Genomic DNA, 242,261 nt, shown 5'->3' with positions numbered 1-242,261 from the left:
GCAGATTATTGCACCAAATAGGAATGCACTTTTCTGAGATGTTGGGGAGCAATTTAAAGTTTCTACAAAGAGATTTGTATAAACAGACAATATTTACAATTTCCACAAAGAACAAGGAGAAAGGAAATCTTAATATAAAATAACTATCTGATATTAGTTCCTGAGAAATATTTATAGACTGAGAATGAATGTTTTAAATATGGTTGCACCGGATGCGCTTTAAAAAATAGGAGTGTTTTAGTAGTTCTCTCTCTCTCTGTGTGTGTGTGTGTAGGATACACACCAAGTAGCTGCTTTTATAATGAAACGAGTGAATTTATAGTGGGTTCAGAGTGAAGGTCTGTCTGTGTGCTGCCAGACTTGAAAACAGCTCACATTCTCACTTTACATTAGGCCTTGTTTCATTTCTTAATTTATATGCAAGACTTTTATCATTTTTAATTGGTTTTTAAATTCTGTTTCGATTTTCAATGTTTATTATAATCTTTAAAAATAATAAGAATGACCTTTTTGCCAAGATTACTGCTTCCATGCTTTTGATTTTGTTTTGACTTTGTGTTTTCGAAGACTGACATGAAGCTGAGGGCCAGACCAGGCGGAAAGAGGCAGAGCAGGTTTTACCTCTACATGACTTTTTTTTTTTTTTTGGCAATAGATAACATATTGATTTTCAGGAGGTCGCCAGCTTAAAACAGGACGTACGGTTTAACTTTGCCTAAATTATTCAGCTCAAATGCCACATGTTGCCACCTTATCCTCCCCAAGTACCAGTGCCATTTTCTTTTGTTTTTGTTTGTTTTCTTTTAAAAAAAAAAGCTGCTCAGACCACCAAATTATACCTCATCATCCAACCCCTCTGTGCTCTGCCTGCTCTCCTTCAGTTTCAAATCAAAGATGGCTGACTGACGAGATTACCGAGTGTGGTTTTGACCATTTCTTCCCTCAGTTCTTTTCTTTTAATGTGATGTATGATCTTTTGGAGGCAGACATAGCTTCTTTTAGAATCAGAGTTTGATGCAGGTTGGATATTGAACAGCTGAGTACGCACAAGTATCATCATCCAGATGGAGCTAATAACTGAGGAACAGAGTGAAAGGACTCTTTAAAACCAATTCATGTCTCAATGACTCAAGCAAAAAGTCCTTTTTACTTTGTTTTCATTGTTGTATGTGACGTGTTCAGAACAGGAAAATGTTTGTTTTTATTTTATTTTTTTCTTTAATGTGGGGATCGAGTTTTGTCATGATGATCTTTTAAAGTTGGCTGATTCCAAATAGCTGGCCTCAGGTTATTTGAGGTGTTAATAAGAACGCTGTGAATCACTAAGTACTGAACTGTATCATTTTACAGTAGCTGAATGCACTACACGGCAGATCTATTTTTCTGAATGTAGACTTGGTAATGACCATGTGAATGCTGCTGGATCAATACAACACACAACAAAAATTCACACAAACTCAGAAGTAAATGCAAAGGAGATCAGAAAATGTGCAGAAACATTTCTGTTTTGACTGTCATTGTAGTCTCTGATCTGTTCCAAGGAACCAGATCTTTTTTTTTTCATTAACACTACCCACAGCAAAGACATGAAAACATGAAGACAGAAATGGTAACAACTGCAGCTGCAACTTTTTCCTTTTCCTGAATACGACTTGAAACACATGCAGACTCAAAAACCATCAGTAAAACTAAACAAATGTTACGTACACTCACGGACTGTACACAGATTTATATCGCTCTGAAAAAGAACGATTCTGAGAAATAATAAACTTTCCTTTCTGTGATAACTGTTTATTCTAGCAGACTTTAGTGACAAGATGATGAAAACTGCTGAATCTACAAAACAAAAAAGCTACAGAAAGAAAAAAAACAAAACATATTTCAGTTAAATTTCATCTCCATACTTGCAACAAAGATGAAGATATCATTTGATCAGTCAACATATGGTGTCATCTGTCCATCTACTCTTTCTGCATGTGATTCATTTAGTTATAATCCTGAATGTAATTGTTTAACATGGAAATAATGATAATAAAAAAATACAATGCTATTTTAAAGAGGTATATTTGAAAAATGCTAATTGTCTTAACTGGTACTGACATGAACTACAGTAATATAATACTGGGCTGTGCTTTCTTTGTTCGCCCTATAACATGTTGTTAAGAAGACTCTGTATTAGTAGTTCTGTTTGATTCTCTCTTTCTCTCTCTTTCCTTTTTTGCATTGTATTAATCTTAATTATGTTTTCTTTTTCTGCGCAATATACAGTATCTCTTCTCTGTCTGTTTAAATCTTACTGGTAAAACTAGAACTACTGCAGATTCATTGTAAAAGGGAAACAACCTGGTGATCATCAATTAAACTACATTCAAATCTGTGTGCTTCTTTTGTCTATTTTTGTTTAATTTTATACAGAAGAAGAAGTAATCATGATTAATCACCATTCATGACTATGCCTGAAATCTGCCTGTTTTTATTGTATTGTATCAACAGAAAGAGCAAACCAATGCTTAAGGTTTTCTTTGCTTTTCAGTTCAAAGTAAAAAGTAAATCTCATTTGTGGCAACCTTTTCCTGGTCAGTGCCCCTGCCTGGCCCCCCGTCAGAACCTTTCTAGACCCGCCCCTGCATATCTGAAGCATAAATTCTTTTTTACCACCTGTCAACTACTTTGTTAAAGAGGAGAGCTCCCCTGATTTGTATCTCAGAACCTGTTCGTAATTTTTTCTCACAACATTTATGGCCCTTAAATGATCAGACCTGTGTCTCCAACATCTGCACAGCACCAGTGATTTAGAGAAGACGTCCCCGTATTTCCTTTTACTGTTTTACTTTCACTATATACGAACCCGATCTATCTTCATGAATGTGTCTGATGACTAGCAGATTTTACAGCTTTGTCACTAGCAAACCTCATTAAAAAGTGTAGGTGATGAACCTTCTCACCAGAAAAAGTGGGTGTTAAAGCATCCTCATCCCCCATGGGTGTGATGTGCTCAGGTCCATCCATAAAGTTTGTTCCATCTTGAAACTAACAGGTTTTACTACTTTACTTCAGGCAGACATCACAGACTTTATGGGACTGGATGTAGCCACCATGATTTGTGTTCTTTTGTGTACTGGCGGGGACTTATTTTATATCATTCCATAATGAGGCCATAAGTCAGCAGAGGAACGACGGATGCAAAGAAAACTGAGTGTGCTACTGCAGCTGAAGGATGGCAGAGCCTCCAAAGTCATAGTGTAGAATAAAGCTCATTCTTACTTTAAGTAGATATAATCCTAATTGAACTCAAACGTCCACAACAGTCTTGCAGAGCATCACATCAGATGATGACTACTTCCAGCATGACAATGCCTCATGTCACAAAGCTCAGATGACAGTCAGTTTACTGGACTCCAACGGCCTCCAAAGTCACCAAATCCCAATCCCATAGGGCACCTTTAGGATGTGGGGAACAGGAGATTCTCTTATGTCAATATGATGAATGTTTCCAACAGTGTTGAATCTATTCCAAGACTTAAGGCAGATCTTAAGGCGGAATGGGGTCCAATCAGGTACTAGTAAGTTGAACCTAAAACAGTGGCTGGTGTCTGTCTGGTAGCAGCATCATTGCAATAAAAAATACTTATTATTATATATTAAAGCAAAGATTACTTTTACACTGGCAAAAAAAAAGAAAATGGCTCTTTTTAGGTTCTGAAGCGGTTTCTAGTGATTATATTTGGAATAGTAAACTTCAGTGAGCTTATAAAGCTTTTGGACATGTTTTCTAATGCAAAAACTATTTCCCCCCTTCTACATTTCCCAAAATGTGTGCCTTGACACCAGAAACAATTGTTGTGACCTCATGTTTTATTTTCCCTCCAGCACAAACAGATTTGTGAACATTAAAGTTCAGATTTGTTTATTTTCTAATCACTTTAAAGAATTCAAATAAGCACAAGTGTGTTGATCAAGTTATAAAACACCCGAAATCCACTGAGAGAAACTGAAGAACCCCAGTTTCCATGAAAATACAGCGCAGTTATTTAAACCAGTTAGTGTTAAGTTTTAAAAGCAAACCAGCCAAAGTTAGTGGCATCAGCTGCAGACTAAAGAAGTTTGGTTAGTTGGTAAATCGAATGATTTGTCAGAGGTTACTCAGTGATTTTCCTTTGAGTAGTTGCAGAATCTTGATGAAAGGAAGGACGAATGAGTCGACAGAACGAATCAATTTGGGCTCAGATTCCATCCAGACATCCACCCAGAGCTCCCTCAGTGCATACCTTTTAGCTGCTGATTAATAGCTCTAAATTTATCTTTTTCTCTCTGTTTTATTACTGACGTGAAAATGAGTGAGTGAAACAGAGTGGCCCTGTTTAACCTCGGATGCTGCACTTTCATATGCAATTTGGATCAGCATCAGGTTGACCAGGCTTTACAGAACGCTGCCCTGGCTGCCACATCACCCAGCAAAACAACTCCCCTCCCCTCTTGCTGTACTTCCCCCAGTTACCTTGACAACACATTTAGACTTTGGAGGATGGTGAAGAGGGTGCAGGCTGAGGATGGCTTCTGGATGCGGAGGTGGTGCTGAAGGTCTAACCGGACACCTTCCTGTCAGATAGGGGTAATTCTCTCATCAGAATGACTAACGGTTACACTCCTCTCTGATCTTTCCCTCCCACTTAGGTTAAAACACAAAACAAAACTTGAAGTTAAAGCTTTGGAGCAAAGGGAATTAATAATTTGGTCACAGTACATTAGTCTATGATTTAACCTCAAATTCACTAGTTGATTCCTACACTGAGTTTAAGACTTGAAGCAAAAAATCCTTTGACGATGCTGAACTGACTGGATATACTGCATGCTTTCTTTGGTGTATCCATTCTCCCTACTTCATCTTAATCCTACAGGATCTGTGTTAAATTCTGGTCTTAGACTCATTCTGATAAAGCATGAGGAAATTCTGAAAACATTTAACTTGCTAAATGATAAAAATTGTCCTAGAAAGCAACACAGGAATATACATAAACATACAAATAGGTTGGTTTGACCTGGCTGAAGAGCTGTTTAAGGAACAGGCAACAGTTTGTGCAAAAAGGTGGATAAAAATCAGAGAACATGGAAATCACATGCAGAGTATCACAGGGGTCAGTATTAGGCCCAAAATGATTTATAATATATATCAGCAGTATATGCAGAGCATCAGTTTTACTGAAATTTGTGTTTTTTGTAGACGACACAAATATTTTCTGTTCTGGGGACAGTTCACAGCAGATTTTGGAGATGATTACAAAAGAAACAAACAAAATAAAACTGTGCTTTAATAGAAATAATTATCATTAAATCCAAGCAAAACAGAAATTATACTGTTTGGAAGGGATAACACAGAATCACATGTAGAATTGATAATTGATAAGTTTAAGTTAAATAAAATTTCTTGATGTAATCCTGGACCAAAAAATTAGCTGGAAACCTCACGCAACACACGTAAGAGCAAAGCTGGCAAAATGTTCTGCAATTCTTGGAAAAATAAGTCACATTCTGGATCTTAAATCACTACATATTCTATATTCTTCGCTGTTTTTACCATTTCAATCCTAAGGTCTATCAATTAAAGCACTCTACAACAAATATCTACACTTCAGAAATGAGCAATAAGGACAATAAATAAAGCAGGATACAGAGAACACACAAACCCGCTTTTTATAATGTAATGCACCTTGAAATTAACGGACTTGGTTAATTTAAAACAATGCAAATAATGTACAAAGTAAGAAATAATCTCTTACCAAAAAATATCCAGAAAATGTTCACAGAAAGGGAAGGAGGCTATAATCTAAATTTTAAAAAGCAAAAAAAGTGAATACTTTATCCCACTCCTTCTTCAACTTCTTTATATTATGATTTGATGACGCAATATTTTTATTATTATCATTCTTATTTCTTTTTTATTATTTTCTTTTTGTATATCGTTTTCTCTTTTGTTAATTTGAAATAAATACATCCATTCATTGTCTTTGGGTGAAATTCAAAACCTGCTGGAAATCTTTCTGAAATACACAAGTTTAATAATCAATTAAAACACATCTACAAGAGAGAAGCCACATTAATTACACTATAAATATTTTAAAAACACTAACAAGCCAAATATCTAGAGTGAATATTGGACTTGTGAATTTCATTTGCCAGCCAGAAATTTGGCTTTAAGCCAAAGGGATTTGGTTCTGGGATTGCTGGGTTTTAACTGTTACTGCAACTTTAGTTTTCCATATCAATATTGTGTTTACAGCTTTGTTCTGCTAAGTGTTTGGCAGCTTTACAAGCCTTAGACATGCTGCTATGTTTGTCTTTTTTATCCTTTGCGCACCTTTTTCTAACTTCAACATTTAACATGTTAACTGAGGCCTGAAAAAAAGTTACAGAGGAAAAAAGAGAGAGAAACTCATCCATGCGGTCATCTCCAGTAGACTGGATTACTAAAATGGTCTTTTAACAGGACTTCTCATAAAGAGCAGTAAACAGCTGCATCTCATACAAATAAACTTGCCTTTTCTGTAGAGTCTGAGATGTAACCCTCTGGTTCTTTGCAGTTTTTCTGAGTTTTGAACAGCCTGACTTTGAGGTAAACTTTCTGTGTCATCCACCTTTAAAAAGATTGGCAATAATCTTAAGCAGTTTCTACTTCTAACTGTAGACTGAGGGACTTAAAATGGTTTGGAAACGGACTTAAAATCCTTCCCAGAGACAGTTGCTTCTCTGATCATTGTGGATGTCTTCCTTCCTAGGCATTATATTAACACATCTGAATGATCCAGAGCAGCAAACTTCAGCTTTTCTAGAAGTAATTTCACTGATGATGATCAGTTAAATGTATTTTATTAGCAGCATCTGGCAGCTACTTACTTTTTTTTTAACTCTAATGTTCATCTTTCACACATTGTTTTGATATGTAAAACCTTAGAAAAAGGATGTGCTTCAGTTTTCATGACTATCAAATAAGTACGCTTCCTAGTCCAATATTTATTTATTTAATCCTTCGTCATGTCTCCCAACAAATCACCGAAAAAGTGATAATTCAGCTTTGTTGGCATTAAATAGAAGCTCTGAGTCACCGCTAGTGTTCTTGTTGCCGGTCAGTATTTGCTCACTCTGAGAGACCTGTGATGGTGACGTTACACACAAAATAAATCTGTCTTTAAAACCATCAAGTAAAAAAAATATGTTTCTCTCAGAGGCTTAAATAAGAACAATTTCTTAACGGCCTAACCTGCAGCCAGACTGCAGTCATCTCGAGAAATGAAAGAGGCCACTGTGTTACTAGTTGTGTTGAAGCCCAAAAAGCTGAGCTTACTCCATCAGTGTGATTGTATGAACGCTTAATGAATGGACGTTTGTTTGTGTGTGTGTGTGTGTGTGTGTGTGTGGGAAAAATACTTGTCCTCCAGACAGAAAGGATGACATCAGCTTTTGGCTTCCGGTGAGTCGGCGGTCTCTGTCTCCGTTCACCCAGCGTTGCTCAGGAAGAGTCAATTACATCTGGGGGTGTCACCATGGAAACGCATGGGAGCAATAGGAGGAGGCATGAGTCATCACTATTGTTAAACGCCATTTAGACTGGAGTAGAGAGGGATGGTAGGGATGAGGAGACAAGAGGGACAGGGAGGAGGTAAATGGGGTGAGAAACCTAAATGAAGGTGAAGAGAAAATGATATTGTAAAAAGACAAAGAGAAAAGAAGAGAGAAGGAAAAATGAAGAGGAATTGAGGCAAAGGGATGGGGGGAAGAAAGATGAGAAGAAGAAAGGAGGCAGGTATGGAAGGATGAAGATGAAGCAAAATGAGAAAGTAGATGAAAGTGAGTTAGGAAGTAAGGAGCAGGACAAGAGGAAGAGAGGTCACATGGGGAAATGGAAACATGTGAAAGCCACTGAAACAAGGGATGAAAAAGGAAAGAGAGTGAGAAGTATGTGTTGGTAGAGCAGAGATAAGCTGCTTTGTTTATGAAGCAATAACAGGCTTATGTGTCTGGACTGTGGGCCATTAAGATCCAAGCACACACACGAATACACACACACACAGTCTAAAGCTTCTAATTTAACAGGTCTGTGGCAGGTGTGAATGTGTCTGTTGTGTTTTTAACAGAGTAAACAATGCTTTTGCTGTTTGATTATTATTTATTTTTTACCCTTCTCCAACATCCCAGCCCAGCCTGAACCTCCAGAGACTGAGCCAGACAGAAATTATACACGTTAAAAGCTCGACCTTGTTTTCCGGAAGTCACCACAGATCACACACATACATTTCTTTGGCTAACATTAAACAGCATTTTAAATAACGACATAAATAACAGATTAAATTACCTGCATCAACCCACATTTAGGTAAAAATCAATCCGTCCTACTTAAATTTAAAACTAGAATAATGACAAAAATGGTTCAATTTGTTCTTTAGCAGAGTTTTTTTAAATGTTGGAGGTCAGTTCATTTTCTGTTTTAGCACTTTGAAGCAAATAGAGGTTTTAATCCTCCCAGCTGTACTTTGGTGTTGCAGACCGTTCTGCCTGAACCTTATGTCTATACACATCTCATACTAATGAAACCTAAAGAAAATAACTTTGGTCAGAGTAAAATAAAAAAACGACTGAAGCACCTTAGTTGCTTTAGAGGGGACGTGTTACGTTCTGCAGTTTTATACAGCTTTGCATTGCTGCACCTTTTCATACCTTCACAGTTAACACTATCAGCAAGAAGCTGTTAACTCCTGCGTCTTTAACCCTCATCCCTCTTTCATGGAAAAACATCTTCGCTTGCTTTGAAAGATGACTGTAAACTCACAGCTTAACATTATTCCTTGTTGATTGGACATTTCTTGCGTCAACAGCAGAAATATTTGAGAAAACATTGAGCTCAGTATCTGATTATTAGGTGACATAAGTGTATGTGTATATGAAAACTTTATGGAAATCATCTGTTTAGTTTGTGTTTAGAAATAATAACCTGAAGGAAATTAGTATATGAGAAGCTATGTTTAGATCTGAAATTTTAACCACCTTTAATTAGAGGATCCAACATTTCAATACTTCTACTGTATAAAATGACAGAAGAATTACGTAAAGCATCGAAGTTCCTCTCTAAAGTAAACTCATAACATACATAAATTGAAAATAAACTGACCTCCAGTTCAATTGAAAACTAATTTATACCAATTTTAATCTAAAAAAAAAAGAAAATCAACATAATTTTGGCGTGACAGCAGACTGCAGACAGAAGCAGCATCGACTGAGAAAACCCAACACAGGGTGGTTATATCTACTTAGTCTAGTGGTTTCTCCCTTCTATTCTAAAATAATACTTTACCACAAATCAGTTTAAAATCAAAGTGGATTTTTAAACCCCCCAAATGAATCTTACAGATCACTGAAAGGCACATTAACAGATATATTTCTGTTTTAATTCAACAGGAGACACATAGAAAGGAATAATCTGTTTAATCAACCTGGCTTGAGTGTACTAGAGGGAAAGGTTGTAATTTGAGTCTCGTTATTTTGGATGTTTCATGTAAACTAGAAATTTTACAGGTCTGAAGCTAACATGATCTGATTTGATCGAATCCTAATGACACCTTTCAGATGTTACAGAAGATCTTTGGGCTGCACCTGCTTTAGTGAGGGGGTTTACCATGATTGTAAAATAATGTTAAACATTGATTTAAAGGAATAATTAGACTTTTTTTCTCTTCCTTTAGAATCTAAAATACAGCAGATGTGCAGCACAAGAACTAGAAACGGGGAAAATCGGCTAACCTGGCTAATCTGTAAGAAAACTGCCCTTCAACATTGTCAAAATGTGTGATGACCTCAGTCCCTGCACCCTGTTTTAATATGACTTAACAGGTGAGGTGTGAAATTGTAAATAAACGCATAATTTTGTCCTTGATGAGCCAGCCAGTAGTTCCCCACTTTCCAGCCTTTATGCTAGGCTAAGCAGCAGGAGCTCCAGATGTAATGCACAGAAACCGAAGTGGTATCGATCATCTCATGTCAACAAGGTGACAAGGTGAACAAGTTGTGTCAAAATGTCAAACTTTAAAAAAGTCCTTCAGGCTTTTCATATCCAGTTTGCAGGTAAACACATTTGTTTCACTTCATTATAAAAAGAAAGGAAGAAATCTGCAAGGGATTTCAGCTCTAAATGAGATATTTTATAACTTTAATAGGCACTAGGAGGCACTTGTTGATTTAGTGGGCCCACGTCTAAACTTAAAAAGGCACAACTGGCCTGAATGTTGGCTTGATGCACTGGGACTTCTGTCTGAAACTTGCAGAGATTAGAGATTTTCACCTGTTTGAGATCCTGTGTGTTCACCCTTTACACAGCAGGGACGATGGAGTGACATGATGTGTTCAGCTGTGTAGTTTGTGTGCAACATTTCAGTCTCCACACAGGGTGGTCTCTGTCTCCAGAATCAGCATCTCCTCCAGAGGTGATTGTGAATGTGAGCAGTCAGACGGGAGGGGAAACATCCTCAGACCGTGCTTTGGGTGCCCAGAGGTCCGTGTGTTTTTCAGATGGATGACCTACTCACTGAAGCTGAAGTTCAGACCGGAGCTCTCTGTCATCGGGGATGAGGGACCTGCACTGGATACAGCACTTGAGGGGATGCTGCCATCTATACAATACAAAAAAAAGAACATGCAATCAGTTATCTTTCTGTGTAGGTAGGCATCTCAGAAATAAGATTCCTTTCCTAGTAAATCACTTGTGCATATTTCAGAAATTCATGTAACTATTTTCCTTAAAACTCTGCTTGAGTCATGTATTATTTGTTTTTGTATGTGTGTCGGGTGGCACTATGAGCACAAATGAGTAAATCTTGGTGCATAAACAGGTCATTTCGTAACCCGTTGCCATTGAAGAATAAACTGCTTTTTTTGTTTGGTTTGATCCCAAATCAGTCATCAAATCATAAATATTTTAGGCCAGTTTAAACTAAAATTACCTGGTTTTTTCCTCAGAGACAAAGAAACAAGAGCCAATAGGAGAGCACACAGTGTCCCATAAAGAGCAGGACAGGAGTCCAGCTGAGTCATGCAGTGTCCCTATCTGAACACTGTGTAGTAAATGAGGCTAAGTGAGTGCCATGTGGTTAAGGCAGCCTGGATCTAGAGCAGGTTCCATTGGGACGAGAAAGAGACCGAGGGAAAAAAACATCCAGAGTCACCCCGGCATACAGATAGTAGAAAAGAAGGAAGAAACGTACATGAGAAAATCTACTCTATGAGCAGATATTTCATAAATCAACATCACGGCAAGAAAATAAATTAATCATGTCGACACCAAGAGGGTAATAAGATTTGAGAAAGGAGAAGAAGGAATGCAGGCAAGGAGGGAGACAACAGCTAAAAGGAAGGGCTGTGATGTTCGAGGTCCTGTTTCTCTGCAGTTTTATTATTGATGTTGCTCCCACAGGACGGCCGGCCACACATTTACTACCTGCTCTTGTTTAGCTTGTCTGACAGTTTTGGGCCCTCTTTTTTAACTAACATATAATTCAGTTTGTAAGTCGAGACTTTCCACTAATTGCTATGCACAGTCTAGTCATAACTGGACCAAAGCAAGAGCTGAGGTAGGCACGTGTCACCAAACTTAATTTAATGAAACTTAGTGGAAAGTTGGGAGTGTGTGTGAAGGATGAAACTAAGGTTGTTTTAAAACCTAATAGTACACTAGACTTGGTACAGTTGGGGGTTGCATTATTTAGCCAGTCTAAGTTTGCTTACACACTGCACTTATTCAAAAGGTTCAATTCCTTTGAGTGACATATCCCCTCCTTTCTTGAGGTGGCTCTGCATCAGCAGCTACTGAAGGAGAACTGCACTGGGATGGGCTGGTGTGAATGCACCTTAATGTTGGTGTGGATAAGAATCACTAAGAATAAAACTGTGAAACACAGCAATGACAGAGGATACACCGTCTGAGTTCTTGTAATGGATGATGTTCTAATCTGAGCTCTCTTCAGTGAGTAAAAGTCAGTCCAATGTTGACAGTTGTCTTATACTATATCTTGCTCAATCTCTTGTTCTCTCTCCTTTTATTCTAATAACATCCTCGTGCATTTCTTTGATAAATCAGCCATGTTGTGCGTTCATAATGGCCAGTGTGTTATATCTGGTTGCTAGCATGTGATGAGGTACATAAAACTCAGCTGTAATGTGACGTTGCAGGACAACAACGGCACCAGGAATGTACACAATTAATCTCACTGTGCCATCAAAACGAGTCAGAAACAAATATTTTAAGGTCAGAAAGTTACTTAGTGCTGCTTTAATCAGAACTGATAAAAGTGTTTGTTTAGAACTGATCGCAAAGAAACTCACAGACCGAACGGAGTCTGATGCAGCTTCTCCTTCACTTTGCAAACAGAGGTTGATGAAACAAATGTCAAAGATGTTTCTGGATTCTGTATTTTGTAATATTAAAAAGAATATTAAATGGTATTTTGGTTAGACTGAACAAAATCTTTTTTTTTTTTTTTTTACACTAAACAAAATTCGAAACCCTTTACACACACTCAGTTCTGGGCCTCTCTTGTATGGACATTTATCACAAAGCAGGCTGACATACTGTTTAACACCATTAAAATGATTAAAACACTTACGCCACAGTGGCTGGCTCGGTGGACGGAGAGACGCTTCAGATCCAGAGGAGGACAGAGGCTGCTGTGGGCTGTAGAGAGACGTCTGGCTCTGAGAGTCAAACAGACCTGAGAGGGCTGAAGAAAAAAGAAGAAAAACACATGAAGATCAGGATGATTAGTGTCCATAAATCAGTTTTCAAGGCTCTGGTCTGAGGTAATTCTCATGTGTCTTTGGGAAGTTAAGCCTATTGTTTTCAGTGTTCAGTGGCCATATCATCACCATGGTAACTTACAATGAACACATAACCTGCTACAGGGGAGATTAGTGATTACTGAGGCATCATCATTTCGCACATAATTTCCTGATGATGTTAAAATCAGATTCAAACATTTAACCTTTAGTCAAATTTTCAACCTGAAAAGACAGTAAATCGATATTAAATAATCTGACATCTTAAAAAAACATTGAAAATGTTCGCATTTTAACTACATAATATCTTGATTAAATGACATCTTTTCAGCATGAAATCTGTTGATCACTACATATAAATAAAGCCATTAAAAAACAGCAAACAGCATGTGTGTAGTGAAATGAAAAGGTACCTTCTTTCATAGAAAATACTTAACCCTATTTGCTGCCAAATTCATTTAATACTGCAGATATTCCAGCTATCAAAAGCACAGATCAATTTTTTTCTGTGTTGGTATTCGTCACAGAAGCTGTTTAGTCAGAGTCAATTTAAACTAAAATGATATTAAAGCATTTTCCATTACAGGACTGTATCAAACCTCAATGCACCTCCTAAATGTCATGTTTAAATTAAAAGTTTAGACCTCCGATGTGCAGCAGTCACACATCTGGCACTAAAAGTGGATTAAGGTGTAAAATATTTGCCCTGTATTGACTTATTATTTCAAATACCAACATTCCTCTTTTTGATTATTTTCTTCAGTATTCTTTCCATCTTTCTAATTAACCAACCTGTTCATCTTCACTGAAATACGACTGAAATAAGTCCCAAATGACTGACTAGTTACTCCTGACTGGAACTTCGGGTTTGACTTTAATTGTTGCTCAATTCAAAGGACTTTGCCTCATTATAATCTGCACTTAGTTAATCACATTATCAGATTAATTATATTCAGGTGACTGACTTGTAATTAAAATATTTTGTGTTCTTGTCTGAAGTGCATGCAACTCCTCTTTGAAGTTTAACGTAATGGCTGCCTCCCGGTGCAGACCTACCCTTCATGGTTTTGGCGTGGGCCTCACTGCTGCTCTCGCACACAGAGTTAAGAAACTCGTCCACTTGCTTCAGGGAGAGCAGGTTGTGCAGCGTCTCCAGTGGGTAGATAGAGGGCACCATGGAGCAGCCTTCAAATCCTGCAGTTCAGACAGGAAAAGCACAATCACAGCTGGTCGTACCTCTTGATCAGATGCAAGAAGAGGAGTGGGGACATTACCGCTTTCTGTGCATGTGCATTCTTCTCCTCACCTCCGGTTATTCTTTTAGTGCCACAAAACCCGGCAGCCATTTTTATATATTAACAAGCCACACAAACCGTTAGGCAACCACATTATCAACAGTCAGTGAAGGAGCTGGTGTAATTTACCTACTACCTGAGCTCAGACAGTAGGTAGTGGTTACCAGTGGATTAGTTCCCCACAAAGGTTTGCAAGACTACAAAAACAAAGACGGAATATAATAAGAAATGAGCACATAGAAACAAACCATTAGAAAATTATCATGAAGAAAACTAATGCATCATCAACTGTGCAGAAAAATCTATGAAAAGCAGCACTATTCATTAAATATTACACACTGTGGCCAAAATTATGTTCAACTTGATGTGAACCTTAATAAAAAAAATAATTCTTGACATTAATAAATAAAAAATAAATAAAACTATAACAGCAAGAGAGGCTTTAATTAATTGGCTGAAGTGGTGAAAACAGCAGCAGATATAATTCATAGCAACACTTTCTTCATCAGATAACAGAAGACAAAACAGCTTTGTTGAGTTCAACTCTTATTTCTCAGTAATGAACTGTCTGCTGCTACAGTTCTGCCACTTTATGTGCTGATATATTTATTAGTGGTTCAGAGCTTTAAAGTTTTGTGACTAATAATGATTCATAATTGGTCTTTAGGTGACTCAAAGTGCAGAAAGTTTTCAGTCACCTCATATTTGACTGTCAACTGAGCTACAATGTGTTTCTAGTTTTGCAAACCAGAACAAACCATCTGTTATAACAGGAGAATGATAAAAAAAAAAAAGAAAAAGATTACTGTTGTGGGGTTGTGCTATATGTGATTTGTGTAACTGTATTTACCAAAAATGTTTTTAAATGAATCAATTCAAAGTCAGTTATTTTCCCCCATGATAATGTATTTACATGTAAGTACTCTTTAGGGTTTTCAAGTGAAATGTGACCTGTTAACACAACTGTGCCATGAGTTTTATTCAGGAACATCCCAAAGAAATACGGCACAAGTGGCCTCGAGTGCATAATGACAAAGAGCCCAAAAAAATACATTTGTAGTGGAAAAAAAAGTAATGGATGGGAGTTGAAGCTGTGTTTCCACCTCATCCATCTGCTCAGTGTGCTGCTGAACTGTGCAGATTTCTTTCTTTATGGCTATTCCTGAAAACAACTTCAGCAGCAGAACGACAAACTTTAAAAACTGCAGTCTGTGTTTAATGGACAAAAACATTTGCAGGCTTCCAAAAACAAAGTTATGTATGATTAGTATTATTAATCATCACATATTTGCAAGTTAAAACCAACTTCATTTATCCCCACCCCCATAGTTCCTTCGTTCTTTCCTTCCTCATCTTTGATGCACCCTCTTAACACGGATATCAAATTTAGCTCACATGAGATACAGCAGTAAAACACTGATCCTACCCTGGACCACAAAGTCACCATGCTGGCGAATTCAAGGCCCCAAGGACAAGAACAATTACACTTATTCACAATTTCATTCAGTGGCGCAAGAAATTACTGCATAAAGGCAGAAAGCCCCAAAAATCTACTGAACCTTGAGGCAAATTACAGACTGTGCTGACTCCACAGACTAATTATGTAATTTTGTTCAGCTATTCCAGAAATGCTTTACAAAAGCAGCAGTTTATGGACACACCAGCACTTAGTTAGCTGCTTACAGAGATGAAGATGGCCCAGATCTTTCAACAGATGTTCTCCTACCTGACCTCTGACCAGATGTGTCACCAAACACCACAGCTGAACAAATGCCTGTTATTAAATGCTCTTTCTCTACACCAAATACTTGGCTTGGTTAACTGTGTGCATGCAGCAGCCTAACACTATGCCACAGAGAAGTCAGTTTCAGCAGTCATGCGTGTAGCATGTTTAGTTCTCCTTGTGCATATTCATTTAAAAAGATTTTACATGATCTTCTATTTATGTACTGGCTAAAGTTTTGTCCAATCACATGCAAGAAAGGACTGAATAAAAAAAAGGACTTAAAGACTGAAATTAAAATAGTTACATCACTGTATGCCTTGTGTCTAAAAGTGTCTATGTAAAAAAACAAAAAACAAAAAACAAAACAAAGCAGTTTACATGCAGTTTCCTCTCCTTGTGTGTTTTTCCATTTCCAGTACAAACTCTGAACAGAATCACTGGTTGAATAATAATAATAATAAATTTTATTTGTATAGCACTTTATACTGAAGGGAATCTCAAAGTGCTCACAAGGAAAAAAATCATATCAATAAAATACTATAGAATGATATGAGTGAAAATCTTCTTTATGGTAGTTTATGGCTGAAAATTAAAAATGTGTTGTTGTTTTTTCTCTCCTCCATTCATAGACTTTCCTGTCATTTGCAGGTTGGCGGGAGTCTTTAATTACATGATGTTTCTCCTGAAGCGGTAGCTTTACATTAGTGCTAGCGGGGTGGTCGGGATCAAGTTCATTTTAGATTTGCTCTACCTTCAGAAAAACCTTGTGCTGGATCTGGAACGAAGCTCATCCTGCACTTGAAATTGAGATCAAATGCATCTTAAAGCTGACTGTCATTTAGGCCATGGCCTCTTAAAAAAATTTAATTGAACAGCATACTCTGCTTATCTCATAATTGAACATTGTTTCATAGTGACTTTAAACAGAGGAAGACAGAGTTGTAACCTCTGACAGACATGCTGGACATGAAACAGTGCACAATGCAAGGCTACAGATACTGGCAGACATAAGATGAAATAAAGAATATACAGGCAGCGAACTGAGCTGATAAAAATTAAACAAAGCACAGAGCTAAAGATGCAAAGCTCAACTGGCAGCATCCTATTTTCCCCTTCGCTGTCTGAAAGGGATGAGACTGACGAACAGACGGCAGCAAGACGTGAGCAGGCACTACAGAGGCTGACCGTGGAGAAATTCTGTGAGCTCCTGACCACACATCAGCCGAGTCCTGAGGAGGTGGAGGTGGTAGGGACAGTGATGCAGGTGGTGGGCCATGGCCCCATCCACAGCCAGGGGGGCAAACCCCAGCAGTGCCAGCTCAGCGAGTTCATCTGAGGGCTCTGAGGGATGAGAGGCAGAGCACGGAGAGAAGAGTAGAAAGAGACAGCACAGTTGAGCAGGAGGAGGAACAGGAGGAGTGATGTGCCACACAAAAGGCGGAGCTTGTCTTTAAGTTGGTGGGTAAGGTTTCTAAAAGCGAGGGTCTGAACACTGAAACACATTAATAAAGTACTTTTAGCCTCAGTTTCTGCCTTCACTTGATCAATACAGGCCATTAACGTACTGACTGAAGCAGAACAAAACACCTGAGCACATTACTGTGCCTCAGTTACAGAAAAACCGATTCAGTCCCAGTTTTCCATTATAAAGTCCAAACAGAAAACCCTCAGGTTAAGTAAGGAAATACTTTAGGTTAAATGGCTAAAAAAGAATTAATGAAAAACACACCACAGACACAGATCTACTACAAAATATCCCGAGGTTTCAGTCTTTGATCTCAATAAGTAACTGCAGCGATAAACAATACGCAGAGCATTTAGTCAAAGTTCAGCCTGGACTCATTAATCTGCAACAGATGACAGACTGCTTCTAAGATAATGATGTAAAATCCTAAATATAAACTTCTTCTCAGTATTCAGCACATTTGCTCTTAATTTGTCTCAATCCATCATATCAATGACTCATTACACCTGCAAAAAACTGAACAACAAATACTGACAATGACAACATCTTAACAAACACGGCCATGTTTGAGAGCAAAGGTAAACTAATATATATACTCTTTATATGCAAAGTGTGATATTTCATACATTTATTTGTTATAATTTTGATGATTATGGCTTACAGCTTATAAAAACCCAAAAATCTAAATTTCAGAAAATTAGAATAATGTGAAAAGGTTCAATGTTGGAGCCTCTAAGTGCCACAACTAATCAGCCAATTAATCCAAAACACCAGCAAAGGACTCCTGAACATTTAAATGATCTCTCAGTCTGTTTCAGTAGAACTGACAATCATGCGGAAGGTTGCTGACCTGACAGTTGTCAGAAAACCATCATTGACACCCTCCACAAGGAGAAAAAGCCTCAAAAGGTAATTGCAAAAGAAGCTGGATGCTCTCAAAATGCTGCATCAAAGCACATCAATAAAAAGTTTGGAAGGGAAAAGTGTGGAAGAAAAAGATGGAACAACCAGCAGGGACGACCGCAGCCTGGAGAGGATCGTCAGGAAAAGGTCATTCAAAAATGTGGAGGAGCTTCATAAGGAGTGGACTGAGGCTGGATTTGGTGCTTCGAGAGCCACCACAAACAGACGGATCCTGAACACGGGCTTCAAATGTGGTTTTCTTCTTGTCAAGCTGCTCCTGAACAAAACACAACGTCAGAAGCGTCTTACCTGGGCTAAAGAAAAGATAAACTAGTCTGTTAAGCAGTGGTTCAAAGTGCTCTTTTCTAATGAGCTAATTTTGCATCTTATTTGGAAATCAAGGTCCAGAGTCTGGAGGAAGAACGGAGAGGCAACAATCGAAAACACTTAAAGTGCAGCATGAAGTTTCCACAATCTGTGTTGATTTGGGAGTCATGTCATCTGCTGGTGTTGGTCCACTGGGCTTTATTAAGTTCAGAGCCAACACAGCCGTCTACCAGTTTCTCTTTTAATGAGTCTATATAACACACTAGTTTACCTTTTTAAGTTGAATTACTGAAATAAATTAAGTTTTGCACAATATTCCAACTTTTTCAGTTTCACCTGTGTGTGTGTGTGTGTGTGTGTGTGTGTGTGTGTGTGTGTGTGTGTGTGTGTGTGTGTGTGTGTGTGTGTGTGTGTGTGTGTGTGTGTGTGTGTGTGTGTGTACACAAAATTATTTTCACTGTCTTCACTGACCAACTTTCTACATAAAATGTAGGGGACAGTAGCAAAAGACATAAAGTTGTATGGAACATATGGGGTAACACGGTTCTGGAGGTTTCTACATCAGTAAATTAACTTGTGACAGGTGAGGGTGTCAGGCTTATGGGTATAACAGGAGCATCCAGAAACCATAACTTCACCATGATCAGTGTAGCTCAGTAGGCTCAGGAATAACTTGGAAAACTATATCCAGTCAACACAGACTGGCATTGAAATGTGACCTGAAACTATATTACGCAGGAAGAATCTACAGTGGCATAAAAAAGGTTTGGGCACCCCTTAGGAAAATGATTGCATCAATTGGTCAGTTACTGAACTTTTGAAAAAGCAACTTCACAAAATGCCTCCAGTTTAGTCGGGTTTCTTGGCTTTCATGCGGAGATCGCCTTCAATGGTAAGGTCTGGGGCCTGGGATGGCCATTCCAGGACACTGTACTTGTGCTTCTGCATGAATTCCTTGGTGGATTTTGAACAGTGCTTATGATCATTGTCCTGCTGAAAAATCCAACCTCGGCATAGCCTTATGACTGACTCTAGAATATTCTCATTAAGAATCTGCCGATACTGAGAAGAATTAATGTGGCCCTTAACTTTAACAAGGTTTCCAGTACCTGTGCTAGACACACAGCCCCAGAACATGATGGATCCATACCAAATTTCACAGTAGGCAATAAGTTCTTCTCATGTAATTCAGTGTGTTTATGTCGCCATGCATACCTCCTCTTGTTCTTACCAAATAACATACTTCCAGTCCAAAATGCCTCTAGCTGGTCCAGATGTGCTTTTGCATACCTCATGCAACTCTTCGTGTAACCATATTTAGGGAAAGGCTCTTTGTCCATCATCCTTCCAATGAGCTTTTCCTGGTGCCACGAACACTGGATTGTGGAGCGATGAACAATTACACTATTAGCGGCCAGATGTTCTTGTAGTTCTCAGGAGGTGGTCTGTGGCTTGTCTGCGACCATTCTAATGATCCTTTGTGCTTTTCCTGGATTTATTTTGGCCAACGACATCTTTCCTTCACAAGGACTGTTCCTGTGGACTTCAATTTTTCTGCACTGCATTTCTGACTGTGCAGACAGTCCAAACCTTCCCGATAATTTCTTGCACCCTTCTCCTAATTCATATTAATGAATTATCTTAGTTTTTAGGTCAGTGGAGTATGTTTAGAGCCCCGCATGTTGCCACTCTCTAAGAAAGAACCAAGGACAAGCACAGCCAGCAGTTAGCTATGTTAAACAGCCTTTTGATGACTGGTTCCACCTGTCTTTGTAACTGAAGATCTAATGAGCTTATAATCAAAGCAGTTCTCTGCTGCCACTTGTCAGCTGTTTATCCCTACAGGTCTTGAAATGAATGCAATTGAAATATATTCCTTAAACTTCTGTATATCCCATTTTTTGCATTTTATTTTATTATAATAAAACTACATAATGCTACTTTAAGAATTTCAGTCTGGAAAACAGTCAAATTTCTACATCTCTGTAGCAAAACAAATCTAGTTGCTGTTATCGTCTCTTATAAAGGTAGAGCAAATTAGCATGAAATCGTGGATGGGTGCCCAACCTTTTGTATATTACTGTATATATCAACTTCAAACAGCAACAATTAGTATCCCTGGTTTCCAAATTATTAAAAAGGGCCTCTATTTTTCCTTTCTTTCTGATTTTTAATTTGGGTTTTGCTGGTATCAAATAATTTTTTAAGTGAAATGAAGGTAGTCAGGGATGGCACAGAGCATAAATTGTTTAGAGCTGTGCCTGTTACACACAGTTTTAAACAAATGAATTACAGATTAAAATGTTAATTGCATAAAAAACAACAACTGGGAACAGGGTTTGCACATTGTATGCTTGTAAAACTGAGTAAACAAAGTTCCCACAGGACACAGTTTATATTTTCATATAAATAACGGAGCTCCTCTTTCTCACGCTGTAAAAAAAAAACTTCAAACTCCCCCAAAGATCTGATCTTTGAGCTCTTCTAGTTTCGATTTACACCTTGTGACAGTGCTCTAAGAATCAAAGCGGACCTCATAAATTGTTTTGTCCAAACTAAATAAAATAAATCAAAATTAACAAAAAGTGCAAGTGAGGATACGTTCCAATGTGTGATTGTCTACACGTGGAAATATATCCAAGGTATAAGATATATATTCCATATGAGGGTCATCCTGTGAAGAAACATCAGAATCAGGAAGGTAAATTACACGTGTGCAGGCAGAGCAGGTGGTGTTAGAGGTGAGGGCTCAACACAACACAAGAGACAACAAACACCAAGGTTGTGTGATGAAGCAGAAAATCTGGAGAAAAAACTGGAGCCATTTCATTTAATTAACGCAGGCAAAATGTCAAAATCCCCAAAATAGAAAACATAAGAAATGTTTTCCCACAAATGCTCATGCAAGATAAAAGGGAAACTGGAGGATTGTCGAAATACTTGAATAAAAAGCAGACATACCATTGGTCGGATGCCTGGCAAACGACACAGAAAATCTCTTTACTGTTGGCATAGAGAACAGCTCTGAGGAGATAAGAAAGGTAACTGGTGTTACTGGGGCTGCTGGTATCTCTGCCAGCCTGTTAGCCTGTGTATGTTTTAAGATGACATGAGAGAGAGGGGAAAAAAAGAAAGAGGGAAAACAAAAAAAGAGAGTTGGCCCATCCGTTCATCAACATTTGTTTGCCAACCATTGTCAGAGACAATGAGCATCCTCTGCGAAAACAGAGAAAGTAAATGAAGATGTTGAGGAGTCGATCAGACAGATATTTATGTTCAAAACATGCAGGAATTGTGACCCTGAGTCTTTATTGAAATGCCGTTTTTCTATGGCAGAGACCGATCATGAACCCATCCTGTCCCTCCTTCCATTTGACAGACAGTTTGTTCTTTGTAGTCTTAAGCACAGACTTGTAAAAACTACTCACATCCACTGTTACATGACTTGTAGACGTTCTGGCTACGACTCTGAAGCCTCAAGTTAAGTAATAAAGCAGTCCCCATGTTGGATGTTTGAACATGGGTGTCTGTTGTAAATAGTATGGTACTGTTATTGACTAATTGTGCTACAAAGGGTGTGTGTACTGTCTGTGACTCTCAGAGATGACCGGCCCTAAGGCAAACCACTTTATATTACCAATTAACCGAAAAAAGAACCATAATTTAAAAAAAGTCAAGCAGTACTGAAGGAAAGCTTTATCCAAGTTCATCACTAGTTTCAAATTGTCTTTAACAAACCATTATGTTCATTAGGTAAAACTGTGGTTCCATATAGAGCAGTGGTTCTCAACCTTTTTTCAGAAATGTAGCCCTTACGGAATAAATTTTCAGCCCAGTATCCCCTAGACCAGAACTGAGGATCCCTTCTCTAGATGATGGAAAGTTTTTGTTACAATAAGTTAAACTGAAAACCAAATATATATATTTTAGGTTATAAAGTTGAATATACAGTGTATATTATTGATATTTCATTATTATCACAAATTTTACATGGACACAATTTTCATTATCTTATTTTTTCACGTAGCCCCTGAAGTGTCTCCTAGTAGCCGAAGGGGCAGGTGTACCCCCATCTGAGAAATAGTGACTTAAAGGAAAGTAAGGTATGCTTTAAGGCTGGTCTAACTTGTGGCTGACACTTTAATAACATTTGGCCATCATGCACACTTGGGGCATCTATAAATGTCTGTATCTCTTGTATTTTTCAAGCATAATGTACCATTTGCAACGTTGGGCTTAATCTGGATTTATTTAGCAGATTCAGATTGTTGAGTTAGCAGTGGGTCTGTCAGCAGAGAGAGTGCTCTCCACCCTAGAGTCTGATCGAGCAGCTGTTCCTAACCGTGTGAAATGCTCCGGTATCTGAGTTTGTGAGTAAAAGGAGCAAAAATGCCTCCTTTGTTTTCTTGCCTTTGCACAGAATTGTTTTTAACATGTACAAGATTATTTTATACTAAATATGATTCATGCAAACAAACATAAGCACAGAAGTGTAAGCAGTCTGTGACAATGTTTTTTACTTTAGATGCTTTCCTTTAACTTTTTAAATAATTCACTTCATAATAAAGTGTTTTTATTATTGCCTTTATGGAAAATGATGCATGAAAAGGAACCTCCATGAAACAACATTATGTAACCTTCACCTAATGTGCTTTGCATGGAAAATTACAAGCTCATATCACATGTTGGTGTAAGTTTGGTCACATTCTTGCTGCAGTGTGGTTATGTTGTCAGATATAAGTCCAATATTACAAAGTCCAAGTTTCTCCTTCCATCTTTCATTTATCTCTTGATGTTTTCCATCAAAATCAAGGAGAAATGCGTCTAAAGCATTTTTGGTAAATACAGTTAGGCCAGATTTATATCCAAAGTATTTAAATGTTTTTTACCTGCTGACACTGAGATAATCAGACTGGTTTGCAAGTGCTCACTGGATCGTAGACGTCACAGCTACGCAGCAGGACAGAAAATAAACTGCCAAAGAAACTGAAGATCTATCCATTTCATCCTTTTTTTCTAGGATTTTTTTAGTTTCATAATGTCCGTGTGAGGTGTAAAAATGGACAGATGTGTGTTTCTCTGAAGACAAAGTGAGTACTAATAGCAAAGCAAAGAGCAAGAGCAAAAGTTTTAAACTCCCCACTTCCGAGGTACAGTGAATGCAGCATCAGCCGAAGTCGAACTTGGGTGGAGATACAGAGGGAGGAGGTTAAATAGCTTTGTGGAGTGATGTAACTTTATCCTGCAAATATAAATTGAATGTCTCTTTTTCAGATCTTAGGAGCCCCAAAACAAAATGTTTTGCCTCATTTTGCTTGTAGTGACTTCAAATATCATTTATATACACTTTTAATCAGTATTTTAAAGGGATTTATTTTTACATAGTATGTCCCATTTAATAAATATTTACTCGAGTCTAGTTTCAGGAGTGCAGCATGTTTTTTAGGTGTAAAAAAGTAAGCAAGCTGCTGTAAAAACCAAAACAATGTGCTGAAAAATGTTTTAAACTCTGGATGTCTGATCTACACCATTTCGTTTATTGTTCGAGTAAATTTTTCAGCGCAACTAAATTTATTTATAAAATAATATAAATAATTGTGATAAGGATAGATTAAATGATAACCTAACGATAAATACATAAAACTAACTAAACACTAAAAAATGACTGGCCAGTAATTGAATAAAAAGTAATTAAATCCTCTCTGACAAAATTAAGAGGATTAAATTAAATTTAGTAGAAAATCAATTTAAAAGGACACTTATGTTGGGAAGGAAATCAGATGATAACAGCTGGAAAGGTACAGTACACTTACCACCAACACCGCAAGTCATCCTCAGGTTTGATTTATACTCTATCGGCTTTCCAACAAAAGCTGCAGTTAAGCTGCTGCTGCTTTCTGTCTTTATGTGCTGACGTCAGTCCAACCCCCCACCCCCGTCTCTCAGAGAGCAGTTCATTACGAGACGTCAGACACTTGAGTTTAGAAGGTGTTTGTTTCTGGCAATGTGCAGCCTTATGAACAGATAAATAAAGCAGCTCATTTTCATGGGTTTAAATGCAGTGGATGACACAAAGATCCCCAGCAGTTCTGTAAATACAGACATATAGTTCAAATACAGAAATTTAATAGTAAATTGATCTTCTCTGACTTAACCTGAGGCTGTATTTTTTATTGTTCATCTTTGAAAAGCACTGAGACTTGTGTAACTACGTATCTTTGAGCATGAGAATTCAATGAAATGTGCATGGTGAGGTAATTAAACCTGCTGTAAGGACCCCTGCTGGCTGAGGAAACAACCTTCTTGCTTTCAGATTAAACAGCATGCCGGAAAAAGCTAAGTAGAGAAATAAGCCTAGATAAAAGTGGATTACTGGGTCTTGTTCCAAATAACAGGCTGAGTTTCTTAATGTAAGAATTACCGTAAATTGTGCTTATAAAAAAAAAAGAAAAAAAGCAGAGTTTCCAGCTTCCAGCCACAAACACTTATTTAGTATGGATTACGAAATTCCTTTAAGAGATCTGGTGCACACAGAACAATAACATGCACAGAGAGGGAACATGTCCACACATTTGAACCCAAGCAGACGATGATGTGATCATGTGTGTGCAGAAAATATCAATCACTGATCATTGAAAAGCGTCACACATTCCAACATGTGCCTGCATGCTTTTGCCACACAGCTAATCACTCTGCTGTCAAATCAGTGCCGTCACAGTTCAGTCAAGTAAATCAGAGAAATGTGTTAAAACATGCTGGATTGTTCTGGGAAATAGAAAAGAAGAAAGAAACCTTGGTTTAAAAAATGTTAAAAAAAAATCCCAAAAAGGTGAATAACTTGAGGTTTAAGGAGAGAAAGGTAGGAGTTAAAATAAAATAAAAAAAAAAGACACAAAGCCAGAAAAAAGAGTTTCTACAGTTTTTCAAAAAGGGTGGACATAAAAAAAATAAAAAATAAAAAAATTACCCGCCCCAAGAAAGAGGACAGATTCCACGGTGAACATACCAAACATGCCAATCTTGCATGGCAGACTGCCGGGGGACAGAGGTGGTTTTCGGTGGTGGTGGTGGTGTGTGCGGACGTAGTCTCGCAGGTTGGGGGCACTACAGGACACGCCGAGGGCAGAGGCACTGAAGAGGCCAGAGCAGAGTGAGCCTGTGTGAGGAGGAGCCGGGGGGTGGTGTGGGGAAGGAGGGATGGAGGGGCAGTGGAAGTGTGAGCGGTGAGTAGTTTTATATACACACCATGCACTTACTGTTTCTAACAGCCTGTTGCTGTCCTCATAAGTGTGGTTACCCTTTAGGAAAAAAGATGAGTGACAGATGATGTGTGAAAACCCTACAACTGCAGCTCAGGTAATCATTCAACCCTTTAATTCCACTCCTAAAAAATATGATACAAATCTAAAAATCTAAAATCAATATGACAATCTATCCCTGGAAAGCTGACATGCAAGTTATAAGGTTTTCACAGCAGTGACGGCATCTGTGTGACCTGCAGGTGTGCATATATATACACAGCATGTAAATAAAGGTAAAAGCAGCGGCACACACGTGTGTGTTATGTATACAAAAAGCTTTGTAGAGAATTTTGTGAGAATTTTCTTTTTCTGACTGTAGAATACAAGGAGAGATTCTCTCTTAAATTCTAAAAGATACATGAGTTTAAGAGACAATAGCGTTGGCTACAACTTCATGCTAAAAAGCAGGGGGAATGTATGTAAACCAACATGCTGACAGAAGTTGGAAGCAACACCGGCTGGTTTTGTCAGCAACTTGTGAGGTTGGCGTTGCTGGTGCTGAACAGTCGATCACTCAACAACCTCACAATTACCGCACATAACAAACCGACAGGCTGCACTCAGAGACTAAACAGAGGCTTTACATGGAGATTCACTGATGTCATGAGCTGCTTCCAGGACTGTGATAATCAAGCAGAGTAACGTGATGATTACAGAAAGCATTTATAACACACCTCTACACTCACACCTTTTGTTTCACAGGCTTCATTTCACTCCTTCAGGAATTTAATTGTAAAATGTTGAAACTTAATTGTTGAAACACGAGCAATGAAGCTGCTCTGAACCATCTCAAACAAAATTTCTTGTTCCTTAATATTTAAGGAAGTAGTGATTTTAAAAGCATTTTATCACAAATGTCTCTGTGTTTTAAGTTGCAGTGAAACTTCCAGTGAAGCACACACGACAGAAATTGTTTCCACCGTCTGTTCTCACGGTCATGCTTTATGGTTTTCTCCACACGTCTTGATTTACACGGCAGCATTTCATGCTTGTGAGTGACATGCTCTTAGTTGTTAGAGGTTAGATTCCTTTGCTACTGTGCACATAGTGTGGAAACCGTTGAGTCCTTCAAGATTTTTTTGGGTAGAGAGGTAAAAAAAATAAATAAATAAATAAAAAATGAATACAGCTTTGGAGCATTTTAACTTGTTGTGATCATTGTTTTATATTAAGGTTTATTAACCAGGAGTATAAAAACAAATTATGCTTAGGTGCAACAACATACAGCTGCTGATGTATTTATGTTAAAAATAATGTGATCTCACTGATCCTGTACTGACCGTTTTGTTGAGTCACATATCTGTAATTTAATGTGATACAAATTTTCTTTATGGAAGCTAAAAAATAAATAAATAAATTAAACATCTAATGTGCTTAAAAGACTGCATAGGTGGTGTTTTTGGTCATCAGACAGGCTAAATTCTTTGGGAAGGTTATTGTTTAATCGCTATAAGAAAATTAAATTTAATTAATCTTGTCAGAAGTCTACATTATCTACCATGTTTTTATATATATATATGAAGTGTAATTTTAAGTATATAATAGCAAAAATCATACAGAAACAAGTACTGTATAATCCATAGTGCTTACAGTTAACATGCACTATGGAATCAGGAAGCAAGACAATTCTTAAATTCAGCTCTTTAAAAATTATTTTCTTGTTTATTATTATCATTACCAGATTAAAATACATCAGCAACCAGAGAGCTTTATGATTTTCGGTGATCCTCTAACGTTAATTTACACTGTATATACTTTGGAAATGAGAAACTCCTACTGCATACTCCATATGTAGTAACCTCATCATGCAGAAGGGAAATCTGAACATCTCTGAGCACCATGTGACAGCAGAAATCCTGCAGCTGCCTGTGAACACAGCTCCTCCCTACTGACCTCTTGCCTGCATAGTCTGGAGGCTGATCCAGTTTGCTGCTAAGCTAAGCTAGGGTGTAAGCTATGTGACCGTTGGAAAGAGGAGGGGGTTGATGGAAAGAGACAAGAAAGACTAGCACAACACAAAGAAATGAGGGAGAGATGTAAAGAGATATGGAAAGGTGCAAGGGTGAAGGTTAAAAAAACACACTTACATAGGTACAAAATACACAAACAAAAAAAAAATGGGATGCCCACCTAGGCCGCTGGTTGGTTTGATCTCAGGAGACTGGCGCGAAGTCGATGACTGGAAGAGTCGATGTGATGTGCAGCCTTTGGCGGAATGGGTGGGTGAGGTCTCAGAGAGGACCTAAGAGGGGTCATACAGACCAGGGGTTAATATTAAGATAGTTATCCCCATAAATCAGGGCTCAGATGCCTCCCAAAAAAAGAATAAACAAGTACAACTACTCAGCTAAAGAGAGGCAAAGAATGACACTTGTACACCAGCATTAACGTTACATTCCTCTGCTGAGACACTACAGTGTGGTACCTCCATGGAGCCCGCCTTGCGATTGCGGATCATGGGAGACTTTCGAATGTTGATTGGCTCCGAGACAAGAAGAGCCTGGTCTGTCTGATCCTGGGAAAGGTCTTCCAGGCTGCCCTGATTGGGCTTTTTGTCTTCATTCTGATTAGTTAGAGAAGGAAAAGATCAACATTTATTCTAATTATGTCCAACAGAATCCACCTGAGTTCATTTTCATAGAGTCCTACACTAAATAAAATAAAATGAAAAATACGTAATCCGTTAAGTAAAACTGTAATGTAGTAGTAGTTTTATGTTTTATTTGTTTTTTGTTAGTTAAAAATAGTTAAGTGTGCCTTCTAACATTCACCCTCATGGGTAGATTTTTACTGCCTGCCTGTAAAAAATACTAGGAAAAAAAAAAAGATTAATGTTGCCTGCTGGCCAAGTCAACACAAAAATGTCTTATAGTTAGTGTGGAAAACATCTTTGGTTGCAAAAGAAGAGAGATTACAGTCTGAGAAAATGACCCCAGTTATTGCTCAGTTGCTTAATAAGTTTATGTTTAAGCTATAATTTCAAGTCTTTTATAATTCTTCTTAATATTCTTGCTGTAAAACTTAAGTTGCATTTTGCGTAAAACAGCTGGGTATGTTCTTTAGTTGGTATAAGTTGTAACTGACATTTCGCTAATGTACAGTAAATGGTCTGAATGTGAACAAAGTTTTAAGAACCAGACACCAGTGAACCATCTGAGCCGTGGCAGCCTGTGGCACATAAACAGCCCGACAGCTGTGCAGCATCTGTGGATGTGGAGTAACTCAAAACATGTGGTTCCAAGATGATGGCGGCTAAACTCAGGGCTTTTAAATGTTACTTCCATAGTTTTGAAGATTTGGAAAAAACAAATAATGAATTTCATACTTTCCAAAATTGCAAAAGAACCCTCTCGGCTTTAACTCATAAAAAAATTTTCCACAGGGCCCCCTTTTCATCTGCAACAATAATGACCCCTTAAAAAGGAATAAATCTAGAAAAAGAAAACAAAAGGAATTTGACGATACTGCCATCCTCCTGGATCAGTGTTGTTTTTGTCAACGATGACGATGACGAATTTATTTCGTTGACGAACATCTTTTAAAGACGATAACAAGACGGTGACGAGCTAAAAATGGCTCTCTGGTGACGACAACATGACGAGACGTTTGTGAGATTTCGTTGATGAGAATGTATACATCACATATGGCATTTACACTGACGCATGCACAACCCGCCGTGCTACTGACAAAGTTTCACCTTAAATAATAAATACCCTGGTCAGTTGTTCATTGCACACACAGACACAGACATCCCCCCTGCAGTAAAAGTAAATGGACCATAACAGCATTTTGTTAGTGTAGATTAACCAATAAAGAAACACTGAAAATTTGAACAAGTTTATATTTGGACCAACCTGCAATGCAAATAGTTGAAAACAACCAAAACACACATGTTCACAGACCTCTGAGGAGGCAGGGCGGAAACCAAAGCCAAGAGGGACGTTCTCCTCGTCTTCACACCCTTTGACTCCTGGACTGAAGTGAAGCTCCACATGGAAGCGCTCCTCTGAAGAGGGGTCCTGATCAGCACATGTACAGAAACACACAACAAAGAGCCCATGAAGGAATCAGACAAGTTGTAAATGAAGTAGAATGGATGAATGGTATAGCACTTAGAAGGCCGACCTTGTTGTTGTCTTCATACAGCATGATGACGATCTGAGTCATGTAATTGAGCTCAGTCACAGCGCTCAGATACTCCATCGCCTGGTTCCACTGCTGGTCCTTCTCTTCCTGAATTGAAAAACCATGAATGCAAAAATATTCAGAGAGACTCTGGTTATTTTCCTGGTTGTAGTGTCCTTTGCAAAGAATAAATAAAAAAAAAAAACTGATAAAAAAAGAAGTGCATACATCCAGAAGTCCTCCGTAACGGAACATGCTGAGCAGAGAGTGGACGTGGCTCTCGCTGGTGAAGTAGAGCCGTGTGCGGACATGACGACCAGGAGACATAACTCCCCGGGAATACCTGAATGCAAGAAGATAGAAAACAATATAATAACTAATTATGTCTCTGAGAACCAGTAATATACCTTTAAAAATGCCTGGCTGTAGAGTGTCTGTAGCCTGTACACATTGCAAATAAGTGTGTTTGCTTCAGAAACTGTTTTCTCACAGGGGATGCAGTTTGTTGACGGCCTCGTCCTCATGAGTCCTCTGCAAGTCCAGTTGGATTTTCTTCATCAGAGGAACACAGTAGGCCTGAGCAATGTCCAGTTTCTCCGCTTTACTGATGCCATATTCCTGAAGAATAACGAGCCATTTAAATACTGGCATCACTTCAGTTTACTTATGTAGGGTTATAGTAAAGCAGAAGAAAACTGCAAGTACATATTAACACCAGTCTTTTAACCTGAGGGATGACGATGTCAGCCAGGGCACGAGACAGCCTAAACAGCTCCAATGTGTCCTCCAGGCCGAGTGAAGCATTGTGCTGCGTGTCGTATTTGATGCAGTCGTAGATGTCTGGGATCTTGCTGATGTCGTAGCGGCCGTTCTTCATGTGGAAATCTCTCTCCAGTTTGGACCAACGCTGCAGCATGAGCTCCAGCGTCTCACTGTGGTAAAGCTGCAAGTCTGAGGAAAAACACAGGATGACCAAAACTACCTTCAAACTTTTACATGTGCTTCTAATTCCTGCTGACAAAATCCATAAAGCTAACCACATTCCACCATCCAAGCTTTACGGTACCTGCAGACTTGGGGTCCTCCAGTCTCTTTCGGATCTGTGAGGTGAGGTTCTGGATGAGCGCGTAAACCTTGTCACAGGTTTTGACTGGATTCTCGATGACCTTCATGGAGTTCACCAGTGATGGACTGCCTGTCGGGGCCAACTGGGACACAATGAAATCAGATAACACCAAGTCACAAAATAAAGTCAGAGTGGAGTTAAATAAACTTATCATCCAATACATGTCTGATAGCATGTTTACAACTCTTTTCTTAATCTAAATCTTTTCTTTAAAGAAGTTAAAAAAGCACATCCAACTGTTTAAACTGAACAAACTAAGATTTGTTTAAGAAAAGGAGATTGCATCATTTGTGTTGTCAAATCAGGTTACTTAAAATTTCATTCTATGACTCAGTGCTTGGCAAATACCTTCTGATAGTCCTCTTGTGTAAACTCCTGGTCCTTTTGCATGATCTCATGTAGCCTGGCCTTCACCTTCTGTTGGCAATCGGTCAGAGAGTCGCTGTCGCTGTCCAGCAGTCCGTTCATGTTGGCGCTCTTCACCATCTGAACCAGGATCGGTGTCAGTTCCCCCTCCAAAGCCAGCAGGCCCTGCAGAGAAACCAGAAAGATCCCACCCAAGTTACATAAAGAGATTTAAACCGCAAAGAAAGAAAATTACCTTTAACTATTCAAAACTATTTTCATTTTTATTGTGGATCTTTTAAAGAAAATCAACCATTCCAACATCAAATTTTAGCTAAAGCTGCATCAAAAATTAAAAGTCATAAACAATATTATCAAGTTATGATTTACTGCAGTATGTGGACTCCAGGCTGAAAATCATTTCAAACAAAACTGAGAAAAAGTAACAAATTTCCAAAGAAAAATGGCTGCTGTCATGATTGACCTGGACGTCTGTCAGAGGGTCACATTTACGTACCAAGGAAGCATTTTTCTGATTTTGTGTGGAGATGTTCAGGACAATGTGCAGATAATTTGGTCAAGACTTTTGTTAACAAGCATTTTTCAGTGGAAACTTTTCTGCTGGCAACACGCATCTAGAAATATGAGCGAGTGGGTTGATCTAGAGCAAACGGATGGCAGGACATGATTGAGAAAGTAGAGTCTAGAAATTGCTGTTAACTTTATAGCAGGTCGATAATAATAATAATAATAATAATAATACAAGAGGTTTAAGCTTTAAGTTCCAGCTGAATTAAAAACTGTTTAAATTTGAGACATCATGACATCAAATTAATTTCACAATTCACAGTGACACAATTTCATTTCACATTATTCCTGGTATTTGATTAACTTCATGCCTTGTGCTGCTTTATGGCAACGTATGGCATTCACCCAAGGCAAAACACAAGCCAGGACCACTGCTGTGTGTGGGTTGGTGTTTCTGTGCAAATGCCTGCCTGAACAAGCTGAATGATAAATTACATTTAAACAATCTTCTTTATCTGCAGGACAATTAATAGTCTCAAGAGTTCCTTTCCAGCTCTTTAAGTGCAACCCTCGCTTCGTGATTTAAGTTTGAATACCTCAGGCCTTAATTTTCTCTTCAGGACCTTCAAAACCACAGCTCACCCTACTCATTGAGGTTTTATGGAGCTGAGGGTTGAAACATCAGCTAGAGGAGGTGATCTTTTGAAGAAAATTGGTTAAAGGGACAATTTAGACAATTTACTGTTACTTGCATATTTGACTATGGTTTGGGTGGAAAAAAAAAGTCCAGAGCAAATTTTGCAGACATTTGGATTCTGAAATGCCAACCCCACCAGAACATCTCTGAAACATCTCAGTCAATTAGTCGAAACAGTGAAAGTTTTGTCTGGCAGGTTAGGTGAGTGAGTTACTTTAGCAAACGCTGCAGCGGTCATCTGCACCCTGCCTTCGTCGGAGGCGTAGATCTTCAGATCGTGGCGATATGTGCTGTGCAGCCGCAGGAGGCCGCAGCCAGGAAACCCAGCATAATCACCTGAAAAATCGCACACAGGACACAGTGCCGACTATTAACTGGCCTGGTTACAGCTTTGAAAAATTCTGTTAAATTATTTTCAAGAGAGGGCCGAGTCGTTAAAGTAGTTGAAAGATGGAAAAATAAAAAAAATGATGTGCTGATTATACCCAAAAGTACCACAAATTTCCATTAAACATTAAGCAAAAAGCACCTGTAACAGGTGCAACATCACTTTCAGTTCAAATGGATCATTCTCAAACTGCTTTGTAAGACTTTGACAAGGCTCATTTCACTTGAACCTCCCCTTGAATGGTATGGTTTAAGCTGTGAATAAAATGAAGTGAAAGTGAAGTAAATAAATGTTGGGTAGACCCCCAACATTGTGAAGATCGGATTAAGTACTTCAGATTACGTCTTTGGAAGACATGAGGTTTAACATGCTTATTATACATGGATTAATGTAAATGTAGGGGGTGGATGCAAACTAATGCTACAGATCAAATCACACTGATGCTTCATGCATTTCTCTCCAGCGTACAGCCAGGTAGCCTGATGTTATTTGACTTATTTGAAGAAAGATGTATGACATGATGGGGGCTTGTTTTAAGTTCCAATACAGGCCAAAAAGAACTGGCTTTAATCCAAAATAAATAAAAAAAGAAAAATGTGCAATCAGATTAGTGTGAGCTGATCCGCGCTGGCAAAACTGCCATCACTTTACCTGCCTGTAAATCCACGAGCCAGTGAAAAACAACATTTGCTGTGTGGATCACCTCCAAAGCACATTAACAGTGACACAAACAGTCCACAGCAATCTCGGTGTCAGACAAACAGGACGAGCTGCAAGGTGTGATTAACCAAAAATCACTATGAGATGAGATCAGAGCACATTAGTGGAAGGAGCGACAAACGCGCATTATAAAAGAGGAGTGGCGAAGCGGTGACAGCCAGGAAACCCTTCTCTTACCAAAGTCAATAGGGGACTCACAGCCAAGGGACCGGCGAGTACCGGCTAGTAGTGAACACAGCGCAACAACAGGTGAGAAGAGAAGAGCAGAGTTAATTGACAAAAAAGTTGTGATGAAGAAAGAGGCATGAAAACAGTGGCTGGGATGAGAAAAACTGCCTTCTTTTTGAGGGAAAAAGAAGCAACAAAGGGGACAGGTTGCACCTTGTCATTGCATTTACTTTTAGTTCTGCTTCAGGTTGTTTGAGCAGTTTGGGAGGTGTGTTGCATGCACTATAAAACAAGGATTAAGAAGGAAAAAGAATATAAATGACACACTGTAGGGCAGCTAGCAGGAGATCATGTGAAGAGAAAACTTATGTAACAAACAAAAAAAACTCAGATCCTTTTTTTAATCATGTACCTTTAAAAAATAACCAATATGTTTCTGTGTATTCTAAACCACATCCAAATGTGTTGCAGTAGTATGAGGAGTTATTTTAACCTTAAAAAGGTTACCCCAATGAATATTATTCAAATTAATTACTTAAAATATTAAATAAATAGTTAGCTGTACAGTCGGTGACTTCTCTTAAATTTTGTATCTCCAAAGCCTCCCCATCTGATTATCTAAACATCTTTAATTCAGTAAAACCCAATACAATGCAAACACGTCAGGTATGTGCTTATGTAGTCATATTTTTTTACATAAGTCACTGCTGCTGGGTGTCTTAAAGAAGATTTATGATTAATTATAAAATGTGTTATTATACTATTATAATTTGAAACATAACCTCTAAAAAGTCAACAGAATTTTATAAGCAAGTTTGAGCCTCTAAAAAGGAATAAGGTTTACACTATATTCTGCTTTAATGTCTACAAATACAATGTATTATTTCAGTTTTCTTTTACGTGATGTGAACATTTTAAAGCTCAACGTACAGAATGTGGTGGAGTGTTTTTATTAAGAGATTGTTTTAAATGTCTGATTGAGATCAGGAACAAAATTATATTTAAATTTTTTAGCTGCTTTTGTGATTTAATATGAATGGAAAGGTGTTAAATGAAGCGTGTTAACTAGACAAGCGACATCTTCTCATGTCGATTGCTGGATTCTGAATCAAAATTTGGTCGTGCCAGAATTTATGATTTTGGCAAATGCTTGCTACTTACTGAAATGAAATAAATTATTGTTATGTTGTTATTTAAACTCCTCGTTGAGATCTGATTTAGATTTAACAGAAGTAAATATGGAGATAAAATTGACTAAATATCATTGTCCAGTTAAAATCAAGATGACACAGCTCTCCTCCTGCATTTAAACACAGCATGTATTTGTGAAATTGTGAGGCTCCCAGAAGTGTGAAGAGTCTCAAAATCCCACAAGTTCTCATAAACTGTGTTTAACTGTAGTCTCGTCCATGCGCATCAGGCGATCCGTGCATACGAGTTTAATTATTTGTCTCTGCAAAAGCCTTTTGAACCTGAAATTCATCTGATTGGTTTACCGGTGGTTTAAAAATCTTTGTACATGTTTTACACATGAAGAATAGTTGATTTCCTCCCCATAACAGCAACATTTTATGTTTCTGTTTTTCTTTATTACTTCAATTTTTATCCCAGTAGCCTCTATTAAAGCTTTTGTTTTTACTAAAGGCTTCAAACGGTAAATCATAATTCAAAGAGGACCTTAATATTGACCAGATAGTCTTCAGCAGACTGTCAGTCATTACTGAGCTGTAAATGTTCAAACTTTATTCTGAGCACTTTTATAACCTTGAATGAATAAAAGCAACAGTTTGAGTAATAAAGTCAAGACAGAACTGTTGGGGTGTTGTGTTGTAAGTGGAAAAGGAAATGTTGTAATTTTTACTGACTGCAACAAAAAGTGCTTCTCAAAGTTAAAGGTGCTTCCTTGGTAGGATGAGTCCTTTCTAATCTCTGTCCTTCTTATGCTTGAAAATATTCCTCCGTTGTTTTCAGAAGACACATAATGGACAAACCTAACAAGTTGGCAAAAGTTAGTAACAGTCCCACTTTTAAACACACCAACAAACACTGCAGTTGAAAAACTAACGTGGCTTTTAATAAGCTGTTAGCTGGCAAACTAAAAGGAATTTATATTTAGCTGTCTTTTAATTTAGCACATAATGATGCTGATAACTTTTAAGTGTCTTTTCAATCTTTGACAACACAAAGGACTGTTGGTTCTTTGAGAAAGCCAAGGATACACAGAAGTATTACTGAACTTTCACTAATTATGGATCTGATAATGCAGTGCCCCAATGAGATCCTTCCACAACTTTGGGAAGCACATGCCAACATCTGATGGTACTGAAATGATATTATCCCTAACTTATATAGTATTTATAGTAAATAACAGCTACAGAACATAATTCTAACACATATTCCTTTTGGCCATAGTTATTCCTTCTATCGTTTATAGCAGAAAGAAGCTTTTGTCTACTAGCGTAACCATTTAAGTAAAAGTTGTACTGGCTTCAACACAGTTATGAAGGCTGCTGCAAGTTGAACCACAATCCTTCTTTTACTTTGCTTTCAAAATCCATCCAGGAGACATAAAATAAATACTAACAGTGAATCGACAACTAACGGGGCAAATGTTTTACAGTGGCTTCTGAAAGTCAGGAAATCTGGCTCAGCATTCCTAAACATTCCTCAAATCCATGCCCTTTTGAGAGATGTCAGCTATGCAAAGTAGACATCACATAAGGTTTTCACATACTTAAACATACTTTAAATAAACAGTTGGTGGGAAAAAACGGCTTTATGTAGATATTACAATTATTTTTGTCTTCTTCCATTTAAAAGTAAAGTCTCTTAAGTAATATTTGTACATTTTTGAAGCTCTGTGCAAGTCAGTGTCACACAGTGAAAGGTAGTGGATTCTTTGTTGCTGCACCTACAGGTAAGTATGTTTGTGCATGTGTGTGCATGCATATCAGATTGGTACCTTGCCCTCCAGGGTACATGCAGCGGAAGGCCCTGCCCAGCTCCTCAGCCTGAACCCGACCTGCAGGCGTCAGCTCCCCACCCCACTTCAACACCAGCAGCAGAGACGGGCCCTCCTTCTTACAGTCTGGAAACAAAGCAGCAGACAGTTTTATCGTTTATGTAAACAGTTATTTTTTTTGTTATCTATGACATGTTTTTGTCTAGGTTGTTTGTCAGTGCAGATATAGACTGCTTAACCCTCTAAGGCCTGACCCATGACAAAAATTGGAAGAAAAGTCCAATTTCTTAATATGAGGTCTTTATTTGACCCACAAAATTTAACAAAAAACTTAACATTTTTTTTCTGGGGGATATCTACCATTTATTACAATGTGATATTTTAAAAATATTATGATGTTGTTTTCTGCTTCTGGGTATCTATTAGGGGACAGAAGACAAGTTTCAGATTGTGTTCAACAGGATTTCGAGCAAAGTTTATACCATAAATTGAAGCAAAATGTCTCAGAAACTGTATGTAATATATACGTCATGTCGGGCTCTTATGGGTTAAACTTAAGTACCCTGTTCAGATTTAAAAAAAATAAATAAATAAATAAAAAAGTCTGAACTGAATATCTATGCTTTTCATGATATCAAATATCATGTAGAAAGCTGAGAAACCTTAACATGTAGAAAGTCCTGAAAATGTCCCAGAAACATAGTCCTGAAAGAAATAGTTTCAAGATGGTGGCTCTTTTTCTTCCTAGAAGCTTCTCTATATGCACAGAGAGAAAGAGGCGACATCTGTTACACAATTTCACTGACAGTGTCTAGACAGTGCTGCCTTTTCATCGACAACGATAATTTCATGTGTGTGTGTTTCGGGCTCATACTTGTACTTGATATTCATGAAAGTGTTCTGATACTACAGAACCCGATACCAATGTGAAAAAACTAGGGCCTCCAAATTAACACGTTAATGCAAAGAAGTTAATCTGTAAAATCAATGCATAAACAACCAGTTTATTACTCATGCATATTAAAAATACAAATTGGCATCATCTCAGTGAAAGAAGCTTATTTTGGGCATGTAGGTGCTTTGTCATAGTGGTGAACCAAATCCACTAAAAAACATTTTAACCTCCTTATTTTGTGATTGGTATTTTTTAGGCCCTATGTTTTAAGTTTCTATTAGTGGTTGTTCAGAACAAAGTCATTGTTGTAATTTTAAAAATCCAAATTTGGCATTGTCTTGGCGAGAGAAGCTGATTTTGGACATATGTCACAGGTGGGAACATAATCCACCAAAAACACTTTATCCTCCTTATCTCAGTGGCACAGCCCACAATGTACAACATGTGCTTATTTGTACCTTCCTCTTCACTGGAGGTTTTAGGTTTGCCGTTTCGGAGATAGGTCAGCTGGACTTTCCTGTTGATACCTGAGAAATGACCATACCTGAAGAGGATGAAAACACACACACACACAGACACACACATCAAAGATTGATAAGCACTAATACAGACAAAAGAATTAATCCAATCTTCAAGAATGTTTAGATGTGCAACAATAAACACATCTGACTTCCATTCCATGTTTATTACAACACAAGCTTAAAAGAAGAAGAGAACAAGGCATTAACAGTCAAATCTGACACACTGATCATACACACACTTGAGTGCCAGTATTAGAAGTTGGTTTAATGATAATTCAGGTACTCATCGGCTACTTTGGAGTCAAATGTTTGAGAAGCAGCAGCTCCAGTGGAACTTCAGACCTGGCTTTAGTGTGTAACTGTATACATGTGTGAGCATGAGAGAAAAAGATGAAGTGAATACTTTTACTTGGCCATCAAGTTAAGCTGCATTAAGAATTTGGCACATGCTGCCAACTAATGTTAGCATAGTGTTCTCTAAGAGGACAGGCAGCTGAGCTGGCGCCTCAAAGTCATGTCGCTGTGGACCCTGAACAAGGAAAGAAGAATACAAGCCAGAAAATCTGAACCAGAAGTTCCCATGAAAGAAAATCAGAGAAGTATGTCCTAGCGGGTTGGGAGGACTTGTTTAAGCCTAATAAGACTTAAAGTTGCCTAAAGCAGGAAAACAGTCAGCTGTAGACGCCAATAAAAAAGTGTTTGAAAGATATCACAATTATGTGCCAGCTGTTTGCAGCATTTGCTTTAAGTTTGCATAACTTAAAAAAAACAAAAAAGTTTGCATAACTGTGACATGTATTTGCATATTTCTTTGGATCCTGTCAAAAAAAGAAGCTAGGACGCTACTTCCAGCTTTTAGAAAAGAGAAATCAGTTTTCTATGGCTGCTCATAAACAATCCCATCCCCTTATTCTGAATCAGCTCAGCTAGTCTTCTTGTTTGAGGGACCAAAACGGACAGACAGCTTTCCATTTGATGCCAAATGTAATCCTCTGAGTGCAAGATGAGAGATGAACAGTTATTTTGTTTTAAAGGAAAAATAAAAATTTAGATCACCAATTAAACCATTTTTAGTCATTACTGGGGCAACAACAGCATTAAACTCACTGATAATGACAAGTGACTTTTTACTTTGTCATCTCATGTAAGAAGAGGTAGTTACAAATTTAGCTGGGTCACTAATGTGGTATAAAAGCTGGCAACAGAGAAACAAACCAAACATCTGCCACTGAAGAGGATAAACTTGATCTTTGACTGGCTCATTATCAAACACATTAACATTAGACTAATTCACTTCATAGTGCTGTCTTCCCCGTTAATTTTTCCTCTGATGTTGAGCCAAGCATTCCTTGCAAACTTGATCAACTACATCTTCCTGATAACATTTTTAATGTGTTACTGGTATTTATTCATATGACTTTTATGGGCTGACAGTCTTCTGGTGAACAAAATCATGGCCAAACAAACCAAAAGAAAGTTGTGCATCGAAGGAAGGTGAGACGTTGTAGTCATAAGTATGTATTTTGTTTGTTTTGGATAGTATCAGTGACACTTGTGTCTGGTGTACACAAACCTGAAGCAACAACATTATCTCAAGATAAAATTAGCTCAACTCATGTTTGGCTTCATGCTTAACAAACACAACCCTTATGAGTAAAATCCTTAAGAGCTTTTATTGTCCCATGAGCTTTAATTTAGCCACAAAATAGCAGAAGCTAACAGAAAGAAATTGAAGTAAAGAGATTTAAACTAAAAATGTTTCATTTCACCATCTTTAAGAAAAAAAAAGAAAAATCCCAACTATCAAACACCGTACAATTAATTTTAGACATAAAGTTCTTGATTTTATCAAAAACTTTGCCCATAGACGAGTTGATTGATATGTTGATGTCATTTCCATTCCTCCCTACTACTATATAATACATCTATTAATCTATTTATGTTGTGTTCAAATAATAAGTGGCCCATATCTTGTCTAGTTCTATTTTATTTGTAGAAAAATGGGCCCTGAATCAGAAGCTTTAAGTAGCTTCCTTTGGTAACTTTTTACTCTTCTGTTATATTTCATATTGATTATGTGTGCATGAATGAACTAAACTGAACTTATAAATCTTTTACAGAGTGATATTTGCAAACTCTGGCATGCACCAAAGAATGGTTTACAAGCCACTAAAATCTTTGGCTCACTCTCCGTTTTCATTTATGACTTGACAAAATCTCTGAATTACCTTTGATCAGTTTCATAATTTGAACAATTAAAACAATTAAAACTGTGCAAACATAAGGCTTTTTCTAGCAATGAAGAGCAGATTCACCGCATACGCTGTTTATAGTCTACAATAAGCTAGGCTAACCATCACTTCATATTAAAACGCAACTTACGAGGTGGATGTGACATCATATAAACACCAGCAATTTTAAAGGCTAATTTCCCTCCTTGGCCCAATATCTGTTTTTCCAGGGATAATGTGGCTCTTTTCCAGGTACATGAATTAGTCTTTTTCCATTAAGAAGGCCTGATTCCCACTGCTTCCTCCTTATCAAAATAAGCACAGGGACACCTTATCCCTGGAAAACAGAGGGACTGGGCCAAGTGGCAAGGCAGGAGGCAGGAACTGGGATTGAGTGCTGAGTCTGTACAGAGTACAGCACCAGCAAAACACTGAAATGAGTATAAATGCAGATAAGAGGAAGGAAGACATTAGGAGATTTAGAGTCTGGATATGCGAGGACAGCATGCACACAAAGAGACACAGCACACACTGATCTACACACACAGAAACACAGTAAAATCATCATTTGACTGTGTATTTGTCAAATGTTAATGGCTTAAAGATGAATGGATTTTAAAGAAAATTATTCAGCAAGTGTACAAAACATTAGGAATACCTTTCAAACTTAAAATGTCTTAGCTTATAACAACCACAACTAGTTAAGTTACTTTCTCCAGTTTTAAGTCCTTAAACTACCATTTTATTAGTTGAATCATTGAAAATACCAGTTTTTACTGAGATAGACCTGATTGATCTGTGCCAGGGAAAGGTTTCCAAGCTTCCAAATACTTTGTACACACAGCTCAGGTTGACTGTAAAAAAGGAGGGTGGTAAAACCTCATCCTTTAAAGTGAGAAGGGAGAGGGTGCGTACTGAGTGTCATTCAAGCTGGATTCCCTTTTGGAGAAAGAACAGGACAGATGGGTGGGCAGAAGAAAGAAAAAAAAAAAGGATAGAGGGGAAAGACAAGAAAAAACAAAGAGTTAAGGTCGAGACAAGAGAGAGAGAAAGGGAGCGTTTTCATGGTGAACATGTCTGGTTGTGAGTAAGAGAAAGATGACTGAACCCTGGTAAAGTGTTGAAAGATGAAACACAGATGCTGCAGACTGAATGATGATGGTGGGAAACATGGCGGGGTGGTGAATGATAGTGTGTGTTTTGGTGAGAGTCCATGTCTCATGTGAAGTGCTACTCACATTTCCAAGACGGTCTTGAGTTGCTCCAGTTTGGATTTCTTCTCTTCAATCTCACAGTCGTTGTGCTGGCCCAGTTCAACCAGCAGCAGGCGGGCGATATCTAACACTTCCTGGAAACACAGCAGCTTTTACGTTTAACTGCAGACTTGTCTTTGATTTTATCTACCCAAAGCCAACAAACACCCCTGACTGAACGTTATATACGTTCAAGGAACATTACAGAAGAACAAACACTGCTGATGAATATGTCAGCTTCAAAAATCTTTTGTGAATGTTGACAAGCAGAGTGCAGGATGAGTGGATTCAGACAGCTAAAACATTCAGACTATTAAAACCATTTTGCCATCCGTGATATTTATAAAACTTATAAAGGAATAGTTTTGTATCCTGTTAAGAGGATTTAATCATAATCTGGCAAAAAACTTAAAAAGAAAAACAAGTGGAAAAGCGTGAGTGTGGGAAGAGGAAGCGTGATGTATGATTCATTTTGACTCACCTGCAGCTGTTTTGGCTTTTTTAGCTTTAGCTTTCCTGTCTTGTATCCTTCATACTTCTCAAACAATTCAAAGAATCTGTTCAAGATAAACAAAGCAAAACAGCAGGTTTAACAGTCAGGGGTGTATCTTCAGAGTAAAAAGCATGAGAACATGTTATCGATGTAGTATTATCTGGACTGATTTCCATGTAATTATCTCACATTAAATACGAGTGAGTAGATACACTGACGTGTCTTTTAACTAATCTTTACTGTTTTCTCAGCCAGTGTTGTGCAGGATGACGGTAATGATGCTGGATATTAAAACTAGAAGTTGTACTGACACTAAGCAAGAAAGGGATCTTTAACTTTAATCATAGAGACTTACAGAGGATGTCGGACCTCCATTTTCATTTTTTGCTTTGGAGTTCGATCCCCATGCCGGATAATAGCAATAACACACCGCAGCTCCATCCTGAGAGAATTAATGAACGGACAGGACAATGTTTAAAAAAAAAAAAAAAAAAACAATGAAGAAAAACAATGTCTCAGAAAACCTGGTTAATTGTGAACTCTTTTAGAAAATATACATGTTTTTAGATAATAAACTTCACAAAGTCCAAATCAGACCAAATGAATAAATTATCTTGGTTTTACTAGCAAAACTTTTACTTTTATCCAACCAACAGCACTTTTTTTCAGGAGTTTTCCAGCTGACAGCCACTGAAGAATGCTTTGATTTTCAGTACGTACATGGTTCCTGAGGTTGTTGGGACGATGGGGATGTCTTCGGCCTCCATGGGGATGGACCAGGGGATATGAAACTGGGGGGCTAATTCCCTCATTACCATGTTCCTGGTGGGGCAGAGATCCGCGATAACATTGTTATAAAGTGCTTTGGAATCTGGTTCAAAGCTCCTTCTTCTGCAAGTCAGTTTTATTTAGACTTTGAGTGAATATTTACAGCAGTAAACTGAAAACCATCTCTGTTTTCTTGCTGCTTGCAGTGTCCTCCTTCCTATTTTGTGCCAAGAGGACATTTTGCAGAGTTTCTAAAAGAATTTTGGCAGCAGAACATGTTTCCATCACAGCTGGTAACATCTGTAAAATGACTGGGTCTTTACTCGTAAAGCTCCTGGCAGGAGAGGAACAAATTTAGGGATAAAACTAACAAGAAGAGCCTTAATGCCATCCAGAAATCTGGCTAAATTAAAACATGACAGCCTAATGTAAATATTCTTGCTTAAAAGTTTTGGGAGAAAAAGAAATAAAAAGGCTTTGTTGCTAGTTGCTTTGTTGTGGCTGTTTCTAATTGTAGAGTAGTCTAATATAACGTCACCTACCCCAGGATTTTGGCACAATCATCGTAATATTTCATTGAGTTTTTGACAAAGCTGAAGCCGTTCACGTCACAGACATAGGAATGGCCGTTGGCTCTGAGCAGGTCGAACCCACACACCGTTTGCTAAAAATCACAAACAAGAGGGTTCCAAGTAAATTTAGACAGATCATGACAATGCAGGTGGCTGTAGAGCTGAACAACAAAAGCTTTAAAACGCAACCACACCGACATCATACAAGAAACCTCTAGCAAAACACAGACACAAGATCTGGAGTAATGATGTGTGAGGAATTCCCTTTTTTCCTTTCTAAATCCATGACAGAGCGTGAAATTTCTGCAGGCAGAGTCACATGTTTGACAGCAGCTAAATAAAATCAGCTGATCTGTGTTTATGTCTTTATTAAGAAAAGGTTTCAATAGGATCACAAGCTTAAACTCAACAGTTTAATATGCACACACACAGCAAAAATGTTAAACCAAAAAGTTAAAAAGAAAAGAACCTCTTTTTGTTTAAGTCTCTCACATGATAATGCGTTACACCGACACGCGATGACTAATATGACTCCAGTTTACCTTGAAAGCCAGGCAGACCTTCCGGGCCACCAGTTTCTCCATGGCCGTCAGCATGACTGGGTAACGGATCTCCTTCCCTTCACTGTCTCTTTCTACCTTCCCATCCAGTGCAGGAGACTTTCTGGCCTCAGCATGGGCATAATCTGGGCCCACCGTGTAAACCTGATATTGAATTTTCACATTCACTTACTAGAAAACTGCAGGATTCCTCAGCATGAATCTTTTTATCCACAAATTTGTGCAATGAGATATAAAACTAATGAAAAACAAGTTAACTTCCACAGCACCTTCACATCAGTGCCATCAGTTGGCATGAACTCCTCGTAGATGTAGCCTCCAGTCTTTCGGACGCTGCTTTCTGGGGAGTACACACTGCTGCGACTTCCTATCTACAGTGAAGAGACAGAGTGTCAAAGACCAGTCGCACGACTGCAGTGAAGTTCCCAGTCAGTTTACTATAAATGATTAATGATGATTCAGAGCATATCCCTTAGTACCTGTCAGTGAACCTGTCAGTGAACCATCGCTCATCATTTGTTTTTAAACGTTGCATTAAGTAGGAAAAGAAATCAGCATAATATAAATCAAAATGTAATAACAGGTAATAAACATGCTAATAACAATATTAGCTGTGTGGAATATAATGTATTCTGTAGAGTATATATCAATTTGTACTATTATTACATCTAACAGAAAGTTTTCACACCTTTGCTTACTGATGAAATCTAGTGTTGCATTCAAAGTATCGCAAAAGTTGGGAGATCAATTCCCAGAAGAAAGATATTAGCTATAAATATCCTAAAAATTCTTTTTGTAATACTTCCTTACATGAAGCTCAGTCAAATAAAGGCCCAAACTTTATTTGGTAAGCAACCTTTCTGGTAACTCATAAGGTCTGCTAACTATGAGAGGAAGTCTAACTTGTGCTGGTGTAATCTTTGGAGTTCCCAGTTAAACCTGAATGCAGCATGATCTCCAGTAGAGATAATGCAGAACAGGATGGCTGCTGGAAATAATTACTTTTGAGCTAACTGCTCCATGTTTTGAGTGATATGAGTGTAAGAAAGGTTTTAGATGGATGGAAACATTGAAGTGGTATATGGAGGGAGTAATGTGGCTGTGATTCATGTGTCTACGCTCTGTGACATCTAACAGTGAGGAATATCCCAAATTCAACTCATGCAAACATCATAAACACAATTTAAAATAAAGTCAGTAGTTATATTGCTGCTGTACATGTAATCATAGCAAGTAAACACATCAGCCTGCCTTCCTCAGGAGGAGACAGTTACCTTTCTGAAGAGCCTCTGGCTGCCGCCTCCAGCAGATGTTGGGTAATAGATGTAGACGTTGTGGTCCTCTGCACAAACTGGTTTCTCCACAAAAGGTTTAGGGAATACCTCCCCATTCACCTCAACGTGGTCCTCCCCCTCCACCAAGTTACACTCTGCACAGGGTGAGACTTGAGTAATAAATTCAGATCAAAATGAACCTTTAAAAAGCCTGTGTAAAAACAACAAAGCCATTACAAGCTGTTACTATTAAGGCACATTTATGCTTGACGCAGACGGACGGATACGCAGATGCACGGACTATTTTGTCCGTCTCCTGCGTTGCGTGTGTAAGTTTGTCAGTTTACAGGGGGTTTGCGGATCCATCGCATGATGCAGCAAAAGGAGCAATGCCACCAGGGGGCAGTGTTGAGCAGTACAGCTGACATGAGACCAGCGAGAGAAACAAACCAGAGAAGAAAAAGAGGAACAGAAAGAAGACGTGGACAAGAACAACAACTGTAGAGACGTAGGAAACTTTTGAAGAAAGATTGTGGGAGTGTGTCGGGCGTGCTAGGCAGCTGCAAACAACTTTATAGCGGCGCATTACCACCACCAACCAGTGTCTGAAACTGACGACAGAAAGCAGATATGAACTCTAAACTCTGCTGCCTACTAGTAGATGAATCGACTTAACAACCATGGCAACGTGAAAGACGCATGGAAGTATGAAGGCAGGCGATGTATGACAACGCTTGAAACCGTGGTACCAATAAGCAAGGGAGCATAAATGGACCTTTAGTCTAAGAGTGAAAGAGTTGTCATGTGAGATAACGGCTGTTCTTCAATATTTAGCCTAAAACATGTTTTATGTTATTTATCTTTTAAACACATCTTTTAAATTCCTGCTCACCTTCAGGATTGTCAGGGTCTCGATTGAGCACAGCATAACGAGGTAGGTCGATGCCCTCTTCCTGGAGGATCCGATACACTTCTCTCCTGACACAGAAGCAAATATCATCAGTGATGCAGTCTAAGAGCCAACCTGTACTGAATCTATGAAATGCTAGTAACCAGTGTTCGTGTTACCATAACTGAGAAGTTATTAGAAAATAAAGCATATGAAAACAACAATTAACTCATTTTCTCCACATTTCCACTCACTCCTCAGAGTGTGATGGGAAAAATTTGCAAGCGCAAACAAGTTGGTAGAAGAACTTGACAGAAGACAACACAGTCACTGATGGTTTGCACTTTGCATGAGGATCTAGTTGGTTCAATTAAACCAATTTCTGACACTGATTCCCACCTCACCTGCTAATTGCTAAAAAAAAATGAGCTCCTAACTGAAATTAACTGACATGAAAACACTGTGAAAGCTTACACAGGAAAAAAAAAAAAAGAAAAAGGGTATGCATGTTGTAAAAACTTTGCAATGATGCAGATTCACTGTGTCAAAGTAGTTCACAAAGACATTAATTATGTGCATCCACCAGTGTACTGATAAGTGTTAACACTGATTTTGAAAACCTTTGTAAAGTTTTTCATTCGTTTGCTGGCTCAAACTGTACCTGTCCTGAATGAAATATTGCATGTTGAGATCATTGATGAGCAATGGATTCCTGAGCTTGGCGTATTCCACGGCTTTGTCAAGAGGAAAACCTGAAATAAGAAGGATATATTTCAAGATAATCACAGAAGAACCAACACGCTACTCAGTAATTAGCTGAAAATAAAACCTTTTCTTAAAACCAGCTATAACTTAATTACTGGCACAGTTATCATGAAGGTAAAGTACTAAACATACTCTGTAATCTCTTTATTGTTCTGCTTGTGAAGACAATGTTTTTGCTCTACATGTTTTAGGTAAATATCAGCTTTCCCTCTTTTCAGTTAAAAATAAACACACTGAACACGTTCCCACGTATTTGTGAGCAACACTCCAAATAAGTAAACTAATAATAGAATGGAAACCACACAAACACACACAGAGGAAGGAAAAATGACTCAAATACAGCATGACTCGTGTTTGTATAAAAAACACAATTTGGTTGGAAAATATGGAAAAGAAATACACAGCCTTTATTATTCTAGTTGTTCATTAAAACATATTCAAGTTGCATTGACGTAATCAATATAGGCTACAAATAAGCACAAAGTTGGCTTTGTTTGCATGGTATTCTCATTCAAAAGCGAAGAGGGGTTCAAATATTACAGCGCTTTACATATGTATGACCCTCCTTTTCAGTCTCTAATGTTTTTCCTTCATTGTTTCTTCTTTAGATAAGCATGTCTGGATTTGTTTTAAAGTGAGGCATTTGCATTGGCAGCAGGGAGTGAGAGGAGGTCTAAATGCAACTAAAACAGGCCATCCTGCCTGCAGCTTCGCAGGTAAAACAAATCCATCAGAGGGCCGAAACATCGGGATTCCCTGCTTTCCTCTACATGTAAGCAGGAGAATCTAAATAAACAATATAGATATTTAGAAAAAGGGAAAACGTTTTATTTTTATGTCAGTTGGGAGATGTTTGAATGTTTTCTACAATGACTTATGTGTTAGGGGTCTTATGTGTGTGCATTCTACCTGTTGTGGAATGCTTTGGACATGTGTTTTATTTTAAAGAGCTATATAAATTTAAATGGTTTGGTACAATGACGATAAAACTATTAGATTTAATTGAATTGGTGAGTTCAGCAACAATAGAGAGTGTCATGTGTTTCCACACAATACAACACTAATAGATGATTGGGTTTCTTTGGTAAAGAAAAAAACAAAACAAGCTAAATTATGAAAATTACATTAGGTTGACTTTATCATCATCATTATCACTATCCCACGACTTCACAAGCGCATCTTCACAAGGTTCACTACATCTCTTTTAAAGGGATCCTGAGTACTCCGACACTTCTGAAGAATGAAGACCTTAATTAATCCTACCGTTGAGCTCTTAATATGGAGCACATGTGTTCATGTTATTTATGACAGAGGGCATGTGCTGTTCATGAACATTTGCATCGTCTATAAATGCTTTTGTTAACCATAAATAGCCTGGGGAGTTGAATTCATCACAAGCCTTAAATGGATGCCTCTAATCCCACACTCTCTATTGACCATTATGACATTCCCATTAACTGGTACTGGTTTCTGTCAGCCTGACACAAATCTGGCAAGCTTTCTGAAATATGGTACGGCTTTTTTTGGGGGGACTCATGTTTGTCAGGACAGCACAGAATTTTTTTTACCACTTTAGTAGGAAAACACTTTTTCATTTCAACTGGACATAATTTGAATGTTTCTCCCACAGATATCAAAACAAGACTTTTAATTTAATGACAAGTTCAAACACTTGAGTCTCTACATAAAACAGGTATAAATGTACCTGCAAACTAATCCATGTGATGAATTTGGTTGAATTTCATGAAGTAAAAAATCCTCTAGAGTATTAAAGTATTAGACCACATGCACCCTTATGTGAAACGATGTCTTAACAATTGTAAATTTTACCTTTGGAATGGAAGGAGATGAGGCAGTCACAGAGGGGCCAGTTCTCCACAGGTTCCTCCAGGATCACCTCCTCGGGAAAGATAACTACATCGATGTAGTCAAACTTACAAAGTCGCTCCAAAATCTGAGTCATGGGCTTCGACTTTGACTTCTTTGTCATTGAACATATGCCCACAACAATCTGTCGCTCTGATGGCTGGTGGAGAGGACAGGAGTTGAGGAGAGGACATGTCAAGAGTCAAAAACAACCAACCAACCAAAATTGACTTTTCACATTTAACCTCAAAACAAAAGTCCTAATTCAGCTTTTAAACATTGTTTACAAATCCAGGAGAGTGAGTTTTGAGACTGGTTAATGGTTTCAATGATAAGAAGTCTGAGTCATTGTTGGTATAAAAAAATGAAATAAAATAAAAAAAAATCAATAAAAACATTTAATAAAATGTAGCTGTTTTAAAATACTGACTCTACTGAGGGCAGATCATTTTGATGTGTGTTAAAGTGTGACCTTTCCTCTGGCATAACTTTGAATTACCGTTCCTCTCTGATAAGGTGTGTTTTATCTGCTCTGCGAAGTCTCTTTGTGGGTAATGAGCTCTTTGGTTTCAGGGTCCCTCAAGCATTTCCAGTTAATTATCGGATCATTAGGTTAGGAGTAACTGCAGTCAAAACCTGAAAACGTAGCTGTTCTTATTTATGTGTTCTCACATATCAAAACTACAGGAAAGGCAAAACAGGTCCCTGGTCCTGTTTAAACTAGAGACGCACAATATTATCGGTACAGAATCGGTATCGGGGGGAGAATATCTGTAGCAGTTAATACTGTAGTCTAATGAGTTATATCTTATAACAATTTAATATTGTTGTCATCACTTGCTCTAATCAACATTATGATCAGCTAATAAAAATGTATCTATTATTCATACTTGTAATACCCAAACTGCAGTCCTTGCACAATATTCTACAAAAAAAGCTTTTATTCTGCTCTACAAACTCCATTTACACCTGCTACTTACCGACTCATCTTCATCACCCTCCATGTCCTCTTCGCGAAACATCTCCCTCTTCATACCCGCCTCCATCTGACCCATGTTCTGCTCATCATCTTCACAGCCAATCACAAAGCGAGGAACCTTTTGGGGACTCTGCCCCTGTTTTCCTACTGATCGTGGTGCCTTGGAGGGCTCGGACATCACAAACTACGGCGCAGCATGGCTGTTAGGGGAGGTTCCTCCCAGAAGGGGGTCAATAATGATGGTGGACGGGAGAAACCCAGTCAGATGGGTTACACAACGGCTGGGTGACACCTGAGATCTGGTGATGAAGCAAAAGGTCTTCTGGTCCTTCTGATCAGGCTGATGACAGCTTCAACACAGTACAGGCTGAGGTAGACAAAGAGCAGCGGACATCTTTGGAGGTAGAAAATAAGGAGAGTCGGAATCAGGATCCTGGTTGTAAAAGTTGTTTCAGCTGTTCTTAAACGTCTTAACTTAACATGTCAACATTTGCACACCATTTTGCTTGCCCTGGGGAGAAGGGGGAGGGGTGGGTGGAAGAAAAAGAAGAAAGAAACTAGCTGAGCAAACAATTCTTTGAAACAGAACAAACACAATCTGAAAAAGCACCGCACTAATACTTGCAAAATAAATGTCAAGGCTTTAAGGTCAGCAGCACAATGGAAACCTGAATCCTTCAGAAACTGGATCTGGGAACACTAGAAGACTGTCGACAAAATTTTGATTAAAAACTGAAATATTTAAATTACTTGTGATTAAGTGATAAATTATCTATTAATACAAAGTAAAATGGCGTTTACAGTAAAAACATTGCTTCGTAATGACACATTTTCAGAAATAAAATACAAGCAGGTTACGATTAACACTTAAATTATTTTCCGTTCTCTTTGTGTTTGAAGTTCTATTATTTAAAAATTAAATAAAAAACAATCTAATGTTTGCAAATAAGATCAAGTTGTAGCAGATTGTCAAAGAAAACAGATCATGATTATGTCATCCCACATTATTTGATTTGCACACGCATGACAAATGCAATAGAAACAATAAACATGATTCACATGATTAGCCATCACTCAATATCACTTCCTGCTGATAGTTTCATGCACAACAGCATAATTTTACTTGACATGAACCCAATGCAGATACCTTCACTTTCTATAATGTTCAAACTACTGTCTGTTACGTTTTGTTTTACACTTTTCTCTGGCTCTTTAAGTTCGTTTCCCTTGAATATCCCAAAACTGTTGTCACCCTTAACCCTCCTTAGTGTGCAATTCTCTTATAACAATTTAAGGTTGTAGTCATCACCAGCCTGTTTGCAAAGTACTGATGCAACACAAAAGGTTTTTAAGCAGTTTTTGAACTTTTGTTTTCTAGGACTTTATTTGCACTGTGTTCTAGGAAGTGGTATGCTGCCATATTTTTGATTTATGGATTACTATAGTTTAAAATAAAAGCCATACAAAAACAGCCCAGACACTTTATTAGGTCAGTCTTACTAGTGCCTGGCTGGTAGGGGTGTCCCGATCCGATATTAATATCGGAAATAGGTCCGATAACAGACTAAAGATCAGTATCGGATTATATCGGCCTGCAAAAAAAAATCTCCAATATAAGCCCTCCGATATAAGAAGTCCATTCCGCTCCAGTAATTCTATCCAGCAGCGCCTGGATCCAGCATGCAGAGCCCACGTGATCACAACAGTGTGTGTCAGCAAAGTAGCAAGGAGCAGGAGCAAGAGCGATATTTCTCCTTAAAGTCCGAAAAAGACGTTGCAGCCGAGTGCAACACTTATAATGCACAAGTTTCCAGAGGTGGAACAAAACCGGGGAGGTTTAATACGTACAACCTATCGCACATTTGAAGCAGCATCACACAAAACTGCATGAGGATTTTTGCAGGACCACTGAGGTAAAGAAACGGTCACTGTTTTTCCCACCCTCAGTTGTTCCCACCATACACTGATAGTATAAAATAACTAAGGTGACTTTGAATTGTTGTTTTGCACTTTAAAAATATAAATTTTTCTTTATATTTGATTTATTGAGGTTGTTTTTCAGGGTCCTTTAATTTATTATTTATTTATTTCATTCTCTTGTTGTATAGTCTTATGTTTAAGATTCAAATTTATGCAACCCATGGTTAATAATAAATGGGTCAGTTTTTCTCATACCTACTGTTGCTGACTATTCTTTGAGTAATGCCTTTTCTCACATTCCACACTACAAAATATGTAAAAGTATATATGATTGCTGCTGATATCATATCAGACTGATATCCGTATCGGCCAATAAAAATGGCTGCAAGACCTCCACCAAGCCTTTGTAATGTTTTTTGCCAATGATTGTGGGATTTTTTCAAGTTAGAAGCTCTAATTGCAAAATTATCCCTATCTCCCTATACTAAATAATTCTTAAAAAAATTTTTTTTTAAATAACTGAATGAATAAATATGAGATAAAAAAAAAATAAATGAGAAAATAAATTAAAACAAATTTTTTAGGAGTGGCAAGGGTTGCTGTAGGGGCACCCTCTAATATAATGGTTGAGGAAACACCGGTTTTATTAAATGTTTGAGTCCCTGGTTCAAACTAAAAAGTTTGTTGAAAGAGAAAAGTCACAATGAATTTAAATTTATCAGAGATTATTTAAATCCTAGTAGTGTCTTTTTATGCATGATAATGTTGAATGCATCATTGAATTGACCCCTTGAATTGAAAAATCCAAACTAAAATAGCTAAAATTCAGTAAATAACTGCAGTCTATAACTGGTAAGTGTTGCTGCTTATTTGTTATGTGATCTGCTTCCAAACAATCAACAATCTAGACTAAAGTGTCACTTCTTTCTCTGAGCACGAGCCAAAGAGAAATGCAGCCAAACAAGAAAAGTAATGTGCTGTATGCAACTGGATGCCTACAAACGCAACACACAATCAGATTAAACTCATGTGTCTCTCATCAGTGTAAAGTAATCCACCAAACATCCACACCAAACAGCTGACTGAAGGGAAACACCTCTAAAACAGACAGGGGGGAAGCAAAGAGTCTTATTTAAAGTCACCTCCACTCACGTACAGTGCAGATCATATTCATGGGTTCATTACACTGCTTAAAAAGCCAGCACTACCTCCCTGTGTCCTGGATTTTCTACCCGGACATACCTTAGCTAAGTCTGACGTGCCACCCTTCCTAACCTTGGTACCCAGAAATAACAGTGTCCTCTCCTGCAAGACAAGCGCCAGGGGGGTGGAGCCGAGTCCAGAGTGTTGGGTGCCAGCTACGCTACCCAAAGATAACTCGTCACTACTAACCCCTGAGGCGATGACAGGCTGCATTAAACCGAACAGAGATTCTTCTTTCAGGGCCCGGGTCGAAGAACACTAACAGAGATAAACTCGCAACTCGTATATAAATACCTATTACTGATGTGAGAACTGAGCTGCTGTTTACTCAGACGTAACAACAGGAACATGAGCCTTAACGTGCTACCGGCACTGGAAAGTTAGACAACCACTTCATGACAAGGAAAACACAGAAACACCTGTAGGTCACCACTTCACACCAGCTGCAACGCTGCTTATACGTATCAGGTTATTTGCTTTATTAAAACAAACTACAAATAGGGTGGGAGTGACTACTGAGTGAGAGAAGCTGTAATGGGCTGAAGGTGGGGTGGAGTCAACTTCTATTTGCACATGGCTCATCATTGCTGTTACAAGATCAAGATATAATGTAAAACAAATCAGCGTAGTTCAGTGGCAGCCCTTAAACATTTAATACAGCCTTCAAGCATGACATGAAATGTATGCAGTACTGGATATTTTAATCATTCAAACCGGGTTACTTATTGCGGCTTGGTAATGTAGACCAGTGGTTCTCAAACTGGGGGTCATGAGATAATTTCAGGGGGCCGCCAGATAATAGTAAAAATATATAGCTTACATTTCTCAAATAAATTTGGGATTTTTACCAGGCTGTCTAAATTAAACCTTTAATGAAGAGATACATCTTTGAAAATAGCACCTTAATGTTTTAACACATTAACACATAACCAACAAAGTTAGCACACATTCCATATTAAAAATTTGAGTTTGACATAATCGCCGTGAAAGAAGCTGATTTTGGGCATTTAGGTGCCTTGTCACAGCGGTGAATCACCAAAAACCACTTATAAGGATGATGCAGGATGACCCATTTGATACAGCACACAATCACTAAGTAGTCTCGTGAGGGTTGCAAATACCAACATATGTTTTCTTGGGGGTCATGGCTCAAAAAGTTTGAGAATTTAGACAGTACCCGTTACAGCTAAAGCAACAAATAACTAAAAGAATAGAAGCACAAATGTTATTCAATACATCCAAACACAGACGAGCATGCGGTCCTACACAAACAAACCTTTGGGTCAACTGTGTCAAAACTTTCCCTACATGTACATCTATTAGAAGTACATTGCAGGGATTACAATGATACTCCTGCAAAGTTTTCTTCTTCTGTAGCTCATGTTCGTTTGTATGGGATGTTTTTCTTCTGGAAGGAGACTGATCCAGAAGAAATGCACAGTTAAAGCACCAAGTACAAATATTTAGACTGCAAAGGGACTTGGTGGACCCTTGTGAAGTAGTGAGGTTTGCAGTCAAGCAGACGCAGAACCAGTGAATTGTCTTTAAGAGCTACTTTAATAATGCACAGGTGAAACAAAAAAAATTAGAATATTGCACAAAACTTAATTTATTTCAGTAATCCAACTTAAACAGGTAAACTAGTGTATTATATAGACTCATATGCAAAGTGACATATTTCAAGCATTTATTTGTTATAGTTTTGATGATTATGGTATTATGATGATAATGAATATATATTATTGTTCCACCTTTTTCTTCCACACTTTTCCCATCCATTCAATTTTTTATTGATGTGCTTTGATGCAGCACCTTGAGAGCTTCCAACTTCTTTTGCAATTACCTTTTGAGGCTTTTCCTCCTTGTGGAGGGTGTCAATGATGGTTTTCTAACAACTGTCAGGTCAGCAACCTTCCCCATGATTGTCAGTTCTACTGAAACAGACTGAGAGATCATTTAAATGTTCAGGAGTCCTTTGCAGGTGTTTTGGATCAATTAGCTGATTAGAATGAGGCACTTAGAGGCTCCAACATTGAACCTTTTCACATTATTCTAATTTTCTGAGATTTAGATTTGTGGGTTTTTATAAGCTGTAAGCCATAATCATCAAAATTACAACAACGCTCGAAGTATCTCACTTTGCATATAATGAGTCTTTATAATAAAGTATTTACCTTTTTTAAGTTGAATTACTGAAATAAATGAAGCTTTTTTCAATATTCTAAGTTTTTTAAATTTCACCTGTATTTAAGATCAAGAGAATAAATAAATAGACCTAATTACCTTAAATTACAACCCTCTGAACAGATATATTACTACCAATGAATGAAAGTAACCCTTGCATCAAACTTCACACATCACTGACTGAAGTCATTCTTAATGCAGCCTGGAAATTTTCCAAAATTGTTCTGGAGGGGCTGCATGTGAGAACATAAATGTCCAGCTCCACAGCATGTTCTCTGGACTTCTTGATGAGATCACCTGGCCAATGATTCAGTAAAAAAGATACAGAAAATGTGTGAATATAGCAAGTAATCCTCCTGAGCATTTCTGTGCAGTGCAATGCAGGTAACAGTTGCTGCTTTACACCCTTTTCTTCTGGCCACAAATTTGGGGCTGCAAATTGATGATGACCTTAAATTTGAGAGAACATATCACGCCTGCTCTGGCTGCCCTTCAATGGCTTCCTGTTTGCTACAGAATTGATTTTAAAATACTTTTATTTGTTTAAAAATGTCTTAACGGCCTTGCCCCAGCCTATCTCTCAGATTTGCTTTATTCTTACTCTCCCTCACAGGCTCCGAGGTCAGCTGATCAGCTGCTTTTGATTTTTCCAAGGACGAGATTAAAACTTAGAGGGTTTTCAGTGGAGGCACCAAAACTATGGAACAAGTTATCTACATGTTAGGCAGACTCCTTCACTGTCTTCTTTTATATCACTTTGTACCAATGCTTTATGTCTGTCATATATTCATTACGTACAGCACAATCGTTGTTTTTAAAAGTGCTTTCTAAATAAATTTAGATTTTTTTTTATAACTACTCAAATATTCATGCTAATAATATTACACAGCTGGACAGCAGTTATGGAAACAGTGATCAACTAAGGTCATTAGCCTTATCAGAAACTGAGGAGAAAGTCCACATTGATTTTCTCTACACCCTCTCCAGTGTGAAACTGTTCTGGAAAGGAAGGATGAGAAATGAGGGTTTTTAGTCTGATACTATGACTAACTGCGTACCCCTGGTATGCTTATTTACGGAATAGCTTCACTATTAAATCCAAGCAAATTATTCTAAATGCCATATGTATTTATTTTTTACCTCCCTCTTTGAAAACTCAACAATCCTGTCACAGAAACCTGTACTGCTTTAGAATAAAGTTTAACATGAAAGCTGCTGCTATTTCTGTCCATTACTGGCCAGCATAAACTGTGCTCAGAGCTTAGTGAAGATGTTGTAACATCTTGACACCAGTGAGCTGCACTGAAGTCATAAATTACTTAATGGTTTCTTTAAGCGATGGCACAAACAAAAGAAGGAGGAGAACCTGGACAGAAAAATCAGATTCATCCCAGGCTACCGTCTGCCAGGCAGATTGTTTCCCTTGTAAAATAAAACCCTCTATAACTCATGAATAAATTAGGAGGCTGATTAACAACATCCCCAGCTGTCACCTGGAGTTCCTCACCAGGGAGGACACAACTCCACAATCACAAGTTTAGTAAGGAGCTTTTAACCTTTGAGAATATCTGCCACAGGTCATTTATGACAGGGAGGAGCTGGTCATTAGCTCCAACTCTCTATCTACTCTTACCTGATAACATATTAACAGAAAAGCATGGCAACACCCTGTGCACAGATTTATCTGCTAGTCATAGATCTAGATATATCTTGTGGATTAGTCCAAAGTTGAGGACATTTCTAAGTTAGAAGAAGTACTCGTTTCTATTTAAAAAAAATAAAAAATGTTAATAATTACAGTATATGCAGTTGAGGAGCAGGCGATGATCATCCCTGAAAATATTACTGCAGAGAAAAATAAAATGGACTACAAGGAAAATAGCAGCTCCTGTAAGCTTTGAGTAACTGAGAAATAAGTTTCTCGTGCAAATACAAATGACCATCATTTCTGAAGGCAGGGTCCTTAAAAGAGTCCCATCATTTAATACAAGTAGAGACAAAGCAACAGAAGACAAACAGAAAAAACTAGAATCTAATGATGACAACTACATGATCAAAACACGGTAACAGTAAATAAATAAAAGGCAGCATCCCATACAGCATGCCATAACATAATCATAACAAACACAGATTCAGATGGAAAATATTTAATGCGAACTGATAAGTAATTGTAAAGAAACCTAAAAAGAAACCCCGACGTCAAACTTTATCAGATGTCCAGGTTTCTGCTTTAGTTTGTTTCTTAGTTTAGAAACGTAAATATAAGGATGAATTACTTAAATTCCCAGAAGCTTTACACATAATAAATAAACGTTTTCTGGGTTTATTGTTCAGTATTTCCCAGCCTATAATGCGGAAAGTGGCCAGATTAGCTTTGACGCATCAAAGTGTTCACTGTTCTGGCAATGAATCCTGCATACCTGGACTAAATAACAGGTGTTCAACTTTCTGTTTCAAACCACAACTTGCCACCAAATACAATGAATGGACTTCCTACATTCGCGTTGTAAATCAGTGAGTGGGCCCACTCACTAACACAACTAGCTGCACAAATAGCTGGACTTAAAGTAGAAAACATAATGAGGGTGATCTGCCTGTGTCCATATCCACTTACACAACAGCAAAATCCCACTTTCCTGAATAACATGAGCCACAAGCCGTGCTGCAAGAGCACAGAAATGTCTTTAAATCAACTACACTTACCAGCGGAAAACAGCCTGAAGTCCGTTCGCTGTTCACTTCCTTGTTGCCACAGACTGTGTGTTGTGACGGGTAAAGACTGCTGCCTCAGTTTAGTTTCTTTCTTTCTTTTCTTACTTTAACAAACAGTGAAGTTGTGGACTACACCTTAAAGTTCACGTCCGGTCATCACTAGTGTGCTCAACTGCTGCTGCCGCCGCTCGCTGGTTTCCTTCCTTTTTTTTCTTTCTTTCTTTTTGTTTTTTTTTCTTCAGCTTGTTCACGTAAAAGTTGTTTTCGAAAGCCGCGTCGTTACCGCCATCTAGCGGCCAAATGTTGAAATTACAACTATGCGCTTCAGAGAAATGACAGGATGCTGGCGAAACAGATGATTGACAAATATGTTGAAATGAGTGTAAATGCAAACACTGTACATACTGTACACATACGTGATAAAAATGTACAATATTATCCAAAAACCATGATATCCATTTAAAAATTACTAGTCACATTCAGCATCATTATTGATGTCAATGAGTGATGTCATCAGTGCTGAAATTTGCACTGAAGGAAATGGACTTAGTAAAGCAATAACAAACAAACAAATAAGAATATATACCAACTGACAAAAAAGAAAAAAAAATTACACTTATCATAATGAATCAGCAAAACTTGTTTAATTAGTTGGTCCTACAAGTTGTTTCTTTTGGTTTAAATTTTTTTGTTTGTTTGTTTGTTTGTTTTAGTATTATTATTCAATTTAATATTTAATTGTATTTTATTTTATTCCAGTTATCTTTTTGTTTGCTTTTTTACTGCAATTATTGTAGTTTTTATAATTGTAAATAGAGTCACTGAAGGGTTAAAAGATACAACCTGAAAATTATTAATTTCCGCTTAATCACCTTCATCGCAATTGTCATATTAAATTATCTGCAACTCTAAAACCTACTGCAATTCATCAAATGAGAAATGTTGTTTGTTTGTCTTGTTTTTTTGTTTTTCAAGTTTGAGTCAAACTATACATTTTAAACTGGTCTTTCAAAAAAGCTGTGTAATTACAAAGCACCGTCTCTTCACTACTGCAGTTGTGAACCTGTGATATTTTACTATTATGATATCCAGAATGAGGTTTGGCATTACTTTACTAAAATAAAATGTAAGGCATGAGTTGCTCCAAAACCTGTATACATTATACAGCGTTATTGGTGCTTCCACTTATGCATAAAAAACAAACTGAATGGTCCTTTTACTTTTTCCTGAAGAAATGTTAAACTTTGATTTGTCAGAAAACTTGAAACTTCTGACTTTGGCCACTTTATCTTTAAGCTTGGGCCGAGAAAACATGACATGACAGGATTTTAGTCAAGCATGCATTAATCATGGACTCAGAGCAGCATCTTCATTAAAAGTGAGAATCACCTACAGTGCAGGAAGCAACACTGCTACGAATCATTCATCTACACAGCAATCAGGCTTTTCAATAACAGCCTAATCTAAGGACTGTTATTATAAATCACTTGTTTTTGTCTGGTTTGCTCTGTTATCTTAAATATTTTATCCCATTGCATCTTGTTTCCTCTTAAACACCCACACACTAATGTGTGTTATGCATTCACAGGTCATGTCTGTAATATAAGCCATTTTATATTTGCATATAAGTGTACTTTTGCAGACTGACATCAGTGTATTTTTAAATCATTTTTAAATAGATTTTTTTATGTATATTTGTTAGAAGTATTTTAATTCTGTGTTTCATTTAATTAGCATTATTCTTGGCAGATTGCTTCTGCAATGTGTCAATGTCTCCTGTTGGGATTAAAATATATATATGTAAAAAGCCTCAGATGATTTAAATGCTTTCATTTTTCTTGTCTGGCACATTAATCAGCTTCAGCTCTCCTGAAGAAAATTTATGGTAATTTACTGCCAAGAAGACTAAAACTCAGCTGATGTCTCCATTACAGAGACATTTAATGCTTTAATTATTGATGATTAATTGATCATTCAGTGGCCACCAGATCAATAGAAAGAAAGGCTTAAGTGAAATGGGGATAGAGAGTTAAGATGTGTGGATGCTTTTCTGAATCAGTCACTGAGCCCTTGTTTTAACACAAAATCAGAAAAAAATCAGTCCAGGCAACTGCACGGCAGCAAAAGCAGCTTTTATTTCAGTACCTCCCTTAAACAAATAAAGTGGGACTGTGATAGAATGTCCACTGAAAATAATAAAAGTGGGATTTATTTCATTGTCATATATATTTATTAAAGTATTCTCATATCGAGTTTAATACTGTTTGCCACATAGCTGTGTTTTTATTATCTCCCTGACTGCTGTGATAAATAGTCGTCTTTGTCCTTTACTACACTAACGATATGATGGGAAAAAAATGGTGCTAAAGTTTATTATTCTTAAAGGCAGAAACGATGTCTGCTCTGTTAAGGAAATCTCAGGCAGAAAGTGAGCAGAGGCAGAAAGGCAACACAGCAAGCTGCTAAATGAACCCGTTCACCTCATTAGTGGCTGTGCTCAATCTTCATCCATGGAAACTAGAGCTGGAAAAAATTTTCCCCTTTCTTTCTTTTCTAGCTATTTATTTGGGTACGGAGCAAATTTAGTCAGAGTGCACATTAACTACCACCTTTCTGTATGTGCCTGTTTGACTGAGTCACCTCATGAGCCAAAGTCATCCTCAGATGGAGAAGGGCTTGGTTTTTCATCAGGTTTTTAAAATTCAGAGGGAGCATCAGTGATATGACCCATCAGTGAAGACAGAGCTCTTCACAGAGTATTTGAACACTTTTTTTATTTAAAGAGCATTACATAATTTCAAGGTTTAAAATTAGTCTTTGGATGCTCGCTCTGTGGTGAGAGGGAAGATGACAGAAGTAGGGAGAGGTGGTTAATGGTCTTTAGTGAACACTGCTTCCTTGTGTTCCTGCACAAACTGCCTTCTCTTGCCCTGCGGCTTGATGAGCCAGAGACGCTTCACATTCTCTTGACAGGTTGCCAGACTGAAACCAGCAACACCAGGCTGACTGTTAGGAACCAGAGTCAGTTAGACACAGGGAATGACTTGGAGTCAAGCAAAGAGAACAGTAGTATCATGGATTTTTACAGTATCTGGGGCTTGCTTCAAACCTCAGCTCACTGCGTCTGATTCCTAAGGCAGCAGCACCGGATAAGTTAATTATCTATTTAATTTAGAAATTTTTTTCTTTTTTTTTTTTTTCAACTCATTTCTGTTACTTTTCTATTACATTTTGCAACTGCGGCCCCACCTATTGATGTGGAAAATGTACATCATGCGATGTTGCATGCTAGGACAGGAGCCCCATCTGCGTTTCTAAATATTGTTGCATGGTTGGATTTGGATAGTAGATAAAGAAAAGGAACGTGATGGGAGAAAAAAAAAAGAAAGAAAGAAGATCATCCCTACAAGGGATAACTGAATTACACTGCTGAATCTGCTAATTAACAACCCAGGGTAAATAATAAACCCAGATTTGTCATCCAAATTAACCAGAAAAAGAATCACCTATTTTTGCAAAATAATGATTTTCAGCCACTTTCAGGAGCAACAGGAACAAAACGTTGCTGCAGATTTGTCGGTTGCACATCCATGATGAGAATCTCCCTTTCCACCACATCCCAAATGTACGGTGGCCAGGAAGTGCAAAACAATATTACATAAAGTGAAACACTTTTACATTTTCGTGATGCACATTTACATCATAGAAACATGTTTACATTTATAAAACAGAAGTACAATGCAGATATCAGAATAAAAAAAAGTGCAAAGGTGCTCCTTTGAATTGAGAGATAACTTATTGTCACGTTTAAGGAACCAGTTGGAGATGATTTTATGTTTGTGACATGATGCATTATCCTGCTGGAAGTAGCCATCAGAAGATGCTACACTGTGGTCATACAGGGATGAACATGGACAGCAACAATACTCAGATATGTTGTGGTGTTTACAGTTTTTCAAAATGGTTCACACATTAAAATAATAATGTTCAAACAATTAACAAATCTTTACACGCAAGAAGTTACACAACAATAAGCACAGACCCAGCATCACAAAGTTTCACACGGTGATTTGACGGTGAATAGAATAGAATAGAATAGAATAGAATTGATTTGCAAAACTCTACACGCATTTCACACCATAGACATAGATAAGGATTGTAAGGCTACTTCCTTCTATATTACAGAGCCCTGGCTTGTCAGTGATCACACTAATAAATTGGATGACCACATCCACCAGGTGTGGAGACACACGTGTGCTTACTGAAAACACAGCAATCAGGTAGGTATAATGGCTATAAAAGCCAGCAGGTGAGTTCTGTGCAGGAGTGGATTCGTCACACAAGGCGATTCTTCCAACGACGCCTTGCCAATGAAGACATCGCCTGTGATGTAGATGAAATACGATGGTCTGATCCAGTGAGACTGAGGAATCATGTTTAGAGTTACAGAGTTGTTGTTGTTGGTTTTTGTCAGAGTTACTGTGTATGTACTTCATACAGTAATTTTTATTTATCTTCAGTTACTGTAAGAAAACTATTTTGTTCTGATTTTCCTTGTTGAAAAACATGTTACTGTAACTAAGTTTATGGTAAGAAATAAATATTTTCAGTCGGCAGCATCAATGTTGTGCAGTGCTGAGTAAGTTTATAGTATTTCTGTACTTTTCTTGTATATCTCAACGTAATCATGAAGAAGGTATTGGTTTGTCAATGTATTTGTCTTCTAAATTCTCACAACCATACTCTCAAACAATATTTCTGAATAGAATCCCTCACTCTAGTTCCTAAAAAAAGAGTTTTTACAAATGTGTTTTGAATTTTACGTGGTAGCGGGTAAAAGATTGAAACAGTGGACGATCATTGACATCATTGATTTTTATCAGGCTGATATTTTGCAAACAAATTTGGGGTGTTCAGCAAATTGGTTTTGGTCTTTAGTTAACTGTCTGAGCTTTTTAGAAAAAAGAAGGTCTGTTTTCAAAATTGAGTGTAAAAAAATGGAAAAAAAAACTGTAAATGATGCTCAGTTGGTACTAAGGGGCCCAGGAAAAACATCCCCAACATCATTACACCACTAGCAACCTGAACCACTGATGCAGGATGGATTCATGCTTTCACATTGTTTCCACCAAATTCTCACCCTGCCATCTGGATGCTGCAGCTGAAATGGAGACTCACACCAGAAAATATTTTTCCATTTGTTGTTGCTAATTTTTGGTGAGTCGGTGCAAATTGTTTCCTGTTATTAGCTGACAAGATTGGCACCCAGCGCGGTCTTCTGCTGTTGTAGCCTACCTGCTTCAGGGTTGGATGTGTTGTGCCTTCAGAGATGTTATTCTGCATACTTTGGTTGCAACTTGTGGTTATTTGGATTTACTGTTGCCTTTCTATCATCTCCAACCATTCTACTCTAACCCTAACAAGACATTCTGGTCCAGACAGCTGCTGGTTGGTGCTCGTCTGGCACCAACAACCATGCGATATTCAAAGTCATTTAAATCCCCTTTCTTCCTCATTCTGATGCTCACCTTAAACTTCAATAAGTTGTCTTGACCATGTCTACAGTGCATGTATGAGGCATGTACATACTATACATGTACATGTATAGTACATGTCTAAATGTATTTATTTGCCACTGTGTGTTCATGCTTAGCTATTTGTGTTAACAGATTTACAAAAAAAGGTGGCTTTTATTCTACATTTTTCCTCTACTGCAAAGGTAAACACACTTAAATACAACAAGCTGAACATTCTGTCAACAGAATAAAAATTTACACAGACTTGGCCAGAACCTGCTCAGCATGGCCTACCATGCTAACAGGTAGCTTAGCAGCTAACAGTCAGAGTTGTTTAATGCAAAACAAAGTTTCACTGGCCCCGATGTTAAAACAAACCTTCCTACTCACCAACAGAACCTCAAATTCACAATAACGAACTACAGTACATCCATGTCAAACTCTTTAATGGAGGAGCGCTAGAACGCCTTCAACACCGTTCAAATCGCCATCACAGGAAGAGACCTGAAACTATTCACTGTCCTTATGCCTCGTGTGACGTCTAAATCAATCACTGCACAATTTTCTTCTCAAATGCCAAATCTTAAATCTAAGATCCAGTAAATGTTCTGGTGCAGATGCAAGATAAAGGCGTTCCATCACACTTTAATGGAAGTAAAGAGGTGTGTTCATGACTAAAACTTTGAAGTTTGAGGCCATTTAACTTAAAATAATTCACACATGCACCTTTATGTACAAATTAGTAGACTATATATAGTATTTTATAGAAATAATATCAAACTTACTAATTTAAGCATATTATAATTAAATTGTTCTGGTCTATAAGTATCACTGCTTCGTGTTTTCAACATTTTCCTCTAACACATCTAATTCAGAATAATGGACCTCTTCATCAAGTTCTTTACAAGCAGGTGTGTTATATTGTGTAAACATGTGTTTCTTCTATCAAGGGCTACGGTCCAATTTTAATTTCCTATGCAAATTACTAGTATGTATGTCTTTCTATTTTGCCTCTGACAGATATTCTTTTAAATTCATTATTGTTCTGAGCCCTCAGTGTGCATGTTGCCTCAAAAGCAACATCTAATTGTATCCATGGTTTCCTTTTAAATTGAATACTCAATGTCCATCACGAAGAATTAGAGAGCATTAAAATCAACTTCTGCTCAGATATTTTGTCCAGATTTGTCACCAGAGATATCAGTGAGTCTTATAAAGACACACATGCATGCACTTAGTGAGCAAAGCTTTGCTGCTATAAAGCAGCCATTCACTTCTTTGGAAAGGTTGTAAAAAACTTTGCCCTCCTACTTAATAGGCTGCAAGAGACTGTGTCAACACACATACACACACATGCATGCACAAACACTAACCCCTGCTGGCAGATGTAAAGCCAGAAATGATTGAAAGAGGTCCTTATGACCAGCAGCAGTCTTCATTTTTAAATCAGAAGTTTTCTTTTAACGACAATCCTGGGTTCACAGACAGAAAATCTCTCTGTCACAATATATTTATATACATATAAGTGGTGACTCAAAGATTGTGGGACTATCTGTAAATTTAAAGTCACTTCATGGGTAGAAAGCCTGTCTTGAGATAGGGTTAGTGACATCTTCTGGCATTTGACATACATAGCAGGATTCATTTAGAGGAGACTCAAAATGGAAATCGTATATAAATAAAAACATCAGAAAAACAATTCAATGATTCCATTGTTGTCAAGATGAAACTATGACTCTGCTTTGAATAAATCTCTGTCTGCGCTCATATGTCATTTCCTAGGTTTAAATACTGAAAACTCGAACTCAGACAAAGAGTGAACTCAAAGAAATTTTCTGTCAGTAATTTTAAACAAACATCATCTTGCAAAGTTTAGTTTAAGTCTTAATTACCCCTGCATTCTCTCTCTCTCTCTCTCTCTCTCTCTATATATATATATATATATATATATTCTATCTTTACCTGGCAGTCTTAGAGCCTTTTTTTCTCTCTAACTGCTGATTTACAGTCATGTGAAACATCCTGCAAATCAAGTGTTACTGTGTAAACTGGAGATACAGGCTCTGTGATATACAGGCTACTGGCCGCTGACTTTAAAAAGAAATATATTTCAATATAGGATATTTGCGTTTGTAAATTAGGTGGTTGTTTATAATTAAAGTTGTGTGTATTTGTCTGTGCATTTATAGGCAGCTAAAGACTGCCTTAATCTATTACAGTGGTGTATTTATACTTCCTGAGTCATAGTATCTAAATTTGCAAGTGCAAAGTGTTCAGTGTTACTCTGTTTCCAGAGTTCCACGTGTAAAGGTGCTGTCTCCTTTTTTATTCTCTAAAAATTCAGTCAGATGTGATTTGAGAGAGAGTTTTCATCTCCAACATGCATGCTGGTAAAACTGTGATGCTATATTGTTTTTAGCTAAATGCTAACACATCTTAGCAGAGCACATTAGCTTGCTAACAGACACAGATGCTAAAGTTCAAGGAAATGCTGAAGTACTGGTTAAAACCAAACAACATAGGACAAATTAGATGGCCTGTTCAAAGAGGGCATTCACGACTGTCAATGTCCCCATTTGAAACTACAAACCCAGATAGCAGAGATATTTGGGGCTGATCCGGGCTACTTGTTGCAGCTTGAACGTATTTCATGGCAAGTGTCTCGTGGGCCACATGTAGTGGTCATGTGACTGAGTTTATGTTGTAAGTCAAGGTCAAACATTTGCCAAACAAGACTACAGATGTTGGCCACATTTGAGTCTGTTTTGGAATATTATGATCAGTGACAAAATCATTTGATGGGCTCTTCTTTAGCCCATATTCAAGTTTCAAATTGGCATCACAAAACTATTGCATTGCATTGTTTTTTTCTTCTGTTCATATTTTTATTTTTAGTACAGAACAACAGCCCATCAGGCAGACCAACATAGGAGCCTTGTTAAAGTCTCATCATGTCATATCTCTAAAAACAAAGGATATAAGTTCATAAGTGTTCATCACTTGGAATAGGTAGCTGAAAGAAGATCTTTGTAAAATGTGTTTTTGAATGAAAGAGACACCCCAGAGTATTACCATATCAGCAGGTGGATCTTAAAGTCACAGGTGACTCAAACGTTTATGGAGCGGTATTCTTGTGGTTGAGGGAACTGATCTGGTGTTCGTGCAGTCTTTGGGACCGATGGTGTTAGGAAGACCCGCAATAGAATTAGATCCACCTTGACTTGTGCTTGAATAAATGAAATGGATGAAAAGTAGTTTAATTTTCCCTTGAGGGAATTTATAACATGTGAATCTGCAATATTGGTATTTATCTTAAATAACAAAATGCTTTGTACTTCACCAGTTGTTAGTTAAAAATCTAACAAAACATTACTGTAGTTTTATTTTTGTATTTTAATGAACAGAAAAGCAGAAAACAACACACATGCTGATTTTGTTTGAACGTGACGGCTTTCAGATGTTTGTAAGTGCTTCTGAGTGTTCGTAGGGAAAAAAAAACAAGATATGAAGATTTTGGTCAATGCCACAATTTTCATAAAATGTTTCTTAAAGTAGGATTTAAGAACAATTTACAAACAAAATCATTTGCTCGTAAGAACGGTTGGTGAATGAGGCCCAGAGTGTTTAGATGCCTCCAGTGCAAGTGAGTTTCTGGTGCATCTGAAATATGCAAGGTTATAATTTCTGAGTGTGAGTATTTAGTGTGCTTTTAAAAACTGAACCTAGTTTGAAATATGATGCCCAGGTATTTGAACTTAGTTACCTATCCCTTTTTTTCTCTGTTTTGTTTTGGGGTAGTCTTTGTGAATTTGTTTGTTGGTGAAACATACTGGCTATTTTCTCTACATTTAGAGTAAGACAGGATTCGTTGGACCATTTAACAACTTTCTCCATAGCAAATGATAGTTTGGCAGCTATTGATTAGCATCCTGACATTGGATATAGACGATCATCTGGATTTTCATATTATATTTACAAATCAATGGGAGATTATTGACATGCAAAATAGAAAGCAGTGGGCCTAAAATAGAACCTTCATGGCACGTTTAAAAAGTTAGAGTTTGTTTTTTTGTTTGTTTGTTTTTTGTTTTGTTTTTTTTAATGGGTCATAGCTTTCTGACTGATCTAACACTGAGTAGTGTGCATTCACAAGTCACCAACATTCCCGTTCCCATGAAAAGTCTCAGGAATTCGATAATTTAGACATATAACCTAAATCCCCTCATTTGTGAGAAAATGCTTCCTCCAGAAAGAGAGCTCTTCCTCAGTCTGAGATGATTACATAATTGTGGTTATGATGGGTGCAATGCTGATCTACCCAAGATTAATAATTAAATAACTGTAAATTATCGTGCATGATCCATTTTAAATGTGGTTTAATTTTTTCTCATGTTGTGGTTGATATGTCAAGAGAGATTGAAATGGTTACATTCCTCATTTGTGCAACCACAACAGGATTCCTGTCATCACACATGCTTGTGCACACTGTCTGTGTAAGTGTGTGTGCATATGTTTGTGTGAGTGGGTACATATTGTGTATGTCTTTGTATGAGAAACAGAAAGTCAGTCAACTGAAAAAGATGCCTCAGCACTTTTTCCTGAGTTTGAAATTTGTCACCCCCAAGAAAAGCCTCAGCTTGCTTCTTAGTTGATCCTGTTAGAAAACCTGTGTCAGCAATATTCCTGCTTGTTTCCAGCATGTGGCTTCTCATATTTGGATCATTTGAGTTGGAGCAGAGAGAAAACAGATGCATCTCTGTGCTGTCCTCCCTCATCCACTCTGAGAAGTCTTTCACATAGACTCTGTGCTGTGTAATGAGTCTTGTTGCAGATCAACTCTACCCTTACAGGAACTTGAAATGAACTGAAACTCATCTCCACAAGCATTGCTGTGTATGTGTTAGGACATGTATGTAAATCAAGGTTCAAATGAAGAACAATCTTCAAGGAACATGACTCCCCAGTTCAAGTTAACTCGTTAAATAAATGAACATTTATTTAACATTTATTTTATTTTTTTTTTTTAGAACAAAAGGGATATTCATGGTAGAACTCATGTTACGTTGTACACACTGGCGAGAAACAGGATATCACAGTCATTTAAATGTAATATTGTTGATTTTGAGAGTCAGCTTTATCCATAAACACACATTCTCTTTACAACCAAGACAGAAAACACACAACCTTTCCTGTGAGACTCTTTATGCACCTTAAATAGTCTGTTCAACATAAAAAGTCTATACATTCAACATTTTAACAGCTTTGGTGTAATTTCAGACAGATGACACTATAACACGCTGAAGGGGGTTTTCTTACTGCTGTGAACAGAACACAAAAGATGTTCAGTTCTTCAACAGGACCAAGTTATTTAAAGTCCTGTGTCTTTGCCAGACAAACCAAATATTATGTCATTTCCAGAACAACAGAGGTGATGAAAACTATTCTTAGGTTGGAAAACTCCGCCAAGAAGATATTATTTCTACATTTCTAAGACTTTAGCACTGTCTTAGAAAAGACTTCAACATATACATATATATATATATATATATATATATATATAATCTCTCTAATGAAAGAATAAAACCAAGCATGGTTTAAGCATGGGGTGGAGCAGGGGGCCCACGACTTTCTGGTATTTCTGGTATTTGCATGTGGGGGGTAGTCAAGGAAAATAGGTTGGGAATCAATGCTCTATTTCAAGATCTTAATGTCACTTACATCCTACAATGTATTTTTCTAAGGATATATTAATTAGCTAAATATATTTTCCCTTATTGGTATTAATAAATTATTATTCAGTTCAGTTCCTGAAAAAAAAAACTGTCCATCTAATCAGCTACTCCCAACAAGTTATTTCATGTCAAAATTTAATGTTTTTAATATTTGTATTTTGTCTAGTGATGGAGGTTTGGCTTTTGGATACGGCTCATTTTGCTCGGCTCCTTCTGAAAACCCGACGATTACAGCTCCCGAAAAGTTTAATTTACTATCACTTAGAGCTTCTTTTTTAGATTTTTAGGTTTTATGGATTTTCTTTTCTTTACAATAAAAAGAATAATTTCACTCTTTTCTGACTCTCATGCATTAAAAAATCCAGCTCCATGAGTCTGTTAGCCTGTGCACCTAACCTGTACCACCACACTCGCTGTGTTTTAAGACTCTACCGTCCTTTCTTTTTTCACATAATAGTATTATCCTAGTCTGTCCTCTGTGAAGGAAATCATTTTTCTTCTTTTTTTCATATATTATTTCATCCTTCAGAACGTGTGTGTGAGTAAACTAGTTTAGAGAAATGATTATTTGTCCATTGTATGACCATCTTCTCTATACTTAGCAGATTAATCTTGACTATACCAAGCAGATAAGCCATTGTATGCTTATCTTTACCATATTTAGCAGACCAGGTGTATCCATTCTATGCTAGAGTGCTTCCCAGAGCTTCCCCTGTTTGCATTTATTCTGAGCAGACCTGAGCAGGAGCAGATGAAATCCATACTATCCCCAACAAGAGTTGATTTTCTGGCTCCAAAGAATCAACTCTTATGTGAAAAATACATCACTGTTGTCCATTCTTCATTTAACCACATTGTGTAATTGTACAAATCTGGAAATTATAAAAAACTATTAGATTAGTTTTTCTTTATTGGCAATCAGTGGTAAGTAGAGACTATGCTCTATTTTGAGCAGAGAAAGCGTTAGTTGTACTGAAGCATCATTTAAATTCATAAAAAAACTGATGAGGCAATAAATTTTATCCTGGAACTCCAGTTTATCTGCCGCAAATGCTGAATTGTGAGAAACAAATCTGATATATGCTGCATACACTGGAAAAATACAAAACAGCAATGTAACTTTTGCATTGTTGGTCACTGCTGTGGCATCAACATATTGTACAGAGAGAATAACTAATCTAGTGTTTTATATTTCCATACTGCAACATGGTCACTGTTGTGTCATCAGCAGTGACCATCAAATTCATTAGTCTGACATGACAACAGAAAGTCGTTCCTATCACAACTAAATTGAAGTCTTTGCAGTGTCTCTTGTATTTTCTATGTACTTAGAGATATGACACAGTTTCTTTTTTTTTACCATCTTACTTGACAAATTTGGGATCCAAGAACTGCTGCCTTACAAGTCAAGCTGGTTACTTGCCAAAATTAGGTGAGTACCAATACTATATATATATAGCACCAGTTCCTTTATAGTTGGCTATAAAACTGAATGTTGAAAAGAAAGTTGAAAAATAACACACACCTCAAGGCAAACTAATATCAACATAATCCTATTTTAAATTTTGAAAATACAGATATTCCTCAGATATGTCCCCATGCATAGCTGATTGACATGAATAATGGTGAGTAAACCCCATGTTTCTATTTCATCTGCTGGATAAACACTGACTCTCCAAACAAGCTCAGAATTAGAGCAGATCAGCTGTTAAATCATTCTCTGAAGCTGTGGACTGTAGGTGTGTGTCAGTGCACTAGAAACATAACCAGCAATTGCACCTCTGTATAGAGTTTGGTAGGAGACACCTTTCCTTAACCTCAGACCAAGTTTGTTTAACATTAAAGTCAATTTACGCAGACTCTGGAGTCAGACACATGCATGCTAAATTGGGCTGTCACATGTTTGCAAATACAGGTTTAAACCATATTCAGCTGATGACTTATTCATCGCTATTAAAAACTGAAAACACACTTCATTGGCAAAGATATATTCAAAATTCTCTAGCAACACTAGATAAAATTGGAGCTAATTAATTTAATAATTATTAATGTTTTTTTAGTGTATAATGCAAGATGTTTTAGCACACCTGGGAAAATGGGTTTTTGTTCTGCAAATCTTGGTGCAGCAATCACAACTGACAATGCTATGTCAAGACCACTGATCAACCAGTTTAACTAATGTTGCAAACACAAATGCTGCACAAGCTGCTCAGGAAAATGGACAACATGGTACACTCTCTACACAACATCAACAGCAGAGTTCCTTCAGTTAGAGGCTTTTTCAGCTCCACTACAATGGGGACTGGAGCAGAAGGTCATTCCTGCCCATGCACAGCTATAACCTTAAACAAATATTCTCTAAAATTACATTTTTAATTTAAAATGACTGTCTTGATTTTTTTTTATCTCTAGATATTCAGCTTGATGTCTCCCTGTCAGCAAATAGGACAGCATTTATAGCACAATAAAAGAAATTTTTAAACTGCCCTTTCAGGTTTATCTGCTTAAGATACGATAAGGGGACACACACACAAACTAAAAGATGCCTTGCATACTTATCATAATGAACACGAATCAAGAAAATATGAGAATCTGACACGCTTCTGTCACCAGCACAGGCAGGGACAACTACACAAGTATAAAAACTAAAACTAACTGCTCCTCTGGTTGCTCCTCCTCACTCTTTTTAAGATTTTGTCTGATTCTGTGCTTCTGCTGTGAAATTCAGGACTGTTTGCATGACCTCACCAACTCACATCTTCCCACCCCCAACCCCCACCACCCACACCCTTGTCCCTCCCTCACTTTCCAACATCTAAATGTGTGCTAGTGTTTGAATAGAGCTTCTTTCTCTACTCCTACTCAGGCAGGAGCAAGAGGCCCCTGGAGTCGCTGACACTGGGAGCGTTGCAGCATCTACGGTACGTTTACAGCTCACCACTGGACACCTTAACAAGGAATATTGTGAGCAGGTTGGAGGATACTTTCACACTTCTTCATCCTCTCTCGGGAGACAGGTATTGATTCAGGTTCTTACATGTCAAACCGAAGGAAACTTTTGGAAGTTTGCCAGAATTTATGTTCACTGTTAAGTTAAATGTAAAAGAAATCTAAGTGGTTAGTTAGATCAGTTTTGTGATCTTTGTGTCATAGAGGTTTGGGGATTTTATTTGCTTTTTGCTTTACCACTCATTATCAGCATTTCTGTGTTAATCTAATTTAGCCAGACTTCATCATTTAGTTGGAAAACCTGTGTTTGTCACATTTATATAGTAAGTTTGTATGCTAAGTGATTATACTACTATATAATCAAACTGTCATAAAATGATCTGTTTTGAATCAGTTGCTTCTCATATTAAATTATTACACTCTTAAAGCAATCCAAGCAAATCTGTATCTTTGCTACTACCAGCAAGATTGCATGAGCCCAAAATGTTTAAATATCTCAATGAATGCCAATTCATATTGTTTTAAAAGTAATTTTAGAGCTGTGAAAAAATTAAATGATCTTAAAACTCACAAAGTAAGCTGAAAACCTGAAAAAAATCCTTTAGTGGGCTTTAGCAGATATTCTTTATTTTTTTCCTTTTGAATCCTGCATCTTGCAACCATCTTGTAGTTTAATGAATTTTCACATACTGCAACTCATTGTATACCAGGCACTCAGTTTTATTGTTGTTTAATAATGGTTTTATCACTACAGAGTTGAGTCTGATGCCTTAATTATGAATGACAAAAGTATTTTTCCTTTTCTTTTCTTTTGTATTCATATAGTGTATGAAGCATTAGAAACTAATCCATACAGTTTTTGGTTATTGGTGTCTGATTACGCTGCAAATGGTTCAACTTATTGGGCATTGCAAGAAACTGGCAAAGAGTCACATCCTGTTACTATGGTTACATCAGGCTGCACTAGCACATGTTGTGAATTGTAATTCTCAAATCCTGAAAAGAACAGTTGACCATGGATTCAGTTATAGCAAATGTCTTTATATTTGTATGATTTAAAACAAGCTCATATTTTTGGTACTTTAGATATTTTAACTCATCCACCAGCGAGTAATGTATGTCTGGATCGACAAGTTTGTATGCCTGACACATATTCAAGCATGTCTTTGATCTTAGATTGCTGAGTACGTTGGTATGTGCTAATACACCCATAATCACCTGTATGAATTTTGACTCCCCACCCCTTTCACTGTACAACAGTTTGTGTGTGTTCGCAAACACAGACCTTACAGTATGTGTCAGTAATTCTGTATGTACACATGCTCCCATGCATCTTCTTTACTCAAGGTATCCGACGTGCATTCCCTCACATCCCCTTGGTGATCTATGACTGTTGGTCTGTTTCTTTGTGTGTATACATATCAATGTCAGCTCTGTTCTGCTGTGGAGGATTTGAGGAACGTGGGTGGAGGGGATGTGGTGCTGATGTGTATGTGTGTGTGTGTGTGTGTTTGGGTGGGGGTGTATTCGTCTTTGGATGCCCACTTGTGTTTACCTTGGCAGGGTCTCACCTCCCAAAGCTCCGCCCCTGTTTGCTGCTGGAACAGACTGAGGCCTTATTGCCCTTCACCTCAGCTGGGAGCAGGACATACCACAGCGGCAGACCTGGGGAGCAGCAGCATCCCCACAGACTGAATAGGCGCGTTGTGGAGAGGCGGCTGATTGGCTCGAGCTGGCCTGGAGAGATTTTCTCAGAAATGCTAGGGCACATTGTGAAGTGGCCACAGTTTAGATGGTGTATCTAAAGGGAGCAGAAGATCTGCTGAATTACTAAGCAGTATGTACCAAAGAGACAAGGATTTGGTTGGCATGATTAAAGAAACTGGGGAAGGTCTTTGCTGTGTTAATGCATCATAAAAGAGAAAGTTTATGGCTACTTTCATTCATGCTGAAAGTTCCACCCAGATTGGGACATATTACTCGTTTAGTCCATGTAACCAGATGCAGTGATTTTATGTAGATAGGCTTAGTGTTAATTACTCACTTTTAATTAACAGTAATGCTTTTTTCATTTCCTTATCAAGGTCTCATAAGACAAGACACACCAACACAAGTGGCTGTAGGTTAACTTCAGGCTGAACACATGCTTTTTAAAGTGATCCATGATTAACATTTTTTGTTTAACATTTTGAATATTTTGTACATATGTATGTGACAACATTGTTAGAAACAAATTTAGTCAAACATAAACCCAATAATAAATAAAACCCCCTGAAAATATTTGTATAACAGAAAATACTAGAAGTTAGGAGTGAATCACATTGTGCCTCTGATGGACTTGGCAGAAGAGCTTCATTACAAAAGTGTAACAGCTTAATTATTCCAAGTTGGATTTGTCCATCTCTCTCATTATGATGTGTGTTGTTATTATTATTATTATTATTATTATTATTCCTATCAAATTGGTCCAAAATTTACTCTCAGACAGATCTTTGACATATGTACTAAATCTGTGAAGCTCTGAGAATGCAACAAGCCTGCCCTCATACATGCATGCACACATACACACACACACAGAGAGAGAGAGAGAGAGACAAAAAAAAGCACTCACTAATTTATCTTATTAAACACTGCTCATTAAGATAAATAAATTATTATTAAACATATGCCTGCCCAATCTATCTATCTATCTATCTATCTATCTATCTATCTATCTATCTATCTATCTATCTATCTATCTATCTATCTATCTACAGTATCTATCTATCTATCTATCTATCTATCTATCTATCTATCTATCTATCTATCTATCTATCTATCTATCTATCTATCTATCTATCTATCTATCTGTCTGTCTATCTATAGTGTTTGTTGATGTATTTTTTGGTGGCTCTTTGGAATGAAGTGAGAATGCTCTGCAGCCTGTCGTGGGCCTCGTGAGAGCAGGATAATGATGGTTCAGTTGAGAGCTGCAGTAGTTTCGTATGCTTGAGTGAGTTGCATGTAAGAGCAGCGGAAAGTTGAAAGAAAAAAAGCAATATGGCAACTGGGCTTTGACAGAAAAATGACTGTGATGCTGACTGTGATACTGTGTACTGAGGTGCCAGTTCTGGAAATGGCATTTGATTTTTGTAATAGCAAAAAATAATAATAAATAAATAAAAACCTCATGCATTCAGGTAGGACTTTTTTCTTCCCTTTGAATATATGTACATAAATACATTACCTGGTACATTTAGCCTTTAATAAAAAATTTTACTAACAACACAAAACTAGCTATGGTAGCTAACTGATCTAAGTTAAGGATGCTAAATTGTGTGCAGTCACAATGCTAATCGTCATGCTAGTTTAGCATGCTAAGAGTAGATCAAATAAAAAAGAAACAAAGCAGGTTGCAGGTGAGACTGATGGGAATTAGCTATGTTTGCATTTGTTTGGCTATTTGACAAAAAAGCTGACTAGAAAAGACAACTGAAAAAAAGTTGTGGGGTCTCATACTGCTGGAATTAATCCTGAGAGGAACATGCATGTCTGTGTCATTACTGTTTACACACCACTGATAGTCTTTCAAACTTTTCTCAGATGGCGTAGTTGAAATACATTTAATGGAATAAACAGTTAATCGTTTCCACAAACAGACATCCGGTACCTTGCTCTAGACCCAGTTCTATCAGAGGTACAAGCACAGTTTCAATAGCTCTTTATTCATTTTTTACAAATGGAAAAGATTTTGGAGGTGAATGAATCATACTGCTGTCTGTCTGCCTGAATCTATTTTAAAACTGAACATATACACAGACATTTACTGTGTCCAGTCACACAAAGCTTCTTTTATGCCTTTGCAAGTATTTCCAAATATTTCTGGATACCACTGGCATCCTATTTCCATCTTAACAAAGGAGCCTGATGCAATATCCAAAGGTGTGGTTTATTCGGAATAACATGAACTTTTAACATAAGTGAAGAGTAGCTGGAAAACAGTGATACACACTCCGTTTACACAAATGTCCATTTCTGATAAAGAATATTTAAAACAATAGAACAGCTTATTCTTCAATTATGCTTATTTAATTAGAGTTGTTATTAAAAGATGATTAAAAGGCAAATTAAGCAGTTCACCAGTAACATTAAATATGTTATTACTTTTTTTTTTTTTTTTTTTTAAATTCCTTTTTTCTGTATTTGTCAGGTAACCATGACGCCCCTGCTTCTGCTGTGTGTGTTCTTGCCCATCATCTCAGCAACGATATCATTTGGAGAGCATAATGGTAAGTAGCTGTTGTGCAAAATGTGGAATTAATGTAAACTTGGAGCAACGTTCTTATTGTGGAAGATCCATGAACAATGACATGGCAGCTGATTTGACTACTGACCTGGAGTGTGTGCATTTAAGTCATGGCTAGAACTGGAACTTTACTACACAATCAAATATCTAGTAAATCAAATGTAAGGACAATTTGCATATTTCAACTAAATCTGTTGTAATGAATAAAAATATCAATGCATAACAATATTTTGAGGTTTCAGATTAACAAAACTTGATCTTCCAGCATGATCTAATGTCTAAATTTGATTATTAATTAAATAGGATTTATGTTAATTCCTTCACAATTAATTATTATTATATATATAAATACACAATTTGTATAATTAGAATATACTTTATTATTAGGAATACAGAAAATGAAGTATTATTTGGTTTACAGTGACATAACTGAAGGAACACATCCTGGATTCTAATATACACTTTACGACTGTATGAGCAGACTGAGACACCAAAGTTAGCAAAAAGCTAAAAGGAAGAGACCAGGCAGTGCTTTTCAACGTGCACATGTCACAGTAAAGTAAAAGATGAGCACATTGGACATCAAACTTTTAGCAGTGAGTTTTTGTCCATATTATCTTGGATGAAAACTTCTTACCTGAAGAAGGCTGGCTTTGTGATGGCTCCTTCCTCACACCACCTACACACAGTGAGGAAACAACAGTGTGTTCAGTCAGAGGCTTCTTCAAATAGCGGCAAGACAGCAAGATGACAGCCATTGCCCACTGGAAGAATATGACTGACACTTACTTAAAAAAAAAACTATCTCAGGCTGCAGCGGAATTCTGGTTTGTCTTGGTCCATCACAAATATTTAGCAGGGTTCATTTTCTGAGAGATGTTTTAGAGATACGAGTCTTCTGAGGTCTAGACACCCTCCATTTGATGAGGTTTTTATTGATTTAACAGTGTGGATTTCTGTATTTATAAAAAGCTTGATTTATCAGCCTTCTGATGTGTGGTCACTTTTGTTCTGCCTGACCCTATTTTAGTAATGTGGTGGCATACATGTCTCTTATCAGGTTCATTATCATGTTACCACCCAAATTACAACATGTTTATTAAAGAGTTCTTGGATCCCTCCACAGGGTCTGGGGACAGTTCTGTGTGGGAGTGTGGGCTCTTGGTTGGCTCTTTTCCAGCTGGGTCTGGGGGCGACCCAGGACTCTATGGCATATTTTCAACAATGCAATAGTATAAAACTCATGTCACGAAGGGGCTGGTCACCTTTGTTCTGAATGCTGTGCATGCCCACAGCTGATACTCTCTCTACCCCCCTGTCATCCCTCACCCACTAATTATTATTGTTATTATGGTGATGATAATGGTAATAATAAGAATTATTATTATTATTATTATTTTATTTTAAATACATTTAATAATTTTTATTCCCTTTCTTCTCAATTTTTTTGCACAAAAAAAAGGAAAAAAAATAGATGCAGTTCAGCAAAAGAAAAGTGGGCACAGATTTAGCGCTTACATTACATTTATACCCATTGGGTTGTTATCTAATTCCCCCTCCCAATTTTCCATCTGTTCATCTTGCTGTATGCATATGTATTTCCATTCTACATGGCTCTTTAATTTCTATTATGCCATAAGGCCTCTTTACTCTGAGCTGAGAGGGAGAACGGAAAAACAGAGCCATTCCTCCTATGAAATAAATATCTTTCCAACCACAATAACAATCGATCCAGTTTCCACAAAATGATTTAAAGTTATTTAATCACAGCATGTCACCAAGTTGCCCACTATCACAATACTGTTAACTGCTCGCATGGCAGCCACAGCCATGTTCATAGTAAATCAACGGTGGCTGTAAGTTAATTTATGTCATCATATTAACTGATGAGTCTAAAATCCATCTGATCAGTAGAAGGTTACAAAAAAAGGAAATTTAACCTTTGATTTAAAGGATTTATGTTTTTTTAAGTGGTCAGTGTAACTAATTGTTTTTGATTGAACACTTACAAATTTCCAAAATATCTCTTTGGCATTCAACATGTCAGACATTCATGTGTTTTACCACAATGTTATTATCTAGCAGTTTACATGAACTCTGACAGACCTGAAAAAAAAAATCTTTCTTCACCCCAGACATGGATGGGACGTTACGTGTTAGCATCCCTTGGGAGAAGCCTCCCCGTCCTCTGCTGGGCAGAGAGGTAGTGGTACCATGTTACTTCCAGGACAACACTGTCAACGACCCCGGAGCACCCACCATCACCCCACTCTCCCACCGTATCAAATGGTCCTACATCACTAAGGGGAAAGTTGCCACAATCTTGACAGCATCAGAGGGGATGGTTCATGTGGAGACAGAGTATCTGGACAGAGTGACGCTGGTCAACTACCCGCAGGTTCCTACAGATGCCACTATGAAACTGACAGAGCTGAGGTCCAAAGATTCTGGTACCTACCGCTGTGAGGTGACGCATGGCATTGAGGATAACTACGACTCTGTGGACATCCAGGTTCAAGGTTTGCTACACTACACAAATAATGTTTTTTATCACTACAGTCCAAAGTGTCATGAATGTTTAATAGATAGTCAAACTCATGTATAGGCTTACCCAGATAAAAAAGTTTGCATGATCCTCTTCAGAAACCTTCTGCTAGAAAGGAACACACAAAGAAAAAAATAGCTGTAAACCAGTTACTAAGGGGGAGCTCAGATGAGTGGAGTCCTACTAACTATGCGTGTCTCATAGGTATTGTCTTCCACTACCGTGCCATCTCCACCCGCTACACCCTGACATTTGAGAAAGCCAAAGCTGCCTGTATCCAGAACAGTGCCACCATTGCCACTCCGGCCCAGCTTCAGGCTGCTTACGATGATGGATACCACCAGTGTGATGCTGGATGGCTTTCTGATCAGACTGTCAGGTACAGCACAATTCCCCAATATGCCCATTAAATTTCTAAACTGTTCACTAAAGTTTCAGATACCTGAAGAAAATCCAAATAAGAATTGGAACATGATAGAAATAGAGTAGGCTCAAGTGAGGCCCAAGCAAACACAAGGAGGCCTTCCATTGGCAGACTATTAGTTATAAACTCTTCCACAATTTTATAGTAAATGTATTTGTTCTGGCCAGAGAAACATAATACATAACAACATCCATGACTGTGACATTTTTCTGTCTCAAAATGAAAATTCAGATGTATTCTTGGATGGATGCACAAATTTCCTGGAGTTTTATCACTAGTCTTAGGTTGCCAGGAAACTGAACACAAAGTAGACCAGGACATAACTCCAAAACTTTCTGTCTTTTCCAGATACCCCATCCATGAGCCCCGGGAGCGTTGCTATGGAGACAAGGAAACCTTTCCAGGAGTAAGAACATATGGTATTAGAGACGTTAATGAGACCTATGACGTCTACTGCTTTGCTGAGAAGTTGTCAGGTATGCTCATCTAATAAGGCCAACAACCCTTTAAACCTTTTATATCATAAACCCAACTACATACTTTCATGTCAATCTGTGCTTTCTTTCCTTCTCCAATTCCCTCTCCTCCTAGGCAGAGTCTTTTACTCCATGTCTGTAGAAAAGTTTACCTTCTATGAAGCACAAGATCAGTGTACCAAACTCGGTGCCAGGCTGGCCACCACAGGAGAGCTTTACCTTGCCTGGAAGGATGGCATGGATGTGTGTAACGCTGGTTGGCTGGCCGACAGAAGCGTACGCTACCCAATCAACGTTGCCAGGCCTCAGTGCGGAGGGGGGCTCCTGGGAGTGAGAACCGTCTACTTGTTCCCAAACCAGACAGGATACCCCTACCCAGACTCTCGCTACGATGCAATCTGCTTTCAAGGTTAGATTTTGCCATATAGCAGTTTAAATTTCAGTAATATTGTTGAGGGTATAAACAATAAAATATCTGTTCAGTAATGCTTTCCTTTAAGGATGTTTAAAATGCATGAGTTTTTTCACTAAAGGGTAATACAGATCACCACATCTTGCTGTATAGTGAAAAAATGTGTCAATCTTATTTCCTTAGCTGGTGAAGATGAAGGTGCTGTGCCTGGGAGGACCACACCTTTTCCAGACATTATTAGTATCACATCTGGCCCTCAGCTCTACCAAGACTTAACTACTCCATCTCAGGAGATCAAATTCGGAGGATTAGAAACTCTTCCCCCACTGCCTGTTCCACCCAGTGTGACAGACTCTTATACCAAAGTAACTCCTGTGATAGGTGATCCTGGACTGGGACTGACAGATGAAGATGTAGCCATGGCTCCCACAGGTGAGTTTGTAATGTACTTGATTCATGACAAAAGTCCTTAGAACATTTTTGGTTTTTTTGTACAATCAAAAAGAACCCACAAAAAATTAAGAAAAACTTGCTACTGTTTGAGATTACATTTCCTTCCCTCCTTCACTCTTTCCAGGTGTGGTGTTCCACTACCGTCCCATCACTGGTCGGTATACTCTGACCTTCTTGGAGGCTGCGTTGGCTTGTCAGAGTATTGGGGCAGTCATTGCCAGCCCTCAGCAGCTGCAGGCAGCCTTTGAGAAAGGCCTGCACCAATGTGACGCTGGCTGGCTGCGAGACCAATCTGTCCGGTGAGGCTCAGGACCAATATACTTGTTGCATATTTTAAATCCTTTACAATCCCAATCGCAACTGTATTTATGACATCAGACTTATCAAACACTATCAAAGACTGTGGTAATGGGTTGTTTGTACAGACAAAAAACTCACTAAAAACAAATCCATAATGATAAATTGTACTTGAACTCTCTTCATGTTTAGGTATCCAATTGTGTCACCAAGACAAAACTGTGCTGGTAACTTGCCGTACCTCCCAGGAGTCAGGTCCTATGGACTGAGACCAGCCACAGAGCGCTACGATGTGTTTTGTTATGTGGAACGTTTGAGAGGTGAATCCTCTCTGATCATTAATATGTCAGACTGCTAATCCAAATGGAATCTTAGTATCTATACCTATCAGCTATATTTAAACTCCTTTGAATATTTATGTGCATCATTCTACCTACAGGTGAGGTCTTCTTCACCAGTGACTATGACAGCTTCTCCTATGAGGAGGCTGTGCAGCACTGTCAGAAACTCAACACCACACTGGCCACCCCTGGGCAATTGTACGCTGCCTGGAATCAAGGTTTTGACAAGTGCCGCCCAGGCTGGCTGATGGACCGCAGTGTCCGTTACCCTATCGCCACCCCCAGGGCTCAATGTGGAGGCGGCCAAGTTGGAGTCCACATTATCTACGCCTTCCCCAACCAGACGGGATTCCCTGATGAGCACTCTCGCTATGATGCCTACTGTTTCAGAGGTTGGAATGGGCTGGGTGTGGTTTATTTTTTCATTTTGGGCCAAAAAGTGAGTGTCAAAACATTCATCTTTTTGACACATGAATAAAAAGTTGGAATTGTGAGCCAAGGCTTTAAATAAATGGCATAATAAAAATATTGTACACATAAAGTTGACTGAAAGTAGTGGAAAGATGCTGTAGGATTTAGGTCACCATGTTAAATCCATTTAGTAAGCTGGCTTTACAATGTTGTTTGGGTCGAAACCTATTTGAATGTAGTGTATGTCCACTTTTTTGTCTTCCTCAGCTGAAACTCCTGTTGTCCGTGCAGAAAACCAAACCAGAGTACATGTGCAGATACTGACTGAGGTTATCAACAAGACAACAGCTACAATCGATCACTTTGTCCCCCCTGGTAAGACAAACATGTTTATTATTGTTAATAGAAGCTGATATGTTTCTTTAGTTTTCTTTTTGCCATGTAAACTATATAAACAGTAATATCTGTCTCATTTTGTGTTTTTGGTTTTCTTTGAAGGAAACGATAAAACAATTGCTGATTACAATAAAACGGAAACCAGAACAAATAAAACTGAAATAGAGTTCATCAACATGACAACCATCTCAACTCAGCAAGTGGCTCCTACAGGTGAGAAAGCTGGACATGATGGTCCCAGTTACAATTGTCTTTATCTTTTCTCTCCCTGTTAATGTCTTGAAAGAATCAAGATGGATGTTTTTAAATGGAAAAATGGCACAGCAACTTAACAATTAAGCATAACTTTTTAATGAAACCAATTTAAATTGATTGTATGCTGCAAAATAACAATGAACAACTATAAAGAAATCTATACTGAGAACTTCTGAGGCAGATTTTGATTAACCCTTTTTTATATTTTTATTGGCTGTCCCTTTTGACCAGGGGCTCTTTCATTAATACTTGCTTATTGGAAGCCAATAAATAATTTGTTACAAAGAAAAGCATGAGATTTACTTAATAGATTAAACCTGTTTTAGCTACTTTCCAGGCCATGCCTGCAATTATTTATTTTTGATCTTGATCAAATCTTATATCTTAAGATCACAAACCTGACTCTGACTTGATAATAAGTTAATATTTCTTATTATCTTTTACATGAGAAAATTTACATTTATAACTATCCAACTAAAGCCTGGTCCACACATAAGGATTCTTTAATCTTATGAGATTTTTTATCTGGTCGAGACCTCACTTGTGAAGAGAAAAATTCAGACAGTGTTGATCATAATGTGTGTGGTGTGCTCTGATAATCTCATCACAGAACAACACACACATAACAATGCTGTCCCACAACTGATCTACAATTTAGTCTCCCGAGCCGGACATCTCACATGACTAAACGTGATCTAACAAAAATGTAGAAGAACAACCATAGCAACAACCGGCAAAAAAACGAAGAAGAAGAAACATGGTAACAACTGGAAAACACAACACACAGCATGGAAGACGATATATAGGACGAGGGAATGATGATGGTCTTGAGACTATTGTTAACAGAAAAAGCCAGAACTGAAAAGAATAACAGACTGGAGACAGCGTGAATACGGACTTTATATCCTTCCTTGTTCCCCAGCCAGCTTGCTGTCTGATTGACTACATTCCAGCCCACATCACCATCCACACAGTCACAATTCATGAGTCTTCGGATTTCCTCACACATATGAAGATATCGGGTTGTAAATATTGAATGTTTAATATTTCCAAAATGGGTCGTAGCCGATTATCTGGACAAATCTGCTCATAATACCTCAGACCAAATGATAATTGTACAGGGAAATCTTATAAGACCCAAGATAATCAGGCATTCGCCTTCCCTTGTCAGGAAGGGGCAAAATCGGAGCAAAAACAGCCTGATAGTCCTTATGTGTGTACCAGGCTTTATACCCTGCCTATAGGGGAAGGGTATGGTTGGCTATGAAATGCAACAAACCAAACCAAACCACACAAAGCTGTCTTGTTCCAAGTCCAACCCCTTGTTGAAAATAGAGCTAGGGTGTCACTGATTCACCTGACTAATCTGTCTGTCGTCCATGTACTATAATTGTCACCTGTAAGAAGTTTGCCTGCATGATCTAATGTGAGTGATTGTGAAACCTTCTGGGGTGGATAGGTCAAGGCTGCATTGCAGGTGCTGGGAAGATGATACCTGAGACCGCATCCTATGTTCGGAGATTTTCCAGTTTTAACATAGATGGCTTTCTTCACACCTCTTGCAATCATCTTCTCTGCACAAAATGTGGACTGAATCTTGAGTTGTGGAGCTGCTCTCCTGCGTTGTGGCATGCATTTATGAAGTGGTTGTTTGGTCTTTTCTAAGGTCTGAAACACTTGTTGTTGCACAGCACTACGTTTACAGAGCCACTCTGCTTGTGTTTGCATATTTTGTGTTTGGGTGAGCCAGCTTCAACCAAACACAAAGTCCACCCAAGTCCAGCTGCTTTTATTGAAGCTCTTAGGATTACCTTGACCTGGATGACTGAGAAATTACACCAGCATATCAAAGTAAAGACATTAATTACTCCATTATCTTGAGAAAGCAATGTTTGTTATCTTATTATCTTGAGATAATGACATTTTAAAAACATTCAGACATGGCAACTCTTGGCTTCTGTATAGGGGAAGTCTAAAAAAATGATTAAATCCTTTATTATTACGTCCTTTACTAAATCTCTCTGTGTATACGTACCATTTTCCTCAATGAGATGCATTTTGTTTCCAGTTCCAGTTGATGTGTCGGGATCTGGTTCAGCTGAACATTCAGGCAGTGGTGAGACTTCCGGAGAGTCCGGCATGTCAAGCTCCAGAGGTGAAACATCTGGGTCGGGGCAAGGCATCACCTTCAGCGGACACACCGATGTCTATTCCGGAGACCAGTCTGCCTCTGGTGGTCAAAAGGAAGCAGAGGGGGGAAGTACTGTTATCTATACGTCTGGAGATGAGGGTAGTACATCTGGATCTGGAGTGGGGTCTGACGGACGGCATTCAGGCTTCATATCAGGATCAGGTTTTACCAGTGGAGCCGAGAGCATTAGCAGTAGCGGTGAAGAACCGGTGATCATTATAGTGGAGGAAAAGGTGAAGTTAGTGGAGACCCACCCAACGGTCACTAGTCAGGAACTAGGCCAAGGAGGAATCGATATTAGAGAGGGGCTATCAAGTGTTTCTGGATCAGGAGAAATGTCTGGGTCTGGGTCTGGGTCTGGGTCTGGTGGATTTTCTGGCATTTCATATGTCCACCACAGTGGCATTGACCTGACAGTCCAACAATCTCAAGAGCAAGAAGTGTCTGGATATCATCCCATTGAATCAGGATTCCACAGTGGTCTTCCTAGTGGTTTTCCATCTGGTCTTTCAGTCAGTGGCTCTGCCTCTGGAGACTCTTCCCAACATCCTGATGACATCATCTACTTGCCTGATCAAGGGATTAGAGTGACTGTACCACCACTAGAAAAACATCCCGAACAGGGCAGGGGGGAGTTGGAGGTAAGCGGGGAAATCAGTGGGTCAGGGATCCTCCGTGAATTCAGTGGCACCTTATATACATCAGGAAGTGGAGTTCCTCATGACAGACTTGTTGCTATGACAACTGCTACAGCCTACACCAGCCCAACCACAGCACCATCAGTGTCATTCACAACTCCTGCTACTGTGGAGCAGCCTAAAGTAATGGAAGGTACAAGTGTTTTTGTTCTATCAACATAAGCTGGCATGTTCAGATTTTGGTAAATCCACTATTGTCCACCACTGAAGTTTAGAAGTTCACAATGTCTATCATTTTCCATAGACCCCTGTGATCCAAACCCCTGTGGTGCAGGTTCGTGTTATGTGCAGGGAGATCTAGCAGTGTGTCAGTGTCCAAACGGCTTCACTGGAGAAGACTGCGCAACGCGTAGGTCATCAAATTGCAGCACACAGGGCATAATCTTTCAAGTGATATGCCTATTGTCATGGAGGGAATTGGGTACAATTATTAATATTCAGTTTTTATCTGAATGTGTTCAGCGATGCAGGGCTGTCCTGAGGGCTGGATGGAGTTCAGGGGAAGCTGTTACTTCCACTTTGAGGATAGGCTCACCTGGTCTGAGGCAGAGCAACACTGTCGGGAGCTCAATTCCCACCTGGTCAGCATCAGCTCTGAGGAAGAGCAACAGTTTGTCAACTGTGAGTAGCTGTTTGAGTACAAATAAGAAGTCTGCAGGTGCAAAGATGGAGAGGGTTCATGTCCTTGATAATGGGAACATGTGAAGTCAGAGGTAATGCATCAGAGTGCCAGTACGAAGACATGTCTTATCAGTTTTAAAGGTTGAATCTATTTCTTGTTACCATCCAGCCAATAATCAAAACTACCAGTGGATTGGACTTAATGACAAAGATGTACAGAATGAATTTCACTGGACGGATGGCACCCCTCTGGTGAGTTTGCTTGGAGATTGTTGACCATTTTGCTATGTACACAAAAATCCAATATATCTCATTTTTCTTCTATTTATGCTAATAATTGTAGCTATAAAATTATTACCATTACATTATATTGAGATTGTTACTTAAATAAGTACCTTTACTTTCAGACTTTTGTAAACTGGAGGCCCAACCAGCCAGATAGCTATTTTGGCTCTGAAGAGGATTGTGTGGTGATGATCTGGCATGAGGCCGGGCAATGGAATGATGTGCCCTGCAATTACCACCTTCCCTTCACCTGCAAGATTCAACCTGGTAAGCTTCACATCAAGATTGTAGAAATCCTTGAAAGCAGGAAAATTTTAAGGTAACTTCAAAGTGATTTCTACAAAATTTTATACACTGTTTTTTTTGTCAGTCATGTGTGGAGCTCCTCCCGAGGTGGAACACGCCCAGCCAATGGGCAGCAGCAGAGAACGCTTCCCTGTTGACTCTATAGTCCGCTACCAGTGTGATGCAGGCTACACACAGCGCCACCTGCCTGTCATACACTGTATGTCAAATGGGCAGTGGGAAAAGCCAGTGGTGGAGTGCACAGAAGGTGAGCTGAAGAGAATTTTTTAAATATGGATTTATCAAGCATACATACAAGGGAAACACATGCAGCAAAGCATCTAGGTTGGCTAAAGACTTTTAGATTTTTAAGAAATAAGAAAAGGTGAATGAAACTATTACAAAAAACTTACACACATGCAAAACACTTGAGCACTTGTTTGGTGTAATTACCTATTTAGAAAAATACTTCAACTCAAGAAGAATTGTAAAATTGAAAACAGGCCTGTGACTTACTTCTGACCAGACTGAGATTAAAATTATGCAACTATGCAGATGTCTGTGGTCTGAGCAAGCAAACATTAAGCTCATATGACTGACTGGCGTCTTCCCAGAAATAAAGTTCCTGATAGCTACAGAACTGAAAGAAATTACTCCATTAACTCAAAGTGACGTCTGGTTCAATATATTCAGATTGTAACTTTACATTTATGTAAAAACATGTAAAAAGTCATCTTAGCACAGTTAGCATCATTACTATATTGGCTGAGCTGTTGCCATATGAACAAATCACACATCTAAGCAGTTGTGTACAACCTGACGATGCAAGCCGAAAACCGCAGATTTCCAGTCAGAGGAAAAATGCTAAAAACATGGCATTTTTTAAAAAAAGATTGGTATCAGCACCCAAAATGTGCGTTTGCACATGGATGATAGATGCAAAACCTGCAGTCATCAAAATATAATGTTTTTTGATGAGCATCTCTAGTTTCAGTGCTGCAGACTCATATTGCAGCTGAGTTTAAGTGTGGCTGGATTCTCATTGTAAGATGGTAGTTTTTTTTCCAAAGTCCTTAAGGATTTTTTTCAATCATTTTTCTTCAACTTCATGATGTTTTCCAAAGAGGTCAAGGAAAGAAGTTTAGGAAAAGATGATGAGATGTCTTCTTTTTATAAAACATTTGACTGTACCCCTAGTTTCCAGTTAGGAAAACTCACAATGTTTTAAATAGTCAGAAAAGCAAGTTTAAAGTAGGAAATGCACCTCCTGTAAGGCTGACATGTCAATGTTACACTGATAAGGAATCCGCCTGTCAGTCACACTCTTCACAACAGTGTTGGGAAAGCTGTACATGAACTAGTTCAAAGTTCAGTTCACACATTTTAAAATTAACTAGTTGAGTTCATATTTCATAATTCAAATTTTGAACTAAGTTCACAATTCTAAAAATGAACTAGTTCGTATATTTTTTACAATATGTTGCTGCGAGCTATTACCCTCAGAATACTGGCATTTTCCTATTGTTGCCACCCACTCAGTCCACACTCATAGCCAGCTGCAGCTTTCACTCCTACAGTATAAAAATTGCTTGAATGATCTTGTTTTAATTAGGAATTATCAAACTATCAGATGTAGGAACCAGACTGAGGTAGTAAACAAAGGATATACCTCAAAGTGTAATATTTAAAGTGCAAAACATTTAAACATTATTTATCTTTTCATTAAGTCACTTTCAATTTTTTGTGATGATTTTTTTTCTGACTTCTTTGTCCAAAGAAAAATTCTAGAACTTGGTTCATGAAAGTGCAATATTCATGAATAAGTAAAAAAACAAAACAAAAAGAGACATGAAAGACCATATGTCTTGTATTTGTCAAGTTTATGAAAGCTGAGGGTTCCTCTTTCCTCAAAGGCTGTAGGTCTCAAACAATATATTGCAAAAGTGTATATATATAATTGTATATATATATATTGTATATATGGTCTCTGTGGTGGCAGATTTGGTGTTTTTCACCTATATATGAAGGCCTGTTTACAATGTGTTTTAGTCGGGATTTTGCCTGACGGCTCCATGGAAATCTGGCTCTCTCTTGAACAAAGTTCAGCTGTGAGAGAACGCCGTTCACAAACACCAGAATGAGCGCGCTCACAATAACGTTCATCAGTCAGAAAAACAGTACTTTCAGCTCACATTCACCCAAAATATGAACGAGTTCATGAACGATGGTTCAATGAGCTCAGTCAGGCACAACACTGCTTCACAACAATCCTCACTGTTTGTATGATGTCATCAGTATGCTTACCTTTTCTCCCCACAGCCGGAGCCAGCAGTAACAGGCTACACAAAAGGTCCCTCAGGAGAAGAAGTAAAGGTGTCAGCAGCCAACAGGAACACAGGAAACCGCTCTGAGCAGCTCTGAAAGGACATACAGAGAGCCACAAAGGACCCCTCTTATTAAGCAACATTGACACTAATTGCAAATGCCCGACCAAAATGATAGCATGCCCTACATGTATACACACACACACACATCAAATCACATTTAGACAGTGATAGTGAAGCTGACTCATGTTTTGAATCTTTGAGTGTCACCCAGCAGCCTCTGAAAGCAGATTAGATTGCATCTAATTTATTATTCTATTTCCTTGTTCACTGCTTGTTTTGTTTGCTTGTTTCGTTTGTTTGTTTGTTTGTTTGTTTGTTTGTTTTACTGCAATCAGTTGTCAGCACTGCACACAAGTTAGGTTGAAAAAGAAACTGTCAAACGGTCTCTTGCAGGACTATTTGACTGTTTTTCAACAGATTAGTTAGGGCTTTCAAATTCAAAAACTTTTTTTTTTATATATATATTACTTGGGTATTTTTCTAGATTAGTTTATTTAGTTGTTTTTTGTTTTGTTTTGTTTTTTTTCTCTCTCTCCTTTTTGGTCTCAGAGTCTAAGGACAGCCTCTTTGTTTCAAACAGGTAAAACAAGCTGTTTCTTCCAATCTGGACCTTCACAGGGATCGATGTTTCTGGTTGTGACAGTGATACAGGGTACAGTATGTTTAGTTGTTTTTTTCTGTTTTATATCAGAAAAAAGAGTAGATATGGAAAAATTGCCAGCTCATTTCAAGCTTTTTATCTTATCACATACTCCACTCTGCAACAAGACCAACAAAGTATCAGAGACACTAACAGTCAGAAGTTTGGATACACTTCCCCATTAGATTTAATGAGAAAGTGTGTCCACACTTCAGACTGGTACTGTGCACTACAATGATTGTGCTGTTCCATTCAATGATTAATAGAAATCGAAGTCAAGTATGTATCTAAGTGCAACAAATCTGGATTGAAATAATCAGCACCTATCGCACTTTCAAAGTCTTCTGCCATTTTTGTGCTAATCATTTGAATCCGGTGCACTTTAAACAGAAAAAAAAAGCCAAAAAGGAAAAGAAAAAGAGAAAAAAAGAAAAAAGGGGAAAAAAGTATAAAGGAATAATTGTTATTTGTTGTAACTTATACATATCAAGTGAGAACTGGCAGGGATTTCTGCTGAAGGGCACTGCCAGGACAGTGCACAGCTTCACCTCACTGGGTCATCTAATGGTGTCATGCACATCCACTTTTTGCAGATTGTTTTTGTCACTTCTTAAGAGCAATCCAGCGGGTTGACCTCTATCAACACTGACATGAGAATCATGGTTTCAGTGTTTGTTGTGTGATGAGTTTCTCACTGTAAATATGCTCAATCCAGTTCTCTGAACAGCAGGATCTGTCAATAACTTACAGAGCAGACAACTTTTAACTGCTTGATTTATTCAGCCTCAACATGTTCTAAGAGCCAACTGTACAGATAATGACAAGTTGGCTTCTTTTGTTTTAATACAAGCCTCAGACATCTTTGTATGGAAGTTTTAGCTGTGTGTTACACAATGGAGTTATCAGCACAAACAATAGGAAGCATCAAAGCCAGCAGAAATTACAGTAAGGATGTGATAAAGCTTAATACACCAGGAAGCTGTAAAATGTTGACGATGACCTTCTAAGGTCAAGATTTGCTTAATCTGAGAGAGCACACATCTTTTTAGTCCTTTCACAGAACAACTCGCAAACACTGACACATGTTAGTCTTTCATGGACAAACTGAGAATACAAAAGAATGTGGTTGAATTTCCCCTTAGGGCAATATCTAATGATTGTGTGGAGGACAGCTGAGGAAAAATGGTGGTTTAGAAATGAATGTGAGTCTATTACAGTGTTTTTAATATAATATATCTTAACGAATAAACCAAAATAGTGACATCATTTGGGTGGAGACTGGTCAGATTCTGAATCCTGATGTGAACATAGTTTACTGTACTGTGCTGTGCCAAATAAAACTTGGAACAATTTGTGTCAGTGAAGTTATTGTCCTACTTGCAAACCTATGAACCTTCAAACCAAGAGATAATCTGACCTAAACAATTTTAAAGGACTATTTACGTTGAGTGGAACTGAATACATGAGATGCATATGCTGACATTTTCTCCTGTTTTCTGCAAACAGACTTCTTCTAGCAGCAACATTTAAGACTAAATTCTGCAGAGCCAGAGGAAAAACTGCCATTTAGTTTGTTTTGTTTTGTTTTGTTTTCCTTCCTCTGCTACTGAACCATGAAACAACATACAATAAATAGCTCCTTCACCAGCCTTTACAACAGCTACCTTCATCAGTCCCTGCTAACAGACCTGCTCTGTGCGCATATGCTTGATTGGGAGTGTGTGTGTGTATGTTTCAACAGAGTGGGTAGTGTGTGTTTGTGAAGCTGTGTTTGGTTGTTTGTTTACATGCATACATGAGGTGCAGTTGTCACTCCATAGTGTGTAGTAATCTGAGGTGAGGACTGTGTTGGTATGTAATCCATGTTTGAGTTTGTGTGCATGTGTGTGGATTCATGTTTGTCCAGCAGGTGTAAATAAAGTGTGTTTATGAAACTTTCTGGCCATGTAATCAGTGGGAGCTGTGTCAGATACAAGGGGGAGTTGCAAGGTGTTTGTCTACGTAAATCTAAAAGTGCATCGTGCCCAGAGAGTGACGCACGTTAGCGTTATATACAGTGGCTCTTTTGTATGAGTCAATGATACATCTCACCTCTCTAAACTGCCATTTCTGATTAAAAAAAGTAAGCAAAAGTTGTGGGGCTCTTGACCAGTTGAGCCCTCCTCCACTAACAAACAGTTTTGGTAAAAGTTACTTCTCTTAAACTTTATTCTGCAAAAGAATAAACAGTTTTGACAACTGTATTGAAATATCTCATTTGAAAGTACAAGGAGATTTGTGAGTTGTCAATTGTTTCTTTATTCCCACATATTTTCTGCCTCAAAGTTGAGAAAATTAGAGCAGGACTTCAGAGCAGGAGATTGAAGCTATAGGTGGTCGTTGAGAGGCAATGTTTTAAAAAATCCACAGCAGGCAAGAACAGACACATAGTGGGTAATAATTGTTAGACATTCATCTTGAGTGAGAATAAGAGAACAGTTCTACATAGGACTTGAGGTCCAACTTCACACTCAGAGGTATGTAAAGTTACACTCGGTGTTCTAGAAAGTATCACAGGTACTAGCATAGCTGATGGGTTGTCACAAGTCTAACATATGGCTGAACAAAATTAAAATAATGGCCAAAATTGATGTAAGAAGGTGTGTCACAAGGCAAAGAGCATTGTCAATGATAGCGCCAGGCTTAATCTCAACTATTTTCAACATGCAAAACACTCTCATTAAGGTGGTGTGGCTTGCAGGCAAGATTTAACAGACTGTGCAAGTTATTTGTCTTTTTGTTGCAGATCTTGCATATCTCTGCGTGAAAATAGCCTAAATTTATGGTTAAAATGTGTTACTCCATGCAAAAACCAACAAAAGAATGTTCCCTTGCTGTATAATATCCACCTCTCTTAGCTTCTCCAGCTGTTCTGCATCAGTGGCTTATCTGTGAGTCAGAAATAACGTGTCTTGTCAGCTTTTACTTTCCAGTCTCTTCCTCAGCCAGCTCAAATTTACCAAACCATAACAGCTAACATAGAGAAGGAGAGTGAGGGAGGCTGTACTAATCCTCCAAACAGCCCATCACTTTGTCAGATGTGGAACTGGACAGGGTTAGTCGCAGTGACTGGTTGTCCTTTGACAGCAAACTTCAAGTATGCAGGACATGTCAAAAGATTAAATGGAGAAGAGTGTGCTTACATTGGAAGTTTAATGCACGAAGTGTGTTGCCAGTTGTTCGGCCATGAGCCTTTAGTCAATATGACATATAGATGGAGAAAGGGGAGCCATCTGCATTACTCCTGATTCAACAAATAGCATCTGAATGGCTCAAGGGAAGAGAATAAAGACAAGAGATAAACAACAAGAACACAAGCTGGAGTCTGATCAATCCCCACTGGGCCACCATCAGGAGGCAGGGGATGCTGAAGTTCCTAAAACACATGGCGATCTCAGGAACATCACTATAGATGTGTTCAGAGCCATGAGTAGGTCTTTAACATAAAGCTTCTTTAAACTTTGTGAGCACCTTGGAAGTTTAAATGTTTATTTAAATAACTTTGCTTGAATAAAAAATGTTAACAGTAGTATTTTTATTATTTGTAAAAAATAGTACAAATGCATAGACACAATGAAAACAGAAAGGGTACACATGAGATCAAACAGTCTTTTCACACAGAATGTAAACAATGGAGTTTATATATTACAAGAATACAGAGCAGAGCTCTGCTCTGTTAAATTAATCACAGAGCAAAAACACATTATATTTCATTAACTGGTCCACAGTGTATATTTTACATTGTTAAAAATACATAAGGAGTCCATGGTGGTACTAACCTACAGTTAGCTAGAGTACAATCTTCAAATGCAAATCTGTGGACGGACTGGGAAAATCTGACAGAAAAGTAATGAAGAAACTCCTCATTATGGCGCCCTTGGGTAAGGCACAAAAATTGAGTTTCTGTAAACTTTTGAATAAATACAGGTAGATTAAAACTGATGTATGGCTGAATATGAGAGAATGTGCTGAATGGAATGACTTTGTGGTGGAAAAATGTAGGAAAATTTCAGCACAGAAAATTAGCTATGAGGAAAATTTACAGTCTATATAACTAAATTAAAAAAACAAACAAACAAAAAAAAAAGATTATATTATCTGGCCAATTGAATACTTGTGGCCTTAAGACAAATAAACAGAAGGCTGAATACTACAACAATAATGCATATTTCATACAGTGTGCATCTGATGTTAAGGCAAACATTTCTTATTTCTTATCTCAACATGACACAAAAACTTCAACTTCGACCCCATTCAACACCTCTGGGACAAACTGGAGCACAGAATAAGAACAAATGCATATCACCCAGTATACATAGCTGGCTAATATTGATATAAATGAATGGGAGCAAATTCCTGAACAGTGGTTTCCAACTGGGGAAATTCACAAGGCAGAGTGATATTACTCATTGTTTTAGGATGAGATGCTTTACCAGTGACTTATGGATGTAATGTTCCTGCATTCACATACTTCTGTCATGTTTTAGAGTTCAAGTGGAATCACATGACGAATGCATAGTTTTCACACAGTTGTTGACTGGTATTCAAGTTCAGTACTGAGACACTGGTTTTGTAAAGATGAAGCGTGACAACTCAATGCGAACCTGCAGACGAGCTTTGAACCAGTTCACTGTTAGATGGATGTGTTGTTGTCTCAAGCCGAGTCAGAGCATCTACCGATAACAGTAGACACCAAATTTCTGGTACAGAGGGGGGAACCCAAAGCTACGCACACCTGTTTGTGGTGGACCACAGTTAGCTCGAGCATGTGTGATAGGATAACGGACACTTCCATCCGCCAGCCAGCCGGCATCACAGCGGTCCAATCCCATCAGCTTCCACGCAGAATACATCTGGCCTACTTTGGCGATTTGACTTCCATCCCTGGCACAAGCCTGGACCGCTTCAGTAAAGTTAAGCTTAGTCGGGTGTTTCAAGAAGTAAACGGCCCCTAAAGCAGGAGAGGATAATCAATCAACAGAAAGAGAGAAAAGGAGAAAAAAAGTGGTCTTAAAATAATGTCATACTGACCTTTGACTGAAGCTGAGAAGCAGAAGGCATCATAGCGGTTGAGGAAGCGATGCTGCTGTCCATAGCTGCGCAGACCAGGAGCTAATTGTAAACCTCCACAGCCATCACGAGGGACTGTGATTGGATACTGTACAGTGCCATCAGCCAACCAGCCAGCGTTGCACCAGTCTAGCCCCTCCTCCCATGCTACAAAGAGCTGCTCAAAGGTAGCCAGAGTGGCGTCCTGGTCCTGGCATGCTTGCTGGGCCCCAAAGAAGTTGAAATGGTAGCGTCCTTTCTGGGAGTAATAGGGGAATACCACACCTACATATGGAAGAGAAATGTTCATACCTTGTAATGTCAACAAATCATCCAATCATTGAAACATGTTTTAATAGTGGCGTATGGATGTGTTTTGGGAATAATGAAGAACTGGAAACATGGCTCATACACAATAACTGAGACACAGACTGAAAACTATTTCTAGCTTCTCAGATTGATCTGGATGAGGTTTGGTTTCTTTTATAAAGTTGTTCTACAGTTAAATTTTTACTGTGGAGTTGAATGAGTGTATGTTGTTGCTGCATCATCACTCACTGGCTTGTGGATTATCCTTTTGATGTTTTAAGACATAGCTATATTTGAACGATAGGGTGGATCCGGCTTGTGATGCGTGAAGCTGGAATCTATAAATCTCCATTTAAAGTGTTAAATTTTGTCTCCATGCTTATTACATCCATGTTTTGAGGGCACATTAAAGGTTGCAATTGCAGCTCCTTGACAGGCCCTCGGGACAAACTCACAACAAGGCTGACAAATCATCATGCAGAAGACAGATGTAGTCACCAGCTAAAACACAGTAGACTCAAAGTATTACAGCATTTTGCTCAAAGATGCCATTTCCAAAACGTCTCAGACACCAAAAGATTTCCATTAGAAAAATCCAAGTTCCCTCATAAAATACTAAGCAAATAAACTTTTCATACAAGTTATTATGGTTATTCACTCCTGATTAGTGAATATATTGCATTTCTGTTTGGATTTCTCTTCTTGCAGTCACTGAGATCCTCCTAAAACCACCAAAAAGAAAACAAGATAAAGCAAAATAAATCTCAAACCCATGATTGGCATCAACCTACATCCACTTATCCAAATCTACGTTTGTGTTTCTTTTAAGAACGATAGGGCCTCCTTTTGAGCTCATTCAGCTAGACATATAAGATGTACACAAAATATGTATCTCACCATTCAGCTCCAGCTCTACTGTGGCGCTGTCATCCTCCAGACCATCAATTACTTCACAGCGATACCTTCCTGTGTCGTTCAGCTGCAGCTCATTGATCACAAGGGACAGGTCTCCTGGGGCAGAGCGTCTAAGTCGCACGCGGCCCCTGAAGCTGCCGTAGCTGCGATGACGGTTGCCCATGGCGACCATAACCTCAGTTTCTCTGGTCAAGGCTTCAGGGGAAAGAGATGTAGTGATGGTGTTAGCAGGCAGCCAGGACCATTTGACCCGGGTCCTGCGGGGCATGCTCAGTTCAGGCTCGTAGCGGTAGCGACAGGGAAGCGTGACGCTGCTTCCTCTGGTGGCTGAAACTGAAGGCTGAGGCGATTCCACATGGAGACGAATCCCATTGAAGAAAACTAAATAAAGCAGAAAAAACAGGCCAGAAACATGTGTTGGACTTTGAACTTTGTATTGATGGGATGACTCACTCAGGTCTTTGCTTTTAGTTCCTGCTGTGTAAACAACTGAACTTGTGTAAATGTGTAACGTTCTTTCTATGATCTCACAGCATATAACACATGTTTAAAATTTACCAGAAATTCTATTTGTAATATTCTTAATTAAAATCCTGGATTTTCTCGCTATTACACCTGCTCATAAAGAAACAGCTGACCTTGTTCTGAAATGATTACAGCATTTTAAACTCATTTAAGAAAAGTCTATTCAATTATTAATGTTTTACCCCTGCTTTGTTGTCATCCCTTTCCATACTGCAGTTATTTACATTAATGTAACTGTAGTGTTAGAAATGGCAATAAATGCCCAATGTTTGTTTAGGTCTTTCTTGTTGATGGTTCTAATGTAATGCAGAATCACAAGAAGATAAAAATAAGAAACTAAATGCTGTAGAAAAAGTCACAGAAACATGGGTGCAGAAGGGAAAGAGGATAAAACAACATCCTAAACACGCACACATTACATCTAACAGAGCCCAACATCATTCACTAGCAAAGTTTGTTTTGACAACCTTGACAGACTGCTTGTTTCATGAATTATAGGCTAGTGGTCTTCCCACATCCAGGTCACTTCCAGCCAGCTTTGTTATTATGTACACAAATGTAGCGTGGAGATCATGTGTCTCACAGCAAACCCTAGGAAATGTGCAAAGCCCATCTTCTTTTTTCAAGTGCACACAGTCTCGTAAAGCGCTTCACTTACTCTCTCCGTTTCCGTCCCCGTTGCTGATGTCCTGGTAGTGAAAACCATTGCTGTACCCGATGATCCTGCTCTGGCCGCCTGGCAGCAGCTGGTACGCACAAACGACCAGTAGGGGGAGCTGTAGACCGAGCATGGCTCTGTCACTGCCGAGGAAAGATGGGCAAAAAGCACGGTCCTCTTTATTCAGCTCCAGCAACGGGAGCCAGCATTAAGTTACAACTCTACATACTTTGGTTTATAACTCTAAAAACCTCTCTTGGATTTTTTGTTTCAGTCAGCACTTAAGTGACAAACTGAAATTTGTAAAATTAGGTCGATCAAATTTTACTACAAGGAAAACCTTGTGAAAATGTGTAATTTAATCCTATAAGAGAAGAGGAAATAAAGGCTATTTTGGTAAAGTGATAATACGAATAATAAGAAAAATAGCTCCGACATTAATATAATTACTTTAAAATGAAAACATATCGATTAACTTTATAAAAATAAATTCTGAGGCCACGGGGAAGACAAACATTGGAAATGTAGGCTAGCTGCTTAGTATTAAACCATCATTTTCATCCTATAAAAGTTCACCCAAAAATGATTTAAATAAATAAATAGGCCTAAAAATACAAATATACACCACAATGTTTCTGCAACGCTATGACTTGTATAAAATGGTTATGATGTTTATAAAATCAATTTCTGACGCGGTTATAGGTGGAAACAGCTTTTCCGTCTTACCTGAGACTCTTCTATTAACAGCAGAAAATAACAACTGCTTTAAAATTCATTTAAATTTTCGAGTTATATCCAATGAAAAATGTGTTTAGTACGTCTGGTAGTTGTCAAATGCACTACCAAGAAAAAAAAATCAAATTAAAACTACAAAGAATCTGACACACCGATGAGAAGTCTTCCGTCCAGCGCGTCTTCAGCTCAGTTCACCTTCTCTTCATCCTCCGCCTTCTCTCTGCTGGCCGGACCGTCCTGCCATCCACAGGAGCGCGCGCTTACGTCACGAGCTGGGGGGGTATGGGGGACTCCAAGGAATGGAGGTATGAGTGACCTCATCGTTTAGTCCGTACAGATAGACTAGTGCAGCATTAAACGCGACAGTAAAAAAGGGGCGAGTCTAGAACATTTTAGAAAAGAGGGCAGGCAGGAGCTGGGAAAAGGGTAGCACATGGAAATAAGATTTTAAGAAATAATAAGTTGATTAATATAACAAAAGTAGACATCTTATTTAAAAAAAAATTAAATACATTTTTTAAAAAAACAAGGCAGATACTGATAAAAGCAAAACTGAAACAACTGTTTACTTAAGATGATAAGTATTGCATGGTTGTAATCACTACTGTACAAATACATTTTTTTTCCTTTTTATGATTTTTACATCCTCTTCATAAAATAGAAACAGCCTTGACAGACTATTATCACCCATGTAGGCGACTGACATGATGATGTATAAATTTTGAATTGTGATTTTTTTAAAAAGAAAAAAAAGTGTGTGTTTCATTGTGGGAAACTCTTTCTAACAGGGGACACTGCCAGACGTTCCCAGCAGACCCTCACAACACGTTTGGGCCTGCCAGGCCTGACCAGCATCCTCCCCCACCATCTGAGCCAACTCACCACCAGGTGGTGATCAGTTGACAGCTCCACCCCTCTCTTCACCCTAGTGTCCAAGACCTCAAGTCCAATGATTCGACTACAAAGTTGATCATCGAACTGCAGCCTAGAGCATCCTGATGCCAGAAGAACATGTGGACACTCTTATGCCTGAACATTGTGTTTGTTGTGGACAATCCATGACAAGCATGGAAGTCCAACAACAAAACACCACTTGGATTTAGATCGGGGGGCCGTTCCTCCCAATCACCCCCCTCCAGGTCTCACTCTCATTGCCCATGTGAGCATTGAAGTCCCCCAGCAGAATGAGGGAGTCCCTAGAAGGAGTGCTCTCCAGGACCATATGTGAATGTCTCGTGAAACCGTTAATAAAATATACTTAGATTTTAGGAATCTAGCAAAATTTGTAAATGTAAATAGTAGTTATTTTTTTCATCAAGGAATATTTAACTACCTTTACACAAAGACTTGAGATACTTCTACTTCAGTGTTGAGTTAGCATGCCAGGCCAATTCACATCATCATATCTAGTCGAATTAAGATTTTTACATCCTCTTCATACAATAAAAACAGTCTGGAAAGACAAATATTAAAACTAGAGCTGTCAAAAAATAACACTTCAACGGCTGTAACTAATTTATATACTGAATTGTGGTAATATTTTGAATGCAATTAAAGCATGCATGGCAGAACAAACCCATTACATCCGTCATTTCTCCGTTATGACGGTGGGAAATGGAGGCATCTAGGCCAGACGGAAAAGATGAGCTCACTGACTTTATGGATGGATTTGAGAATAAATAAAAGAATTCCACACCAGCACTTTTTTTCCTTTTCCTGCGTTATGCAAAAACTTGCTGGTCTAGTGGCTCTCTGGTCTTCTCTGTGTCTGCTCCTCCTCTCCTTCTTCTGTTGTTCAGTGAATCGGCTGACAGTGATCAGCTGATCGGCTTTTGTAGCGTTTGTTTATTGTTCAGGTGAGAAGGAGGAATCTAGCGGTTCATGGTTCATACCAGCTCATATTTACCCCAAAGTATTGTTTTTGGCAGGACCCTTCTCTAACACAGCAGCTGACAGGTGGTAGAAAGGATTTATACTTAAGCTGTGCAGGGGCAGGTCTAGAAAAGTTTTGAAAGGGGGCCAGGCTGGAGAACTGACCAGGAAAAGGGGGGTACAAATGAGACCTTTGTGTTTTTAGTCAGATTATCAGTTTTATACGGGTTTCTTAATCAATATCAGCTACATAACATATAGAAGGACATTACATGCTGCATTTACTGACCCTTGGACATCTGATGTTTACCCAAGGGAAGGTCAGTAAAGACTAAATATTTGTATGGATTGGCTTACAGTAAAAAAGGGCAAATTTCAGACATAGTCACAAATTGTGATTAATCTTGATTAATTAATTTGTAAGCTGTGATTAATCTGAATAAAATGTTTAATTATTTGACAGGCCTAATTAAAACCCATGGAAGCATTATATACATATGCTGACTTTTGATCAAGAATGAAAGATAAATTTCCTGATAAAATGTAATGAAAGGGTGTGAACACCTGCTGCCAGATGTGTAGCTGATTACATCTGTGTTTTCTTAACACTGGTTTGGTTTACACTTACCACAAACTTCTTTTTCCACTTTAGCTTCCAAATTTAAACTATTTCTCTCTGTTGCCAGCATGGAGATGCTGATGCATGCTTTTATTTCTAATAGAATAGATTATTTTAATGCCGCTCTATCTGGTCTTCCCAAAAAGTCCATTACAAACCTACAACTACTTCAGAACTTGGCAGCACGAGTTCCGATGAGGACCAGAGGGTGGGAACACATTACACCTGTTTTAAAATAGCTGCATTGGCTCCCCGTGCGTTTCAGGATTGATTTTAAGGTTTTATTACTGGTTTATAAATGTTTGAATGGTACTTGGCCGTCTCATTTATTTGACCCGCTTTATGAACCCTCGCGGCCCTGAGGTCCTCTGGTACCGGCCTCTTAGTTGTTCCAAGACTGAGGACCAAGACATGTGGCGAGGCCTCTTTGCATTATTACAGCCCTCATCTGTGGAACAGTCTGCCAGAGAACCTCAGGGCTGCAGAGACCGTTGATGTATTTAAAAGGAGGCTTAAGACCTACCTTTATAGCTTAGCTTTTAACTGATTTTATTTGATCTTAATTTATTTGATATAATTTTATTTCACATTATTTTACTTTAATTTTACTCAACTTTTTTAAGTTATTTATTTATTTATTTATGCTTAGTTGTTGTTATTGTTTCTTAAGGTTATTTAATCTTTACTTTGACTCCTGTGTTTTCCTCATGGGGATCCGTCATGCTGGGGGTTTTGCCTGCTCTGTCTGGGGGTTGTTGCCACGGTGATCGCCCTTGTCTAGGTGGCTGGCTCCTCTGAGTGTATGTACCTCTTCTTCATCCCCATGAGTACAAAGATGGGACAGGGTTGTGTTTACAGATTTTTTTTCTGAAAGAAGACACGATGCTATACAGTAGGAAGTGAGGAAACTAATTGTGAGATCTTTAGGAAAGGAACGTTACCCCATGCTTGTCTGGTGAAGGATTCCAGCTGATTAACACTCCTACAGTAAGGTCTGTCAGAATACATCACAGTTTCTTCTTTTATTAAGACATATTGTTTTAATAGATGTAACATGGTGTTTAGGTCTGGAGGTGATTCCAGGTGTGGTATTTGCCTTTGATACCTGTTGATGTGAACCCACAACATGCAGTCAAAAGAGTTCTCAGTGGATGTGAAACAGACCATCTTTAGGCTGGAAAAAAGAAGAAATCCTTCAGTGAGATGCTTGAAATGTTTGGAGTGACAAAATTAATGGTTTGTTATATCATGAAAGAAAGAGAGTGCACTGGTAAGCTTAGGAATTCTGGAAGTCTGAACGTTTATAGAAGAGAGCAGGATTCTTTCCACAATAATGAAATACCCATTTCTCAACATCCACCCAAATAAAGAACACTCCAGAAAGTAGGTGTATCCATGTCTAAATCTACCATAAAGAGAAGACTTCATGAGAGCAAATACAGAGGGTTAACCACAAGTCACAAACCAATAATCAGCCTCAAGATTGGAAAGTTCAGATTAGACTTTACCAAAAAAAGAAGAAGAAAAAAAAAACGCCTTCAAAGCTTAGATCTGGAACATCATTGTTTGGACAAATCAAAATAAGATCAACCTGTACCAGAATTATGGCAAGAAGAGAGTGTGGAGAAGACTTAATGACCCAAAGTACACCATATCGTCTGTAAAACATGCTGGAGGCAGTTAGATGGCGTAGGCATGCAAAGCTTCCAGTGCCTTTGGGTCACCAGTATTTATTGATGATGTGACAGCAGACCGTGAAATGTGAAGTTATAGGGATTTATTTTCTGCTTAGATTCAGCAAAGTTGATTGGATGTCACATCACAGTACAGATGAACAATTACCCAAAACTATTGTTTATAAAATACTGTAAAGCAACCCAGGAGTTTTTTAAGGTGAAGAAGAGGAATATTCAGCCATGGCTGAGCTAATCATCAGATCTCAACCTGACTGAGCATGAATTTGAAAGATGGGGTGAGCAGAATTATCCACAAGCAAGTAACAACAAAATAGAGCTGCAGTAAAGGTCAAGCAAAGGATCACAAAGGATCACAAAGGATCACAAAGGATCACAAAGGAGGAAACTTGGTGTTTGGTAATGTTTATTGGTTCCAGACTTCAGGCAGTCCATGCATCCACCCATTTTCTAAACCACTTAGTCCGATTCAGGGTCACGAGGAAGTCCGATTCAGGGCCAATTCAATTAGCTGGCGAGGGGCAGGGTCCACCCTGGACAGGTTGCCAGTCCATTGCAGGGCCAACACAGAGAGACAAACAACCACTCATGCTAACTCCTAGGGAGAATTTAGAGTGACCAATTAACCTAACATGCATGTGTTTGGATGGTGGGAAGAAGCCAGAGTAGAGAGTACCCGTAGAGAACCCACGCATACACGGGGAGAACATGCAAACTCCACACAGAAAGGCCACTGTTCAAACCTCCCCTCAGCCAAGGTTCAAACTAGTGACCTCCGAGTTATCAGACTGTGGTGCTAACCACCACACCACCCTGCAGCCCTTTAGGCAGACATTGTCTGCAAAAGATTCTAAACAGCAAGTATTAAAAATAAACATTTTATGTACAGTAATGTTGATTGTCCAATTACTTTTGAGCCACCGAAATGAGGAGGCGTAAAAATGACTGCAATTGTTGTTTTTGAATTAATCCTGAAAGTCTGCACCTCAGTTGCATAGTTCTTTCATTTGAACCCCCACCCCCCAACTATCAGAGATGCAAGCTTTTGAACTGAGTCATAATAACAAGCCAGATGGTCCCCACTGTTTTTTACTCGGAGAATATGGTGTCAATTATTTCAATAAATTGTATTTCAGATTTTAATTCCTCAGACCACAAAACAGTTTTCTATGTTACTTCAGTCCATTTTAAATGAGTTTTGGTCCAGAGAGGACATCCGAGTTTCTGGGTCATGTTCACACATGTTTTTTTCTTTGCATAATAAAGTTTAAATCTGCATTTGTGGAAGGCAAGGTAAACTGAGTTCACATACAATGATTTCTGGAAATGTTCCTGTGCACATGGATGACTTTATTTAATGTACTGCCAGCAACGGGCACAAATATCACAGGCATTTAACTTTCCATCTTCGGATTGTATGGTGAGAAACTACTCAGGCATCTTTAACTCATTCATGTTACTAACCTGTTGTGATTTAACCTAATTAGCTTCAAAATGTTCCTCCAGCTGTTTCTATTAGTATCACTTATTTTTCCAGTGTTTTTTTCCAATCCCATCTCTTATGCTGCGATTAAATTCAATGTGAGCTCATAATTTCATTGGTAAAAATGAGTAAAATATCTCAGTATTTTAAATGTCATAATGTGAATAAAATGTGGGTTAATGAGATTTCCTAATCATTTCATTATGTTTTTAACTGACATTTCTGTTTTGAATTGTATACCAAAAAGACTACAGTAATACAAAAACCTGAACACATACTGATGCAACGTCACCTCATCTTGGATCCAGATGGAAACTGCTGTGTGCATCATTTTGTAAAATTCATGGCTTTGAGGGCGGCACTGCTGAACCTTTTCTTGACCCCATCTCACCCCGCTAAAAGTCTGCTCAAATTCCACCAGAAACGACCATCAAATTCCATCTCATGGTCTTTTCTCAAGACCACTTAAAACCAAATGGGCTAAAATGGTTACATAATATTTAAAATAATTACACAGGTCATCATTACATACAAGAAATATGTGGATACTCTCACTCTATTAATTTACTAAACTATAAGTTTCCATGGATTTGCGTCAGTTTAAAGCTAAAGGAAAATTCCTACTTACAGTTAACTATGCAGGTGTATTTCATTGCTTTTTCTCTGCCTGTTGCAGCCAGTATGACCTGGCTCTGACCCTGAAGATTTGAAATATAAAAAGAATATTTTCTACTTGTATTTCTCCTAGAAAATTAAACTAAATCCTTAACTCATAAATGTTGTGCATTTGTAGAAAAGATTTCAACCACCATCATGTGTAAAAGTTTTTTTCTTTTCAAAGCTGTTGAAGCCGTCAGCTTCTATATTCCTGGTATGTTGAGGCTAACAGAGTATATTACATGCCCCTGTTTTGCCATGGCCTCAAGTAGCACAGCAAATATTGCCACATGAACTCATATTTCAGTCATTAGCTGAAATAACAGCAGACGTGGTGGAAAACAAGAGCAATTCCATTTCTCCGCTGGGGCCTGTGAGAATGTGCTGCCTCTGTGTCACCGCCCAGATATCTAAGCGAGGCTGGTTATCACGGTGCAGCTGGAAGCTGCCCTCCTGACACTGGGACCACCATGAGGTGTTTTATATCTTACTGCCTGACACGACATCAGTGCCACCCTCCAAAGACACTGCAGGGCACAGATCTCCTCAAACAAATGGTTGCACACTTTCCGTTGTTGACAGCCTTCCACTGCCACACATGTTTTGACTGACTCCTAGTCAGCAGAACAGAAACTAAAACCCATCACTATTTCAGCACAGCAGGATGTAGACATGGATTTTGGAGGGTGTTGTGGAAAGAGAGGCCCTGGAAGAAGACCAGAGTATCGTAATAAATCATATAAATCACATGATAGCTGAAAATTAAGGCTGGTTAGCAAACATGCTGATCAAACACTGTGTTTACTTACCACATTCGGCCTTTAGATTCTCACCTTTGAAACACAAGTGTGCCTTCCTCTAAATATTTATTACAGAAAACAATAAAGTTACAATTGCTGTTTTAGGTGGCTGGACTTAGCTAACAAAGCTAACATCATTACAGGCTCAAAACTCAAGTTTACAAGATCAAATCATCCTGTCGGCATGTTTACACTAAATTTTATGGCAATCCAATTAGTTGTTTGTGCAACCATTACCATGAAGGAGAAGCCTCATGATCTCCACAGTTACTGTCAGAAAATGTGTACAGTTGTTAGGACTGAGGGTCTGGAGAAATGAACAAGCAACACTTCACAAAAAAGAAGCATTAAAGTAGCACTATGTAACCTTCTGACCTAAAAAATATGTTTCTGACTCGTTTGGATGGCTCATTGACATTTATTATGTACAACCCTTGAGCTTTCTTTGCCCTGTAGCTGCATCTGATTACACCAGCGTTTTACTTGACTCACCACGTCACTCACCAGGAACTGGATATCAACATACCGGCCACCCTGGCTGATTCATCTGAGAAATCCAAGAGGACATTATCGGAGGAAGCAAGGGGGGGACGAACAAGAGATTAGACAAGAGTCAACATTTGACTGACTTCTACTGGCCGAAGAGAGCTCAGAGTAGAGGTAGGAAGCAAGATGAATGCTGAATTAGCTGCCGTTAGGGGGCATTAGAGTTTAGTAGTGCAGCTTTAAATTCCATCAAGGCTGAACAGTGTTTAAATTTTCTCATGAACTCAAAGGTATTTGAACTTTGTTTTGAGACTGAATATGTGAACTGTTTTCTTACATTAATGTCACAATCGCTGCTAAAAGACAATAATCATCTAATGGCAGAATTCCCAGACCCGGCTCACCAACAACAAACTCATCATTTTGTGGTTAGCTCAAAGCTGGTAACTCTCAGCGCCCATTCTGTGGTGTTCTCCTCCTTTCTGCTTTCTTACTTTCTGTTCTTTCCATTCGCAAACTAAAGCATTACCAAAACATTAAAAGATGCATTTTTATATCTTATCATGATCCCAGACTTTGTTTTGGTTTACCCCTCACACTCACACCCTCGTCTGTCTTCACCACTTTCCTGTGCTGTCCTCATTATCATCCAAAATTTGTCCTTGGAGAGAAAATATTGACGCAGGGTTAAAAAGGCTTTTTCCTTGTCTTTGTCTTCTTTTGTACACAGAATAATAACATAAACATAGCCCTGCTTGGGATTCTGAGGCTGCATTTGTTCACATTACTTCTTTAAACAGCAGGTCTAGCATTCATAAGTTTAGTGTTTTCATCTTTTTTTTTTCTTTAACCTGTTTATATTCTAATGTTTGCTTATGACCTCAGTTTGTAAGAGCTGACTGGAACATTATTTTATTTGTAACATCAAGAGGAGCCGACAAAGTTTACATTATGGGCCAAGATGATGAGATTGTAAGTCGTTTTAGTTCATTCTGAGGCATCCTGAGATCACCAAAGTCAGTCATTTCCTGTAGTTGAGGGACTCCTTCCAGGAGTCTAGCTAAAAGTGGATACTTCCAGTCTGAACCAAAGAACAACAGCTGAAAATGGGAGGCGGACATCGCCATGCCCACGCCTGGCTAAAGAGCGCTTCCATCTGTTTATCCAAGGTTAAGATTTGGCCAAATTATTTTCTCAGAATGGTTAATGTTATTTCCCACGCTTCCTGAACATAGACTGGTTTGGTTTATGTTATGCATTAAAGTTTCTTTTTTTCCTGCTTTAAAATAAACCCCATACAATTTAAAAGCTTCTATCATTAGTCATTGATAAGCTCCTAAAATTCTTGAACCATTCATGGTGTCTGTTATTGACTGCAGCCCCCCACTCTCAACCATTGTGACAGCCCTTCCCTCCCTGTGTGTCTCTAAAGCCATTATTCCCTCCGTGTGTTTGAAGAGACTAGACTGGTGCTCTTCCCAAAGCCCCCAGATGAAAGGTTTTAGCCTGGGGCTCTAAATACCAGCAGCCCCTGTGAACTGCCGGGTGACTGAGGCCTCCGGGGGGTGTAATTTTGGTGACAGGCAGCCGCATTCAGGGCCGGAGAGGTGAGCAAAACCCAGCAAGATGACAGGAAAGAGGAAGAGATAGCCTGTGTGTGTTTGTGTGGTTTGACTAAGGACACAAGGAGTTGATTGTGTCAGTATGAGCAGTGACACGCTGTCATTAGCAGAGACATTTTGCAGAAAAGGAGTTAGTCACAAAAACGTGTGCAAGCGTGTGTGAATGTGGTTTCAGTGTCAATGCAGTGATTAAAGAGGAACGACCAATGGAGTCTCAAGCATAAAGCTCTAGGAGACAGTTTCCAGCCTGATTAAAAGACAGAGGATAAAATGAACAGTGATAGAAAACAAACACCACAATTTCTCCTTTTCCTTTCTCACAAATTTAAGATTAGCACTAACAAAATGCCAAAGTATGAGGTGTGGTTTTGGACATGACTGCATAAAAGTCTTTCATCACCTGTCTAGTCACCAGCTTCAAACATCTAAGTAAGCAGAAATAACACAGCTTTTATCCTTTCGAGTGACATGTTATCTGTGTTGGTGCTAAAATAGTAGTTGTTATCCAGGAGTGGATCCTTCCTGTTTAAACCAGATGCAGCATCTAGTTTCCTGCCTGCTTTGGCTTCATGCCTTTGTCTATTCCTCACCACCACTTACACCAGGAAACCTAGCAGATGGGAGCACAGCATAGCGTGGATGGAGATGCAAATTACTCCTGTTTTCTGAGACAACTTAGGAAGAATTTATGAACTTCACAAAGAAAATATCAAGTATGTTTCTTTAGCTGTGGAGCCTCTGTGTTTAATCATTGTTTTAATGGATTGCTTTGAAAAATACACCATGTTATTTACTGCATTATAAGAGGTATTTTAACATTTCTATGGTTTAGATTTCATATTAAACTCAGAATTAAATTATTTTACAACTTTTTAAAGTATTGCCATTTTTACATGCATTTGATGTAAAAACTGAGTGCTTTATTTCTTTTAAAAGGAAAATGTGTTCTTGCAAAGTAAGCAAGAAGTAATAATAGTGATTTAATGGTTACCACACTAGTAATATCAGTCCTTCATCTGTCCAATAATCTTACAAACAAGCCTATGCTTTAATCCATTTGTCATCTTTTTAATGTAGGAGATTGTAGAAAATCACTAACCATTTAATCTGTAAAAGCAATAATGTCACTCAAGCACCACAATAAGAAATCAACCTTTAATTTAAAGCAGGGATCTCTATAAACAATCATCCATCATTTTCAGGACCACGACGCCTTCTCTGGCTGTATGGAGAAAGGACAAAAGAGACTAGAAGAAAATAGAGATTTAAAGTTGGGATTGAAAGGGGAAACAAAGAAAAGAAAAACACAGTCATTAGGTCCTCAACACCACAACTACCAGTCAGCCCAGAGGGACAAACAGCTGGTTTGCTGTGTGGTGGGGGCTAGTTTAAGATCAACTCTGCTTCTTACATAAACATTGCAGAGAATTAGCTGATTTAGTACAAAAACCTCTAATCTTGTGGAAAATATTCCTAAAATGCTTATATGTTGTGTTGCCAGACTGTTTTTGCAGTTTTAACAAAAGCACCTTCACTAACAGAATTTAACCTTCACCGTCAGTCAATGCATTTTCATACCAACTGCATGGTTCAGACCCTACAGAGGCATTTCACAACTGAAGTGTGACCTTCATGGACCAAAATAAGATGAAAGGAACTCAGGCCCTGCTTGGATGATGATGCCTTAAAAAGATAGCCGAGTGGCGCACAGAGAGATTAAGCCCCTGGGGAGTTTAAATGCTAAACAGGCGAAACAACCCTATGTGCTGTTGGTCTTTTTAATCTTCCACCTTTAAAATGGAAAACAGCTCCAGCTAATTCTTTATTATGGTTCATAACGTAACCTAAATATTCTATCCTGTCATGCATATGGATACTGTTTAAGAAATCCAGTCAGTTCATGGCATGTTTTTAAATTCTTTATTCTTCATTTGGAGATACAAAGGCCAAACATACTGAAACAATACTGAAATAAAAAAAAAACTTCAAATACAGTCAAAAATCTATGAGGTCCACAATCAGTAAAGCAAGAAATTAATTCATAAGACCATACAAACACATCAGTGTCATCAATTTCTTTATGATCAGTCACAGAAAATCTGAACAGAAGGAACAAGAGCTCAATAACAACAGTGCTGAAAGAAATGAAGCCATGTCACCAAGAAAATCCAATAGTTTCAACTTAAACTTACTTAACACAAGTGGATAAAATGCATGCAGACGTGAATTAGAAGGGTGACTGTTTAGGGGACTGTCTGCAACATTAAGAAGTATTGTACAGTGTTTGACACCAACATCTATCTGCGAACTCCCAGCACTACCACTGTCCCTCATGCATTTTTAAAGATCTGGAATTAATATTCATTGTTATCAAAACTAACACTGTATAATATTGCACGAGCCCAAAATTCATAATTCATGTGGAAAGGTTTAGAATACTGATGTGAGGGCGGCAGAGGCAGATGATATGGCAGGTCATGTCAGGTCCAGTAAAACCGTAAAAATCTGATTTAATTTGGTTTCTTTTACAGTCTTATCAGCGAAGCTGCAGCTTTAAAATGGAGGAAATAAGCTTGACCTTCCAAAAATAGATCTGCAGCAATCATCAACATACACTAAAACTGACAGATCCCAGTACAAAAATGCTGCATATGTATATATGTTATTTAATAATTACCAGTCCTTCTTTCCTCAGGTTAATCTAACAAAGACAGGGACTTTTTCTCTTGTTTTTCTAAACATGTAGTAATGAGTATGTTTGCCATTTACACAATACAGTTTAGTTTATTTTTCTCTCTCCTTTTGGTTTTTTCAATATTACAAATATAAAAACACAAACATCAAAGTGCCATTAAAAGTGAAACTGGGTAACACAACTAGAAGTAGCCAAGGGAATGAGCCAAAGAGTAGCGTTCAGCAGCTATTATTATACAAGGGGAGCCGATCCACTTTGACCTGAGATGATAACATCCATCAGTCTTTATAAATCTGCAGGTAGACAACATAGTAATCTCAAATGATAATTATTGTATGATAAACATCACTCTTGGATTATTTCTAGCTAAACGTCACCCTACTCTCACGTGGTAATCTGCCACTCCAAGAACACGCTCCCTCTTTAAACAGCTTGTAAAAGCCAAGCCTTTTGAACGTAATGACCATGAATGTGACTTTACTTAAACCACCTTATATATATTGTATTATAATTTGACACTCACACACTCTGCTATAGCTGCTAATAAAATATATACTGCACATTAAAAAGTGGCCAAGTGACAAACAGTCGTAGCAAAATGTGAAACCACTTTCCAAGATATTAATACTTCAGAGCATGCGTTGTGTAGTGGGTCTGAACACATCCTACCAGGACACGACAGCAGTATTTGTAAACCTCATCTTCTTTTTCCTCAAGAGCAATAAAGTTTTTCCTTTTTGTCTTTTACACAACAATCTTTTTTGGTCTGTTGCTTTATAACACTGCGTCTGCTAAAAAGGGGGTCTCCTCTGGCTTTGAGATTACATTTGTTTGGCAGCTAAACTGCCTAAAGATGATGGTTCATTAACCAATTATATTCCACATCAACAAGGACTTAACTTTCCCTCTTTGCTTTACGTGTCTGCATCAGTGCAGGACCTACTAGATTTTTCTAAATTAAACCACAAACACAAAAACCTGAGGATGTGTTGGCACAAAATGACTGATAAGAAGCAGCCACATCTTTTAAACACTTTTAAACACAGGTTCAGTAAAAAAAACTATTTTAAGGATTTACCATCTTCCTTTGTAGGCTACTACAGATGTATGCTCTAATACTACATTTACACCTGGGATGTTAAATATTATCAAGCAGAATAAAAGCTACAAGAGGAAACAATCTGAGGATTTTACTGTCAAAATGAACTGCAAAGAAATGCAAAGAATACTGTAGCACACATATTGAGACACCTTGAGATGTTAGGTCTTTTATTTCTACTCAAAAAAGAAAAATATTGAAAATTTGCCTGCAAACAGATTTTTAAAACTTAAGCTCAGGACAAAAGATTAGGTTTTCTGCTGTCAAACTAATCAGATTTTCTTATAAATAAAACTTTAATAAAGAAAAATAATCAACCACACATCTCAGTGTATATTCTACAGATAATATATATATTGTATATGTGTTGAAGGGAAATCAGGTGTTTGATTAAAGGTCATGTGCAACCTGTTATTAAATGGAGCTTATGTACATCACCAGCTGTGGGTCTCGGAGGTTTGGTGGTCCAGGTAGAGTTGATCTAGGATCAGAGTTCAAACAGCACCAACTGGTACATCAGCAGTCTTGTTACCCCTGACATCTGACACAGGGATGAGGGAATTACCACTTTTTATTTAACAAACTGGTGAGAAGAGATCTGATCCCAGCTAACCCGCATTTAGCTCAGTGATAGTCCTGCCAACAGTGGTGAGGGGTAACAACTCCCACCTCTGACCAGCTATGGTTTTGGATGGTGGTGTGCTACTCTGTTGTTTGCTGCCCCCCAGAGCTGAGAGCAAGGCAGTGCAGATGTGGCTCAGGAGGGAAAGGAGCAGGGATGGGGAGAGGGAGGTAGAGAAAGGAGGTGATGGATTCAGGGTGGTGCTACTCGTCACAGCCCAGAAGCTCCATTCGCAGGGTGATGCGCTCGTGCCACTCCCACGGCAGGATGCGGACAAATCGGCTGTAGAACGGCGGCTCGAAGATGTTCTTTTTGTGAACGTTGTTGTCGCTGTTACCCGGGAAGATCTGGACACAGAAGAGAAATCTATGTCAGTCTGAATAAGCTACTATAGATGAGTTAATATTACTGTTATTAAATCTGTTGTTACAGTTAAAGACAGTTTCCTCAGATGACATGTAGCTACATTTCCCCATAACTATATCCTATATTTTTCCATGCAAACTTAAAATGAACTTGTCTAAAAGATAACACTACCGTTTAAAATACTCCTTGCAAAATGAAATACGGTATTAAATATTGTTTTTTTCAAGAATTTATTCTGGTAAAAAAAAACAATCACCAAAATGTTTTAGATTTACTGTTAGAAGTGACTTTACTTTGTGGAAATATTCAAGTTTCCCAACTGGACAACAAGAGAAGAAATTATTACCTCCGGCATGGTGGAGGTCAAGTATTCGGCAGCGTTGGTTTGTCTGTCTGTTAGCAATATAACTCGAAAAGTTAGACGGATTTTGATTAAATTTTCAGGAAATCTCAAAAATGGAATAAGGAACAAGTGATTAGATTTTGTGGCTGATCCAGATCACCACTTGGATGCAGGAATTTTACAATGGATTCCTTACTATGAGGAGATAGAAGCTCTAATGGCAAAAATAACTTGAAAATAATGCCCACAATGATTGGCAAAAAAAAAAAAAAAAAAGAAAATTACAATGGCTTGGCAGAGGTCTGCGCTCTCTATTTGTTATTAGTATTTATACATATAACACCTAATAAAACACAGATTCATGTCATAATTTACACTTCAATCAAATGTTTCAAGCATTAAATCAGAGCAACGGTTTGTGATTTAATGACTTCATCTGGCAGCAGGCTGTCCACATCTGGCATATAAACTGATTTTTAGATGAACTGTATGAATAAATGTATACAAACAAAAAAAACTAAATCAGTTAGCAAAGTAGTTCCAGGTGTATAGATGACTGGACCAGATCAAAGTCTAACTATTCAGTTTCTTGGGCAAAACTGTTGGATTCTCAAGAACTATCACAATTTCAAGAATCCTTTTTGCCAGCTCCAAAGTATTTGCTTTGTGGCTAAAAGTAAAGCACTTGGACCTATACTTGTAGTTAAGGGTTGGTTTTAACTGTTTTTTAACAAACAATAGTGGCAGCTTCTATTCACAAGCTGAATCTGCATGGCCCGCTTGGGTCATCTGACTAGTTGAACCCCTTGTGACTTTGACATAAAGTTGCTTGATTCAAACACCTGAATAAACTGATTTAAATACACTGATTAAACTGCAGGTCCTTTTCTAAATGGTTCATAAAAATTGACTGACCAACTTGTTCTGTGGAACAAACCATGCGGTGCTTCAGGTGACAAGTTAACAGTTTGGACACATCAAAATGAACAGATGTGTCCAAGCTTTTGAGTGGTACTGTATATGCAAGAATACTGCAGGACATTTAATTTTTAATTAATGATTATTCTAATTATTTCAAGAAAGTGCATATTTTCTGACAGATCCATTGATTATTAAATTAGCCCTTTTTACATGAGGGCAGCTGGTTACACAAAAAGGACATATGGGTGATTTTTAAATTAAGTTGAATATGATATCTGAATAATCTTTTTCATATACCCTTTTATTATTTAGTTTATATGTTTGCAGTCTGTTATGTAGTTTGTGTTTCTCCTGTGCTTCTGGACCAACCTTGTCTGTATTTGTTGTCTCATCTTTCACTATAGTCCAGGACTTCCCATCGTCACTATGAGCCACTTTGAAAGATGTGACAAATTGGATGGAACCAAAGTCTTTTGCCCCCTGTGTGATGATTCCTGTTATCTTCTTGGGAGACTTCAAATCCACCTAAAAAAGGTAACATTTTTTACTTTACAAAAGCAGCATGTTGTAGACTAAAAAAAAAAAAACAACTCCATCTGTGACCTGTTTTCCCATCCTACCTGCAGCCATTCAGACTGGTTGTTAGTGGCGGCGGTCCAGGCGTTGGTCTTGCCTTGTTTGTCCAGTCGGGCGAAGTGTGGGTGCCAGGTGAAGGCCTCGATGCCCCAGGTGCGGAAGGTGCTGGAGGATGTGATCTGGCGGTCAGTCACCAACCGGGACTTCATCCCCATCGGCTCTGAACAACCTGAGGTGTTTGAATACACTGTGGAGGTGAGACCGAGCAGAGGAGAGGAGCCGGAGAAAAAGAGGAATGGAAAGAAAGAGAAAGAAAGTATGATAGACCAAGGATGGACAGGAAGCGGCCCAGGCCAGCCAATGATGTGAAGCAGCAGACAAACACTCAGAAACGACGATGTGGAGAATAAGGGCAGCAGATGCAGTGAAGTAGCAGATGGCAGACAGGTGAACACACAGCAGTGGATGTGCAAGTTTAGATTAAGCTGAGGTCACACTAGAATCTAACAGCACCCTTAATTCTTTGCTGACACCATATGTGCTAAGTTGATGACACCCACATGATTACATTTGATTATGATTACAAGCGTGTAGTTTACTTTACTCTCACGCCATGTATTACATGTTCACCGTCAGCAGAATGCAAATCCTGAAGGTGAAAAACTTGTGGAGAGCACTTTGACAGATTTTGTTATGAGTGCGGGTTAGTGAGGTAACTGAGCATGCTTAATGAACAAATATTCAGCCAAAATGTTGTCTGACACAGCAGCTGTTTATATTAAAAAGGATCAAGTCATAGAAAATGTGGCAAACTGTTGAAGCAAACTGACAATGAGCATTTTGGATTAAAGCAAATTATTCTAAACTGTGAAAGCAGGCTTGAATAATTTGCTGAAAAACATGGTTTTGATCTCTTGTTAGACTGCCTGGAGACTGTTTAACTGAGCTATCATTATAAAATCATGCATAAACTGGGCGGTAGGAGGAGTGAGGAACAAACACTGATCTGACAAATGAGGCAGCCATCAAAAGACAAACATGAACAACAACGAGGCCAGGGAAGTTCAAAAGAAACATTCTGGTTTTTGAGTAAGGGAAAAACAACACAGACATTTGCTGCAATGCAGATAAGTTTTTAAGAATATGCATTTAAATGATAAACAGAACCAACCAATTCTGTGCAGTAAAACGCCTTATTTGTATCTGATGAGCTGTGGTAAATGTTATCATACGGTTTCAATAAATTCTCAATGAGATGCTTTGAAATTGGGTCAAATGGAGAAAACAGCTGCATTCAAAGTTACTGAGCTGTGTTTTCTCCTCAAGTTAAAGCCTTTGAAATATAATCAATCACTGAATGCAGGGCTGGAAATAATTAGGAAGGAAACGGGAGCTGATTTCTAGCATTTTCCCTCTCTGGAAACACTTTTTTACAACTGGATTTTTAATATGAAAAGTTAATATCAGTCATTTTTAGTAATCTGAAACCGATCTGTGTGTTTATTAACACAAGGACGTGCATCTGTGTGAGTTTACCGTTGAGTTCACAGCCCACCAGCTCCATGCGCAGGGTGCAGGCTTTGCGACACACAACAGGGATAATGCGGATGTACTGGCCGATGATTGGTGGGTCAAACAGGTTGGTCTTACTGCCGTCATTGTCCATGTTCGCCACAAATATCTGAAAGAGAGAGGAGTGGTATTTTAATTTATCAACAGCAGGAAATTTTTTTTTCTAGATTTACACTATATTCTACACAAATGCTGTTTTTCACCCAGTAACAAGCTTTAGGTTTTAATATGTCGTTTGTGTAATATTACTGCACCCTCTAATGGTTAAGAGATATATTAGCAATGTTTTTTTTTTTTGTTGTGGCATCTTCTTACCTGGTCCTTCCTCTGTCCCTCTGTCCTGTACACTGTGTATGTCTTGCCATCCAGGCTGGAGGCTACTTTGAAGGCCTTAATGAACTCTGCCGTGCCCATGCGGCTGGCGCCCTGCGTTACGATGCCTGTAAAGCGCATCTTTCTCTGCATGTTGATCTAGAAAAGAGAGGGGGAAAAAATGTGACAAAAAAATTTAAGCTCAATTTTATAGTCATTAAATCAAAGCAGGAAATACAAGGCTAGTTTGCAGTTTTTAAAATCTAACAAATTATATTAAAGGTTAAGTCAAGCCTGAACAAAAGTCTTCTGAATGCGTGACTCTTCAGAAATAAACTTTTATTCCCTGGCTCTGATCCATATCTTGACTTCTGAAGACCACAAAGCATAAAAACTTCCATCTACATATCTCATCAGATTTTATTTAACTTCTAATGTTATTCTGAACTTTATAAGTAAGCTTACTTCTATCCAGGGGTTCTTGTCATGAGCGGCTGCGCTCCAAGCATTAACCAGTCCCTTGTTGTGGAGGCGGGCAAGCTCTGGACCCCAGCGCTGCAGACCCAACAGACTGTAGCGGACTGATGAGGCTGAAATCTGGGACTCAGCAATGCCCCCTCCCTCCATGCCAAGCAGAGAAATGCAGCCTGTAAAAGAGAGAGAGTAGTGGTTTCAGCATTATAGTCTATATAATAACTAACTGCAGTAGCCCATAAACCCATTAAGGATGCTGAGCAATGAATCAAATTAACTGAATAAAGTATTGATTACTTGTTTGAGTAGACCATCTTGCTGCCTATTGATTGTCCTAAAACCTAGTCGTTTGGCCCTCATCCCAACTTTAACATCTTTTGAGTCTTCCACCACAATCTTTTTATTAATACTGCACTGATTATGCGGTCTTAAAAACCTTAGACCCCAATAAGAGGACAGAAGAAAAAAAAAAAAAAAAAAAGAAAAGAAAGTGCTCACTGGTCACACTTACGCAAGTGGCAATGTTTGCCTACATAAGGGGAAGGACAGTGGCATTTGAAGTCTCCCTCCAGGTCTCTGCAGATGCCACCATTTTGACATGGCTGGCCAGCACAGTCATTTACATCTGTGGAGAGATAAATCACATCATCATTGACCATAAACTGATGTAGGAAGGTTCGTCAACTGTAGGCCAGTCTGAAAGCAGATTACAGTTGGAGATGTGAGGGGATTACGTGCCATGCTTTATGGTAAAGCCAAACGCAGAGGCCTGGCGCTGTTGTGAAGAAAATGTTAGTGCAAGCTTGTTTCTTGTTAGAGGGTTAATGTAGTCTTTATCAGGATATGTGGTATCAAGTCACCAGCTGAACCAAGAGATCATGTGGTCATGACGATTCAATGTGATTCTTTGCGTCACCTCTTGATGGCGCCCTCACAAACACTATTAGTCCCTCTTAAAGTCCAAAGCAGATGAGTCAGAAAGCAGAAAACGAATCAGCAGAATGAAAAGAGAATAAACTCCTTTTCATCTCTCACCCACAACAACCATCAGTGTGACTAAACCAGCTTCTAAAACGCTCTAGATTGGCCTGATTTAAAAAGAACACGCAATTTCAGCTGTTTGCACAGATGACTATCAGCCAGAGGGGAAAATCTCTTCACATCTCTGAAGCTTCAATCTTTAATGGTTGTTATTATGGAGGAAAATGCACACAAACAACTCAGGCACAAAGACGTAATGTTTCAATACAGCAAACACACATGGTTGCATCTCTCTGCCCACATCCACACTCTATAAATAGCTCTGTGTCCAAACAGTTATTTTCACCCGTCATAGAAGGGATATAGTAATTTTGAAGTGTGCAGCCACAAGCTCTGGATAAGGAGGTCTGCTATTGGGACACCACTTACACAGGGAGCACATACTAAAATCACATAAAATCCACTATTTCAAGCTACAGCAGCTGCTGAACATTTTAAACATCAAGCCCTCTGCATGTTAGAAATAACTTGTTTGATCAATTTACCAGATATTTTTATATATTCATTGTTGAGGCACATTCAGGTTTTACAGGAAAAAAATCCAACTGGTAAAAAGAGTATAACCAAATATAACAAATGCAAAGAATAAATGAGTAATAAATATTTGGTACGGTCATGTTTTCTTAAGTGTCCCTGAAATTAGCTGTTTTGAGGAACAACATGCTAAAATATTGTGTTTACTGGCTGCAGAGACGTCTATGATGTAGTACACAAGACCCAAGATGCACAAACTTCAATTTGTCTCACAGACACCCCACAACCCAGAGACCTACATCAGTAATTAAAGACAGACTGGCGAAAACCTTTGGTGCGTCAGCTGGTGGCCCTCTCTGCTCTAAGAGGATTGAGCACCTAGTCTAGCCTAGTCAGCTCTATGCTCTAATCCATTTACCTGATAAATGCGCTTTGACTTGCAAAAAAAAAAAAAAAAAAAAAAGTTTGCACTTTGTTTTCTGATCAACCTAAATAATAATGGAACTAGGACTGGGCGATATGACCTCAAATCAACATATTACCTCGATTGCAATTAATTAGATATTGTCTTTAAAAGAAGTGAAAGGAAGCACACGCAGTTAACTGTATGGCTGTTTAATGAATATTTTTAAATATATTTATCACAAATAATTAAAATATTTGACACAAACAAGATTACATTAATTGTTGGTTTTGAATGTTGATTTTGATTAATCGCCCAGCCCTAGATGGAACTGACATCTTAGCTTCTCTTTTGTATGAGTATCTGCACACTGATTAATCATACATGTCTTAGTAGGGGGCCAGGATAGTCCAATAAACGAAAATGGTACACTACCATAGCACTGATGTTGTAAATATCTCTCTGGCATGAAGAGAAACCCATTATAAATCTCATGTGTCCTGTCTGAACCCTGATCAATGCAGAGAGGTGTTCAGATAGCAGTGCATGTGGTGATCAGCAGAGCCATCTGCATCCAGGATCTGACCGCAGGCAGCAAGAAGTGGCGCCAGCCTGCATCTGAATGCCACAACTTGCTTTTGTCTTGTGAGGAAGATGGTGTCAAGCAATAAGTTCAGTTTTTTTTACCTTCAAAGAAAAAAAAACAAAACAAAAAAAAAAAAAAACACTTGGGTAGTGTTTCTAAATTTTTATTGGAGACAATAAGTATGTTGCTATGGTTCATTAAACAAGCTGATGCTAAACCACAATAGCCATGTTTACATGGACACAAGTATTAACATTAAAAGCTTTAATATTAAATTCCTCATGTAAACATACCAATCGGAAGATTTATAAAAGCTATGTCAGGTGGCAGACAGGGTGGGACCAAAACACACCTGAGTGGTATCTGATACGAATACGCTGCTTGAGATTTTAAAAGAATTTAAAGTTATTAAGAGGGAGGGAAAACGGCAATAAATACATACATGCAGCAGTGTTTGTTTACACTGGAAATCACTGGTTCTTCTTCTACTGCTGTTTCCAGAAGTCAGACAGCAGATGTCAAAATGATTTAAATTCATGTCATGATTAGAACAACAGTACAGGGCTTATTGGACTGTAACCTGATTGAAGAGATTTTGCACATGTAAACCTGGCTAATGTCATTACCGCATAAAAAGGCTGAAAAAGATCTCAGAGTACTGCCAGTAGAAACTAGTTCAGCTCTGATTGGCTCTTAATGTCGGGAGCATACAGAGCACTGAGCTGTCTGCTGTCAAAGTATTTTTAACAAGCGCGCTTTTTAAAAAGGGAATTTTCTTGGTGTTCGTTTGTAACAGAAGAACTTGTGGTGACATACAATACTGCACACGGCTAAATAAAAATTGTACTGTCTGCAGCATTTTAACAATTAGTGTGTTATATGAACTGCATATTTATTATTAGCACAACATCAGCTCAGGTTAAAACCAGAACCTACATTTGCTGCAATCTATGAGTGCAGTACTGTGCAAAAATCTTCTGCCATCCCACATTTTTTTATATATTGTGCTTCTAATCAGTCAGATTTTCTTATAAACTGTTAGTAGTCTTGAGCTTTAGTTCTCCAGGCTTTCTGAAAGTTTTTTTCTGTGAGTTGTTTTTCAGATACTGGATGACTTTTTATTTCCCACTAATCTTCAGACCAGTCATTGTACCTGACCGTTTTACATATCTTGACACAGCATACAATGTTTTCTTGAAAAACATTTGGGGAAGCTGGACAAGTGAAGGACAAAAGAAAAAGCAACAGGATGAAAAAATATCTACAGTAAATGAATAATATCTGGAAGTGGGAAAAAAAAAAAAAAAAAATCCAGCAAAAACCTGAACCAGGATCTAGAAGAGGCATCTTGCCAGCTAGCTGATTCATCTACTGTATGCCAAATTTTTGGCTAGTACCTCTTTGTTAACTTGTTGATACTGAAACAGTATTCACTGATTGTTAAACTGTGTTTAACCAGAACTAACTAGAAGAAATGGGTATGCTGTTACATGTAGACAACACTGGTACTCTCTTCCATCTCTTAAATAGGGTGCTTGAATGATGTTATAAGATAGTTAGATGGATTTTCCCCTGTTCAAGGTCTAAAATAAACAAAACATTATGGTTAACAATTACATAAAAGTTGTTATTGTACCTTCTGAAGAAAGAAACTATTCTACAAACAGCTTAGAAGACAGAAAAAATTAATGTACATTGAAAACAAAGCATATTTGTTTCATACTTGCATACAAATGTAGTTGTGTGAACACAAACTCAGAAGACTTCTTTAATATTTTTCCTGTATTCAGTTAAAACTTGCTCTCTACAATAACTGCCCTCTTAACTAAATCAAACTTGAAGACCCAAAAATTACTGTACATAATTTTAGTTAAGTGCTGATGGAAACCATATTTTTGATAATTGTGACTATATCCCTAACTGGGTAGTTGCTGTTTGCATGTTGATGTTTACCTGTGAGGATTCAGCCTCTCTAAAATACCCGACAGCTGCATTGTGTTACTTAACATCTTGTTGTGATTCCAGATAAGCAGCTTTGGGGGCTTGATAAGTCAACAAAGCAGACAAAAGTAAACCACTAAATGCACATCCTTATGTCAGATCCATGACAACGCCAACACACACTGTATGTATTCCTTAGGGGGCATGAAGCCCAGTCTGCCCACACGACCACATCCTGGGAGGAGCAGAAAACTCTCCCAAACCAACTAAGAGATTAGTACACTCATGCACACACTATTTGGTGATTTCCAAGAAGTAAAAATAACTGCCTTAAGCTGCTCTGAAAATCTGGGATTTAAAAGACTATATGCAAAAAGGACTATTTTCTTCCATCGCAGCTTCCAACCATCTGCTTATGCCTGAAGTGAGCAGCAATTGAGATCTCTCTCACTTTCTAAGCATCTCCACATTTGAGCCCCGCTCTGCAACAGAAACACACACACACACACCTTCTCTGCCACCCATAAAAGCTTTTATGCCAATTTGACAAGACATTTAGAGCTACTGCAGTCAGACCTGAGTAGCAAGTGTGACATTGTCAGGAGGACAGACTTAATTCACCATTCCGCCTCCATGTTCACTTTTTCGCCCGGCAACAGAAGCACAGCTGACGTTTCCAGAGCTCAACATGGACTGTCACTTTCTGTTGGCTAGACTGGCACGAGGGATGAACCATGTGTGGATGTGTATGCTAAACAGTCTGTATATGAGATCATGAGCTGTGTGTGGTTAATGTGGGATGTGCAGTACACACGTGATGTTTTTCCATCAGATTTTCATTTTTCTTTTAAGAGTTTCTCAGAGGAATTTTAGCTCAATGTTCAGGGATGAAATAACACATTTTATCTGCAAAATAAACATTTGCTTTAAGCTTCATTTCCTGAAAAAACACTGAACCTTAAAATGGATTAGATTTAGAAATTTTCCACCCCACACTCTGGTCCATTTTCCACATGTTTACCGTTTCTAATTATAGATAGTTACAGACATTGATTTGTGTGGGAAATACAGTTTCTTCTACATTTGGCTTCAGCGTGCTCACACCTACTTTCCAACTTCCAGGTTTATTCATTTTCTGTTTGGATCTAGAAATCACCCATAAAGCCTCCCAGAATAATACCAAGGCTGTAACATTCCTGAAAATATATTTTCTGGATTTTTTTTTTTTTATCCAAACTGTGCATCTGAACATGCATTGTTAAATTTGAGTGGAGCATGAGGATACCGACTCAGTGTTTGAACACAATAGTCCACGTCCACCAATATTTGTTTTAAAAATATTGTACTTAAAAAAAAAAATTTTAACAAAAGTTTAGATTAATGAACATGTTCATAGACGATGGAATTGTTAGTATCTTTCCTTTTGGGTTGGCGAATATAAATCTCTCTTAAGTTGAAAGGATGGACCAGCCAGCCCTACTTTGCATAGGCATAGGTAAAACACCCAAAAAATGCCCAAAAATAGGGCATGACTTACAGACCGTGTGCAAACAGAGAGAAGAAACAGAAGAGGAAAAATAAACAAAATGACAAAATGAATAAATACACAAAAAATGTGCAATAAAGCCTGATTCTCCTTATTTTCAAAAAGTGTTTACTTGACCATAAATGATCACATGGAGAGCTACAAATCATGTAAAAACAGCTTTGTATACAAAGGGATCATTAATTACTCCTGAACTTGGACAGCAACCTGTAGTCCCATGGTGTCATGGCTAAAGGGGAAAGTGGTACACTATAGAATAAAATTTTACTACATAACCCACTGTGCCTTCTACAGTTTGTAGAGCAAATTTCCACCTGCTGTGGCATCATTTTAAGATACGGTTCGCCTACGGAGCAAGTGGTGTATCTGATGAATCCTCCAGGTGAGTCTAATAGGTGTTATTAACCAAGGAATAACCTTAATTTATTTAAAAAAGTAATTATTATAATAAAAAGAGTGTTGTAATAATTTCTAATTATTAAAGATCACATTCAGCAGGTGGATTAGGGAGTACAGGTGACTTGGATATTTATGGAGTGATATTCTTGTGCTTGAGGCAACAGATCTGGCATGTGTACAGACTTTTGCACCAATGGTGTTATGAAGACCAGCAGTAGAATTACATCCATCTTGCATACGACTTGATCTTGAATGAATTAAATAAATGAAAAATAGTTTCATTTCCCCTTGAGCGAATTTAAAACATTTGGATCTGGAATTGGTATTTTTCTTAAATAACAAAATGCTTTATACTTCAACAAAAGTTTCTTAAAAATCTGATGAAACATTACTGTAGTTTTACTATTATCATAATCATCATCATTATTAACAGAACAGCAGGAAATAAATGCTGATTTTGTTCAAACGTGTCAGCTTTCAGATGTTTGTAAGAGTACTTCTCAGTGTTCGTAGACACGCGGGATTTTGTTTGAACAAATTTGTTTGTAGGAACGGTTGTTGAATGAGGCCTAATATTCTACTTTGGGTTTACAACAATTGCTGTTTTTTTTTTTTTTTTTTTTGTTTTGTTTTTGTTTTTTTTTAGTTTTCTACTGTTTCACAAACTACAGGAGCTGGCCACAGTCATTTTCATTTTTTGCCCTCACACACAACTTTGAGCTCTCTGTCATAGTCATCATTACTGGTAAAAGCAGGGGCCTCACTGAACACGCAGCCTTCAGGAGACTTCTCATAAATCAGCAGTGTGAAACTAATTCCCCTTAATTATCTTCCGTGAAACATTATCTAATTAGTGTAAAATGCTTGCTCTGCAGTGGGTTCCTAATATTAGAGCCAAATGACTCCTGAATGTATGGTTTTTGCTGAGCTCTGAGGGGTCAAACCCAAACACAGATAACTTGGCTGCACTTACAAAGTTAAATGAGAATGTCTGCTGTATAAAAACACTCTTGGGATTCTCAATCAAAACAGATGAGAACTTGAAAACAGGCCAACTGCCTCAGAAACCACATGTAGTGCTCAGAATAGCTTTGATGCATGAGGCAGAACAATAAATCTTTTTAGAAGACAGTACCCCCCTCTTGTCAGGCTGGGTGAATCAATTAAAAGGTGGTGGCTCTGATGCCGCCATGATCTCACTGTTGGTTCTGTTGCTGGTTTTGACTCAAACAGGTCCATGTTTTCAGAGATAAAGCTGACCTAAGTGGATTCTGGCTGTGAGTTTGTATTTATAACTTCCAGAGCTTGTGATTACAGCCGAAAGAACAGAGAGCACCTGGATTTTAAGAAGAAAATAAGATCCATTTTTGCTGTTACCTTTGTCGGAATTTAAATCTGCCCCTTGGACACCTAGGATAAAAAAGCATACATAGAATCAAACAAAAAAATCCGCTATAGCTCTGTCAAAAAGTCCCACATAATTCTTGTTAAATCACTTCTTTGTGAACATTTGGCGACTGTTATTCTGATGCCTTCTCAGGCAAACAGTGGCCATCTGTCTCTGTATGCAGGGCTGGAGGCACTTGGAGGAGCACAGCACATGTTCCCACCATTGCTTCCCTCCTTCAGGCTGACCCTGACTGAACCCACCTGGTCTGAGTGACGTCTGAATGAAGTCCCTATTAGGACAGCAGCTGTTTGTCTGATAGACAATACTCATAACAACCTCACCATGTTGGTGTGTCAGGTTACAGAAATAAAAAAAAAAGGGCCCTCAATACATTTCTCAAATCAACTGTAACATTGTGAATATCTAAAGTCATGAATTAAATAAAAGATTTTTCTAGATTGTAAGCAAAACTTAAGTTTTCATTGGTTCACTAACGCAGTTGAAAGTAGTCAAAATGAGCTACAGCAAACTGGCAAAAAAAAAAAAAAAAAAAGAGCCGAAATTTTGCTAAAATGATGAGGAATACTTCTAGGGAGTTTCAAACAAGTTCAACATTGTGACCCTACTGACAAAGCTTGTAATGAAAGAGCACAGACTTACTGGTCTGGCAGTGAACTCCTTCAAAACCTGGCTGGCATTTGCAGATGTACTCATTGAAAACGTCTCCTCGGCGGGATTGTCCAGTCACCTCACAAAGGCCATCATTCTTACAGGGATTAGGGTGGCACGGACCTTTCAAATGAAAGAAGAGTTAAACAAAAAATGTAATTTAGGATATTTTGACGATTTGGTGAACCAAGAACAAACATGTCATAGGTTTATCAAAATTCTTAAAATTACATTCAGATAGTTTGGCAAGTATAACTTACCAGTCTCTGTCTCGTTGCAAGTTTCTCCAGAAAAGCCATCTGGGCAGATGCAGATGAAAGGAGCCCCTTCCCTAGTTACACAAGTACCCCCATTACTGCACACATTAACCTCACAGGGGTCACCTGCAGGAATAAAAGGGGGGGTAACAAGTTGGACACAGCTATAACAGATGTGGGTTGCAAGAGAACCCAAAGACACATACATAAAGTCAAAGTTAATTTTGTCAAGTCAAAGGAAATAATTTTTTTCCAGTTAAACTGCTGTAAAATAGCAGCAAATAAGAATATTGTACATTTCTGTCAAACATCATCTTACATTAACAGGCCACATTTCAGAATGTGAAGATGGGACATCAGGTGCATCTGGGATTTATAGGTAGACTTGGTAGGAACCAACATTCTATGCCGTGTTTTGTTTGTTGTGCAGTTTTTAAAACACAATACTTTTCTTAAAAAAAAATTATAATAAAAACCACACATTTGAGAAAACACTGATTAAAATGATGTCTCCTGTTATCACATTTTCCATTCCAGTGTCTTGTTGTCCTGCTGAATGACTAACAAACAGCCTGTTGCAGGTTCAGTGTGATGGTCTGAACAGCTGAGTAAGCCATCACTACACTGTAAACACAACACAAACACTGGACGCTTCCACCAGCATGCTGCGTGACCTGAACCTGACAATCTGGCAGCTCTCTGGGCACAAGGGAAATCAGCAGGAGCTTAGTGTGGGGATGGGGAGGGAGGGGGCTAAAGAAACAAAGTTGTTTTCAAAAACCGGATGACTGAATCAATTCTCTGTTTGAGGGGTTTATTTCAAAATTAGATTTCTGATTTTTGGAAATAATTCAAACAATAAATATCTTGCAGAAGAGCAACTCTCAAGGCTTTATACATGACTAAACCACATTTAAATCACAATTTACTGCAGTTACATAGAATTTTGCACTTTTTATTTCTTTAATTATAATCTTACACACTCATTTTTGTTGGTAAAAAAAAAAACTAGACGTCATTCAACACCCTGGAAGGCAGGAATCTCTTTAACCCAATACTTTAGATAATTGTAAAGGAAATGGAGGTTAGACCCCAGCTGTGAAACTGGTGCTTTACACACCACAGTGTCTGCCATACAGGCTTTAAGGACCTCTGACACCATTCTTCGGTGTTTCAATGTGGGAAGTGTGGTCACTTCTACCCATTTCAAACAAGCTACAAACTCTTGAGAGTAAATCAATATTTTTGACACCTTCGCCTTCCAATAAAAGACGATGAGTGTTTTAGTTTTCTTGGAGAGTAAATAATTCTCGAAATCTTAGGGCTGGGCAAAATCTCAAGATTTTCAAATATGTCAAGACTTTATCACACGCCATATAAAATGAGGGAATATTGTTTATATTGAGATAGCTTGTTTTGAGTTTAAAGTATCTTTTTGCACAACTGTATTGTTGTTATGGTCATTGAAAAGTATTTTTCTTTCATTTTGTTTTAAGAGCATAGATGTTTTAGAGCTACGAAAATGGTCATATGGCTCCTAGAGTCCCCTGTCGCTCATTTACACTTCATCAACTACATGTTCTCATAAATTTGTGCTATTAACGCTTTCCTGGGAGAACCGCAACCCCCTTCAGATCTAACTTCCAGATCAGGTCTCTGTAGGTTGTAACTGAGTGCACAAAAGGTAAATTCTATTTTTTATAATATATCATCTTGTACATCATCAACGTTTTCAGATCTGATAGCAGAATGATTTCACACAGCAACTGATCTATCAGTGATCAGCTGATAGACACGTTACCTTCCACTGATCTGTAAAGTCAAATAAGAGTATCAGTGGAGTAAAAACTCTAATGAGCTGTAAACTGTCTTGTTTTCTTCTCTGAAGGCTAGAAATGGCTGCAGTGAAAAGCTGGTTAAAAGAAAACCTCCGACACCTGCAGCACGTGAGACAAAGCCTGCAGCAGGAGAAGAGACCTGATCTGCTCTGGCTAGGACTCCAAAATAGTTATTTTAGCCTCATAGAAAATATTGCAGATTGTCATGACGGTATAAATGTTTTCTTTCCAAATGCACATGCTTCTTTGTGCACAATGACATTTATTCCTACAAGATCCTGTATTATACTTACGAAAAAAAAGGCACAAATAAGTTGAAAGTAGTTCATGTATTGCATTTAGCAACTCTATTTTTAGCCAGTGGCGTACAAAAAGTATTAATCCTGTATACTAGTCATACAAAATTAAGGAGATGTTGGGTACATTTGTGTTGTATCCACTGAGAGAAGGAAGAAAGGAAAAGAGGAGACCCGCTATGCAAACATCCTGTCTGGCTGTTTATCTGCTGCACTTCCTATCGGTGTCAAGTGTTTTCAGCATTGTATCCAGTTTCAAGGCCATCAAGTGCTTTCACATCTCGTGGGATTCTTAAGTAATCGTCTTCCTTGGCACCACCAATACATCCTTATCCAAAAGTTGTTTATCTTGGAGAAGGAACGCAACCTCCCTTCCTACAGGCGGACAGCTCCCTTCGGAAAAACTTCTTAGTGCCAAAAAGATAGCAAAGCTTAACTAATTATTTTAAAATATGAATATTTCTGTAATAATCTGAATTATAAAGGTTGACATAAAAAAAGTAAAACTATACAGAGTACCGATTTAATTTAAATATTGCTGGAAATGTCACTTGTGCTCTGACCTGAAGCAAAGGTAATTCAGCTCAAAGCCCGTCTGGCTACATTGAGGAAATGAAATTAGTAATGAATCAGACAGGGTTATGTAGGGACAGTACTCAAACCACCAAAACCTCTTGTCATGCTTGTATGAAATCGTGTGGAGAATGAAGTGTGCCAAATACCCCTTAATTTTAAAACACTTCTCCTTTAAGTGTATTTGGGGATCAAAGAGTCATGAGGCCCAAAAACACACACTGAAAGAGAAATCTGAAGTACAAATTAAGAAAATATGCTTAGTGTAATGCAATTGCTTTGCTATTACATTTATGGTTTGCTCCCATTTCAAAGGAAACCAGTAACTTGTTCTTTCTCGTCTGATTTAACAAGGAATGGAAAAACACAGCTTTACATTTCAGGGTATGTTTATATTACAAGGGATTTTTTTTTTACTCTGCTGGCTGTAGTTTCAGTTTAGTTAATTGACAAATTCAATGGGAAAATAGGCTTTAATTTAAATAATTCTAATGGACCTAAAAACAAATGTTAAAAAAGGTATGCTTAAATCTCAGCACATAAAAGCCAAATTATCTGCACATATTCCATTAGGTGTAAGATACTTTTTCTAATTTCAGTTAATAAAAGCTTTCATTTAAAGATGCTGCATGAGCACCAAGTTTAGAAGAGTGTTATATAAATATGTTTTATTACTGATTCATTTTCACATTCTGAACTTTTAAAGTGAAAATTAAATTAAAGAAAATGAAAATGCCCATGAATTAAAAATAAAGACTATCTTAATGTTGATTTATTTTAAAATATACTGACAATAATAATAATAATAATAATACACTCTGGGGTAACATTGTAGAAGGAAAAACAAACAAATACATAAAATAACTAAAAATAATGCTTTAGTCAAAATTATACCAGTTTCAAAACGTACCCAGTATGGTGCCCCTCAGAGACCACAGTGAGAAATTAGAGTTATGCAGACTTGTGTTTAGCAGGAAAGGCCATTTCCAGAGGGCATTGTGTTTTCTCACTCCTTATGAGTCATGGTCTGTGCCTTTTCCATGATGCCTCATCTCAAGAATGAGGCTTAAATACCAGACCAAAAGTACAAAGCAGTTACAGCCAGATTCACATAATGTATGCCACAGAAATGTAAACTTCGGACCATATAAAATAAATGGGGCATGTAGCAATATTTGACTTAATGTAAAACATATCAAAAGATTTCAAATGTTTGAACTGGGGTAATTAGAGAAAACCATGCAGGTTCATATTTTGGCACACTGCTGCATGGAGTTGGGTTTGGCTTGAGTAACTGCAATAATTGTGCTAAGTGAATGAAATGAAGCAAAAAACTATGCACACTTTTCCTGCTGATGCTGACAGAAGATTTCATTCCAGTTAAAAAGAAATCTGAATCATAATCAAACACGTGAAAAATCAGACAAATTATTATTAAATTATTATTGTATTAACTTTTTTATTTAATTTTATTAAATCGCTCCCAGGGAGGTGAAGATGGAAACAGTTTTGCTCCAGCGAGGAGCAGCCAGAATATTTTTCCTGCTCTGATGTTGCACAAAGAACATTATGTCCATTTCAAGAAACGCACACAGCTGAACAAACTAAATCTACCATCACTGCAGTCATTTCTGAGTCGTAATATGCTTAGAATTGATCCAATATTCCTTGTAGGTTTTATTAACATCAACACATGATCTGAGATCTAAACTTTTACAATACTTCCACTGAATGAAACAGCCTTTATCAGGACATTTAAAAAGTTTAAATGTCCCATTGCCATCCCTCTTGATATTTTACATTGTCGGCAACAGACTGGGTGTAAAAGGTAAACCGTTTTCTGTGCAGAGTATTGTTTTATTTTTTAATTTTTAATCACAGCCTTTCAGTCTTTTATGGAAATTTGGTCTGCGATGAAGTTTGGAAAAGCGACATGACTTCACAAGTGAGTCTAGCTGCTACATGATGTTCAAATAAGGCTATTTTGTCATTATCACATCATATTGCCACTATAATGGATCAGTTACCTGTTACAGCTACAGAGTTTATGAATACATGATTCAGCAGAGCTGATTTTAAGGTTGAAATTTACACCTTGTTTATTAAGCCCGTAACAAAGTTACACATATGAAACAAAAGAGTCAAACAGACCAATATCTGTTGATGGATGGATATGGGATGGTAGCTGGTGCCACCAATAAGTCCAACAATCTTTACGACAGTTTATCTTAAACCGTTTCAGTCAACACAGTGGAGGAAAAAAGAACAAAAAATGGGAACAGCATGCTGACATGGGAAGCTGTGTCATCCTAGCAGAGAAGCATTCCCAAAGAGGATTAAGTGTATATTGTGTGTACATCAGTGCTTGTTAGTAAGGCCTGAAAACAGAAAAACACTGCTCACTGCTCTGTTATGCACACACTGGCATGCTGGGGCATATAAGCTAATAGGCCAGTGTGGAAACTCAGTGTTCCAGAAAGCCAAGGAGAGGTTATATCACATACAAACATAACCTTTTCCTTGTTTGAACTGTTACGGATGTGTTGAAGTAAATTTAAGGGGCCTGCAATACCCAGCTAGTCAAACAACCTGCCAATGAACTGACATACTGTCTGCTGGCGGTGTAAGGGGAAGAAAACCTGAACTGGAAATGCAACATTAAGTGTATTGATCACCACTTGGCTGAAAACAAACTTTCTTTTTTAATAAGTTAGGATCAGCAGGACTCCAGCTGCAGGTGAGCTTTCTGTGATCTGCAATTGCTACGCCCGAACACAGCCATCTGCTCCTGCTCCAAAAGCTAAAAATACCTACTGGAGTCACGCACCACCAACAAACAACACAACTCGCTTTTCTTGGAGGTACCATAACTGAAACAGTAAAAACCTCCTAAACTGAGTGGTTTCACCAACAGTTTACACCATTCTTGCCGCTAATATGCCAATTTTTCTCTCTGATCATATAAAGACAAAGAGTGTACAGAAACATTTCCTGCCACACTCCGCCTTGGCTCAATGTTTAAGCTCAGTTTGTAAAATATTAAACAGAGCAGATTGAAAACTGGGGCGATGGACACTAATAAAGTAGCTCAAATTAGATAATACTCCACACTGCAATGAAACATTGATTAAAGGAGCTATTCAAAATTTAGATGGAATTAAAAAAAAAGGAGGGGTTGGGTGTGGGGGTGTCTGTCCTGCAGGATTTGGTGGGAAAAGTAAGAAAGTCATTAGCACGGATGAAGACAGCAGCCTGAAGGGAAGACCCAAAAGAGGCAGATGGTAAAGGCCTGATTTGTCAAATGGTACACACATATTTCCTTAACACATTCCCAAATTTGCAGTCACAACAACCCCCAAAGCAACTATATAAAAAAAGGGTCAATAAATTGCTCCAAGAAAACAAGGTGAACATTGTGGTGATGTCAATCATTTTGACATTATTTTCTAATCTGTTTTTTTTAATGCTCTGTAGTAGTTTGGACCTGGTGGAAACTGTATGATAATCTCTTTTCCAGAATGGTCTCAAAAATTCTACATTTGCTTTAAAGCCCAAAGTAATGGATACTGTACAGCAGAGGGAGTCACAACACCTGTACCATAGCAAGCAGGACATTAACTGCCAGAAGAAAGACACTGAGACGTCTCAAAACCTGGAGCTCAACCAATAAATCCTTCTAAATCAAAGACACAGAAAGGTCTGTGCATAATTTACCATTTAATGCAAATGTGGAGAAAAGACATTATCCCAATAGCAGGAAATTTGAATTCCTGACAGGGATCTGATACTTGATAAAGTGGGATTAATAACCGCCTGACATATCAGAAATCTTTAACCCACAAGTAAATTTGCAGCAGTTTGCGTGCACCTGCCAAAATGCACAATTTATACATATATGCACGCTGATGCTATGCCATTGGTCCAGTGTTTGGATATATTTAGCATTGGTTCACTCAGCCACCTTAAGTAGTCCTGTCTGCCTCAGCCCTGACACAGAACACTGTTCACCACTTCTCTCCACTCAGCAACTAACAGAAAAAACAAACAAGCTGCAACCTGCTGAACTGAACCAAATCAAGTAAAGCATTTTCTCAGCTCTTTTAAAAAACGCCCTGTAAACATTTTGCAGGTCACAGGAGCAAGTCGCCCACCAACAACATCCATCTCCCTGGCAATGCAGAGGAAAGGCCTCAGTGAGCTTCGTTATGGGAGGACATTCACTTGATTCCAGAAATGTGACTAATCATCATGATGGCCAGAAAAACCACACCTTTCCTCCAAAACGTCCAGTCTACAAGTCTAGAGGAACAGACGTGTTGGGTTGTGCTACTCACTTCGGCTCTTTAGTTTTGTTTTGTTTGTTGTTTTGTTTTTTTTATTCAAAGAGCAGGCATAAAAGCAAATCAAACATTTAGGGATTGAAGTACCAAGAAAGAAAAACAGTAATGTGATCCAAGTCAAGTAAAACAATTTAGTCACTAAAATCATAAATTATGCTAAGGGGGGGAAATAAAAGCGTTGTCTCTTACAAAGTCAAAATTATAAAAAAACAACACAAATACTCAAAGCACAAAGTCAAAATTTATTAAAGCTGATATTTGATGCTATATTTATCAGCAGATTAAAACAATGTCAAAGAACTATTTTCATCCAATGTAATGCAATTTAGTCACGTGATTTAGTTATCTGATTTATTTTTCATTACGCATTTAATATCTAAAGAAAAAGAAAATATACTGATACCGATACTTAGCTATTATTCTTGAGAGAGGGAATATCTGACAAATAAAATACACCACTAAGGCAAGTAACTAATTTTCCCCAAGTCACACCATGAAAAAAGTGGAACATTTTTACATTAGGAAAAGCCTTCATCATTGGAAAACACTTGTGTAGCATGCGATTCCTTTCTCATGGCTTATGAGCAGAAATAAAGGCAACAAAGTCAGTCCATTTTACCTTTTGTGCACTGGCCTAAATGTATTTGATGCATAGAAATGCAAACAAAGCCAGGCGCAAAATGCATTCGGTTAACATAGAAGTATAATAGCCAGCATCTATTTTTGCTGCTTCTTAAAAAGGGGGTCAGTGGTCAAAACTGTCTTTAGGCACTGACTCGGTAACTCTACTTTCTGACATAAAAACGTCAACAGAACATGACAATGCCCACATAACATCGTCTTCTTACGATAAATGTTTGTTCACCATAGATGTAGCAGACCTTAACATATAGTTTCAGTGATAAATGGCGTCTCTCTCTCTCTTTCTCTCTCTACAAGCACGCGTCTTGTAAACATTTTGTTCAACGGTCAGTTAAACTTGTGCACACCTTCACACGCGTACCGTTCCGTTACTTTGGACGGTACCATTTGTGGCAGGCTGTGGATGAATCACCACATACCAAACCTAATTGGTCGTCGATCAAACAAAAACACAGAGGTGTGCATAAGTTCACAGATACATTTGAGAAGAGTGACAGAAAAACGATAGCAGTTGAGTCAACTTCAAAGAGCTGCATCCATAACTCCGTTAAAATACCAACTGTCCGGGATGGAAAGGGTGGCAATTTGTTTACAAAAAAACCCCACAAGGGACAGAGACAACTTACCTCTCACCCCAAACACCAAGCAAGCTGTAAAAAGTTGCAGCCAGAAGAAAAAACGCGCCTGCTCCTCCATTAGTGCTGTTCTGGTCAGGGCTTGTTTGTTAGGAAGGTCAACAATACGGTTAGAGCACAGCAGCGGTCTGGACGTTGTTGCTGCGGTGGCTCGAGCACTAAAAACTCCCAGGCAGCAGGCGTAGAAGTGGAGCACGTGCGCGTCACTCCTCATCCAATCACAACCTGGTATTTAATTATAACTCCGCCCTCTACTTCCCTTTGTTATCAGAAAAAAAGAATCAGCCAAAAGCACCAAATTAGCTTGAAAACACAAAAAGCATTTATGGTAAATGTGTTGCATTAGTTTCACTGTAAGTATATTAGTTTCAACTGTAACGTAATATAAGTCACCAAAGAGAATAATAATTACAGCCCTGCTTTGGCATTTATAATATTATTTACCCAGTGACTATTGTTTCCATTGGCTTTACTTAAGATATTTTCATAACAACAATTTAAAGGGCTATTGATAGTTTTGAAGTCTACAAAGAAGCATATTGCTTTCTTCTTCCTCGTTAAAATATGTATTATCTCATTGTGAAGCTCTAAATCCACAACTGTATCAGGCCAAAAGTTTAAATGAGGTCATATTTACCGTCAGGGGAAAAAAACACTAAATGATTTACGATTATAAGTAACTTGCCAGCAAGGTCACAAAAAGTTGGTTCCATATTTAATCAAAGAAAGTAATCATTTCAGGTTGAAAGCACATGGAAGACCTCAAAGAAACTAGTGGACAAATTTTATTGAGGACATCCACCTGTTCACTTACCAGACCTAATTAAGAATCCACTGACTGAACCAAGCAGGCTGTTGCTGCTTCTTAAACCTGTGATATGACTCTGGTGAATGCATTCTTGGTCTGTTAAAAACGTTCTGGAAAATTCCCATGATGACTCCATGCAGGAGATCCTCTGAAATGCAGATTAAGGGCAGTGTTTTATTGTATGAAGAATAAAGGTTAATCTGTGGGAGTTTCTGAGGCTGGGATCCAGCTGTGGGTCAGAGTTGATTTCTGTGCCATCACTGGGAGTGGGCATGAGCCCAAAAGCTTTTTTTAATTTCTCGGAGCAATTATATGAATGTTGGACCGTTTATATTTCTGATGCTTTTATATCTTGCCTTGCCTTTGTCCCAAATTCTCCAAAACTTTGAAATAAAATATATATACCAGTACCGTTACATTGTTTGTGCTGTAGAGAATGTCACCTAAATGTTGGGTGGAGAAATGTCTCCTTGGAATGCTTAATTCCCTGCACCTTTCACTATGAAATTCAACAATAGCAGCTATAATATCCACATATGAACTCAATAGACTTTGACTGACAGAGTAAAACTAAACCTTCTGTAACCTAGTAACAAGCCAAAGTGATTTAAATAAATGCTAAAAGTGATCTCCCACTTAGTGGAGAAAAGCTGCTGTATTTTTTTGCCCATTCTCATCAGAGCTGGAATTTTGAGTGCTATGTAAGACCTACTGCTCCACCTTTAACATGCAAGACAGAGAAATACCATCTTCTAAGATTATAGTTTACATTAAAGCTCAATTTAGCATGCCCAGCTCCTTTGTATTAGTTTCATTAATTTATAAATCAGTCTTGGGGAAATTTTTCTGCTTGATGACATGAGGGATGTAAATACTGAAAAGAAAAAGAAGTGCATTATTCCCATTAGGAAGTGAAACCCTTTCTTTATATTCTATAAGGCTGGTGCGAATTTTAATATACACTCAACTGAAATAGTAACACATGGCCTAAGAAGGTTTTGCTTTCCTGAGTTAAAATCTCCATATATGGAACAGGCCAAAAAATGTTTATTTTGTTGTGTACCAATTATCTTAGTAATTACGTTGCACTTTTCGTTACAATAACAAATAAAGTTCTATGCTTTTCAAATTAATATTATTTTTTTCACTTAAGCCTATAGTGGCCCAATTCCAGTTACCCAGTTACACTCACTGATCAAGTCATTCCATCTATGAGCTGCTTGCAGCATGGCAATGTTATGGCCACTCAGCATAATCAGTACACAGACTATGCTTACACTGTGGACAATTTAAAAAAAAAGAAAATCTAGGCCACCCAAAATGCGGACCTTTGTCACGAATCACAAAGCCACAGTTGTCGAAACTCCTGAGAGAGCGTGCCATTGGCATGCTCAACATAGGGACGCCTTTTACAGCAGTTCCAGCACAGTTGAAAGTGTCTTGTTAACCGTCAGCTGGTTGTGGAATCTTTTTAGAGAAACGGGCAGCAGCACTGTGACGTATATCACTCTGCATTATGTCGATGGTGGACAACTGAATGCTGTGAAGTCTGACCACTCTGTTTGTGTTATTTCATGACTTGTTGACAGAAAAGAAAAAATGTTAAGGAAATATTAAGGCATGGTCAAAAACAATGTTGATTGTATTGTATGTACAACTGAATCATTATTTGTGTCATGATCTGTGTTTTGGTTTTTTATGGTCTTGTCATGTTTAGTTCTTTGTCACTTTCTGCTTCCTGTCATTAGTGTACCTGGTTTGATTTAGTTGATTCACTTCATCTGTTCCTTGTTAGTCCTTGTGTGTGTGTGTATACATATGTGTGTATACCCCTCTGTTTTATTCATGCTCTGCTGATCCATTTGTAGTCTTCACATCTTGTAGCCTCACTATCACGTTCAGTACATATTAGTCTCCATGCCATGTCACAGTCTTGCCTCCCTAGGGTTTTGTTTTTATCAGTTTAGTTTTTGTTATTAAAACCTTGTTCCTGCACTAGTATGCCTCTCGCCTCGTAAGCCTGCATTTGGGTCCACATCTCATCCACGCCACAGTCCTGACAATTTGTGAAATTTTACAATTACGCATGCTAAGGACAGTGGTGTATCCTGGAATTTTTAATGGGGTGTTGCTAAGATAAGTCACAAATTATTGTGGGGTGGCCAATCAATAAATAGCCCTAACAACAATGTCCTGATAGTGGGCCTGCCTACCACTTCATATATAGAAGTTCTTAAAGGCATGTTCACACCAGCCTTTTTCATTTGAATCCTAGTCTGTTTGCTTGGAAAATCTGCTTTATTTGGGGAATTGTGAGTAAACAAAGTGATTTTTATCAAACAGGCTGCATTTTTTTTCAATAAGCTTCTGCAATGTTACAAGATTTATTTCTATCCAGCTTTTCACCAAGATTTTGTATTGATGGGAGAGTTCAACCACTGTGCAAAGCCTTCTCCAGCCCTTCCCAAAGATTCTCAATGGGGTTCAAGTCTGGACTCTGTGGTGGCCAAGCCAAGTGTAAAAATGTCTCATGCTCCCTAAACCATCTGTCACAGTTTAAGCCTGATGAATCCTGTCATTGTCATCTTGGAATATGCTCATGCCATCAGGGAAGAAAAACATCCATTGATAGAAAAACCTGGTCATTCAGTATATTCAGGTAGTCAGCTGACCTCATTTTTTGGGCACATAATGTTGCTGAACCTAGACCTGACCAACTGCAGCAACTACAGATCATAGCACTGCTTCCTGCTTGTACAGTAGACAGAAGGCATGATGGATGAATCACTTCATCTGCCTCTCTTCTTATCTTGATCTTATCTCAAGAATCTTAGCTTTCCAATGGTGTATAACATGTGTAGGTACTTGGAAGGAAGGCAGGATAAAATACATATCTATTTGTCATGTCCCGCCCTCGGGATGTCTGGTACCAACAGGTTAATGACAAAAATTAATTTCCTGAAAATGCTTTTAAAAAAATGCAACAAATTCGATAGAGAAAAGCAATAGTGTTTTTGCCTGTTTTTTTAGTTAAAGGAAGAAGAAGAGTGTGTGTCAATGAAACCATAAGTACAGATCTGGAAGGTTTGACATTTATCAGGGTTTAGATGTGGTGAGACACAATGGCAAAGAGTCCTCTGATGTTCCTCTATACTCTGGCAAAGCCTCTTCACATGATTGACCTTTGCAAAGTCTGAGCCAGAGAATGAAGTTATATATCACAAGATGATGGTGAAACGGAACTTCAATGAGACAGCAGCCTGTTTGATCCTAATCCTCAATCCAGAGCGTAGCATAATCCTGTAAACTCCAAACCAGGAGAACATGTGGTATTCATGAAAGAAAACACTCCTGAAGTAATATGGCAGCAAAATCATAAATGTTTAACATGTGTGTCGGTAAAGTTTCTCTTCTGTCTCACACATAGAAATTAGATTATTCCACCCAAGCCTTTTTCACTTCTGTCTTCCATTTAAAAAGAGGAATGAGCATTTTTCCAAAAAGCATATCCAGTGAATTGAAAGTGAAGATATGAGAATTTACAACTCAGCTGATGCTCCTTTTGACGTTCATACTTTTTACAGGTGTTTTTTCTCAGAAAGTACAACTGAAATGAGAACAGCACTCACAAGATTTGGTGGTCTTGGAACATATTTATGCTTCCTAACGAATAATCAAATGTGTATTTTTACCTTGATGAAGTTGATATCTTTCATTTTTTCTAAATTCATTAGATACCCATCCAATGTAAGTAAGTGGTGATAGATTAATCTGAACTGGGGCTTTGTTGGGCAAATGTGGGTTAAGAGCTCTAAAACAAAGTGATATGACTAAGTTTCTGATCTACAACAACATTTGCTGTTAGTGTAATATACTTCTTATAAATGGAGTACAATCGTTTTTATAATCAACTTACAAGAAACTTTTAAAAATAACATAATACAAGCTTTTACAAACATCATAGTGTATCATTGTTGAATAGCGCCATCATGTGGTTATAATATTCACGACAAGTCTGATTAACAACTGCATATTGAACTGTTACTGCTATGCCATCTATATAAATCTCTTCTAACACCACATTCGTCATTTATATTTGTTATATTGATTGAGTTTATTCTGTGGATCTGCAACCCTGTTTACAAAAGCAAAGCTGTAAAATGCATGCAACAACAGAAGACAACAGTTTGCAATCACTGGTATTTTGATGGAAATGATATATATATACAAATGTTATGCATTTTTAAGCATGTTTTAATATTGAATTTTATGGCAGCAACACATTTTTAAAAGAAAAAGTTTTTTACTTTGTCTTGGTTGGACAGTACTTTATAAGAATTTAAAAATTGATAAGACCAGCTGTTTAAAAAAAAAAAATCTTGTTCTTTCTAAACAATTCATTTTAGTTATCAACAGTTTGGGGCTTTTTCATATTCTTATCTGATGTGCTAAATGTTTTCCGTGAATGACAGGTTTGGACCTGCAGGTAGAACAATTTTACACCTGCTCTTTTACCATGAAAACATGGCGTTGTGATACATGCAGTGTATTTAATCTTTTAATTTTTATTTTATTATATTTTTCATTTAATTTAATAAACCAAAACTATTATTTAAAATGAATCATAAAATCTTCCAATTTAAATGAAAAGGAGGAGAAGGAAAAAAATATTATGTAATCTGCCTTTTTTTCACAGTCATCAGCAAGATATGTATACATTGAAGGAAGCAACTTTTTATGATCTTGTTGCACCTGCAGCTTTTGTAGATTTGTTGGTGGTTAACTATTTAGAAGCATTTTCAAGTATTTACTGTCAATGAGTGAACACATCTTTGACATTAGTGTTCTGCAATGAGAGGGCGAGGGCGTCTGTCTGACCTCAGAGTGGGAAGGGCAGTTACTGTAAATTAAGGTTTGGTTAAATAGGAAGTCTGCTGTTTGTAGTGTTGCCTTCTAACTGTGGATTTTATGGTTGGATTACACAAACGCCAGTACAAAGGAGTGGAGAAGTTAATTTGAACACGAATGAATATATAAATTTACAAATTAGATACAGTTGATGTAAACAAAATATTTAAAAAAATACTTCAAATGAGCTTTTGAAAAAACACTTTTTCTTATTGTTAATATTTACGCTCTAGACACCCGAAATCGGAGCTTTGTAAAGGTTCCTGAAGGCATCTTGAGTTCGCGGCTGGTCAGTCAGCTTCTCCGCCGTAAACAGCCGGCATTGAGACAGAGCCCAAGTAGGTGTGGATTCAGCAGATCCGCGACGAACTTTTTAAAACATGGTAAGCCAGGAAGTATCCTCCTTTCTGTACTTTCTAGAAATATAAATGTAATTGCGGTAACGTACATGTATTGTTGAGTCGACGTCTGTGTTTGTTGAAGCCTCCCTCTTCACTTCGGACCCCTGCTGAAGCAGTTTTACCTGGAAGACAACAAAAAGGAACTTGTTTTTGCTAATTTAAGCTAGCTGGAGCAGAACTGTTAGTTCTATTATTATCTTGTGCTAGACTTGTGTCAGGACTATTTAACAACAAATGACCCATCGTTTTTGTGCTTAGAATCTTTTTCATTTTTATCTTCCCTTTTTTTCCTCTTTTTTTTCCAGGTACTTGTTACATAATCGTTTTAAACTTGACTGAAAGCTGAGTGGTTTTCAGCTCTGAGTGCGCACAGACACTATTTTCTTCCGTTTCAGACAAGGTGAGTAACTGTTAAAGAGTCGGCTATCACGGGTGGTTAATACTGTCATGTAAATCCCCCAGAACAAGTTCCTCATAATAAGTTGCTCATTAACTGGATCAGGACTTTGGATTGAAGAAAATACCTAGCATTTTATGCTGTGAACCTGAAACTTTTAAAGCTTGTGTTAGGAAGAGTTCACACAACACTGTACATATGTTTATTTAGTCTTTCTTTCTTTCTTTTTTCTTTCTTGATTTGTTTCTTTCTTTTGTTTTGCCAGCAGTACCTCCGCCCTTCCTGTTTTATTGTGCACACAGCAGGACTTTTAACATACCTACAATGACAATCTTCGAGGACAGTGGTGTGCACACCTTTGGTCCTGAACTGCCAGCTATGTTTGATGGCATGAAGCTGGCAGCAGTAGCTGCTGTCCTGTACATCATTGTCCGATGCCTGAACCTGAAGAGTTCGATAGCTCTGCCAGAAATCATCTACCAGGACACGCCGCTCAGCCGGTACCTGCTCAAGTCTTGCCCAATGATGACTAGAGAGTGAGTTTTACAGCTTTATTTATCTGCTCTATCTTAGATTTAGACATATGGATGGGCAACACAGTTTTTGCACAGGGGGGACTCACTCTTGTGAGAGGTTTCTACTAATAAAGGTGACATTTTTCTGTTTGCAAAGGTTTCTACTAAGGGCTTCTACAAAAAAGAAACTGGACCTTTATCCATGCAAGACTGTGGTGTCAAAGTTGTGTATGATAAATCTGTTTAGTAGTTATGAGGCTTTAAGAAAACTTTATATCATCTCCAATAGAAGGGTGATAAAAATCAGTGTTGTCATGGTAACTGGAAGTGAAAATGTCAAGGTGAACTGTGATACATACATTGAGAATGTTGTTAAGAAAAATGTTAGATTATATAATAGTATGAAATACCTGAATGTGATCTAATTAGTAAAACTTCCTTAAAAGTAAACGATTACAAAAGTACAAACCGCCTAAGGAGATACACTTAAACTTTAGTAAGTAGTCAGTTTGGTGAAACAGAACCAAAGATATGTCACACGCTAGAGATTCAGGTGGGTCATGTCAGCAGCAGCTAGTAAAGCATCAAGCTGCTCACCTCCAGCAAATCTGGTCTGCAGGTTTTCACTTCATCACAAACCTGCTGTCCCTTTCATTTATGTGCTGTGGAATATGTCTGATAAAAGTAGTAAAATTTAATGCTTTGTGCCAGATAACTGCTTATGAACATGTATTTTCAACACATTGACATTAATATTCATGTTGTGAGCTTTAAGTGATTCTAGTATTTTTACCATTTACCATAGATTATACTGTTTCACTGGAATCTTTTAATTTGATGGGCTTAAATCATTAACTACAAATAAGGAGCCATCTCTGGTGTCTGGGCTAGCCAGTAAAAAGGCCAGCAGTCCTATAGATTTGTTTGCCTCCTCTTGTTGTTGAAGTATGCATGCCTGTTTGTGAGCTGATAATCTCTGCTCAGACTCTATTAAAACATCATCAGGGTTGCAATTACAGCTGAGTTATATAATATGGAGTCTGACCTTCTCCTCAGATACATTCCTCCCTTGCTTTGGGGGAAGAGTGGTCATTTCCAAACGGCACTGTATGGAAAGATGGGACGGATCAACACTCCAACACCCTGCGGGGTTCGCATGTTCCTCCCAATGCAGGATGGAGCCACAGCAACCTTTGACCTATTTGAAGCTCTCGGGGACCACAGCACAGGAGGTCAGTGGCAAATATTTCTTCTGTTATTGCCACACATTGTATGTTTCTTCATCTCTTTCTGCATGAGTTTTATGTGCTTGCTTGGATCATGTGTACATCAGCCTCAAGAATGCACAAGCAGAATGAACTCTAATGAACTCCCACGAGGGAAGATGCCATGCATTACAGCTGCCAATTAAATCATCACACATTCACAATATCCTCTTTGCACTCACTCATGACTCCACTTTATGTTTTTCTGCATGTGTTCCCACTTTCTTTATGTGTTTATGTATATATCAGATGACGTTACCATGGTAATCTGCCCTGGGATTGGTAACCATAGTGAGAAGAACTACATTCGGACCTTTGTGGATTACTCCCAGCGGCAGGGTTACCGCTGCGCTGTCCTCAACCACCTGGGAGCTCTGCCTAACGTGGAGCTCACCTCACCACGCATGTTCACCTACGGTAAGCAGAGAATACGCGTTCATTTTTAAATTGCTCACTTAAACTAATTAGTAAATCTAATCAGGCCAAATAAAAGTCTCACATTTTATAAATGATGTCTGTTACATTCAGGTTGTACGTGGGAGTTTGGGGCCATGGTGGGTTATATCAAACGTGCTTTTCCTGATACAATGCTAGTGGTTGTTGGCTTCAGTCTGGGAGGAAACATCGTCTGTAAGTTCCTGGGAGAAAACCGATTCAACCAGGACAGAGTGCTGTGCTGTGTCAGTGTTTGTCAGGGATACAGTGCCCTCAGGTTGGTAGACAACACAAACAAATTAACTGAACTGAGATTTGATGCTGTGGAGTTGTTTTTATTTTTTTATTTAATATAGTGGATTAGTAAATCCACTTTTTATGTTATTAAATAACAAATTTAAAACTTTTTTTTGTTTAGATTATTTTCCTTTTATCGTCTAGTTTATGTGCTTGTGTGTTCAGGGCTCAAGAAACATTCCTTCAGTGGGACCAGTGTCGGAGACTTTACAACTTTGTGCTGGCTGACAACATGAAGAAGCTCATCCTGTCACACAGGTGAAGAAACAATATTTTCAGTCATACAAGACTAATACTGAAAGATTTGACAAAATGCATTACTTCCCTCAGCCATGATTTGAATTTTGTGCTTCTTTTGTAGAGGCTCTGAAAGAGGATTTGGCCTCATGCCCTAATTTGTCTGAATGCTGATGTTGTTCTACAGGGGCAGCTTGTTGGGCATGACCTCCAGCAACTTTGACCACGCAGACCTGAACAGATTGTATGCAGCCACATCTCTGACGCAGATTGATGACATTATCATGAGGTAAAATGCTGCAATTTGAATGTGCAGTGTACTACTCCAAATTTTATGTCTAACACTGATGTTATCACATAATTTGCACTGCAGAAAATTCCATGGTTATGGTTCCCTGAGGGAATACTATGAGAAGGAGAGTTGTGTCCACTACATCCACAAAGTGAGCAATGACTACTAATATTACCACTACTATAGTTGCCATTTATGCTTTTACTACTAAAGCAAACACTAAATTAAATTTTAATATCTTAATTAAATTGACTACTACTGTTCTTGTTAATGAGTTCTCAGACAGCAATCCTACGAAATGTTTAAATGAATACTACTAAATTTGACAGTGTAAAATTTACAAACTGAGCCAAAGTTTTACTTTCAGATCTCTGTACCCCTCCTCCTGGTAAACTCCTCAGATGATCCACTAGTACATCAGTCACTTCTGGCTATTCCTCGCACACTTGCAGGTTGGTGGTTAATTCCAAAATAAACCATAAGGTTGGTATGCAGTATGGAAAAAATAGTGTGAATTTTGGTTTTAATTTTTTTTTTTTCAAATATGGAAAAAAAAGGGTATGCTGGGTGGAAAAATATTCCTATTTCTGAATTTCTTTCCCTTTTTAGTTTGTAAATAGGAAATTCTGAGCTTCACAAAATTGTATAAAGGCTTAGTTTTTTATTTTTAATTTTTGGGGCGCGTAGTCAAAGAAAGATGAGCTCAATAAAGGCAAAAGTGTGGATGAACATATGTTCACCGACACAAAGCTGCCTCGATGTCTTTGCATCACAGGCTGACAAACAGCGCTGTCTCAAATTCTGCATCCAAACATCCGTGATCAGAGCTTTTTGAAAGAGCAAGTGACAATATTTAAGAGGTGTATATGTAAACATTACAAAAATGCCACCATTAAACTTTTCTGAGCATTTGAATTATGTTGCACGTCAGAACAGTACATTTTGTAGCTGACATCCATTTCCATTTCCATGGATATGGTGAACAAGACTGCACAGATGCCTTTAAATCATAATAAATATGTATTTTTTTTAATGAAAAGACTAAAGATATGAGGGAAACAATAAGATAATATTACTTGTATTTAAGTATGATAAGACAAGACAGAATAGGAAGCACCAATTAATCATTTTTGGAATGATATTTTTTACCTTTGTTGTTGCTGCAGCTGGGTTTAAATGAGCTGCAATCCATTGGAAATGATTATCATTGTATTTCCTGATAAATATTCACCTTTACTCAGATTAGGGCTGATATGACATCATATTTCCATGATATAATTTTTGTAGTCAAACAAGTGTGTCCTAATGATATCAATGTCTTATTGTTTATTATTGTATATTGTCTATTTCTTCCTTTTTTTTTCTTTTGTCAAATAAATTTTGAGATCTGTAACCATACCTGAACAAAACCAATGTAAAATAGTCCAGTGATTTTTTTCACAATATTATGTTATTTATATGGTTTTAACATATCAATATTTTAAATATCACTCTTATTGTCAATATTGTAATAACACAGATGACAAATATGGTCTGAAAAAAATCAACAGAAGTGTAGAGACCTAACATTTTAGCCTGGGAAAGTACGGATGTATGGTTCATGGAATATATGCAGGAATCCTGCTTTCAAGCATGAAAGTCGCTGCTTTTACCGGATGTGGGTAGGACAGTAGCTGCGTTAGTCACTCAGTTATGCATATCTTGTTTGCTTTTTCAGAAACAATGACTTGAACTGCAGAACATTTCCCACAGCAGCTCTACATTGAAAAGCTTAGCGTAAATGAACCTGCTGTCCTTCCTCTAGGGCAAGACAGTGTTGATAACGTCTTGTCGCAGTTGTCTGCTCAACACTGCTCAGCCCAGATGATCCTGTTGAATTTTTCAGGGCTATGTGATATCTGCCTTGGCTTCCAGGATTTTACATACTCTCTATATATGTAGCGCAGTGTGCATGCTGACTTGTCTTGCATTAGTAGTTCGTATGCAGTGACCTCTGTGTGTGTAAATTACTGTGTAATAACTTAGAACTCAACTAGAGAAAGTCAAACTGGACCAGCACTTTAATGAAACATAGCCCCTTTTTTTCAGATTTTTTCCTCTCGCATGTTCAAAATCAAGACTTTCTAAGTAATGTGTAAAATCATAGGTCCTGGAATAGTTTGATATTTTTTCATCTGGATGACGTAATTACAGCTTGCCTGTAGCACACAGGAAGGTTATTAAGAGCCCGATGGGAAAAGCATGTGAGTAGATATTTTAAGTTCACCAATATTCAGTATTTTAGTAAAAATCTTAGAAGTAAAGATGGAGAGAAAACTGTGTCTGGCCTGAGATGGAGTGAGGGTGGTGTAGCATAACAGTGGGGAAAGGAGGGTGGTGCAGAAACCAGCCGCCTCGGCTGCTGACCTTGTGGTGAGTCACTTCTAACAATACCTCCCCGTTCAACGTAGGGGAGCTTAATTATTCATTGTCACATTGACAAGATCATGGCAGCTTTAATGAAATGGATGCAGATATCCAGAAAACACAAAATATTTCAGCTCAAGAAGTTGCATCCTCTTAGTGAGCACAGCGATCATGAAACGTGTCGGGTTTGAGCAGCTGCTGGATGTTCAGCCTGTTTCTGCCGTTCAGTGATGTGCAGAGGAGAAACCTGACGCCTTTGTTGTTGTAGAATAAGATTCTGTGTCTTTGTCAGAGTCTTTAATTGTCTCTACTCATTCATGCAGTTAGGCTCCATTCAGTAAACATTCGACCTGAAAACTTTGCAGTGTAACACTGTTTTTATGCTTCACCTTTTGAGGATGAGAACCCACTTTTACATTTGTTTCCATCCTTTTGCTGACCATAGACGTGTTATTTTTGATTGTAAAACATGTAGTAAGACACACTACATGTGCATGACTAAACTTATTTATGTGTTCAAGTCTTTGTGTTCTTTTTCCAGATCCTCTGTAACAGAAGTACAGGCAGTTTAGTTTCCTTCTGCTTCATGGTGTCCAAACTCGACCTCACAAAAGTAAATTTTGGACGTGTCCAGCTGACAGGAAATGCAGCTCCAGTTAGATTCTTTGTCTTTTGCAAACTTGATAATCAAGATTTTGTTTTACTGAGTTTTGTTTGAATTTATTTCTTAAGGAAGGCCTTAAAGACACGCTACAGATTTTCTCAGTGAGGCGCCCACTATCGACGCCTCTTGTTTTATCTCTTGCTCTGTCCTTCTCCCTCTCTCAAATAATGTGTTTGTGTGTTTCTTTGCTCAAAAAAAAAAAGTTTCATAATGCAGTTTCTCAGCCTATGGACGCTACTGGACAGCGACAGCTCCAGAAATGCACTTAAAAGATGTCACTGTGCCATCAAATGAGTCAGAATGCAGAGTTTTAAGATGGGAAAGTTACTTAGTGCTTCTTTAAAATACCATAAACCATCAATTTCCAAAAGCATTTGATTAAATTATCAGTGGTATCAGTATCAGGGGTCAGTTGCAACTGATGCATTGCTGTCTGATGAAAAACATATATCTCCAAAATTCTTTTTTTACAGGAATATGAAAAAACAGTTTTTGTTTACAAACTTATGACATCCAATGGAGATATGTCTTAAATAGACGGCCTCATAAAACGTCCTCCTATTGGTGATAAAAATATCCAAGGCATCAGTTGATAGGGAAGAATGTGAACATGCCATTAACTGTAAAATGTCAAAAGTGGACATACGTGGTTTCCATTGGACAGCGACGAAATGTGTTTACCATCTTGCTGGTTAAATTTATTGTCTGTAGACCTTTACTTTATCTTTCAGGTCATTGTAAACGTTTAGCTTCAATATGTAATACGTTTCAGCAAGCAGCTGTTTTGACATAAAAAAGTTCAACAATAACACACCTTTCTGTCAGCAGAAGCAGTTTTTCAAGCTGCTGAAATTTGTTTTATAGCTAGAAAAGCAAAGAAAATTGTAGCTTCTGTTGAGTAAAAGTCACATGATCTCATCAGGGTTGTACTGCTATAGTCCCGTAAGTGTAATACATGTACAGTCATGGAATGATTGATATAGCCTTTAACCTGGCTGCATTTTTTCGTGCCAGCCTCAGGCAGATCAGTGGCTCTGGTCTTGTATTTTGTAACGGCGGCATTGTGCAAACATGTGAGACAGATTTCAGTCTGTGCTTCTTTTACAGCTGCAGACCACATAATTCTTAGTTGTGGTCAGAACGTTAGTCAGCTCATTTTTAGGGAGTTACAGCTGCTTAACCTGGGGCAAAGTAAGGTTTTTTTCCTTTGTATGTCAGTGAGGCAGAGTGGGAGAAATGACTCTTCTATTTCTTAGATTTGTTTTAGCTCAGATTTGAACTTTGAAAGAATGATGTGCTTTTACATTTTTCAAGTTTACAATATTTACCAATTGATAAATTTTCATGTTTTGTGTGAGTGTGTATATATATATATATATATATATATATAGATATATATAGATATATATATATATATAATTAGGGCTGGGCAATATGGCCTAAAAATAAAATCCGATTTCCAATTTTAATCGATTTTTTTCTTTTCTTTTACAAAACATAAATAAACTTATTAAAAACATTTATTTGTTTATATAAATGAATGCCAGCAAAAATTAAGCATATAATGTCATAGCTTTTCCACCATATAAACGACTTCATATCTTACATAGAAATATGCAACACAATGCATCCGTGATCTCTTTCCATCTGGATCCTTATCATACAGGATCAACTGCAGAAATAATTCCCCTGATGAAGGTTGTCTCTTAACTAGGGTTTGTGGGCTAAAGTTGACTTCTGCATCTCATAGAGAGCAGCATTTCTCACTGCAGTTAAACACACAGCTAAATCCCAGGCGTGAGTGAAGGGTCACTTCTGTCAGACAAACACTGTTCTGGTGTGGAGGGAGGGCTAAGTCTGCTGCTAACTAACTATGGAAAAAAATCCCGATTTTCATAAAAATAAATCTCCAGAAATGGAAAATTTGATTTATCGATTTTATCGATTAATCGCCCAGACCTACTATATATCTATATATATCTATATCTTTGTTGCTGTGAGGCCACAGTGCTAAGATAAAAATGCCTTGTCTGTATGAAAGCAGTTTGGTGAACTAAAACTTTTCATTCTTGTTTTTCTAACTATTTTACTTTTCAGAGAAGATGCCCAATGTGATATTTGTCCTCACCCAGCACGGAGGCCACATGGGCTTCTTTGAAGGAGCCGTGCTGTTCCCGCAGCCCCTCACCTGGATGGACAAGGTCATTGTTGAATACACGGATGCCATCTGCCACTGGGAGAAGAAGGGGAGCCCCGACCAGGACACGGACTCTTCTTGACAAAGCACGGGAATGAAGCTCAGTGGGTAATGCATACATACAACAAACTCCCAAAGACAAAACAAGGAGATTCTCAAACCCAGCTCTGCATTTCTGCTCAACATCAGCACTAACAAACTCACAGTTCAGTCTTTCTGGAAATACTGAACTGTTTCTTCATCTTTTTTCACTTGACCGCCACTGTAACAGCAATCAAACCCTGTGCTGCTTTTTGTCAGTGTTTGGTGTAGCTGAGAGGTGAAATTCAACTACACTGTAAAGATTACCTTTTACTTTCAGACTATTTTTATACGCACAATTACTACTCAAAACATTCCTTAAAAATACTCATTCCGATTGGTTGATAAATCCTCAAGTATTAATAAATCAGTTTACACACAAGTAAGACAGTAAAGCACAAGAGAAAATCAAAGTGCCTTCTATAAATGAGGTAAACTAAGATTTCTGATGCAGCTGTTGTGCTGAGTAGCTGAACAAGTTGTTGTTAGGACTGTTTTCAGATATCTCAATTCCTTAATATGATATGTTTGAAGAGAATGTGGCTGCTTATTGCAGGATAAATCTGATAAGATATTATATTTTGCACAGTGGATCATCAGGATGTGTTGCTGTCCTAAAAAAAAAAAAAAAAGAAGTCCAAGGTTTTTCTGCTTTTTTTTTGTTGTTGTTGTTTTTTTTACATATTTAAAGAGGTTGAGTAATTCTTAAAACTATACAGGCACTTTATACAAACTTGCTGTAACCTGGTAATTCCAACATTGCACTGCTTTGTGTAAACTTGTACAATTCCATTATTTACTTCATAGGACTTTAAAAAACGTTGTATGTTGGTTTTCATTGTCATGTCTATCGGGGGAAGATGAAGAGGTCGGGTGGTTTGGTTTTTTTAAATGCAGCTGGGTTATTACTGCTGCAGAAAATACCCTGCAACAAGGCAAAAAAATATATAAATTATAAAATAAAGATGGAAAAGAATGTATGTAAATATTACGTCTATAAGACGTAAGCAAAGCTTTTATGTCGTCCATAATTGTGAAATTTTAAAAGTTTTTTTTAGGTGTATTTTCAGTTGTTATACACATAAAGCTCTGGGGTTCCTCATAAAATTGTGCTTTTCAATGAAAAAAAGTACTAATGAACAAATCAAACATGAAACAAAACAGGTGCGAAAATTGTATTTTCTCCTTCTGTAAATTCTTGTTATGTCTTTCGTCGATATTCATCAGTTTCCATTGTAGATGCAGTAAACTACAACCAGTGCCTACAATTCCACACAATTTCAATTTGTTTACATTTCTGAATAATCAACTTTTAAAACAACACAACTTCTATCTGCATATCTTAAATTCACCACTTTGTATGTGCAATATGTCCCGTTTCGTTTTTGCAATTTATTGGATTTATCTTTTTGTAACATGCATCAGCATGTTTTTTTAAGCATATGTTTTTTGTTGTTTTGCAATGATATAAAGAGCAATGACTGAACTAATACGTTAATAAAGTTTTCTACAAGTGTGCTTATATTTATTTAAACATTTGTAGTGGAATAAAAATCACCAAACTTTGTATTTATATACAGTTTATTGTACATTTATAGACATTATTGGTGCACTAGATAGCACAGTGGGTCAAACTTGGTTATATTCATACTAAGAATAATCTAAAAGAAAACACACCCACATAAACACACACACGAGACAGGCACTTGTTGAAATATCAGCCTTGTATTTGAAGTGAAGACGGGGATCAGTGTGGACGCTGGGGCCTGCCAGTGGTAAAAACAAGCTGTGTGGATACACTCAAGCTCAAACGAAGCACAATTTAACAGGAGTGAGACAGATCGCTTGTTAAGAATAATTATTACTAGTTATATGTCTTTAAGAGAAGTACTGAGTATGTTCTGAAACAGATTTTTAGACTAAATGCTACCTCCTGAGCAGCTGCTCGTTTCCACTCGTCTCGTATGTAAAACAACTTGCAAAATCTTGAAAGCTGCTTAAGATAAATCACCACAGTGAACATTCAGATATCTGAACTTTTTATTAAGTTATTTCACAGTAACTCATTTATGAGCACACTTTGTGCAAACTCTTCTCAGCTGGAAGCTTTTCAGGAAGCTCGGTTCATTTTCAGATCAGTGAGTTAAATAATGCAATTTTCTTTTGTTTTTCTGGTCTGAACATTTTCATTGTGCATAAAAAAAAAGTAGAGGACCAAAATGTTCACAGTGACAAATGACCATTTGTTTAGACTAGATTTAAGACTAAGGAGGGATTTCTATACTATATTGGTATAAAGGTAAATCATTGGCTTCTTGGGTGATACCTTTGGTGAAACCAGTCTAAAAACCTATTTAAAAAACAGTCAGTAAGTACATGAAGTGTCTGCAGCTTTGATTCTTAAACCAAGGTTGTCTAAACTGAGTCCTCGTGGGCCGCTGTCCTCCTGTTTTAGTTGTCATGTTACACACATGATTCAAATTAAATAGATCTCCTCAACAGCCTGTTAATAACCAGATCATTTGAGCCAGATGAAGCAGGGATGCATTGAAAAGCTGCATGGCATTTAACCTCGAGGACTGGATTTGGACTACTGTGGTCTGGACCTTAAGATTTTTAAATGGTAATTGATGTTAGAAATAAGAAACGTAAGTTGTAAAGTGTCTGCTGAAGGGCTTATATAGTACGTGATGCACAGCAGAGTGAAATGCTGATAACAAATCTTAAATGATCTTACTCCTGTATGTCTGTGCTTTATTGGAACCACCAGAAAATATCTTTTTTTTTTTTTTTACTTCTCTCATGCCTTTCAAAACATCTGTTCCTACAACCACATAGTTATATTGGACTTTGATTCTCCACAGTCTATAGGGGTTTTTAATACATAAAGGCTCTCAGCCTTCTCTGAGGATGTTTAGTCAAACAGCTTGGCAGCTGTTGCCTTGCCATCATACTTGGAGCCTTTCCCGTCAAACTCAGAGGGAAGGATGTCGGCGTCAAACTCCTTGTAATAGTTTTCCAGCTCATCTCCATGGACGAACACCTGAAACAAGGACAGCAGCTGTTAGTGAGGTTTGAGGCTGTGGGTTTTTTTCCAGTGTAAGTCATAATTTAATTCACTAGGTATTTACAGCACATAAAAACTCAGCTTTTTTTCTAAGACGTTTTGGAGCAGCAGTAGTCAAAGTTTCTTCATTAGACCCCTTGTTTCTATTTTAATATCTCTTTATATGATTTGAAACCATCATTCCTCTATGTCATTGTTTTCCCAATTATTAATCAGACTCACTCGTTCTAGCAGCTTGCTCTTCATGAGTGGTTTGACCACGTTGTAGGTGGTGGTGAAGTACCAGGGCTGATGGATAAAGTGCACAGCTTTAAAACGAGCAGGGAAAGAGTCCTGGTGGAACACAAAGAGCAACAGGCATTTGTCTACAATCCTCTGAGAGTCTTCATTTACTGCTCCACTGATCTATTAGGATCTAGGTTCAGCTCAAGTTTTAGATTGACTTTTCCCACCTGCAACATGTCAACCATCTTTTTGAGCTCAGTTGGTTTGATTCCAGATGCTTGCTGCATGGTGAAACCTTTGAAGTTTTCAATGATGCAGAACCCATTGATCTGAGTTTCCTCATTCTCCAGGAGCTTCTCCAGGATCACACAATAGGCACGTAAAATCTGAAGACATATAAACATTCACTTATTCTTTACGTTGTATTAAACCTCTATCTTCTGATACCTGATCAAAGATAGAAAAATGGCAAAAACGTCTTAGTATAAGAAGTAAAGCCTGTACCTCATCAAAAGTGATCTCCTCGTAGTCCCAGTTTTCGATGTTGAAGAGCAGAACCACACGGCCGTATTTGTCTCTGCTGTGCAGGATGCCGGGATAGCCGGCCTCGATGGTGCTGCGTACGGCCTCTGGAGTCAGATTCTCAAACAGCTCGGGATAATCCTTCCTGAAGCGCACATATCCTGGATGGAGACGCAGGAGAACCATTTGACTACCAGTAAACACTTCAGCACTGCAACTGAGGGACCTTATGATTGTATAACGACAAAATTGTTTACATTGACAACATGTGTATATTATTATATAGAAAACACTGTCAGTAAATTCATTTTCAGACGGTCATCTTGACTTACCCTTCATAAGATCAAAGGCTCTGGGCACGTCGTACTTTCTGGCACGGATGAAGCGAACTAGCAAACTGTCTGGTTTCTCCCCAAAGGTGTCCTGCACCCCCTTGGCCAGATCATCTCCTGCATCTGCCTTCTCCTTGATGATTCCTCTTAGCTCCTTCACTGCAGACACCCTCTTCTCATCTGTCTCGTTCAACTCATCCTTGGCCTGTAGGGGAAGCCAGAACAGACAATTATGTGTATGTTTAGTTAGATGTTTTACATTATTTAATATTGATTGTTTTTTATTAAAAAGGTTCAGTAAGTGGACTTCTGTTTGAATATGCTATATACATACAGTATTAATGATATTTAAACCTTTACTGAACTTATGGAAAAATAATGTACCTAGGAGCTAACTTCGTCATTTTTTAATAATAAGCTAACTTTATTTGTTTTTCTACCTTAAAGAAACATTGTGTAAGACGACATCTAGTGTTAAAGATGGGCATAGAAATGACTTCAAATGCCAAGCACAGTCGTGAATGGACGGTAGCCGTTGATGGCCTAAATTCTTCCAGACATAAACATGTTTTCATGTGTAAGTGGATCCAGTGGCCTCTGATGCAGCGATGACTGTACTACAGGTGTCTAGTGTTACTTATCCCAAAAGGTGCTCTAGCATCCATCAAACAAAGCCGGTACTGCAGCTCAGAGGGTTCTCACTGTACACACACAGTTGTTTGAATATTCAGAGACACCATAGGAAAAATGGTGGTATCAATATGACGGCTGCCATGTATGTAGACCCACCGTAAGTAATTAGTGGCTCATTGTAAGAGGATAAAAACAGAACAGTTATTTTAGTAAAGTGAGTTTACACCAATAGAAACACTTTTAATTTTATATTACATTTTTCTTTGATGTAATTACACACTGCAGCTTTAGGTGTTGTATTTTGACGTTTGCCACTCTTTATGTTGTTTCCAGGGATTTTTTTTTTTCATAAGGATTGTAATTGCAATAATCTGGGGAGATTATGCTATTTTATATATGGACAGGTGGATGTACTTTCAAGTGACAAAGCAAAGGGTTTTTGGCCTGCAAGGAAAGCAGTTCATTTGTCTGTTGAACTGTTTTATTTCTTGAGTTGACTGGGGAGTAATTTGATAGTATTAACATCCTTTCTGTTTCAGTGGAAAAATCAGATCTACCTTCTGCCTGGTGTGATCTGGCACGTTGGCACATGGTCCAAACACTGGCCCGTGGTCCTTGACAGTGAGACGTTCCAGCTTGGCCCTAAGAGCTTGCTCCTCCTCCGACACCATACGGTAAGTTCCACTCTGAGGAGTGACAAGACAGTTATACAGATAGTCGTCGTTTGGACTGAAAAATGGAAAAGTATAAAACAAAGATGATCAAAACCATAGCTGCTTTAGTCTTATATTAAGCATTTGGATGTAAATTCAGAAGATCTTTTAGGAGTTAAAATGGTAACTTTAATTAAAATTAAATTTGTAAGGCATTTTTTATACCAAAAGCAGCACAAGTGCTTTACATAAAAATAAAAGCAACAATTTTGCAGCATAGAGGGAAAAAAAACACCCTTCACACACACTTGATCCAACTCTCTCTCTTTCACACACTACATATATACCTTTACCTCTCTTTGCACAAACATAAAATCTAAGTCTTAGTTTGTCAGTTTAACTGAATATTAAAATAAAAATATAAACAAAAATAAATATCTGGGTTGACATTGCTGTGAGAAAACAATATCTTTGGGGATCCATTCACAATTGGATCTAGCCTATCCATGACTACAGAGGCCCCCACCACAGGAACTACTCGGATCAGGGCTGGCCAGGGTCTGCACCATGGCCCCCCAACCACGCAGACAAGGACAATCCCCATGGCAACAACCCTGCTAACCAAGCATGCAAAGCTCCCTGCATGGAGGACCCCCATGAGGAAACCACTAGAGTTAAAAATGTAGTGAATTCCACAGCTGGGGGGCCAAGTGGCTGAATGCTCTCCCCCTTACTGTGCTCAGCGCCAGAAAGGTGGTAGTAATGCATAGATGTAATTTATTTGCCTTAATGCGAACAGAATTTAAATGGTGGCAAGTTAAAAACACATGAAAATTGTGTTTAGGTCTGAAAAAAGTTTCTGTTGAATAGAGGTTATCGGGAGGGAAAAGTAAACTTTCTGATGCTTTGTGCAACGTAGTTCAAAATCTTTAAGTCCCAGTACTTTTGCAGCTGAGGTTCCGTTGACACAAACTTAAATTCCTTCATTTTGATATATAATTTGTGTATGTACAGGGAAAACTGTGTGTGAGACACACTTGTTTGAGAGAACGTTTAGGGCCAGATTTAGAGTTAATGCAAGAGTGGAGCGAACTGTGGTGTGATGTCAGATTTTTCTTAAAACATAACCTGCAATTGTGTCAACACTGTAAAAGATACAAAAATGTCCTTTTATTCAGTCAAAGTTTTATCTTTCATGACGTGTTAAAGCTTTGAATGATCTTTGTAGGTGAAAGTAGGCCTGAGCTGTAAGTTTCCAAAGTAGGCTGGGTTTTTGGCTCATTTCAGCCAAATCCCATTCTTACCTATGGGAAAAAAGTTGCAGTTTTTTGCAAGTTACGTAAACACCATAAGACTTTTGTACAGCTAAAGACACAGCACAGTATTCCCAACTAAGGTGCACATTTTGATATAATTTTTGTGAGGGTAGAGATGAAGCTGCAGGTGTAGTGAGACAAAAAAAAAGAAAAAAAGAAAAATGAAAAAGCTATAATATAACGAAATTTATCATTTGTGTAGCTGAAACCTTCTTCTACTGGCGGAGAAACATGAACCAGTAAAATTACACAAGTTCAAAGGCATGTAATCATTTCTGTGGAAAAAAAGGAAGACAAACTTAAAAAAAAAAAAAAAACTTCAAATAAAACTTCCTGGTTTACACACCCCCAGCCCTGTGCATGACACTGATACAACAGTTTGCCCTGCACCTTTCCTGTAGTGAGAAGTCATGCCAAAACAACTCTGTCCTATGAGAAACCTTTAAGGTTCTCAAAGCTTTGTTTAAAAGCTAAACGTCTTTGCATGTCAGTATAATTCTTTCACAGGACTTGGTCGTCCTGTTCGAGCTTTACAACATTTCTAATACACGAGTCAGAGTGCTGCTCGCCAGTTGCAGGGCCATAATCAATAGGCCTCTGTGTTTGGTTAATCTTCCTCACGAGTCCAGTAAAGCCTGTAAATACATAGTAAAGACTGCTTGTGGGTCTGAGGCAAGTTTTAGAGATTAGCAGCTAAGGCTACTGTAGCTGTTGATGGCAGGACTTTGGCCTTGTGAAATGTTGAGCTGCAGCTGGAGGAAGAAATTTCCTAAGGAGGAGATTGGTGGAGGATTGTTAATCAATCACAACCTTCTCCTCCTTCAATGCACCTGTTAGTGCAGACCTGTTAATATCACCTCTAATTAAACTTTTTTAACACAGTTATAACCAAGTAAAAGTGAAAGTACTTACGACTACAGCCATGCTTTCTGCTCTTCAAATCAGCTTTGGACAGCCTGAGGGGAAAAAAGGAGGAATTTGAGATTTCCAGTAAAAACAAGAACAATTGCCACACTGTACAGCATTTTAATCCCCTTCATCCCATCCTCTCTGCTCTCACAGAGTACCTTGATTATGCTATATTTGGCAGTTGCCCATTTGTAGATGATTTATCAGGAGATTTAATGCTGATGGTCTTTTGGTTTAATCATGAACAGACGCACTGCTGTCAAACTACACAGATAAATACTTAGAAATGGAATATTAAAGCTTCACTTAAATCTTAAATTATAAACAATGAAAAACTTATTTCATCAGATGGATATGTATAGTTTCATATCTACATTCTAACATCTAGAGCTGTGATAAAATTCATTCCTGTATTTTATTTTAGCATTGTTGGTCTCAGTTTAAGCTCCATGATACTAAGTACTACATAGCTGAACCTCTTAAGATGAGAGCAACAGTATTTATTTTAAGATAATCAAATACTTTTGGAGAAAAAGAATCAGAAAATGAAAGGTTTCATGCTATCACATTAAGCAACAACAGCATCCTTAGTCTAAACTGCTGACCCACAAGCTGCAGTGGGAGTAACAGAAGCTGTAAGGATGCTGAGGGGCATCGCTCAAGTCCTACCTGACGCAGACGTGAAGTAGCTGGCAAGAGTTGAAGGGCTCTGTGTGGAGCAGAGGTGGAGGGGACCTGTGATTTGTAGTGCTGGGATTAGTGGCGTCACAGCAGATTACATCCAACACATTTCTTGTTCTTTTCAATCAGCATAACAGTGGCAGTGGGTGTGGAAGGAGGGGGCCGGGGGGGGGCGGCGGGCAGTGATGGTGACATTCAGTGGCCAATGGCAAACGGCGCTCCTTTGACGAAAAGCAGGGCCTGGGCACATTTTGTATGACGTAAAGCCGAATATAGGCTTTATGTAACAGGTAGTTTAAGGTGGAGAAATTGATTACATTCCAATAGGATGTGACTGAAGTGACAAATAACTAGTCATCGTGTGGTTTCTGCAACGTGAACAAGATCAAGTAAAAGGACAGCCAGCATGATTAGAATGATGGTCCTGATATTGTCATATAATTAAGTTACAGCCTATATTATCTCAGAGTAACATTAACATTATATATATATATAAAAGAAATAAATCAGATTTGGATTTAAACTCAGGCACACTTATATCAGTAAGCATGGCCCCTAAACTACCCACAGTTCCAAGTGATCAGATTAGTTCTCATATGCATTGCATCTCGGTGCAGAGAACACAGTAACACACGTGATAGTCACCCTAATGGTTGGGCTGTAGACGGGGTGCTTTTGTACATAGATTACTATGTGTGAATACTAAAGGTAAATATGTGATAAGCCATTTTTCACAGTTTACTTCAGTTTTTGTTTAAACAGCTGAATGAGTCTGAGATGGGTATGACATAAATTATACTAGGGGCTGATTTTGATTGAAGTTAAAGTTTGTGTTGTTTTTATTAGGGGGAAAATCAGCCTTTTTACTTTTTGTATTAAACTTTGTTAAACTGGGTTTTAAACTCAAACCTAGTTAACCATTGGTAAAGAAGTTGAGAGGAAAAGAGTTAATACTGGTAATAAATTGTACTTATTCTCAGTTGAAATGATGTGTGACCCTGAAAGCACCATTAATCTGGGTTTAACTAATTTGTTCTTTTGTTTTTCTTTCAGTCTAACCATTTGTGGATTGAGTGCATTTCTAGCAGCTTTTGTAAAGTTCATATCTGGAAGTTGCACATTTTCCACTCTGATCCTGGCAGTTTGAACATCACTGATGCACGTTTTCTCCCTGATGCAATGTCAAAGAAGCAGGCAGCCAGCCAGCCAGTAATCTGCTAAATCAGACCTGATCAGCTCAATAAAGCGATTTAGGGAACAAAATTAGATGGATTGGGCAAACAATACCATGCTCTGTTCTCACTATAGCCTGGGCTGTACCCTCGACAAGAAACAAGAACAAAGCCATTTACAGAACACAAAATGAACAGTTCCACCTGAGTTCAGTTCAGTTTTTACCACAAAGCATCATAATCTGCTGTCACACCCAAAACTTTATACTAAATGCAAACTGATCTACAGCAGCAGCAATAAGTTGTGCGGTGGTTCAGCTCATCACATGGTTACAGATCGAAGAAAATCAACTATTGTTTCAAATTAATACAGAGCCTTTGTGTAACGTAATAAAATGTAGTATACAGGGTAAGCCCCAACCTTACAGAGGTGGATTTAGTAACCTATTTGGATATGGTGCCATCAAATGATGTCACATGCTAATACTGCTAACAATGCTGCTATTAAAGGCGTTCCATCAGTGGATTAAGTATGAAGCCCATAATTGGAGATTTTCACTTTCAATGAGCTTGACCCTCACCCTTTACTCCCATACCATGCTTTATTTTTTTTTTAAGATAAACCAGTCTTTTTTCCTTTTCTTTTTTAAAAAGTTTGATTCACCAGACCACAAGACAGTTTTCCACATCACCTCAGATTAACTTGTTTTCAGGGCTAAAGGCATTAAAAATTACAACCATTCAATGTTTGTTTTCATTTTTGTAAATATGTACAGGAAACAAAGTCCTCAAATTCTTAGCTATTTTGTGTTAAGAAATTTTAGCTTGTCTGCTGCCTTAAGGAATAGCTTTGGCCATATTTTATCATTTTCTCATCCGTCTTGTGATGCTGTTTAATCAAAGTAGAAATAGAAATAAAGTAGTATACACACACACAAAAAAAAAAACATTTAAAAAAGCTTCTATTTCAGAGTGTCTCCATATTTATTAAAAACCACTGAATACCTTTAGTTTTCTGTACTAATGGATATCACAACACTGTCGCCAGTTCAGCGTCGCTTTACCTTTCAACTGTGGAAGAAAATTACCCACATTAAGAAATTTCACAAATAAATAAATAAATAAATAAAACAAACCTTCACTGTTTAAATTTCACACGTCATTTTATTTAAACAATGATGAGCAGCTTATCAGAGGGAATGAAATCCCACTGTCACATCTGAAAATACAACTGTAATAGAAAACCCAGAGGCCATAAATGAAGGGAAGTAATTCCACCAACTGAAACAGTTAAAAACTGCATTGATGAACTTGTCTCCCTCTTCTGGCTGTAAGAACACCAGCTGTGCATCAATGGGGACAATTTCTTAAGTTCAGACGGCAGATTTTAAAGTCTGAATAAAAGTCTACCAGATATTGATTTTTTTCTGGAACTGATAAGCTTTATCTTTATTTTCTAAATTAATTTGCTAAAGACAATAATGGACTATTGTTTACATATTAAAGGTTCCATACTGCAGATTTCCATGTTAGACGTGTTAGTATTTGCCTTTAATAGTGAATAACTTCTTAAAGCCGCATTGAGAGGACCTAAAGAGCATCCTTACAACATTATCCCTTTAATAAAACCATTTAAAGTAATAAAGTTATCCTTTTAAGTTGGTGCATACAGGGTTAGATAAACTGCAAACTCTGCACATCAAATGAGCGCACCTCAACTACTAGCTCCATAAACATCAAGTAAGGAACAACTAGCTCAGTCAATGCCTTTGGAGGAAAATATCTTGTATTACAGCAGCAAAAATGATATTACAACTCTTACTATGTTTCACATGTTTAAGAGTAATAAATTATAAAGTGTTTAAGCTGATATCAGACAGCTATATGTATGAGACAAGATAAATACAACTTTCATGTTCAAATCATTGTTGCTCCTTTGTCAAACCTGCTGTCCAAATTCTTCCAATCACATTACTTATAATCATCTAAATCTGCTCTTGTAATTTTCCACCACCATGCAATGGAAATATGAGGTATTTTCCCATAGAAGTGTAAATATTTTGTCCTTATTGGTTGTCTGTTATGACATCATCTGGCCAGTACTCGTCCTGCATGTAATGGTTTGAAGAAGCAAAGCTTGGCTCGAGTGGTGCATCATCGTCTCTCAACTTTCTCTGCAGCTCCTGCTCCCATTCACCCTCTACCAGTTTGTAGAGATCAAGAGCGGCCTTAGCGTCCTCCACTGGGCAGTGACCTCTCCTTCCAGCCTGGACAGAGAAACATGGAGGGTCAGCTTGAACAGCATTTGTGAACAAAAAAAGAAATAAATCACTACAGTGAGAAAATGTAGGAGGACAAGAAAATAATTGGAATTATATTTGATCACATGCACAATATCAAATATTTTGCCACTTCTCAGCGACTCTTGGCGATTTTATTAAAGTAACCCATTTTGGATTTTAAGCAGGGTGTCATCATGCTCCCAACACTTACCTGTATCTTCTTGTTCAGCAGCTTACTGCTCAAGATTTTGAGGGAGGTGCAGCGTTCACGAGGGAAACCAGCTAACCGGCTGAGTAGACGTGTTGTACTTGTGTCCCTGACCATATGACATGGATGAATCATGTCAAGCACTTCAAAGTCATTGTAGATGGAGTGGCCCACAACCACTTTGCCTTCAAGTATACCGAGGATCTGCAGGAGGGATTCAAATCACTTTTAACTCTTATGGGTGAATTTTCACAAACAGCTGACATTTCTGAGACACTCATTCCTCAGTTAGAGCTAGACTGCGGTGCTAATGTAGTTCCTGTTAAAGCTGCACTGCAGCCACGTCTAAATTCACTAAACAGAAGGTTGGCCACAAACTCAGCTAAATACAACATAATGATAACTTCTAAATAGTAAAGGGATGCAAACAGATTTATCTGTTGTTGCTTTATTAATGTCACAACAACTGAAACCAGGGTGCTGATTAGCAATTTATGCTTCTGTACTGTGCAGCTCAGTTTTTTTATTTCTTCTCCCAATGACTGCCGCTACTATTCAAACACTGTAAAAGAATCATTATTGAACTGCCGATCCGGCAATCAGTAAGCAGGCCTTACCTCCTCTCTGGCCTGAGCAAATGGTGTGGCGTTGCGAAGATGATGCTTTCGGATGCCACTCCAGCGAGTTCTGAAGTCAGTTACGGGCTGACATGGTCTGATATATTTATCATACAGGACGTTGCCATGATAGTCCAGGATGCTGCAGCGGGCTACCTCACTGCGTCTTCCACCAGGCCCCGTCCCCACCATCTCACAGTCCAATGCCACCACTGAAGTAGGGCATGAGCCAGGGCATGAGCTGGGGCATGGTGAACTCCGACCACTGGCTGGAGGACTAGCTTCAGAGCAGAAACCACTGTCCACCTCCCAGCTGTCTCCAGGAACTGGTAATAAACTGTGGTGATCAAGTAAAGTTGTAGAGGTCTCCTGTTTCTTTACTTCAACACTTTTGCTTTCAGAGTTCAAAGTGCATGGATTTTCCAGGTCTGGGTCATTCAATTTGGTTCTTAGTGTATCCACAGGTTCACATGAGGTACCTATTCTTTTCATCTGTTGGTTGGAAATTTCTATCTGATGATGGCGTTTCTTCCTGGCTCTTGCATTCTCCATGGCTCTAATCAGCATAGCCTTTTTGCACAGATATCGGTAGTTGCCAAGGAGCCCCCTTGAGGAGGCTTTATAATTCCTTTTCGATGGCTCTCCCATCTTTAAATGTCAGAACTGGTTTTGTGGTCATATCTGAGGGGGACAAAAAGCAAAATTTAGAGAGTATTTTTTATTAGTGAGACATCGACAGTATTTATTTATCTTTATTTTTGGCACTGGAACTGCAGGGTAAACAGGCAGTGACACCAGTCCAACAGTACATTATAGTGGCTTTCCAGCTGAACACCATCAAAAATGCCCCAGTTTTCACGTTCATTTAGTAGTTATGAAGCACTTTTTAAAAAAAATATATAACAAGCTAGCTAAAAAGATATCTAATAGTAATGATGGCTCAAGATAGCTTAGAATTTAATCTCAATCCTCCTGGTTCATGCTATCAAATCAGTATGCATAAGTCAATATAAAACCTGATTTGAAAGGCCCATGGACGTGCAATGCGAAATATACCTCTAAGCCAAATTAAACACTGGTCCATAATGTTTGATTGAACATTAGTTTAGGACTTATATGAATTTGTATGTGGTAATATTTAACAACATCTTCCAGAGAGTTCCACGTAGCTTGAGATTAGTGTGGAAAAATCAGGCGACATGTAGCTAGCTTGAGAAAAACATGATAAACAGGACAACACACCGTTCCTCATTTATCTCATAAACTATTTAAATATATGTTTGTTCGTTTAGAGTTGTAACAAAAATAAACCATATTGAATTAAATGAAGACTACATAATTACGTTACCTTCTTCTGCTGCACGTGTCCAAAACATGGTCCAAACTAAACATGTCTGGACAAGTTCTTCTCATGCGCCACCTGATTGGCTCCTTCTCTTCTTTTTCGTTTAATTTGTGCTGAGACAACTGCTAAAGTAATGGAAAGTCGCCCCCTAGTGGTTGAATGTACGAATGCATAAAATAATTACGTTGTATAACTGAAGCAAGGAAGTTCATAATAGCTGTTCTAATTTTGTTAAACCTCACAGACAGGATTACATTTAAACTTTAATTTGAAAAAAAAATCTGTACTTATACCCCATTTAGAGAAAACCCAATAATTTCTAAAGAAATATCAAATTAGATTAAAAATTGCACTAAATATACTGCAATGATTTTACCCCAAATTCTAATAAACCAATTTAGAAGCAAATATATTTAGTTAACTTACCATACTACAAAAAATTAACCTTTTTGTTTGAATGTTACATAGCCTGATTTTATTTTTTCAAAAATTAATTTGTAAAGTTTTAAGAATTATTAAGTACATAAACTAATTGTAATCAGTGACCTACACAAATATTTTGGTTACTAGCAGAGAAAAAACATCCGTATATTAATCTGTGTATTCCTTTGCCATTTTAGTCAAGATTTTGTCTTTTTAAATAAAAATAAATGAAAGACTGGATTTTAAAGGTTCAGCAAATATCAAATTCAAAAGGCAATGACAGAAAAATTTATAACATTATAAAAACAGCTCCTATTGGTACCTAACCCCAGTACAAAAATAATTTAGTTCTCTTAAAATGAGCCATTTATATCCATCTGCCATAGATCCACATACATAACAGCTGCCATACTTGTGCCACCATTATGTTATCTCCAAACAGGCAAAGTCTGTGTGTGTGTGAAGTGAGAACCCTCTTGGCTTTAAAACTGCAGTAAAAGCAACATAGAAGAAAGAGCACAAGTACAAAATTTTAAAGTACGCATCTGTAATGCAGTCGTTGCTGCAACCGAGGCCACTGGATCCATTAGCAGATGAGAACATGTTTATATCTGGAAGAAATTTGCTTACCACCATCCATTCACAACCGTGTTTGGCATTTGAAGACATTTCAGTGCTCCTTTATCATGAAGGATTTACCTATTTAACTTTGTGCAATTGTTGTAGCTACTTGTATAATCATTGTATCCCAGGGTGTTTTGTGCAGCAAGCCTCTTTGTCCAAGAAAAAAAAAGTGACCTTTGACCTTTAAGCTTTTGGTTACAGTTAAGACATCTAAAGACAAAAGTTTGGGTACAGGAAAACTTTGACAATAGTCTATTTTCTTTCACTCTGACAGAATCTTGTTTTCCTTTAAATCCAGTCTTTCACTCGTCCTGTCATACCAATAAAACAAAGTGGTATTGGTTATTTTAGTTTTGTGGGCCTTTTATTTCACAATCCTTCCAAATGTACAAAAACAAAGACCAGTTACAAAACAAGGAAAAAAAAAAAAAGTTATCCCCTGTGATGACGACAAAACCCAAAGTGACAGATGACTGGAAATTTGTATCAAACCAAGGTGCATCAGTCTGAGAGGTATCAGACAGACCAGAGGAAATAGAAATCTCTTTTTTCAAAGCTGTCCCCTCTTCCCTAATTTGTTTATTTTTTCTTTACATCGAGCAGACCCTGGCCACCACCTCTCCACCTTCCACAGTATTCTCAAAGCAGCAGAGGACCTAGGGAAGGCCGAGTCTTTCTGACTTCGGCTTCAGACCATTTGGTAGTTCACTAAGAGTGGAATATAATTTAGTTCTTTCTCTTCCCCAATCCTCCTCCTCCTGTTGGTATGGGGGCAGGTGATGAGTTCCTGTTTGGGGCTTTTATAGCTCCGACTTGTCATCCTTCTTCTTCTTCTTCTTGGGCTCCTCCTGCATCACTAAGGGTTTGGAGGCCTCTCTCTTCAGGTAGGAGATAAAGTCACTAACCTCGCGACCTCCCTGTAACATGAGCAGTGGGACATGATTATTAGCGGATGTAGACATGAAGTCAGATTCTTGATTTTAAGAGTGGAAATTCACCTCATATTTCTTTGGATTCATCTTGCGTCCAGCTGGGGAGAAGTAGATTGTGGGGAAACTGAGGAAGCAAAAGGACAAGAAAAGAGAATATTTCAGGATAAATCTTTCAGTGAACACATCAAAGTTAATTTCCATCAGTTTTCATCTGTGTTGAGGCATGAATTTCGATTGTGCTGCAAATTTAAGTATTTATTCTTATATATTGCGTTAATAACATCTGCAACTCCAGACTCACCCGCTGACTTCATATGGAGATGGCACATCGTTGGCTGTGGCATCCATCTTGGCAATAACAACGTTGGGATCATCAGCCAGCTGTGGAAGCAGGAAATAATTTAATTTTCTTTTATTTGTAGCATGTTGTGCAAAGTTGGTACATTTCACACCAAGTCACCTTAGTTCAAGATACCAAAAATTAAGCTGTTATTTGACTTTATTTTCCAAAAGGAAATACGGATGAGCGTCATGCTGGAGTTCTTGTTCCTACCTTCTCTCCCAGCTCATTGTATTTGGGTTCCAGACTCTTGCAATGTCCGCACCATGGTGCATAAAATTCAATCAGCACATCTTTGCTGTCGTCATTGACAATGTTGTCAAAGTTCTCAGCCACCAACACCTGAAGACAGAATTAATTACAGGTTAATTCATACGGCATTACCCCATAATTCCACCAGGAACAGGTTCACAACACCAGCCTCTAGTGACAGCATCTCATCCTATCCAAAACAAACCAAACTTCTATCAAAGTCAATCAGCACAGAGGCAGAACAAAAGTATGTAGAATGGTAATGACGGCACTACAGCAAAGCTTCCAGAAAGGAACTTGATCAGTATGATTGCAGGATGCAAAAACAACATTATAACCATCCCAAGATCCAGACTCGTATTTTGTTTGTGTCGGTACACTGGGTTGTGTTTTCCCTCTTTCCCTTTTTTATTTTTTTAATGAACCTTTGCATGTAACATTTTGAAAGATCACATGTTAAATCTAATTTTAGCCGAGAGAGACAACAGTAGAATATCTTTTAAATCGCTTCCTCTATGCGCCTGCTGAACAAAAAAGCTCACTGAGCGGTCGTGGTTTAGCCTGGCAGGGACTTAGAGTCTTTAACAAAGGGGTGAATATGCATCACTGTATAATAAAAAGCTGTTTGAAACACTCTTAACCTCCAGTTCGATGCATCTACCCATTTACACTAAATGAAAAACAAACTGAATTCCCAAAAGCACAGCGAGCCAAGAATGACTTATGTAAAAGTTTAACTCATTTCCCTACATCATTAAAAATCTAAATATGAACAAAGTGTGTCAAGAATTTAAAACAACCCACTTTAAGTCTTAAATGGGTTAATAGAGGAATTAATCATCTCACCTTAACAGGTCCATCATTGTTCTCTGGGATCGGTTCTGATTTGAGGTAGCGCTTCAACTTTCCATCAAAGTAGTCCTGCAGGAAACGCTCCAGAGCTTTTCCATCTCGGCTGTTGGGAGGATAAAAAGGAAAAATCAGTGGAGCGTCCAAGTTTGTGGAAACAATCTCAGTCTAATGTGTCATTTGTATTTAGTGAGCATTGGTTTTTCTACCTGTACACCAGTGTTAAGTAACCTGTACTCCTAAAGACTTTGGAAAATTCACATTAAATAAAACATCACAAGATAATTCGGGACAAAACTGTTACCAAAAGCAACCTCATCAATAGAGATTTTAAAGTAGCACAAGTGTGTTAGCCATTTACTCTTAAATACATGTGGGACATAAACTCCACAATCATAAAAGTAAATCTCCATCGGAGGCTTGCATCAGACTGCCCATCCATCTTTTGTCTCTACAGTCATTCCACTGCAGGGTCGGAGCCAAATGCTGAAAATATCCTTGACAGGTTGTTGGTCCATCAGAGGACCACACAGAGACAAACAACCAGGCACACTCCTACTCACGTCTCGGGTGAGTGCAAGTGTGCAGGCTTGGGCCTTTTCTGAGCCCATTGGTGCTCTCCAGGCCAGTTAAAGCTAGGTGTGTGCATATGAAGGGTTCTGATTGGACAGGGGGCGGATGTGACATATTTACATCTACTGGAAGTAAACAAACCAGCTCCTGCTTCTTTTTGGCAACAACATGGAAGACTGCATATTAAGGACATTTTTCGCTTTGATTTTGGTTATAGGTTTGATGCAGCAGCTCGACACCAGCTTCACTTTGGTCAGCTGAGGAGCGAGAGAGCACCATACCATCATCGCGACAGGACAAGGGGAACGAGCATGCGCAGAATGACCAAATTCATTTAAAGCAAAGTGTTTACATGAAGGCGTTACTCAATATGGATTTAAAATGAAGTTTAATTAAGAAACTAATTTTATTCTGAATTAGGTTATTTTTTTTATCTTTTTAAAGAACATTTAAATGTTTTATTCTGAATCAAAGGAATTAAATGTGGCCAGTGTGGCATCACGGTTTCAAGGTTCACAAACTTCCCTTCTTTAACTCACTCCTGCATGCTGGGTTGTGTGTTCAGGTTTGTGCACCTTCACATCAGTAAATTTAAAACCATTCCAAACACATACCAGATCAGCAACTCCCGACTGTACTAGATGACCTTTCCTGAGTTATACACTGGCATCAATGTACACTGCAGGTAGTGAGTTTTGAAGTTCACCACGCAACTATCAGTATTTTGTCAGGACTTACGAGAACTCCTCGCTCATAACGTATTTGTCTCCCTTGGCAGTGCGGATGGCCACCAGAGGAAGCTCTCCTGAGCCGCTGTCGAGGCCGAACTCGGACACATCGTGGCTGAACAGATTCTTGTTGGCAACAGCAAAGTTCAGCTTCTTCCCCTGATCCAGGAAGCTTTTTGCCACCTTCATCACCCTGTAAGATATTAATTTGTTTCAAATCATGCAATCGTAAATAAAGATAACAGAAAACAGGTGCTGCCTTCAGGCACTTCAGTTTCTTAGAATGTGGTCGACTCCGACACACATCAAACGGTGACATTTGAGAAGAGAAAAAAAAAAAAAACTGAGAAAGTCAACAGATGCTACATAATGCTGAGCAAAGAGCAACCCTGGGGTTTAAAAACACCAACCTGTTTCTCCAGTAGTTGGAGCCTTTGGGGTTTTTCTCGTAGTCAACATCATAATAAGCCACCAACAGGTCCTTGCCACGAAGCTGGTCCTTGTTGTCATCCGTCATGTGGGGACAGATTCCAAAGCTGTCAGAAAATATGAAAAGTCACAATGAATCATTTACAAACACCAAAGTCTTTAGCCAGTGTATGACTGCTGTATTCTGATGTATTAGGAAGGCTCCGCAAGAGCCACACATACTGAAACGTAAACTTTAATTCCACACAATGAGCATTCAGAGAACATATGAAACCTGAGTAAAGCAGAAGTAAATGGGAATCTTGAACCATGTGGACAGCAGATAGCAGAAGGCTTCTTTTGTCACACGACTGTTGGTGGGAATACCACAAGTAAACCACAAGTAGACGACTACAGATTTCTTTCTATCGCATTTCATGAGTGGAGCCACAGATCCTCCAAGGTCTCATCTGCACAGAATTAGTCTTTATTTTTTTTTTAATCTAGCTTACTTAACTAATGTCTTCTTCTTGCCACTGTGTGAACTGTGTGTTTTTTCCTCATATCAGAATAATAAATGATCTAGATAGCATAAAAAAAAATATGAAAAACTTTAAAAAGTGTTAGCCTCCTGAGCTGTTGCCTGCACTGCCTAAAATATGACTGTGTACATAGAAGACACCTCTGCAACTACAAAGGTCCTATTGGCACAGAGCCATGTATGTAAATATGCAGCAGTACACTGAAAGAGTGTCACACCACTAGGTTCTAAATTTTTTAAAAAGTACTGGCATTGTGCGCCACATGGTCTTGTCAATACCTCTATCTGTGCCGACAGGTGCTGTCCAGCTTACTGAATGCAAATAAACAATATCAGACATGCACGTCTGTTTGTCACCAGAAGAGGCGAATCAGAGCATGGCTGAGAATCATATAACACAGAAAGTTCAAATGTCTGTATTGGAAGGACCAATAATAGTAACAGAGCATAAGACAGACCTATATCCTTGTGCGGAGGAGTACGCAGCCTAATCACTACTCTTCTCTGTGCTTCTTACGTGCATTCTTGGTTGACTTCATGTAAAAATCTACAGAGCTTTTATATTAAGTGATGTATTATTTTCCCCTTTTCAGACCAGATCTGTAGCTTTGAAGACATTATTGCTCTGAACCATTTTCTTTACATTTGTGTGGAGCTGACAAAGATTAGTTTACTCTGTTTAGATATTAAAGAGTCAGCCAGGTTTTTTTTTTTTTTGGCCTCGTAAACTTGTTTCTTCTTAGAAAATTGGTAATAAGCTGGATCGAAAGGCAGAATTGATAATGGCATTGATAAATAAAACCCTATCAATTCCCATCCCTACACACCGCAGCTAATAGTATCACTCAAATAAAATGTGCTTGGAAATAAAATTAACTATTGTTTCTGCAGGAATTGGTACATGAGCATGTACGCTGATAAGAGAATACGGATTTGAAACACTCACACGTTGTCCTGGATAAATCTTTTGATTTTGTTGCTGGTGAATTTGTCCTCGCTGAATTTGACAGAGCTGTCTTCAAACTTGTTGCTCAGACGTAGTGGACGGAACAGGATGACGCCCCTGCAGACAACAAAGTAAATATCAGTTATCTTTCTGCACCAATACTATTATCCCCACTGGTGATAAACATTAGTTTTCTAAATGTATACTCTTGTAGGCATGTGTTAAAGCCCACAAGATGGATAAAACCAAATACCTAGAATGTGTAAAGTTACTTTACAATAAAGATGATACCAAGTGATTTTAGGCCATATGCAGAGAGATCAACTCACTCTCCATCAATGTTGTGGCTCTGGAGGAGAGCCTCTGAGTTGGAGTGGGCAAAGCGATAATTGTCCCTCAAGGCACTGGCTGCCTTCAGGAACTCTGCCTGTGCTGTACTCTTGTCATCACCAAAGAACCCTTGAGAGACAGATCATTTAATCCAACACAGTATCTAAAAACTCTAACTGGATCAAGATGTTCCAGCTGCAGCTGATCATAAGTTATAAACCTTATACAGAATAACATCAAGACTGAATGTAAACTTCACTCACCAATAACACTTGCATCGTGGTCTCCCACATACTTGTCAAAGTCTGCATCAGTCTTGAGCTCCACAGAAGCTGGGCCAGCCTGCTTCTTCAGAAAACTGACAATACCATCTGCACAAAAATGTGGACAAGAAGATTAGGAGATGTAGAGAATCATAAAAAACTGTTATATGGTGCCAAAAATAGATTTAAAAATGTTTTTTAGTAAAGACATCAGAATAAAATACCTGCAGTTCTGGGACCATCATAGGGACCAGATTCATCTCCATCTCTAAAGATCTTCAGCGTTGGGTAGCCACTGACACCATATTTGCTACATGTGTTGCTGTTGGCTGTGCAGTCAACCTAAGGAGCGGGAAATAATTCACATTTGAAGTGCTAAAGAAAGCACAGAAAACAGTTCAGAGTGCAGAAAATCTTACTAATGTGGAAAAATAAAACTGCATCACGCAATACCTTGGCCAGTGCAACAATGCCTTTCAGGCGTGTAGCCGCTGCCTCGTACTCAGGTGCTAGCCGTTTACAATGACCACACCTAGTGGATAGAGGATAAGGATCAGTAAACATGAGCACAAGTTACACGTCATTTAAAAGCTTGGTGATGAACCTGTAGGGTGATGTACCAACTTCTCTGGAAGGAATTTGATACCTCTTGTAATTCAATACACAACAAGCTTAAAGATTAAGGGAAAGGGGGATTCACAAAACTTACAATAGGTTAAGTTTAATGAGTAAACAAATAAGGGCTGTACCTAAATCTACTTTAACTTATTACAATGCTGATCTGCTTATCACCGACAACGAAGTACAGCAGTGAATATTTACATTTGATCAGCAGAAAACTGTGGCTGTTTTAAATACTTGTTTTAAAAATGCAATACTTACTTTAAAACAAAATGTTTAAGGGCTTACGTTTCAGGTTTTCCTCATTTAATTCTGTACATTTAAGTTTGGCACCGTGTAAAAACGTCACACTTTCTTTGGCCAATCAGTGTTGGACACCAAAACTTCACTAGCCAATCATATGGTTACAACAATGAAAGGACACACCCCCTGACTTCCTCATAGCTTCAATGGCATTGTACTTTTCACAGAAAAGATTGACAATATTTGCAACACATTTTGTTGCATGTTACTTTTTATTTTAACAAGGTTGTGTACGCTTAAGCTGTGGCAGAGTTTAAATAACTGATTCAACTTCAAATGCGCAATTAGTACATCAAGTTAGCTTGCGTCTCCCCCCTTATAGCTAACATGCTAACATTTGGTATCTTGCCAATTAAGCTGGATAAAATTATAGTAACTATTTTGTCAATGTCAATTATGACAAAGATGTAAATTTAACAAAAAAAATAAACTGCTTTAAAAGTACAAAAAATGAAGTGGAGGTGGGTAGGTAGATTTGCAGCATTATTTTTGCAAGTTAACGTTACTTCGTCACGCAGCAAGTAAGCTAGTGGTAACATCTCCATGTATGCTAAGAAATCTTGATTGCCGAGACTTAACAAAGCAAGCAAACTCACCAAGGCGCAAAGAATTCCACGAGAATGAGTTCATGGTTTCCAATCCTGCTTTCGAAATCGTCATCTGTGTACTCAAGCACATCACTGGCCCGAGAGAACCCGGCGAGAGCGGCCAAAAAGATCAACCTCAGCATTGCACACACTTCAGTTTCTTCAGTTTAATTACAAAAAAAGCTCGAATTACAAATGGGCTTCTTGGTTGCCCACTCTTCAGCACCTCAACGATGTGAAAGCCAAAGCTGCAATACACTCAGACAAGGCCGACGGAGACTAGACGAAAGAGAAAGAGATGGAGGCGTTGAAGATGTTCACAGGCAGCGGGACCTCTCCTAACCACAGTGTGGCAGCCTCCCATTAGTCTATTCGTCGCGTCACTCTTCTCGTCTTAACCAATGAGAATTAAGCAAATAAGAACTCGATGTTTTTTAACCAATCACGACTCGACTAAAATCAAAATCTCTCACACGAGGAAGTGGTTATGGTGATAGTTGATTCATGATCATGGCTTATTCATAAGTGCAAACAACTCTAAATGTTGCAGACAGAAAGATACGATTTTGCCTGGTTTTCCAGGCCCTTAAACAGTATTATACTGTTAAAGATAAAGTTTTTCACAAGAGAGAGGTTGGAAGTAGACTTTTTGTTTGAAGGATGATGACAAAATTAATTAACTGCAGACTGACTGATAATAGCGCAGATTAATTTCCTGTTAAACAGTCGATTGTCTACTTGTATTTAAATCCTTGCAGCCCTTGTCATGGAAACCAATATTGGCCTAATGTAGTTTCATTCAATTAAATTTATGATTCTTCTTTAGGCAAGCGCCAGCACTCTTGGTAACCATATTTATCAGCTCATACTTTATATTCTTATGAAACAATGATTTAATGTTCCAAAACTAAGTTCACGCTTGGCTCAAATGTCAGAGGAAAGATCAAACACACTGATAATCATGGTGATGTGTGGGTTTCTGCAATCACTGTGCCATCCTAGCTGTTATGGAGAAACACCACCAGGATTTAGTGTACTGGAGCCATTAGTGATATAACCATGCTTTCTCAGTTATTATCTCAGTTTGTTTTCCATTTTTTGTTTTGGTATTCTATCCTTCCCTGGGTCCAGACCTTTGATTGGTACATGGATGAGGCTCATTAAACAGAGTGTAAAAAGTTGACAGTTCTGTCTGATTTTATCCACTTTCCTTGATTCTCTGATAGCCTGAAGAAAAAGTTGTCCTGTCTTGATTAAAAGGATAGTTGTATAATGACGTTTAGGTGTTTCAATTGCATTCAAAATGCTCAATCAGTGACTGTCACTGTGGCTGTCTCATCACCTTGGGAAAGCCAACAAATAAAACTACACTGAGACCTGTATTATTAGTTTGTCTTGAGGACTACAGTAGGTGTCAAAGGTGTCACTGTGTCAAAAATAATAACAAACTTTTGACATCACTATTATTTTTGTTAGTGTTATGCTGCTGTATGTATAAATGTCCTTTTCTTAAACTAAAACTGCATTTGCACAACCAAGCCAGTAGGTAGAGCTCTCTGACAGAACAGCTAATCTCAAAGACAGGAGTACTCAGTAATCCTTGGCTTTTTCCTTTGATCATATAATGAATTCATTTTAGACAGTTATTTTTCTAATCTTAAAGCCATTTCAGAATTCTTGTTGAAAACAGAGTAGCCCCTTTAACTCTTTTGAGGATGTAAAAAAATTGAAATACCACTACACATGTCTGTGTCCAATAAAAAATGGGGTTGAAGTGCATGTGACCTATTAGCTGGAGTGGCGCAGTCCTTTCAGGAAGTAGTCACATAATGCACCCTGCTACCATTTGGCAAGATGCACATCACTTTTTAACATGTTTATATTTGTGGTAGATTAAAATTTAAAATATGCTCATGTGCATGAACACGTAAACAAGGGTTTTTGATCATTTTAAAAACTTATTTTGTTTTTACTTGTATATTGAAACTCTGGTTTTTAGATCTATATTTCTGCTCAACAGACAGCTATGAGAAGTTCAAATTATAGCCTGATCTAAATTATGTTGGTATAATCCAAAGAGTTTCAGATACCTGAATTACATATTTGGTATATTTTAAGAATACATCACAGGTCAGTAAAATTATATAAATATATGTATAAATGTACTTTTAGATTTAGCATAAAACTTAAGCATCTATTGTGCCACATTCTTAAAGAAACAGCAGATATTTGTGTTTATAATACAATACATAAAACAGATAATACTGCTCACTATGTAGATAAGATGAAATGAAAGAGAAAAGAAGAAACTTCAAATTAAGTTGAAAATAACATGGTAATGTCATATCTTTCAAACTGGTACCATTAAGTCTCCTTAGATGAATTTTTACAGAGCATGAATCTGTGTTAGCTATGCAGAATTTAATGCATGGAAAACCCTCCTGACTGTTAAGCATGTGAGTTGCTGTATCATGCTTTGGGCTTGGAAACATGGTTGGTAGATGGAGAACAGATTTCATCACATATCAGCAAATTCTTGACGCAAACAACGGTATGTGTTTAAAAAAAAAAATTTAAATGAGATAATGGCTTCTAGAGCAGAATGACGATTCAGGTCGCACCTTAAAATCTACGATAGACGTTGGTTCCTCGTCAGGTATGTGGTTCACCTGCTCCAGGTCAGTCTCTGCTGCATCGTGCTGGTGACATTACAGCACTTGTGCTAAGAATTTAAATTCTTTTGCATTACAACTCTTGCTTTGCTCTTTGCTCTCCAGTGTTTGGGTTTACCCTTCATTAACTAAAGAAACATTAGCAATGTTATTACTGTTTTCAAAAGGCATAAAAGTTGGCATTTTGCCAGCCATTTTACAGTAAAACTCTTGTTAGTGTGGAAAAAAGACAACATACTTGTTAACACTGAGTCTTACACAGAGCTACAACACCTCAGAAAGTCTCTTCATCTCTGTAGCTCACAGTGGCAGATCCACAGATGATCGGTGAGCTGTGTCCTAGTCCTTTAGACCCACGCTGCCTTTCTTTCAGACCTGCTGCTGTTTACTGTAAACCACTGAATTGGAATTCAGTAAATGGACAGAAATAATTTTAGAGCATCTACCTAGGTTTAGTCATCTGGGCATGAATTGACGGTATCCACCATAAATAACTAATACTAAAGCTATGCAGTATAAGCGTTGTCATTTCAAAACATGCACTATGTATGTGCAACACTCATCAGTGTTGAAGAGATCTGCATTTTTTTGTACCGGTTAAACTCCTTTGCTCCCCCACCGGAGCCTCGTTGCCTTTATGAAGTGGTTGCCATGACAACCCTTCTGCTCCTCAGCCATATTTGGAACAAGGAGGAGAAGAAGAGAGGAGACGTCCGCAGCATTATGCTACTGACACGCTTTGACTACACGGAGGGAGGAGGAAATCTGTGTATTTAGGACATTAGAGCCTTTCCTCCAAATCCTCTAAGAGAGAGAAACAGATTTCTCATGCCACACAACACCTACACTTGACATCTCAGCTGTGTCTCCTCACAACACAGAATGCCTTGTTATTCTGTCAGCTGCCAGACCAAAACACTGGAAAAAAAACTGTCGCCTGTTTCATCACAACAGAAAATATCCATTCATTCACAATGGGACAAAGCAGTTGTTACAGACTTCCTGCACTGCAGAGAAAACGCTGATGTCTTCAAGCTTTTCAAATAAAGGCTCACATTCAAGCCTATGTGCTCACAGCAGTACAAATTCATCTAACACATTTAGCTGTTTTGCACCATACTGCATGTAATTCAACTGAGTATAAAGCAGGTCATTGTGGAGCTTTAAGCAGAACTTTGGTCTTTAATCTACAATTTTTGGGGGTTTATGAGAAAAATAAATCTGATTCAGTGAAATAAGCTCATTAAAAAAGGTTCCTTAAATAAGCTAGATGTATTAATTTTTACTCAGACTGGGGTGCAGATTATTTAAAGCCAAGGTTCTTGTGAGCCAATGGATATTTATGGTAGCATGAGAGAGTGTGGTATTGAAACTACAGAACATTATACAAAATGAAAACACAGAAACCAGCAAAACAGTAAGTTGTTTAAATAGTTGTTAAACAGGAGAAAATAAAGATGGTAAAATTTAGAGACAGACTATATTTCCTAGTAGTCTAATAGAACTGTTTGTAGTAGCATCAAATTATTTTTATTTTTCTATTATTAGGATTTGCTGACAAGAAAAAAATGTATAGTATGGATGTCCAGCTCCGTTCCTCAAGGGCTGCAGTCCTGCAGGTTTTAGACGTCTCCCTGATTCAACACACTTGATTCAAATTTAATGGCTCTCCTCAACAGCTTCTCATCAAATACTGCCCAAGGACGGTGACCCATCATTCTGGTTCAGGTGTGCTGCAGCAAGAAACATCCTAAATCTGAAGGCCCTTGAGTCCCGATTTTGGAAACCCCTGATGTATAGACTGGTATAATAAAAATAATAAATTAAAATGGGAATTTCATTTGAGTACATGTAATTATTGTCTATTGCAAGCTTTGCCTTTAAACTGAGTTCTATAGAATCACTCGGCAGTAATTAGCAGAGAAAAGGATCAAAACATTTTGAAATAAAAACATTCTATTTTCCAGATTTTCAGGTCTTGTGTCCACTTGAAAATACAAACCCATCTACCAGCCTTTAAAGCAAAAAACTGTTTTTATGGCTAAGTCTAAACAATGTCACCTGACATTATACAACTATGCTGATCTTAATCATGACCTGAAAGCTTAGTTGCCATGGTTAACTTCTTATTTGTGAAAAAAAATCCTCTTTGACACAGAAGAATTTCACCGAGCTCATGCTGAAACTAAATAAGTAACATCATTAAATAAGAGGCAGACAGAGGAGGAGGTACTGTTAAAAAGATGGTCTCTTTAATAAAATACATTACAATGCGACATTCAGCTAAAATGATATTGCTCCAGGAGCTTACAGTGCAGAACCCAACCCGGCCAGTGTGTTAATACATTTTAATATCACCAGTATGTCATCATACATACAAATCCTATGGAGAACACATCTCTTCAGTCTGCAGTCAGTAAATCTACATTCAAATCCACTCAAAATGGTAAAAAGACACTGTACACACAATCCACGATGGAGAGTATAGCACATACGGAGGGACTACACAGGAACATAATAGGCAATCAACACGCAGGAGTGTGGGGTGGGGTGAGGGACATGCTGTAAGAAGGGACTCGGCAGAGTAGAAGTACATAAGGAGTGTGGTTTAAGGGCAGAGCCACCGATACTGGTTGGCCATGCAAAGACAGCCCCACAATTTCTGCAACCTTAAAAATCACCGTTGCCATTTAAAGCAAGACTAGAATCGGAGCTCAGTTTGATATAGTGCTTTGGTCTTAATACAGCCGAGTTCTGGGACTCTAATTAGGTTTAGCCAGATAGCTATGAATGACATATATCCATTAAATTATAAAGTATATTGTGGGGGAGGGAGGGGTGATTAGATAGGTAGGATAGTAGTAATAGTAGTTGCGAATGAGGCAAGGACATAGATATTTGTAATATCTATGGGCACATAGAAGGGTGTTTGTGCATATGTGTGTGCCCAGAGGTCTGTGTGCAGGGATGAGGGATCAGTGTCTACTTAAACTGCTTGAGAGGTGGGGGCACCTTGATGTCCTGGCCTTTCTCCAGTCTCTTCTCGCACTCAATTAGATAGTTGACGCCATCTATCACTGTCTGCACCAGCTGGACCTGAGGGAGGGATACATCAGTGTTATCCACAGTGTCGTTATCTTTCCTGCACATGAAAATTAATCAGGGATTTAAAGAGCATACAATATTTCTAAACTGTGATCCTTTCATCTCACTTGGACATTCAAGCTTCTTCTAAATGATGTTCGTGCAAAGTCTAGCAGTTCAATTATTAAAATTAATCATATAAGTGCTTTCACAGGATATGAGCGATTTCAGACAGGGAAGAATGTAATCATGTAAATGTTAACATGGAAATATTGTTCAAAGCAGAAAACATTTAAATGTCTTGAAAGAATTTAAGCTCACCAATTTTTATAAAAGTCAGGACCACTGTCAGTGGCTGTAGTTACAAAACAATAACAATGCTGAGCCAATCCCTCACTGCATAATGATAAACATTACAGAGAACAAAACATAAACACAAGGAGCCTGAACTCCTAACTGAGCAGTAACACAGCATTAACCAAGTTACAGACAAATCTGGTCCTACCAGGAAAATTAGTTAAGCCAAATTAGGTTAGCAGCTATCTCTGAAGGTGGTTAGGGTTGGCCAAAAACCTGAGGAACATCTCCCTCTAAGGCAACACAAATAATTTGACACTGCCCATCAACATCCTCAGTGAAGAGTTCAAAGTTAGCCAAACAAGTGAGACGCTCCAGTACAAGGAATTCAGAGGTCTAAGACTTTCTCAGGTTGGCACGGAAATGAGGACCGCAAGAAAGTGGAGGCTGTGGACCGGGCTGAGTCAAGATTTTGTCACGGAGTGAGGGGGTTCTGTGGCCACAGGCCATGCAGGATTGCAAAACAAGCTACAGCAATCTAAAAGGCAAGCAAAGGCTGGATCTGATCAAAAAGAAGGTGAGAGCTGTCAATGAGTAGCGCACAAGCCAGATGCTGGGACTAAGGCAGCAGGGAGCATGGACGAGATGAACACAAGCAATGGACAGAAAGATATCATGGTCCAAGTTGTGGAAGGCTGAACTTTACTGTATTAAATTTCTCATTCAGTCCTACTCAGCCCATCTAACCTGTTCTACCCACAGGTAGAAATACCAGCATTTACCTTGAATAGAAATTAATTTTCGTTGCAACAACAAAATTAAAAGTAAAAGGTACACTGGAGCTGCCCCAAGGCACTTAGTGAAGGCGTTATCACCACATAAGGTGGTTGCTGTGTCCATCTGCAGTGCCACTGACCAGCGCAAGCACCAACGACCATTAAAATGCCAAACAGCAATCATCTGAGCAGGAAAACATCCCAAGCAAAAGCTAAAGTGGGTCTCCTGGGAACGGCACATGGCTGAAAGCCTCAAACCAGACATCAGTGGAGCCTCAAAGGCTACAGAGAAAGCCTAAAGATGCCTGTGGGTCCATAGAGTCATGCAACAGGCTAATGCCTCTTGGACATAGGCTTGGAATTGTTTGCTCTTGATTGGGTTGCCAAGGTGAGTAAGTGTGAAGTTAAAAGACCCAGAACACACTATGACCCCAGGTACTTCACTGATGAAGTACCTGGGGTGATGACGTGATGAAGTCCAAGTGCATTGAGAGATGTATGTGACAACCAAACCCTTGTTGTGTCCTCTAAGCGAAGGTCAAGACTACAGGCCACATCCAAGCCAAACACATCATGTCAAGTATTACTCAGTGATGAAGATGAAACAAACTGCATTTACTAAGTTTTTCTTAAATAAAGGGTTGATCCTAAGCATTTACCGTATTTTCCGGACTATGAGTCGAACTTTTTTTCATAGTTTGGCAGGTCCTGCCACTTATAGACAGGTGCGACTTATATATATCATTTAACATTTTTCAAAAGTGTAACCACACCCCTACTTTTTGCGTAACTTCACCCACTGCTAAATGTTGAAAAATGCCCGAATCTGCAAGGGTTGGGATGCGAGGTGTGGGAGTAATCAGGGTGCGGAGAGTGGGCGGATCATAAATACACAGGCAGAAATTATTGAATGACAGATAGCAGCTCACCAGCCATTAGCAAGATGGAAAGATACAGATTCACTAAGCACCTACACCACATGGCAGTCTTTGAGGTGGAAGGCTTTTCCCTACAGAATCCCCTCAGCTACACAGCACAGTGGTGGAAGAACAAGGTGGTCCTGAATCGTATCAGTCTGAGCCGTTGGTGCTGTTATGCTGGCCAGTAGCAACTGCTCTGGCAAGCTGTAGCGACTTGCAGCAGGTTGTGGCAGCTGCCGGAAGAGCAGCTGCAAGATGCCACAGCTACGATTTGAGCTTGCTGTCTGTCGCCAGATGAGGATCAGCAGGTAAAAAATAAAGTTTCTGAGTCATTTTTGACCCACAAAATCCAGTTTTTAAAGAAATTAAAAAATGACAAATTTTAACAACAGTATAGGTGGTTTTCAACACAATTAAGTAATACTATGTTGTTTACACCTAAAAAAAACACATTTTGGGTGCACTACCCCTTTAAATGTAAATTCATACTGAATGACATGAACCAAGGTGTAAACATTAAAATCAACAGCCGAGAGAGGATGCTCTAGGCTTGCGATAACCACAGTATATGTGGTTCCTGTACCACTGAAAAAACTAACTGAAACATTGACTTAAGGACAACTGAGACAGACTGAACATAAACAAAATGGCCTCAAAAATAAAATCATATTCTCCAGATTACAAACTGCAGCTGGTAAAATGTGCAGCCGAAAAGACAGACAGACACCTTCCTCCGAACATCTTGCAGAGCTTTAAAGCTAAACTGTCCATGTAAAAAATTCTATGTCCATTTCTGCTATAGGACCACAACGTTACTTCTGCATCACTTCCTGAAACTACGCAGATGGTGCGTACAGTAATAATTCTGCCATCTCTCCCTCCCTTCAGGTCAAGAGTCTGGGTGTCATCCTTCATAGCATGCTCTCCTTCACATCTACATTAATAACATAATCAGGTCAGCTTACTTTCATCTTTATATCTTTGCAACATTAACCGTCTACATCCCTCCCTCACACTTCACACCGCCTCCCTTTCACAGTCTTGTCACTTCTCTACTGCAACTCCCTTCTGTTTGGTTTCCTACAGAAAATCCTCCATAAACTTCATCTGGTACAGAATTCATCAGCAGACATCATCACCAGAACCCCATCTACCCATCACTGTCTTGCAGCAGCTCCACTGGCTTCCCCTACACATACCACATTTACTTTAAAATACTACAATTTACCTACAAGGCTATCCCTCACCCCTCCTCCACTTTTCCATACCTACTCAGATTTCTCAGATCTTCTTCTTCCATAGGTCTCACTGTCCCCTCTGCTTGCCTCATTACCATGGGGGGCAGAGCATTCAAATGCTCTGGTCCATTTAAAAATTTCACTTCCCCCAAACCTCAAGACTCATCTGTTTTAACTCTGTTACTCCCTGTGATCAAATGCTCTATGTTGTTAGTTTTAAATGTCCTGTTTTAATATATTCTAGTGGACTGTATTCCATTCTGATCCTGTAATAAAACTGAATAGAACTTTATTTGTCATTACAACTAGTACAATGAAATTATAAGGCCCTCCAGTAAGTTCAAAACAGAATAAAATAGAATAATTGCAATAATCATAATAAATAAGACTAAATACAATGCATAGTAAATAAGATGAAATAAAGTACAAATAAAATAAAAATAAAGTAAAACTACACAGAGTATAATGTATAATATATAATATATTAATATAGTTATTGCAACGCCTTCTTATTTTAATTAAGGCACAGGTGTTAAGTGCAAAATAAAGACATCTTTTTTATTATTATTATTATTATTATTATTATTATTAAAAAATGATTGTAGAGTTTGGTTATTAGTTGGCAAAATAATGAAAACAAACAAACAATCCAACATTATATTTTGCCAATGTTTTACCACGGATTCACCACAGCTGCAGTTATACACTGATCGTTGAAACACGTCTCTAGTCAAACAGTTTGACAAGCGAAAATGTTGCTCAAATGCTATTAGGTGGGAATTTCACTAAACTTTCATATCTGTAAATCTCTGCCTAGGATCACTTACCTCGGACTGTCCCAGACGATCCAGGTTGGAGATGTCAAACACGCCGCCCACTGCTGCAGTGTCCACTCCACCTGTCCCTCGCTTCTGCAGTCGCAGGTTCTCCAAGATCTTACTGAAGCGGGGATCCTGTGAAGTAGGGGAGAGGTATTTTTATTAAGACTGCTTTAGTGAATGTGAATTTATGGCAGGTACCTGCAGCTGTGTTCACCACCAAAATGAACACTGTAAAAGAAATTACATATCTTCTTCAATCTGGGTTATTTACTCTTAAATTAGTGTATTTTTACTTTCAGGCAATGGCCAAATGAATGTACAGTTGTCTCCATAGGAATTTTTTTTACATATACACCAGTTGTTGATTTCCTGTTTAACTGTAAAAAGCCATTTGTAACCAACAAAGCCTAAAGATTATTTTTGTTGTACCTTGTTATGCTCAACTTTTGATTTTTGTATGTAAGATACAGACTTACAGACTTCATGATACAACATGAAGTAAGAAAACTGACCGCTGCTTGCAGAAAATACTTCATGACACAGACTGAGATAATAGCACTTTTATTTGTTCTGTTCAGTTTTTTGGTTTACCTTGCCCATCAAGGGTAGTTTGACATGGACTCCAGCCCTGAGACCTGTGCCCAGGTTGGAGGGGCAGGTGAGGATATAACCAAGCCTCTCGTTCCACATAAACTCCCAGCCTTTCTCCTGGATCAGACGCTCCACCTGAAAAGGAAAAGATCAATTACACTGAGCACTAAGCAATATTTTACTTTCATTTCTATTTGTGGCTGACTATGGCCTAAGTATGGGGGCAGCTGTTTCCTTGCAGGACTATTAAATTACCTCTAGTGCACAACAGTGCAATCAGATGCTGGATAGTTTCTCCTTTGGTCCTTCACTAATGGTAAACTTGGACTCTTAGATAAATAAGTTATGTTTATACGGTCATGTTTAGTGTTTTGTACATCTTTCCACAGACTCTAAATTTTGAGGTTGTACAGAGACTTGTGTAAGCAGTTTCTGCATTAGCAAGCATTCTTTATATGAGTGCTTTCAGACTGCCTTAATGCCCCTTTTTCTTTTGGCTCATTCAATCTATAAACCCATCTAAATGCAGCAGGCCAACAGTCACTATTACCAGATCCATTATCTTTATTAAATCCACACACAGCCAATATTAGACTGCACATTATGTTGGTTGTCTGTAACTCCTTACACTCCAGGTTATACATGCATTTAGTTAATCCCCTCTTCCCATGATTTAAAACATCTTAAACAATCTTTAATGATTCATTCAGATAAAAAAACAGTCTTACCTCCTTGAGGCCTCTGCAGAACCTCTCAAAAACTCTCTTCATGTTGCCTCCCTTCTCCATAGAGATGACCCTGGTGTGATCCTCCTCATTGATCCAAATCAAGAATGTCTTCTCATTGTTGTGCCTGCACAAAGGGAAGTTGAGATACAGTTCTGATGCTTGAAAGTGAGAGGACTGTCCTGTGCAGTTCATCATATCATATCATATCATATCATTCTGATGCCGTTCCCAATAAAGCTAAAGACAGAGTTGATATTCCTTTTATTCTCTAACTCTTTGTTTTCTGGTATGTGGTACTGCTTGTTTCTGCTATAGATTATTCATCATTTGTCAAGGGCTTTTACAGATTACTGACATACTTTACAGGAATCAGACCTTTTTAATCAGATAAACTCTTGATTGAAAATCTTATGTATGTGAATGTACATGTGATATACAGTGACAATAAGTTGAATCTATCCATCTTATGATTCTACTGAAATATGATTATTGAAGAGTTTGATATTTTTTTCTTGGGAATTTAGGTGATAATTTTACACATCTGTATTTCTTTGGGTCCAATATTGTGATCCAGAATGAAGAATATTAAAAACCTTTGGTACAGTGACACTGACATCTCAAGAGGGTGAATCCCAATGAATAGCACTATAACTAGGTCAGAATTACCACACCTCAGCTCAGGAAAATACACAGGTAACTTGACTAATCAAATTCTCACACATATAGGTTTCTCATACTCTAACCTTTTCTCATACATTAAATGTTTGTTGAACACAGTAAAACGAAAAAATATTGCAGATATTTTTAAGGTCTTAGTACAGAACACCTGATTTATACTGAAAAAGGCAAAGACAAAAAAGGATGTAACACGGAAGAGATAAAAATGAGGACAAGCAGAGCAGAATGTAAGGGTAGTGAAAGTGAGAGCCAGTGAATGAGAAAGCTGCCAGTACACCTGTAATAAGAGATGACGGTGGTTAAAGTGAAGGTGAATTATTAAGGGGAACAGAGGATGGTCTGGCAGAGAAAGCAACAAAGGACGCTGGTGAATGATTTTGGCTGGTTGACACACTGAATTGGGTTATTCCTGGGTACATGCTGAAACTCAATGCGGAGGATTGTCCACATCGCTAATGCACTTCTCTGACAGCTCAGGAACAGTAAAATCATGTAACTGGTGCTAAAATACTAAAAGTTCTTTGTTAAAAAATCTTTAAATTGAAGATAAATAAAACTTTATGACTTGATCACTTAAATATCAAATTTAATAGATAAAACTGTGTAAAAATAACCTAATCTTGAGCAAACAGAAGATTGCAGACACATAACTGTATGTGTAATATTGTGCTACTTTCCAGAAATGGGGGGATTTAATATATCTTTACATATACATGCTACAGCTGTTTTGCAACCTTTTTATTAAAAATGCTATTAAGTACATTTCAAAATGAAAACTGATAAAAAGCCAGTGAAAATTGTTGCCGTCTCCCAGCAGTCAGCTGTGATCCTGTTTTATGGCCATATTCCATGAAGCAAGATTAAGGGAAAGTCTCAATTACTACAATAGGTCTGGTTTATCAAAATGAGAGATTGGTTCCATCATCATGGCTTAAATGAGTCCCAGCTGAGTTACCATGGTAACTAGCGCTTATGAACAAGTGTACTGTACATCAGGCTAACTGTCAAGCTTATTAAAGTCTTGTCTCAAAAAATATCCAAGAGGTTGAAACAGGACTCTCAGAAGGGCGTTCCACCAGATGAATTTTACACTCACACTATTTACATCATTGCATAAAAAATTATTAAAATCTGTTAAAATCGAATAAGTCCTTAGATTGTTTTTGAAAATAACTAAAAATCTTAATATTGCAAAAGTCAAACATTATATACAAGTGCAGATATCTATATTTGAGAAATAAATCCAATTGCATTAACCATTACTGCTTTATGAAGAACTACAACTTTATGGACATTAAAAAAACACAGAATAATTATATGTATTTTTACTAATCCCACTTGAGAATTTTTTCTTTTTGCATTTAACTCATATTGATTGCAGCTCCATTCCCCTTGATGCCAGCCCGTTAATTTGAACCGAAGTCCCCCAGATGAAAAAGAACCTCTAACCACTAGGTCGCCACTCCCACACATGAACACCACACAATAAAATACCTGATCATGGATCACTTACACAACCAATGCATTTGGTCTTTCAGTTTTTTCTGTCATGTCATCTCTCTGGTTCTGTCAATAGCTGCAACTTTGCCTGTTTTTGATGAAAATATGTCTGCATTCTTTGTACAAAAATGTGTCAGCATTTTTTGATCCGCTCATGAGAATAACAGCGTTCTGATTTTGCCTTTTGTGCCCTTCATTTCATCAACTTTTCATTTTTTCACTCATCTAGGCTTGATGGATACCCTGGATGCTGCACTAAGTGAGACTATGCAAGTCTGTCTTGAATCAGTCTGAGTTAAAATAGGCTGAGCTGTGTTTGTGGAACAATTTGAGGCTTAAGCAGGAGATGGCACTAGTTTGAGTCTGACCTTTTCCAGTGTTCCCTATTTCTAAAGTGACTTTCGTGGAACACCCCCAAGAGCTGTCATCTAATGTCTAATACGTTTCACCTAACAGGCAGAATTATTGCACAAATAATAGATACTTTCCATTAAACATCTTCTTTTGCCATATTTCTGCCATTAAACATCTTCTTTTTGACTGTAAAAATAACAAAATGCTAATTTAAAGTGAGAAAACCATTATTAAAACCATCAAGAGATTCCCATACAGACTGACTCTGGATGGTAAAGCTAGACTCCATTCATTCTAGCTTTATAATAGGAAACTTGCTACAAGCTAAAGTCTGTGTACTTGCCACAAGTCGCATTTATGTTTGTTCAGAAGTTCAAATTGTTATAAAAAACACTTTACTTGAAGATAAAAGTTCAATTTCTATTATTATTATTATTATTATTATTATTATTATTATTATTGGGATATTTTCCTTTGGTGCCGTCTAGAACCTCATGGGGACCCCAAAGATTTCTCTGAAGGAAAAAACCCTAGTATTGCACAAATAACATCCTTAACATATTTTGTCTACTGGCCTAAACATTTTTATACCAGCTTACCAAATACCACGAGCATCTGGCCAGTCACGAGCCATACCGGCACAGGTCAGCAGGGGTGAAACAGGCTTGTCAAACAAAAAGTGGTCCTGAAAAAATATACAAAAGAAAAACAAAAGATGTTTTACACTCAAATTGGACTGGACATTATTTGTTAGCTGGGTGAAAATCAGTGTGATCAAAACATGAGAGTAGACTAAATATGCACAACTTTTTACACTTATACTTTTGTTTTAAGCATGTTACATAAACTAGAATTCTTAACATAACCCTTAAGCCAATTTTTCTCTCTAATATTACAGGTATTAAGTTGCACACTACTTGCATACAAACACAGCAGGGTATGAGGGGTATGACTTCAAGAATAATACAATCTGGACAATCTGTCTCATTGTGAATAGGAGGAAAATGCCACTGCTGTCACAATGCAACCATATCTGATCACATGTGATAAAACTGTATTCCTCTTGCTTTTCTTTCCTGTACTAAGTCTTGCTGGCAATTCGTATTCCCACACAGAGCATGTTTAAATCTGCTGTATATAACCAGGAGTCTTCCAAACTACTATGCTAAATAATTGCATGGCAATCTGTAATGTATTTTAAAACACTCCCTCAAAGAACTTTCATAACAGATGATGCAATTTCTGAAATTTCTGTGGAATGAATGTCTGGAAACATGACTAACAGAAAGAGAATTATGTGCAATCGCTCACATCGATGAGTTGTTGCTGCTCCTGCTCTGTCATTTGGGTAAGACTGTAGTATTTTCCCTCTAGGTCAGCCTTTAGACCAGAAAGGGCGTCCACAACCACCCTTTCCACTTCCCTGCGCTCTGCCCGAGTGCAGGCAGGAGGCAAGCTCAGCCCCCGGATACTGCGTCCTGTCCTCACCCTGGATGACAGCACGTAACGGTCATCAAAATGGCCTGACTGGATCTGAAACAAAAATATGTATGGAAATATTTATTCAGTGTTTCTGCATTTTGCTTTTCAAAATGCTTCTGTAGTCAGACAGTTTGCCCTTGGCTTGTTTGGACTCGTGGTGACTTTGTTCATATGCTTGGCTAGTGGTATTTTGATTAAACAGATTAGCATTTTTTCCCACAGCGTTAGAGCTGATTGGTTTAATTTTTTGTTTGGTTTATTGGCAGTCTTGCTTTCTTTTCTGGTTTTGATAACAAGTAACAGCTCTTTTGGCTTCTCTTTAAGTTGTTTTGTCACAGTTGAAGTTGTACTTTTTATGTAGTTTAGAATTGTTAAAGTTAGAATGTGCTGGGCTAGTTTAGTTTGTAATTGTAATTGTATAAAGAGTGTTTACATAAGCATAGCTATTGGAGCTGCTTCACCTTTTGTAATCTTAGATTAGTAGGCCAGTTTTCGTTCAGTTATTTGATCATTCCTGGTTTTGTTTTCAACTGGCTGACTTTGAGATACCCATAGTGGTTATATTGTGTTTTTGATTTGGGCAGCTCCACTAACCCCAGCATTTATCTGTTACCACCATTTGCTAATTCCCCACTTCCGCTTGTAACAATAAAATTTAATAGCTTCTTTTTATTAACATCTGTCCACAGTACTCTTCTTTTGTTGCGCCTTTCATACCCCTGAATTGGGTCGTAACAGTGCTCTTGGATTGCTGTGAGTTGTCACTGTCAGAATTTCCTCAAGCAACAGAATACCAGTTCTCCTATATACATGGGTTGGGCTATATGGCCTAATATTAAAATCTCAGATGTTTTCAAACCAAATCTGATTTCCAATTTTCCAACCGGAATTTGTTTAAGAAATGCAAACAAGCCAAACCACTGTCCCCACCTATACCAGAAACAAAAATATGTGCAGTTAAACCATTCTCATCTGGGGATGTAGTGCTGTAGAGACAGAGCTGGCTCTGTGAGACTTGCAGTACCTTACTGGCATCCAGGTCAGTGGGGTGCTTCATGATGCAGGGGTCATAGCCATTATGCCTCTCTTTGATGACAGGATCCATCAGGTCTGCAAATACCTAAAAAAACAGCCCAACATTAAAGAATTATAAGGGCTTTAGATGTTTGTTACAAAATAAATACAACACACATGGTTTATTTTTTCAGTCCTCCATATAGGCATTCTCCTTTAACTTCAATAGTTTCCTCAAGGCGATTGCAGTAATTACTGCCACTGTAATTAATACAAATGACACGACTTCAATGAATTAGGCTAAATATCATAAAGAATATGTCAAAGTGAAAAACCTATTCATTTTCTCTTTACTTGCATGGATTAAGTGCAGGAAGTAAGCTGTGGACAAGGACATTCACTTGGATTGGAATAAAGGGTATCCCTGATATTCTGCATGTTCATTTAAATCAAACTGATAATCATCAATAAAACTGCTGATCACAGAAATATAAATGCTAAATAAATAAATAAATAAATGAATGAATGAAATAGAAAACTAGAAAATGTAAAATATTTGTCTTCCTTCCCTTTCTGCCAAGCAATACAGCATGAAGTCAATGCACTGCAATCTCACTGAGGGCGGTTAAGTGCTGGCTCCAAAACATCTCTGGATCCAATAGAGTCCTATTAAAATGTGTCACCCCCTATCAAGACATACTATAAAATCAATAGTTTTTAATCACTAGTTATCATTATGTTATTAACTAATCCTCTAAATTCTGTCCTGATCAATGTGGAGGTGGTCTTTTGTGTTTACATACATGATCTGAAGGGACTGTTAAGCCATTAAGTTGCCATTTAGCAGGCCCCGATGATCATTCAAATGTGAGTTTAAATTGGAGGCACAGTTTTAATTTATTTGTTTGTTAATCTATTTGTATTTATTGCTTTAAATTCATTTATACTGCATACATTATGCAACAGAGGATATTGCCTAACTGCACTCTGCAAACTTGTCTAACATAGTGCAACTTGACAAAGTAGTATTACCACTCCCCTATGACTAATAAAAATGAAATTTCTATAGGTCAACAGCAGGAAATAGTGGTGACTTTTTTGGTTAGAGATGTGACCTGCATCTAGAACTTTTTTTTATCATGACCCACAGTTAACATCAGATTAAAAAAGACATACTGACTTCTAACAGAAGTACAGTACACGATATTTCTGTGGTGTCCAAATTAACTAGGCAAATAAGACAGACTTAGATACTGAGATATCCCTTTAGAGGTGTCCTAGCTTAAAACCCTACCTCTTTAATAATTGAACACTTCCTTTAAAGAAGAACTGTTTAATTCAGTACAGGTTGCAAAAAAGATTCATTAGGGTGAAGCCATAGTTAAAATGTTTACAAAGACCATTGTAACCGTAACTTAATTAACTTTAATTAACCCACAATTCAAGTAGTGAAGTTGTTTAAGGTATTATATTACAGTGTGATGTTCAAAAGCAATACTGTCCACTAAAGACAGTAGTGGACTCAAAGGAAAACCCTGCAAACCCGCCTTAATCACTGAAGAACCTCTGAGGCACAACTCAACCCAAGAATGTCCTCTCTTCCCACCAATCAGTGAGGGGCTTGATAAGGTACGATGTATCTGACCTCATAAGACTCCTCGTCTCCTGCCACCAACCCAACGGTCTTGATGAAAGGGTGCCCAGGGTTGTCCACGCCCGTCTGGATGGCCTGGTCCAATGTAAAACCATTGGGAGTGGCCTTATCACACAGCTTGGCATAGATAGCAGGTGTCAGGTTACTGGCCATGCAGTTGTTGTGTTTGCGTAGGTCAGGGAACTCCGCACTGCACAAATACAAATGGGAGATATAATCAAGCAAAACTGATTTTTGACAGTCTTCTTTTTTAAGTGTGGTCACTGGGTAACTATGGTACTGAGAACCTTTCTGAAGGAGCTTTTCACACAGCAGGCATAAACCTAAACAAAGTTAAGACCTGTGAACTTCAGCCAACAGTACACCCTGTTGCAAACAGTGCCAATAAGCCTATTGACTGATGAAGAATAGGAATGTAAGGCTCGTAGATTAAAAATTCTCCTCCAAAAGTAAAAAGCAGCACAGCTTTAGTACTGTGTTCAGCCACTGTCAAAAACTCCATGAGATGCTATAAGAGTTAATCATTTACTCCATGACAGAGAATACAGAACAATGTGTCATTTTAGTAAAACAATGCAAACAAACTATAAAAACCCAAGATTAAAGACTGTTGATCTCTGTCTTCAAATTACTGTTTAGGATTTCAGTAAGGTTTAAAAGAAAAAACTTTAGACTAGATTTTATCCAAACAACCTTCTTTATAAATACACAATATACAAACTTTGTGTTTGGCCTTACAAAGGCAACAACTGCAAAAACAGCCTAACCAGACTAACCAGTCCCCATGTTCCTGTTTCTTTCAGTCTGTTCATTTTATGTTTTTTATTTTTAAAAATGTTTTTTATATAGTTTATTTAACTGCTTTATTACATGCTGTGTTTTATATGATGACTGCTATAGCATGTCTGCTTGACCAGATTTTCTACAAAAAATAAACAGCAGTCTCAAGGCAATTGCTGGTTAAATAAAGACTACATAAAATAAAAAAAAATTAAAGATCAGGCAAAGGCCATATTAAATTTACACTTACCCTTTGCATCTTCACAAAGAATTACTTGTCAGGATATGAAAATAGTCTACATACAGTACAGTGCTTTGCAAATGTATTAAACCCCATTTGGCATTTTATCCTAACTTGTTGCCTTGAAACCTACAACTAAACTGGATTTGTGAGGGATTTGTATTAATTGACCAACGCAATTCACCTGACAAATTCAAAGTGCTACATATCTGTGAACAAGCAAGGAAAAGAAAAAAAAATATTTTGAGCTGTATGAGTAAGAATAAGAAAACCTTCATTAGTCCCTCAGTGGGGAAATTGCTTCCCCAGTGAGTATTCCCTTTACCAAAATCATTGTTTTACAGAATTATCTTTGTGACAATCACGACAGTAACTTTATTTGGTAAGCTACAAGGTAAATTATATGCACTGCCTCTAGCACTACATGACAGCACCTGGGTCCAACTGGACTCACAGCAGTCTGACCACCACTTAATTATGATGTCCCATCTTGTTTGAATTCTTGCTTGTGTTGTTCTTACTCTCAAATGTAAGTCGCTTTGGATTAAAGCGTCTAAATGGCTGTATAATAGAATAGAATAGAATAGAATAGAATAGAATAGAATAGAATAGAATAAGCTCTCTGAAGTTGGCACATATGGCCACAATTTTAATGTCACGCCACAAACTGAGGTGACTGAGGTCTGAGCTTTAACTAGACCAGAGGTAGGCAAGTTCGGTCTTTGAGAGTCATAGTCCTGCAGGTTTGAGATGTTTCCCTGCTCACAGCTGATTCAAATTAAATGGATCCAACAACTTATCAAGTTCTGCTCAGTGACTCATTCATTTGAATCAGATGTGTTGAAACAGGGAAACCAGTAAAACATACAGGACTGCAGCTCTCGAGGACTGAACTTGCCTAAGACATTTACATGTATGCCCTTAAACTACTTGATAGCACTAGGGCTCGTTGTCATGCTGAATTGTGGAACCTTTGTTCTATCTCTCAAATCTCTAATAGACTGAAACAGTTTTTTTCTCAACAATGTGCCTATATTAGAATCAGACATTATTCCCTTAATCCTGGCTAATTTTTCAGGTCCTATGGATGAAAAACAGCCCCATAGCAGGATACTGCTGCCTCCATGCTTTACTCCATGATATATATTATCTGGATAATTTTTTTCTCATTTTTTTGATGGCCAAAAAGTTCAATTTTAGTCTCATCTGAACAGAGTAACTTGTTTTATAATTAAGAATTTCTCGGATGCCATTTGCCCAACTCCAGACATGCTTCCTTATTGTTTTCTTTAAGCAATCTAGTATAACACCCAGATTTGTGTAGTATTCAGCCTAATGTGATACCATGTGCAGACACTCCAATCTTTGCTGTGAAGCTTTGCAGCTCGTTAGGGGTTACCTTTGGTTTTGTTATTCCCTCTCTGAATAATGCTCTCCTTGCCTGGTTGGTAAGGTGGTCTGCCTTTTCTTACGGAGTTTTTTGTGGTTCCATATTTGCTCTGTTTTGCAGTGGTTTGCTTTGTCAGGTTATTAAAATAATTTCACATTATTTTTTAGAGCCCATTTCTAATCCATATTTCTAAAAAATGTAGGCCCTAACCTGTTTAAAGAGCCCTCTGGCTTTGATTGGGCAAGTCATTCCTTACTAGGGTTGAAGAGTCAGCAACCCTTAACAACAGGTGTATACACACTAAGATCCTGCAATTCATAGGTTACACACAAGTAAATATAAATGTACAAATTATGTTCATTTTGATGACTGCACATAAACTTAATTTAGAGCTTCAAAGCAAGGAGGGCTGAACATACAGTGTTATGCACACACTACTCATTTTAAATTACCCACTTGCTTCACTGAAAGTATTGGATGCCAATCCAAAATATATCCATTTTAATAACAGGTTGTAAAACTACAAAGATGGAAGAACGCAGTGAATTTATTTCAAAAGAACTGTAAAGATCGTTCCATTTAGTGGACCAGTTAAAAGTCTCTTTTACTATGTCAGACTCCCTTTGCTTGTTAATCAATGAAGGAAATTTCCCTTTGAAGACTGATAATAAATAGCTAGTCAGATCCAATGTTTAAACTATGTATATTATCGTATTTTCTTATCTTAAGAAACTTGATTAGATAAACCAATAGCGATCAGAGAAAATGAGATATGAGATTTAAAAATGTTGCAGCCTATGTTAAACGTATGAGACCCTTTAAAAATATTTAGCACCAAGAAAAAACGATGGCTAAAGCAAAAAAATGTGGGTTTGCAGCTTCATACGTTTTGTCACAATTAATATCCTCCAATAATGTGTGAATATTGTGTATTAAAGTTTGCAAGCTGATAATTGTAGGGCACATTTGTCTCAATGCTGTGAATTTTCATGCAGACTGATCCAGTCAATCAAATGTCTATGCACTTCCTACAGGTTTTTTTTTAACCAACATTAAATCAGTGTTAAAAAATAAACATGCACAAGTCTAAACCAATATAAAAAATGTATAGTTTTTTTAAGTTTAGCAAGTAGATATCTAGAATATTTCTGTATAAAGACATATGATTATGTCACTGCAAGTGCTTCTTTACTGTGACTGGTGTGTAAGAGTTATATTACACTGGGCAGGGTTTTATCTGTGCAGCAGATAATGTTTTACTAATCAGCATATAGTAGTGCTGTTTTATAGTACATGGTGGCATGTTCTGGGGCACGTACGCATCCTTCCTCTCTCTCTCATCTTTTAATGCCACCATACAGTATCCATGCATCAGTATAAACCATGATATACCATTATTATAGTTTCAGCAATTAAACAACTATCAAATCTTTGCATTTGAGTTTTTAAGAAATACCCATTATTGATTTTGCCAGAATGCACAACTCTTTGTTATACTATCTGTCACTATAATGAGCAGAATAAGTCCTTAGCTTACTTCAGTTTCCCAGTTGTACTATGCCTTAAATTTCGGTGGTCAATTAAAAAAAATAAAACAAACAAACAACAACAAAAAAAGAAAAAAAACAAAAAACAAAAAGCTCTGCTCTCAAATCACTAGCATGCAAGAAAAGGTACTGGATTTATGACCTGCTCTGCCATGTTTTATGCTCTAGTTGTTTTCTTGGGTTATGGTCTGTTTATGACACAATGGTCTTATTGTGGCTGTTGCTTGTGGTATATTGATAACTTTAGCATCACTATGTGGTCGTTTGCTAAAAATTTAGGTGATTTTGTCTAAAGTTTTTGTCATTCTGTGCTGCTTTGTAGTCTTTAAGTTGGTATGTGTGTCTACAGTTTTGTATGATAGGTAAATATTTTATGAGATATAAACAGGGTTTTGATATTCAGTTAATGTATGACCAACAGCTAATTATACTTCCGCTGTGTAGATTGCTGATATGACATTAAAGAGGACATTTTTTTTATTTTTTTTTACTAACAGTGTTGTTTAAACAGCATCGATGAAATGAAAATTAGACTTTGACATTAAGCTTTTCGGCTTTTGGAAACTAGGATATATCGTTTCTTTGTTTATTCTTTCATGTCACATACCCCTCCACCTTCATTAGCGCTGTAACATTAACAAGATTATTAATTATTTTAGATATTAATAAGGATGACACGGCATTCCCTTCGATAAAATAAAAATAACCGTTTCCATATTTATTAATAAAAAACTGCACAGAAAGTGTTAAGAAAGGACACACAGACCATCGGGATAACGTTACCTGGCGGGGTACCGCCTGCGCACGGGCAATCCGGCGCTGACATGTTCCCGGTGGAGCAGAAATCCAGCCGTTACGGAGCCCCCTAGCAACGATAGGATCCCCACTTTTCTTTTGGAGGACAGGATTCTTGAGAAGCTGCTTGCCATTTTTTAACCAAAAATAAAACAAAAAAAAAAACAGGTAGTAAATTAATTTGTTATTTCCACGGCCGCACAGAGAAACAGCGGACAGATAGATTGGAGCTTCGGTGATGTAGCGCCTCTGATGGAATTATGTGGAGAGCCGTTTAACATAAAAACGTTAAGATGGAGTGAAGTACAGCACGAGACCGGAAACTTTTCAAAATAAAACACGCTGCTTTAAAACATCTACATGCACTTAGTACAAAAATTACATAAAAAAATCTGTTAATTCTTTTGTTGTAACAATGCCTCTTGGCAATAAATCGTATACGGCTGAAATATTGTTTATTTTCCCTTTACTCCATCCCTCTGCTCTATAAGTCACCTATGGCAGACAGGAAAGAGCCTGCTTAGTCAACAGTCTTTACCTGCTGCTTTTATCCACTTGCCATTTTATCTTACTTTTTAAATTCTATTTTGTTTGGTACATCATTATTTAAATTTATGTACTTCTATAGGCATTTCTTCTTACTTATCCTCTCTTGCTCTATTGACTTCTATATGTTGTAAATAGATTTGTATATTTTGTTTATTAGCTGATGTATAGATTTGGCATATCAGTTTGTTTTGCTGCTCTGTTCTTTTTTTTTTTTGTTTGTTTGTTTGTTTTGTTTGTTATTTTTTGTTTGCCAGAATGACCAACACAACCACATTGGCTGACTTGTGACAAATGCTGCAGAATAAAGTCAAGTGTAATGTTCTGAGGACTCAAATGAACTTATTAAATGCACATTGCCAATCAGTGTTCCTACTCCTATTTTCCTAATAGATTTTTTTTTCTGATCTTTGTCTTGTATCCATAAAGCTCTAAAAAATTTAGCTCTTTTTGATACAACTTTGCTTTGTACGGGAAGTGTTGTTGCTTACTTCCTCTAACTTGACTATGGTGGAGAGCTCCGTGGTGAGAATACTTAAAGGACACCAGTGAGCAGAGCTGCAGCATTCAAGGTTACACATCTCTCTGAGCAACTCTAGATCTAACACACACACACTGCAGGTACACTTCTTACCATTCATCACACATTAGCACAAGCCTGTATGTGTGCATTCTTTTTTTATTACCCTTCATAGCCACAAGGTTAAACATGTCATTCACACCATAAAAACTAAAGCAACTTCCTTATGGGCTGCATCACCATTGATGAGACGTCAAAAGAAAATTAGAGGCACTCCTACTCCATCTTACTCCCACTACTCATTGTTCCTTGTGTTAGTTTGTGTTACAAAACAGACCTCCCAGCTAACTCTTAAATACTATAGACAGACAGACAGACTGACAGACAGACAGACAGATAGATAGATAGATAGATAGATAGATAGATAGATAGATAGATAGATAGATAGATAGATAGATAGATAGATAGATAGATAGATAGATAGATAGATAAAACACATATATCTTTAAAAGGTGGCACAGCAGCAACTCACAATAACCTAAAACCTTAAATCCTTATATTTAACTATATGACTTCACATTCCAAATACCTATGCCTTAATAAAAAATCTGTAATAATATGACCAAAATTAGTGTTCAACTTAAATTTTTTTCAAGTACTGATGGTTTCAGTTAGCCAAATCCACAATCTGTTGATTACAAATGAAATAGTAAGTATAAAACACTTGGATCAACATTCACATTGGTTTACTGCAATCCTAAGCTGGGGGTTTAGGGGCTAGCTTAGTCGCCAGCCCGGGGACTTGAACCCAGGTTCTCCAGGACCAACCCTACATCTGTTACCACTAGACTACAACTTCCTAATTTGGTCCCAGCAACAGGATGAAACTGAAGTGGTGGCATACACCTATAGGTTAAGGAAACACTGTTGTGCTACTGTTTTTACTGAGCCACCGGAAATAAGAATAAAAGATTAGTTACTTATGAAATGTACCTTTTCACCTCACTAGCAATCCTGCTCTAACCCAGCAAAGCAAAGCTAAATGGGACTTTACCAATAAACAAATATTTCCTAACAGTGTCTTATGAGTCCAAATGATCATCATTCACATCATAAACATGATGGTTTAAGCATCCTATTATAGAGGAAAAACCCCAAATTACATCTAATCATTAGAGGGAAGTACAATCTTCATCTTAAAATATTTATCAATTATAACCAGATCTGAGAGACGCTGTTACTGCTGTCAAACTTTGAAAAAATAAATAAAACTTATGCAGATCTCTATGAAGTTAAAAGGGGAGACTTTGAGACCCAGTTCAAATGAGGATTCATGTAGTTTCTTAGGTAAAATCATAATTATAGATATACCATAAGGAAAATAACAAAAACGTACATTGTATGAGGTGTTATCTAACCTGACTTAATAGTAGCCACCTAATACTTAAAATATGAAAGTAAATGACCTCTGAACAAACAGGCAGAACAAAGAAAGTCCTCATCTAGCTGACAATGGTCCATCCCATTATGAAAAACTGTTTTTGGACCATTAACGTTGTTTTTACAAAGCTATAACACATGGGAAAAAGTTCCCCGCTGACCTGAAGACAAGTGGAAATTTTAGATTTTTCAAGAGACAAAATAAAGAAAAACTAATGTATTTCCATTTGTTTTATTTATGTTTTTATGTGACCAAGTCTTTTTTTTTTTAAGTGTTGGATTTTTAATTTTCTTTCTGCCTGCCGCAGTTAGAAATTAGATAGAAATAAAAGACAGAAATTAGCAAGAATGCTATAATCGTTACCCTGGGTATGTTTTTGTACATGGTCCCTGAATAATAAACAAAACAAAAAAAAATTGAAAGCAGATGAAAAGTTTTATCATTTTAGAGAACCGACCTGTGAAAAAGTCATATAAATAGAGGCGAATGGTTCATCAATTTATTTACAGAAGAAAAACATTTTAGCAATATATTTACAACTATCAGGAAATTCCCTTTTTATTACAAGCACATTTACAAAATACAAACTTATAAATAAACACACAGTATTCATGTGAACAATTTTTGACCTGATTGTAAAACAGATGTTTGCAAAAATAATTAAAATAAAAAACAATAAACATTGCAGGTTCAGAATAATAGAATAAAAAAAAAAAAAACCCAAAAAACAAAAATGCAAACATTTTTAAAACAGAGCTTAAAACCCAACCGATAACTTAACTTTTAAAATTTTATGATAAAAAAAAAAAAGAAATAAAAACAGAAAATGTTATGGTCCAAAGTATTTAGCAGGTCACATTGAAAGGGCCATTCATACATTTAGAAAACCTTTTAAGTGAGGTTTGAATGAAATCTTTCAGAAAATGTCTGATTTTATTCTATTTTTTTAGATTGAGGGGTGGGGGGTGGGGTGTTCAATGAATCAGTCTCTTTCTGCTGTAGGTCTTCCCTGTGTTTGAGCGTCTGACTGGTTGGCTGAAAGGGGCGAGGTCCAATCCATCTACCTCTGTCCTCCCTGATGCAGCTTCATCTGTACAATTCAGGAAATAGGCATGGTTAGTTACTTACAGTAGAGTGTAATATTTAAGTAAACATCTGGCATTTTGTTCATATTAGGGTACAGCTCTGCCTAACTGGCTCATGTTAAAAAGAAGAAACTTCAATGCATGTCTAAAATTCACAACATCAAGTTTGCCATTATGACTGACAAACCATGGGTATAAATAGGACCCTGAAGCACACATTTACAGGTTTATAACATTATAGTCTAAGCTAAAAATCATACATACATACATAGATGGTACCTTTTTATTTACTGACAAAGTTAAAAGCCTAAATTTACAGCTTACCTTTAAAATTTGGTGTTCTCCTACGAGCAGAACCTGTTTTGTCCCTGAACAACAATGGAGACTTAGTGAGGGCCAAAATACCACTTGGTGTCACTGGTTTTCTCATCTTTGAGCTGGGAGATGTCACTGCTGCCAAAACAACACAAAAGGAAAGCAAATGACTGAAATTTCACCTCAATGTGATTCTTTTTTTCAACTGGGACTGTTTTTCTTTTTTTTTTTTTAACAAGAGTAGTGCAAAGGCAATTTGATCTCAAGAAGAAACCCTCAACATATTTATTAATCAAAGAACGGGTTGTAAATTGGACCCTCCCTGCCTCCATCATGAATGTATTGCCAGACACAGGAGAGTTTAAATGTAAAACATGACTAGACACACTGACTATTAGTTAAGTAAATCCATAACTTATTCAGCTTCAAGTAGCAGATTTTGTAAAAAGCATATTTTAAAATTTGGTAGAAAGATTATGGATGGGATTTTTTGCTACAATAAATCATTAAAGCCAATTATGAAGCAAAACCTCTCTAACTAATTTTATTGTTGTGCCGTAAAGAGAGACGAGAGGCTATTCAAAGCTGCCTGGAAGGTTCTCTGGTCCATTACAGGGTTAACATGAAGACACAACCATGCACATTTGTATATACAGTGAACCTGCGACAATCATTTAACCAAACATGGCATGTCTTTTAGACAAGTTCAGGTTTACTTATATAGAACACTTTCTGAAACCACAGCTGCGCAAAGTGCTAAACAAAACATAACTAGCATAAAACACTACACAGACAAACAATAAAACTCAGTGGAAGGAAAACCTATGAAAGAAAATGTAACCACACATGCAAAAGGCTCGGCCCAGATTTGAACCAGGGGCCTTCTTGCTGTGACCAACAATGCAGAACAGCTCATTCAGTGACTAAATACTTGCAAAAAAAAAAAACAAATAAAACCACCACAAAAAAAAAAAAAAAAACCCTGACTTTTGAAACACTTTTCAAACTTGTAATATTCTGTTACAGAATAAGTAAATACATTAGCTTACTTGACTTGACATCCCCATTTTCAGAGGTCCAGATGATTTCTTCTTGAGCTTTCTGAAGTTCAGAGGAGTCAGACTGTTCAGCCAACTTTTCCACCCAGTACAAATCCTCTAGTGGTGACAGAGGAAACACATCTGCCCCAGCTGAGGGTGACTGCTTAGAAGTTTCAGTAATTTTTTCTGCTTTGTTGCTTGAAGGGTCATCACTTTCCTCAAAGTCCTGCAACCGACAAACTCCAAGCTCAGCCTCCTCCAGCAACTCTTCGAGCTGCAGCTCCCCCTTCAGACCACAATCTTTGGGACCCAGCACTCCAATCTGGGCTTTCTTCCTGCGAGGCCAGCTATTGAGGTTGTCTGGAGTCACTTTCCCCACACTCTGAGGAGAAGGAGTGAGGGGAATGACTTCTGCAGCAATTGCCCTGGGAGACATGGTTGCTGCAGGATGTCGTGTAGGGGTATAGGACTGGCAGATGTAGGTCTGGATGCTCCCTTTTCCAGGTGTGCTTTTAGCTGGGGTGACGTGAGCACACACAGATGGTGAGACACATCCGGGATCTTTGTGTTTGGAAAATAAAGACAAAGGGCTTTCTAAATGAGGTTTCACACCCACTGAAGGTCCTCCATCTGAGGCAATATCTGCACTTGTAGAATCTGTGCGTTTGATTTTGAGTTTGGGAATCCCTGAAGTCTGCATTTCTAATTCCACTTGGTAGGTAAGAACATTTGGAGTAGCTGCGCCTTTTCGTCTGTGAGGCTTTGCTGCACCTCGTGGAGTTGAAAATCGAGGGGAATAATTTTCGTATCCTAAACGAGCAGCAGCTTCTCTCTGTTGGCGGTCAGGGGTCTGCCGGAAGCCATAGCTCCGGGTAGGCGTACTTTGAGATGGCACAAGTTTAGGAGAAACTGTGTTTGACTGACAATCTTCATTAGACAATGAAGGTTTCCTTGTAAAGCTAATGTTCATTTTCAGGCCTCCACTATACTGGGTCTTTACAACGGCAGCATCGACTATATCCAAACTATCACTGTCTGTGGTGGCAGAATTGCCCTGAGAAGAGTCAAATTCCTGTGATTCTGTATGGAGACTTGAGTCTGCGTCAGAGGACTGAAATGATTCGGTCTGCACCTCTCCTTTTGTATGTGACTGCAGGTTTTTCTCCAAAAGGTTCTCAGCAGATTCTGTAGCATTTCTTAGTTCAGATGCAAGACTTTGACTGGATCGGGATCTTAAGTTGTGCCTAGTTATTTGATCTTCTTGACCAGACTTAGTTCTTGTCAAGTATTCTGCAGACTTGAGTAGAGAACCTGACTCCACTAAAAAGTTAGCCCCTTCTGATGGTGGAAGTGTTGGATCACAAGGAGGTGTTGCATTGAAACTTTTCCCAGGGGTTCGTCCAGAACGAGTAATCATTTGGTGAGTGGGACTAAGGGTTTTGGCTCTAATACTAGTGTTGGGCTGAGGCAGGATATGCTGGTCTGAAGGGGGTGTGGACAGCTGAGAAAGAGTTTCCATGACATTAAAAGCATCACTCTGTCCTGGATTTATAAATCTGTTGGGATTTTCAGAGGAGTGAAGATTTTTCCCTGATGTCTGAAAGGCTTGTTCAGATATCTTCACTAGGTTTACCTGACAGATTTTATCTGGGGTTCTGAAAATGTCTTTTTTAGTGTTTGTGCTTTGGACAGGACTGCTGGACTTATTGGGTGTTTTCAACAGTCTCAGAGAAGTGCAAGATGCATTATTGGGTGATTCAGGTACTTTGAAAGTAGCACTGTTCTTCACCACTCGACATTTCTGGGGAGAAGGGGACCACGTAACACTCTTCTTTGGAGTCCTGGACACTGGGCTGTTGAGACATGATCCAGAGAAGGAGCTGTGCTGCCCTAAAGCTTTGACTGGAGTCCTGAGAATACCCTTCAAAGGGCTCCTCACTGGGCTTTTCTTAGTAGGCGTCTCTACAACAAGAGGCTCTTTGGCAGGAGATCTGAAAGGACTGCCCCTCAGAGACATACCCCCTGCTACAGGACTCTCTGCAACAGATGCAATGCACATTTTGGTTGAAGGTGGGGTTTTGGGCGTTCTAGGTGTCCCAGAGGTCCTGGAGGTCCTAGGAGACAAATTCCCCAAAATGGGGCTCCCATGTTTTCTGGGTGACTTTGTTGGCGTTTTGTTTGGACTCTGGAGAAAAACATTTCAAGATGATGTAAAATGTTAGAATTTATGACATTTAACAGAGAAAGAGATTGCAACCAACCAAATGTCCCCTGGGCTCCCCCCTTTTGTTTAAAAAAAAATATACATCTGTTAAAAAGTTTGGTATATAACAATCCATAGTAAAATATTAAATGAGGAATTTACCTCAAAGACACTAGAGTCTGTGGACAACCGAGACCTGGTGATCCTGACTCCGTCAGGGAGGTTTGGGGGACGAATGGGAGATTTAGCAGCCCCAAAAAGAAGACGCATGGGAGACTGGACTGTTTTCAGGTTGACTTCACAGACTTTACCATCGCTGAGTGCAAGTTGGGATGAAGAAAGAGCTTTGTCCAGATTGCGGGAGCGAGGCTGAGAGCCTAAGTAGAAGGTACTCGAATGTCTTCTAGCAAGCTTCTTTATCCTCGGACTCCTCCTCAGGTCTGACATTAAACCAAAACAAGGAAAATATATCCATAATTAAGATTTAACATGCACTCTTAATTTTGAGAACAGATCAAGGAGAAGATTAGACTTTTTTTTTTTTTAAATCAAATATTCAGTTAAGGGTAAATTGCTGTAAAGCTGGGTTGGAAAAAAAAGTTAATTCGATTTTAATCAATTCAAATTTAATTAATCCAATATCACTACATAAATCTGAGATTGATTTTTTTTTTTTAGGTTTCCTTTTTTAGTGACAAAAGTGACCCTACTCTCAAATGACTTACTAATATCACCATTGGATTAAATTCACCTGTAAGCTATTTAGCAGCTTATTATCTCTCACATTAAACTGGCAGCTAACGTTAAGACTGTAGGCTCCGCCATGATCAACAAATAACGGATGTTTTGAAAATAACCGAAATGACATCACCATGCACATAGGTACTCCGAAATAAATCCGATAATAAGACTGATAAATGTAGAGAATCTTTTGAATAATGTATTTCAGAAGTGCATGTAGACGCATCCGATCAGATTATTACAATTATCTGATTACGCCCAGATATCTGATTAAGATGATCATGTAAACAGATTCAATGTTTTATATAAATAGTTATTAGAGAATGTCTTTCATATTCAAGGTAAACTAATGTTATAAAAAAATCAGCAATAAATCAATTTCAAATTTATTTGAAATTGAATCTGGCTGTCATGAAACTAATCAATTCAATTCAGGAAATTAGTGGTGATACCCAGCCCCAAGTTTCTGTACAGAGAATGAAATATATCAAGAGTAGTGTCACTTTAAGGTAAACTGTCATTGTTTTGAAATTTGTTCAGAAACATATGTGAAAAAAAAAAACAAACAGAAAAAAAAAGAAATACCTTCTGCGGGTTTTACTGGTGATTCCTCCACAACGCATTCCTCAGTAATATCAGATCTCCTTTGGAGGAAAAAAAAATAAAATAAATAAAATCTAATAAAAATTTAAACAATGATTTAATGTTTCTAATTTATAGCTGTTAACTGCTGATTTATTAATTTATCATTCTTGTTCTAACAATAAAAACAAAAAAATAAATAAACTAAAATAAATCTGACATACCTTCTCATTTTCTGCAGGTGTAAGAAGCGACTGGACACTTGTTTGTGAAGCGGTGTTTCACACACTTTCTTTGTAAGAAGTTTGTGCCTCTCTGAAAATAAAGTATTTATTTTAAATAAACTGTACAAACTACTAAAAATATTTTTTCTATTGTTAGTCTTAAGAAACATTAATCTAAAATGGTTTAGTAAAATACTGAAAAACATTCACTGAAAAATAAGAAAATATATTTATACCCCACAATTTAACACCAAAGCGTGTTAACAATAGTTGTTTATGTGACTGTATGACATTTTATCCACTTACCTTCAGATTCATGAGAACGCTTGCGTTTCAGTCCTTCCACAGTAGACACCGACTGGCTTCTTGGCAGTTTTGCTGTCTTTGAGGGGGACACAATCCCTTGGTTGAAGAGGTTTCTTCTCACTTTGGTCACCTCTGTGAATCAGTACACAAGAAGTGTAAAAGACTCGAATGTGCAATTCTGTCAACATCGTGGAAAAAGTTTATACAAAGTTTGTCAGTATATTTGAGCCACAAGTAAAGTAAATTTATTATAATTCACTACAATTAATGTTCTTAGACATTGTGGGCTCGGTTGAGGAGGTCCAATGTGCTGGGAGATGCAATAGAGCAGCAGAATCCTAGTCAACTTAAACTGAAGGAAAATCAGAAGCAAATCCAAACTCAAGACCATTCAAACCAGGATAGAAAACCTGGAATTTTACAGTGTTCAATCGCATGCATCAACAAGCTCATCCAGACAACTGAGAACTCAAGTGCATGGAATAAGAAGTACATAGGATGAGGGAGACCCTCTGGTAAGAACATAATATAGGATCAACTGCTATATAGTCAGCAAAAAACTGTCTGCTGCTACATTAAGGTTTAAAATATTAGCTACTGAACATTAAATATTTTACAGCTAATAATCAAATTTACAAAATATTAAATTTTATATTGTACACATACCTTGTGTTTCTTGTTTTTGAGGTTGCAGCTTGGCTGCAGGTTTCTCCAAAGCAGCACATGCTGATGATTTGGGCTAAAAGCAAACAAACAAGTGTCTAAATTAAAAATTTAGAATAAACATGTTAAAGTGTCAACAGATCCGTCAGAAAGCCAAGTAATGCATTTATTGTTTACATGTTTATGAATCAAACCCAGAATTGATCAGAAAAATCAAACTCATCAATAGAAAATGAAAGTTAGTTATTGTCTTTACTGCTTTTGTAGTTTTCTTGGGCATCTCTATTTGACGAAGACTCTGAGATGATTCAGTCATACTTCGATGACGGGTCAACATTCCACTCCTATGAAGGAAATAAACCAACTTAAGCCATACACTTCTCAGTCAAGCAAAGGTTTTCCAGTAAACGAACAGCCTCACCTCCTCTTATTGGTTGAGCGATTTCTCAGGTCCTGCAAGCCATCTTTGCCATCTGAGAGCAGGCCGTGTGTTGAGACGGGAGGTGAAGAGGCAGAAGGGGAAATGCTGTCCTTGGCGACTGATTCATCACTGAAGAAATCAGCAGGCAGAGCAGCTAACAATGCTTCAGGTAGCTGAGTACCCAGACTATGATAGATGTCTGCAAGCACTCTGGGAACAGCAGTCAGGAACCTGCAAAGGGAGATTGTTTTTCTTTTTAATTCTTATAATTAAAGGGAAAAAATAAAGTTTGACTAAATGAAAAATCAACATTCTCCAACTCAGATGCAGTAATGTGCTCAAATAGAATTAAACTGACTTTGTTTATTTATTATAATTAGGATTCTTTGTACAAGATTTCACCAAAGCAAATCTAGCAAAATCAGTCTGTAACCCAAAGTCCTATTCCTGCAGCACTCACCCTGGGAGGACCTCATCTTGAAGGAACCTTGCCAGGCAAACGGGGTCTTTGGTTAGTGAAATTATTCTGAGCATCTCGGCTGCCTGGAGGACACAACATGTTCGTTACTAATAAATAACAAGACGTTACTTAGTTATATTCTCTTTATTGTGCAACTAGTGAAATTTAGGAAACTCTTCTTTGGTCTATGTACAAAATAAAGGGTTTCCAAATGGCATCAAACGACTCAGTTTTTCCTTTTAAGATATAAGTGATTTTTTCCATCGCCAGACATGAAGACATTTCTCGTATCCAGTGTCCCAACTTTGGTCTGTCTGTTTTTTTCCAGAAAGTTGCAATCAAGCGTTTAGCGTGTAGTAGACACATGGTAATAAGTGTCTTAATTTTATTATGAATGGTCTGACCTGGTGGATAAAGTCCTAAGATAAACAATTTTGGATCTGGCCTTAATGAAATATTTAACATAGCATTAATTGTAACAACTATCTCTTTCCAGAACTTCTGTACCTCTTCACATTCCCATAGGCAATGGAAAAGAGTTCCTTTTACTTCAGAACATTTTATACATGTATCTGGGATGTTATTATCAAATGAATGTAATTTAACAGGGGTTATGTATGTGCGCATTAACCAGTTGACCTGTAATAGCTGCAATCTAGTATTTACAGTCTGGGTATGAGTTTTCAAACATACAGACTTCCACTCATCTGAAGATATATCCTCTCCAATATCATTTTTCCAGGCATTCAGGCGTCCAATAGAAGATTCATTTGAGTTTTTAATAAACATATTATACAGATATGAGATCTGCCTATTGGTGTAAGGGTAGTCAGAAACTGCTTTTTCTAACAATGATAGAGCCGGCAGAGTTAATTTACCATTTTGTGAAGCTGCGATAAAGCTCCTTATTTGTAAGTACTTAAAAAAATGTGTGGTAGGTATACCAAATTTAATTTTTAACTGGTCAAATGACATCATTACACCATCACAAAAAAGGTCTTCAATTTTCTTTAAACCATTCTTAGCCCAAATTCTAAATCCTGCATCAGAAATGCCAGGTTTAAAATGGTCATTACCCCAAATAGGACTAAAACGGGATATGGAAGTTTCTTCTCTTAGTACATTATGTACTTTATGCCAAATATTAACCATGTTTAGGACAATAGGATTATTTATGCTTCTTCTAAGATTTTTGATAGGTGCTGAATACAAGTATGCACTTAAAGGTAGTTCTTTAAGTGAGAGCAGTTCTATTTGAACCCATGCTGGAGATGGGTCAGAGGAAAAGTAATACATCATCATGCGCAACTGTGCTGCCCAATAATACCACAGAAAATTAGGGGCCTTAAGCCCACCTCGGTCAAAGGGTAAGTACAGTAATGTTAAACGGAGCCTATGACGTCGATTGTGCCAAATAAAGTTTGTAATAGTTTTTTTCAGTTTTGGAAAAAGACCAGATGGTATTGGTAGAGGGATATTCTGAAATAAGTAGAGAAGTTTAGGGAGTATATTCATTTTCACGATGTTAATCCGCCCAATAGTAGATATAGGTAGGTTTGACCATCTCTCTATTGATTCTGTAATGGACTGAACAGTAGAGTCATAGTTAGTCACAGCAATCTTATTTATATCCGGTACAATATGAATTCCTAGGTAGGTTATACAGTCGGATGGTTTAAACGGCTGTGGTGTGCTGAGGGACCTAATTCGTTCTCTTTCATTGAGGAGCATTAGCGAGGATTTTGAATTATTCACTTTATAGCCAGAAAAGCACCCAAAATTTTCAATGATGTTCAATAAAGTTGGGATTGAATTATCTAATTGTTTTAAAAAGAGCAAAATATCATCTGCATAAAGTGCTATCCGGTTATCTTGGTCACCCAACTTAATACCTGTAATGTTTGCATGTTTTCTAACTGCCATAGCAAATGGTTCAACGGCCAGAGTGAAAAGAAGGGGTGATAAGGGGCACCCCTGACGTGTCCCGCGGGAGATCCTGAAGGCCACAGAGATATTTTTATTAGTGAGAATTTCAGCTGTGGGCTCAGTATAAAGAAGTCTCACCCAATTACAAAATGTTTCACCACATCCAAATCGAGCCAGTATATCGAATAAGTAGGGCCATTCGACTCTATCGAATGCCTTTTCAGCGTCTAGTGCCAAAATTGCAGTATCAAGAGCCTCATAATTTTCATAAAGAATGTTTACTAGTCGTCTCACATTGTGAAATCCTTGTCTTCCTTTCACAAATCCGTTCTGATCCATATTAATAACTACTGGGAGACATTTTTCCAATCGTAGAGCCAGGACCTTACAAAGAATTTTTATATCTGCATTCAGAAGAGAAATTGGGCGATATGATTGACAAGCATCCCTGGGCTTTTCGGGTTTTGGAATTAATGTAATCAACGCCGCTCTCAAGGAGGGTGGAAGCAAACCATTTTTAAAGGATTCAATAAACATGTTCATCAGTGGGTTCAAAAGTTTATATTTAAATTTTTTGTAAAAATCCATAGGTAACCCATCGGGGCCAGCTGCTTTCCCTGTTTTCATACTGTCTATTGCCTCCAAAATCTCCCTGGATGTCAATTTGGCATTCAAATCCGATCTAAGGTTTTCTGGAATCAATGGAAAATCAAGATCATTTAGGAAAGTGCTTTGTAAATCATCAGCATTAGAATATTCAGAACTGTATAGATTTTCGTAAAACTCCCTAAAAATTTTATTAATTTCTTCTGGTTGTACTACCAGGTCACCTAGAGAATTTTTTATAGAATTAATTGCTCTATCTGTTTGGGCCTGTTTAAGACGCCATGCGAGTAACCTCCCAGGTTTTTCCCCTTGATCATAAAAGGCCTGCTTAACTCTCCTTAAACTGTCTGCTGCCCTCTCTGCTGTAATTTCATTATATTGAGCCTTATGAAAAAGCAATTCCTGTTCAGATTGTGAGGACCCGTCAAAAACTTGATTTTCCAAAGTTTTAATTTTAGCCTCAAGTTCCCCAATTTTCCGTTGTCTATACTTCGATTTTGTGGCAGTAAAACTGATTATCTGTCCACGTATAAATGCTTTAAAGGCTTCCCAGCGGGTTGAAGCAGATGTTTCTGAAGTATTAGAGTCAAAATAAACATCCATCTGGGTATTAATAAATTCTATAAAGGCTGAGTTTTGTAACCATTTTATATAAAATCGCCACCGTGGTCTATTTGCAACAAATTCAGTATCAAAGTAAACTAGGGACATAGGAGCATGATCGGAGATTAAAATACTATCATAGAAGCAGTCTTTAATTTTGTGACTTAGGGATGCAGATATAAGAAAATAGTCAATTCTGGAGTAACTCTTATGTGTGGCAGAGTAACAGGAGTACACAGTATCAATTGTATTTAGCTTTCTCCAAATCTCAAGAAGATTTAGCTCAGCCATAAAATGATGAATGGTTTTTCTTGCTTGAGAGTGTGAAGTAACGGTGGAATCAGATGACCTATCCTTGAGAGGGTCTAAAACTACATTAAAATCACCTCCAATAATATTTTCACCATCTAATGTTGACAGCAGTAGGAACAAATCATTAAAAAATTTGGAATTGTCCTCATTTGGACCGTATACACAAACTAAGTTGAGCTTAGATGTCAAAAGGGTGCCCTGTACGATTAAGTATCTGCCTGCTGCATCTAGGATGGTATTAACAGTCTTGAAAGGAATGCTTTTATGTATAAGGATCATAGTACCTCGTGAATGCGAGCTAAATGGTGCAGAAAAAACAGACCCCTGCCATCTTTTAGTCACTATGGAGACATTGGTTGACAGAAGATGCGTCTCCTGTAAAAAAATTATGTTTGCCTGTAACCTTTTCAATCTGGACAATATCTGCTTCACCTTACTCACTTTATTTAGACCTCTACAATTCCAAGTTGTTATCTTAATATCCCTCATCTGGGCCATGGTCAGATATAAATCTGTGTCTTACGATACAATAGATTGGAGTGGAGAAAAATGAGAAATAAAAATAATTATAAAAAATAAATAATAATGGCAAGCAAAAGTAAACAGAGGCATCAATCAAAAAGTACATTAACATAATCCCTTGGGAACACAACCCTGAACCATGAACCGTTGAACTAAAAAAACCGAAACGATTTGTAGCCTTCAGATAAAGCTCCCCTCCCACTTTCTTAAAACTCCGACCTATGTCTATAGCTATTCTCTTACTCAACCTTGTTGCAGCTGTAGGCAACTAATATACTCTGCACTTACATGTCAAAAACAGACAAAAAACAAAACCACAGGTTCAGCTATGAATCATTGTTAACAGTTAAGATGAACGTATTGTTAGACCATGTTAATATAGTGTGTATGGCATATTACTCACTCATTTAGTTGTCACTGAATTCTATGTATTATTAACCCATCAATCAGTTCCTGTTGATTGTCGCGTTTCATTGTCCAAGCTCTCAATAAAGCGTTCTGCCTCAGCGGGAGTCTCAAAGGTGTATGTACGCCCCTTGTGCGTGACCCTTAGGCGCGCTGGATAAACAATCCCATAGCGGATCCCTTTGGCACGTAGCTTCAGCTTGATCGTTTTGTAGCTCTTTTGTTGTTTATGGACCTCCGCGGATATGTCCGGGAAAAACATCACCTGGTGGTTTTTGTAGAGAATCCTCTCCTTTCTCCGCGCAGCATCCTGGACCAGTACTTTTTCTTTGAAGTTTAAAAACTTCATAATTACGGGCCGTGGCGCGTTGGGGTTATTTGTGGGAATGCGGTGGCATCTTTCAATGATCAGCGGGTTGCGAAGCGGCCCTAAGTCCAGTACTTCTGGGAGCCAGCTCTCCATGAAGGCACACGCATCCACACCTTCTGCGCCCTCGGGTAGATTCACCAGTCTCAAGTTAGACCGTCGGCTTCTGTTTTCTAGATCGTCTACTTTAGAGCTGAGCGTTTTCATTTCCTTTTCCAGTTTCTTAACTGTGGCTTGGAGACATAATACTGTGTCTTCATTTTGGGAGACGCGAATTTCCGCTTGCGTTACTCTGTTAATGCACCCCAGCACGTCATTCCGCATATCTTGCACAGCAGAAAGCACGCCATCAAATCTACCTGCAAACTCCGTCTTTAGATCATGAATCGCTTTCATAATTTCGCCCGTATGTTCAACTGGTGTAGCGTTATCTTCCTCCTCCTTGAAACATTAGGATGATAAGTCCTGTTTCAGTTAATGCCACATTGCATTCATTGTCACTGGGAAGCAACCAGGAGAGTATGTTTCTTGTTCAAATGATTAGGCTGCTTCATACAGCTCAAATTTAAAAAGTTGGTTCTTCTGTTATATGGTGATCCTGATGAATATAAGTAACCCTAATGTGTTAGTCTAACAATAAATCTGTTTTATACACAAGTGTTAGTATTTTGAATAGCTCACCTCCTCTGCCATCTGATCAACATCCAGTGAGTCAGGCGGCTTCAAAGTAAAAGGTTTGCACAACTCCAGCCTCAACACCACTTGCAGTTGGCACCTAAATAAGACCTTCCTCGTTACAGACTCCAAAATTTAACAGTTTACTAAATTCATTATCTTTAAGAAAGATAAAGACATTAAGATTTTAAAAGCTAAAACTTACTCTCTGACTTTGTTATCAACATCACCGGCGACTCCGTAATGCTGTCGGATTGATTTGCTGGTCTTAAAGAGGTGCTGTTGAACGAACAAGGAGGCCTTGACCTAAAATAACAGATTTAGACAACAGTTAACATATCTTGCTGATTGATCAGGTATTTCTATTTCAACATACTGATTCTATAAACTTAAAACCCATAATATTTAGCAATAAAGCTTTAATCTGGCAATATGCAACAATTCACAATTTACGTTTATTATATGAACAAAAGAGGGAAAAAAGCATTTTGATCCAAAATTAAGCCTCTATATCTCACCTCCAAGTCTGATTCTGCCACAAGGAAGGTTTTAACAGCAGTGAGAAGCTGCTGAACACCTGTTATGAGAGATGAATCTCTCTCTGTCAGAGTCTGGTTATAACAGGTCTTCAGATAGGCTAGCAGCTCTGCCTCAGTAGGAAAATCTGGGCAAAGAAATGGGATCCATTACTCTTTGTCTTTGTATGTAGAACACATTTTTAAGTGATTTGGGGAGATATGTAAATATAAGCTGTTACACTTTAAATAATTACATTAATTATACACTCAAAGAGCAGCACTTACTCATAGTATTTGCTCCTAGGGGCTTGCTCCTGTCACTTAATGTCCTCTTTCCTGGTCTGCCTCCCACCCTACTCTCAGTCACCAGCGGCTCAGCCTCGGTTTGGTTCTTCTGGGCTTTGACATTCAGGCGTGCCACATTCAACATCTGTAAAGAACGGCTCATGGTCTTCATCTTCTGTTTCACTGGTGTGCAGTTGGCGCCACCTTTAGATCAAGACAGAAGCCATATGGAGGATAAATAAAAAAAGATGACATCTATGCTTCCAAATATCTGAAATTTGACATCTAAGTTTATCATCTTAATTATTATCGCTGAACACAAAGCAATGTAAAACTTACGTTTCTTGCCCTTCTTGTTGACCGAGTCCTGTGATGTTTTATACAGTTCAGACAGACCACCTATCAGTTCCTGCTGAGGGACAGACGATTCTTCTTCTCTTTGCTCTGGCACTGCATGCAGCAACCTACAACAATGTAAAGTGGTCACCAGTGGGCCTTTTTTTTTTTTTTCTTATTGTATTATTATGCTGCAAGTCAACCAATGTGTGAGCAATGAAAGGAGATTTTAAAATGTAGACATGAAAACAGATAGAAATTTGGTATTTACAAAATGTATAAAAAAATAAATAAAACAACAAACTGTGCAACAAAGATGGTAAAAGATATTGACTCATATCTTCAAAAACTTATAATCTCGAATGCTAACTGCAGTTGCAGTTCCCTTGTGCAATAGTTTAAGTCATTTAAACAGATTTTTTTTTTATTCAGTAACTAAGAATTGCAGAACAAAGTGAGGCCTCTAACACGACCAATTTTAACACTGATGGTGTTACTGGCCGTCAGACCGTGTATTTAAAAAACAAAAATATTTTTATACGCCTTTCATCACAGAAAACGTAAAAATTAAACTCAAGCACCTCAATGACTCCATCAAATGAGAGCTCACTCCCGAGTAATCTGACTGAGGAAACCAGGTTTCCAACATGCTTGTTGTCACCGGGTTACGGCTGAATTCCTGCTGAGCCCACTCAGGAACTGGATGATCCTTGAACTTATCTGAGGAGTTAACATAAGCAAAGTTAACATAAGTGTGCACATACAACAACATCATTTTGCCATAATCTTATATATTTTACTCCCTTTAGTACTGCTACTCTTAGTGAAGCATCTCAAATCAGGCAAATTAAATGAGTACATCTTTAACTAGAAAATTCTCTGGACCACTGGACAACTTTTTTTTTTAATATATATAGATTTGAAAAGTTCAAACGATGAAAAACAAAAAAAACAACTTTGTTTTTCTCTGATTAGGAGTCCCAGTGTTATGTCAGACATTCAATCACGACATTCAGGACTCTTCACTCTTTTCAGACATTTCAGAGTAGATCTGCGCTCAGATCCAGGTACGTTTTTTGCATATTTTGTTTTAATAAATGCACTTACTCACATTTCCCCTGCTTTCATATTTTAACATCTTTTGCTTTAACAAGATGTTTTAAATTAATCCTGCATATTCAGACATATGTCTTGTACTTTTAGAACACCAAAAATATATTAATTTAACAGAAATAAATCCACACAAATGTAAAGATAATTTATTTGATTTCAGAATCAAAATTAGAATAAATGTCAAATAAATGATCAGAATGATGGTGTAGCTGCAACTGTCAGCTTGTATACTTGCAGGTTTTAATCCATCCGTATGTAAAATGGCTGCATGAACATTTAAATATCTGTAGTTTTCAAATTCGTGTAAGCACTAATGTCTGAAACGGGTGGCTACTAATCTAAACCATCATTCATTCTTCAGCAGACTGTAACGATAACCTAATAATTAGTGTTTCTGAATCGTAACGACTCTTCACTTCTCTTGTAAGCTTATCACAGTAAAGACGTTTCTTTTCTTTTTTAGATGCGTTTTTCAGTTCTCTAGAAAAAAACCTGAAAGAGTAAACTTTAACAGTATCCAGGTTACCCCAAAATGGCCGAGAGACGCAGTAATGTCACGGCAATTCCCTCTGGTATAAAATTATGAAATTGTGATAATGCTGCTAAATAACCAAAATGAAGTTTGGGAATATTTGATTGCATGTTTTTGTGACCTATTACCAAATATATACATCAACATAAATATATCTACTAATGTTAGCCTTGCTCTAACACCTACCATTGTCGTCATCACCATCCTCATTCATGATGTCATAAACTACTCCCAGAACACTGTTTACTACATCTGGCAGGTCAGCAGAGGTTTCAGCCATGACAGGAACAATGTTGTCTTTCCTCAGGAGCTGCTCATGCTGAGTGAGAACTGGCTGAAGAATGGTGAGCAGAGCTGTGGACTGAGACTGTGGGGAGAATACAGCTGAATACACCAACCCGTTGTCGTACACCTCAGCAAACTGTGGGAGGAAGCAATACATTGAGTCAGTAAATGAATACCAAAACACAGAGGCTTAGAAAAAGGAGGATGTTTTAGTTTTGTACATGTTGGAGTGATCTGAATCCTGGTATGCATTTTTCCCAAAGGCAACACAATAAACAGCCACTGTACAAGTTTTTGTTTTCTACAACCTGTTATAAAAGGTCAGCTTTAGAATAACACACACAAAACGCCATTTACAGGTAATTTATGGCTGCCTGTTTATTCAAAAGTATTATTTTAGGATAATCACTTGTCAAGATTTTCTGGTGTACCATGTATCTTTGAGTTTGTCTTCTTTACATCAAGTTTCACCTGAAAATACATGTGCTGGACACAACACGCAGCCCTTTAGTAAATAGCATGTAGAACACATAAAGCTCATGCTTTGTCAACAGGCAATGTACAGTATATACAAGGGCTTAACAATTAATCGTTTTAAAACTGAAAAAGCAATTTAAAACATTACAATCACAAAGCTGATCACATTTAAGGCACTTGATGACTTTACAAATCCACACGATAATGCCTAAACTGTCATTTAGGGCGACCAAACATCCTCTTTTTGAACGTGCCCTCTTTTTGAGAGAAAAAAAAATGCATCCTGCCAGGATTTCAAAATTGTCCATGATTTTACTTTATTTCAGACTCAAATATGTTTACATTGGATTTGCTTTGCATTTCACTCCCCACACTCGCTTTATGTTATCCACTCTCACAGCCCGTGGGAAGGAGGGAGAGAAGGCAGCCACAGCACAGAGAGGATAGAGTAAAGCCTGGTACACACAAAGGTTTATGGCTGTTTTTGTCCCAGTTTTGCCCCTTCCCAACCACAGACGGCAAAATGCCCGATTATCCTGACTCGAAACCAGTTGTAGCCGACAATCCATCAAACAAGTTCAATATTTCAGAACCGATTTCTGAAGAACGCTGACGACTCGTGCATTGTGACTGTGTGGATGGTGACGTGGTGCAGAATGTGGCCAATCAGATCACATTTAAAGGCATTTGAACTGGCTGGGGAACAAGGAAGGATATAAAGTCTGTGTTCACACTATTTCTAGTTTGTTATTTTTTTTCAGTTCTAGCTTTTTCTGTTAACAACAGTCCCAAGACCGCCATCATTCCCTCGTCCTATATATGCTCTTCCATGCTGTGTGTTGTGTTTTCCGGTTGTTACTATGCTTCTTTTTCTTTGTTTTTTTGCCGGCTGTTGCTATGGTTCTTCTTCTACGTTTTTCTCAGAGGAGTAGATTGTAGATCATTTGCGGGACAGCATTGTAATGTGTGTGTTGTTCTGTGATTAGATTATCAGAGCACACCACACACACATTATGATCAAAAAACTGTGAAATGCCTGATTTTTTTATGATGTGTGAAGCATTGACTAGATAAAAAATCTAAAGATAAAAATAAAATAAAAAAAAATCCTTATGTGTATACCAGGCTTAACTGGATGTCTGTGCAAAACTGCAGAGCAAGTGTGAGTGACTTTATCTCCTTATATTCCTGTATGGGCTTTGCTCATGCAAAACCATCAAATTTTTCCCAGATCATATGAAAACTGCAGTTTATTAATATTATGTTTAGTTTCTTAGCCCTTAGTTTCAGTGTCCTTCTGTTAATTTTCAAACCCAGTAGAATAATTAAGATTTTTACAAATATAACTGATGTAAAAATAGTTATTGGATTTTTAGTGACTATTGGTGAGGGATCATTTGCCTGTTTTTGCTGTGTTAGAAATGATTGGCAGGAAGTTTATGTAGACGATACCAATCAATCAAATAGTGCATTTTTAGATTCATTTTTGTTATTTTATGATGGCCATTGCCCATTTAAAGAATATAGACAAAATCCAAAAAAGAAGGCAAAACCATGGTTTACAGAAGGGTTGGAAAGGCTTGTAAAAATAAAAGTAGGCTCTCTAGGGAATTTATCATAAACAGAACTAAAGTATAAAAACAAATTGACATCTATTAGGAGATTACACAAAACAGACCATTATGACCAATTGCTGCTAAAACACAAAGATAACGTTAAGGGTACCTGCAGAGTGCTTAATGGTATGAAAAATTGCAGTAAAAATGATTTTCCAACATATTTTGTAAATAATGACAATTCAGTAATTGAAAATACTAAGGAAATTGCTAATATGTTTGATTATTTTTTTGTAAATGTAGGCCCAAATTCAGCAAGGGAAATGAATGATGTAGACCATAATTATGACTTTGCATCCAACAATAAGAATTCAATGTTCCTTGGCAGTTTGTGAGTGATGTATAAGTAGTCCGATAGTTTAAGAATACAAGATCTACAGATGCTAATACTACTGATAGGTCACTTATAAAGGATGTAATAGACTGTATACTCAAATCATTTACTTCCTAATATGATGAAAATGACTATGGTGGTCCTAATCTACAACAATGGTGACAAACTCAATGAATCAAATTACAGACCTGTCTCTTTGCTACCTCAGGTTTCAAAAATAATTGTCTGTACATAGACTGGATGATTTTATAGAGAAATATGATTTACTGAGTGCCCATCAAAATGGGTTTTGGAGCAACCGATTAAAATCCTTAGAAGTGATGGGATTAATAGAAAATATAGCTACAGATAAGAAGAGGTTTTTGTTGATTTACATGAAGCATTTAATCATTCCTTACTTCTGCAGAAAAGGGAGCATTATGGCATAAGAGGTGTTACACTAAATTTTATAAGAAGTTATTTAAATATTAGGTTTCAGTATGTTTAATAATATTGTGTCACATTTTAGAAAAGTAATACAGTTCCACAAAGTTTGGTATTCATTTATTCATTATTTACCGCTAGTCCATTACAGGTCGCGGGTAAGCTGGAGCCTATCCCAACATTTAACAGGTGAGAGGCAGGATACACCCTGGACCGGTCACCAGTCCATCGCAGGGCCAACACAGAAAGGGACAAACAACCATTCTCAAACACACTCACTCCCAGGGAGAATTTAGAGTGTCCAATTAGCCTAACATGCATGTCTTTGGATGGTGGGAGTTTGGTATTGGGACCTAAAATATTTATACTGGTACAGTGTTTAAAAGGTTGAAATCTATCATATACATATACACAAGTAAACAAAATTTATGTTGTTTGGTGGTATTAGGGCAAATTGTGAAATTCAATTAGTCCTAAATGGAGTCAAAATTGAAAGAATATAGAAAACTAAATTTTTGGAAGTAATTTTAGATTATGAATTCAGTTGGAAGCCACATATAGAATATATAAAACAGAAATTATCTAAAACTCTAGGTATTTACCAAAAAAGGTGACGTTTATAACAAGAAATGCCTGCGTACAATGTATGTCTCATTTATAAAGCCATATATGTCAAATTGTATTGAGGTTTGGGGAAATACATACAGAACATATATAGACCCAAAAATTAAACTTCAGAAAAGAGATATTAAATTAATAAATAAAGCTTCCTATCATGAAACCACTGATAAATTATTTATGGTCTTGCACTTCAAAATTATTAGATATTGTATACTCCAAAACATTACAAATACAATTCCAAGTAAAAGAATAAGTCTTCACACCTGTATTCAACATTTAAGAGCCCGACCGATTGATCAGCCGGCCGATTAAATGGGCCAATTATAGCCCTTTTCAAAATAAACATAATCAGCCGGAGTTTTGCCAATTAAACATTGATATATTCTTAATTACTTATAAAACAGTAAATGTTGTTAAGGGTCGTAGGAGAATGATGTTTGTTCACTAGATGGAGCTCTGACTCCATTCAACCCTCAGGCCTCAAAGCTGCTTTTCCTATTAGGAATCTGTCCATTAATGTAAACCCAGCTTCATCTGACAGAATCTGCTTTTGATAATTCACACAGGAATATAAAGCAAATTTCTTTATAATTTATCAAACACTGGTAAAGAAACAGCTTTAAACTTTTGCAAAGGCTGTCAATTTTTTAATTTTATCTCTAGTCTTTAGACTGAAGGACACCATAGTGCATGACTCGTTTTTGTTGATGTCCAAATGATTTTTATTAAGAGTTACTAAAATCGAGCGTTGGATAAACACGCTACTAGCGTTATTGTAACACAAGCTGTAAAGTTCAGCAGAAGTCTGTGCACAAAGTTTTTGCCAATGGAGCTTCGTATAAGTAAACAAAGCAGCAGCTTTATTCTTCTTCTTTCTTTTTTAAAAAAATTGCAGCCCATATCGTCATTGCACCTTTAAAACCGTATAATTGCAAATCGCATGTTCTCCTGATATCGTGAAGCTCTAACGTTTTGGGCTACAGAGGCTCTGGTCAGAACTTGGGAATGTTGAAACTAGGATCAGCTAATACATATTATAAACTACATGTTATTTGAAGATCTTGATTTACTATATAGAGTCTGGTTATGATTTATATGTTTAACTCAAGCTTGTGACTTAACCTAGATATGAATTATTTATAGGGCAAAATAATACAAAAAAATAATACACTGGAGCACCTCATAAAAAAAAAAATAAATAAATATAATAAATCACTTTACTGTAGTCTGAAACGGTAATACAATGTGCACATGAGATTTTCTCTTGTGTAAAACAGAGTTGCTGTGTTTGAAGTCTCACCATGTGAAGGCCACGGGCAGACAGTTCCATTAAGAGATGCTGGAAGGCGGTAGTTCCCTGGTCACTGCTACTGGAGCCCTGAAGCAGCCATGACTCAGTGGAGGTCTGTGTAAGTGACGAATCATCCCATCCCCGTAGCACTCCTTTTAGACACACTTCGACAGACTCCAGGACAAGCCTCTGTCTGCGAGAGACCGGCTCCATCGTGACACCACAGCTCTGTGTTACATTCCCTAGTTTAGTGAAAAATACCAAAACACAAATGAGTCATTACCGGTCATTCTCAGCCAATTGACCTGACATTCATGCATCAAATATCACTGCCTAATTGGGTTTAAACTTAAGTTTAACTGTTTTTACAATACCGATTTGTTAGGTTTTCGAAGTTTCCTTTATCTTGTCATCAACTACATGAAAAATCTTAAAATTAATAAGAAATTATTATTAAATTAAAATTCAGAGCCAATTACTATGCATGATATATGATCTCATGGTTTATATATGCTTTTCATTTAAACTGCAGATCACATTAATAGGATCTTATAAATGATAATACGTAATGTTTAACTTAACTTCCTTACTTAAGGAAGTTAAATTAAATTTTTTCCAATGTCAAATTTTAAAACGATGAAATTCTTCATTCTCACCTTTTGTTTCAGTAAACATGATCCACATACATAATAATAAGATACCACAAGCTACCAACCTTGTTCCCACTTCAGGACAGCACCAAAGGCAGGAAATACCAGGCGGTAGAGCCTTTGAGAAGACAGGATGAATCCAATGCTGGACTTGAACGCAAAAGCCTTTCTTGTGAATCCCAAGTCAGATTTGTGATCCCAGCAGAGGTTCAAAAGTGCAACCACAGGGAATACTCTGCCACCCACCTGAGTTAGCACCTCAGATAGCTTGTCAGAGCCAAGGTAGTCCTTACACCTTGCAACCTGCAAGGAGATAGTCACCTATGTTTATATGTTTTAAACAGGGACAGTGACAGATATTTAGTTGCTGGATTAAAACTGGATGCTTAGGTATCTAAGACCCTGGTTAAGATTTGAGTTAACGTTTCATATGTACAGCTATTTAAAACATCAACTGCTTTTTAATTACACACTTTTCTTTTTTTTGCAACACAGGGAGAAAAACTTTGCCAAAGAAACTGAAACCTAAATTTGTTTTTCTAATCTAAAATAATAAGTGGCTTATTGATATTCTCTTAAGTATTACTGCACAGCTAGCTGTACTCACCTGAATATGTGAACTACTGTCAATCCAGTGGAGGACAACTTGTCGCTGAAACAACATGTCTTTAAGGCTTTTAGAAATTATATACTCTGTCACATCTGTTGGCAGGCCATCATCTTTCAAAGAAAGGTAGTCCACAAGTTGTGTCCTTGATAATGGACACTGCGAGACAATGAACACAAAATTTCTTCCATTGGTTGAAATGTAATCTTCCTGTGATAGACTGGCCTTTCCACCACGACTCAACTTCCTGGGCCTGAGTGACACTTTCGTGGGAGAGGTGATGTCTGGTCTGTCCCACTGGAAATCCAGCAGAGCCTCTTTTAGAGCGTTTTGAACTGAAACCGATCGATTGTATTGCTGCTTCTGATGAGAGGGACACATTGTATCCTTCGCTTCAAACTCTTGCTCAAAGTCCTCAAATGTTTTGTGCCGAAGCTCCTTGAAGTCCGACACTCTGGATATGAAGCTGGCATTACGGCCTGTCTTGGACTGAAAGAATTTATAGCCCCAGCGCACCTTTTCAAATCCATATTTGTAGCCAAAATACAGCAGGATCTGTAATATTCCTCGTTTAATACATTGGTTCCTGACATCCAGTCGATCACCTGACTCATAATTTTCATTATCGATATCAATAACAAAAACTAAATTGTGCAGAGCCATACCGTTACGACGACAAACTGCCTCCCGAGTCTTTACTTCAACGATATCCCATTAAAACTGATTCGTCTTGGTCCGCTGTCGGTGTCTTAGTAGATGCAATTCAATTCACTGGACGCTAAAAGCCGTTTATGTTGGCTAACTTCACATTTCAATGCTAACTGCAACATGCTGTTCAACCATCGTCATGCGAGCTAGAAGAGTTCAAATTAAAGGACGTCAAAGATTGGTTACATTTAAGTTTTTCGCGCGTCACTGAGCGAAATGAACAAGCCCGAACTTATTTAGCAATCATTAAGAGAGTTTAAAAAGTCCATACCACAGAACTCAGACACTAAACTTCATAATCGCCATTTTCAATCTGTCCTGAACCGTTCGCGCTCCTTGAACTGGTGCCCACCCCTAAATTCTGATTGGTCAGATTGTGTGGAAAGATTAATACGATTGGTTAAAAAATAAAGCATAAGCTACGCAGCTTGTCTAATGCAAGATTTTATTGGACGAAAATTCCATCTATCAAAGTGGAACTTTATGAAGTAGAACACCAGAAGACGGAGGACTAACCATTGACAGGCACAGATAATGTTTAACTTTTAAAGTTACACACCTCTGTCTTAATATTGGATTCATCCGGGGATATTGAAGATTTTAACCCCTAACTAACTGGTGTATCGATCTGGCTCTACCTTTCTATCAATATTCTCTCGTAAGAGAAATATCTATCTATCTATCTATCTATCTAGATAGATAGATAGATAGATAGATAGATAGATAGATAGATAGATAGATAGATAGATATGATTAGAAACATTAATCCAATAATTAATTAGAGGCTTTGTAATTAATTAATCTTGATTAATCACATTTTAATTGCATAAAAATATTTGCCCCAAAAGCAAATTTTTTTTTTAAATAAATCGATTTTAGTGGATGACTGAATCAAATAATAGACACAAACATTACCGTTGTAAATCTATTGTAAAAAAAAAAGCTCTAGCAATGTCTGGAAAATGCATTTAATGGCATTTCAATTCAAAACAGTAGAAAAAGAAATAGAAAATCTCTCTCTCTCAAAAATGAACAGATCTAAAGTTCAATTAACTATTCTCTGATTAAGAGTCTACAACATGTTACAGTACTTCTAACTTTTTAAATGTTTCGTCCACACTCTTTACTTGACTGAATGCTAAGGCGGGATCAGCCCTGTGTTTGTTCACATCAGTCTTCAAAAGTCTCCAATAACACCAGAAAATGTTTCTAGGTTTGTTGCTATGTGCTCACATTCTTTTTTTTTTAACATCCTTAACAAATGTTCAAAACATGTAAGCATTAAGATTTGGACTTAAAGATTAATCAGAAAATTTTGAACACATAAAACCTCATTGTACCTAACAATGTACACACTCTCATCCATCAAACTCATAAATCCATAAATATTTTCTGTCTGGTTTTAGTTTGAGGATACAAGAATTGCCTATCAAAGTTGCTGTTTGTAGGTACACTGCAACCTACCCTTGAAGATCTTCCTAATAAAGATGCTCCACATGTTTTTAGTGCGATTGAGGGTTAAGTTTCCTTTTTTCATAGAAACCAAAGATTGAACGGTGTCCATCCATCTGGACCATCCAGTATAGCATGCAAATAATCAGTGAACAAAACAGAACAAAAAAAATTAGTCTCCATGTATTTCTGAGGCCATTGCAAATGTTTCTCTTTATGTGCATTGATTAAATGTAGCCCAAATACAGCTTTATGCACAGCTTCAGCCTCTGAAGTATCCTGCATGAAGATGTTCTTTGGATTCCAGACACCAGCTGCTGCAAACACTTGGTTGCTGCTCATCAGTAGCTTTTAAATGGCTGTTCTCTTAATATGATGCATTTATCTGACAGAGACTTTTGTTGCCTTTCATGCCTTTATCTGACCAAATCTGTTTGCTCTCTAAATCACACACAAACATTTTAACAGTGCAATGATCTAATTTAAATTCTCATGAAATGTCAAATATTTTTTTACAAGGCATTGCACTATTTCACTCTTTTCTTTTTCATAAAGGTCCTTTATTTTACCCACACTTTGTGGAAACTGTAACTTGTCTTACAATGTGGAACAACCTCTTTAAAGCATCTCTATATAACTTTCCAACTTTAATTTGACTTGTTATAATGGTACATTGATATTTGACATGCAGCATCTGGAGGCTGCGAAACCATCACATCACAACTGCATTTTGTGCTACGATACTGGGCCATACACCAGCAACTGGCTATCAAAACACTGGCCATTTTGATCACACGCTATTGATTTTTCAGCAAAGAAATGCAAAAGGACATTATTAGAAGAAGCAAGGAAAAGAAAGAAACTGGAGGAGCAAGAGATAATACAAGAGTCAACATCAAATTGACTTTTAGTATCTGGGGAGAGCTCATAGAAGAGGCAGGAAGTAAGACAAGCTGAATTAACCTTTATTAGTGGGCTCAACAGTGTGAAAATGTCTTCAGTAATGGGTTCAGTTGCTGAAGTTCAGTAATGGGTCTTAAAGTAGTTTCCCCTTCCCTTGGAACACAGTGTAGTCTCCTCACATCCTAGATGTTTACAGATAGTTGTTAAAAGAAAAAGATTTGTGACACAATGGTAAATGCTGTTCCAGCTTTTTTGTGTGTTGCTGCCATGAAATTCAGATTGAGTGAACATTTTCCATGAAATTGTTAAATGTCTTAGTTGTTTATGTTCTAGTGAAAAAAATATGGGTTTATGAGATTTACAAATCACTGCATTCCATTTTTATTTACTTTTTACTCAGTTTCCCAACTTCTTTGGAATTGGGGTTGTATAACGTTGGCCCACTAGAGATAATTTACTTAATCTGCAGTTCCAAGTAATTGTAGAGTTAGAAGAGTGAAAGAGAGCGTTTGGCATCTTCATTCTTTCTTTGTCTCACTGCCTAAAATGGAAAAACACGCACTGAAAAAGAGGCTTGGATGTGAAAGTCTGGGGACTCACATTGGTTTTTCAGTTACCCCGTGAGGTTCAGGCTATAGAGAATCCACAGCATGTGCTACACATATGCAAAAATTACATGAATGTTTTCAGAATATATATATATATATATATATATATATATATATATATATATATATATATATATATATATATATATATATATATATATATATATAATGCTCTTTCAAATGCTTTTTCAGAGCAGGTGAACAGTGTCCTTGTTCCTCAAACTGGAAGGCAAACTTGAGAAGCTGAAATTTAAATAGGAGAAATTTGGGTCAGCTTCTGTTCTGCATTTATAAGCATATCTGCTTTACAACACCAGAGGGAGATGAAGAGCACAGAGATCCATCTGTTCTATTTCCAAGCCTTCCCCTCCTCACCCTGATCAGAGTCACAGGGGTGCTGGAGTCTATCCAGGCTGTCATAGGATAACAGATAGCTACACCCTGGACATCTGTCCCTAGGAATTTAGAAATAAAAGATGCACACTGAATGTTCTGGACACTGTTTACTTTGCCCTACTAGACATCTGCTGTTTTTAAGTTAGTGGACCAGTGTTGGATAGGAATGCTTCTGGATGCGTGGAGATCCTAAGACAACTTACACTCCAACATACACACAGTAGATGCATAAACATTTTTTGCACATGCATGCACCATTGATAATCTATGGATCCAATCAATAGCAACCCCTTTAATCTTCTAAGGGTTAAGGTTAATGCTTGTATAAATGGAGGAGTCAATAAAAATAGAAATACATATTTTGTCCTATAGTTTTGTTTTGTTTGTTTGTTTTTTTTTTTTTTTTTTTACATATTATTAAATGGTATTAACAATTGTTTTTATTCTAACATTGTGTCACAAGGGTTTTTTAGAGAGAAAGTAGCAAAACTAACACTTCAGTTCAGGATATTCCCTCATGACTTAAACCCAGTAAAGTTAATGTTCTTGTTTCTATTGGATTAGTATTCACATTTGGCTAACTGATGTTTAACTAATGATGTATTTGTGGCATAAAAAGAAACAGTTTTTACTTTCTAACATGTTAATATTTATTTAAACATTTATTATTCATTTATTATAACATTTTTATAACATTATTATAACATTTATCATTATCATTTATTTAAACATCCAATATGTGAAAAGAACTTCTAAATTAAACATTAAAATTTTATAAAGAGCCAAATACTTTTGCTATTACCTGACACAAATGTCTTAAATAGAATCATTGATGCCCAACTTTAGCTGAACTCTACTTTATTTACTACTAACTGAATGCACACACTTAAATATGCCTGTTGGTGTGAACCCATATTTGTATTTAAGTTGTTTTTTTTTATTTTCAAGTGAACATTCAGTTTTCCTTGGATTTTACTCCTGCATATTTCTAAAATATTAAACATCTCAAAACTCTTAGCAGTAACCAGAAAGAGACTAGACCAAGAAACTGTCCAATACAAAGCAGCCATTAAATGACAAATGATCCATAAACATGAGATAAAATGTAAGATAAAAACCAGACATATTCACAATACCACAAACAGGTTGCTTAGCATAATATTCTCCAGGCTGTGGGTGGAATCACTGAGCAGACACTTTCCATGTAGTTGAGAGGACTCTTGTTTCAGTTTAAATATTGTACCAGATATTAGTCGTGCTGACTGTGATGTGAGAGCACATCACTCAAAAAACATAACCAAGATGGAAATGTGCTCTATTTAACCTCATTGAAGTGGGAGCCTTCATTCAGTGCCATCTAATAAACCTTTTCTGACCTCAACCACCTTTTAGATAAAGCCTTCCTGTCTCCTCACACCCATCTCCTAGATTGTTTGTATTACAAACATGAGAAATTATAAGCTTGGGTAGCAGACTGTATCAACTGGCTTTGTACACATTTTGGGATATGGCAACCCTTTGAGTGCTTTCCAAATGTATTAAATCTAAAACTATTAAACAAATATTTAAAATAAAATCAGAATATCTTGGATTGAATGGAACTATAATACAGCAGGCATATATTATCATAAAAAGCCTTGGAAGTGTTTATTAAGTATGCAAGGGAATAAATAAAGCCATGTTAATAGCAAATAAAAATGAATGAACTACCTTTAATCAAGCAAAAACCTGCAAAAGATGTCTATAAAACTATTTACTGTCTAATGCAGTTTTAACTTTTCTAACATTTTCTGTCTGAAAGCTCAGTTTTTAAAACTGGTTTAACCAAATATTCACCACTTTCTAACTTGGGATTAACATTGTTCTTTGTTCTGGGTGCTTCCTGCATATTTTGAAAACATAAACTATGCTTGGCTGCATTTTAATTTTCTGTTGTTTGCAGAGGCCAGACAGAGCTCGAACAGAGTGTCAAATCGTTTTAGAGCAAATCTTAATAATTGAGTTTAAACATATACAATTTTGCAGACTTATAGAGTTAAACTAGTAGACAATGAAAAATGAACTCAGCTTCTTGAGTAGGTACTGATGCTGCTGACATTTCTGAAGGATTTCCTCAGTATTAGAAGAAAATCTTGTAACTTGTACCAAAGTACCTGTACTCCACCACCATCTCCACCAGTTCACCTTGGATGCTGGTGGTACCAGCCAGCTGCCAGCTATCTTTGCTTAGTAGAGAAATGTCCCAATGAGATCTTTTGTCTTGTTTACATAGAGTTCAAGACAGGAACTTTCAAACCAGGTGACAAACTCCTGCAGAGCACAGCTGTGATGTAATGTAGGGGCAGAAAGCAGGACTGTGTCGTAAGAAAACTTCACCAGATGACAGGCTGAGTGGACTTGCAGTCCGAGATGTAGAAAATGTAGAGCAGGGGTCACCAACTCCAGTCCTTGAAGGCTACCACCCTGAAGGTTTTAGATGTTTCCCTGCTACAACACACCTGACTCAAATCAATGGCTCATTGACAGAAAATGATAACCTAGGCCTGAGGCAATACTAAAACACATAGTACATTGGTACATATAACAACATTACAAGATCACACAATTTTATATACAATATACAATATTGTATATATATATATAAAAAAGTAAATTTACAACAACTGCAATGAAACATTGATTCCAAAATTCTCAGGAGCAATTATTAGCAGGAGCAGCGATCACAGATGATCTAATGCAACAAGTTTGTTCAAAAGGAAAACAGAACAAATGAACTGAGATTTCTGTTGTAACTGGTTCCAGTCATTAGAGGCTGCAAATTGAAATGCTAATTTTCCAAACGATGTACAGGCTTTTTGGATGAATAAGTTAACAAAGTTAATGGAACGTAAATGATGGTCTTTATTATTATTATGGATAATAAGTAAAGAGCTGAGGTAAGCAGGGTTTTTGCTATCTAAAGTTTTAATAAATAAACTGATAGCAAAAGATTACTCTCTGGGAATGAACTGACCTGACTACCACTTGACTAGAGAATACAGATTACGGTGATGGGTGCTGAAAGGAGCACTTGTGACAAAGTGGATGGCAACATGGTTATGACATCCAGTTTATTGAGAAGAGTCTTCAAAGCAGTTCTATAGATTATATCACCATAATCAAATATAATCCATGAAAATAACTGGTGGTTCAGGTGAAAGATGGATGTTAACTTCTCAGCAAGGACATGTATTAACGTGATATTAAATGCAGAAGAGAAGTCTGTCATCACAATCCTGGAGATGATATCTGGGGACTTAAGGTGTTTGTGAATGGTGGTGAGGATAAATATTTACACATCACCCATCCCCCTGCCAGCCCTGTATATAAACTAAACTGGGTCCATCAGTGGATCAGTAATGCCGGATGACACGGCTTTTAACAATCCTCTGGATATAGTGTCTGCACAGTTTCTGTCATGGACTCCTTGTACTCTTTGTCAGATCATTGCCTTTTCATCCTATTATAATGTATCTGCCAACAGATTGTGTGCAGGGACACTATGCACATCCGAACTTCCCTTTGAAGATTTTAAGATTTAAATGTTTGTTTTGGGGACTAAGCCAGGTTTGGTTCCTACTATAAATGTAAAAAAGCTTGAAGGTTAAAGTCTTGATGGATTAAAAAGAAAGTTTTCAGACAAAGGTGGCAATATTTGCTGCTTAGAAACTCTTTGATTTTTCAAATGTGGCTTTAAATAATAAGTGTGTAGATAGTCTTCAGACATTTATCAGACTCATATTTGCTAAAATCCATCTCTTGTAGCCAGAATTGAGTTATGACCTTTCCTTAGACAGAGCCCTGTTAAAAATCATAGCATACGTCTTGCAGTGAGACAGTGAAACTAAATCAGTCAGAAGTACTTTCCTTAAATTAATTGAGAAAAATTATCTTTCTGTGATGCTCCTGCACATTAATCTATCTCCTCTGAATATAGAAACTAGGTTACAGAAGAAATAGGGTGGAAAGTGCATGCAAGTATCATATCAGTCTGTTTCACCAGTAAATGATGACAAATATTCAAAGTACTCCCACACTTCATTTCAGTGACACAGCTGTTTCCAGAGTTTGGCTGTGATTCTGAATGTGGTTATGGACAAAAGGTCTCCAAAAAGGGGGGAAAATTGACTAATGGTGTGTGTGTTTGTTTAAGGGATGACAACATGTATGGAGACCTATCATGTGCTACCATCTGGTCATTATCCATCCTGCCCATTGCTTGGACAACTCTAAGTGGCTGTCATTAAAATAAATGCTGTTGTGCTTTGTTCCATATCAGATGTGACTTTTAAGTTTATGGTGGTTACATCCTCTGACACGTGGCCTTGTATTTCTTCTCACATGCATTAGAAGATAAGGGTTGCTATTACTAAATAAATACCCAAGCACGAAATGTGCATACATGTTAAGGTTTATATATGAGGCAGATGATATTCCTTATTTATTTCTATTGTCTACCAATTGTTTAGAAACACCAAAAATGGGGGGAAAAATCATCCAATGCAGTTATTCCTCTGCAGACCTTTTGTGTTCAAAAACTTATAACTGTATATAAAATCTAAACACTGAGGTTTAAAGTCAGAATTAAAGTCCATCCAAAATATATATTTTTGGTGCTTAAACAAGGTTATATGTAATAAAAGCAAGACTCACAAATGTATTTTCATTGGATTTGTCAAGAAAAAGAAGAAATATATATTAAACACAACACTATCTGTATCTCCAATCCCATTCTCTCTCAAGTGCTGACATCTGAGCTATGTCCCTCTGAGACTAGTTATGCAGCACTTGAGCCAATCTTCCTCTGAGGGTCCTGCAGATTCCCTTAATCAGTCTATTTTCAGTCTAGCTGCATGTAAGTGAAGCAGGTTCTCATCTAAGACCCCCCAAAGCATTATCTCCATCTGCATGTTGCTGCTTAGTTGCACTTGGATGGGAGTTTTGATGTTATTTTCATCACCAAGTGGATTAAGAGAGGAGGGTTATTAACAACAGGAGGGTTGCTCTCCAGCAACTCTCTGGCAGGCACTTTTCTCAGCAGGCGCAAGGTTGTTGTGGCTGAGTTCACTGATGAAAACCCGACATTACTCAAAGTGCGTCAGCAGCCGCACAGCAGCCACAGGTCAAGTAATACTGAATGTTCATACAGGGGTCAGACGTCAGCTTATCTTAACAATAACAAGCTATTTACCACTTCCTGCTGTCTGTTATCCAAACTGTATCTAAAGACGTTGAGATTGTAATACATCACTTCTCTTAATGTCTCTGTCGTGTAATTTTGCAGAGAACGCCTGTTTTTTTTTATTGCCAGCAAAGTAAAAATGAAGTGTTATTGAAGACAGATTTTTCAGTGGATAATGCATGACATTATCTTCTAGAGTTTTTTTTTCTTCTTACAGCTTATTCAAACAGAAAACAAGAAAACAGAAACTTATTCAGTGTACTTGAAAATATTTATTAAGGTAAATATAACAAATATATGTACAAAGTACAACACACTCAAAGTATAAAGGTTATAATTTTCTTTGAAAGTCAAAGTGACTAGGAGTCAGAAAGAGACACAAAATATTACATCTATAACCCACTTGGTTATGAATGAAATTATAAAATAAATACAGACATTTAGACAGACTGCTCAGGAATCGAAGTAAGAACACTGATTTCACTGATGGCGAAGCTGAAAAACAAAGAGTATAGACTCTTGACAAAGCTTTGCACTAGTACTCTGTTTCAGTGACAGCCAGGTCACTTTCAATGGATTTAGCTATTATTTACAGTGTATTAAGTCACAATACTAACATTTTTAACAGTCCTTTCTATCAGTGGTCAAGTAGAAAAATCTGGATTGAAACAAAAATAGTAATACTACTTCAAATGGAAAAATATCATCTATCTTTCATCTTTCAAGTTTTTTTTTCAGGCATCTACAGTAGAAAAGGAATACATTTGAAGAATGGTGTGTTCAACACTGCGTCATCAGCTACCTTCTTTACACGCATCACGTCTGGACAGCAGTAAAACCAGCCTGTGGCAGAGAAGTTTACACATATGCATTAAGTGCAGCTTCGGGCTGTATGGTGACATGTTAGTATGTACTAAATGCAGACTTTTGCATGACAACAGCAGCTCACACACACAGGCAGGCTGGTGGGTAGGCCAGTTTAGGTCAGTTCAGTTGGCCTCCGTCTGAAGTGGCGAGTGAAGCAGTTAACATAAGAGCTTGGAGATGTGTATGCTGAACCCCTCACTGGGTGGAGTCGGAGTCGCTGGAGTCCAGGCTGGCTTGTGTGGATGTAGGGGTGAGGCTGCGATGGGCAGCCGGTAGGCAGTGGAGGGTCTGTGTGCTCCGCCGGAGGTTCTCCAGGGATTGCAAAAAGGAGCGGCGTGCCCTCTCTTCTTCGAGGGGGGAAGACCCTTCTTCTTCTACTTCTGCGATCTCAGCAAAGGTGACAGGCTGTGTTTTGAAGCGAGCCTCGCGGGGTCGACGAGCGCGACTCTTACCCTTTGCTGGGACCTTTGGGACGGGCAGCTGCTGGGGGAACTCCTCCATAGTTGAGGCCATAAGATGAGCTGGCAGGACGTGAAAGCTGGAGGCTTCCATAGCCATCTGACGCACAGCAGCCATGGTTGAACAGGAGCCAAATGAAATTAAATCAAACTTAAATCAGAAAAAGTCTTAAACTTTTTTTTGCTCTTTCAAGAACCTTGTCCTGGTTGAAGAGTAATCTCTGTCTCAGGCGCTAAAAAGCAAGAGTCCATCCAATGTCCGGCCAAACAATCAGTCCACAAACCTCCAAAACACTGAAGGATATCTGTTTTGAAAAAAGGTTTTAAACTACACTTATCAGCCTCCTTTTTTCTCCTCTCAGCTTTGCTGGAACCCGCTGTCTGTGTCTCTCGTTTGGTACATTGGTATCAGTCAGCTGGAACTACTGCCACAAGCTGCTCCAGCTTTCTCTTTTATAGCAGCTCACAACCCACTCCGGCTCTTTCTCTCTCCCTGTGTTTGCCAGGTCCCTCCCACTCTCCCTCTGTCCCTCTCAGTCATGGTTCCGGTCGCTGTATTTGTCAGCCCCTCAAAATAAACATATGAGAAGACAATATCTGTTTGTATGTTGGGTGTTAGAGCTTTTATACATTTACTGTGGAGGAAAGGGAGGAAGACAAAGGTAGAGTTATTAAGTGCTCCAAATCAAAGGTTAAGAAACTATATTGCTTTTACAAATTTTAAACTTGATCATTCAAGATGTTGTTCTGTTTGTACTTTATAGTCTATTTTTATCCCCTGAGATGTAACTGTGTCTACGTATGCTGACCAATGTCAAATTCCATACATGTTATTAGCTCTCTGCTTTACTTGCCAGGTTGGACATAGTAGACATGTATATGAATTGTACTAAATAAACTCACATTTAACTCACAATAACATCTTTTATCATTTATCACAGAAAAAATACACATGCATAATGAAAGTTCATATGTCCCAAGTGTTTGGAGCAAAACATGACTGACAGGTATCTTTATAGTCTTTAAACTGTAAATATGTAAACATGTGGGAGAGAAAAATAGTGGAAGTAATGACAGTCCTTTTGCTGATAAAATGTATTACCACAGGGAAGATGAATATGCAAATTTGCATGTAAAAGGGCAAGAAGCACTCGCAATATGTAGTCAGGTATACAAACCCTTTTTGCCTTGAAGTAGCAGCTAGGTAACCAGCAAATACTGAATAAGTACATTTAAATTAGCATAAATTAATAATAACAACAAAGCCCATCAGTCCTTAGATTTGGAGCTACCAGATGGAAAAAAAAAACAAAACAAAACAGAATTTCTGAATTTTCATCTTCATCTTTCTATTATCTTTTCACTCAACATTTGTAGTTTGATTGATCAGGTTTAGATTAGATTAGAGATTAGATTGGACTTTATTAATCTCACAGTGGAGAAATTCACTCGTAATATATATATATATATATATATATATATAAGTATATTAGATTTCTTATTTTATCTACATAAAATGAGAAAACTTTTCTATGGGTCTAAAAGCCTGTGATGTTACACCACATTCCCATGATAAATTTGTGATCCTTACCTTTTGGTAACACTTAGACTGTAAAGCTGTAGCAGTGTGTCTCAGAACATAAGTTTCTGTATCTGGTGAAGTCTACATTCACTTCTTTAATGGGCTGGATTGTTATCTCTTCTCACGCAATGGCCTTAACCCTTTAAAGTTCACACCACGGCCAATGCAAGAAAAATATTTGTTTGTTTGTTTTATTTAACAAATGGTAGAGATGATGAGCGTAAATAATATAGTAACAATAGTAAAGGAAAATAAATAGAAGTTTTGTTCTTTTGATATAATTTTCACATATCAGCGTGATGACCCACATTTAAAATACAAGAGTTAAAACACGTAAAACAGCTTTTATAACATTTGGTTAGCTGGAGCTGGAGATGGCCTTGTTTGTGGACAAGAGAACAGCAAAAAACAGTCCCAGGCATACATATAAGATTGGTCTTATATGTAGAGAAAATCAGAGCATCAATCCATGCAACGCCACAGTCAGTATGTCACAGTAACTGAACTCTTACTGTAATGACTATATTTATCAGCGATACTGCCAATGGGGAGGCATGTCAGGGTAGGAGTAGACTGGCTGGTTCAGTTCACACTGCAGCTCAAGTATTTCCTTTTTCTTTCATGTGTGACACAGATCAGATGATGTCTGATTAGTGATCTATGTCCAGACACATTCTCTAATTTCGGATCTAAAACATTTCAAGACCATCATTTTTTGAAAGCTCAGAAGAGCTCAATTACTTGACTGAACTTATAAGGTGGCTTTGAGTCACAACAACTTCAAAAGTCAAAAGCAGTAAAATCAGGGGCATAAAAAAAGCTACCCAGTGAGAAATACTGTGGTCTCAAATGAGACAAACAAATAAACTGAAATAAATAAAAAGGTTTCAGTTATTACTTAACTGAGAGAATGATAATCATAAAAATTAGGTTCATAGACAAATCATAATCCATAATGGCAGTCACTGTCACAGTCGGCATGGCAACATCAAACAAACCCACGGGAAAACCTGGGTGTCATCCATACATACTAATATTAACTTTTAGTGTCACCATCAGGGGCATGAACATCATTCCTTGTGCGATCAGTCGCACTGGTGTGACAACTTTTTTGCATTTGAAAGCATGACCTTACAGGCTTTTCTTGGATGTGGTAGCACAGTTTTCAGGTGTGATGTCATAACTTCAAATGACTCCCCTGTTTCATCATACATTCATTTGATGGCACCTCAGGGAAGTTTAAAGAAGACCAGTTCATCCTGCTTCTCTTCCCTTCCCACATGCAACCTTGCCAATGCAAAACATATTCATACACACTCAGAAGAGATCTAAGTTGTGTGAACTTGCAACTTCACCCTTGCTCTATTTTTAGTAGGTCTAATGTCAACAATGATCAAGCCAGCTTTACCATTTCTGTATGCGAAGGCTGACGTGCGATGTGGGGGTGTTTTGTCATAAACATATGATGCATGCTTGATTTTTCACTTTGTGCTGTCACACAGCTGTTTAGTGAACGTGTTGTATGAGATGCTTGCAGAGAATGGCCAGTGTATTGCTCATGAAACAAATGGGCCAAGAACTTTGTATGTGTGTCCTTTGGGATCACTTGTTTTCCTCACAGACGCTGCAAGACTGCATGTGCTGTACAAGGACATAGTTTGGCAAAAACAAAAGTCACTGCGTGACTCTCAATTTGTTGAACATCTTCCACTTCAAATTACATTCTAGTTTAGGATGTTTAAAATCAAGGCATTTTTTATACTTATGTTTCAAATATTTTTTCATATTTTTGTTGGTATAATTTTGAAGAGGAGGAGATTTGCTGTCTTTTATTTGTTTATACAGGCAAAATGAGCAAGGTAAAAGATCACTAGGATATGTCAAGATTTTTTCACCCTTTAACTACCCATCATCCTCCTTCCATAGAAATGGAAGGGGTGATAATGGTCTAGCCAAAACAACACAAATAATTATAGCTTTTTGCAAATACTGTTGGTTCTTTGTGCTAACTTAAGCACAACAATACCATTTGTCATACCTCAACTGCATCATGACTTATGGTCTTTATTTTTATATTAATTAGTTTCCAGGGGTTATCCTGGCTGCTGAGTTTCTGCACTGTATCCTGTATCCTGCAGCTGATGACATTTCCAGTAGAATAGCTCCAGTGGGGGAGCAAATGAGAAATAATCCCCTCCAATATTTCCCTTGATAACCCATAACAGACAAGCTCCACCCCAAACACACATTTGAAACAGACTATCACTGTGGCACTTGATAAAAAATATTGACTTCACAGCTCTACTTATTAACATCTTTCCTATTAAAAAAAATCAAACAAAGCTAGGAACAATATGAACCAGGGCTTTCCAGTGAATGAAACTACTCTCCCTCTTATAACCATTTTGTTTTGGCTCAGCCTACTAATGAAGCAGAAGAAACTTTTGCTGCAGGTTGCAAAGCAACAAACCAACTTTTATCTAGCTACTAGTATGTAAAGTTTTATCACTTCTTTATTAACATGAGCTGAGTTATCTGAAACATTGCCACTCACAGATCATATGAAGTATATTACATATTTATTTGCTAGTAAAAATTGTCTGCAGTCTTCATTTAAATTAATTTATTTACTGCAAATAAAAAAAAAAACATATCAGTCATACAGTGTTTATATAAATGACTTGACTTTCATTCGATTCCATTTCATTGGTGTGCAGGCATCTAGAGTGTGTAAATATGTGTGCCATGGGTATGTGATGGGTAGAGTTACAAGGCTAAATGTCAGGCAGTGGTTAAGGCACTTACAGCACACTTCACACAGATGGCATATTGGCACTGATATACAACACAGCAAGTATTGGGCAAAGTTGTTTGTGTGTCATGGATATAACTCAAAGTGTATCTGTATTTATGCTCAGTCATCACTGACTCCATCTGCTAACCAAACTGCACAGAAAGAGATTATAAACAGTCAACTGTAAATATGAGAGCAAACCTTAAATATATTTGTTGGATTACTCAATAAATACCTTCGACACTCTTCCAAGCAGTTGGAAATACAAAATGCAAAAGAGTGCAAAACTGTTTACTTCAGTTTTGCACTCTTAGTTACTAATTCAATGCAACCTGTGATATGTGACCTGTGATATATTTTAGGTGACATTGCCCTACATCCATCTTTAAACTTATATCACCCCAGCTACTGGAGATGGTGTTTATCTGTTTACACTGCTAACAAGAGGCGTGTGTTGAAATAGAAAACAGAAAATCAAAGAGATGGATGACGAGGCAAAAATTTAAAGGAACTGAAAAGAGAACATCATCATGAAAAACAATCACAACAGTAGCAGATCTAGATAATTATACATGGGCTGGCAAATAAGAGGTCAGTCACAGTTGTTTGAACTACAAGATGAGGTCATGGCCAGATCATTTCCGGTATTCAGGACATTCCCCTTCCCTTAAGAACAGTCTTTTGTTTCATTTGTTTCTTGATTTATAATTGTGTTTTGCCACTTGTAGATTTGTTTCTAAGCACTTGTATGAGTATTTTGTAAATTTGGTTCCTAAAATGTAGATTTGTTATCAAATTTGCATTTGTGTTTTAAGAAACATAAATTTGTTTTTGAAAAAGGAAATGCGTTTCTTAAATGTAATATCGGCACGTGATATTAGTGAATGTTTTAAACCGTGACCTTCAGCAAACATTCTGTTCATTACACATTTAACTTATCTTCAACTTTTAGTGGTAGAACATTACCTGTGGAAACTGACTTCCCCGGATGAAAGCTGGGCGGCTCATTTATTCTGTCAGGTTGCATACAGACCGTCTCTGTCGGTCTCAGTAGAGGGGCCCCTTATGCCCCCATGTAGATCCACCTTTAAATCACAAGTATAATTCACAGATCTTTTTTCTTATATGCTGGATAATCTCCTGGCAAAGATTAGTAGTACAATCTAATGGGGTGTCCTGGATCTATCTATGACCTCATTTTGAGCCTGTTTTTCCACATTTGATTACAATTTAGTCACCCTGGGTGCATTGTCAGTTATATTGGTAGTGTGTTCATCCGGTCACAGAGACATGAAACAGAGAACAGATCTTTAAATTACAGTGTGCTTAAACCTAGTGTTTACAGTGTACAGAAAGGAACCATGGAGCCAGCACTCAGCATGATCCTCTCTACAAAAGTGCCTGCTTTGTAGTTGTTTTTTTTTAGAACACATAGTTTACTGTGCAAAATGCAAAGAATTACTATTTTCAGACTGTAATATAGGAGACACCTTTATTTTTAATTTGTATATAATTAATTAAAATTCAAGGTTATCCAAAAATAATTTGTGTTGAAGAAGAGAATGGGTGAAAATAAGTATGAGTGACAAGTTTGGAAAACCCATTAAGCAGGTCCACAGGGTCAAAAGGTGAGGTACACGCCACAGGACACATTCCCAGACTAGCAAATCTCTCTGTACTCACTGTTATGGGAATCTCTTGTTACCACAGCAACCTAAATGTCAGCAAACTGCAGAACGGGGCAATATCAAAGCTGTTAAGTCACACAATGCGCCCTCCTTTTCTAACAAAGAACAATGATTATGCACATCTACTGTACAATTCGTTAAGATGGCATGTGCTGCAGCTAACTCTTGTAAAGTCAACTTAGAGCCATCATGGCTGCAGAAAAACAAAAGTTATGCATATGCCTTATGCCTGACAAAAACTGTGGCATAGCTGCAGACACTGAACAGATGACTGCAAAATGTTTATCGAGGCATAGAGTAGATCCGGTATGATCCAGTATCACATCATCCTAAGTTTCTATTTGAGACCAAGTCAAATAAATACAGTGTGCATGGGTTAATTTTACAGACACTACTCAGCACATTTAAAAAAAAAAACTTTGGACAGTGATATACTTGCTAGTTCCACCTGCTTCTAGTCTTTATTTAAAGCTAAGCTGCTATTCTAACTATTTCTTTTCTAATATTTACATTTATACAACATCAGTTCATGGTATAAAATGTTAATGCTGGTAGCTGATTAATCTTCATAAAGAGAATTTGCTTTATGATGGACTCTGATGCACTCTTAAATAATACTTAAATGGTCATTGAAGTATAAAAAAATCTAACAGATCAATTAAATACTTCAAGCTAGGCTAACTGGTGAATAGATAACACCACTAATTACTGTCAATACTAAAACATGTGTTGAGCTGCCACAGCGAGACAATGACTGGTCTGAACTTTTGTATTTAAGCTAGATGGATACTGTGGTGAGTGTGATCTAAAAATCACAAAAACAAAAATTGATTAACAAGGTAACTGTTATTCTGTATGAAAATGTACACACGATAGATTAGCAGCAGAGGAAATGCAATTATAAATAAATAAACAGTAATTATCTGAGTGTTGACCTCATTCTTCTGTCCCTCCTCTCCTGGATGGAGACATTAAGACAACATACGAACAACAAAGTTATTCATAGCCAGAGACTTGGAGACCGGGAAACTTTTCCATCTAGGAACGCTCTCTGTTTTTGCTGCATGGCCACGTGCATCAAGTGATGGGTCTCATAGACTGATTCAAGTATATTTTTTGCCATTTAATTTTGTTGGCAAATGTATCTTCTTCTGAGACATTAACACCAAATGTGTCTCAGGATGTATTTATTAAATCACTTTGGATGCATTGAAAAGTGCTTTTTAAATCTAATCCACTATTATTATTATTATTATTATTATTATTATTATTATATTTTCTAAGTTTAGGTCAATGAATTTTTAGCTGTTGCCAGAAAAGGTAAGTTGTTTGGACATAAAGTTGAATTACCCATCTTACCTAATTCACACATAAATCCAGTATCATCCAGACCAACATAAAAGTGTGGGCACACAGGTGGTAAAGGGGTTAAATTTCCATCCAACATGGCAAACGCTCTGAGCTTGATTGTTAGTGGCTGTACCTCTAGTTTTATGCTTCAAACAAAAACAATTAGCTTTGTACTAACTCTGATTAGAAGTCCTGTCCTTGTGTCTGCACCACTGATTCTGAGGGGTGAAATGTGCCCCTTTATAAATGTGTCTTCATAAAACCGATATAGGTCACATGGTTTGTGGCAAGTGATGTGTTGATAAGTGTCTCCTCTCAGTGGATCCACATTGGTGGCCTTTTGGTTGCAGGGCTTTCTCTTTAATTATAGACGGTATGTGCTGCACCCAATGCTTAATTAAAATGCACTCAGCATTACCTCTTTGGTGATGCATTACAGTGAGTCTGAATGTTCTCAAGATGTTACTAATGATGCGTCTGTTAACATGAGATGGATGCCAGCTGCTAAAACTCACACCGGAAAGATGTTGCTCCAGAGGGCAGGGGGCGGGTAGTGAAAACAGTGTCAAGGAAGCATTTGGATCAGCTGATGTAATGTTTTCCATGATTCCAAACTAAGAACATGCCATTGAAATGAAAACAGGAGGGATTGACATAGGGACTATTATGTTGCTTTTAACGAAAAGCAAAAAAAGGCCAGTTATTTCTCAGGATCAGTTTTGACTGAAACTAATAATAAACCATTTCCAGCATTAGAAATACACACAGATGTAAACAGTAACACACTGACTACTGAATGAGGGTCACCCAGATCCTGCTTATTAAACTGAATTTATGTGTTATCATCTTCACACTGAAAGAACAACATGCATGATGTTAAAAGGCACACAGAAATTAGTAAAATAAGCTTTGATGAAGATGATTCTCAACAGAAATCCTATTTATAGTCAAATTACTAAAAGAAAAACTAACGGGAAAGCAAATATGGATGTAAAAAAGGGAAGAGAATATATTTAGTCATATATCACATTTTAATCAATACATAAAGTCAAAAGATCTTCTCAAATTTAATTTTGAGTCACCACATCTCAGTCCTTACAAGCCATCAATCAGTGAAACATCTTCAGTTCAGTAAACCTTCAGCTAAATATAGTGTGGGAGACACAATCCCATTCATCTCTATCAGAGGCTGATCGCTTTGAGGCAGCTGTAGTATGATGCTGACAACAAAACCAATCTGGATAAAGTAGACAAGAGAGGTAGAGGGACTGAAGGACAAGTGGGAGATAACAAGAGTCATGGGTGATAGGGGGGGAAAAGGTAAGTGTAAAAAGACAGGATGTGGGACATTATACAAACATATAGGAGGAGGAGAAAAGAAAAGAAATAAAGAGACAACAAACAGACTAATAAAAATAAAAAGGAGTGGGTACATGCTTGGTTAAAAAAGATAACACTAACAAGAAAAAAAGATACACATAATAATAATGCTAAAATTCATAATTGTAATAATGATAATAGCAACATGTAAAATAAAAAGTAGACTCAAATAGCCAAGGGCCATTGGAGGCAGTCTTGAGTAGGTAGATGAGGAATTTAAGTCTTAAAGTAGCAGAGGACGGCTCTGAAGGAGCTGGGAGAGCGGCGCAAATATTTTAGTTTGTTCCCAGAGCGGCTTCCTGGAAAATTCAGCAAGTCTTCTGGTCACATTTATAACTACGTCAAAGACACCCACTGACACATACGTAAACACACAAAGACCACATGAAAAGTTAAACACAGGGGTACTGCGTAAGTGGACTGTAACAGTGCCGTGCTCTCCAGCGTTAACATGCTACCAGTAAATCTCCTGCCTGCACACACAGGGACTCCCAGATTTTTCTATCATGAATCAACATTCAGACATGACTCTGGTGTGTTTAGGCAATACAAAACGAGTTAGCAGCACTTTACAATCAAAGTGTACTGTTCAAGCACTTGTAGCTTTCCCATAATACAACTTTGTCAGCTTAGGTTTAAAAGCAATGTAGGGAGTGTACTTGTCACGTTAGCCCCTTTTATTCTTCTTCATTTACAAACAAGTTGTAAGAAGTTTCTGAAATGCAATGGAAACTTAAAGATGCAATTTGTTCATTTCTTTGATTCTTTATTTATGACAAGTTCAAATACATGGTTTTCAGCATTTTCACTGACCAACTTCGTGATATAAAAAAAATATAAAAACAAAAATCAAACAAAAATTTTAACCAATCAACACATTAAAAATAGTTGGGAGAGAGAAAAAGGAGACAAAAACATTTATACAATATGTGGAAACAGTTCAGAAGATGATTTAATTAATAGATAAACTGGTGTCAGGATTGGACATAAAAGGAGAAAAGACGTAGTCATTTTGTGCATGACTGGGTTGTGACGTATTAATTTGGGATAATATCAGTCAGAAAATTACAATTAAGCTCTAAAAAAATATTTCTCAATTCAAGATTTAAATTCTGTTAGGTCTTTCAACAGCTACAGTCTACAATATCGTACAGGTTAAGTCTGTAAAGGGCAAGGCCAGAATACACTGTTAGATGTGTGCAACATTTTCAATAGCCAGGTGGCACTACATGAGTAACTGTCGTGGCACCATGATTAGTATCCACATGGGCTCAGGAGTACCCTGGAATACCATTTTCATTTAAGACAGTCAGCAGCCTGGATCCAAAAACATAAGCTGAGACTGTATTATGCAAGTAGGAACTCATACATCAAATGGTTATTCAAGCCAAAGATGAGAAATACCATCCAGGCTGTTGTCAGTGTGGGTGTAAGCATGAGGACGTATCAGTGCCCATGGCATGAATGACTTGCATTTGTACGACTTGGATTGATGCATACTGGAATTTTGGAAAGACATTTGCTACCATTAAAGCATCATCTTGTACTGGGAGGTAAGTGGTTATTTAAACAGGATAACGTCAGATCTCATTCAGAAGCTGAAACCTTCTATTCAACAAGAATGAACACATATTCTTCTGAAAAACTAACTATTCCTAACCTCAGCTCCCAGCTATTAATACATTTAATTAAAAGGAAGCGTTACAACACAAAATGGCAAAAATTTCTCACATTTTTTCTTTTTAGTGTGTTGTTGGCATAAAAAATAAATAAAATAAATAAATTATATTCTATAAATACAATTAAGTTAGTCAGAGAAGCCACTGAACATGTGTCTGTTACATGAAGACTTAGTTTTTCTGTTGCAGAAAAATCCCCAGCTTCTCTGGAAATATGTTTGCACATAAATTTTGTAGTACATATAGAAATCATTTGGAGCAAATCTAGCAATCATGACAATGAACCTTTAAATCTAGATTGAGACATTTCTAATTTTTTTGTCTTGTACTGCATCCATTCACTCCCTTGTCACCATAACAGTTATAACAGAGAAGAAAATAAACAGCATTAAAGATCTCAGTTTCAAAGGTCAATGTGGGCCAGAAATGTATGCTCAATTGTTAATATGAACTGACAGAATGCATGATTTTTATAATATACAACAGCCGCAGAAGGCTTTACCTAAGGCACAATTGTTTGGTATTACCTAAGATTTATTATACAAGTCTGTTACCTCATTATGACATTATGTAACTGTGGCATCTGCACATATAGTTATATATTTAACACTGGATTAATTTCAGAAAGCAGATGGATCGGGACTTTATGACATGCCTCATGGTTCATTTCAAGCATTATATTCCAATAAGGTCAAACAATTTATTAACTGTCTGCTCATGTGAGACTGGTGGCTGGAATTTAAGTAGCCACAGTAAACATGGTCAGGAAAGTCACTTGGCTGAGGCTTAAGTAAATGTGATCCATCCAGTGGGAACAGAGAGAGATAAAAACAGTCCGGAATACCGCAGCTATGAGGCTGCTCCCGTAAATCCAAGTTCTTCCAGCTCAACACTACAGGTGTCTGGATCTGGAACATGCACACCATGGTTAACCCTGGACTGATGGGTAGCTTACTTGTTGAATATCATGTCAGATTCCATGTCCCTTGCCAGGACGTGTGGAAAAAGGCCAGCAGTAACAAGGTAGAGTTCAGAATGTGTAGGATAAAGACAGGGAAAAAAAAGCTTGTTTAATGTATCTCACAATGGGAATTCAATGATAAATTACAGTAATTTTATTTTATCATGGTGAGACAGGCTGTATTTATATGTTCACTGACTATCTGAAACTGAAAATTATTATTTAAACTTATATATAAATAGAAAATGTTAAATTCACTAGAAGTAGCTTATAAAAAATAAGACTGATTTGTAGAAGTTTAGTATGAAAAATGCAAAATAAGTCATGATGATGGGTGTGCACTAACAGAAAAGAAAATCTGTGTGGATGTACAACAATGTAATTACCATATTTAAACACATGTTTCACCCTGTTTGGCCATAATTATTATGATTATGAATCTTAATGGCAACCAGAATAACCAATGATCAGGGAGCAACAAGTGCAGGAGTTGTTGCTGGAAATTAACTGGTTCTGGAACATTAAGACACAGGCCCATAATTAAATCTAATGTTCAGCCCAAATCCATTTTATGTTCAATGGCGTGATGTTCCTTCCTTGTACAAAATGTCCCACTCTGTACCCCCGGAGGCCCAGCATCAAGCAGCCACTGAAAGTTTTGCACAGCCCTGCACATTTCTCACCTGTACTGCCACATCAGAAGGTCCAGAACCTATTACATAATTAGCTGCTTTCAGTGTTTACTCCTCCTTATTAACTGTCCTTAAGCACACACAAATCTCTGAGTTAGCAGCGTTTCTGGTACTTAGAAAGATAGAAAGATATAAGGGGTTAAAAAAGCAGACAACAGGCTTGTGATTTCGGGAATTATCATAGCAAGAGCCAGATGCTGCCCCCCACCACCACCACGGCTGTATGTCATACTAAGCCAGCTAATTAGACAAATACAGCTCTGATCTGTTATCTTGAACATCAGTGAAGGCGAGGACAGATGTCACTGTTTGCTCATGTTGGCCAGAAAAGGTAAAAACAAACAAACAAACAAACTGAAAACACTCAATACAAGTCACTGAGAGGCCCGGGGTGGACTGTAAAACAAATATTAGAATGTACTGACACATAAACAGCGGTAGTAATTAACATTTAGGCTATCTCCAAAGCACAGCAAAAACATACCAAACAGGACAGTTAAAGGTCAGTTGACAGTTAAAGAGCATGATATTCTTTGTCAGACATAGTGTTTACTTAATGACTAAAAAGTTCTAGTCTTGTTTGACCAGAGGACCTTCTTTTATGGTTGGGGAGTTGCTCACATTACTTTTGGAAAAAAAATATAAATGCAATTTCATATTTTTTCTGTAAGCAAGCACCTTCTTTTTGGCCACTCTGCTGTGAAGTGGCCATATGGATAGATACATCAGTCCTTCTACCTCCCTGAAGGTTCCTGTTTGGTCTACTTGTTACCGGTTTAATCAATGTCCTGTTATAACCTGGTCTGTGAGTTTTTGTGGACAGCCCTCTTGAGGCAGGTTTGTTGTGGTGCCATAATCCCTCCCTTATTCAACAAATTATGTGACTTCTTAAGGTAATTGGTAGCGCCAGCGCTTATTAGTGTCATAAGTGCTTTTCATTTCACCAGTTCAGACATCTGTTGATTCATTACATAAAATAAAAAGAAAAAAATAGTGTATTGATTTTGTGTGCAGCACTTTGGAAAAGTTTTGTAGTGAAATGTGCTATATAAATAAAATGGTTGGTTGCATGAACAACCCAGCAATTTGAGCTAGCCAAGCAGGGAAACATCTGAGAGCTGTGAGGCAGTACAACTTTAGGACCAGATTTGGACTATCCTGGTCTAAATGGATGGCATCAAACTATATACAAGGACTGGAGATGACACTGACTCATGGATGGACCTCATCACAATATACAGCAAAAACATCAAATTGTCATTCAAACTAAATAAATGC

The 242,261-nt window shown here is 37.8% G+C and overlaps 11 protein-coding genes across 27 annotated transcripts; 2 read left to right on the top strand and 9 right to left on the bottom strand.

The window, feature by feature from the left end:
• Window positions 1-8,598: 8,598 nt before the first annotated feature.
• On the bottom strand, window positions 8,599-58,194 carry ppip5k1b (diphosphoinositol pentakisphosphate kinase 1b). Of its 10 annotated transcripts, none has more exons than XM_041997126.1 (31): window positions 57,966-58,194; window positions 49,957-50,466; window positions 48,941-49,136; window positions 47,007-47,097; window positions 46,349-46,434; window positions 45,457-45,611; window positions 44,452-44,553; window positions 44,165-44,326; window positions 43,593-43,714; window positions 43,003-43,104; window positions 42,638-42,724; window positions 42,271-42,346; window positions 41,775-41,884; window positions 38,243-38,328; window positions 36,890-37,015; window positions 32,866-32,987; window positions 31,430-31,612; window positions 31,022-31,163; window positions 30,683-30,906; window positions 30,446-30,573; window positions 30,184-30,298; window positions 29,956-30,063; window positions 29,733-29,849; window positions 28,256-28,393; window positions 27,961-28,072; window positions 25,536-25,685; window positions 21,491-21,553; window positions 17,020-17,175; window positions 13,870-14,007; window positions 12,645-12,758; window positions 8,599-10,655 (listed from the first exon to the last, which is right to left on the bottom strand). In XM_041997126.1, exons 2-31 carry the CDS (start codon window positions 50,131-50,133, stop codon window positions 10,564-10,566), a joined length of 3,780 nt encoding a protein of 1,259 aa, XP_041853060.1. In that variant the 5' UTR covers window positions 50,134-50,466; window positions 57,966-58,194; the 3' UTR covers window positions 8,599-10,563. The 10 variants fall into 10 exon arrangements, 9 of the variants coding, with proteins under 9 accessions (XP_041853060.1, XP_041853054.1, XP_041853052.1 ...); XM_041997120.1 differs by lacking the exon at window positions 17,020-17,175 and having other exon boundaries at window positions 49,957-50,349; window positions 50,454-50,466; XM_041997118.1 differs by lacking the exon at window positions 17,020-17,175.
• Window positions 58,195-66,722: 8,528 nt separating this feature from the next.
• acanb (aggrecan b) lies at window positions 66,723-90,925 on the top strand. 4 transcript variants are annotated; one of them, XM_041998095.1, is made up of 19 exons: window positions 72,085-72,143; window positions 76,361-76,439; window positions 78,592-78,975; window positions 79,206-79,380; window positions 79,774-79,901; window positions 80,017-80,310; window positions 80,497-80,745; window positions 80,891-81,065; window positions 81,256-81,383; window positions 81,503-81,796; window positions 82,083-82,190; window positions 82,314-82,424; window positions 84,535-85,488; window positions 85,600-85,704; window positions 85,818-85,976; window positions 86,146-86,228; window positions 86,384-86,528; window positions 86,632-86,814; window positions 88,866-90,925. In XM_041998095.1, the coding sequence occupies exons 2-19, from the start codon at window positions 76,367-76,369 to the stop codon at window positions 88,955-88,957; spliced, it is 3,840 nt and encodes a 1,279-aa protein (XP_041854029.1). In that variant the 5' UTR covers window positions 72,085-72,143; window positions 76,361-76,366; the 3' UTR covers window positions 88,958-90,925. The 4 variants fall into 4 exon arrangements, with proteins under 4 accessions (XP_041854032.1, XP_041854029.1, XP_041854030.1 ...); XM_041998096.1 differs by lacking the exon at window positions 72,085-72,143 and adding an exon at window positions 72,220-72,239; XM_041998097.1 differs by lacking the exon at window positions 72,085-72,143 and adding an exon at window positions 75,154-75,350.
• A 3,110-nt stretch (window positions 90,926-94,035) lies between these two features.
• Window positions 94,036-98,021, bottom strand: hapln3 (hyaluronan and proteoglycan link protein 3). The gene is made up of 5 exons (XM_041997741.1): window positions 97,795-98,021; window positions 97,069-97,211; window positions 95,868-96,266; window positions 94,644-94,946; window positions 94,036-94,563 (listed from the first exon to the last, which is right to left on the bottom strand). Exons 2-5 carry the CDS (start codon window positions 97,199-97,201, stop codon window positions 94,286-94,288), a joined length of 1,113 nt encoding a protein of 370 aa, XP_041853675.1. The 5' UTR covers window positions 97,202-97,211; window positions 97,795-98,021; the 3' UTR covers window positions 94,036-94,285.
• Window positions 98,022-108,942: 10,921 nt separating this feature from the next.
• mfge8b (milk fat globule EGF and factor V/VIII domain containing b) lies at window positions 108,943-133,300 on the bottom strand. 4 transcript variants are annotated; one of them, XM_041997032.1, is made up of 11 exons: window positions 133,038-133,300; window positions 124,726-124,848; window positions 124,457-124,588; window positions 123,784-123,816; window positions 116,528-116,641; window positions 116,008-116,189; window positions 115,546-115,701; window positions 115,195-115,339; window positions 113,703-113,905; window positions 113,452-113,607; window positions 108,943-111,799 (listed from the first exon to the last, which is right to left on the bottom strand). In XM_041997032.1, exons 1-11 carry the CDS (start codon window positions 133,258-133,260, stop codon window positions 111,656-111,658), a joined length of 1,611 nt encoding a protein of 536 aa, XP_041852966.1. In that variant the 5' UTR covers window positions 133,261-133,300; the 3' UTR covers window positions 108,943-111,655. The 4 variants fall into 4 exon arrangements, with proteins under 4 accessions (XP_041852966.1, XP_041852967.1, XP_041852968.1 ...); XM_041997033.1 differs by having other exon boundaries at window positions 113,703-113,887; window positions 133,038-133,296; XM_041997034.1 differs by lacking the exon at window positions 123,784-123,816.
• A 5,583-nt stretch (window positions 133,301-138,883) lies between these two features.
• LOC121648178 (monoacylglycerol lipase ABHD2-like) lies at window positions 138,884-149,467 on the top strand. 2 transcript variants are annotated; one of them, XM_041998153.1, is made up of 11 exons: window positions 138,884-139,145; window positions 139,469-139,563; window positions 139,829-140,096; window positions 141,132-141,307; window positions 141,590-141,757; window positions 141,869-142,052; window positions 142,238-142,330; window positions 142,497-142,598; window positions 142,683-142,752; window positions 142,969-143,053; window positions 147,769-149,467. In XM_041998153.1, the coding sequence occupies exons 3-11, from the start codon at window positions 139,885-139,887 to the stop codon at window positions 147,948-147,950; spliced, it is 1,272 nt and encodes a 423-aa protein (XP_041854087.1). In that variant the 5' UTR covers window positions 138,884-139,145; window positions 139,469-139,563; window positions 139,829-139,884; the 3' UTR covers window positions 147,951-149,467. The 2 variants fall into 2 exon arrangements, with proteins under 2 accessions (XP_041854087.1, XP_041854085.1); XM_041998151.1 differs by having other exon boundaries at window positions 139,826-140,096.
• Window positions 149,468-149,927: 460 nt separating this feature from the next.
• Window positions 149,928-156,437, bottom strand: rlbp1b (retinaldehyde binding protein 1b). The gene is made up of 8 exons (XM_041998155.1): window positions 156,276-156,437; window positions 155,610-155,653; window positions 153,286-153,414; window positions 152,096-152,300; window positions 151,746-151,924; window positions 151,469-151,627; window positions 151,239-151,349; window positions 149,928-150,992 (listed from the first exon to the last, which is right to left on the bottom strand). The coding sequence occupies exons 2-8, from the start codon at window positions 155,619-155,621 to the stop codon at window positions 150,864-150,866; spliced, it is 924 nt and encodes a 307-aa protein (XP_041854089.1). The 5' UTR covers window positions 155,622-155,653; window positions 156,276-156,437; the 3' UTR covers window positions 149,928-150,863.
• A 2,173-nt stretch (window positions 156,438-158,610) lies between these two features.
• On the bottom strand, window positions 158,611-161,996 carry isg20 (interferon stimulated exonuclease gene). Its single transcript, XM_041998154.1, has 4 exons — window positions 161,915-161,996; window positions 160,567-161,247; window positions 159,953-160,153; window positions 158,611-159,726 (listed from the first exon to the last, which is right to left on the bottom strand). The coding sequence occupies exons 2-4, from the start codon at window positions 161,212-161,214 to the stop codon at window positions 159,526-159,528; spliced, it is 1,050 nt and encodes a 349-aa protein (XP_041854088.1). The 5' UTR covers window positions 161,215-161,247; window positions 161,915-161,996; the 3' UTR covers window positions 158,611-159,525.
• Window positions 161,997-163,298: 1,302 nt separating this feature from the next.
• pdia3 (protein disulfide isomerase family A, member 3) lies at window positions 163,299-170,941 on the bottom strand. The gene is made up of 13 exons (XM_041998150.1): window positions 170,641-170,941; window positions 169,574-169,652; window positions 169,345-169,462; window positions 169,121-169,228; window positions 168,857-168,986; window positions 168,528-168,644; window positions 167,043-167,168; window positions 166,643-166,825; window positions 165,329-165,437; window positions 164,444-164,572; window positions 164,192-164,271; window positions 163,957-164,014; window positions 163,299-163,875 (listed from the first exon to the last, which is right to left on the bottom strand). The coding sequence occupies exons 1-13, from the start codon at window positions 170,772-170,774 to the stop codon at window positions 163,759-163,761; spliced, it is 1,488 nt and encodes a 495-aa protein (XP_041854084.1). The 5' UTR covers window positions 170,775-170,941; the 3' UTR covers window positions 163,299-163,758.
• Window positions 170,942-175,533: 4,592 nt separating this feature from the next.
• On the bottom strand, window positions 175,534-193,468 carry ckmt1 (creatine kinase, mitochondrial 1). The gene is made up of 9 exons (XM_041997903.1): window positions 193,182-193,468; window positions 188,432-188,630; window positions 186,797-186,892; window positions 185,602-185,823; window positions 184,890-184,975; window positions 181,759-181,882; window positions 181,031-181,165; window positions 180,446-180,571; window positions 175,534-176,399 (listed from the first exon to the last, which is right to left on the bottom strand). Exons 1-9 carry the CDS (start codon window positions 193,325-193,327, stop codon window positions 176,286-176,288), a joined length of 1,248 nt encoding a protein of 415 aa, XP_041853837.1. The 5' UTR covers window positions 193,328-193,468; the 3' UTR covers window positions 175,534-176,285.
• A 3,168-nt stretch (window positions 193,469-196,636) lies between these two features.
• On the bottom strand, window positions 196,637-219,283 carry ticrr (TopBP1-interacting, checkpoint, and replication regulator). The gene is made up of 21 exons (XM_041997613.1): window positions 218,245-219,283; window positions 217,703-217,940; window positions 216,997-217,229; window positions 212,127-212,361; window positions 210,877-211,015; window positions 210,299-210,423; window positions 209,960-210,163; window positions 209,675-209,820; window positions 209,362-209,462; window positions 209,163-209,256; window positions 203,741-203,823; window positions 203,281-203,511; window positions 203,116-203,203; window positions 202,863-202,935; window positions 202,197-202,328; window positions 201,891-201,981; window positions 201,670-201,728; window positions 200,506-200,783; window positions 198,150-200,325; window positions 197,110-197,238; window positions 196,637-196,790 (listed from the first exon to the last, which is right to left on the bottom strand). The coding sequence occupies exons 1-21, from the start codon at window positions 218,905-218,907 to the stop codon at window positions 196,675-196,677; spliced, it is 5,634 nt and encodes a 1,877-aa protein (XP_041853547.1). The 5' UTR covers window positions 218,908-219,283; the 3' UTR covers window positions 196,637-196,674.
• Window positions 219,284-227,784: 8,501 nt separating this feature from the next.
• c10h11orf96 (chromosome 10 C11orf96 homolog) lies at window positions 227,785-229,314 on the bottom strand. Its single transcript, XM_041996228.1, has one exon. The coding sequence runs from the start codon at window positions 228,973-228,975 to the stop codon at window positions 228,595-228,597; it is 381 nt and encodes a 126-aa protein (XP_041852162.1). The 5' UTR covers window positions 228,976-229,314; the 3' UTR covers window positions 227,785-228,594.
• Between the last annotated feature and the right edge of the window lie 12,947 nt (window positions 229,315-242,261).

Source organism: Melanotaenia boesemani, chromosome 10, assembly GCF_017639745.1.
Source record: "Melanotaenia boesemani isolate fMelBoe1 chromosome 10, fMelBoe1.pri, whole genome shotgun sequence".
In the NCBI taxonomy this organism is placed as follows: Eukaryota; Metazoa; Chordata; class Actinopteri; order Atheriniformes; family Melanotaeniidae; genus Melanotaenia; species Melanotaenia boesemani.
This window is presented reverse-complemented; position numbering and strand designations above follow the sequence as displayed.

Bases quoted from the DNA above. Each gene is read 5' to 3' on its own strand.
- ppip5k1b (XM_041997126.1), bottom strand. From the start codon at position 50,133: ATGTCCGAGCCCTCCAAGGCACCACGATCAGTAGGAAAACAGGGGCAG. The intron at 42,347-42,637 runs GTAAGTCTCTAT...TATCTTGAACAG, and splicing joins ATGGAGGTCCGACATCCTCT to ATTCTTTGAATTGTTTGAGA. The intron at 32,988-36,889 runs GTACCAATCTGA...GCGATTTTTCAG, and splicing joins CATGTACCCTGGAGGGCAAG to GTGATTATGCTGGGTTTCCT.
- ckmt1 (XM_041997903.1), bottom strand. From the start codon at position 193,327: ATGGCAAGCAGCTTCTCAAGAATCCTGTCCTCCAAAAGAAAAGTGGGG. The intron at 186,893-188,431 runs GTCAGATACATC...CTGTTTTTTTAG, and splicing joins GAGACGAGGAGTCTTATGAG to GTATTTGCAGACCTGATGGA. The intron at 180,572-181,030 runs GTAAACCAAAAA...CCTACTTCACAG, and splicing joins AACTACCCTTGATGGGCAAG to GATCCCCGCTTCAGTAAGAT.
- pdia3 (XM_041998150.1), bottom strand. From the start codon at position 170,774: ATGCTGAGGTTGATCTTTTTGGCCGCTCTCGCCGGGTTCTCTCGGGCC. The intron at 169,653-170,640 runs GTGAGTTTGCTT...TCTATCCACTAG, and splicing joins GTGGAATTCTTTGCGCCTTG to GTGTGGTCATTGTAAACGGC. The intron at 164,573-165,328 runs GTGAGATGATTA...TTCTGTCTTCAG, and splicing joins ACAATGATGGACCTGTTAAG to GTGTTGGTGGCTGAGAACTT.
- hapln3 (XM_041997741.1), bottom strand. From the start codon at position 97,201: ATGCTCGGTCTACAGCTCCCCCTACTGGTCGTTTGTGCGTACCAGCTG. The intron at 96,267-97,068 runs GTAAGTGAAGCG...TGCTTTATTTAG, and splicing joins CGGGGACGGAAACGGAGAGA to TTTTCTTCAATGGGATTCGT. The intron at 94,564-94,643 runs GTCAGTATGACA...CTCCTGCTTTAG, and splicing joins CTTCTCAGCTTCAGTCAAAG to GGGCCGTTTACTTCTTGAAA.
- c10h11orf96 (XM_041996228.1), bottom strand. From the start codon at position 228,975: ATGGCTGCTGTGCGTCAGATGGCTATGGAAGCCTCCAGCTTTCACGTC.
- mfge8b (XM_041997032.1), bottom strand. From the start codon at position 133,260: ATGAGGAGTGACGCGCACGTGCTCCACTTCTACGCCTGCTGCCTGGGA. The intron at 124,589-124,725 runs GTAAGTTATACT...TTCATTTGAAAG, and splicing joins TTGCAACGAGACAGAGACTG to GTCCGTGCCACCCTAATCCC. The intron at 115,702-116,007 runs GTAAGCTTACTT...TCTCTTTTCTAG, and splicing joins ACAAGAACCCCTGGATAGAA to ATCAACATGCAGAGAAAGAT.
- acanb (XM_041998095.1), top strand. From the start codon at position 76,367: ATGACGCCCCTGCTTCTGCTGTGTGTGTTCTTGCCCATCATCTCAGCA. The intron at 79,381-79,773 runs GTACAGCACAAT...TGTCTTTTCCAG, and splicing joins CTTTCTGATCAGACTGTCAG to ATACCCCATCCATGAGCCCC. The intron at 80,311-80,496 runs GTTAGATTTTGC...TTATTTCCTTAG, and splicing joins CGATGCAATCTGCTTTCAAG to CTGGTGAAGATGAAGGTGCT.
- isg20 (XM_041998154.1), bottom strand. From the start codon at position 161,214: ATGGGAGAGCCATCGAAAAGGAATTATAAAGCCTCCTCAAGGGGGCTC. The intron at 160,154-160,566 runs GTAAGGCCTGCT...TCCCTCCTGCAG, and splicing joins TTGCTCAGGCCAGAGAGGAG to ATCCTCGGTATACTTGAAGG. The intron at 159,727-159,952 runs GTAAGTGTTGGG...TTCTCTGTCCAG, and splicing joins TGCTGAACAAGAAGATACAG to GCTGGAAGGAGAGGTCACTG.
- rlbp1b (XM_041998155.1), bottom strand. The intron at 152,301-153,285 runs GTAGATCTGATT...CTTCCCCTACAG, and splicing joins CAGATCACACCAGGCAGAAG to GCCAAGGATGAGTTGAACGA. The intron at 151,350-151,468 runs GTGGGAAAAGTC...GTGTTCCACCAG, and splicing joins AGATGGTTGACATGTTGCAG to GACTCTTTCCCTGCTCGTTT.
- LOC121648178 (XM_041998153.1), top strand. From the start codon at position 139,885: ATGACAATCTTCGAGGACAGTGGTGTGCACACCTTTGGTCCTGAACTG. The intron at 141,308-141,589 runs GTCAGTGGCAAA...TGTATATATCAG, and splicing joins CGGGGACCACAGCACAGGAG to ATGACGTTACCATGGTAATC. The intron at 142,331-142,496 runs GTGAAGAAACAA...GTTGTTCTACAG, and splicing joins AAGCTCATCCTGTCACACAG to GGGCAGCTTGTTGGGCATGA.
- ticrr (XM_041997613.1), bottom strand. From the start codon at position 218,907: ATGGCTCTGCACAATTTAGTTTTTGTTATTGATATCGATAATGAAAAT. The intron at 209,821-209,959 runs GTAAGTGCTGCT...TTCTTTGCCCAG, and splicing joins CCTAGGAGCAAATACTATGA to ATTTTCCTACTGAGGCAGAG. The intron at 202,329-202,862 runs GTATGTGTACAA...ACTGATTCACAG, and splicing joins TCAAAAACAAGAAACACAAG to AGGTGACCAAAGTGAGAAGA.